The sequence below is a fragment of the Nomascus leucogenys genome, chromosome X (assembly GCF_006542625.1).
Source record: "Nomascus leucogenys isolate Asia chromosome X, Asia_NLE_v1, whole genome shotgun sequence".
Taxonomy (NCBI): Eukaryota; Metazoa; Chordata; class Mammalia; order Primates; family Hylobatidae; genus Nomascus; species Nomascus leucogenys.
Window position 1 is genome coordinate 14,111,201 of NC_044406.1, and position 288,358 is coordinate 14,399,558.

General features: G+C 40.8%; 4 protein-coding genes, 1 non-coding gene and 1 pseudogene across 11 annotated transcripts; 3 read left to right on the forward strand and 3 right to left on the reverse strand.

The window, feature by feature from the left end:
* Positions 1 to 4,515: 4,515 nt before the first annotated feature.
* Positions 4,516 to 42,406, reverse strand: CLTRN (collectrin, amino acid transport regulator). The gene is made up of 6 exons (XM_030807153.1): positions 42,093 to 42,406; positions 41,711 to 41,769; positions 36,416 to 36,501; positions 21,982 to 22,095; positions 16,648 to 16,842; positions 4,516 to 5,324 (listed from the first exon to the last, which is right to left on the reverse strand). The coding sequence occupies exons 1-6, from the start codon at positions 42,148 to 42,150 to the stop codon at positions 5,168 to 5,170; spliced, it is 669 nt and encodes a 222-aa protein (XP_030663013.1). The 5' UTR covers positions 42,151 to 42,406; the 3' UTR covers positions 4,516 to 5,167.
* On the reverse strand, positions 30,750 to 31,103 carry LOC105738504 (annotated as a pseudogene).
* Positions 42,407 to 52,473: 10,067 nt separating the features above from the next.
* Positions 52,474 to 162,424, forward strand: CA5B (carbonic anhydrase 5B). Of its 5 annotated transcripts, XM_030807155.1 has the most exons (12): positions 52,474 to 53,046; positions 65,862 to 66,059; positions 70,671 to 70,766; positions 99,187 to 99,282; positions 128,236 to 128,430; positions 143,542 to 143,739; positions 151,557 to 151,675; positions 153,361 to 153,456; positions 154,297 to 154,359; positions 155,750 to 155,905; positions 161,507 to 161,888; positions 161,973 to 162,424. In XM_030807155.1, the coding sequence occupies exons 5-11, from the start codon at positions 128,289 to 128,291 to the stop codon at positions 161,684 to 161,686; spliced, it is 954 nt and encodes a 317-aa protein (XP_030663015.1). In that variant the 5' UTR covers positions 52,474 to 53,046; positions 65,862 to 66,059; positions 70,671 to 70,766; positions 99,187 to 99,282; positions 128,236 to 128,288; the 3' UTR covers positions 161,687 to 161,888; positions 161,973 to 162,424. The 5 variants fall into 5 exon arrangements, with proteins under 5 accessions (XP_030663015.1, XP_030663014.1, XP_030663017.1 ...); XM_030807154.1 differs by lacking the exon at positions 70,671 to 70,766; XM_030807157.1 differs by lacking the exon at positions 70,671 to 70,766 and having other exon boundaries at positions 52,474 to 52,842.
* LOC115833447 lies at positions 93,920 to 94,059 on the forward strand. Its single transcript, XR_004028879.1, has one exon. It is a non-coding gene; the product is annotated as a small nucleolar RNA SNORA7 (small nucleolar RNA).
* A 7,075-nt stretch (positions 162,425 to 169,499) lies between the features above and the next one.
* ZRSR2 (zinc finger CCCH-type, RNA binding motif and serine/arginine rich 2) lies at positions 169,500 to 203,454 on the forward strand. The gene is made up of 11 exons (XM_003261086.3): positions 169,500 to 169,579; positions 169,983 to 170,062; positions 179,894 to 179,975; positions 183,736 to 183,844; positions 184,159 to 184,245; positions 188,172 to 188,210; positions 189,140 to 189,258; positions 195,559 to 195,772; positions 198,473 to 198,528; positions 200,093 to 200,202; positions 202,937 to 203,454. Exons 1-11 carry the CDS (start codon positions 169,539 to 169,541, stop codon positions 203,434 to 203,436), a joined length of 1,437 nt encoding a protein of 478 aa, XP_003261134.1. The 5' UTR covers positions 169,500 to 169,538; the 3' UTR covers positions 203,437 to 203,454.
* Positions 203,455 to 206,006: 2,552 nt separating this feature from the next.
* Positions 206,007 to 236,120, reverse strand: AP1S2 (adaptor related protein complex 1 subunit sigma 2). Of its 3 annotated transcripts, XM_030807160.1 has the most exons (6): positions 235,785 to 236,120; positions 233,437 to 233,615; positions 225,968 to 226,076; positions 225,451 to 225,588; positions 208,400 to 208,408; positions 206,007 to 207,588 (listed from the first exon to the last, which is right to left on the reverse strand). In XM_030807160.1, exons 2-6 carry the CDS (start codon positions 233,613 to 233,615, stop codon positions 207,541 to 207,543), a joined length of 483 nt encoding a protein of 160 aa, XP_030663020.1. In that variant the 5' UTR covers positions 235,785 to 236,120; the 3' UTR covers positions 206,007 to 207,540. The 3 variants fall into 3 exon arrangements, with proteins under 3 accessions (XP_030663020.1, XP_030663021.1, XP_030663022.1); XM_030807161.1 differs by lacking the exon at positions 208,400 to 208,408 and having other exon boundaries at positions 206,008 to 207,588; XM_030807162.1 differs by lacking the exons at positions 206,007 to 207,588; positions 208,400 to 208,408 and adding an exon at positions 219,816 to 220,717.
* Between the last annotated feature and the right edge of the window lie 52,238 nt (positions 236,121 to 288,358).

Here is a 288,358-nt window from a genome sequence, read left to right on the forward strand (position 1 = left end):
CTTTTTGCTTTTTGGTTTTTAATCTGTGTCCTCTCCTATTCCCTATTTCTCATCCAGGAATGATGAAAAATGTGCATAATCTGTGTAGTGATACTCGTAACTGGAGTCTGATCATTATCATTCTATATGCAATAACTTGCTTAATTCTTTTATATTTTCTAATGGTTAGTTCCTGTGAAAAACATAGATGATGAAACTACACCAAAAAAAAAGTTATCTGCATTTACATTTCTTCTGTAAAGCAAATCCAGACATCACCATCCCAGTGCATTTTCTTTCTGTAGTGAATTGATTTTCAGACATTTCTGTCCTTCCAGTTTCATCAAGTAGTTTTTGCCAGGAACTTGGAAACTGGAATGACAGCTATATTTCCACTTCCTTTACAACATTTTGTTTCCAGTACATATCACTTCACAATGTGTTCCCTCATGGCACATTACTGGATCATTAAATTAAAAGTGAGAGGTGTGGTTGATGATTGACTGCTCTCTAATTACCCAGAGTGTTTGTCAAAGGCAGTAGGCAGGAGATATAAGCTCTATTTGCTGTTACATTGATTGTCAAGGTTACAGAACATCTTTGCTAGCATAGAAAACTTTTCCAATAAGGATATTTAGTGGAACAGACCTTCCCCCAGTGGAATAAATTCCCTCCGCACCAGAATAAATAGTGAAGAAAATGGTCTCGTCATCAAAATGGGTTTGTCTCATGCCTTCAAAATAAGAAACATCTAGAATCAGTGTTTCTCAATCTTCTTTTTGTTATTGTGGCCTTTTAGACCTTTTTCTTAATAGTTATCCCATGAAATTTTAATATCTTAGATATGCTGTTTATCTGCTTACATACTGTGATCATTTGGAGGACTACTGATATCATGTGGACCTGTGTCCTCATCAAATCTCATATTGAATTGTAGTCTCCAATGTTGGAGGTGGAGACTGGTGGGAGGTGGTTGGAACATCGGGGTGGATCTCTCATGAATCATTTAGCACCATCCTCTTGGTCCTGTTCTCATGAGAGTGAGTTATCATGAGATCTGGTTGTTTAAAAGTGTGCAACACCTCCCCCCTTGGTTTCTCTTTCTCCTGCTCCTGCCATGTGAATCACCTGGCTCCCCTTTGCCTTCCACCATGATTGGAAGCTTTCTGAGGCCTCCCCAGAAGCAGAAGTGGCTATGCTTCCTTTACAGCCTGCACAGCTGTGAGCCAATTAAGCCTATTTTCTTTATAAATTACCCAGTCTCAGGTATTTCTTTACAGCAGTGAGAGAATGGACTAATACAACTACAAACCACTGTAGTATCTCAAATTTTTTCTCCCCACCAAGAACAATTTACACCCTGTTGAGAATGCATATCTTGGATTATGCTTCCTAGCACACACTGATTGAATTCAGCTGATGTTTCACCAGTTAAAGACTTCTCTATGCAAAGTCAAACTATTCTCCTGAAGTATACCACTCAAAAGAGTGTAAGATAGAGAATAATTATTTAATAAGTCACATCTTGTCAACCAACAGGTCAAATCTCATTCCTTTTCTAAAAATAAGGAAGCCTACTAATATTAAATAGCATATGGTTCCCAAGCCAAAATGGTGTTCAAGTAAAAAATCTTCTACCCACATATTCAAACTCTTCCACTTACAGAGAGAGGGGCAGGCTTTGCTCCCAGAAGGGATAAAACTATGAGCTTGCAACAGCTACCACTTCATGTGCTTGTTTATTAGCACACATTTATTGAGCTCTGACTACAAAGACTTTCAGCTTCACGAGGGCATGGATTGTGTTTGGTTTTGCTCAATGTTGTAGGATAAACGAAAGAAAGAAGGGTCCAACAATGATAGACTGGATTAAGAAAATGTGGCACATATACACCATGGAATACTATGCAGCCATAAAAAATGATGAATTCATGTCCTTTGTAGGAACATGGATGAAGCTGGAAACCATCATTCTCAGCAAACTACCACAAGGATAAAAAACCAAACACCGCATGTTCTCACTCATAGGTGGGAATCGAACAATGAGAACACATGGAATTGAACAACGAGAACACATGTTCCCACAGGAAGGGGAACATCACACACCGGGGCCTGTTGTGGGGTGGGGGGAGGGGGGAGGGATAGCATTAGGAGATATACCTAATGCTAAATGACGAGTTAATGAATGCAGCACACCAACATGGCACATGGATACATATGTAACAAACCTGCACGTTGTGCATATGTACCCTAAAACTTAAAGTATAATAATAATTATAATAAAAAGAAAGAAGGGAGAAAATAAGGAAATGGAGAGAAGGCACTCTGCTAAGTGACTTGAACACTACCTCTAAGAGTATTATATTTAGTGTGAAGATACAAACATATAAACAAGTATAAAAAATGAAGTGTTATAATCATTATAAATAAAAATGTGTAGACATAATCAAATTACAAAGCAATAGTTAATTCTAACTGGTTGGAGGTCAAGGGCAAAGTGAAGTGGGTTACAAAAATGTTATGAAGACAAGACTGCATTAGGACTTTTGTGGGCCCTAAAACACTCTTGCCTTTGTGGTCCCCTTCCTCTATAGAAAATATATTTAAAAATAATAATTATAGTACAATGAGATGAGTATAATTATCTGGGTGTTCTAGCAGCCCATATCCCGGATGTCTGGCAAAGACTTCCTGAGATCAAAATGTTTACGTGAGAAAGACCCTAAGAACAAGGTACAAGAGTGGCTGAGAGGTAGGGTAGAGAAAACAGCCTGTTCAAAAGCTGGAAAGTGAGAGATCTATGTATGACTGGATGGAAAAGAGAGAGAACTTGTGAGAGATGAAGATAGGGAGGGAGGTGGAGGTGGAGGGGGTGTCAAACTTTAGCAGGGCCTGTGTTAAGGGGTCCGGCTTTAGCCTAAGGATAATGATAAGCCATTTAAAAGTGTCTGTGTTAGGAACTAACAGGACCAGGTTTACATTTGGGGCATTCATTCATTCAGGCTGTATCAGAGACAATGGATTGGTAGATATTCTAGGGGGACTTCTGGGCTCCCTCTTCTAGGCTAATACACCCATCCCTAGCAGCTAAGAATATTGGCTATTGAAGGCTCACAGCTGAGTCCTTCAATGGGAATTGCATCCAGCCACAGTGAACTGCCTTTTTCAAGGATAGACCCTCTCCCAGAAGGCACCCACAGGCATGCCTGGCCAATGTGGAGATACAAAGGCCCTGCTCCCTTAACTCAATCAGGAATAGCCCCAGCTCCTGAGCTTCCTGAAAGATTGGCTGAGGCTTCTGTTGTAACCATGTTTCTGGTTGTTTCTCCCTCTGCCTAATCCTACTCTATTTGTTATCTGTTGCTGCCACAAACTTAACAGCTTAAAAAAATACACATTTATCATCTCACAGTGTCCATGGTCAAGAGTCTGGGCACAGCCTAACTGGTTCTTCTGCTCAGGCTGCAAAGTGTAGGTCAGACTGCATTCTTATCTGGAGATTTGAATGGGGAAAAATCTGCTTCCAAGCTTCCTCCAGTTGTTGTCAGAATTCGTTTCCTTGTTGTAAGACTGAGGATCCCAGCTTCTTGATGGCTGTTGGTTGGAGGCTGTCCTTGGTGCCTAGAGGTCTCCAGCAATTCCTAGAGCATGCTTGTTTAACCTGTGGCCTGCGGGCCGCTTGCAGCCCAGGGCAGCTTTGAATGTGGCCCAACACAGATTCGTAAACATTTTTGGCGAATTTTGTTTAGCTCATCAGGTATTGTTAGTGTTAGTGTATTTTGTGTGACCCAAGACAATTCTTCTTCTTCAAATTTGGCCCAGGGAAGCCAAAAGATTCAACACCTCTGTCCTAGAAGCTGACCACAGTTTCTTTCACATGGGCTTTCCCAACATGGCCACTTACTGAATCAAGACAGCAAGAAGATCTCAAAAACAAATCTGCTAGCAAGACAGACTCAGATATAATATAAAGTAATTGCAGGAGTGTGACATCTCATCACTTTTATTATATTCTATTCATTAGAAGCAAGCCACAGGTACCATACTCACTGAAGGGGAGGGGATTATATGAAGGCATGAACACCAAGAGATGGGAATGATACGGGCCACCTTAACATCTGTCCACCACACTTTGCCTTCCTCACTTCTTAAAGGTGTATCTCCTGAGCGCATGCCCCAATAAACCTGCTGTATGCAGCTACCTATCTTAGAGTTTGTATGCAAGGAGGCACACTGGAGGCAGGGAAGTGAGTTAGAGACTACTGCTGTAACTTTAACTATGGGTGATAGCAGTGGGAAATTGAGTCGCAAATTTTATTTTCATTAATAAATGTATAATCACTGTTCTTAGAATTTAGAATTATTCATGGCCTATCTGGAAATAGAATCAACCTAAAAACTACAAGGTGTCTTCAAACAAGGATACACACAACAAAAATAATTCATTTCTATGGTTGTAGAGCAGATTAAAGATAACTAATAAAAACAAGACTATGTTCCACAGTGTGAAAATAAATTTCAGACCACAATCAGTCACACAATCAAAAAGAGATGATTATTACTTTATTAAGTTAGCACAGATTGGACTTTTATAAATTGTACAAATGGTCAACAAATAGAATTGTCCTATTGGGGCTGATATTCAGAAAATATATAATCAACCGTTGGTGTGATAACAGGATAAAATTCTACCCTGTATATCAATACTTCCATTTTTATCCATCCATTTACAATAATTACTTCTCACTTTTGTTTATTTAGTCATATACAGAGTGATATAGGTGATCGTCAAAAAGGATCCATTTTCAATGATTTCTACCCCATATTATATGTATTCTCCACTGGAAAATTTATTTTTCCTTAGGTCTTTGAAGTGTGAAAATATATATATAGGCCTGATCTTATTTCTAAAAATGCTCAAATCAATAACTACAAATATCACATGACCACATTTATACACTATATTGTCAGAAAAATATTTTAGAATATTTTGAGTCATCAATAGCTTATGATTTCAGTGGTGTTGGTGGGTATAATTGATTGCTTTTCACTTTCAAGCACATTCAAAATTTATTACAAAAGAAGAATGGTGAAACAAAATATATGATCTGCTCTTGGTATTTCAGGACGCTCAGCAGTCATACAGAAACAAATGTTTAATTTCTTGAGGAAGCAGAACAACAGCCCTTCAGAGAGGGGTGAGCCTCTCATCCTCTGTCATGAAGGCATCATTAATATGCCCTCCCTTCATGTCCAGGGGATCACAGGGGATGCCATTTTCAATTGTGATCATGTTTTCACACTTATCTTCAGCGTCATCCACTTCAGATGGTTCTTTGTTCTTTCTAAAAGCACATAAAAAAGAGTGATTGGCATCTAGAAGGACCATAACCATGGTTTCATATGGTCTTCTGTATGAACATGGAGAACAGGAAGGGGAATAGGAACCTTAGAACAATGAAATAATTTAATGATATTGTGTAATTTTCAAACAAATTTCAAAGACCATAAAGAGTTGGTGAGGTGAAAAGATACTATCAAGATGAGAAGTCTGTATAGATGACATATACATAGTGATCAAAACAAGTGGTCTTATTTAGAATACTAAAAGCAATATAGATGAATATGTATATGAATGAATATGAGTGTATATGCACATATATACACATAGACATTCACACACACAAATTGCATGAAGCAATGTGAAGAAAATGTATAGTAAATTTGCAAGTTTAAAATCCATCTCTAGGAGAACAACTTATTAACAACTGAATTGTTAAAAGTAATAAATTCCTCTCTTGGGATTTGACAAATTAATGGTCTGAAAATGTTGAGTGAAAATCAAATAGAAATGAGCTATCAGAAAGAAAATTAACATTACTTTGTATAAAGTAAGTGCTATAAACTTCAAATATTGCTGCTTGGTTCTACTCATTACAAAATAATTGTGTTAATTTGCAAGTCACAATTTTGGAACTCAGAACACATTTTCCCTAATTACTTTACAACTTGTAGTTATAATTCCAAGTCACTCCAAAAATTCCATATGACAGGATAAATTCTTGAGTTTCTCATAGCTTCACTCTTTGTAGACCTTGCTGACCCCAACCCAAGTAATATGCAGATCTGTAATATTTCTTTGGAGTGTGGAAAACAGTAGACTCAAATTCAAAGGTTTTTCCTGTCTTTTGTGAAAGACTAAAACAATGAGACAATTATGCTTGATATCATGCAGTAAAAGAAAAAAGAGAGGTGGGTGCCTCTAGGTAACCAGAAGGAGGGGTTTCCCTAAGGCTTATCACAGGTTAGATGGTGGAGCACCACTCCATGGTGACACCATGGAGGTATGAGGTTAGGCATGAGGCTCCTGGACTTCCAAAGGGTTGTCTTGTCCCACGAATTTGTGGAAATGCCAAATAGCAGAAACAAAGAGATCATCTGGCTGAGATGTTGGGCACTGCAGTGGTGACCAGGGTAGAGTCCCACCACTATGAGAGTCCCTCAGAACCCTGGTGAGTCTCTGACAGGTGAGGAGATGGTGAAGGTGCCCCAGTGATGACCGAGATGGAATTCCTATTAGTCCTGCATGAGAATGTGCTTTAAAAAATATGGTGCACATGTACCCTAGGACTTAAAGTATAATAAAAAAAAATACTTAAAAAAACATTTTTCCCACCCACATTACTTTCCTGACTCCATTCCTGTCCTCTATATCATTTTCCCCTGTCGGTTTTATTGAGGTGTAATTGACATAAAAATTGTATATATTTAAAAAATAAAGAATATGGTGGAAGAAAGTGGAGAAAAGAGAAAGCTCTTTTTTTATAGAAGAAAGCCAACGAATATAGAAAGAGTAATAGGAACCGAAAATCACCACTATAATAATAATTGATTCTGAGGATTATCAATGGATACTAAGCCATTATGTGAGAGACGGTTGGAGAACAAGATATTCACATGGTCTCAAGATATCACCCCCATAAGCAAAATATTAATTATAAAAAGACACTTGTATTTTGCTAAAAGAGAAATCTAGTGAAAATTTCCAACAATGAAAGAAACTGATTAGTCTGTCCTGATGTGACACACTGAGTAGATCACACATATGTTTTTCCTGTGTTCCAGCCCTGCCCCCTCCAATTTGTTTTGACCTGAATCTCATAATGAGGAGCCTAATCAGAAAAATCCAAATTTAAAAATGTTTTGCAAAACAGCTGACCTGGACTCAGCACAGAGTAGGCACTCAACTCTATGGGTGGATGAATCAATGAATGTAGATTAATGGCTGACTAGCTGAATAATAAATATATGGATGGACAGAAGATGGGTGGGTGGCTGAACAAATGATGAAAGGTGGATGGACAGATGGATAAAATAATCAATGAATGTAGTTCAATTGCTGGTTGGCTGGATGATATATTAATGGCTGTCTGGCTGTCTGGCTGAATGGATGGATGGATGGATGGATGGATGGACAGATGATAGATGGTAGATTGAACAATTAGATGTATGTATGGATGGACTAATGTTGTAGGTAAAGTTACTCAGGCAGTAGCCCTAAGTAGACCTTGAACGGGCTTTACCACAAGAAAGAAGGAAGGAAGGAAGGAAGGAAGGAAGGAAGGAAGGAAGGAAGGAAGGAAGGGAATTTTACACACAAGAAATTTCTTATATCTCTTGTATTTTAGGCTTTGCTGATGGTTTATTAAATAATTTCAAATAGTTGTTCATTTAAAACAAAGGTAAAGTGGCATTCCAATTCTGTAGATCCCAATGTCATAATTTGAAAGTATTTTACCATTGCATATGCCACCATCAAATATCACAATTAAACACAATAGGCAATCACTGAATTGTAGATGCCACATTTTAAACATTTATTAATAAAACTTCTGGCCCAATGATGGGTTGAAAGTCAGGAGTTGTGGTCCTAGAGACCTAGGGAAAGATAGGCTGCTATATTTTTCCATCCTTGGGGTGAAGACACCGCAGTGGTCATGGCAAGCATCAGCAATCAGCAATCAGCATGGGTTGGGGTGGACATAGATTTTAACGTGATGAGAGGATCCTCCCAGGTGAAATTACCGACCAGAGGATTAGAACACTTTGGTTCCTCTTCCTGTAGATAGGTGTATTGTTCACTTTCCACGTCCTCCAGAAAGCAAAGGAAATCGACATTCTATAACCATCAATCACATCACCTCCATTCATAGTATCCAACATTCACTAACAGCTACATTTTGAGTGTCTACTATGTGTATGGAAGAGATACAGTCCTTGTCCTAAAATGAACTCAATGAAAGGGAAAAACGCCATATACACTCATCCTCCCTCTCCTCATTTTAATGCTTTATAAGAGAGAGGACTGTTTCTTCTAAAGATGAAGCTGTAAGTAGCAAATGTCTATTTATAAATTATCATTTCAAATGGCTATCTCATGTAAATTCCCCCAAAATCACTCCTCACTGGGCTTGGAGTGAATAATAATTTTCCACAACAATAAATAGATTGTGGACAGCCAAATTTTACCCTGATATTTGTATATGTTAAGTATGAAACCTGTATTACAAACATTTTAGTAAAGGAAGCATTCTGAAGTAGGTGGCAATGCAATAGTAGTCTTAGAAATAATAATTGCCAGTGCCTATTTTCCAGTTTCTTCAGTTAATAAAAAAAGTATTTATAGAGTTAGAAGAAAAATGACGAAGAGCTAGATGTATGTGATGATCATTACAAGGAATCTCGCTTCCCCTTTCCTGGCAACAAGGAAAAATGATTCATCAGGCATCACAAAAGAATGGGGAAAAACTAAAAAGGAAGATGTAAACAAATGAGGACAAGTTTTTCTTCTTTAGAATAAGAATAATATCTCAACCAAAAAGATTCCAAGGTGAATTGCTGTGGAAATTTAACAAACTGAGCTGTGTCAGTGGCAAATTAGGTGCATATTGTTCTTTTACAACCTTAGATCCAGTTGCAGAGTCCTGGCATTGCTGGGCTTCACAAATTGCAGTGTCAGGAATTTGCTGCTTGGTGGACATGATAAGCAGCTCAAAGGTTATCTAACAGTAATTTATCACTTTGTCACATTTCATAGTGTTTGCTGTAATAAACTGATTCACTACCTGTGCATTGCTTTTACTAAGAATAATAAAACTTAACTATCTTTCTGGATCATTCTGATTTGATGTTCTGCTAAAAAGATGAGTTCTTTTTCCTGAAAACTAAAATCAAGTGTTAATTACCTCTGCTATTCCTGCAATGTCAGGGGGTTCAGGAAGAGGATGAAAAAACTGATTAAAATACCTGGAACGAGCTCCTAGGAACCTTGAGAGTGAATACCTCTTATATATCTCATAAATATAGAGAGAAGAGGGGCAAAAAAGGGGAGAAAAGAAGTATCAGGTGTGGCCCTCAGAGCTAGGGGATGTTGAAGAATGGGGTTTGCTCTGTTCTAAGATAAAGTAATGGTGCCAAAAGCAGGAAGAGCATTTCTGTCCCCCTTCAAACAAAATAGAGCTGATTGCCGGGCATGGTGGCTCACACCTGTAATCCCAGCACTTTGGAAGGCTGAGACGGGCGGATCACCTGAGGTCAGGAGTTCGAGGCCAGGCTGGCCAATATGGTGAAACCCCATCTCTACTAAAAATACAAAAATTAGCTGGGCACGGTGGCGCATGCCTGTAGTCCCAGCTACTCGGGAGGCTGAGGCAACAGAATTGCTTGAACCCGGGAGGTGGAGGTTGCAGTGAGCAGAGTTTGCACCAATGCACTCCAGCCTGGGCAACAGAGCGAGACTCCGTCTCAAAAAAAAAAAAAAAATAGAGCTAAAGAGGCTGGGTGTGGTGGCTTGCGCCTGTAATCCCAGCACTTTGGGAGGCCGAGGTGGGCAGATCACAAGGTCAGGAGATCAAGACCACCCTGGCTGACACGGTGAAACTCCGTCTCTATTAAAAATACAAAAAAATTAGCCGGGCGTGGTGGTGGGCGCCTGTAGTCCCAGCTACTCAGGAGGCTGAGGCAGGAGAATGGCGTGAACCCGGGAGGTGGAGCTTGCAGTGGGCCAAGATCTTGCCACTGCACTCCAGCCTGGGCGACAAAGCGAGACTCTGTCTCAAAAAAAAAAAAAAAAAAAAAAAAATAGAGCTAAAGAGCCAAGACCAAAGAATAGCCAGAAAGACAATAAAAGACAGACAAATATGATTTTCAAACAGGACAGAATCAATTATCGGGGAATCAAGACCATCCTCAGAATTGCTCTGGATGATTCTGGGGAGAAATAGGATTACTGGAATGATTTGAGTGGGCATTGTAGCACAGTGACATTGATGGACTTTGAAATCAAACCTATCTAGTTTTAAATCCTGTTACTATTACTTTCTAACCATGTGACTGTAGGCAAGTTGCTTTACATGTGCCATATAACAGCAATGATAATGCTAATGATAATATTAAGTATTTATTACATGGTAGAAATCAGACTAGGTGTTTTATATGCATCATCTCACTTAATTCTTACTGCAATATTATGCATATTTTATTATCACTGTTTTTCAAATCCATTGTTTTAACCACTCAGCCACGACTACGTGCCTCATCTCTGTTTTTCAGATGAAGGAACTGACACTCAAATACATAGAGTAACTTGTCTTTCAGAATGAAACAAGATTAGTGAAAGGAGTTGACCTAGAACTCTATTTACTCTCCCCAGGCTTTACTCAACACACTTACATTAGATTTTTATCAGGTATGTATATTTAAGAACAGCAAAGAAAAACACTTGTTATATTCGATATGACATTACTCATTTTATTTACACCTCTATTTTTAAGACTATTCATTTAATTAAGACTTTATAAGAATGTGAAGTTTCAGAATATAAAAGCATTGACTGAGCCACATCCCCTTGTGTGAAAAACAAGATCTGTGGAAATCCAAATGCATTTTTATTTACTATTGACCTTATGGGAATAGAAGTATAACTAGAAACAAACCAAGCAAATTTACTAATGACTCTACTCAGCTGGCAGCATTAGCTAGGGTTCTATGTCCTAAGTCTTTGACCTGGCTTTGTTACTATAAGATTACAATCTCCTTCTAGGCAAGGACCATCCATGTTATTTATGTTTGTCTCATCCACAATACATACTATAGCTCCTATCACAGAATGGATGGTCAATAAAACAATAAAATATTTTTACTTATCTGGGCTTTGGTTTCTGGAGGGTTGGATTTGGATCATTGTTAAGGTCCTTTCCTAAGACCCAGTTGTGATCTTAGATCCAACTAAGGTCTAACATTGTAACAGTCTATGTATATACTGGATTCAACATCAATTCTAGTATGTACATGTAAATCTGAAATTGTGCTGTATCCATGACTGTCCTTGTAAACTACAAAGTTCCAGGTTATATAAAATTAGCACTTTATAACTGCTTTTTATGGTCATGCTAGTAACTTAAATTGATATAGCACTTTCTAGCATGTAAACCACTAGGTATATTCTCTGATTTTGTCTTCTCATCATTACACTATGTAAGAAAATATTATCATCATTTTCCTTATGTGACCTGCTCAAGGACATAGCTAACAAATGCCAGAGCCTGAGACTGGAATCCAAAACCAAGAGTCTTCGTTTAGTGCTCTTTCTATTAAAACACACATCACATTATCAACTTCATCACCATCACCATCACCATCATCACCATCACTATCACTATCACCATCATCATTATCACTACTATCATAAAATTGACCATATAACTAACACATCTACTTCTAGGCTGTGGCTAGACACTAAATCTAGTAGAGACATTATTGTGAAGTATATGCAGTTCATCTTGGTTGCCTTCCCACTTGTTCTGCTCCCTAATTGTTGCCCCAAATTTTAAAAATCGCTTTTCCAACTTCTTTCCTTCAACAAATCTCTCATTTTCACAAACTGCTATTCTCAACTAGAGGGAAATAGAGAAGCAACCTCTTCTAGGTATTTCACAAAGAGGTGGCAGCTGTAATGGTGTGCTACATCTGGCTGGTACAGGTTTTCAAGGGCTGATTGCTAAATATTCAGAATTTTTCAGCCTTGATGGGAAATTGGCAAATGCTACAAATCAGGGTATTTACTCAGAATTTTTCAGCCTTGATGGGAAACTGGCAAATGCTACAAATCAGGGTATTTTTTAGAGAGCTGGTTAACCAATTCACCACTATTGTGGTGACCAGTAGACCTCATAGGATTATTTGCATTTTTAAAAAGTGTTTATTCAGCATGGTAGTGGCATCAAGACAGACACATAGACCAATGGAACAGAATGGCAAGGATAGAAATAAATCCATGCACTTATGGCCAACAGATCTTCAACAAAGATGTCAAGAACACACAATGAGGAAAGAACAATCTCTTCAATAAAAGGTGTTAGGAAAACTGGATATCTAGATGCAAAAGAATGACACTGGATTGTTGTCTCACACCAAATACAAAAATCAACTCAAAATAGATTAAAGACTTAAACCTAAGACCTGAAACTGTAAAACTACTAGAAGAAAACATAGGAGAAAAGCTCCATGACATTGGTCTGGGCAATGACCCCAAAAGCACAAAAACAAATTCAAAAATAGACAAATGGGATTTACATCAAAACGAAACATTTCTGCACAGCAAAGGAGTTAATATCCAAAAATATATAAGAAACTCAAACAACTCAATAACAAGAAAACAAATAACCCAATTTTAAAATGGGGAAAGGATGCGAATAGACAATTTTCAAAAGAAGACATACAAATGCCCAACGGGTACATGAAAGATGCTCAACTTCACTAATCATCAGGGAAATGCAAATCAAAACCACAATGAGATACCACCTCACGCCTGTTAGAATATCTATTATCAAAAAGACGAAACATAGCAAGTGTTGGTGAGGATGTGGAGAAAAGGGAACCCTGGTACACTACTGCAGGGAATGTAAATTAGTACAGCCATTATGGAAAACAGTATGGAAGTTCCTCAAAAAATAAAAAATAAACTACCATATGATCCAGCAATTCCACTCTGGGTATATACCCAAAAGAATTGAAACCATTATGTCAAAGAGATTTCTGCACTTTTATGTTCAACCCAGCACTATTCACAACAGCCAAGGTATGGAATCAACCTAAGTGTCCATCAATGAATGAATGGATAAAGAAAATGTGATATGATGAAATACTATTCAGCCTTTAAAAAGAAGGAAATCCTGACATTTGTGACAATACAGATCAACCTGAAGAACAGCATGCTAAATGAAATAAGCCAGGCACAGAAAGACAAATGCCACATAAATAAGTTGAATTTATACAAGCAGAGAGTAGAACGGTGGTTGCCAGGGGCTGGCGTGGGTGGGGGGAGATGTTGCTCAAAGATACAAAGTTTCTTTTAGACAAAAGGAATAAGTTTGGGCAATCTATTGTATAGCATGATGACTATAGTTAATAATTATGTACTGCATACTTGAAAATTGCTAAGAGAGTAGATCTTAAATGGTTGCCCCCTAAATTAAGTATGTGATCTCATCCCCTAAAATAAGTATGTGAAGTGATGAATATGTTAATTATTTGATTTAGCCGTTTCATAATATATGCATATATCAAAACATCACCTTATATGCCATAAATATATACAACCTTTATTTGTTAACAACACCTTAATAAAATAAAACAAGCATTTAATAAAATCCCAAGCAATGAGTTGGTGAATTGGAGAAGTTTCTACGGTATGATGGAAAATATCAAGATATTTTCCACAATATCTTGGTGGAAAAGAGATCCTTTCCCAGCACCTCTTAATCATAGCAATGGCTTAAGCCGATCTTGGATAATAATAATTACTGTTTATTTAGTGCACACTATAACCTAGGTACTTTATACACATTTATGTCAGTCAATCCTCATGAAAGCCCTGTGAAACATCATCTCCCTGTTGCAGATGGAGAAACTGAGATCCCTGGAAATCAGGTGACTCAACTAAGATTATACAGGTAAAGGGCACAGCTGGTATTTGAGTTTACCTAGTTTGGGCTCCATTGGCTGCATACTTGCCACTCAGTGTCCCTGAATAATTAATATAACGGTGTTATTGGCAAAGATAACAGAATTGTTAAAGCTTTGCTGAGAAATTTCCTTAATAGTAAGTTTAAATATATATATGTGTGTGTTAGATGACTCCGGCACTCTCTCCATAGAAGCAGAATGGTGACTTAGATAATCCCATGGTCCCTCCAGGTCTTCTAAGTTTAAGATTCTGTACCACAAAAACTATGTTCATTATTATCTCATGTATGGATTAGATTGTTGAACATTCTTTTGACTGTCTTCCTCGAAACTAAAGGTTTTGGGAGCAAATCCTATCTTTTCCATGATTAGAAAGGGCTTTCATTGCAATTTTCAGGGCTCTCCCCACTTCAAACTGCACCCTCTCCTCACATTTGAAGCAACATTTTGTCCAGGAGAAACCCACCACAAATTGTGTCAAACTTAAAACACAACAAACAATTTATCTTCAGAAGGTTGTCATAATTTTCCTGACTATATTTGCTAATTATTGATGCTCTGCCGGTTTACACAAGAGATGTGTCCATCTGCTTTCCCAGTTTGAACATGAAATAAATTTGTGAAGGCAAGGTTGTCACAACAGCTTCACTTCTCCCAGGCAACAAATTATGATGCTACACACCCAATTATTATATTACTGCAGAATCTGCTCAGAAGGAAAGAGATAGCTGATCCCAGCACAAACTAGCTGAAAGGCCAGCAAATGGCAAGATCATAAAATAATAGTAACAGCTAACACTTATTGAGCACTCACTGTGTGCCAGACACTACTCTAAGCACTCTATGTATTAACTCTTTTCATCCCGCCAAGTTAATTATTTCCAGTACACCTCACTGTCACTCTAGAAAAGTTATCTATTCAGAAACAGTAAAGATAAACTTAACCAGCTTGACTCTAGCACCACAACTTATATTCTCCTAAGCTCAGTTTCCCTGATTCACTGTGCTTCCTGACATCCATATAGTTAATGGATTATATACAAGGGCAGAATCTAAGAGATAAATATGTTGAGTCTAAGCAATCTATCTCCAGAGTCCATTCTTCTAACTCCTACACTATACTGTACTAGTGAGGAAATTAGAAACCAAGTAGATGGAGTGAATTCACTAATGTTACAGTTGTTAGAACACAGAATCACAGCATCTCAAGATTAATACAAAACAAAAATATTAAACACAGGTATTCAAGCATTGCATGAGAATATTTCTCAATATTTTCAAAAGAAAAACCAAAACGAACATCTTGTACCAAGTCTCTTTGCATTACATGCCATGCCAAGATTATCAAAAAAATCAGGTAAGTGTAACTTGATCCTAATCTTTGAATTTAATTTGAGGACTAGACATAAACCATATTTATTTCATAGCATTTTACTTATCATTTGTGAATAAAATTACAAAGCCCAAGATTTAAAATTATTACCTTCTGTTAGTTACTAGGGTGAAACATATGGAAAGTAGTAAACTTCAAGAGGAGCATTTAGTCAAACACATACTTACTTAGCCAAACACATCCCACATGTCCCATGTAAGAACCAACACTTTTAAAAAACATGCCCCTGTTATTTTCAAATGCATGTCACTGTAATTACCACTTACCAGAATTATTCTTCCTTAATATCAGAAAGGAAGGTTTATAAGCATTAAAGTCTAGTGAAAAGCTGAGGATTTTCCCATCTTCCCCCCTGGATTAGAGGTACTGGTTAACAAAATCATGCTGAGAAATCCTGTCTTCTTTTCTTCTCCACTACCTCAGTAACTTCCCCACAGGTCTTAAATTCCCTCTTGAAGCAGTATCAATAATTTAGACATTGAAGTTTGCAAGTGCCTCCAGAATCTAGGTAAATGAACTCAAGAAGTGAAACTCTACCTATAAATTGTTAAATTGAAAGCTCTCAAACTCAATGAATAAGAATGACCTGAGTATTCATTAAAATGCATCCCTTCAGAGATTCTAATTTAGTGGGTCTGCAATAGGGCCAAGGAACCTACATGTTAAACAAGTGTTCCAGGTGATGTCTGATGCTGAGAGCTGATTTAAAGGCCATGAGCAACACAGCTCTATTCAATATCATAGGCACACAAGGGATGAGTGTCCATCAAAGGGAAGGAAGTATAAAACAGTACAAAGGCATCTGGGACAAGATGGTAGCCTGCATGCACTGGGCTAAGAAGAGGTAAGCCAAGGTAGGGAGGCATGGAACTATGAAACTGCTGGCATTTGGATGTGGATGACTACCAAAGATTAACTCTGCCTACCCAAAAAGTCTGTTTAGCTCCTTATATCTAGCTTACAAAATCACAACACAAATATTAAAATCAAGCCTGGATATGAAACATTTATGTGGTACAGAATAGAGGGAAAGGTAGTCATGGAAGGAGCCTAGTTAAGTAAGGGACATTGGACTTTAAAATATATCTAAAGAAAAGAGCATAAGTGATATTTTTGAAAATCACCAATTTTTTCAAAAAGTTTCAAATTTAAGGCATTATCTTCAGCCAGAGGAAAACCCTCTCCTGATGTGTCCAAGTCATGAGGAAATAAGAAAATGCTCTTTCAATCACTCCTTTTAAATATCTTACCTTCTACGTTGCCAGATCCCTGATAAAATCAGTAGTACAATTGCAACTATGACGATGCAAAATATCACACCAAATATAATAATCCAGATGGGCACAGATGGGTCCATGGGTGGTGCAAGTGTGGAAGGGATTTTTAAAAATTCCAGAGTTTGGTCATTCAGAAAGAAGGCATTGTTGATCCGGTTCTTGTTCATTCTAAAATGCAATGATAATTAAAAATAAACAAAATAAGACAGAAAAAAAAACTATTAAGACAAAGTACAAACCTGTTTCTCCATGATTATAAATATCTCTATAAACAAAGCATCCTCCTGGCAGGAGATTTCAAGTTGACTAAAAAGTTTGCTGAGGGCAATCACGCCATAGTTTCTCTTAAGTTACAACACTAGCTGCCAGAGGGATACTCATGTATCCACTGCTGCCCCCATTGTTGTGAATGTCCAGAAGTCCTGAGCTTTGAGCTCTGTCCACCATGTTTTATTTCCTGATAGGTAGTAAGGTAGAAGGAGGGACTCGTCTCTGGAGGTAGGGCTCTAACCCTGGACCAAATTGAGGACTAACTAAAACAGAGCTAGGGGGTGGCAGGGAAGCAGCTTTCCATCAGACATGCCCACCAGTGTGCCATGTCAGTTTACCATTGCCATGGCAACACCTGGGAGTTACCACCCCTTTCCATGGCAATGATGTGATGACCCCAAAGTTATTACCCTTCCCTAGAAATTTCTGCATAAACTGCTCCTTAATCTACATGTAATTAAAAGTGGGTATAAATATGACTGCGAAACTGCCCTGAGCTGCTAGTCTCTGCCTACAGGGTAGTCCTGCTCTGCAGGAGCAGTCACAGAGCAGTAACATCACCAGAGCTATAATACTGCCTCTTCAATAAAGTTGTTTCCTTCTACTTCTGGCTCTCTCTTGAATTTTTTTCCTGGGCAAAGCCCAGAATCCTCATGGGCTAAGCCTCAATTTGGGTTTCACCTGTCCTGTGTGAGTAGCATCTAGATTAGAACGACAAAGCTCTATTTAAGGTGGCTTACATAAATATCACAGCCCCCAAAAGTAAAATTACATGTAAAATATGGGTGATGAATAGGAGAAGTAAAGAAAACCAGAAGCAAAAACGAAAACATGAACCAGGAGTGGCTTCAAATTCACCAACTTGATCTTGATCTTGATCTTTTTTTCATTAATTCAACAAACATTTGCCAAAAACTTACTAAATATCAAATACTGTGCTAGATGCTAGAGATACCACGTGAAATTAAAGTACCAAGGAGCTTACGGTCTAGAAGGGTGACAGATTAGTAGATCCACAACCACAGTGTGGTACAAAATGTTCTGTGAAAGAGGCAAATACGGGCACAGTGTGAGCAGAGGGAAGGGCCAAGTACACCATTGTGAGAAGTCAGAGCTGCTTTGCTGTGGAGGCCATTTTTGAGCTCTGTTTTGAGGGACAAGTAGGAGTTTTTAGACCAAAGTATGTAATGAGCACAGGAATGGAGACAAGGTAAAGTAAGACTTGTTCAGCAAACTGCAAGTAGTTCCATAGGACTAAAGACATTAATGATTTAGGAGTTCAAAAGCTTAGAAAAATGTTACTTTTCCTAGGAAATATCTGCATTTTTAGTGGTGGTGGCAGTTAAGGAGAGGTTGGTAGCAAAGACTTATTTAATTGAAACCAAATAAGTGAATTTCTAACTGTAAACTGGAGAGTCCTTGGAGCCATTTTATGACTTTTACTGAATTCATATTATGCAAGCTGCCTTTGTCTACCTCTAGAGCAGTCCTGGAAAACAGAAATATAATGTGAGCTTCGTGTGACTTAAAATTTTCTAGTAGCTGCACTAAAATAAACAGATGAAACTAATTTTAATAATGTATTTTTGTCCAATATATCCAAGAAAATGTAATTTCAACACGTAATCAGTATCAAGTTGACTTTGCATGCTTGTTTGTTTGTTTGTTTTTTGAGACAGGAACGATCATGGCTCATTGCAGCCTCAAACTCCTGGGCTCAAGCAATCCTCCCGCATCAACCTCCCAAGTAGATAGGACCACAGGTGTGTGCCACCACACCTGGCTGTGTGTGTGTGTAGACAGGGTCTTGCTATATTGCCCAGGCTGGGGCTCCACATTTTATTTTGTACAATGCCTTTGAAATTTGGCTTATGTTTTATACTGTGAGCACACCTGACTTTGGACTAGCCACATTTCAGGTGCTTAATAACCACATTTGGCTGGTGGCTATGGTACTGGACAGCCCAAGTCTACATCCTGATAGTATGGCTTGAGAATCTCTGCAGGCCAGCACCAGGCTATCAGGAAAGACCTCCTTTAGCAAATAAATATCTATGCTGTGGCATGATTATTCATGGATGTGAAAGTGAACTCTAGCCAGATAATCTACAACAAGGGATTTTTATCCAACAATGGAATATTTTATTTTGTCATAACCTAATATTGAACATCTGAGAGCACAAACTTTTCCACAAAATAATGAAACCCACTGCTAAGATATAACTCAGAGAAAAATGAGAAGTTGCTCTGCATTCTCATTCTATCTTCCTAGTTGGTTAACCCTTTGTTACTTGCTCACTCTAGGCTTGGAATGTATTCTATCGTCTCACAGACTGACTGGAAGTTCTAGCTCAGGTACATATTAAATCTGCTCCACCACTGGAATCACCAATTGGCATCAAGCATCATGTATATCTTTCAGCCAAGAGTGGTGTTGAATTAGGCCAGGCCCTCACAAAAGAACTAAAACAGACATCTTGGAATTAGTTGGTCACTCCTTTACCTCATACCATGTATACTCTGTATTGGTAAAAAGTCCAGTACTCTGTTTTGCCCATTTCAACTATTTTACTTGAAATGAGAATTCTGTAATTCTCATTCTGTTGGCTATCCCCACTTCCTAAATAGTTTATCCTGCTAGGACCTTTGAAATAGACATTTTGTGAACAAATTCATGTACTTTCTGGACCTTCACCCTAAGCACTTTGTATAAAGGAATGACCAACCAATTCTAAGATGTCTGTTTTAGTTCTTTGTGTACTCTGGTAAACAGGAAAAATCACTGAATATGGTGGCAGGATGCCTAGGTTCAAGTCCTCACTCTTTCTCTTTCTAGCATGGTGGCCTTAACAAATCAATTAATCTCACTGAGCCTCAGTTTCTTCATTTATAAAGGAGAGATAATAATAATTACTGAAAAATTATTGGTGTTGGCTGGGTGCAGTGGCTCATGCCTGTAATCCCAGCACTTTGGGAGTCTGAGGCAGGAGGATCGCCTGAGGCCAGTTCAAGGGCAGCCTGGGCAACATAGTGAGACCCTGTCTCTAAAAAAAAAAAAAAAATTTAAATTAGCCAGGCATAGTGGCACATTCCTGTAGTCCCAGCTACTCAGGAGGCTGAGACAAGAGGATCACTTGAATCCCAGGAGTTCAAGGCTGCAGTGAGCTATTACCATGCTACTGTACTCTAGCCTGGGCAACAAAGCCAGACTCTGTCTCTTAAAAAGGAAACAAAAAAATTGTTGGTGTCATTATTAAATGCCACAGATGCATAAGAACATTCTTTGTGAACCAAAAAGTGGTATGCAAATACTAGGTGGAACTAGTATTATTTTGCCCAATCACTTAGATTCTTCAGCCTTGAAATTCCTATTATTTGCTCTCTAAACACCATCTCCTTTTTTTCACTATATCCTTCCTTTGTTGTATAGTTTCCTTTATTTTCATCCAATCCTGATGTGCCCTACTAATTCCCTAACATAAATTCTCATTCTGTTGGCTATCCCCACTTCCTAAATAGATTCTCCTGCTAGGACCCTTGAAACAGACATTTTGTTGTGAACATATTCATGTATTAATACTTCCCAGACCTTCACCCTAAGCACTCACTCTTCCTCCTCCTATCAACTGAAGGACTGGTTTAACCCAGTGCCTTCATTTTCCTTGTAGCCCTCACAGATCACAAGATATGAATAAAATCTTTTTTCACATGAAATATGATATTTATAATTCTTACTCCCTAAGTGGTGAAAGTCTTAACAGTATTCTTAGTGGCCAAAGTGAAGAAGCAATTTAGTTCAAACTTTCTTGTTAGGGCAGATTCAATCATTTCCAATTGGTATAAATCCTCAGTGCCTTTGCTTCAGCAAAAGAAATAGATGATGTTCACAAAAACCTTTGACATTTGATTATATACTCATTATCTTAAGTGTTAATGTTCTACAGAGAGCTAATGAGTTATTCCAGTAGGTATTTATCCTTGGTAAAAAGAATAATATGTATTTCAGTAACTTGTAAATCTTGTGTGGGGAGAGCTACTTTGTTTTGTTCTAGTTTATTTCCTGAGCTCATTTTTTGAGTATATCTTTGCCCAACATCAATCACATGTGGTATTTGAAGTTTTGACACATACTAAAGGCACAGTAATTGAAAGAAATACAAGTTGCATCCTCCTAATTCTTGAAAGTCTCGAATTCGTTTCACTTTTGAGTTTCTTACGATCATAAGGAGGGGAGGAATACAACTGTCGGGAAGTTGGGAAAAATTGTAAAATACTTGAAATGGACAAAACAGAGTACTGGACTTTTTCCTGATTGTCCTGCTGAGAGCACCTTTCTAGGCAATTTCCATCTCTTATGGTCTTTGAACTACTTTGCAAATCCATAAGTTCTTGAAAACTAACATAATGTAAACGATTCTTGTCCATAGAAAATCAAATGAACTGTGTCTAGTGGAACATAATTGGTTACTGCCTGAAAAACAGACTGATGCATCCTTGTGTAAATGCATTTTGCCATTCCTCACTTTCTATATATGGGTGGTTCCTTGAAGTCTCCTTGAAAAAGAATTTAACATCTTACTAGTGCCCTCATTAACTAATGAGATAATAACATTTTTGATAGTAATAATGTTTAGTTTGCATGAGAGTCATGATTTTACCTTTTTTTAAAAAAAATTATCTTTTTAAAGTAAAGACTATATATTGACTGAAAAATGTAAGCTATTGGGTCCCTAACTTCTGCTTACTCAATGCTGGTGGTACCACCACCCCCTCCAGCTGTGACAATAAAAATGTCTCCAGACATTGCCAAATGTCTCCAGATATTGCCAAATGTCTCCTTGAAAGCAAAATTGCTCCTGGATGAGAACTACTGATCTATACTCATCTCTAACAGAAACTAATAAAATGAAATCTTTGTCATTTTAATAAATAATTCATGTGTGAAACAGATAAAACTCTTCAATATCTATTTTTTAAAACAGTTGAATTAATCAGCAAGTTGATTGACTAATATAAGGCATATTTAAGGGTGATTACCTTATGGCTGACTGCACCTCAACAGCAGGAAGGGTGTGATTTTTTGAAGGGTCTGTAACCACAAACCAGAATGATACCCTCTGGGTTACATTGCAAAGTAGGACATGGGAAATTCTGCAGACAGTGGAAAGAAAAAATATATGAGAAGAATATCATACCCAATGGCATTAAACCGTTCACTCTGATGCTATTACTATCTTAAGAGACATCTTAGCTATGTTTAAAAAGTCATTTCTACCATTATGAAGAATGATCTCAGTAAGAAGAAAATTATATAGGAAATTCCCATTGTTTCAAAATCATATACTTGGGGATCATTCCTTATAGTGAATAATAGGGAATCTGCCAAAAAATAATAATAGTCAGTGGAGAGCATTAGGGATCTCATTCTCCATCACCGGTTGGTGACAGCCCCTGTTTCCCCAATGCTTGGCCCTCTCTGAACCATAGAAACCTTTGGTATTTTCTCATTCAACTCTTTTTAGTGCCCTGCCCATTCAGTCTTCCACCTCTCAGATTCAGAGAGGATCTGCTGCCCTCTCATGATTCAATACTTGCTCTGTCTGCATCTACTGTCTCTCTTCCACCCCAGCATCAGGGCCAAGACAAAAGGCACCTTCTGTGTGTACTTTTGAAGAAAAAGTTCTCAAAAACAAGTTTCTTTTACATCGCCTTGAACGAACCTCCAAACTTAAACACTATAATCAATTCACGAGCAGTCTTTGAACTCTTTGTTTTGCAGTTACAGACTTTTCAACTGCAAATTGGAAATGTGACTCACTCTCCTCTGTATTACCATTAAAAGTGAAAAGGGAGAAATGACAGTAGTGTTCAGAGAGAGACAATCTATACATGGACGTACTCAGGCTGGAAATTATAGGAGTCCACATAAAATCAACATTGCCAATGCTAAAACAAAACGTGATGGCTTTCCCAGTTTACTTAAGAGCAAAATTGCAAAAAGCAACATTAACATCCATCCTAGAAGAATCTGATATGAGTAAAGGATTTGTTCAGAGCCTCCAAGTGTATTGTGATCATTTTCACACTGATCAAAGAGAGCACCCTTCTGTCAACAGGTATCTGCAGTTTTCAGGACCTGGCAGAAATTCTTCTATGTTCTGTCTTTAAAGGTCAGGTACAAAAGTAGAGGCAGCTGCCAGGCCCCTCTGCCCAGAGCTGAGTATCTGGGACCATGAGTGGGAAGGATTGAGGCTTGAGCCTCCTTGGTCCGCCAGGCAGCATGGGGCGCCACCCGCCCCTTCTGCAGCTGCGCACCGCAAAGCTCTGGCCTGGCCATGGCCTCCTGCCCCCTGCGACACTTGGTGGCCAGACCGTACCCGGCACATGGCGCCTCGTGCACTTTCTGACATTTTGATACCAAGGGTCGCTGGTCACTGAGCCCCGACACTTGATCTCTGGCCCTGACCGCAGATTTCGGAAACTTCTGGCAGCCCAGTGTCTACTGGAAGGCCCAACCCACTGCCCTGCTCTCATGGGCAGCTACCTGAGCGGCTTCCTGGGCTGGCTCTGGGCCAGAAAGCCGCCCCCCACCCCCCCTACCCCCGCGCCAGAAGCACTGGGCCCTACTGTCCAGGCCCTTCCTCAGCTCCCAGGTCCAGGAGAACTGCAAGGTCACCTACTTCCACGAGAAGCGCGGGGTCTGCATCCGGCCCCTCCCCACCGCTCCTCCCAGCTGGGACTACGCCTGCATCCGCATCCGGTGAGAGATGGTCCCCGCCCATATCCACATCCGAAGAGAGATGGTCTCCGACGCCTGGAGGTGCTTTCCCAACAGGCTGCCGCTGCTGAGCAACATCAGGCCTAATTTCTCTGAGGCTCGCCTGGCCTACATGAAGCGGTGGCTTTGGACCGCCCGCCACCCCCCCACCAGCCTGTCTCCAGCCTGGTGACCATGAAAATCGCCTCGCTCGAGCGCAGAGGGGGCCTGACACCCAGGCCATCTGCCTTCGGGTCTGTGATGAGAAACGGAGTGGCCCGTTCCGTTGTACCCAGGTTTAGGCCGCTGAGCAGAGCCCCCACTCCCAGGCAGCGTTGTCTCAATCCTTCCTGGCAGCCACCTGCCCTGCTGAGGATATGTGGCCACCAGGCGCCCAGTCGCCGCAGGAGTGCTGGGCCTGCGAGTAGCACTGCCCTGACGCCTCAGGCTTGCCTGCACCTGGAAGGAGTTTCGCCAGGTGGGCCATGAGCCTCTGAGCACACCCAGCCTGCTGCCCGGCTCCAAGAGTCAGGCCCCTGCCACCACCTCCTGAGCCTCCAGCCCTCAGCACCTTCACCCTACTGACCGCGGTTCCACCCCCACACCAGCCACCGGCCCCACCAGGGCACTTCCCACTGCTCCAGCCGACCACTCAACGAGCCCCAGGCCCACCTCTCCTCTCCCTTAAAGCCCTTCCCTTGCCCTAGCCCATTCGCTCCTGCCTTCTCCCTGGGGACAGAAGGCATGCTTCTCCCCAGTTTCCCCAGTTTCTGCAATAAAATGTTTGTTGTTGTTAATAATAATAGGTGTCTTTATTATAGAGATTGTCATATTCTTTCTTTCAAAGACGACACCATGGTTTCTCCAGCTTGGCACTACTACTTGGGCCAGATGGTTCTTTCTTGTTGGTGGGGGGAGGGGAAGGGGGAGGGAGGAGCGGGAAGCTGTCTTGTGCATTGCAGGGCCGTAGCAACATCCCTAGCCTCTCACTTCTAGGTGCCAGCAGCACACTCGCAGTACTGACTATCAAAAATGGCTCCAGGCGTTGCCAAATACTCCCTGGGAGGGTAGAGCGGTCAAAAGTCATACTGGTGGAGAACCACTGAGGAACAGTGACCTCTACTGGCAGAAACAGGCAAGCCTAGTCCCCCAAAATGTGCGGTTTTCTAATACATATTAAAGACGTAGGGACAAACCAAATGAAGTGGCGCATGCTGGACAGAACACATTTTCACCAGTTTTCTAGAATGCTTGGGGTGTGAATGATTCCTGTGGTCTGGTCTTACTAGCAATCAGGAAATGCAAAATTGTTACAAATGAGCTACTATTTTAAACGTTTAAAATTGGCAACAATTTAAAAGTTAAAATAATACCAAGGGCTGGTAAAGGCGCATGGAATTGGAATCCCAAGTGACGCTGTGGAAGCAAGGAATCCAGCCACTCTGGAATGGCATTTGGAAGGGATTCCCAGAACAGAAAACGCAGCTACCAGAAACTGTGTGGCACACATACACAGACACTGGTGAGGATGTTCTTTGCGGCACTCGTCACCATAGCAGAGAATTGGAACAACCCAAATGTCCATCAGTACGGGACTAAAGTAAATATAGTATATGCTGTCACGGGAATACTGTTCCACAGATTAAAGGAAAGAAATAGCCCAGGGTTTCTCAACATCAGCACGATCAGGCCAGATAATTTTATGTTGTGAGGATACTATGTGCTTTCCAGGTTGTTTAGCAGCAAATCTGAGCTCTATCTACCAGGTATCAGGACTACCTCCAATTGTGACAATCAAAAATGGCTACAAGTGTTCCCAAATATCCCCTGAAGGACAAAATCACCCCCTGGTGGCAACCATTGAGCTAGAGCTACATATTTTTTTAAATAAAAGAATAAATCTCAGCCCAGCACGGTAGCTCACGCCTGTAATCCCAGCACTTTGGGAGGCTGAGCGGGGCAGATCACGAGGTCAGGAGTTTGAGACCAGTCTGGCCAGCATGGTGAAACCCCATCTCTACAAAAAATACAAAAATTAGCTAGGCATGGTGACGCACACCTGTAATCCCAGCTACTTAGGCGGCTGAGGCAGGAGAATCGCTTGAACCCGGGAGGTGGAGGTTGCAGTGAGCCAAGATCGTGCCACTGCACTGCAGCCTGGACAACAAACAAGACTCTGTCTCAAAAAAAAAAAAAAAAAAAAAAACAATAAATCTCAAAAATACACCATGAAGTGAAAAAGATAAGAGGTAAAATATGATGCGTAGTACATAACATTTATATAAATTAAACAAATACCAAATAGAATTTCAGGCATAAAAGGCCAGAAATCATGTAAAGAGTCATTTAGTTACTTTGCCTGTATTATTCTTTCCATATAAAGCCTCTTTAAATACTGTTCAAACATGAATTTCATGGTATTCCCCATTAGAGAGCCATAGAATACAGCTGTAAACACAGCAAAGTCCTTTATCTCGTGGAGCTTGCTAAGGAGGTGGAGACAAAAGATAAACAAGTAAATAAATGCATACACTGTGGAGGTGTGGAGTAAGTACTATAAAGAAAAAAAAAATAAAAGGAAGGGCATACAACTCCATCAACACAACTATGGCCCCAAATACTTTCCTCTGTCCCCATCACTATGGAACTACACCATGAATTCAAGTTCTTTAAATTTATTCAAGTTTCCAATGGGTGGCAACTCATACTTTAACACATTACCTCAGCAAATAAAATGAAAATGTTTTATCTACTTAGAAATAAAGATTTCCAAAAGATTAAAATTTTTGCTGAAAATATTAAACCTTACATTTTCAATGGAGACAGTTATTGTTAGATAGAAAAAGTTCCTGGACTGAAACTCTTTAACAAAGCTTTTATTTGGAAATTTACTACCTGCCAAATGGTGGTCTTGAGACAAGTCATTTTGCTGTCTATAAGTTACTAGGAAGGGCTTGAGCTCTTAGTGTGTCAATGGGGGTGTGCTGTTGGCATTTTGGGTGGGAATGTTATGGGTAACTGTCTTGAGCCATTCACCACACTGATTATCTCTCTTCCCCACCCTTTAAATGCCACAGCACTCTACAGTCATAGATATAACCCCCATACAGATCCCATTTCCTTATACTCCATGGGCAGGGGGCGGTCAGTACCAAGTAAGAAACACTTCTAAATCTCTTCAAAAGTTTCAAGGTCATGAAAACAAAGGAAGACAGACAAAGTGTCACAGAGTGGATCAGACTAAGGAGAAACAGATTCTTAAACAGAAAAAGGACATTAGTAGAAAAAGTGAACCAACGTGAATTTCTTTGTTTGGATAAGTCTACCGTGGTTATTTAACATGATATCATAAGGGAAATGGGGTTAGAGCAGGGTTTCTCAATAGCACTATTAACATTTTAGCCTGGATAATTCTAGGTTGTCGGGGACTGTCTATGGTTTTGTATGATATAAAGCACCATCCCTAGCCTCTACATACTAGATGCCAGTAGCACATCCAATTGTGAAAACCAAAATGTCTCCAGAAATTGCCAGATATCCTTGGGAGCAATTGCGGGGAAACCCCTCACCAAGTGTTGAGAATCACTGGTATGTAGGGCCTCACTATATTAACTTTTTAACTCTTTTGTAAATCTTTTTTTAATTAAATACACAGACATATACATACATATAAGAGCAAACCAGTTATTTAAAAAGTTGCCTGGGCACAGTAAAAGTATCTACAAGAAAAATAAAAACTAGGCAACGTTTTAATGCTCTTGACTAGCTTCGCTGATAAGGAGATAACAGATTTAAAAAATTTGTTTGATATTAAGAAAGCTGTATTCAAATGCAAGATACTGGTACCTACCAGCATAAGGATGGTATTAATAGTTACCTGAAATTTTTAAAAATTCTTTCTGTTTTACATTCAGATGTAAAATTATTTATTATGATGACTTCCATCGTACTAGTTTCTTAAGCATCATTTCTCTAAGATTGATATAAAGAGAAAAGGTAAATAGTTTTGGCTGTTCGTGGTCTTCTTCAACAGGAGAATGTTGTGTCCTTCCTACATGATGTTTCTGTCCAAATATGTAACTCCTCTCAAGATTCTAAGCAAACAAAAAGGTAACCTAATGTTCAACAAATGTCACCAACAGATATATAACTCTACAGACGTGTTTATATTTTGTTCACATACAGGCAGTTGAACTAGGAATTAATAAGCCCACTTCCCACAGTAGCAATGCTGTGGGAAGGGGGCCAGGGGAAAGCCTAGCCCTGCTCTGAAGGCAGCAAAGGCTGTATATGAAGATGGAGACACACTCTGGGCTGGCGCTTCCTACTTGCTTGGATGATGCTTTCAGAAACTAACTGATAACTTGGCCTCCCCAAGAGTAAGAAACCAAGGTCCAACAAGAGCTAACACCCAGGCAACAGGGAACTGCTTCTACTCTGGCCATTGTGTGCCAAATCCACCATAGGAGCATCCTCCTGTGGGACTGAGGTGAAAAACAGAAAGAAATTGGGGGGATGGGGGGACACGGTTTTCTTGTGTCCACTGCACCTCAATAGACAGGCCTCTGGTTTAAGAGCCAGGATGTTAAACATGCTTCATTCACTCACAACTATTTACTAAGAGCTAACCTTGATTAGCCAGTATGGTTAGGGATATGGTTAGGAAAAGAGTTCCTACTACAGTGGCCTTTAGATTCTGTGCCCCATCCCATGCAGGAATTTAGTGATGCTAAGACTCTTGAAAACCAAGACCAGAGTCTTGAGCCCACCAGAGCATTAAATACCAAAGTGGAAGCCAGTAACCCCCATGGTGGCAGAATTTGCACATAGTTCCATGCCCTGTGTGAGAATAGACCCAGGACATGGGGAGGACAAACAGCTTCTAGATTTCACATGGCTTGTCTGCATTCTTTGTCAGGAGGGTTTCTAATCCCTGCCCTGATTTGAACTTCATGATCTCCAAGCAAAGAGCACCTGTTTTAATTTGATCAGTTGCAGGGTCACTAGGGAGACTATCAAATATTTTGTCCATTTGCAGCAGATTTCTCTGTGCCCTGGGACATGAGGACATGAGGCTCAAGTCTGTCCTGTGCTGTAAGCTCCCATATTCCTGAAGCTTGGCCCACGTTGATTCAGTTAATGATTGGGGGGAAAAACGGATGGATGAAAGGTTAACATCTCAGTGCTTCTGACATTATTCCCAGAGAGACAAACTGAGGAAGTAAATTGGTCCAGGGCTGTAATAACAGAAAAGAGAGTCAGGGAAGGAAGGAGATTACTTTCCTGAAACTTTGTCTACTCACCTACAAATACTCAGATAACAAAACAGCACACAGAACTCTCTGGTAAAAGAAGAATCCTGAACATACTGTAGATGAAAGTAGCCAAGAAGAACTGTAAATGTGAGGGCAGAAAGTTGGTGCTAAAAAGGAAGCAACATGAAGAATGACTGCACATAGTTCTGTAATTTATGTATTAAGGAACCAAAGGATACAAATTTCTTCCAGTTATAGATTATGTGCAACTAATGTGACTTCTCCATGGCCTTTCTTCCAAATGTGACTACACTGAATGTCCTCCAAGATTTGTACAGAATGAAAAATTGATCAACCAACAAGCATTTCTTGAGCTAAACATGTCTTTTTTTTTTTTTTTTTTTTTTGAGACGGAGTCTCGCTCTGTCGCCCAGGCTGGAGTGCAGTGGCGCAATCTCAGCTCACTGCAAGCTCCGCCTCCCGGGTTCACGCCATTCTCCTGCCTCAGCCTCTCTGAGTAGCTGGGACTACAGGCACCCGCCACCACGCCCAGCTAATTTTTTGTATTTTTTAGTAGAGACGGGGTTTCACCGTGGTCTCGATCTCCTGACCTCGTGATCCGCCCGCCTCGGCCTCCCAAAGTGCTGGGATTACAAGCGTGAGCCACCGCGCCCGGCCTAAACATGTCTTTTTAAAGCATGTTTTGATGTCATAAATAAACTGAAATGCTATTAGCACAACTAAATAAAAATCTTACATTTTCAAGATTTTAAATATGAATGAGTCCAATGGAATTATTTTTTGTTGTTGTTAGAGCAATTCAGCGAAACAAAATTCCAATTTATTGTTCATCATAGTTTCACGCATATGTCAAAGAGGCCAAAAAAATAAACAGCAACTTCACAGACAAAAATAAAAAAAAGGCAGGGAGAGGAGTGAGAAACCTTTTATCTTTGGCCTTTTTAACCATCTCATACAAACTTATAGTACCACTAAGTTCATACATAAAAAAAGATACTGGAACACTCAGAATAAGATTTTGTTGTTGTTGTTGTTGTTTTTGCTTTTCTTCAAGGTTTGTTTTTTCTTTGAACTGTATTATGAACATGGTCACACCACAAGTAAAGTCAGAAGTAAGACAGAGAAAGCTCTGAAGGCTGGTTTGATCATCTGAGAGCATTAAAAATGGCTGACCCCTAACAATATGTACAAAAATATACAATGAAAATAAAAAATATTGCCGGGCCCAGTGGCTCATGCCTGTAATCCCAGGACTCTCGAGGCTGAGGCGGGCAGATCACCTGAGGTCAGGAGTTCGAGACAGCCTGGCCAACATGGTGAAACCCCGTCTCTACTAAAAATACAAAAATTAGCCAGGCGTGGCAGGAGCCTGTAATCCTTGCTACTCAGGAGACTGAGGCAGCAGAATTGCGTTAACCGAGGAGGTGGAGGTTGCAGTGAGCCAAGATGGCACCACTGCACTCCACCCTGGGTGACAGAGCGAGACTCCATCTCAAAAAAAAAATAAATAAACAATGTAAATAAAAAATATGAACAAATTTTTTTCTTAAAGTACTTTTAAGGAAAAAAGCTGAGCTTTGGAAGTTTGGGTTCTTTTTTTTTCCTCCCCTGTTGCAAATTTTTGTGGTTTGGGTTGGGTGGCAAAGGGTGCTTGTCACCTGAAGGTGGCGTTGCCCAGCAGGCCTCTCTACTTCAGGATGACTACACTTAGATTCTGAAACAGGGTGAAGAGTGAATGGATCACGGTGGCCTTTTCTCTTTTTTTCTTTTTTTTAATTTAACTTTTCCTTTTTTGCTGTCAAGTCATCCTCATCAGTCTTCTGCTTCTTGGTATCAACATTGTTATCCTCAGCATCTTCAACTGCCCATTTGCCCATAGCATCCTCAGCTGCCTCATCTTCATCTTCATCCTCTTCCTCACCATCACCTTCTTCCTCCTCCTTTTCCTCCCCATATTCTTCCTATTCTTCTACCTCTTTGTCAGCCTCCTGTTTCCCATTTTCCTCATTAGCGTTCCCATTACCAGGACCATCTCTTCCCTTCTCTGCCTCCTGCACAACTTCTTTCTTCTCCTTTAAGACTTTGGTGATGATCTTGGAGCTGGTGTCCACAGTTGCATCTGACATGGTGGGGCACACCAGTAACCAATGCAGTGGACTAAAAAGAAACTGAGAGTTTGGGGACTGGCAATAATGCAGAGTCCGAGAAGGGCGAGTGTGACCGCAGCAAGCTGGAAGCCAAACCCAGAAACAATGCAAATATGGCTTTTCAGAGCAGCCAGTGGGCTGGTGGAATTATTTGAATTCACTTTAATAATCATTTTGACCAATTGTTTTTACCAAGAAATTATATTAATTCATACATAAGTGACTTCTTTCAGCAAATCACGAAAAAGAGGTAAAAGTGTTTACTCCCCTTCCTCAAGTGTGGAAAGCCCTGGTCTGAAGGTTTCTCTAAGAATTGGCTCCACTGCCATTTTTCATCAATGGCGCCAGACAGGGCCAACTGCCTCCAAAGAGTGGTAAGAATCTGGCTCTTGTTTCGGGAAATCAAAAGGACTAAATAGGCGCTGGGCTGCTGTTTTACAAGCACAAGACTGTTAATCCCCTTACGGTGGATACAACAGCACGTTGTTCCTTTTTAGATCACAAGACTTATCCTTGAATAATTAGGCAGAGGGAGAAATCCATTATATGTCCTACACCATTTAACTCAGAAAGAGAAAGCCTTGCCTGAGTTAGACTTTACCTTTCTTGCTAAAAATGATAAATTATCTAAAAGGTGACGTTTGAGTAAACTAGGCATATTAAGTTTCCAGTTGACCTGGGAATTAGACTAAACTTTGGATTAGATTATAGCTTCCTTAGAAATTCCTTTCAACATTTTAAAATTCCTGTGAAACTGTTTTAGTAAATCTGGCCTAAATCATATTTTAAACAGTTGAAAACACCTGGTTGCCATCTTCAACCCAAGTTCCAGGAAAACCTCAAGTAACCTCAACTAATGAAACCAGAGCTTTCTCTTAACTTCATTTTTCCACCTATCTCCCATTCTGCTCCTAAAAAAATACAGCAATAGCAAAAAAAGCATTTAATATCAGAAATTGTAAATGATGATTTTGAAAGAGTTGTCTTGTTGCTGTCACATTTGATCTATCTTTCTACAATGTCTACCAGGGCTAGGTTCTTGGGTGTGGACCTGGTGCAGTGTAGGACCTGGTCTTAGCCCTCATTCGAATCTCAGTGCCCAGCACATAGCAGGCTTTCAGTAGAGGTCACTTAATCCTGTGGCTCCAGCCACAGCAATGTAGTTCCACAGGCTGGCCTCATGGACAGCAGTGAAGGAAGAAGTTGATGTTGCTCATACCGTTCCTTTTGGGCACTCTGTCAGCTCCTTCTTCCTCGCCTCTTGACAGCATCTGGGGCAGATGGTGTGGCTTTCCTGTCACTTCCGGCTACTGAGGCATCCAGGCCAGTCTAACCAAAGCTGCCTTCCTGCCTCTCACCTACAGCTGCTCTCCTTCGAGCAGTTCTGGCCAGAGCAGGGACCTGAGTGGTGGGCTCCAGCCATTTCCTCCGGGCTCCACTCCCTACTCCCTCCCTGCCTGTGCTCCCCTCCACCATGCTTCATTCTCCTCGCTTAGGGACAGGAAAGCAAGATGATGGGGGCGTGAGACAGATAAGGAAAGGCCAAATTCTTCTTCCTGGACCAGGGTCCTTGCGGTTCCCCTGCTGTGAGGGGTCTTCTGTGGTAGTGGGCGTCCAGATGCTCTCCACTCAGAATGTTCCTGTGGGGCCTTCAAGGGCCCCTCCAGGGACCTCTGCACTGCATCTTCCCCTGACATGGGTGACACGCTGTGACTGAATTCCTCCACCCAGCCTCGGCTCTGCCTCCAGGGGTGTACACCTCCAGCCTCACTCTGCTGCCTTGCCTTGCTCTGTCTCACTTAGGGACATGGGCCTAATAGGCAGTAACTCTATCCTGTTCCCTTCCAAAGCCTCTGCTTGGCCCCATGAATATATTCAAGTGCAGACTGCTCAGAAAACTGCTCTCTCTCTCCCCAGTCACAGGCACTCAAGCCAGCCTTCCACCATGAGACTTCTCTGGCTAAGAGGTAGCCACCAGTTTCTGTTCCAGATACACTCTCAGTAGCTAGGGACACCATCATATTCTGTAGAACTCCAGCTACTGCTACTCTAGTGGCAACTTGAGGGGGTCCTGAGAATGTCTGCAAGTTGGGGAGCATCCCTCCAGAAAATAATATGCCAGTCTCCCTTCTTATAGACAACTGTATCCTCTATGAGCACTTCTCTACCTGACTTGAGGTAGGTAGGGATGCAAACAAGAATATCACCCCAAACACATCATCACTCGTAAGGAATGGGGACCAACTCATCAGCATGAACTCAGTTGTCAACACCCTGGCTGGCTGCACTGGGGAATCTGCACAGGAACCCATGCCCGGCCCTGTTCAAGTCCTAGGGGAGTGGAAATGCCACAGCCCTCTCTGCAAGCCCACACCCTCAGCCTCTCTGATCCCCTTAGGGAATCCCTGGTTTCTCTTCCACTGCCTGCCTGCGGTGATGGTAACTGGACCAGATCAGCTCTCCAACAAGACATCACTTCCTTTTTCATAGCCACGCAAGCTTCTACTGTAAGTATATGCCAATTGTACATTTCCAAATAGGAAGAGGCATGCTCAGGAGACAATGAGCTCTGTATCATTGGTGGTGACCAAACTTGATATAATAGATGTTGTAGATATCACCCTGGGTAAAAGGTGGGATGAAAGTGAGACTATTCATTATTCTGTTAATTACTTGAATATCTTTGTTTTTAATTCAAGTGATTTGGTTTATTTTTGTGCTTTACAGTTTTCTGCAATATTAGTGGATAAACGATGGTGGGTGGGGGGAGACAATAAACAGCCAGTCCCCAAAACTTGGATCCTGAAGCTGTCCTGGAAAGGAATATTTGCCATACTCCTTCAGTCTGCCCACATTGGCACCAAAAGATTTCTGGAAGGCGGCTACTGGTATCTTCCATCCACCTGCCACACTGGAGAGAAGCAGCCTCTCCGTAAAGCTATTTTCAATCCAATCTTGCATTATGTGGTGCCCTTTCCCATAGCTCTTCATGTAGGGGTGCAGCTTCCAATATGGCAGTGCATGTGGAATCCAGGCCAGCAGCTGAATTGCATCTTAAACACATCTCACTCATCAATTCATCCCCTTGATAGCAGTATTACCAGGACTCATACTGCCTGACTCTTTACAGAAAAATGTGTACTGACCCTCAGTCCAGTTTTGCAGTTTTGATTTTTACAACTGACACTGACAACAAAAGCTTCTACTTTTGTTGAAGGTGCCATTACTTGCAATGGCAAAAACCACAATTACTTTTTCACCAACCCAATATATATCCAGTGTACCCAATTTTTTTTTTTTTTTTGAGACAGAGTCACACTCTGTCACCCAGGCTGGAGTGCAGTGGCACCATCATAGTCCACTGCAGCCTCAAACTCCTGGGCTCAAGTGATCTCAGCCTCCTGAGTAGCTGGGACTATAGGTGTGTCCCACCATGCTTGGCTAATCTTTACATTTTTTGTAGAAGCGAGTTTTTGCCATGTTGCCCATGTTGCCCAGGCTGGTCTCAAACTCCTGGGCTCAAGTGATCTGCCTGCCTCGGCCTCCCAAAGTTTTGGGATTGGAGGCATGAGCCACTGCACCCAGCCCCAGTGCCCAGTTGTAAGTCAAACAACCTTTCAAATAAACTAGATCAGATATTCACAGACTCCTATAATGCTCCAGATTCTGAAGGAAGATATTTTAAAGGTAAACTCCCAGAAATCAATCTGAAATGTTATATATTTAAATTAAATTTTCCTAAGAATGGAAACATTTAATTTAACTTAGTTATGTACTAGGTGAAATGTGATCATTTAAAGGAACTAATAGTGCCATGAACACAGCAATGTATAAAACTTGCATACAAGAAGGGCTAGAAGAAAATACAAAGAGAATATTTAAGGGGTTACCATTGTGAGATAACCAGTGGCTTTTCTTCTTATTTTTTTTTCCTGTTCAATTTTTTGTAATGTAATCACCTTATTTTTATTGAAAAAAGTTATTATAAATAGTTGTGAAAGAATGCTGCAGTTTAATGGCATGAAATACAATATATATAATTTTAAGATCTATAAAACAGGAGTAGAACTTAGGGCAAAGTTTTGTTTTATTATATACCTTCTTTTCATTTTTTGAATCACGTTAATATATTATTTTAAAACATGTATTTAAAATATACATGTGTGTATAACCAACGTATATGTGTTCATTTTGCTCCCTCAAATTCCACTCTTCTGTTTCATTCTTTATATTCATATCCTATGCATCAGATATTGTGGATGTGAGGGAGACCAATTAATAGTAATCATCTATACTGGGCCTTGAATTATTATAGAATTAAGACAAAAAGATTGTACAGATGGGAGACCAAAATAAAAGGCTAGGTTGGAGGATATGACTTTAATCAGCAAGCAAATTTTCTTCCTAATTAAAAAAAAATCCTGAAATGAAATATATTCACCTCCATTGTCTCAAGTAGAGCATAACTGAGGCAGGTATTGTCCTGTACTGGAGTAATACACAAGATATTTAACCCCTCATATAAAATGGCACCTACTAAATGCTCCTCAGCTGCAAACAGCAAGTACAACCTTAGGGTGTATGCACCTGTGCATGCAGGGCCTGGTTCTGTACTTAGCTAGGGAGCTGCATGAGAGATGTCTGCTATCATCTGGGGACGGCTACCTCACAAGGAGAAAGGAAACCATGCCCAGGTTCTCCTTCCAGCTCACCAATCACATAAGTAATTTTACCTCTCAAGGGAGGAGTGAAGAAGGGAATAGAGAAAGACCAGGAATGTTACCCTCATCACAAATAGAGAAAGAAGGAAACATCATAGAGAAGATTCCTCCAGAAGAATAGACAAAAAGTATAAAACTATTAAAAGTCATATTAAGTGCTTTTAAGAAAATAAACAAGGTACTATGATAAATACCAAGAGTGGAAAGAACTTATACACGCTTAGGTTATTTTCAAAATAAGAGTAAAATTCTTTGGCATCTATCTGCAAGAAAATTATATATACATATATATATACACACACAATAGAAATGTAGAAAGCTTAGGATACATAGCTGCAATTTTGAGGGATATTTATCTTCATATTATCTATTAAACAAAGAGCATTGTTGGAACATGATATAAACTGTAAGATGAATTAGATTATAAAAGTTATTTTTAAGTTTAATAAAAATGTGAATCCCTTTGAAAAATTAGCTTAATAAATTATTTTCAAGATCAAGGTATGAAATAATGCACTATCTCAAATAATACTGTAAATAATCAGTTAAGATTTCTCATTATTTGCTTACTCTGTTGCTTCTCTGTTGGGAACTTTTCTCATGGAGAAAGCTACCATCGCTTTGAAGAGATATTCTTCATTGGTATCCCAGGCATACTGAAAAGAAGGAAAACAAAGCGTATGGGGGAAAATATGGTCCATTGGTTCTACTTGTACCCACAGTGGTTCTCCCTCTCTCTCTCTCTCTACACACACACACACACACACACACACACACACACACACACACACGTTTCTCATACATTAGATACTGGAGACCATGATAAATTATATTCCCATGTTTGGGGTAGGGTTTCTTGTACATTCTAAGTTTGGTGTGTCTCCTGTTGCACTATCTTCCTAAGAACCTGCAGCATCAGCAGCCAGCCAACAAATAGGGCATTCGGACATTTCATCTTGGCCATATATAGTCCATTTTCATTTCCTTCCTCCCTTTCTCTTTTCCCTCATAAACTCCCTCCCAGTTGCCTTTATTAACATCAGTACAATTTTTTTAAAATTTTCTTAGCCAGAAACTTTAGCGTGTGTGCATATTATGGGCTGAATTTTGCCCTCACCAAAAAAATTTCATGTTGAAGTCCTAACCTGCAATACCTCAGAATTTAACTCTATTTGGAGACAGGGTCTTTGCAGTGGTGATTAAGTTAAAATGAAGTTGTTGGAGTGGGCCCTAATCCACTATGATTGGTGTCCTTAGAAGAAGAAATTTGGACACAGAGGGAAGATGATATGAAGACACAGGGAGAAGACGGCCATCTACATACAGGCCAAAGAGAGAGGCCTGGAACAGATCCTTCCTTCACAGCCCTCAGAAGGAACCAACCCTATGACATCTTGACTTCCAGAACTGAGAGAAAATAAATTTCCGTTGTGTAAGGCACCCAGTCTGTGTTACTCTGTTATGGCAACCCTAGCAAATTAATATAGTATATTTGACTCACTCTGCTCCTTAATGCAGTAAATGCAAAAAGCCTGAGGTAAAAAGAAACTGAGCTGTTTAAGGACCACCAAGGAGGGTAGCAACTAAAGCAGAAGCAGGAAGGGAGAAAGTAGCAAAAGCTGAGGGGAAGAAGTTGGTGAGGGTGGGGGTTGGTATATCACAAGGACATTGTCAGGATTGGGGTTTCACTCTGGGATGGGGAAACATATTTTACCGTTACTGCCTTTCTCCTCTTTGGTGGCAGGGAGGATAGTAAGTAAAAATAAATGACTCCTAAATAACAACAACAAAAAATGTATTACTCAGTTACCTCCTCTGGGTAAGGTTTATGACTGTGCTGTACTTTTTCCTTTCTCCTAAATATTTTCATAGCATATTCTTTTTTTGGAAGGGAGGAGGGATGGGGTCTTGCTGTGCTGTCCAGGCTGGTCTCAAATGCGTGGCCTTACGTGATCCTCCTGCCTTGGCCTCTGTAACATAGAACCTTAAACTTTCTTCCGTTGCTTCTTCCACTTCACCATTTTCTCCTTCAGTCCTATCTTATGTAACTCTGCTGTAAGATGTTACCATAAAGAACAGAAAAGGGGGATAGGAGTGGTGGCTCAAGCCTGTAACACTTTGGAAGGCCAAGATGGGTGGATCACTTGAGCCCAGGAGCTCAAGACTAGCCTGGGCAACATAGTGAAATCCCATCTCTACCAAAAAAAAAAAAATCAGCTAGGTGTGGTGGCATGCACCTGTAGTCCCAGCTACCCAGGAGGCTAAGGCAGGAAGATTGCTTGAACCTGGGAAGTGGAGGTTGCAGTGAGCCAAGATCATGCCACTGCACTCCAGCCTGGATGACAGAGTGAGACCCTGTCTCCAACAACAACAACAAAAGAATGGAAACGGAAAAATCACTTTTCTCACATGCAAATGTTAAATACTACATTTTAATGTCAACTTTAGGTCTTATTTGAAGTGCTCCTTCAATCTTTTGATGTGAACTTTTCATTTGATATTATACTATGAAAGTTTAAAAGTAACTGATTCGTGGCATAGCTCTTTGTTTTTGATAATGCATTTTTTCCAAAATTAATTTTATTCAGAATAAGAGTAGCTATGATCTAACCTAATAATAAATGAATAAAACATGAAGAAGAAATGGGTCTGATTAAAAATAGTGCAGAAACACTATTCAGACAGGGAAGGCTTATTAATAGAATGCAGACACAAGGAATAAGCCTGCTCAAGAACAAATGAGAATAAGCTCAGTGCAGAAAATGAAAATAAAGATGTTAGCCAGCTCTCCCTGGGACATGAATTCCAGTTGCTTTTCAAATCTTGGGGACAACTTGACTTGATCTCCTGTTCTTCCATTTGTTCATCTCAAAAACAAGAGCACAAGCTGGCTGGGTAGGAGTCCAATTTTGGTCACAGAACAAAGGTCTAAGCTACTTAGATCAGAACAGGACTGATGCAGTTCTAGATTGGGATGGGTATCCTGCCAGTGGAACCAACTTATCTTGGGCAAGTGTGAAAGGATTGAAAGCTTGTGCATTGGATGTAGTGTATTTCTCCCAGGGCATTCAAACACTTCAAAGAGAGAGCCTCCACTTATAAAAGGAATTGAGCATATATATTAATGAGAAAATGTACAACTTAAGAGAGGATAAGGTAAGAGTTACTAAAGCTAAACATTTGTATACTTTATGATCCATTAATCTACTCCAGGGTAAATACCCCCCAAAAAGAAGGCATATGGAAAATACACATATAAGAATGTCCGTAACAGCTTACCTACCTGTTGTGCATATACTTGACACAAAATAGGTGCTCAATGTGAAATGGAACACATCTTTATGTCCCACGTGTGGCTTCACAGACCAAATGGTACAAATTAATTGCATATATTTATTTATCAGTTCAGATTCCTTGGTTCCTCATTTCAATAACATGTGCCAGGACCTAAAATGCCTCAGCTCACCTTGATTTTTGCACCATCTAAGAACACTCAAACCATGGCTAACCCCACATTTTAGGTAAGTAATTGGCATAACTAGAGAAAATTACAGAACATGGTTAGTTGGTTTAACTCTAAATTCATGATGACCTACCCCCAAATTGCCTGGGAATCCCTAAGATTTCACCATCAGTTCTCTTTCTCATGGGTCACATAACTATTCCAAACCTCTCTCTAGAGAGAGAACTGATGGTCAACGCTTTTTTTTTTTAACCATTTTTTCCAATGTTTTCCCTCAAACCTCACTCTCACTAAATGGTTTTGCTTCATAATTTATAGATACATCTCATCAATTTCAACTCTCCCATCCTCCTGACATCAATATACAACACTTCCTCCATAGACACATGTCTTAGCTGCCTCCTTTCCTGAAGTGCCAGACAGAACTATGCCTATCAGAGGCCATTTCCATCACTTATATTAGGAATGCTTCTCCTCTGCACTTCTCAGATCTAAACAACATCAGTTCCCTTCCATTCTGTGTATTTAACTCTGACTAGAGTCTGTTCATTGTCTTTTAACCAAGCTCAAGACTTTCTCATTAAAGCCATAGCAAAGAGCTGCTGTTTTGCAACAGCAAAAACAAATCATTTTACTCAGTCTTCCTTTCTTCTACCTACTGCTATCTCTTTCCTGCACTTCACAGCCAAAATTCTCCCAGGAGTTGTCCACACATCTGTTTCAACATGTTCACCACTGATTTATTTTTTAACTCCCCACTATCTGTCTTCCAGCTCCTCCACCCCATGAAAATAGCTCTTTCTAAAATCACCATTGACCTCCATATTGTCTAACTCAATGAGCATTTTTCAGTCGCCTTCTGGCTTGGCCTCTCAACAGCATTTGATGCTCTTGAACACTCCCTACATCTCAAAATGAAACTCCCTAACACAGCCCACATATTCCTTGGCGTGCCTGCTCCTCTCTCTTTAAGCTCATCACCTGCCATGTTCCTCCTTACTGCCCCAATTCCAGATATTTCTGCCCTCTTTCTAACCTTTACTCTCACCAAGATCCTTCCTGTGATGAGCCTTTGCACATGCTGTTCCCTCTGCCTTTTCTTCTTTCATTTTCTGGTTCACTTCAACTCATGCTTCAGATGTCACAGTAAGTGCCAGGTATTGTGGCCCTTGACAAAGCCGAAGTGCCCTTGTAGTTCTTCCCGTAATGCTTGTCAAGATTGCACATTTGCATTTGGTTTACTGAATATTTAATAGATGAGCAATTCTACTACTACTATAAACTCCACAAGGGTAAGGACAAGCCTTAATCACCATTACATCCCAGCATTCAGCATGGTACCTGCTATTGGAGGATACTGGGATGGCCAACCCTGCACACTAGTATGAGACAGTGTATTCTGCACTCAGACTGCCTGGGTTCAAATCTTACTTCTGCCACTTGCTGACTTGAAATATTGAGCATGTTACTTAATTTTTTGAACCTCAGTTTTCTCATCCATTCAGTGGGAGTACGAATACCTGTACTACTACCTTCCTCAAAGCGTTGTTGTGAGGGCTAAATGATTTGATAGGAGTAAGGTGCTTAGAAGAGCCCCAGCTAGAAAGTAAGATAAGTTCTCAATAAATGCTGGCTGTTATAACAACCATTACTCATTGAGTAAATAATAAAATAACAAATTGATGAATTGGCCTGCAAACAGAATACCTCTAAGTTTCTTTAGCACTCTTTTTTCTGTTTCTAGCCTGAGGCATCTTAACGTCAACTTCTATTGGGGAAAAAATTTTGCAGACCACACTAGGAAACTCAAACTAGAATTAGACAATACTGTCTTTTTAATTCAATGATCTTTACCATTCCTATAGCCACATGGGCCCTATGACTATTTTTTAAACTTCATTTCATAAGCATGTATTTCATATGTTACTTTGATAATTGAGAATAATTGAAGAAACTTCATGTTCAAATTGGAAATTTTTTGTGCTATGAAAGACTTTATGTGGGTAGAACCATCCCTTATTTACAATGGTAGAAAATCGAGGCTAACAAAATTCAAATGACCACAACGGTGAGGAGTAGACCCAGTCCAGACATGAATGACTGACTCAGGCTACTTGGCTTCACTATCCCGAGTTGAGATGCTGGTTTTTTAAGCCGTTTTGTGTGGCACAAAACTTCACATATTGTCTAGCATACACTACCGATTAAATACTTTAGGCAAACCTGCTTTACTAAAAATTCATATTATTCTATAATCTATCTTTAAGAGAAGATCAGATTTGAGGTCTTTAGAAAGAATTTATTCAAGATTAAGGTAACTATGCAGACAGGCCCATTATTAGAGAAAGCACAGTGTTATTAGCAAACAAAATTTAAAAAGAACACTCAGGTGCTCCACTTACTGCTTTATCTCCCAGAGCTGTTCTGATACTAAGTCTCACTTTAAAAGCATTTTCTGCACCTGCCAGAAAAGAAAAAAGAAAGAGCAGTATATGATGATTAAGATCTGCCAAAACAGAGTCTGAAAAATCCTAATATGTAATGCAACTCAAACTAATGGAACACAGAACTACAATTAAACCGCCCCCAAATACTCCTGGAAGTTTAACCTAAATCATCTTAGACGGTTTAATATTTTCTTTCAAACTCATTAAACACTCACTGCCCCAACTTTCAAGCCACAACATGTCTGCAGATTTAGAAAAATAAAGAGTTCTTTCAGTCGACGACCTGTCAAACATGTAGAAAACTGTTCATCTATTTTTAAATTTCAAGGCTACATACCTGGTTGACAGAGTTCAGCATGAATAGCAGTCACCAGAAAAAAGAGCAGCCACAACATTCTTTCAGGGTGGAAAACACAAGGCAAAGTGAGAAAAAAAAAATCCACGCTGCACTTAAATCTGCCTTAGCCATTCTGTGACCCGGATTAGAATATCAGAGAAACAAGCGAGCCACCACCTAAAAGGTTTAATGATTAACACCCATCATTTGGGTTAATACTTCCATAAAAACAGCCCATCTCCTGTCAGTTATTTATGAAAACCTGTTTGGAAAACAGATTAGTTGTTTTCCCCACTCTGACTCTACCTCAAAAGAATGTCTCCTTTGCTGACTCAAAGTTGGAATCCTCCCCTGACCCCTTCTGCGATTCTCTGGTTACATGTATGATGGGAAGAATTGAGTCCTGTCTAGAGGTTTTCTTGACATGCACTTTCCACCTTTTCGAGGCTGAGATACCTGGTTCATAGATAGGCTATCTTCATTCAGGAAACAAATGTGACTCCTTTCTCTCTGGTAAACAAAGGGTGCCCTCCGTGAAGGGCCTCGCCTGACTCTCACCACAGCGGGTGAACATCCCAGGAGAGCTTCGGAGCTCCCTCTTACCTACTTGAGGGTAGAGGGTGGGAGGAGGGAGAGGATCGAAAAACTACCTATCGAATACTATTTTTATTATCTGGGTGACAAAATAATCTGTACACCAAACTCCCGTGACACACAATTTACCTATATAACAAAACTGCACAGGTACCTGCACATTCACACATAGGGAATGATTGTGTTCAGCCCTGAGGTCTGGCACTTGAATTAAACCAAAGTTAATGATACAGAGCAGCACTGTCCAAGGGACGTTCTGTGTCGATGGGAATGTTCTGTGTCTGTGCTATCCAATATGGCAGCTACTAGAGGTCGGAGGCCATTGAGCACTGGAAATGGAGCTAGTGTAGCTGAGAAATGGAATTTTTGTTTAATTTAATTTAAGTAGGCACATGTGGCTACTGCCGATATTGGTCAGTACAGCAATACAACAGTAATTAAAAGTTACCCACTCTGAAGTACCTTCACTGGGTTATTTCTCTAATCCTCAGACACTTCACAATTGTTATCATCATCTCACATGGGAGGGAACTGAGGCTCCAGCATTGAAGTCATTGGCCGCAATGGGATGAGTGGGATGGGTGTCACTTTACCAGCTAGGTTGACTTACACTTGAACCCTGTCTCCACCACACCCAACTGCTCTTTGTCTCTGGTCATCATTGGCCAAAACTGGAATTGACCAAATATCACATAGTCTCACTGATAAGTGAGAGCTAAACATTGAGTACACATGGACACAAACAAGGGAACAACAGACACAGGGACCTGCTTGAGGATAGACAGTGGGAGGAGGGAGAGGATCGAAAAACTACCTATCGAATACTATGTTTATTATCTGGATGACAAAATAATCTGTGCACCAAACTCCTGTGACATACAATTTACTTATATAACAAACCTGCACATGCACCCCTAAACCTAAAATAAAAGTTTTAAAAAACTCTGAAGTTGCAACAAAACCTCAGAGATGCTCTGATAATTAAGATAATGAGTGTAAAAGAATCTTTCCCCGGTGGGCATTCCACAGATGCCAATCGACGCCCCGCCCAGAGGTTGATGTCAGGGCTTTCCTCTCTACCATGCTGCCTCTTCATAAATTCAGTCCCCAAATTCCACCCCATTCCTCAAAAGTCGTGAATGGCAGAATTAGATTGGGTGACTCTGGTGTTAAATAGAAACATTGGATTTTCAAAGCAACAACAAGGAAAATATCAACAATGAGACTTCTGCAGCACTGTGAGAAACACATCATTTCTCCCTCCTTGCAAGGGTGGTATTTTATTGTAAAGGACCCATGTCCGTCAGCTAAATCCAACTGAGGAAGCTTTTTCTCATCTCCTTCACCTTGGTTGCAAGGACACGGAGTCAGGAAAAGCTGTACTAAAAGGAGAGGCAGCCACAACTTAGCCCAGCCATCCTAGCAATGTCACTGTATTAGGTGCAGTGGAAATTTCAAGAAGGAAGAGCTCACCTAGCTAACATCTGAAAAAAATAAAGCCAGACTAGATGAAGTCATCTTGGGAAATGTTAAACTAGATAAAGTCATTATGGGAAGGAAAAGTCAATGCACACAGAGATTGTAACAAAGCATTTTACTTACATCAAGGAAGAAAGCTATGCTAAGAACATAGAAATCTGCCTCAGCGGCTGGGAACAGTGGCTCACACCTGTAATCCCAGCACTTTGGGAGGCCGAGGCAGGTGGATCATGAGGTCAGGAGCTCAAGACCAGCCTGGCCAAGATGGTGAAACCCCGTCTCTACTAAAAGTACAAATAATTAGCCGGGCATGGTGGCAGGCGCCTGTAGTCCCAGCTACTCGGGAGGCTGAGGCAGAGAATTGCTTGAACCCGGGAGGCGGAGGTTGCAGTGAGCCGAGATCGAGCCACTGCACTCCAGCCGGGGCAACAGAGCGAGACTCTGTCTCAAAAATAAATAAATAAATAAATAAATAAATAAGAAATCTGCTTCAGCTTTCCTTTAGCCTTCCACTTCATAAAAGCATCAAGTGGCTGTCTTTGGCTTTTACTTAGTCATCTATGTAACTACGGTTGAAGACAATAGAACACTGAGTCTTAGGGTAAGTCATTCAAGAAGACAATCTCTTTTGAATGATGGTTTCTCAATGTTTGTTGTATCATCTTTTTAAAAAGAGCAATAGAAATTCTTTCTAGAAAATACAAAGAAGCACAAGGAGAAAAGTAAAAATCACCTGTAATTCCACCAGCGTCAACGAATGACCAATTGTCAATGTTTTCTAAATATTTGGAACATATCTTTCTGCCTTGTGCTTTCTTTTGTGTGTAAATACATGTACATTTCTTCTTAAAAACAAAACTGGGGTCATGCTATTATGCAGCTTTGTCATTTTGTTGAACTTAACCGTGTTTTGTTGTTGTTTGTTGTTGTTTTTTTAATAGAGATAGGATCTTGCTCTGATGCCCAGGCTGGAGTGCAATGGCACCATCTTAGCTCAGTGCAGCCTCGACCTCCTGGGCTCAAGCAACGCTCCTGCCTCAGCTCCCAGAGTGGAAACACAGAAATCTTCCTCAGCTTTCCTTTAGTCTTGCATTTCTTAAAAGTGACAAATTTCTACATAGCTTTTAGTCATCTATGTAACTAGAATCGAAGACAGTAAAATATTGAGTTTTAGTCAGTGTAAGCCATTCATCTGAAAAGGGAAGACAATCTCTTATTTCATTATGATTTCTCAATATTTGTGTTCTCATTTTTAAAATGATTGAAAAAAGCAATAGAAATTCTGTATAGACAATATAGAGAAGCAAAAAAAAGTAGAAAACATACGTAATACTACCAGAATGGATGACCAATGCTAATATATTTTCATAGTTAGAATGCGCCTTCCTTAGCCTTGGATCTCTTTATATGTTCTTGTAGGATGTTGTTTTTTCTCACTGCAGTGGCACTACCAGAACAGAGTAATAAAATGATGGGAATAAGACGCACCCTTATCTTCTTCTTTACTCTAATATGAATGCCACTACTGCACGGAATCTGGCAAGTGGCTTTAAAAATGATGTGTCATGTGATAAAAGCACTATATTTGTAATTACAAAAAATTATTTTCCTCAGTAATTGGTGTTGCATTTTATCAACTGCTTTTCACTATTAAAATTTTTACCATTTGGTGTATTACATCAATACATTTTTCACATTGATTCAATTCTTAGATAAAACATTTTTTAATTTATTTTTAGCATGCTGCTGGAATCAATTCCTGGTTTTTCCCCTAAGATTTTTAAATCTATTTTCTTAAAAGAATATCATGTAGGTTCCTTTTCAAGTGCTGATTCTTGAAGCATTTTTTTTCCTAGCCTTTACCATCTTGAAAATGATACAGAAAGATTTCTAACATTGTCTATGTTTAGAAATACATATAATGTATAAGAAATAAAGAGTTCACAAATGAAGAATCTGGACCATGTGCATTTTAGAGGAAGAGTTTTTCAAAATTTTTCATTCCTTACATTATCATTTACTTCAGGTTTTATACCTCTTTCTGAGTCCATTTTGGCTGTTTACAATTTCCAAGAAAATATTCTGTTAAGATTTTCTAGTATTCTCATGGACTTTATAGAGTATTTCCCATAAAATATCTACTTTTGTTGCTATGTTCTCTTTATATTTTCTAATACATGTATTAATTTTCTCATTTCAATTATATTATCTACTTTGTTGTTTAATCAAAGATGATAATCTTGGATGTAATTTGCAATTCTTTCTGTTTTTTGATTCATAAATCTTATCTATATTGGTTACATACTGTAACAAATTCATTGTTAAATAGTTTGGAGATCTCAGTAAAATAAATGGAAAACAGAACCAGGTATTAGGGTTCTTGCCTCTCAGCATATTATATTTTCTTATACTTTTCAAAGTCTTGCACAAATTTAGTGCTTGTCTTGATGTACAAGTTTTAAGTAGTAAGTTTCCAGAGCCTTCATATCTGTGTAAATTGCTTCATAAAATGCTCATTTCAGCAATTTCACATATGGGAGCTTCATAACTTATTAGTAACTGTGGTAATGATGACAAATAAAGCAGTTCAATCATTCTGAATATGTTACTATTTACTTCCAAATGTTCAGAGTTTAGAGCATGTAGATTTAAAAGTTCAGATGACTGTTGCCATGAGCCACACAAAAGGGCACTGAGTCTCCTGAGATAGGAAAACGAAATTGATTTCTCCCTGTTTTTTATACTCCACAACACTCTTGAAAAGCACTTTCTGGGCACATAACTATTGATCTACTGCTCTGGGGTAAACAGAATATGCGATCACATGAAAAGAAAACACATGTGTCGTTCTTTTGATTCATGCAAGATCCCTTGTTAAGTTCACTAGATTCATATAAATATGTGGGCGTATGTAGGCTCCATTCACCTGCAATAAAGCAAGAGGTGGAGATGACCAATGTTTCTTTTAAAACTGACCCTGGTTATTTTGTTTCACTATCAAAAACAGAAATTTAGTAAATATATAGCTCCTAAAATTAGTAAACTGTAAAACCATCTCAAATGTGACGTTATTCTGTATATTTTTGTTGGATTTTCAGAAATGTATCTGGCTGTGACACATTAAAAGAAATCAATTAAAACTTTTAATAATTGAACATAGAAACTTTGTATAAGATTTTAAAACTTCACACTTTTTGCAGCTGGGTGTAGTGGCTCATGCCTGTAATCCCAGCACTTTGGGAAGGTGAGGCAAGCAGATTGTTTGAGTCCAAGAGTTCAAGACAGGCCTGGACAAAATGGCGAAACCCCCTCTCTACAAAAAGTACAAAAATTAGCCAGGCTTGGTGGCATGCACCTGTGGTCCCAGCAACTTGGGAGGCTGAGGCAGGAGGATCACCTGGGCCCAGGGAGGTTGAGGCTGCAGTGAGCCATGATTGTGCCACCACACTCCAGTCTGTGTGACAGAGCGAGACTCTGTCTCAAAAAATAAAAAAAAAACAAAAACAAAAAACAAAACACACACACACACACACACACTATCCCCTTTGGACGATTTAATATCTTAATTAAATGGCTATACTCAGTGATTTCCTAAACGTTGTAGAATTTTAATAAATCAGATCCTTCCTTGTTTAAATTGTAATGAAATGGATATACTATATATAATAAAAAATATCAAGATGTTTATATTATTAATAATTTATATAATGTTTTCAGTATAATTAGGTAACAAAAATAATTTTATTCTCTTTAAATTGTCAGTGTTAAGATGCATGGAGAGACAAAGTATTTTTGTCTATTGTGCGTAAGTTCTATTTTAACTCAGTGGTTTTCAATTGGGGGTGATTTTGTGCTCCAGAGACACTTGGCAACGTCTGGTGACATTTTTAGTCGTCATGAATGGCAGACGAGAGGATTCTACTGGCATCTAGTGGGTAGAGGCCACGGATGCTGCAAAACACCCCCACAAACTTTAAAAATATCATTTAGGTAACTCTTTTCTTCTTGTAGTTAACGGAAATAACCCACACAAGGAAGAACAGAAGAAAAAACGGAGACAAGTGTGTGTGTGTGTGTGTGTCTGTGGTTTTTCTAAGGCTAAGAATGTAAAAATATATACATTGCAATGAATTTCATGGTACTTAATTTCCAGTCACAAGCTTATTAGAACTTCAGTTTATGATTCAAATTAGTCAACTCAGTTTTCTTAAACTATCATATTCATGGGCTATGAGAAATGCAAAAATGAACCAAATACAGTCTCTGCCCTTCAGGAACTTACAATTTTGTAGGACACAAAAGTAAATAATGATGGCAATAGATGCACGTACAATTGTGAACAAAATGCTATAGGAACACTGGAGAAAGAGAGGATAAAAAGTTACTGGATTTGACAAGTCAATTAGAAAACTGTTAACAAAAGAAAAATAAAAGAAAGGTTTCTCAATGATAATCATGATAGACCTGGAACAATGGCAAGATGTTTAAAGGTAAAACATGAAAGCCCACAGGATACAAGTTAAGGAAATCTGAAAACAAACACAAAGGACAGATACAGGATATGGCCAACAGCACGGACTTGCTGGTAGAGTGGTTCAGAGGAAGATGGGGGAGAGAGCATCAGTGTAGATGCATCTGAAAAGCCACGCTGGGTTCCGATCTTAGAGGACAGAGAGTTTGGATTATCCAACAATGGTCCTGAGAGGCTAATGAAGATTTCAATGTGGGAATGGCTTCATTGTAAATGACATAGAGAAGGACAATGGGAGATGGGAAGGACATTCCCTGACAGTGAGTTTCCAATGTGCCCTTTATTTACTAATCACAGGCTGTTGGACTGGCAGCCCACTATGTGCCCATGACTACAAAAAACAGGAAATTATTTTTCATTGGCCATCTTAATAAAAAGATAAATGAGCTTATTTTAATAATAATTTTAGAATATAGAACAGATGATGTTACAATCTTATAGTATACTTAATTTTATGCACACACACACACACACACACAAATTTCCAGTATCCTTGGTGAGCAAGAAACTCTATAATGTGGAATATTTTTATCTCCATCACATATCATATCCCCTTTTTAAGATGAGAAATCATATTAAGCAAGGATATTTGAAAAGCTCATCAAATTTTGTAGGTTAATCAGTAGTCATAATCACTATGAACTTTGTCTTATTCTTCACAAGTTAATATTTTTCTACTTCAGAGAAAGTTAATCACTACCGTTTGGAAATAAAAATTCAGATCAACTGAGTGTAATTCTGCCAACTTTATGCTCCTAAAGTAGCAATTTAAAGGACAGTTTCTTAAATGGGAAAAAAAAGTATGTGTGTCTGTGTGTCTCTTCTGCACGGGGATCAATGCTTTGTAATGGGTCTCATGTAGTTAAAGCAAGACATTTCTTTTACAGGTTTAGCCGGTTCCACTGTTGCTCAGGTGTAAGAGTTTTCTCATGATTCGGCAAGTCAATTTTCTCTTTTTACTAGGCTAACAGTATTGCAGCCATGGTCTATGAAATAGTATTTTCCATCCTTAATCATCAATTTGCCTGCCAGCTGGAGGTCACCTAGTCACATTTAGCCCTGACAATAGGTACTTCTTTTGCCAACCTCTATAAAGGGTGTGGGGGCGGGGGCGGGATCAGACCACATAACTTTTAGGTTATATGCTCTCATTAATATTAAAGACATATGAATTAATCAATATCTCAGAATTTCTGCTCCTAGGTTTTGGCCAGTGATGACCCTGAACCCTCTACTGTCTGAAATTCATCAAAAGTCTTATGAGAAATGTTTTTGTGGACTGCCTAAAAGATGTGCACAAGAGATCCCTATTACTACAAATCAGAGATGACAGGTTGTTTGCAGCCATTTGCTCATCCCACACCCATGACAAACATTTATCTATTTCAGAGCTTTTTCATTCTGTGCATGGATTCAGCCACCCCAACTGAGCTATTCAGTCAACTAATATGAATAAATAGGAGTTGACATGTGAGTTGAAACTTATGTGCCATTATGGGGAAGGATTATCTAAATGCTACCCTGAATTAAACCAGATCATTGTGTGGCTGTGTACTCAGTGGAACAGGAAATTTTGGATGGTTCATGAAATTGATTCAGTGCCCTGTGCTTTGTGATTATGCCAACAGTTTCCATTGAGGGAATGTGGGTGTAACAACTTACGACTCTTATTTCCCACGTAGCTCACAGCGTCATCATGATGAGGAACTGGGATTTGCCTTGGGGCTACAAATTACTAAAAAAAAAAAAACAGTGCTTCTCAAAAGCAAACAAAATCCTGATTGATTGGTTTTTATGAACACTGTAAAACTTTAAAATACTTGTTATCTCCTGTTTTCTATGGAAGCTTAGAGTGAGATCTCTTGCCCACCTTCAACAACTGTTCTGGATCTGAAAGTGTGCATACTTGAGTGTTAATCTTACCATTGGCTACATTATTTATTCTCCCTCCATGAATTTCCCCTCTGGTTCCTTAAACTATAATACTTATTTTATACAGCGTTGCCTATATTTTGGTACGCGGCCTCAAATCATCCGGGAGAAAATAATGCTATAAATAATGCTATAAAAATCAATGCAGTAATTTACACAGGCTGCATTGGTCCCATTTCCTGTGTGTTTAATTTTTCATGCAAAAAATGATTAGCATTGGAAACATTTTATATAAATGAGATAGAGTTCTCAGAGCCAGGGTGAGCTTAATAAAAAATGTTTTGTTGAAAATTGTCTTTTAGTCTGTGCTCCTTGTAGCTCAATATTGTGAAACTTCCCACTGTCTTCAAAGCAGAAATGGATGGAAGGTGGGAAGAGAAAGGAACTTTTACACTTTATATGTGATCATAAAATCTTGATTACTGGCATATGTAGAAGTGTATATAGTAAATCTCACTGCCATGGAGGGAAAAATTGTAATCCTCTATACAAGTGAAAAGGGAATACTTTAAATGAAGATTGAGAATTTATTGTGAAGGCAGCTGTACTAACTGCTATGAAAGTGGCTTCCTATGTTTGCTGCCCCAAAATACTCCTGCTAATTAGAACAACAAACCAGCACTTACCAAGTCCTTTTCCACCTATCAACTCCTTTATTACACCATCTTTAATTTTCTCAATTCTTGTGCCATCCAAACTTGAGTTGGGGAAGCTCAGTCTGTAATCTCTTTGAGTCTTGTCTTATTTCTTACTGGAACAATAGTACTTGATAAATCTGTCTTGAATGAATGAATGAATGGCTAATGGAAAGTGTCCATCCTCCAAGAGTGTAAGTTCAGAAATTTCTGGACAGAAAAGCTGGTAATAACCTCCTCACTTTTTTCCTGTGAACCCAGAATTGCGAATGGAGGGAGTAAAAAAGAGTAATCTTGGAGCAGGGGGCTGCAAACAGAGGTCTGAACGTGGTGGTGTCTCGACAGGACCTAGAAAGCATTAGGGCACCAAGTGCCTAGGAAAAGTCATCAGGAGGACACATCAGGAAGTAGAGGAGTGTGCTTACTCCTTGTATCTCCCTAGCATTTAAAGTCCGCTGACTTTAAATGGGCTGGAAGGAACACGGTTCCAGTTTATCTCCATATCGGGTTAAAGGACATGAAACCTAGCTAGAAGGAATATTGCTCCACCACTGGCCCATCAGTTCGGTTTCCTACTCGGTTTTTGCTTAACGAGTTGTGGTGTTTAGACTTGGGAGATACATGGAGAAAGTCACTTTTTAGGAGAGGATCAGAGATCCGCAGGCTCATTTCACTGTATAAATGCCGCGGACATCTGGTTCCAGGACCTGGACAGTTCTCTCCGGAGACTGGTGGGCCCCTCCAACACCTCCGTGGCTTCCCGGGATCAAGTCTCACACCTAAAAGGAGCGCAGAGGGCGTGGAACTGGCGGGAGAGGCGTGACCAGAGTGGAACCAAAAACGGGTGGCCTGGGAACCTAAGGCGTGACCACAACTGAAGGTAGGTAAGTGCGCATGCGCCGGATGCGCGTGGCCAATGAGGACCATAGGGCTGTAGCGTGTGGCCTGAAACGACCGCCAGGACTGGCCAGAAAGGAGAGGTGTGGAATGCAGGAAGAAAAGTGACGCGGACCAGAGGGGTCTTGCCTGTTCCGAGAGAATGGAAGAGGTTAGCCACGGCGGGAACGGCCCCGCCAGTGAGGAGCGCAGGCTGCAAGGCTTAGTGGAAGAAGCGTGACCCAGGCGTACCGCAGGGGCGTGGCCCGAACGAGCTGACTTTAGCCCTTACGTGAAAGGCGTGGCGTAATCGCAAGGGTGTAAAAAAGATCTTCGAATTCGCGGGAGGGTCGGCCTCAGGCGGAGTAGGGACGTGGGTCCAAGGGAGGGAGGTAGGGTAGGCAGAATAGTTGTGACTGGATGATCACTGGGCGAAGCGTGGATAAGTGGCCACAGATGGAAAGGCGGGCCGCGGAGTAGTGACCGGCAGGGGAGGTGGCGCCAAAAGGGAAGTAGGGACATGACGTATTGGAACGCAGAGACGTGCCTCGAACGTGGGGGCGTGGTCCTTACGTGTGGGCGTGCCTTGTTGCTCTGAGGGGCGTAACAAAGATGGTGGAGCAGGCGGAGGGCAGAGGCGTCGCCAAGTTAGCGTGCAGGCGCGTGGCAGCGACAGGAGATGTGTAGCCAGAGCGCAGAGAAGGTGTGGACTCCGGCGCTGGGGAAGCGTGGCCAGGGCGAGATTTGAGCCTGGGTCGGGGACAGAGTGGGGACTGATGGGGCGTAGCCTGGATGACGAAATGACGTTTGCTGCGTAGGGACGTGGCTATACATGAGGGGGCGTGGGCAAGATGGCCGCGTGCGGGGTCCTCGGGTCCTGGGAGCGAACGAGGAGGTTCTGGCTCAGGTGAGTCGTTCGGGTAAGGGCGAGACGCAGTAAGGAGCGTGGGCAGCAGCAGGGCGTGGTCTGCCTGAGAGGGCAGGAACTGTGCCACTTGCCGCAAACATGACCGCGTGCCGCTATCGGCCCCGGAGCCGGAGAAGCTTTTGGTTTCGCGAGGTTGGCCGGGGTCCTGGCGGGGCTTCTCTGAGGAATTGGAGTGGGAGGCTGGCGGCGGGGAAATAGCCACTTCCCCACTCTAGCTCTCTTTCTCCACTATGGGGATCACCAGACGTCCTTTTAGGATTCTGTCTATTAAAAAGTAGAACAGCTTTCCCAGAGACATTGCGGGATGAGAGGAGTGCATTTCCAGAAACCAAGGAGCAGCAAGCTGGGACTTCCTCGGGTCTGCATTGTTGATATTCCCACCTGACTATGCCAGGGGCTATGGACAGACACAGCTGCCCCAGAGTAGATCAAAAGCACAGTTGTGTCCCGTGGACAAACTTGAATTTTTCTGTTGTGCCTTGCCCCAGAGCCGGAGGAGAGGAACCTCCAAAATGCAGACATTCTTGGTGGCTGGGATTCTGTGTGATATTCAGCGTTAAATGCTGCTGCTCTGAGGCTGCTGGAAACGCGTTAGTATTAATTTCAGTGTACTTCTCTCACATTTACTTTTGCTGGAAAAGCTTGGGAAATGAGTTAACGAAGATGCGTAAACCTTAATTTGTTTATATGCTCCCTATTAGCCACTGAATACCACATTGCTTTCTGCTTCCGCTTCTTCCTTTACTGATAATCTGACCATTTCCACTATGCACTTTGAAAGTCTTGCTGGAGTATGGAGAATAGTCAGAAATCTCTGGTAAGAAATGCTGCCCCGCGCATCTCTCAGAGGAGTCACTATTCGCAGCCTGCATCAGAGTTCCCAGTGAACCAAAGTTCACCCCACCTCCCCAGTCTTCAGGGACTTAGTGAAAAGCTGCACTGTTCTTGAATATTTTGGAAATGAAAAACTTTCTGGGTTATTTTAAATCAGTACCTGGGCTGGAATTAACCGAAAGGCGAAAGCAGCAAGGGCACCATTCTCTGTGCCTGTACGTAGCTGCCCTGTGCTTGGAACCAAGCAAAACGGCTGCCACTGCTCACAGTTGCAATGGAATAAAGGTTGAGTGCCTTGTGATTGCATATGACTATTAAGGAAATCTGATGGAAAGAGGGAAATTCATCATGTCACTGGCCACGCTGGGGCAGTTAGTTGCAACACACAAATCAGGTATAAGAAATATATTTTGAAACCTTTGGCAACCTCAGATTGGGATCACGCTCTCAAGGAAGAAGTGAGTGAGAGGAGGAAGCTAAGCTTTCTTAAGACATAGCAGCGTAATCTCTAATTTAAGTTTCAGGAAATTGCAAAAGGCAGGCTTCCTTTTGAAATCAGGAGTTGAGAAAATGAAGAGTCAATCTGATGCCAATCAAGGAATTTTTCAATATAATTGTAACCTTTTGTTAGTACTTTTCCTGTCTGTTTCGCATAAGTCGCTTAATCAGGCAGAGTTCAAGCTATGAGGCATTTAATAAATATATTACTTATGAATGATATTTAAAGACTTTTAGAATCTTTTCTTTTTTCACACATTTCTAAGGCTGCAAAACAACAGAAAAAGAACATGTTAGTAATATCCAAGGCATACATGAATAATCAGTGACGGCAAAGGATATATAGCACAGAAGGTTTAGCTCTCCTAGGCCGTATCCAGCCACACACTGGTAATTGTTGAAATAGAGTATTGGATATACAGATGATTTATTCTCACCATTTTTTTGTACAAGTTTGAAGTTTGCCCTAATAAGGGGAAAACAGATTCTAAGTTCAGTTGACCCATGGTCTATTGCTGTTTAAACCTGCTAAGTGAATTCAGATAGTGAAGTTATTTAAAAACCAGATGCTCTTACCTGGCTTCAGGAACTATCAAGATAAGATATTGAAAGCTTATTGGCAGTCTGTCTTTTAAATCCTGAGCCAGACTTTTTTACATGGCTTCAACAAGGTGATTTTTCATCTCCTTAGACGTTTTGACATACACACTCCCACTAAAAACTGTATTTACACAAACACAGATAAAACTAAACAAAAGTGATTTTAACTTTGGTTTGAGAATTGTCAACACCTTTTAGGCAACGTAGACATACTTTAGGTGTCACTGGCTGTTACGAGTTGAATTGCACCCTCCCATCTCAAATTCATATATGTTTAAGTCTTAAGCCCCAGTACCTCAGAATGTGACCTCATATGGAGATTGGGTCTGTATAAAGGTAATTATGGTCATTAGGGTGACCACTAGTCCAATGTAACTGGTGTCCTTAATTAAAAGGGAAATTTGGACACAGACAAGATGAGAATGGCTTACGAAAATTGGACTTAATGCTGACACAAGCCAAGGAATTACCAGAAGCAAGGTTTATTAGGTGTTCTCCAGAGAAACAAAACCAATTGTGTGTGTGTATGTGTATATATGTATGTGTGTGTGTGTATGTATGTGTGGGTGTGCCTGTGTGCGTGTGTGTGTTGAGGGAGAGAGAGACTTATTTTTAAAAATTGGCTCATGAATGTAGGCTCGGGAAATTTGCAGTGCAGCCCAGCAGACTGGAGACCAGGGAAGGATTGATATTACAGCCTGTCTTACTCAGTTTTGTGCTGTAACAGAATATCTGACATTGGATCATTTATAATGAACAGAAATTTATGTGGCTCATGATTCTGGAGGCTGGGAAGCCCAAGGGCATGGTGCCAGCATCTGCTCAGCATTTAGTGAGGGCTGTCCTTGCATCATCCCATAGCACAAGGCAGAAGGGCAAGAGCACGTGCATGCGAGGGGTGGGAGTGGTTGGGGGTGAAGAAGGAGGGAGGGAGGGAAGGGAAAGAGGCCAAATTTATCCTTTTATCAGGAACCCACTACCTCAGAAACTAACCAGCTCCCCCTAATAATTGCATTAATCCATTCATGAGGGGAGAGCCCTCATGATTTAATCACCTCCCAACACTTTTGCGTTGCAGATTGTTTCCAAAACGTGAACTTTGGGGACACATTCAGACTGGATTGTGAGCACAAACTGGTGCCAGGGCACAGCTCCAGTCCAAAGGCAGTCTGGAAGTAGAATTTCCTCTTCCTCAGGGGACCTGTCTTTTTTCACTTAAGGCTTTCAACGGATTGGGTAGGGTCCACCCACGTGAAGGGTAATAATCTTTATTGCAAGTCTACTGATTTAAATGTTAATCTCACCTAAAAAATACATTCACAGTGACATTTAAACTGGTATTTGACCAAACATCTGGGTACCATGACCTACCCAAGTTGGCACATAAAATTAACCATCCAAGTAGAAAGGCCTGGAACAGAGCGCTCATTGCCTTCAGAAGGAACCAACCCTGTAGAGAACTTGGACCTCAGATTTCTAGCCTCCAAAACCATGAGACGACAAAAAATTTTAAGCCACCCAGTCTATGGTACTTTCTTACAAGCTAATACAGTGGCCTAAAGACCTCTGGTAGGGAGTCAAGCCTAGAGGTAAGGAAGCTCCACAGTATTCACTAACTTCCTACCAGTCCTCTTTAATGTAATGGCTGCACAACTCTGGCTCCCTGAGTTCAGCTCACATTAGCAAAGTGACGCATATGCAAAGCATACGCAAAGCAAAGTGCATGGCACTGTGCCAAAAGACTGGCTTCTCATCCTGCTGTGCTTTCTTTCACAATGCACATAGAGATGATTCTCGCTCCTTTCACATAGGTGTAGTCTTCTCTCTAGCTTAGATGGAGCAGGGTCAAGGATGGCAGTACAGAGAAGAGCTAGTTCACAGCCAATTATTAGCATGAATGTGCACAAAGAGAGGGGAGGATGAAAGCACGTTTGCCTCCTTGCTCAGCATCACTGAGGACCATGAGGTGGGTTTTATATCTTACATTCTTGTTGGGAAGATGGTATGAAGAAATAAAGTTCAGATTTGTAAGGGAAATGTGTCTTTAGTGCCCCTCAACTTCTACGTTTGTGCCTTTTGCCACCCATTCCCACCTACCCCAACCCCCACCACTACCCCAGCATGGCCATACTGCAGAGAGCCCCTCTTTTGGCAAGAGAAGGCAGAATATGAGGTGACAAAAACACCCTGCTGTAAACTGGTTTGCTCTGTGTTTCTCTTACCCATACTATGTGCATTTCAAGAGGCTCCTAAGGGAGAAATTACATACCTGGAAGGTACAGTTCAAGTCTTGGTCATCTTTGCATCATAGCACCCACCACTGTGCTTGGAGCAAAAGAAATGACAATACATTTTGAAATGAAAGTGCTAACTGGCAGAATCCCAGTCCTGTGAGACTAGATGAGGTTCATATTCAGGGAGGGTCCTCTTTTAGATCAGGCAGGATTTGGGGGGTGTCCTTTGGATCTTTTAGATAGGGGTATGAGACCCTCCTCTCAATGGAGAAATATTTAAAAGTGTTTTAAAAGTATAGACATCCCTACAAATGGGTGATGACATTTGAGAAAAGGAAAGACCCCTAGTACTGTCTCAGAGCATGCTGGCAGTCATGGCACAGTTCTTAGTTCTTGAAATTAGGACCAACATCTTTGTCACCAAAGGAGCCTACTCAGGTCAGTTGGCTAGTACTCCCAGCACCCATTTTGAATAAGGCACTGTGTCCCTAAGAGATGCAGCTCTGACCAAGGCAGACACGGTCCCTACCACCGTGGGGCTTAGATACTGGAGAGGATGCAGTCATAAAGTACATTCCTGGTCAGATATTAATTCGACTGTGATAAGCACTGTGACCACAAAGCAGTTCTGGGCTGACCTGGTGAGCACGTGGTCGGGGGAGCTTAGGGGAAGTGACGCTGGTGTCAGTCACCTGGAGTGGGGGTAGGGATTCACGAGGCACAGATGGAGGGAGAGTCCAGGAAAGGAAGGGCATCTGCACAGGCCAGAGGGAAAGGCAGGAGTTGGAAGAACTAAAGTCCATGTGGCTGGTGGGCAGGCAGAAGCGCCAAGTGAATGTGAGGGAAAGCAAGTGGGTCTGTCATCTTGGGGTGACCAATGAGTTTGAGGAACAAGAGTGGATAATTGACTCCCATTTGCCCTCCCCTCCACCTCAGGGTGCGTATTACTAGTCTGAATATTGTCCTACTTAGGTTTTCTCGTGATCTTAAGTCTCTATTGTTTACAGCTTTCACTTCTCTGCCCTCTTCCCTCTAGGTTATTGGGTTCCTGCAAGTTATCTGGGAACTGATCAAAGTTTCAGGGTAAAGATGGTGGTGATGCACACCCTGAGGGTCACTTGTCCTGTGTCCCCATGCAAATTGCTGTGGAGAAGCTTCCAGATTCCAAGGCCCAGGCCATCCTGTAGCCTCTGTACTTGTACTTAAAAAATCCAGAAATAAGCCTGTGAGTACACCGTTTCATTAAAGAGAGGAGAAAAGGCTTGTTGGTTTTATAAAAATCACGTGTGTTAAGCGTTTGTAGCTGTGATGTCATGGGCATTCCAGTGTGAGATTATATGCCTTAGGGACTGTGAGAATAACTGTTTCTGTATTTGTCCACTAAAATAAATGTGGAACATTCTTTCTTGGCAAATGTTAAAATGTTAAAATGATGTCATGCAGAAACTGGAGAAGGTTTCAGATATTCTGGAACCTGTTCTTTATTATTTCTTGTTAGCAGTTGTCTTTTTACTAAGGTTGATCCACAAACTGCAAATTATTTCTGTGAATCTTAAATTGCTGGAAGCTGCACATGAATGTCTGCAAGCAGTTCAGTGGCTTCGTGCTTCAGAATATTCTGTCCAGAGTTAAGAATTGCAGAATTAATTCTAGCTGACTGATTTGCAAGTGTGTGCTCTGCTGTAAACACAGAAGATCATGTGACATAGCAGATGTTCTTCCTCAAGCCTTTCTCATCTCGTTCCCCTCCTGGAAATACAAGGTGCTATCTGCAGCTGGATGTTGCAGGGATTCTCCACTGCGGCACGATGGACATTGGGGATGGATCATTCTGTGGTGTGGGGGCTGCCCTTCGCTCACTAGATGTTGAGTGGCATCCCTGATCTCTTGCCAGTAGCACTCCCCAAATGATCACATTCAGATATGTTTCAAGACATTGCTAAATGTCCCCTGGGAGGGAGGGCAAAATAACCCTGGGAGAGAACCGAGATGATAGGAGAGATGTCTGTGATGGTGGAGAGATGTGTTTAATGAATTGGCTAAATATATCTTTTGGGTTTTTTTAATATATTTTCCACTATTCACAGTGAATTTACATAGTTTTCAAATACTGGCTTGTTTCAGGATTTCAGGTTTCTTAGATTGTGCTCTTTGGGTTTACCCTTTTTGAACCATAAGGAAAGGAATTCCGTTAATAATGTCGATCTAGCTGGATCCATTGCCTTGAAAGTGCTTCAGAAGAATTTTTTATTACAAGTTTATTTTTTTTTATCCCAACATTGACTGTGTTCTCATTGAAATGAGTTGGTCGGGGTCATAACAAATTTATGATTGCTGGGTGTGCCCGTATCCTACCCAGACTGGCTTATTCCGAACCCTGGCACTGCATTCTAAGGCTTAACATGGAAAAAATTTAGTCATATTTATCTAGTTACTAACGTTTTGTGTGAGTGTGGAGTTTTTGCCTTGATCTTTAGTTTGTTTGTCTTTATTTGCAGAAAGTTGAAAGTTAAATGCCTAAAGTCCGATCAGCCTATGCCATTAGGATAGCGTGCTGCTTTTAGTGCCAACAGAAACCAAAGAGTGGTCCCCCAAGGAGATGACTAATAGCTATATTATATGACGTATTCTAGTTTCTAAGTTACTAGAAAAAAACAGGTGAAAGTCAGCATTTGATTTTGTTTGTAGTGTGTTTCACTGTTCCAACCTGTTTGCCCCAAGGAGAATATTGTGGTCTTTCTTGCCCTGGGCCTTTGAGCAGGTCCTATTCCTATATTCTGGACCCTCAACTGCTCAATTGTAAACACAGTTCTCATTGTTTCTGACAGCTCAGTACCCCAGTGGAAGGCTAGTGTACACTTGTAACCAAGAATAACCCGAGATGCTTGAGGGTTAGAAACTCAGTTATGAGGCCAGGCACAGTGGCTCATCCCAGCACTTTTGGGAGACTGAGGCAGGCGGATCACCTGAGGTCAGGAGTTCGAGACCAGCCTGACCAACATAGTGAAACCTCGTCTCTACTGAAAATACAAAAATTAGCCAGACATGGTGGTGCATGCCTGTAGTCTCAGCTACTCAGGAGGCTGAGGCAGGAGAATCACTTGAACCTGGGAGGTGGAGGTTGCAGTGAACCAGGATCTGTACTCTGTCTCAAAAAAAAAAAAGAAAGTTATGGCAGCTACTTCTAGTACTTTGTTATCGTCATCGTAGGCTCAGTGCCTGCCTCAGATGTTTAAGTCTGAACATTTTAAGAGGAGGCAAAGCAGAATAAGGAATGAATGAAAGTAGGAGGTTGTGGCAAATTCGGAAAGCAGCATTTCAGGTCAGCCCAGTGCTCTGTGCTCATCATATCTTTGCTCCCAAGGCTCTCCACAGATAATCTTTAGCTGTCAATTCAGATTGCTGTTTGCTGTTATCTCAAGTAGCAGACAGTAACTGTTGATAGTCCTAACTTTAGGGACTTGTAATATAACAAGATAAAAATAAAAGCCTACACCTGTTATCCAAGATGAAAATAAAATCAATTTCAGTTAGTGTATCATCTAGTGAAATTTAGCGTGATGATCACATTTAGGTGGCCAGGCGTGGTGGCTCACGCCTGTAACCCCAGCACTTTGGGAGTCCAGGGCGAGCGGATCATGAGATCAGGAGAACGAGACCATCCTGGCCAACATGGTGAAGCCCTGTCTCTACTAAAATACAAAAAATTAGCCAGGCATGGTGGCACGCACCTGTGGTCCCAGCTACGCGGGTGGCTGTGAGGCACGGGAATTGCTTGAACCCAGGAGTCGGAAGTTGCAGTGACCCGAGATCGCGCCACTGCTCTCCAACCTGGGTGACAGAGCAGGACTCTGTCTCCAAAAAAAAAAAAAAAAAGAAAGATTTAGGCATGAGATCTTAGACCATAGGAAAATTAATTTAATAATGTTAATTCTTAATGAAATACAAAGAGTATCAGCTATAATGTAAATGGTGCAAATTTAATATTATTCCAGTGATTCTTAATGTTCATGATCTCCCTGCTTTTAGAAAGAAAAGAAACATTTCCTTTTAGGATAACTTGGACTAGAATGGCACTGTCTAAAATGTAGCCACAATTAAATGTAGCCACTGTGCGTATTTACCTGTAAATTTAAGCACATTAACATTTTATAGCCTCATGTGCCTACAACTTACCATACTGGACATTTTCATCTTTAGAGAAAGTTGTATTTGACAACACTGATCTATATTATAACTCAACTGTGTTATAAAGTTCTATTATTTTTCCAGTTAATTTTGAAGAACCAAAGCCTGGAGAACAATACTTTTTTTTTTTTTTTAATTTAACTTTTATTTTAAGTTCAGGGGTATGTGTGCAGGTTTGTTGTATAGGTAAACTTGTCATGGGGGGTTTGTACAGATGAGGACAAGAGTTTTAACAGGCTTGTTTTGCAATGTCTTCCTAAAGACCTCTGATATAGGCTGGGATGCCTCAGACTGTATTGTCTCCATTAACTTTCAAATAATCTTGAGAAACAGTGGGAGGATTAGGAGTCCCATGGAATTGCACTAATGGCTTCAGGGTTGTCTTCAGCTACCTGGGACTGACGATTAGCCCTGGAACTGACCACCAAGAAATGTGGGCTTTTAGTCTCCTGTGCTGATAACTGCATGTGTATTCTATGGCTAATGGACTCGGCATCCAAGTGCCTTTTACAGCCCTGATGCTCTAACAAGGCAATTTGTGATCCTGCGATCATCCTCAACCACGTCATACAGAGGGTCCCTGTGTATCCCATCACTGCACTAAGGCCAAGGCCTACACAGATGGTCTTCAGTTACATGAGGAAATAGCACATCCCTCTAAAAAGGGCAGTACATAGCAAGGGACCAGATAAAAAGCACATGAGGGTATAGGGCAACATTGTCCTATAGACATATAATTGAGCCACATATGTAATTCTCAGTTTTCTAATAGACACATTAGAAAAGGGGAAAAGAAAACAGGTGAAATTAATTTTAGTAACATTTTATTTAACCCAGTATATCCAGGATATTATCACTTTAACATGTGATCCATATAACAGTTATTACCGAGTTTACATTGTTTACCTTGCACCAAGTCTTCAAAGCCTGTTGGGTGTTTTACATTTACAGCACCACTCATTTAGGATTGACCAAGGGGGCAGCATGGGAACACCAGCGTTTGGAAAGAATGAGGAGAATGGTTAGATAAGTGAGGAGGGTTCTAATAGAAAAACACAGGCACTTGGACACAGAAGGTTCCACTTGATGTACTGTCCTTAGCACGGGAGCACCCTGACAAAGCCAGTAATTTGGGAAAACTGAGTGGCTGAACTCAGGGGGTAAAGGGAAGTGAGAAAAGAGGACAAGTGACCAAGAGGCTTTGTGTGAAGTCTGTGGCGTAGAGTTCAGAACTAGGCTAGTGGTCTGGGCAAGGCGAGGAAGAGCTAAACCTGAACGATTGTTAAAGAAAAATAATGTGATCAGTGGGGGTAATGGGAAATAAAGCAAAAAGAAGCAAACTTCTTCAGTGATATACTTCATCTGATTCATTTGATCCACCGTAGTTGTTGAAAGCCAGCTTGCTTGCAGAGCAGTGGGGGAGGCCGATAACTAAGTGCGTGTCATATAATTATAACTATACCCATGTAATAATGTTGTGAAGGACAAAACCAGAGTGCTATATGATTAAAAATTCAAGGGGATCATGTTATAAGAGGGTAGTCAAAGAGGAGAGGAGGTGACAATTAAGGCAATAACAGGAGCCAGTGCCAAGTGGAATGAGGGGAATGATTCCAGCAGAGGAGGAGAATCAGGAACTGAGGGGCTTGAGGCAGAAATGAGCTTTCTACATTTGAAGAGCCCAGGGACATACAAGGAGGCTAGAGAAATAGGTGGTGCAAGCATAAAATAAATCAAACGCAGGACTAGGCATATAAGTAAGAATTAAGACCAAGTGTATCCTCACCATGAAATCTAAAGGAGTTTTCTTGCTCATCAGTGACAGATTATTGACACCTTTTTAATGACAGCGTGTCCTTCGCTCTCTTAAACCGTGATTGAAATAGTCACAATCTCTTCACTTTCTACATATAAGAAAAACCTGAAAATGAAGCCTCTGTTAGAATGCTTCGTTGTCACCTTCCTGTTTTGAGGGAAAGTATGACAACTGCCAAGAAATCATTTCTATCTGTATTTTGTTAAAATGGTAGAAGGGGAGGGAAGAGGAAAAGAAAAGTGTGAATTTATCATTAGCAAAACAAGCCCTTGGCAAAAAGTTGGCTTCAATAGGGAGATAGTGACCAAGGACCACCTCTCCCCACAGTGGGTTGGATGGTCTAGCCTAGATGGTCTTTGTTTAAAAAGGAGGAGGTGGGTAGGAGGAAAGAAACCTTCTGGAAGCTGAACTTGTAAACTCAAGGGCATAAACTGATCGTGTCATTATGGTAATTAAAGAGCAATGGAAGGAACAGGCCCAGTTTTCTTGGGCTGGTATTTGCATGAGTGTGAGTGTTGATACTTCCCGTTTCATGAATGAGATGGGGAACAATTAAGGATGACCAAGGCATCGTCTTAGGGAGCTGATCGTCACTCCAGTTCTTCCCTAGTCTTCATGGTAGACCCTCATTGAATGGCTTTGAAGAATGTGAATTCTCACATTATCAACCACAGTCTGAGTGTCTGAGGGGAAGGTGCGTAGTCTCTTTGTGTCAGGAATCTTTTAAAATAGAATCAGGGCCTTTCAAGGGCTTTCTAGAAGGAATCTGCATTCCAATCAGATTTATAATATTGAAATATTGTGCCAGTTCAAATGCATTTTTAACTTTTGGCTCCTAAATTTAACAGAAAATTATTGTTCTTCTGTAAGGAATTCTTTCATACTAAGAAAAATAAAAACATTGGGTTCAACCTGTTGGGTATTATGCTCACTGGCTGGGGTGACAGGACTGTTGGGACCCCAAGCCTCAGTGTCACTCCATATACCAAACCTGCATGTGTACCCTTTATAGTTAAAGTTGAAATTAATTTTTTAAATTAGGTTTAAATCTCTTTAGAGATAAGAGAATACTATGTTATAGGAAGAAATAGGAAAAAAAAGAAGAATATTCTGAGTTTCTGCAGACTGAGATTCTCAACTGGGCCACTATTGACATTTGGGGCTGGATAACGCTTTGCAGTGGTGGCTTCCTCCTGTGCTTCGTAGAATGTTTAGCAGCATCCCTGGCGTCTATCCACTAGATGGCAGTAGCACCCTCTTCCAGTCGTGACAATGAAAAATGTCTCTAGACATTGCCAAATGTCCTCTGGGGCCATAGTCACTCTCCTTGTTGAGACCACTGGTCTGGATGCTCCCAAGAGAGCTCAGTGTTTATACTGCCAGGACACTTTTGCCTACCCCCACAAAAAAATAAAGCCAAGGCTAATATTTTAAACTTTCATCTTTGGGCTGCTACTGAAGCAGGAGAACTGTCGCCCCTGTAAGAGTAAACCAGAGGCAAGTTTCTGGTTTTTATGGAAACAAGAGGGTGTCCCTGCCATATTCGGGGGATTTGACTTGGTGGGAGCTGCCTAGTTATTTCTCAAACCCTTAGACCCATTCTTAGTGGTGGGGTGAGATGCAGAGGGTCGTTGGTAATGATTTCTCTCAATTCATGTTTCTCCTAGTTTTCCTATTGTTCTTGATTCTACCCATCCATGGTACTTCTAAAGGACAGGGAAATGGACCACCCCAAACTGATATACATTGGTTCTGCTCATCACACATGGGGGTCTCAACAGGCTGATCTGTGTTATCAGCAAGTCTGCTGATACTTACCAGGGACTTGCTACAGAGACCTGGTGCTTGACTCTGGAACAAAATCAGCATCAGCAATGTCTTCAGTGCCTGTGGAGGATGAATTGTATGTGTACGCCTTAATAGATAATCTCCACATCCCTGTGACACACTGCAACCTCCAGGGACCTTAGCAATGCCGATGTTCTACCCAGGTTTTACAGGATGGCTGCCTGGTCCTCAGAGTTTGCTTACATAGGAGGTGAACTCAACTCAGCACGCACAGTTATGTGGGGCGAGCATCTTACAGGATGCAGGCTACGCAAGTCTTTTTTTCTACCAGTCAACCAGTTAAACACTGACAATACTTGATTGAACATTTCCTTTCTCAAAGTTCTTCCCCCATTTCTTTTTTTTTTTTTTTAATTAGTCTGTTACTGAAAATCGAATTAGTTTGTCTTTGTATTTAGAGCTAGTTTGGGGACTTGGGGCTTGGGAAATTCTCAATGAAGAAAAGAAACTCATTTATGAATACCTATTTCCACATGGCGCTAATCTCCATGCATTTTACTGTTATCACAGGACTGACTGCACTTGGTTTAGGTGAGCTTAGTAGGCAGACTGAGACGAGTTGGGTTTTCAAGATGGCAGAATGCTGTTCTTCTGCACAGTGCTTTCTGACTTGTCTTTAGCCTTTGCTTTAGTCAGCTGATTAAAGCCCTGAATGGCTAATTGCTAAAGCTCTTAGTTCCCATTAGCCTTGACAGGGTCTCCAGAAGTGGAATTGCCTCATGTGTGATGCTAGATAGTAGACAGTCTTGATAATAGCCTGACCTGCTTTCTCCTAGTGCATCCACTCTGGGAGAGCGTGGACCTGGTTCCTGGGGGCGATCGACAGTCACCCATCAACATTCGGTGGAGGGACAGTGTTTATGATCCCGGCTTAAAACCACTCACCATCTCTTATGACCCAGCCACCTGCCTCCACGTCTGGAATAATGGGTACTCTTTCCTCGTGGAATTTGAAGATTCTACAGATAAATCAGGTGAGGGCAAGATCTGGTGGTCTTGTAAGGAGTTAAAGAAACAGTGTCATGTTAACAGAGGACAGATCAAACTCCATGATAGTATTGACCTCTTTGTTAGCAATGGCATGGAACTCATTGGAATTAAAAAAAAAAATTGTGGTCAAATACACATAATATGAAATTTATCATCTTAACCATTTTTAAGAATACAGTTAAGTAGTATTATATTAAGTACATTTCCATTATTGTACAATCATCACCACCATCTATCTCCAGAAATCCTTTCATCTTGCAAAACTGAAACTGTACCCATTAAACAGTAGCGCCCCATTCACCCTCCCTCCAGCTTCTCGCAATCAGTATTTGGCTGGCTTGCTTGCTTGCTTTTCTTTTCTTTTCTTTTTTTTGGAAACAGATTCTTGCTCTGTCACCCAGGTTGGAGTACAGTGGGGCAGTCTTGGCTCACTGCAACCTCTGCCTCCCAGGTTCAAGTGATTCTCCTGCCTCAGCCTCCTGAGTAGCTGGGATTACGGGTGCCCGTCACCACGCCCAGCTAACTTTTGTATTTTTTTTTTTTTTTTTTTTTTTTTTTGAGACGGAGTCTCGCTCTGTCACCCAGGCTGGAGTGCAGTGGCGCGATCTCGGCTCACTGCAAGCTCCGCCTCCCGGGTTTACACCATTCTCCTGCCTCAGCCTCTCCGAGTAGCTGGGACTACAGGCGCCCGCCACTACGCCCGGCTAATTTTTTGTATTTTTTTAGTAGAGACAGGGTTTCACCGTGGTCTCGATCTCAACTTTTGTATTTTTAGTAGAGATGGGTTTTACCAGGTTGGCCAGGCTGGTCTCAAACTCCCGACCTCAAGTGATCTGCCCGCCTTGGTCTCCCAAAGTGCTGGGATTACAGGCATGAGCCACCACACCCAGCCAGTATTCTGCTTTCTGTCTCTATGAATCGGACTACTCTAGGCACCTCATATGAGTGGAATCATACAGTATTTGTCTTTTTGTGACTGGCTTATTTCAGTTGGTATAATGTCCTCAGAGTTCATCGATGTTGTAGTATATGTCAGAATTTCCTTCCTTTTTAAGGCTTAATGATACTCCATTATATGGATAGGCCACATTTGTTTTATCTTTTCCTTACCTTTTGGCTTTTGTGAGTAATACTGCTATGAACGTGGGTGTACAAATGTCTCTTTTTGACTCAGTTTCCCATTGTTTTGGGTATATGCCGTGAATGGGCTTTCTGGATGATCACTGGACTCACTTTTCAGTGTATGGAAAAATTCCCTTTTCTTTTTTATGGATGTTTCCTTCTACTAGTATAGGTAATATTTTCTATTAACAAATACATATATCTCTATGTACAGATTTTGTAATTGGTATAGAAGAAAGGGCATGAAATGAAATGAAAGATTTACCAGAAATGTATTTTCTGTGTGTGTATGTGTTGAATATGTACTAGTTTTCCTCGGCTGGCTTACTTTGCAGATAACTTCTATGTTAAATAGTAATTATATTTAATTACATTTTAAAATGTAAGATTGCAATACAGAGCAGAAAGATAGGCAAGAAAAACACGTTTTATATTTGGGGTCACCTAATAACGTGTGTGTATTTTATCATTTATATATTTATGTTTGTAACATTTTCTGAGTGGCAACTATGTGCAAGGCACCACACAAAGTACCAGGAGTACTAATTCTCAACCACCCAAAGGGCAAAGTCTAGTGAGGGAAGAATACTCAAAATTATAAAGCAAGTGTGATTTGAAAAATGTTTCTGAAAGTGCTATGGGACCACAGAGGAAGGCATGTGATACAGACTACTCAGAGGAGTCTATGATGATTTCACTAAGGAGGAGCCATTTATATTAGGTATTAAAGGATGTATGGGAGTTTGCCAAGAGGATTAGAAGGGCATTCGTGCAAAGGCAGATGTGATAGAATGTTCAGGAAATGACCAAAAAAACAAAATGATGTGACCAGAATGTTGAATGTGTGTTGTGGGTAGAGGCCGTGAGAGTGGTGATCATCAAAGCATAATAGGGTAGATGGAGGGCAGGCTCATCAGAAACTAGTTATTTGTAAACAAGAGAGTGGCATAGCATGATTTCGTTTAGTTAGCAGTTTATGTTTTTAGACTAACCCAGGCAACAATGCACGGCCACAAGTTGCGATTAATCCAAGTGATAGATGGTGAGAGATTAAATGAAAGCAATAGAAATATAGAAAATGAGCAACTTTTAAAAAGCATTTCTGAAATAAAAGCAACAGGACTAGGAGGTGAGATCCTCTTCCAGAGAACAGAAGGCAAAGTTAACCAAGACCTTGAGGTGTCTCACTTAGGAGACTTGGGGGAATGGTGATGCCAGAAAATAAGTTCATGAGTAGTGGACAAGGAATGATTTGTAGAGAAGTTATCTTAATCCATTTGTGTTGCTACAAAGGAATATCTGAAACTGTGTGATTTATAAAGAAAGGTTTACTTGGCTCATGGTGCTGCAGGCTGTACAAGAAACATGGTGCTCACATCTGCATCTGGTGAGGGCCCCAAACTGTTTCCCCTCATGTTGGAAGGCCAAGGGGAGCAAACGTGCAGAGATCACATGGTAAGAGGGAGAGGAGGAGGTACCAGACTCTTTTCAACAATCAGTTCTGTGGCTGGAGGCGATGGCTCACACCTGTAATCCCAGCACTTTGGGAGGCCAATGCGGGAGGATGGCTTGAGGCCAGGAATTGGAGACTAGCCTGGGCAATATAGTGAGACCTTGTCTGTACAAAAAAAAATTTTAATTAAAAAAAAAGAAAAACAATTGGCTAGGCATGGTGGCCCATGCCTGTAGTCCCAGCTACTTGGGAGGCTGAGGTGGGAGTGTCACTTGAGCCTAGCAGGTCAAGGCTGCAGTGAGTCACAGTTGTGCCACCGTACTCCAGCCTGGGTGACAGAGTGAGACCCTGTCTCAAAAAAAGAAAAAACCCAAATCAGTTCTCTTGGGAACTAAGAGGAAGAACTCACTTCCACCCGAATGGCAACAAGCTATTTATAAGGGATCTGCCCGCGTGATCCAAATACCTCCCATGGGCCGGGCGCGGTGGCTCACGCTTGTAATCCCAGCACTTTGGGAGGCCGAGGCGGGCGGATAACGAGGTCAGGAGATCGAGACCACGGCGAAACCCCGTCTCTACCAAAAATACAAAAAATTAGCCGGGCGTGGTGGCGGGCGCCTGTAGTCCCAACTACTCGGAGAGGCTGAGGCAGGAGAATGGCATGAACCTGGGAGGCGGAGCTTGCAGTGAGCCGAGATCGCACCACTGCACTCCAGCCTGGGTGACAGAGCGAGACTCCGTCTCAAAAAAAAAAAAAAAACACCTCCCATGAAGCCCCACCTCCAACATTGGGGAGCAGGTGTCAACATGAGACCTGGCCGGACCAAACAGACCACATGCAAACCATAGCAAAAGTATAGGGAAATCATAAGGAAATATAATTGCTTCTTATAACTTTTTCGTAATTTAGGTTTTGTTTGTTTGGTTTGTTGGTTTTGTTTTTTTTTAATAGGATCTCACTTTGTCACCCAGGCTGGTGTGCAGTGGTGCAGTCATAGCTCACTGCAGCCTTGAACTTCTGAGCCCAAGTGATCCTTCCGCCTCAGCTTCCCAAGTAGCAGGGACTACACGGTTACGTACCACCACGCCGAACTCATTTTTAAATTTTTTGTAAAGATGAGATCTCACTGTTGCCGAGGCTGGGCTTGAACTCCTGGCTTCAGGTGGTGCTCTTGCCCCAGCCTCCCAAAGTGCTGATGTGAGCCAATGCACCTGGCAGTAATTTAGTTTTAAATGTTGTATCAACAATAAAAAGAACATTTTAAGTGGTCATCTCTCAAAGAAGAAATGTGTCTTCAACTCTTTTTTTGTTTTTTGTTTTTTTTTTGAGACGGAGTCTTACTCTGTCACCTAAGTGGCATACAGTGGCGCGATCTCGGCTCACTTCAACCTCCGCCTCCCGGGTTCAAGCAATCCTTCCACCTCAGCCTCCTGAGAAGCTGGGGTTACAGGCATCCACCACCACGCCCACTAATTTTTGTATTTTTTTTAGTAGAGACGGGGTTTCACCATGTTGGCCGGGCCAATTTCAATGTCTTGACCTCAAATGATTCACCCACCTTGGCCTCCCAAAGTCTTGGCATTACAGATGTGAGCCACCACACCCGGCCAGTCTTCAACTCTTGTCAAATTCCTATAAGGAGAATTTATTTTTCTCAATATAAACATTTTCTCTCCTTTAAATGTAAATGGATTTTGGATGTTAGTATTTCATGCAAAGCAGAATAGGAACGAGCAAATGTTGATCCCTTACTGAAATGCGACTCAGTTTGCTATATGTATTTTATTTTATTTTTCTCCCCAAGTCCTTTTATTCCAAAGAAATATTAATTGCTGTCCTTGCCTAAATTTCTTCCTGATCTTTGTTTCTATCTCATTTTGGATTGTCATATGCTTTTCTTGGTGGCTTTACTTTGGGTGAGGAAACATGTTTAAATGTCATAGGTTGACTGAGGCTGTGGGTTTATTCTGGAGAGATTCTGTGTAGTCATGTGTTAACCCTCTTTTCATGGTGTTGCAGCTGCACTTAGTGCATTGGAACGCAGTCAAATTTGAAAACTTTGAGGATGCAGCACTGGAAGAAAATGGTTTGGCTGTGATAGGAGTATTTTTAAAGGTAAAAAATCTCACCAACTTTAAATGATGTGTTGTATTCTAGAATGAAAAGATAGAACATTATAATATTGTTATTTACTTTAAGAATATTGAGATCCCTACACTGGTAAGATAAATAGTGATTGTTAAGGATATATTTTAAATGGCATGAAACTGTGCCGTCCAATAGAGTGGTCACAAGCCACACGTGACAGTTGGGCACTTGAAATGTGGCTGGTGTAACTTAGGAAATGAAGATTTAATTTACTTCTAATTCACTTAAATTTCAATTAAAAAACTGATACTCAATTCAGTTATTGAAAAACTTTTGGGTCGGGCATGGTGGCTCACGCCTGTAATCCCAGCTCTTTGGGAGGCCGAGGCAGGCAGATCACTTAAGGCCAGGAGTTCAAAGCCAGCCTGGCCAACGTGGCGAAACCCTGTCTCTACTAAAAATACAAAAATTAGCCAGACGTGAAGGCAGGCGCCTGTAATCCCAGCTTCTTGAGAAGCTGAGGCGCAAGAATTGCTTGAACCCACGAGATGGAGGTTGTAGTAAGCCAGGATCGTGCCACTGCACTTCAGCCTGGGCGACAGAGTGAGACTCTGTCTCAAAAAAAAAAAAAAAAGAAAAAGAAAAACTTTTAAGAATGTTTGGAACCATTTGGATATGTATATATATGTTTTCAAGTATAAATTTTTTGAAATCTAAATATAGATCAAGTATTTTTGATGAAAAAGGTAGCATCCAAATTGAGATGTGCTGAAGTGTAAAATACACAACAGATTTTTAAAACTTAGTATGGAAAAAATACAAACCATCTCATTAATAACTTTTCATATTGATTACATGTTGAAGTGATAATATATTGAATATATTTGGTAAAATAAAATATTAAAAAGGATTTCATCTATTTCTTTTTACTTTTTAATTGTGGCCACTAGAAAATTAATTACCTCTGTGTCTTGTATCATACTTCTATTTTTAAGCATTGGTATAAAAGGATAAAGGCGAGTAAATAGATAATAGTTAAAATGTAAAATTAATGTATTTTAGGCCAGGTGCGATGGCTCACACCTGTTGTCCCAGCACTTTGGGGAGGCCGAGGCGGGTGGATTACTTGAGTCCAGGAGTTTGAGACCAGCCTGGCCAACATGGCAAAACCCTGTCTCTACTGAAAATACAAAAATTAGCTGGGCGTGGTGGCGGGAACCTGTAGTCCCAGCTACTCAGGAGGCTGAGGCAAGAGGATCACTTCAACCCGGGAGGCAGGGGCTGCAGTGAGCTGAGATCGCGCCACTGCACTCCAGCCTGGGTGACAGAGTGAGACTCTGTCTCAAAAAATTTAAAAAAAAAAAGAATACATTTTAAATGGAAGAAAGTATTTTAAGCAGAATAGAAAGATAAAGGCAAATAACTGTAGGAAATCTTCTTGAAGGGAACTAGTATTTATGAGTGCTAAGTGACTCCATATTTGCCAAGTGCTTAGTTTATCTTTCTAAGAACTCGGCAATATTACTGTCTCCATTTTTCAGATGAAGAAAGTGAAGCTCAACGAGGTTGAGTGCTTTCTTGCTAGGTCACACAGCTAGCTAATGGAGGACTGGGGTTAAAAATCCATAGGCCACACTCTCATGGGGCCCCTGAGCTCTTGCAGGTTTAGCAGCTACAGGCTTCCTGCATGCTTCCAACTTTAGTCTGCACTGGAGGCTGAGCGTTTTAAGGGTACCTGGGATTTGTTTTAGTCGGGTACAGTAAGACATGCAGACATGGGAATGACTGTCATGAAGGAAGAAGTTGATCCTATTTCCAGATCCCTAGAAGCTGGAGGCATGGCACACTGTGCAGAGCCACATGAGGAAGCACCAGGGTTGGTCAAGAGGCAGAGAAAGTGAGGGGAAAATGTGGGCAAGAGCTTTTATTGTGGTTTCAGTGGGAAGGAACAGGCGAGGCAGGGTAAGCAGGCTTGGGATTGGCTAGTTTGAATAATTTCAGAGTGTTCTGGGGTCTAGGGGGCTATCCCCACTTGGTTGATACCTGACCGTGGAGTGATTGGTGCAGGAGAACAGTGGCCCCAGTGTAAGAGTCTGATAAAGGAGATGGTGGGGCTGTAAGCTCTGGATTGCATGTGAAAGGTGCTCTTGCAGTTGTCTCTTCTCTCTGGGAATTAGCCAACCTTGGGAGGGACAGTGCTTGTGGTGTCAACAAGTCCCCAGATATCAAAGCATTAAATACAAAAACTATTAATAGAAAACGTGCTTTATATACTGAGGCTCCTGGAACATGCCCTTGAGGACTTAGGGGCCTGCGCCAAAAGCCTGGCCTTCATGTGCTGTAACCTGTTTGAAGAGCTTCAGCCTCCAGGGTCCCTGTGGGCCAAGGCTTAGGAAGGCCCAGGGAGGTGAGTGGAGCAGGAGCACCTTTCCCTGTGGACTGCAGGCACAACTTCAGACAGCCTGCTCATGTGTTCTGTGTCCAGTTTAATTCGGCGATGTTTATAACATTCTAAATTGCCAGTTTAAGCGGTTTCAGACTGTGATTTGTTTTTAGATAATCACCAGATGGTCATTTTTAATTCATATTTCATTCCAATTCTACAGTGAGATGCCCATTGTTTTTAATGTTTTCTTATTTGTTGTTCTTTAGCTAGGCAAACATCATAAAGAGCTATAGAAATTGGTGGATTCCATGCCATCAACTAAGTGTGGGGTAGTATTTTTCCTAAATTGCCTGAAATATATTTTATGTTTCAATCTCAAGGGTGGAGACATTACCAAGGCACTTTGAATTGGGAAGTTTAAGTAGGTGAACTGTATTCCGGTTCTCTTTCAACATTGCCTTAGAAGGAGACCTGTAATTTATGAATGACCCTGGCCCTGGGTCACATTGCAGGGGACAGAAGTGATCATGTGGGTAGGCAGTGAGCTTCCTGGTTTTGGTGCTGTGCCGCTGAGGACTTGGGGACTCAGGAACATATTGCTGTCCCCTCCTCTGTTCCTGACACCGGCTCCATCTAAGTCCTTGTGAACACACCCAGAGCAGCCTTCTTTTCTGTAGCTGCCATCCCACAGGCAGGGAGCAGAGAGCAGTTCTACAGAAACTTGCTTTGTCCAGCTGGAAAGAACAATGACCCACATCCTTCAGGTTGGATGCCTTTGTCTAGCCCCCCAAGATTAATTCTTCAATATTCAGAATCTCAAAGGGCTGTGCTCTGGAGGCCCATATATTCTCTCCTCCCTCTCATCCCCCACTGTATCCTTCTGGTCCCCACCTCTTTCCACCTCCTTTCCTCTGCATTTCCCTCTGTTTTCCTCTCTCCCCTTTTAGTCCAGGTTTCTGGCTCCTCCTGATCTGCATTTCATTTTTTTGTTTCTATCAACTTTTATTTTAGATACGGGGGTATCATGTGCAGGTTTGTTACATAAGTATGTTGCATGATGCTGAGGTTTGGGGTACAGATTCCATCACTCAGGTAATGAGCACAGTACCCAATGGGTAGTTTTTTAACCCACTCCCCCCTCCAGTAACCCCCAGTGTCTATTGTTCCCATCTTTATATCTGTGTGCTCAATGTTTAGTTCTCTCAAGAACATGCAGCATTTGGTTTTCTGTTCCTGCATTAATTTGCTTAGGATGATGGCTTCCAGCTGCATCCATGTTGCTGCAAAGGACATGATTTCATTTTTTATGGCTGTGTAGTATTCCATCGTGTATATATTACCACATTTTCTTTATCCAGTACACCGCTGATGGGCACCTAGGTTGATTCTGTGTCTTTGCTATTGTGAATAGTGTGACAGTGAACATATGAGTGCATGTGTCTTTTTGGCAAAATGATTTATTTTCCTTTAGGGTTATACCCAATAATGGTACTGCTGCATTGAATGGTAGCTCTGTTTTTAGTTATTTGAGAAATTTCCAAACTACTTTCCATAGTGGCTGAACTAATTTACATTCCCACCAACAGTGTATATGCATTCCCTTTTTTCCACAGCCTCACCAACATCTGTTGTTTTTTGACTTTTTAATAATAGCCATTCTGACTGTTTTAAGATGGTATCTCGTTGTGGTTTTGATTTGTACTTTTCTGATGATTACTGATGATGAGCATTTTTCATGTTTGTTGGCTACTTGTATGTCTTGAGAAATGTCTGTTCATGTCCTTTGTCCATTTTTTAATGGGGTGATTTGTTTTTCTGCATTGCATTTTAAAAGGAAAATTCTCAGTCTCCCTTGAAGAAGTGAAGCCTCCTTCTTTATGCACTGGCCACTGTCTAATACCTCCCAACAATACTTAGAGGAGACTACCTGCTGGAACCTCACTAGAATTGAGAGATCAAATGGTTTTCGCTGTTTTCCCACCGGGGAATATAAAAAATACACAGTTAATTGCAGAAACAAAGGCTGGGCATGATTCCATCCTAAGCAGTGATTCTTCAGGTAGCTGCCCAGAAGGGCCTGGAACTCCTCTGGACCACTGCTGATCTCCAGATACTCCCTGAGAACCATCACCTCGGCGTCCGATTCCTGAGTGGTTTTCACTACTAAATATAGTGACTCCGTGACCCAGTCTCTTGGCCAGGACGCTCTCATGGAATTTGGGTCGTTTGGCACTTCCTGCTTGGTGCCCACCTGTCTAGATTACTGGACCCAAGTAGGTCCAGTATCTCCCTGGTCCAGCCCTGTCTTGAGTCCATCACCTTTATCATTAAGAACCAGCCAGTAGAGGTTGATCATGATCAGGTACGTTCTCTCCACAATTTTCATCTAAGGAAATCCTCATCTCCCCTTTTGAAACAAGGCTGGGCTCAGACTATGGCATCAGTTTTAACATCTTGTAATGCTTATACATTTTTATTGAAGTGTACCAACGTCTTATCTCAGTTTGGACATGAATTTAGAGATATTTCAAATTAGCTAGAGAGAAGAGTTAAAACATAGAAGAACACAAGCTTTTTACATCTATATTTGACAGTGACATAATGTTTTTATTATACATGCATTGTGTAGATTCTCTATGAAAATTAAGACCCTTTTAAAAAAAAAATGAAGGCTGGAAATGGGTATATTCAAAACCCTTTAAAATCCTTAAGAGAGTTTTGCTGTAGAATCTCAGGATAAAGACAGACTCCAACAATATTCATCCAGAAATTTTCATGTAAGTCAGTTGTTTGAAACTTGGGAATTATTTTTCTCTTAGAAACTAAGTCTGTGGTGGTTACTACATCAGCACACAAAATCCTGTTTAATTCATAAACTAAACTGTAATAATAACTGCGTTTACTTGTTATATTGGATTTTTATTGACTAAAAGCTTCCAGCCTCTTTTTTATGCAGCCAGGATAACAGTGATACCAAAACCTATCAAAGATTAGACCATCCTACCCCCAAAAAATAATAATAGGCCAATATCTCTAAAAACTATGTAACAACAACAGAAGAAGCTAAATAAAATACTAGAAATAGAATCTAGCAGTGCATTAGAAGAAATAGATACTTTGTCCAGGTAGGGTTTATTCCAGTAATCCAAAGATGGTTCAGTACTAAGAATGATATACTTATGATTAATGGATTTCATCCCATCAACAAATCTATATGATCATTTCCATAGATTTCCTAAAATACATTAGACAAAACCCACCATCCCTTTAAAATTTTTTTAATAAAACAGAAATGAAGAATTCCCTAACTGGATGAAGTAGATTTATCTCAGCTCAAAAATAAATAGTATGTTTAATGTGGAAAGGATATCATTAAATCCATGATTATTAGCATACTATATATTAAATTTAATTGAATTAACCTCTGGCAGGAGCCAATAAAGTTACACCAAAAAACATAAAGAACATTAGAGAAACACTAAAAACTCCTACAAAGATAATTCAGCAATTAGTGGAGTACCATGTCAATTTATAGAAATCAATTCCTTTGGTATATATAACTCACAATTAGTTAGAAGACATAACAGAAGAAGGAAACCTACTTATAATAGAAACTAAAATAATGTTAGTAAACAACATAAAATGTTAAGAAAACTATGAAACATTTCTGAGGGACACAGAAGACTTGACTTTATAAAATTCATACCCTGTTTTTACATAGGAAGATATTATAGACACCTTTGATGTCAACTCTCCTTAAGTTGTGATTCCATAAATTTAATATGGTTTTAATAAAAATACCAACAGAATTTTAAAACTAGATATAGTACTTCTAGAGTTCATGTGGAAAAGCAAATAAGCATGAATAGCTGGAAAAATTCTGAAGGAGAAAATAAGGAATGATTAGACCCATAAAGCTTTAAAGCCACAATAATTAAATAGTATGATACTAGCACATGAATAGGAAGATAAATCAAGGGAAGAAAATAGTTCAGAAATATGGCCAAATACATGCGAATTTACTTTATGGTCAAGATAGCATCTCAGCTCAATGCAGGAAAAGATAAATCCAGTAAATGGTATTGGGGGACAACTGAGCAGGCATTTAGGAGAAAAAGTTGGACCCATCATTCAATCCTGACAAAAATATATTCTGGATGGAACAAAACTTTAAAAGTAAAAAAATACCATAAAAGTACGAGGATAGGCATAGGAAAATTCTTTCATACATCCAAATGGAGGAAGCTTTTCTAACTATAAATCAAAACCCAGAAGTAATCAAGAAAACAACTAGCAATTAGACTACATATAAAAATTTTAAAATCCTTTCTGATGAAAATCACCATAAACAAAAGATAAATGACAAACAGGGAAAACATTTGCAACTCTGTTCACTCATTCAGCTACTATTTATTGAATGCCTACTATATGCCAGCTATTCTTCTAGGTGTTTGAGACATCATAGTGAACAAAACAGAGTTAATTGCCCTAATATACAAAGAGTTTCTAGAAATCAGTTTTTAGATAATCAACAGCAAATGGTATAAACAGACAGCTTACAGTTAAGGAAACAAGAAACCCAATACCATGTGAAAAAATTTCCAACCTTGCTTATAAAAAGCGATAAAACTACACTGAAATATGAATTTTCACATATCAGATTAGCAGAAATCCCAAAATTGTATTGCTCACAGTGCTGGTACAAGTGTGGAGCATGGGCAGCCTCATGTGTTACTGGTAGGTGGTAATGACACATGAATAAAGATATAATAGACTAAAAAGTATGTTGTTTTACTAATAGTTAATTACAATATCAAAGGAAGATACAATACTAAGTTGGTACTATTGTAGTAGCTATCAGAGTGCAGTTTACCAAATAGCAATTTATCCTACATGTAAACTGCAGACCTAAACAATAATACATATACATAGTTATTCTTTGCACCATTGTTTGCAAAACAACTTAAATACCAGTCACCTCTATGGCATTCCTCCTCCAAAATTTGTATTTCCTCATCTAAATCATGAGAAAAGACAAAACCAAACTGAAAAAGGACTTCTACAAAATACATCACCAGCCATCTTCAAAAGCATCAAGGTCATGAAAAACAAGGCAGAAAAACTCAAGAGTGAAGGAGACCAAGGAGGAGTAGGTTCTGGAGAAGACAAAGGACACTTGGGCAATCTAAAGTCTGGAGTTTACTTAATAGTATCAACCCAATGTTTATTTCTTAGTTTGATGAATGCATCGTGATTATATAACATTAGAGGAGGCTGGATGAAAGGTCTCAACCTCAGCACCACTGACATTGAGGGCAGATCATTCTTGGTTGTGGGGACTGTCCTGTGTATTGCAGGATGTTTAGTTGCATCCCTGGCCTCGACTCACTGAGTGCCTATAGTTTCACCTCCCTAGGTCGTGACAACCAAAAATGCCTCCAGACATTCTCCACTGTCAATTGCAAACTCACCCCTTGTTGAACACCACTGATAGACACTAATCCCTAATATCAACTAACCAATGCAATGCTGTACCTCTTGGTGTATGAGAAGAAGAAACAGACATCTTCAATGTCTATGAGAATGGCTTTTAACTAATCAACACCTTGATTAACCAGTAGAAGGCATATTTAGTGATGATTCACTTATGACTGCCTGTACCTCACCAGGACAAAATTGTGGTTTGTCAGAGAGTCTTTAGCCACAAACAGAATAACAACCACTGGCTTATATTGCAAAAAGGATATGGGAAATTCTATAGACATTGGAAAAAAAAATACATTATAAGAAGTCTAGGCCGGGCATGGTGGCTCATGCCTGTAATCGCAGCACTTTGGGAGGCTGAGGCGGGCGGATCACCTGATGTCAGGAGTTCAAGACCAGCCTGGCCAACATGGTGAAACCCCGTCTCTACTAAAAATACAAAAAATTAGCTGGGCGTAGTGTTGGGTGCCTGTAATCCCAGCTACTCGGGAGGCTGAGGCAGGAGAATTGCTTGAACCCGGGAGGCAGAGGTTGCAATGGGCCAAGGTCACGCCATTGCACTACAGCCTGGGCAACAAGAGCGAAAGTGCATCTCAAAAAAAAAAAAAAAAAAAAAAAAGTCTATACCCACTCTGATGCCATTATCTTGAGATGTCTTAGATATGAATAAAAAGTCACTCCACTCATTATAAGAACTGTCTTTAGAAGAAAATTAAACCGAATTATACCGTAGGAATATCTCTAGATTTTGAAAATCATATACCTAGAGATCATTCCATAAATAAGGAATCAGGCAAAAAACCAAAGGAATTCATTGGTGAGAGGAGAGTGTTAGGGATCTCATTCCCCTGCAACTACTGGCTGACCCCAACCCTGCATTGCAAAAACACTTGGCCCCCTCTGACCTCAAAAAGCATTTGATGCTTCCTCATTAAGCTCTATTTATTGTCTTTACTATTCACCCATCTGCCTCAGTCTGGGCCAAATCTATTGCCCAATCTTCAACTGGTTGCGACTTTTTTGTCTCTTCCCGATTCTGGCATTCCAGAGGGTCAGTAGGTTCCTTCTGCACGTGCTTTTGAGGGAAATGTCCCCCCAAAAAAGCTTTTCACACCACCTTGAACAGACTCTAAACTTAAGCACTACAGTTACTAAGCAGCCTTTGGATTCTTTGTTTTTGAAGTTAGATCTTTTCAGCTATTAGTGGAAGATGTGCCTCACTCTACTCCAGGATTACCAATAGAAATGACAGAAATGGCATTAGTGTTCAGAGAAGATTATGTATATATGGCTGTGTGAACACTGAAAATTATGAGGGTCAACATAAAATCAGCATTACAGGTACTAAAACATAAATCCTGATGGCTTTCACCATTTTCTTAAGAGCAAAATTGCAAAAAGTGATATTAACAGCCATCCTAGACGAATATGAGCAAATGATTTGTTTTTCCTTAAAAGAGCCTCCAAGTGTATTGTGATCATTTTCACACTGATCAAAGAGAGCACCCTTCTGTCAACAGGTATCTGCAGTTTTCAGGACCTGGCAGAAATTCTTCTATGTTCTGCCTTTAAAGGTCAGGTACAAAAGTAGAGGCAGCTGCCAGGCCCCTCTGCCCAGAGCTGAGTGTCTGGGACCATGAGTAGGAAGGATTGAGGCTTGAGCCTCCTTGGTCCGCCAGGCAGCATGGGGTGCCACCGGCCCCTTCTGCAGCTGTACGCCGCAAAGCTCTGGCCTGGCCGTGGCCTCCTACCCCAAGCAACACTTGGTGGACAGACTACCCGGCACATGGCACCTCATGCGCTTTCCAACATTTTGATGCCAACAGTCGCTGGTCACTGAGCCCTGACATTTGATCTGTGGTCTTGACCACAGATTTCGGAAACTTCTGGCAGCCCAGTGTGTACTGGAAGGCCCAAGCCGCTTCCTGGGCTGGCCCTGGGCCAGAAAGCCGCGCCCCGCCCAGAAGCACTGGGTTCTGCAGTCCAGGCCCTTCCTCAGCTCCCAGGTCCAGGAGAACTGCAAGGTCACCTCCTTCCACAGGAAGCGCTGGGTCCGCATCCAGCCCCTCCCCACCGCTCCTCCCAGCTGGGACTACACCCGCATCTGCATTCGGAGAGAGATGGTCCCCGCCCGCATCTGCGTCCTGAGAGATGGTCCCCAAGGCCTGGAGGTGCTTTCCCAACAGGCTGCCGCTGCTGAGCAACATCAGGCCTGATTTCTCCAAGGCTCGCCTGGCCTACATGAAGTGATGGCTTTGGAGCACCCGCCACCCCCACAGCCTGTCTGCAGCCTGGTGACCGTGAAAATTGCCCCACCCGAGCTCAGAGGGAGCCCGACGCCCAGGCCATCTGCCTTCAAGTCTGTGATGAGAAATGGAGTGGCCCGTTCCGTTGTACCCAGGTTTAGGCCGCTGAGCAGAGCCCCCACTCCCAGGCAGCGTTGTCTCAATCCTTCCTGGTGGCCGCCTGCCCTGGTGAGGATATGCGGCCGCCAGGCGCCCGGTCGCTGAGCCACCACAGGAGTGCTGGGCCTGCGGGTAGCTCTGCCCTGACACCTCAGGCTTGCCTGTACTTGGAAGGAGGTTCGCCAGGGGGGCCATGAGCCTCTGAGCACACCCAGCCTGCTGCCCGGCTCCAAGAGTCAGGCCCCTGCCACCACCTCCTGAGCTTCCAGCCCTCAGCACCTTCACCCTACTGACCGCGGTTCCACCCCCACACCAGCCACCGGCCCCACCAGGGCACTTCCCACTGCTCCAGCCGACCACTCAGCGAGCCCCAGGCCCACCTCTCCTCTCCCTTAAAGCCCTTCCCTTTCCCTTGCCCATTCGCTCCTGCCTTCTCCCTGGGGACAGAAGGCATGCTTCTCCCCAGTTTCCACAATAAAATATTTGTTGTTAATAATAATAGGTGTCTTTATTATCATAGAGATTGTCGTATTCTTTCTTCCAAAGACGACACCATGGTTTCTCCAGCTTGGCACTATTACTTGGGCCAGATGGTTCTTTCTTGTGGGGCGGGGGAGAGGGAAGGGGGAGGTGGACGTTGTCCTATGCATTGCAGGGCCTTAGCAACATCCCTAGCCTCTCACTTCTAGGTGCCAGCAGCACACTCGCAGTACTATCAAAAATGGCTCCAGGCGTTGCCAAATGCTCCCTGGGAGGGTAGAGATGTCAAAAGTCATACTGGTGGAGAACCACTGAGGAACAGTGACCTCTACTGGCAGAAACAGGCAAGCCTAGTCCCCCAAAATGTGCGGTTTTCTAATACATATCAAAGACGTAGGGACAAACCAAATGAAGTGGCGCATGCTGGACAGAACACATTTTCACCAGTTTTCTAGAATGCTTGGGGTGTGAATGATTCCTGTGGTCTGGTCTTACTAGCAATCAGGAAATGCAAAATTGTTACAAATGAGCTACTATTTTAAACGTTTCAAATTGGCAACAATTTAAAAATACCGAGGGCTGGTAAAGACGCATGGAATTGGAATCCCAGGTGACACTGTGGAAGCAAGGAGTCCAGCCACTCTGGAATGGCATTTGGAAGTGATTCCTAGAACAGAAAACGCAGCTACCAGAAACCCTGTAGCACACATACACAGACACTGGTGAGGATGTTCTTTGCGGCACTCGTCACCATAGCAGAGAATTGGAACAACCCAAATGTCCATCAGTACGGGACTAAAGTAAATATAGTATATGCTGTCACGGGAATACTGTTCCACAGATTAAAGGAAAGCCAGGTGCGATGGCTCACGACTGTAATCCCAGCCCTTTGGGAGGCTGAGGTGGGCAGGTCGCTTTGAGTTTAGAAGTTTGAGACCAGCTTGGACAACATGGTGAAATCCTATCTCCACAAAAAATACAAAAATTAGCCGGGTCTTGGTGTTGCGCGCCTGTAGTCCCAGCTTCTCAGGAGGCTGAGGTAGGAGAATTGCTTGAGTCCAGGCGGCAGAGGTTGCAGTGAGCTGAGATCACGCCACTGTACTCCAGCCTGGGTGGCAGAACAAGACTCAAATAAAAAAAACAGGAAAGAAATAGTGCAGGGTTTCTCAACATCAGCAGAATCAGGCTAGATAACTCTGTGTGAGGATACTCTGTGTATTGTAGGATGTTTAAGAGCAAACCTGGCATCTGTCTACCAGATACCATTAGGACCACCAGCAGTTGTGACAATCAAAAATGGCTCCAGGCCTATAATCCCCACAATTTGGGAGGCCAAGGTAGGTGGGTCACTTGAAGCCAGGACTTGGAGACCAGCCTGGGTAACAAGGTAAAACCCTGTCTCTACTAAAAATACAAAAATTAGCCGGGTGTGGTGGCACATGCCTGTAGTCCCAGCTACTCAAGAGGCTGAGGCACAAAAATCACTTGAACCCAAGAGGTGGAAATTGCAGTGAGCTGAAATTGTGCTACTGCGCTCCAGCCTGGGCAACAGAGCGAGACTCCGTCTCAAGAAAAAAAAAACAAACAAAAACGGCTCCAGGAGTTGCCAAATATCCCCTGAAGGACAAAGTCACCCACTTGTGGCAACCACTGAGCTAAGAGCTACATTTTTTTAAAAAAAGGATAAATCTCAAAAGTACTTTCATATGAAAAAGATTGGAAGTAGAGTATTTTCTGTAGCACAATGCCATTTATTCAAATAATATATTTTATTACATAATATAGTGCTTATAATTTAATTCATATTTATATTTTATTTACATACTTATATAGCAATTGTTCATTATATATGAATTAAAATATAAGATTGAGGTATTTTGAAATATTAATATGTAATATATTCTATATTGTTTAATATAAAGATTTCATCATATAAATTATATAAAAAAATATAAGATATTATTTCTGGCATGATAGAGGAGGCCAGAAACCAGGTAGGAGGTAATTTGGATACCTTACCCATATTGTTATTTTTATCTAAAGCCTCTTTAAATACTGTTCAAACATGAATTACATGGTATTCCCCTTTAGAGAGTCATAGAATATAGCCATAAACTAAAGCAAATTCCCTTCACATGGAGCTTGCTGTCTAAGGGGTTGGAGACAGACAATAAACAAGTAAATAAATGCATACACTGCATGCTGGTGGAGGGGAGGAAGGCGAGTGCTCTAAAGAAAAATAGGGAGGGTTGCATTAAACTCTCAACCCATCTGGGGCCCCAGATACTCTCCTTGTCCCAATTACCATGGAATGATACTCTCTTACTATGTATGCAAGTTCATCAAATGTTTCAGTGTTTTCTTTGGTGGCAACTCATGCTTTAATAGAGTACCACACAAATAAAATGAAGATATTTTATCTACTTAGAAATAAAGATTCCCATAAGATTTAAATTGTTGCTGAAAATATTAAACCTTACATTTTCAATGGAGACAGTTTCGGTTACACACAAAAAGTCCTGGACCGAAGCTCTAAAAATCTAGCTTTTAGTCTGAAATTTTCCACTCCCCCATCTCTGGGATTGACAAGGCATTGCAATGTGAATGAGGTACCAGAAGGGGCTTGGGCTCTGTGTGCATCAATGGTGACACTTTGGGCATTTTGAGTGGGATATTCCTTGTTATACAGGACTGTCCTGAGCCTTAGACAACATTAATTATTTGTCTAAGACAACATTAATTATTTGTCTAAGGCTCAGGACAGTCCCACATAATTAATCCCCACCCTCTAAATACCATAGCACTCTCCAGTCATGGATATGGCTCCAAAACAACCCCTCAGCATTTCTGGATGCTGAGGCGAGAAAGACTTCTAAATCTTTGACATTTATTTTCACACTCCACTTGCCTGCTTCTTGCCAAAAATTTTCTAACAACCATCTATAGTTACTCAGCAAGGGCTGGTAATTATTCATTCATTTATTTGGGTTTCATATTACTTTCTTTTTTTATTTTTTTCATATTACTTATTGTGAATTACTTCACTTTTAGAAATTTTATTCTTTGTATAGTTTTAGAGTTTACAGAATGATTAGTTCTTTGAAATGCTGTCTTGCTCATTTGACGTAGCTTTTTGTGGGCATTAACCCCAAAGCTGCTTTCCACAAGACACATCTGAGCTGTCAGTTGTATTAAAATATAATAGTGAGTTTGTGATAACACAAGTCCGTAAATTGCTTGACACTCCTCCCTCCAGGAGTGCAGCTTAAGTCTCCTCCCCATAAGTATAAGGGTTTAGAGATTCCCTTCTGACAGTTACAGTTTGGAAAGGGAAACTTGGCAGGCACCACGTGATCCAAGGGAACAAAGTGAACTTAACAGTGATGTCATGTGCATATCAGGGACCCTGACACCATATGCTGAGAAGGGCACTTCACCTCATTTTCGTCTCCAATAATCACTATGTTCTGGCTAAATTATGAGAAAACAGCAGATAATATCCAGTTGAGAACTTTTACAAAATACCCAACCAACCCTCTTCAGAAGCACCAAGGTCATGAAAAATAAGGAAAGACTGAGAAACACAGAGTTGGGAAGACTAAGGAGGAGGAGATCTAATCGCCTGTTGTAATGGATGCATCCTGGTTAGGTATAATAATAGCATTAGGGGAACTGGGTGAAGGGGCCAGAGCAGGCTTTCACAACCTCAACATTTGGGGCCACCTCATTGCTGAGGGAACCATCCTACGCTTTGTAGGAAGTTTACCAGCATCCCTGGCCTGCACATGCCAGCAGTACATCCCTTTCACCAAAACCCCCTACCTGGCCAAATAGTGAAACCCAACAGTAAGTACTTCTGTATAGTTCCAAATGTTCTGGAGTAGGGAAAGGGCACAAATTGCCCCAGATTCAGAACCGTTGTTACACAGGAACTCTGTATCTCTGCAACTATTTTTTGAATCTAAAATTATTTTAAGTTATGACATATATATGTATATGTATTGATATGGTTTGGCTTTGTGTTCCCACCCAAATCTCATCTCAAATTGTAATCTCCATGTGTCAGGGGAGAGACCTGGTGGGAGGTGATTGGATCAGGGGGCAGTTTCCCCCATGCTGTTCTCATAATAGTGAGTTCTCATGAGATCTGATGGTTTTTTGTTTGTTTTTGGTTTTTGGTTTGTTTGGCTGGAGTGCCTTGGTGTGATCTTGGCTCACTGCAACTTCCGTCTCCCAGTTTCAAGCAATTCTCCTGCCATAGCCTCCCAAGTAGCTGGGACTACAGGTGCATGCCACCATGCGTGGCTAATTTTTGTGTTTTTAGTAAAGACAGGGTTTCACCATGTTGGTCAGGCTTGTCTCGAACTCCTGACCTCAGGTGTTCCACCCTCCTCAGCCTCCCAAAGTGCTGGGGTTACAGGTGTGAGCCAAAATGCCCAGCCAGATCCTATGGTTTTAAAAGGGGCTCTTCCCCCTTCCCTCACCTGCCACCATGTAAAAACGTGGCTTTGCTTCTCTCTTGCCTTCCACCACGATTGTAAGTTTCCTGAGGCTTCCCCAGCCATGTGGAACTGTGAGTCAATTAAACCTCCTTCCTTTATAAAATACCCAGTTTCAGGTAGCTCTTTATAGCAGTGTGAGAACGGACTAATACATGTGTATATCTATAAATTGATAGATAGATGTATTTTAGCAAGAGCTAAGCAGTTACTGAAAAAGTTGCCTAGGCACTATAAACTACAGATAATGACATAAAGCACTGGATAAATTACAAGTTCTGATTGGCATCATTGATAATGACATAACAGCTAGAAATATACTTTGAAAATAGTGAGATATATTCAAATGCAAGATATTGGCACCTGCCAGGTGCAGTGGCTCATGCCTGTAATCCCAACACTTTGGGAGGCTGAGGCAGGAGGATTGCTTGAGCCCAGCAGCTTGAGAGCAGCCTGGGCAACACAGTGAGACTCTATCTCTACAAAAAAAAAATTTTTTTAAACTAGCTGGATGTGATGGCATGCACCCATAGTCCCAGCTACTCGGGAGGCTGAGGCAGGAGGATTGCTCAAATCCAGGAGGTTGAGGCTATAGTGAGCCGTGATTGCACCACTGCACTCCAGCCTGGGTGACAGAATAACACCCTGTCTCAAAAAAAATTTTTTTAAGACGTTGGCACCCATATGTTATAAGAATAGTCTTAGTAATTATTCAAAATTTTAAAAACTTGGCTTTTTTCTAGATGTCCAATGCACTGTCCATTGCATGACAGAGCCAAAACTTAGCTTTTTTCTATATTCACATGTTTCATATGTTTGTTATTATGCCATCCACTATACTAATGCCTTAAGTAGCACCGTTTCTGTTGTTTCTTACAGGATTGGCATTAGGAAAAAAGATGAATAGTTTTACTTGCCTAGGGTCTTCTTTAACGGAAGAATACTAAACATCCCTCCTACATGATGGTGCTGCCAAGAGTAGTAAAATCTCAGATTTTAAGAAAACAAGTTACCTTGGGCTCAATAAATAGCAGTCATAAAAATATACCTGTAGAGATGTGTTTATATTTTGTTCACATACATGCAGTTGAACTAGGAATTAATAAGCCCACTTCCCACAGTAGCAATGCTGTGGGAAGGGGGCCAGGGGAAAGCCTAGCCCTGCTCCGAAGGCAGCAAAGGCTGTATATGAAGATGGAGACAAACTCTGGGCTGGCGCTTCCTACTTGCTTGGATGATGCTTTCAGAAACTAACTGATAACTTGGCCTCCCCAAGAGTAAGAAACCAAGGTCCAACAAGAGCTAACACCCAGGCAACAGGGAACTGCTTCTACCCTGGCCATTGTGTGCCAAATCCACCATAGGAGCATCCTCCTGTGGGACTGAGGTGAAAAAGAGAAAGAAATTGGGGGTGGTGGGTGGGACACTGTTTTCTTGCATCCACTGCACCTCAATAGACAGGCCTCTGGTTTAAGAGCCAGGATGTTAAACATGCTTCATTCACTCACAACTATTTACTAAGAGCTAACCTTGATTAGCCAGTATGGTTAGGGATATGGTTAGGAAAAGAGTTCCTACTACAGTGGCCTTTAGATTCTGTGCCCCATCCCATGCAGGAATTTAGTGATGCTAAGACTCTTGAAAACCAAGACCAGAGTCTTGAGCCCACCAGAGCATTAAATACCAAAGTGGAAGCCAGTAACCCCCGTGGTGGCAGAATTTGCACATAGTTCCATGCCCTGTGTGAGAATAGATCCAGGACATGGGGAGGACAAAGAGCTTCTAGATTTCACGTGGCTTGTCTGCATTCTTTGTCAGGAGGGTCTCTAATCCCTGCCCTGATTTGAACTTCATGGCCTCCAAGCAAAGAGCATCTATTTTAATTTGATCAGTTGCAGGGTCACTAGGGAGACTATCAAATACTTTGTCCATCATCAACAAATAGATTTCTTTGTGCCCTGGGACATGAGAACATGAGACCCAAGTCTTTCCTGTGCAGTGAGCCCCTGTATTCCTGAAGCTTGGCCCATGTGGGCCATTCAGTAAGTGATTGTGAAGTGAGTGGATGGATGACAAAAGGTTAACATCTCACTGTTTCTGGAATTTTTCCCCAAGAGACCCTGTCAAACATTTAGTTGCGTAGGAGCTGCATTAATAAGGGAGGGAAGAAGGAAGAGAGATTACTTCCTTGAAACATCCTCTACCCAGATACAAATATTCAGAGACACATTATAACAAAAACTATAGTGAAAGAAGAATCCTGAATATACTGTAGCCAAAAGGAATTGTAAACATAAAGAGAGAAAATTTGTGCTAAAAGAGAAGTCACATGAAGAACACAGCTCAGTAGTTAACTTCTTTAGCTATCAAAGGATAGACATTTCTTCTCATTATAAATTTTGTACAACTAGTGACTTCATGGTCTTTCTTCCAAATGTCACTACATTGAATGTCCTCCAAGATTTTCAGAGAATGAAAAATTAACCAACAAGCACTTATTCAGCTGGACATGTCTTTAATAAACAAACCAAAATACCATTAGTGTAACTAAATAGAAATCCTGCATTTTCAAGGTGTTAAATATAGATGGGTCTGATGAATTCACTTCAGTAATCATTTTGACCAGTTGTTTTTACCGAGAAATTATATTAACTCAGACACCAGTGTCTTCTTTAAGCAAATCACGAAAAAGAGGTAAAAGCGTTTACTCCCCTTCCTCAAGTGTGGGAAGCCCTGGTCTGAAGGTTTCTCTAAGAATTGGCTCCACTGCCATTTTTCATCAATGGCGCTAGACAGGGCCAACTGCCTCCAAAAAGTAGTAAGAATTGGGCTCTTGTTTCTGGAAATCAAAAGAACTAAATAGGCGCTGGGCTGCTGTTTTACAAGCACAAGACTGTTAATCCCCGTACTGTGGATACAGCAGCACATTGTTCCTTTTTAGATCACAAGATTCATCCTTGAATAATTAGGTAGAGGAAGAAATCCATTATATATCCTACACCATTTAACTCAGAAAAAGAAAGCCATGCCTGAGCTAGACCTCTACCTCTCTTGCTAAAAATGATAAATTATCTAAAAACCGATATTTGAGTAAACTAAGCAGATGAATTTCCCAGTTGACCTGAGAAATAGTCAGGGGCTGTAGATAAATAAGAGAAGGAAGGAGAGAGAAAATTTCCCAGTTGACCTGGGAAATGGAGTAAACTTTATAGCTTCCTTAGAAATTACTTTCAACATTGTAAAATCCTTGTGACATCGTTTTAGTAGATCTGGCCTAAATCTTATTATAATTAGTTGAAACACCCAGTTTTTCAACCAACAACTGCAGAGTTGACATTTCCTATGTAAGTCCCAAGAAAACCTCAAATAGAATAACCTATAGATATTAGAGCATTCTTCTGTCAGCTAAGTTTTTTCATCTACCATTCTACTGTTTTTTGTTTTGTTTTGTTTTGTTTGAGATGGAGTCTCACTCTTGTCACCCAGGCTGAGGCTGGAGTGCAGAGGTGTGATCTTGGCTCGCTGCAACCTCAGCCTCCCAGGTTCAGGCAATTCTCCTGCCTCAGCCTCTTGAGTAGCTGGGATTACAGGCACGTGCCACCACGCCCAGCCAATTTATATATTTTTAGTAGAGATGGGGTTTCACTGTGTTGGCCAGGCTGGTCTCAAACTCCTGACCTCAGGTGATCCGCCCGCCTTGGCCTCCCAAAGTGTTGGGATTACAGACAGGAGCCACCGTGCCTGGCCTATCTTCCATTCTACTTTTAAGGAAAACCAGCAAATAACAAGAAAACCATTTAATATAAAGATTTGTAAATAATCACTTCAAAAGAAGTGCCTTGTTGCTGTCACATTTAGTCCATCTTCCTATAATTCTTATCTGGGCCAGTTTCTTGAGCATGGGACATGTGCACTTACACAAGCCTGTGCTCTTAAGAGGGTCTTACCCATAGTTTAATGTTCTGCTGTTGTAGTCTTGAAATTCTTAATGATTTAAAAAGGGGTCCTTCATTTTCATTTTGCACTAGGCCCTGCAAATTACATAGCCCATCCTGATTTCTACAACTATAGAATAGCACAATGGGAATTCCGTACGGATTAATAATATGTGACACTTACAGCTTTTTCTATATGCTTCCAAGTACTTCATATAAATTAATTCATTTCATTCAATGGTAAAATTGGTAGATGCTTAACTTTTAATGAAAGACAAAGTCAGATTCACTCTAAGGACTAAAAAATATATATAACATTACATTTTAAAGATTTTCAAAAACATAATTTGTTGTGGAAATGAATTATTGTCATGAGGTATCCCCCACTAGATGGACTTCCTGTAGGATCAGGGGCCCTGGTCTTCTGTAGGGATGAGCAAGCTTTTCTGAAGGGCCAGGTGCTAAGTGTTTCAGGCTTTGTCTGTTAGGACTACCCAACTCTGCTGTTCTAGCAAGAACACAGCCTGTGAGCAATAGATACTCAAATGACCAAGCCTCTATTCCAATGACACTTGGTGTGTGGACACTGAAATTAGAATTGCAGATAATTTTCAGGCATGACAAATCTTTTTCATTTTCCAACTATTTAAAAATGTAAAAATCATTGTTTTTATTGTTTTTATTAATATTAAAAATCATTATACAGCTTGTGAGCTGTATAAAAGCAGGCAACAGGCTGGATTTGGCCCACAGGCCATGGTTTGCTGACTGCTGATCTTAGCCCTCATTTGACTCTCAGTGCCCAGCACATAGCAGGCTTTCAGTAGAGGTCACTTGATCCTGTGGCTCCAGCCACAGCAATGTAGTTTGCACGGGCTGGCCTCATGGACAGCAGTGAAGGAAGAAGTTGATGTTGCTCATACCGTTCCTTTTGGGCACTCTGTCAGCTCCTTCTTCCTCGCCTCTTGACAGCATCTGGGGCAGATGGTGTGGCTTTCCTGTCACTTCCGGCTACTGAGGCATCCAGGCCAGTCTAACCAAAGCTGCCTTCCTGCCTCTCATCTACAGCTGCTCTCCTTCGAGCAGTTCTGGCCAGAGCAGGGACCTGAGTGGCGGGCTCCAGCCATTTGCTCTGGGCTCTACTCCCTCCCTGCCTGTGTCCCCCTCCCCCATGCTTCATTCTCTTCACTTAGGGACAGGAAAGCAAAATCATGGGGGTGTGAGATAGACAAGGAAAGGCCAAATCCTTCTTCCTGGACCAGGGCCCTTGTGGTTCCCCTTGCTGTGAGGGGTCCTCTGTGGTGGTGGTCCAGATGCTCTCCACTCAGAATGCTCCTGTGGGGCCTTCAAGGGCCCCTCCGGGGACCTCTGCACTGCATCTTCCCCTGACATGAGTGACATGCTCTGACTGACTTCCTCCACCCCACCTCAGCTCTGCCTCCAGGGGTGTACATCTCCACCCTCACTCTGCTGCCTTGTCTTGCCCTGTCTCACTTAAGGACATGGGTCTAACAGGCAATGACTCCATCCTGTTCCCTTCCAAAGCCTCTGCTTGGCCCCAGAAATATATCAAGTGCAGACTACTCAGAAAACTGCCCTCTCTCTCCCCAGTCACAGGTACTCAAGCCAACCTTCCACCATGAAACTTCTCCAGCTACGAGGCAGGCACTAGCTTCAGAGTATCTTCAAGTTTTCTGAAATATTTATAGAATAAGGAGTAAGAGAAAAATAAACAGCCAATGTCCAAGACCCCTGAATCCGTCTTTGGAAAGGATAATTCTACTGTGTTAGTTTCCTATGGCTGCCATAACAAATACCACAGACTAGATGTCTTAAACAACAGAAGTTAATTTTCTCATAGTCTAGAAGCTGGAAGTCCAAGAGCAAGGTATCAGCAGAGTTGGCTTCTCCTGAAGCCTCTCTTTTTGCCCTGTAATAGCTGTTCTCTCCCTGTCTTCATGTGATCTTTTTCTGTGCACATCTGTGTCCTAACCTCCTCTTCTTTTAAAGACAAAAGTCAGATTGGATTAAGGCTGACCCTCATGACCTCATTTTCCCTTAATTACCTTTTTGAAGACCCTATCTCCAAATACAGTCACATTTTAAGGTACTGGGGTTTGGAACTTCAACATATGAATTTGGGAGGGTAGAGGACAAGATTCAGCTTATAACAGCTACCCTCCAGAATTTTTAATTCACTCAGTCTCACTTTGGAACCAAAAGACCTCTGGAAGGCAGATTTTAAAAGCTAACCCATTTGCCAAGCTACTGGTGTTTTCCATCCACCCACCACACTGGAGAGAGGTAGTCTCTTTGCAAAGTTATTTTCAATCCCATCTTGCATTATGTGGTGCACTTTCCCATAGGAAAAGGCTGTTCATGTAGGAGTGCAGCTTCCTTTATGTCAGTGCATGTGGAATCCAGCCCAGCATCTGAATTGCATCTTAAACACATCCTGCTTCATTAAGCTGCACTCATCACTCATCGCCTTGACAGCCAGTATTGCTGCAACTCATACTGCCTGGCAGCAAGATCAGCATGTCCCTCCATGCAGGGCACCTGGCCAAGAACCAACTCTTCCTGCCTGGAACATTTTTCCTCTCACAGGCTCCTTTTTGTTAATCCAGTCCCAGCTTAAATGGCACTTCCTCACAAAGGCCTTCTCCTGACCACCCAAGATAAAGAAGTCCCCCCATCCCACCCCACCATATCATATCATTATCAAGGTAGTTAGTAGTTCTTTTCCTTTGTAACATGTGTTCACCATCAATTTCTCCATTGGTCTACAGATGCCATGAAGAGCATTTCCTAAGGACACTCAAGTTGTCACTTGTGTGTTCCAATTTTGGCTTGGGAAATTTTATGCACTGTGGGCCTAACAACAGCCATCATTTTTGTCACTGTGACCTATGCAGTTGGCTGCTACTTTTTCATGCAACTACACACAAGTAAAGTGCAAGTATGTAGACAGTGGTGGCCCCAGGGGATGGTTTGGGGAGAATTTAACCCATGATAAGTTCCATCAGTACTTCTCTCATAGGCACGCCATATAAATGTGAGATCTCAGTGAAAGGGGAGCTTGCTGCCAAAATGTAGTTTCAACACAAGTCCCGTATAATCTCTCCACCCATCAACAAAGAAAATCTGAAGCCATCACTGTCTGTGAGGGTAGGCATTCTTATTGACTACTGAAAACTAGAAGGAATGTCTCATATGTCATTAATGGCTATTTTGCTCATAGGATGGATTTTGTTTTTTTGGAGACAGAGTTTTTCTATGTCACCCAGGCTGGAGTGCAGTGATATGATCATAGGTCACTGCTGCCTTGAACTCCTGGACTCAAGTGATTCTTCCTACTCAGCCTCCTAAGTAGGTGGGACAACAGGTGCACACCACCGTGCCCAGTTAATTTTTTAAAAATGTTTTGTAGAGATGGGGTCTCACTTTGTACTCAGACTGGTATTGAATTCTTGGTTTCAAGTGATCCTCCCGCCTTGGCCTCCCAAAGTGTTGGGAATTACAGGTGTGAGCCACTGTGCCCAGCCAGGATGGATTTCAAACTAATTTACGTTGCAGTGAAACAACTCCCTTGGGCATGAAGGAAGAACTGGCTTTAGATGTCCCCTTGTACTATCTGTAATAACTTCAGGTAGGAAAAGTATAACTTGCTGAAATACAGATAAAATCTGAATCCTCACTTCGGTGAAGAATTTTAGGATTCTCTTTCCTCAAAGTTACTTTCATAAATATAAGGAAAAATAAATTTGAGTTTCACTCTCCCCCTGGTCCCTTTCCCTGCTTAAGTAGCAGAAGCACAGAAAGACCTCTAATCTACGAACTTGAAAATCAAGAAAGACTATTGTTGATTAGGGGTTGGTACATGGTGTTCAGATAGGGAAGGCTTATTAACACAATGTAGAGATGATGAATGAGCCTGTTCAAGTGTAGATAACAATGATTAGCTCAGTGCAGCAGATAAAAATGAAGATCCTACCTCCCAGGATGGCATCTGGAGAGTGGATAGTATTCTGCCAGCTTTGGAAACTGGATGAAAAGCAAATCTGGCAGAGGTACCCATTTCATTCCCAGCTTGCTCAGTAGCTGGTGATTGGAAGAAACTCTGCAACAATGTTCAGTCCCTGGACAGGAAACCCTCCTTCCATGATTCTTCTTTAACATAGGTCTGAGAAAAAGAGAAATACAATATTTTTAAAATTGAAGACGCTAGCCAACTCTCACCAGAACACATATTTAAATTGTTTTTCAGCTCTTGAGGATTATTTAACCTGATCTGTCCTTTCATTGATTCCTCTTAAAACCAAGAGCTTGGGCTGGCTGGGTAGGGGTCCAGTTTTGGTCACAAAAGAAAGCCCCAAGCTATTTAGATCAGAACAGGATTGATGTAGTTCTAGATTGGGTTGGGTATCCTGCCAGTGGAACCAACTTATCTTGGGCAAGTGTGAACAGATTGAAAGCTTGTGCATTGAAATACATAGCGTATTTCTTCTAGGGCATTCAAAACATTTCAAAGAAAGAGCCTCCATGCATAAGTGAAATTGAGCACATATACTAATTAGAAGGTGTACAACTCACAAGAGGATAAGGAAAGAGATAATAGCTCTCAACATATGTATACTCTGCTACCCAAATTTCTACTCCTAAGTAAATACCCAAGAAAAAGCATACAGAAAAAACATGTACAAGAATGTCTATAGCAGTTTAGCCACCTGTTGTGCATATATCTGACATATAACAGGTACTCAATAAATGTATAAAATTGAACATATCTTTATATCCCACATATGGTTTCACAGGTCAAGTGACACATACTAGTTGTGTCATCAGTTCATATTTCTAGCATGTACTGTAAATACTTTAATAAAAACCGTTTTATTAACAATTTCCATTTTAGTCTATTATTGCTTTAATAAAACATTAGAATGAGGTCTTTAGGAATGATTTACTCAAGCTTAAGATAACTATGCAGAAGGGCCCAGCAATAAAGAAAGTGTTATTAGAAAGCAGTTTTTTCAAAATGAACACTCAGGTACTTCACTTCCTATTTTAGTTCCCAGAGCTGCTCTGTCTCACTCTAAAAACATTATCTTGCAAAGGGGTTGGTTTTGATCAACCCAAAAATCTGGTAGCTGTGAAAATCAAAGTTAATGCTATAGAACAGCGTTGTCCAGTGGGACATTCTGTGATGATGGAATGTTCTGTGTCTGTATATGGCAGCCACTACACATAGATGGCTATTGAGCACTCGAAAGAGTGGCAATAATGACAAAATGTGTAAAACAGAGCCCAGTGATTCCTAATATTTTATGCAACTGGAATGAACAGAAAACAGATCTACAACTAAATGGCTCCAAATTATTTACTGAAAGTTTACCCTCTGTCATTTTAGGTGGTTTAATATTTTCTTTCGGAACTTGTAAAACAGTCACAGGCTCAAATTTCAAGCCTCAACACATCTGCAAATTTAGAGAAATAACAAGTCCTTTAAGTCAAAGATGCACTCAAACAACAGAAAACTGGTTTGATTTTGTTTATGTTTTTTATTTTTGCTTGGAACAGAGCTGGATGCAAAGTTAGTTAGGTTTTTTATTGCTGTTTTTTAATATTATTTTTATTGCTGTTTTGGCAGTGGTTATTCTCCAGCCTTTTCTCTTACTGGCCCATGTTAATGTATTTTTAAGTTTCAAGGCTAACTACCTGGTTGACGGAGTTCCACCTGAATAGCAATTTCTGGCCAGGTATGGTGGCTCATGCCTGTAATCCCAACACTTTGGGAGGTGGATCACTTGAGGTCAGGAGTTTGAGACCAGCCTGGCCAACATGGTGAAACCCTGTCTCCACTAAAAACACAAAAATTAGCTGGGCGTGGTGGCGGGCGCCTGTAATCGCGGCTACTTGGGAGGTTGAGGCGGGAGAATTGCTTGAACACGATCTCATCACTGCACTCCAGCCTGGGCCACAGAGTGAAACTTCGTCTCAAAATAAATAAATAAATAAATAATGAATACCAGTTACCAGGAAAAGAGGTCACAACATCCTTTTGGAATAGAAAGCAAAACGCAAACAAAAAAGGAAGAAAAACCCACTCTGCACTTAAAGCTGCCTGAGCCACTCTGTGACCCAGATTAAAATATCAGAAAAAGAACAAAGCCACCACCTAAAAGGTTTAATGATTAACACCCATCATTTGGGTTAATATTTTCATAGAAGTCACCTGTCTCCTGTCAGTTATTTATGGAAATCTACGGATTCGTTGTTTTTTTCCAGACCCTGCCTCAAAAGAATGTCTCCTCTGCTGACTCAAAGTTGGAATCCTACCTGACCCCTTCTGCGATTCTCTGGTTAGGTGCATCATGGGAAGAATTGAGTCCTGTCTAGAGGTTTTCTTGGCATGCACTTTCCACCTTTTCGGGGCTAGGATACCTGGTTCATAGACAGACTATCTTCATTCAGGAAACAAACGTGACTCTTTTCTCTCTGGTAAACAAAGGGTACCCTTCCATGAAGGGCCTCACCTGACTCTCACCACAGCGGGTGAACATCCCAGGAGAGCTTCAGAGCTTCCTCTTACCTACTTGAGGGTAGAGGGTGGGAGGAGGGAGAGGATCGAAAAACTACCTGTCAAATACTATGTTTATTATCTGGGTGACAAAATAATCTGTACACCAAACTCCCGTGACACACAATTTACCTATATAACACACTTGCACATGTACCCCTGAACCTAAAATAAAAGTTAAAAAAGAATGCTGAAGTTGCAACAAAACCTCAGAGATGCTCTGAGAATTAAGATAATGAGTGTAAAAGAATCTTTCCCCGGTGGGCATTCCACAGATGCCAATCGATGCCCCGCCCAGAGGTTAATGTCAGGGCTTTCCTCTCTACCATGCTGCCTCTTCATAAATTCAGTCCCCAAATTCCACCCCATTCCTCGAAAATCATGAATGGCAGAATTAGATTGGGTGACTCTGGTGTTAAATAGAAATGTTGGATTTTCAAAGCAACGAGGAAAACATCAACAATGAGACTTCTGCAGCACTTTCAGAAACACATCATTTCTCCCTCCTTGTAAGGGTGGTATTTTATTGTAAAAGACCCATATCCGTCAGCTAAATCCAGCTGAGGAAGCTTTTTCTCATCTCCTTCACCTTGGTTGCAAGGACACGGAGTCAGGAAAAGCTGTACTAAAAGGAGAGGCAGCCACAACTTAGCCCAGCCATCCTAGCAATGTCACTATATTAAGTGCAATGGAAATTTCCAGAAGGAAGAGCTCACCTAGCTAACCCCTGAAAAAAAAAAGCCAGACTAGATGAAGTCATCTTGGGAAATGTTAAACTAAGTAAAGTCATCATGGTAAGGAAAAATCAATATACATAGAGATAGAGATTATAACAAAGCGTTTTATTTGCATCAAGGAAGAAAGCTATGCTAAGGACATAGAAATCTGCTCCAGCTTTCCTTTAGCCTTACACTTCATAAAAGTATCAAGTGGCTTTCTTTGGCTTTTGCTTAGTCATCTATGTAACTACGGTTGAAGACAGTAAAACACTGAGTCTTAGTGTAAGTCATTCATTTGAGAAGACAGTCTCTTTTGAATAATGGTTTCTCGATGTTGTATCATCTTTTTAAAAAGAGCAATAGAAATTCTTTTTAGAAAATACAAAGAAGCACAAGGAGAAAAGTAAAAATCACCTGTAATTCCACCAGCGTCAACGAATGACCAATGTTAATGTTTTCTAAATATTTGGAACATACCTTTCTAAGCCTTGTGTTTTCTTTTGTGTGTAATACATAAATTCTTAAAAACAAAACTGGAATCATGCTATTATACAGCTTTGTCATCTTCTTTGTTGAACTTAACTGTGTTCTGTTTTTGTTTTTTTATTGTTGTTGTTGTTGTTTTTACAGAGACAGGATCTTGCTCTGTCGCCCAGGCTGGAGTGCAGTGGCACCATCATAGCTCAGTGCAGCCTCAATCTCCTGGGTTCAAGCAACCCTCCTGCCTCAGCCACCCTCCGCCCCCCGCCCCCACAATAGCTGGGAGTACAGGCACATGCCACCACACCCAGCTAATTTTAAACTTTTTTTGAATGGATGAGGTCTTGCTTATATTGCCCAGGCTGGTCTCGAATTCCTGAGCTCAAGCAATCTTCCTGTCTCAGCCTTCTCAATTGCTGGAATTACAGACCTGAGCACTGCATCCGATCCACAGTGTTACTTTGAGTGTATTGGACATCTTTTAATGACTGTCTAATATTTCATTCATTTTAGAGATCTATTATATGCTTTTAAATTTATTTTTTATTTTTTTAAATTACAGCAAGCAACGCTGTAATAAATATTCTGGAAACTGACAAATTTTTATTCACTTCTATTAATATCTTTGGTGTAAATTTAAATTTTGGAGTCAAAAGGTATAGAAACATGTAAGGTTTTAGTATGTGTTAATTTTGTTTCAAAAGGATTATGTCAGTGTACAGATTATTTGCTGTATATGAGTGTCCATTTTCCAGGATCCTGCACCATATATTATTGGCTCTCAAAACTCTTTTGGCAAAACAAATGGTATAGCAGTATGTAAATACTGCTTCCATTTGCAATTCTTTGTTTCATAGTACAACTGAACATTTTTATATGTTGAATGGTCATTTGTATTTCTTTTTCTGCTTATTTGATCCTTTGCCCTTTTTTTGCCAAAATTTTCATTATTCTCAATTTTTTTTTGCATGAATTTGTGTGTGCACAGGCATTCCTTTTTTTTTTTTTTTTTTTTCTTTTTGAGACAGAGTCTTGCCCTGTCGTCGCCCAGGCTGGACTGCAGTGGCTCAATCTCGGCTCACTGCAACCTCCACCTCCCAGGTTCAAGCGATTCTCCTGCCTCAGCCACCTGAGTAGCTGGGATTACAGGCACACCACCATGCCTGCCTAATTTTTGTATTTTTAGTAGAGATGGGGGTTTCACCGTGTTGGCCAGGCTGGTCTGGAACTCCTGACCTCAGGTGATCCACCCACCCCGGCCTCCTAAACTGCTGGGATGACAGGCATGAGCCTCCGCACCCCGCTGCACAGACATTCTTTGCCAGTTGTTAGTTCCCCTTTCAATTTGATATATGATTTTTTTTGCATTTTCCCAGAAAGCAATCCTATTATTTCATGTCATCTGCATATACTTTAAAGTTTCTCTCCTACTTTTCAATAGTAATACCTAGTTGTTGATGTTGTTGTTTTGTCTCATTGTAGTGGCACTATCAGAACAGAGTGACATAATGGTGGGATAACATGGACACTTGTCTTCTTCCTTACTGTAATGGGACTGTTTCTACTCCATATAATCTGGTGAGTCACTGTTAAATATGATTTGTTTTCTGATAAAAGTATCCTTTTATTTCCAGTTTACTAAAAATTAATCAGTAATCGATTTTGAAATGTAACTATGTTTTCAGTATGTATTATGATCAATGGGTTTTTTATTCATTTAGTACTTTTATACTGATAAATTTCTTTACATTGATCTAACCCTTATATAAGTTAATTTTTGTTTCGATTTTTCATTATTTGATTTTGACTATTTTAGTTATTTTCAGCAAGCTACTAGACATATTTTGCTAGGTTTTTCCTAAGATTTTTAGCTCTATTTTCATGAAGAATAGCATATAGGTTTCTTTTCAGGAGCTAATTCTTGAAGATTTTTTCTTTTTATTGCCACCTTGAATATGGTATAGAAATATTTCTAGGCCGGACGCGGTGGCTCATGCCTGTAATCCCAGCACTTTGGGAGGCTGAGGCGGGTGGATCACGAGGTCAGGAGATCAAGACCATCCTGGCTAACACGGTGAAACCCCGTCTCTACTAAAAATACAAAAAATTAGCCGGGCGTGATGGCGGGTGCCTGTAATCCCAGCTACTGGGGAGGCTGAGGCAGGAGAATGATGTCAACCCGGGGAGCGGAGCTTGCAGTGAGCCGAGATCGTGCCACTGCACTCCAGCCTGGGCTACACAGGCAGACTCCGTCTCAAAAAAAAAAAAAAAAAAAAAAAAGAAAAGAAAATAATATTTCTAGCATTTTCTGTGTTTTGAAATACTTTAAAAAGCATATGAAATAAACAGTTTAGGGATAAATAATCTGAATCATGCATATTTATGGTGAGAAGTTCTCTGAAAACTTCCCATTTCTTCCATGGTCATTTATATCAGATTTCATGAATCTTTCTAAATCCATTTAGACTCTACAATTTCCAAGAAAATCCTTTAATTCATTCAGATTTTTCAGTATTCTCATGAGCATCATAGGATATTTTCTATAAAATATCTGTTTCTGTTGCTATGTTCTCTTTATATTCGCTGGTGAATACGTTACTTTTTTCTCAATTTCCCATTGGACATGCCACAAGTTTTGCTAGTTTTTTGTTGTTATTTTTTCAAAGAACGTGCTCTTGGATTAATTTTCACTTTTATTCTTTCTGTTTCCTGATTCATTCATCTTAGTTCACTGATTAAGTTATAATTGTTTTGTTGTTTTGTTTATAACTCTTGAGTTGATTAATAAGCTTGTTTATTTTTGGTCTTAGTTAATAATGAAAACATCTGTGGCTATGGATTTTCCTCTGAATACTACTCTGGCTATATGACATAAGAAATATAGATGTATAGTAATCTTATTATCATTAATTTTCAGAATTGTCTATAATTACAGTTTTCATTTTTTCCTATAACCCAGTTATTACATTTAAAAGTATTAACTTCCAAGTTCTTTTCAGATTTAACTCTAAATATATATGTATCATATTTTAAATATTGTTCTTATTAATCTCAAGCACATTAATACATATTTAATCTTAGAGTTTGTGGGAGGAAATCTGTACAGTTTACTTTTAATATCCAAATATATTTTGTAAATAACTTCAAATAAGCATCTGACAATATTCGTTTATTATTGTTACTTGCTCTGGCATTTCTTTTTTTTTTCTTTTTTTAAATTTCAACTTTTATTTTAGATTTCCAGGGCACATGTACAGGCTTGTTACAAGGGTATATTGTGTGATCCTGAGATGTGGGGTATGATTGAACCCATCACCCAGTGAGCATAGTACTCAGTAGGTGATTTTTCAACCCTTGTCCCCCACCCTCCTCCTCTTGTCATCTCAGTGTCTATTGTTGTCAATATTCTTTTTAAAGGAATTATGAGTGAATATTGCACTGTTAAATTTCTGTTTTTAAAATAAAAGCATTGTCTTGACTTTCACATTAGCAGATCTATCATATTAATATGATGCTGATCTATCATATTAATATGATTAATACTATTAGAGGGCATGAAGTGGAAACTTTCTTAAGGTAGTAAGATTTTTCTATCAGGATAAAGCTAATTCTTGCCCGTGGGCTGATGTGCTCATATGTTTAGGTTTGTTTGACCACAGCAAAAAAAATTCCTAAATGTGCAGGCCAAAGTGGCAAGATTTCAGTTAATGAGTTGTATGGGTCCTATAAGATGAATAAAAAGACAAAAGCTCAAATGACAAATTTGCAACACTGCCAATAACTTGATTTCAAATATGAAGACACCACAGGTGACATGTCACATAGAAGGTACAAAAAAACAAATTCATTGTTAAATAGCTTGATGGAGATCTCAGTAAAATAAATGGAAAATGGAACTAGATGCTAGGGTTCTTGCCTCTCAAGATATTATCTGTATTTTCTTAAACTTTTCAAAATCTTGCACAAATTTAGTGCTTGTCTTGATGTACAAGTTTTTTGTTTGTTTGTTTGTTTTTGAGACAGAGTCTCCCTCTGTCACCCAGGCTGGAGAGTAGTGGTGCACTTGCGGCTCACTGCAGCCTCCGCCTCCTGGGTTCAAGTGATTCTTGTGCCTCAGACTCCCAAGTAGCTGGGACTACAGGTGCACACCACCATGCCCAGCTAATTTTTGTATTTTTAGTAGAGACAGGGTTTCACCATGTTGGCCAGGCTGATCTCAACCTCCTGACCTCAAGTGATCTGCCCGCCTCAGCCTCCCAAAGTGCTAGGATTACAGGCATGAGCCACCATGTACAAGTTTTAAGTAGTAAGTTTTCAGAAGAGTCTTTATTATCTGTGTAAATTGCTTCATAAACTGCTCATTTCAGCAATTTCACATAAGGGAGCTTAATAACTTATTAGTAACTGTGGTAATGATGACAAATAAAGCAGTTTGAATCATTCTGAATATGTTACTATTTACTTCCAAATGTTCAGAGTTTAGAGCATGTAGATTTAAAAGTTCAGATGACTGTTGCCATGAGCCACACAAAAGGGCACGAAGTCTCCTGAGATGGGAAAAAGAAATTGATTTCTCTGTGTTTTTTATACTCCACAACACTCTGGAAAAGCACTTTCTGGGTGCATAACTATTGATCTACTGCTCTGGGGTAAACAAAATATGAGATCACATGAAAATAAAACACGTGTCGTTCTTTTGATTCATGCAAGATGCCTTTTAAAGTTCGTCAGAGTCATAAAAGCATGTGGGCATATGTAGGCTCCATTCACCTGCAATAAAGCAAGAATTAGGGAGGGCTGATGTTCCTTTTAAATTTGACTCTGAGTATTCTGTTTCATTATCACAGAAATGTAGTAAACATATAATGCCTAAAACTAGTATTATAAATTGTGAAACTGTTTCAAATGTGACATTACTCTGTAAATTTTTATTGGGTTTTGGGAAATTTATCTGGCTGTGACACATTAAAAGAAATCAAATAAAACCTTTAATGGCTGAATATGGAAACGTTTTATAAGATTTTAAAATCTTGCATTTTTAAAACTAGCATCTAAATTATTTAGCACCATTCAGAAATTTTCTAGAAGTTGTAGATTTTTAATCACATGTGATCCTTCATAGTTTAATGCAATGAAATTGATATGTCTACATAATAAAACAATTTCAAGAGGTTTATAATAATTAGCCCAATATTTTCTGAATAATTAAGAGGCAGCAAAATGGTTCTATTCTCTTTAAGCTATCATCAGGTTAAGATACATGTGGAGATAAAAGATTTTTGCCTCATGTGCAAACCCTGTTCTATTTTAACCCAAGGGTTCTCAATCAGGGGCAATTTTGCCCCCCAGAGAACATTTGGCAATGTCTGGAGAAACGTTTTTGGTTGTCACAATTGCAGTGGGCAGGGATGGGGGTGCTACTGACATCTAGTGGATAGAGACCAGGGACACTGCTGAACATCCTGCATTATGTAGGGTAGCTCCTCCACAAAGAATTATCTGGGTCCCTAATGACAGTAGTGCTGAGGTGGAGAAACCTTGTTTCAACCTAATGTTGCTACTTTCATTGTATAAATGATTTTGGGGCCAGGTGTGGTGGCTTATGCCTATAATCCCAGCACTTTGGGGGACCGAAGTGGGGGGGGGCGGGGGGTGCAGATCACTTGAGGTCGGGAGTTTGAGACCAGCCTGACCAACATGGTGAAACCCTGTCTCTATTTTAAACATACAAAGATTAGCCAGGCATGGTGGCACGTGCCTGTAATCCCAGGTACTTGGGAGGCTGAGGCAGGGGAGTTGCTTGAATCCGGGAGGCGGAGGTTGCAGTGAGCTGAGATCACGCCACTGCACTCCAGCCTGGGCAACAGAGTGAGACTGTCTCAAAACAAACAAACAAAAAAGATGATTTTGGATAATGGATCACGTACGCCTTCCTAGTTTCCCAATATTAGAAATAGTAACTTAGGGTCTAGTGTTTTAGAGACAATTTTGGTGCTGACACCTTGGTTAATTGGCATCATTACTTTTATTGTTGACATGTATAAATAAATTAGTCCTATACTGAGGAAACCTCCTAGATGTAGGTGTAGTGAATTTTCTCTATACCTGCTTAGATGACAATGATTGAGTTCAATCTTGAACTCAGTCTTGACTGCTGCCTAGCAACTTCTTGTCTCAGTACTGCACAGTTTACCTTGAAGAGTTCTGAACTTGGACATGTTCATCTTAAACTGAAAAGAATGCAAAGAGTTTGCTTGTAAACTTTTACACTGCTTGTACAAAATGAAGTTGTAATTTAACTTCAGTCTTTTCTCTCTATGTCTTTTTTTTTTTTTTTTTTTTTTTGAGACAGAGTTTTGCTTATTGCCCAGGCTGGAGTGCAGTGGCATAATCTCAGTTCACAGCAACCTCCACCTCCCAGGTTCAAGCGATTATCCTGCCTCAGCCTCCCGAGTAGCTGGGATTACAGGTGCCCACCACCACACCTGGCTAATTTTTTTTGTATTTTTAGTAGAGACAGGGTTTCACCATGTTGGCCAGGCTGGTCTCGAACTCCTGACCTCAGGTGATCCACCCGCCTCAGCCTACCAAAGCTGGGATTACAGGCATGAGCCACTGTGCCCACCCTCTTTTCTCTTTTTAAAACTCTGTTTTTCTCTACGGTGAGCACAGCATTTTGATATATTATTCTTATGAAGGTTCCCTCTATATTATCACCATCAGCCTAACTTATCAATTTGCTAATTTCCTCTGTTTGTCCTTTTATTAACTCCCATTTTAAAATTTGAGGTTATTTCCACTAACCCAACTAATAAGAAGAAAGAAATTAGCAGTTAAAGGCCTAAATAATGTTTCTCTGAAGATTATTGTTTAATAAACTTATGGGATACTGCTTAAAATGAAAGATCAGCCAAATATATATACAATATATGTTATAAGCTTATAATTTATCATTTATTCCATATTCTTTTTTAAAATTTATTACTTTTTTATTTTTTATTATGGGTACATAATAGTTGTATGTATAGTGTACATGTGATGTTTTGATACAGGCATACAATTTGTAATGATCAAATCAGGGTAATTGGGGCATCCGTCACCTCAAGAATTTATCATTTGTGTTAGGAACAGTCCAATTCCCCTCTTTTATATTAAAATATACAATAAATTAGGCCAGGTGCGGTGGCTCATGCCTGTAATCACAGCACTTTGGGAAGCTGAGGCAGGCAGATGACTTGAGGCCAGGAGTTCAACACCAGCCTGGCCAACATGGCGAAACCCTGTCTCTACTAAAAACACAAAAATTTGCCAGGCATGGTGGCATGCACCTGTAACCCCAGCTTCTTGAGAGGCCAAGGCACGAGAATTGCTTGAACCTAGAAGCTGGAGGTTACAGTGAACTGAGATCATGCCGCTGCACTCCAGCCTAAGCAACAGAGCAAGACTCTGTCTCCCTGCCTCAAAAAAAAAAAATATATATATATATATATGTGTGTGTGTGTATATATATATAATATATATGTGTGTATATATATATAATATATGTGTGTATATATATATGTGTATATATGTATATATAAATATATATGTGTATATATATGTGCACACACACAATAAATTATAGTTAACTATAGTTGCCCTATTGTCATGTGTACTTTTATTTTAGGAAATACTGCTAAATAGCTTATTGAAATGCTGTAGCAATTTATACTTTCATGAGAATGCATGACTTTGCTAATATCCTCACATTCACCAACACTGGATATTATTACTCTTCTTAATCTTAGGCATCTTATAAGTAAAATTAATTTCTTTTTGTTTAAATTTGAATTATTAGTGAGGTTGGGAATAGTTGTGTATTCTTTTAACTTTCAGGTTCAGGGGTACATGTGCAGGTTTGTTATATAGGTACATTGCATGTCCTGGGGGTTTGGTGAACAGATTATTTTGTCACACAGATGATAAGCATTGTACCTGATAGGTAGTTTTCCAATCCACACCCTCCTCCCACCCTCCACCCTCAAGCAGGCCCCAGTGTCTGTTGTTCCCTTCTTTGTGTCCATATGTACTCAAGGTTTAGCTTCTACTTGTAAGTGAGAACATGCAGTATTTGGTTTTCTGTTCCTATGTTAGTTTGTTAGTTAATGGCCTCCAGCTTCATCCATGTTGCTGCAAAGGACATGATCTCATTCTTTTTTATAGCTGCATAGTATTTCATTGTATATATGTACCACATTTTTTAAATTCAGTCTACTGTTGATGGGCATTTAGTTTGATTCCATGTCTTTGCCATTGTGAATAGTGCTGTGATGAACATACATGTACATCTGTCTTTATGGCAGAATGATTTCTGTTCCTTTGGGCATATACCCAGTAATGGGATTCTGGGTCGAATCCAGTCCTAGCTGCCGGCATCACTATACTATTAACTGATTGTAACCTCAATACTACTTTCTTTGACCCTGCCGGTGGAGGTGACTCTATCTTATATCAACATTTATTCTGATTTTTTGGTCACCCCTAAGTCTATATCCTTATCCTACCAGGTTTCAGAATAATCTCCCATATTGTAACATATTATTCCGGGAAAACTCCAAACTGCTTTCCACATTGACTGAACTAATTTCCCACCAGCAGCGTATAAGTGTTCCCTTTTCTCCACAACCCCACCAGAATCTGTTATTTTTTGACTTTTTAATAATAGCGATGCTGATAGATGTGAGATGTTCTCTCATTGTGGTTTTGATTTGCATTTCTCTAATGATTAGTGATGTCAAGGTTTTTTTCATATGCTTGTTTGACCACGTGTATGTCTTCTTTTGAAAAGTGTCTGTTCATGTCCTTTGCCCACTTTTTAATGGGGGATTGTTTAGTTTTTGCTTGTAAATTTGGGTAAGTTCCTCACAGGTTCTGGATATTAGACCTTTGTCAGATACATAGTTTGCAAATATCTTCTCCCCTTCTGTAGGTTGTCTGTTTACTCTGTTGATAGTTTCTTTTGTGTACAGAAGCTCTTTAGTTTAATTAGGTCCCATTTGTCAATTTTTGGTTTTGTTGCAGTTTCTTTTGGAGACTTCATCATGAAATCTTTGTGAGGTCCTATGTCTGGAATGATATTTCCTAGGTTATCTTCCAGATTTTTATAGTTTTAGTTTTACATTTGGGTCTTTAATCCATCTTGAGTTGATTTTTGTATATGGTGTAAGGAAGGGATCCAGTTTCAGTATTCTGCATATGGCTAGCCAGTTATCCCATCACCTTTTATTGAATAGGGAATACTTTTGCTTTTCTTTTTTTCTTTTTTTTTTTTTTGTTGATTTTGTTGAAGATCAGATGGTTTTAAGTGTGCCTTATTTCTGGGCTCTCTATTCTGTTCTATTGGTCTATGTGTCTGTTTTTGTACCAATACCATGCTGTTTTGGTTACTGTAGCCCTGTAGTATAGTTTGAAATCAGGTTATATGATACCTCCAGCAATGTTCTTTTTGCTTAGAATTGCCTTGGCTATTTGGCCCCTTTTTTGGTTCCATATGAATTTTAAAATAGTTTTTTCTACTTCTGTGAAGAATGTCATTGGTAGTTTGATAGGAATAGCATTGAATCTGTAAATTGCTTTGGGCAGTATGGCCATTTTAATGATATTTTAGGTTCAGAGGTATATGTGCAGGTTTGTTATATAGTTACATTATGTGTCACGGGTTTGGTGTACAGATTATTCTGTCACCCAGGTAATAAGCAAGCCCCTGCGATTCAGAGTCACTGTGTCCCACTTCTGTCCTTTATGTTTGTTTTCAGGAGATTGCCTTAACTTGAATCCTGTGGGCTTTCATTTTTTACCTTTAAACTTCCTGCCATTTTTCCAGGTCTATCATGATTATCACCTCCTTTGAGAAACCTTTCTTTGCTTTTGCTTTAGTTATAGCTTTATAAGTGACTTGTCACATCCAGTAACTTTTTATCCTTTCCTTGTCCTGTGCTCCCATAGCATTTTGTTCACATTTGTACATGCATCTATTGCCAACATGATTTACTTTTGTGTCCTACAAATTGTAAGTTCCTGGAGGACAGGGACTATATTTGGTTCATTTTTCATAGCCCATGATTATTTGATTGTTGAATATAACTGAGTTGACTAATCTTAATCATAAACTGGAGTTCTAAGAAGCCCAAAACTGTTGGGAATGAAGTGTCTTGAGGTATATTTGATTTTCTTTTTTCTCATTCCTAGCTTAGGATTAAAAACGACAACAACAACAAAGAAAACCAAACAAAAACCCAACTTCCAGAATCGATCATAAACAAAGAATTCTGGAATGTTTTTGTCTTCATCCTGATATTTTATTTTATTTTATTTTATTTTATTTTATTTTATTTTTTTTGAGACAAGGTCCCACTCTATCACCCAGACTGAGTGCAGCGGCGCCATCTAGGGTCACTGAAACCTCTGCCTCTTGGGCTCAAGTGAGCCTCCCACCTCAGCCTCCTGAGTAGCAGGGACTACAGACATGTGCCACCATGCCTGGCTAATTTTTTTATTATTTGTAGAGATGAGGTTTTGCCACATTGCTCAGGCTTGAATGCCCTATTTTAAGATGAGAAAATCTTATGAAACTAGAATATTCAAAAGGCTCACCAAATTTTGTAGGTTAATTAACAGCCATAACTGTTATGAACTTGGACTTATTTTTCACAGGCTAATTTTTTTTACTTCAGAGAATATTAATTACCACTGTTGGGAAATAAAAACTAACTCAGAAAAACTGAGTGAGTGTCATTTTGCCAACATATTTATAAAGTGGAAATTTAAAGGACAGTTTCTTAAACGGAATGCATGAGCATCTGTCTTTTTGTGTCTCATTCTGTGAATGATTCCCAATAAGGAATAATGAGTCCCATGTAGTCAAAGCAAGACTGTATTGACTCTTCTGATATTTTCTCCTAGATACTCAATTATTTACACTGCTTCTTGGTGTTATATTGAAAGTTTTCCATGGTCTTGGCACATAATGCTTATTTTTCTGGGCTAAAAACTCATGCAGCCATGCATGGAGTTAGGATTTTCAGTCTTTAATCACTTATTTGGCTGCCTGGTTGGAGTTTTCCCTAAAGTGTTCAGCCTTGTCTATCCATACTTTACAAAGAGATAGAGGAGGCTGGGTGTGGTGGCTCACATCTGTAATCCCAGCACTTTGGGAGGCTGAGGCGGGCAGATTACCTGAGGTCAGGAGTTGGAGACCAGCCTGGCCAACATGGTGAAACCCCATCTGTACTAAAAATACAAAAAATTAGCTGAGTGTGGTGACACACACCTGAAATCCCAGCTACTTGGAAGGCTGAAGCAGAATTGCTTGAACCCGGGAGGCGGAGTTTGCAGTGAGCCAAGATAGCGCCATTGCACTCCAGCCTGAGCAGCAGAGCGAGACTGTCTCAAAAAAAAAAAAAAAGAAAGAAAGAAAGAGGTAGAGGGGGCATTAGATCACGTGCCACTTTGTTTAGATGCTCTCATTTTCATAACAGAACCTTAAACTAAGTTCCTCCTGGTTGGTATACAAAGCATATAAATTAATCAACACCTCAACGTTTCTGCCCTTAGGTTTTGGCCTGTGAAAATGACCTTGAATTCTCTACCAAGTGATAGTTATCAAGTGTGCTGTAATGAGAAATGTTGTTTTGGTAGGACTGTAAAAGACCTGCATGCAAGGTCTCCATTCCTACAAATCAAATATGTCATATAGGTTGTTGTAGGTAGCCACTCACCCATCTTGTACCCACAATAAACATTGTTAATCAATCACAGAACATTTTCCTTCCGAGCATGGACTCAGCCACAGAACTTCACAACACAGTTTATTTAGGCAGCTAATATGAATGCATCAGAGTTGACATGCAAATTGAAACCTACTTGCCATGCTGGGGAATAATAATCTAAATGCTACTATGGATTAATCCAGACCATTCCCTGTTGGAGTGATTGGACCCAGCACCAGGTCGTGGGGGAGATGAAGTCCGTCGGACTCAAAGGAATGAGAAAAGACAGTTTGAGAGAGAAAGTGGGACCGGGGGCCATCACTAAGTATGGAGGCTGCGAAGGCCCCGAGCTCTGGAAGCCCAAACTATTTATTGGTGATCAAACAAAGAAACAGGTGGGTGAGAATGTGGGGTTGAAAGGGAGCGTTGCATTAAGCACATGATTTACAGCTGTGATGGTTTAGCATCTGCTCTGCTACTTGAGATTATGGAGAGCAGGTTCTTTTAACTCAAGATACAATCGCTCCTAGGAGAGCAAGGAGCAAGGAGCCAGCAAGTCTAGACACATTCCAGGGCCATGAGGGGTTTTATGCCCTGAGCCCTGGATTCTATCCAAGCACGAGGGGTTTTATGCCCTAGGCTTAGATTATGGTGCGTCAGGGTAGCCTTCCACCCTTTAGCACAGAGCTTGGTGTTCCAAAGGCCACAAGGGGTTTTAGACCCTGGACCCCGGACATGTTCCAAGACTCTTTTAATTATGTCCGACATGCAAGCCCTGCATCAGCTTCTCCCAACACTCAGCTTTTCTCCCAGCAATTCCCGACGTGTGTACAGTCTATGGAGTTGAACAGGAAGGTTTGGATAGTCATAGAATTGACTTAATGGACTGTGTTTTGTGATTGTAACAATAGCTTACATTGAAGGAAACTGTGTAATTCTTTAGGACACTTATTTCCCACTTAGCTCACAACCTTATCTTTCTGAGGATTCAGGGTTTCTTTTGGCACTGAAAATCAAGAAAAACTGTAGTTCTCAAAATCAATCAAGCAAACAAAACTCTGGCTTTTAGTTTATGAACACTGGGCTGGGTGCAGTGGCTCACACCTTATAATCCTAGCACTTTGGGAGGCTGAGGTGGATGGATTACCTGAGGTCAGGAGTTCAAGACTAGCCTGGCCAGCATGGTAAAACCCCATCTCTACTAAAAGAAAAAAAAAAAAAAAATAGCCAGGCATGGTGGCGTGTGCCTGTAGTCCCAGCTACTCAGGTGGCTGAGGCTCGACAATCCCTCAAACCCAGGAGGACGAGGTTGCAGTGAGCCAAGATGATGCCACTGCACTCCAGCCTGTGCGACAGAGCGAGACTCTGTCTCAAATATATATATTATTAACACTGGAAAACCTTAAAATGATGGTGATTCTCTCTTGCTATGGGCATTCAGAAGCTTAGAGCCAAATCTCTGGCCCATCTTTAACAAGGACATTTTCCTCTGTGCTAAGAAGGAAAAAGTTCAGGCTTGGTGACTTGTTTATTTTATCATTGGCTGCATTATTCTCTTTCCTTTAAACTTCCTTTCTTTGGTTCCTTCAGCTATTTCTTTTATCCAATATTGTCTTTAATTTTGTAAACTGCCTCAAATCATTTGTGGAAGAAGATGAGCTGTTGCTAACTACATAAAAATGAACACAGTAACTTAATACACACCATATTTGGTCCCAATTTTTGTTTCTGTTTTCAGGCAAGACATTTGAAACATTTTCTATAAATGAGGCAGAATTCTCAGGGTCAGGGTGAACTTAATAAAAATGTTTTGTTGAAAAGTTGTTCTTTTCTCTGTGCTCCTTATAGCTCAACTTTGTGAATGTTCCCACTGTCTTCAAGGCAGAAATAGAACAGAAGGTGGGAAAAGAAGGGAACTAATATGTGATTCTAAAATCTTTACTGTTTAAAAAAAAAGTAAAATATTTATTGCTGGCAGATGAAGAATTATGTGTAGCAAATCTTGCTGCTATGAGAGGAAAAAAGTGTAGCTCTATACGCAAGTGAAAAGGGCATACAAACAGTGAAGATTTATTGTGTAAAAGACTGTAGTAAGTACTATAAATGTAGCTTCCTGTGTTTGCTGCCCAGAAATATCCTACTAATCAGATCAAGAAAGCCTGGCTATGAAAAAATACGGCATCCTGGCCGGATGCGGTGGCTCTTGTTTGTAATTCCAGCACTTTGGGAGGCCCAGGCGGGTGAATCACCTGAGGTCAGGTGTTCAAGACCAGCCTGACCAACATGGTGAAAACCCGTCTCTACTAAAAATACAAAAAATTAGCTGGGCATGGTGTTGCATGCCTGTAATCCCAGCTACTCAGGAGGCTGAGGCAGGAGAATCACTTGAACCTGGGAGGTGGAGGTTGCAGTGAGCCGAGATCAGCCATTGCATACCAGCCTGGGCAACAAGAGTGAAACTCTGTCTCAAAAAAAAAAAAAAAGGAAAAAAGAAAAAATATGGCATCCTGAATAACCACTGTGTTTAATGACGTATCAGATTTACATTCTAGTTCAAGCTTATCTCAGGTTGAACCAGAGTACCTAGCAGTTCATAGGCTAGCACTTGAGTAGCACTGCCTTCTATCATTTATAGTTTAGTTCCTGGCATATAACTAAGCAGTCACTGAACAGATAAAGGAATTAATGAATCATAAAATCATTCATTTAGCAATATTTAAAGGGCATGTGCTGATGCCCCAGGTACTGTGTTAACTGCCAGGAGTACAAAGTTGGGCAAATTGGTCAGAGTCCCTGCTCTTAGGGAATTTACATTATAGTAAACAACCAACCAACAAATAATCAAATAATTTCAAATACTGAGAAACACTATAAAGAAAATAAAATAGGTAATAGAGATGGAGAGGTGAAGCTGTTACTCAAAGTGTCTTTTTGTTTTGTTTTGTTTTGTTATTGAGACGAAGTCTCGCTCTGTCGCCCAGGCTGGAGTGCAATGGCGTGATCTCGGCTCACTGCAACCTCCGCCTCCTGGGTTCAAGTGATTCTCCTGCCTCATCTTCCTGAGTAGCTGGGATTACAGGCGCCCACCACCGCGCCCAGCTAATTTTTGTATTTTTAGTAGAGACAGTGTTTCGCCATGTTGGCCAGGCCAGTCTTGAACTCCTGACCTCAGGTGATCTGCCCGCCTTGGTCTCCCAAAGTGCTGGGATTATAGGCATGAGCCACTGTGCCTGGCCTCAGAGTGTCTTATAGAACCTACCTCAGGATTGCATCTCCTGGCAGCATGCTTGAAATCTAGAATCTCAAGTCACATTGCAGAACCACTGCATCAGAGTCTGCATTGTAACATGATCTTCAGGTGATCTCTGGGCACAGTGCAGATTGAGAGGCTCTGGATACAACTTCAGATATGGTTGTCAGGAAAAACATATCTAAAGAGGTGACATTTTAGCTAAGTACTGAATAATGAGAAAACTCCAGCCATGTAAAGATCTGAGTAAAGAGTGGTCCAAACAATGGGAACAACAAAAGAAAATGTGCAGAGACAGGAATGAACATGGGAAGACCAATATAGGTGGATCAGAGTGAGAAAGGGACCTGGAACTCTCTACTCTCTGGCATTTATCAAAAACCCTGTGGTGAGAAATTATTTATTTATTTATTTTTGAGACAGAGTTTCACTCTTGTTGCCCAGGCAGGAGTGCAATGGTGCGATCTCGGCTCACTGCAACCTCTGCCTCCCAGGTTCAAGCAATTCTCCTGCCTCAGCCTCCCTAGTAGCTAGGATTACAGGCATGTGCCACCATGCCTGGATAATCTTCTATTTTTCGTAGAGATGGGGTTTCTCCAGGTTGGTCAGGCTGGTCTCAAACTCCCGACCTCAGGTGATCTGCCCGCCTCAGCCTCCCAAAGTGCTGGGATTACAGGCGTGAGCCACTGCGCCTGGCCATGAGAATTGTTGATTTTGAGTGACTGCACAAAAGTTCTGCATGCAAGACCTCTATTTCTACAAAGCAGAGGTACCAGGTAGGTTATTGCATGCAGCCACTTACCTATCCTACACCCACAGCATTGTTAACTGAGTACAGAACTTTTTCTTTCTGAGCCTGGACAAAGCCCCCAAACTTCTCAACATAGTTATTCAGGCAGCTACTACAAATAGTTCAGAGTTAACATGTGAGTTGAAACCTATTTGCCATCCTGGGGAAAGATGATCTAAATGCTACCCTGGATTAAGCCAGACCATTGAGGGCTTGTGTATTCAAGTGAACAGAAATATGTTGATGGTTCACGGAATTTTTTTTTTTTGAAACAGGGTCTCAGTCTGTTGCCCAGGCTGTAATACCATGGTGTGATCACGGCTCACTGCAGCCTCAGCCTCCCTAGGCTCAGATGATCCTCTCACTTCAGCCTCCCGAGTAGCTGGGACTACAGGCATACATCACCACACTCAGCTAATTTTGTAGAGATGGGGCTTCACCATGTTGTCCAGGCTGGTCTCTAACTCCTGGGCTCATGCAGTCCTCCCGCCTCAGCCTCCCAAAGTACTGGGATTACAGGCCTGAGCCACTACGCCTGGTCAATTCATAGAATTGATTTAATGCACTGTGCTTTGTGATTGTGCCAACAGTTTCCATTGAGGGGATTTGGGTGTCACTCCTTATGACACATAGTTCCCACTAGGCTCACTACAAGTCATCTTTATGAGGAAACTGTATTTCTCTCAGGACTAAAATTCAAGAAAAACTGCTTCTATAAAAACAAAACAGCCGGGCACGGTGGCTCCCGCCTGTAATCCCAGCACTTTGGGAGGCCGAGGCAGGTGGATCACCTGAGGCCAGGAGTTCGAGACCAGCCTGGCCAACATGGTGAAACCCCGTCTCTACTAAAAATACAAAAATTAGCTGGGCATGGTGGTGGGCGCCTGTAATCCCAGCTATTTGGGAGGCTGAGGCAGGAGAATCGCTTGAACCCTGAGGTTGCAGTGAGCCGAGATCGTGCCATTGCACTCCAGCCTGGGCAACAAGAGTGAAACTCCATTAAAAAAAAAAAAAAAAAAAGGCCGGGTGCAGTGGCTTACACCTGTAATCCCAGTACTTTGGGAGGCCGAGGCGGGTGGATCACCTGAGGTCGGGAGTTCGAGACCAGCCTGACCAAACTGGAGAAACCCATCTCTACTAAAAATATAAAATTAGCCGGGCGTGGTGGTGCATGCCTGTAATTCCAGCTACTCAGGAGGCCGAGGCAGGAGAATCGCTTGAACCTGAGGGCCGAAGGTTGCAGCGAGCCGAGATCGCGCCATTGCACTCCAGCCTGGGCAACAAGTGCGAAACTCTGTCTCAAAAAAAAAAAAAAAAGAAAGAAAAAAAGAAAGCCAGTTTTTATCTTATGAACAGTAAAAACCTAAAAATGATTGCTATTTCCTCTTTTCTATGGCTATTCAACAGCTTAGTTAGGGTCAAATTTCTGGCCTACTTCTGACAACTGTTCTGGATCTGATGGAGTGCAAACTTAAATGTTAATCTTACCATTGGCCACATCATTCTCCTTCCATTAAGCTCTCCTTTCTTTGGTTCCTTCCCCTATTTTTAAATCTAGTAATGTCTATATTTTAGGAAGCTGCCTCAAATCATTTGTGGAAGAAGGTGAGGTAGGTGAGGTAGAACTACTTGTATAAAAATCAACTCAGTAATTTATATAGGCTGTATTTGGACCAATTTCTGTGAATTCATTTTTCAGGCAAAAAATGACTGACAGCTGAAACATTTTATAAATGAGGCAGCGTTCTCAGGGTCAGGGCGAGCATAATGAAAGTGTTCTGTTGAAAGTTGTTCTTTTCTCTGTGTTCCTTCTAGCCCAACATTTTGAATATTCTCACTGTCTTCAAGCCAGAAATGCAAGGGAGAAGAAGAAAAAAGAACTGTGTGATCATAAAATCTTTATTGTTGGCATATGAAGCAATATAAGTAGCAAATTTTACTTCTACAAAGGGGGGAAATTATATATTTCTATACATGTGGAAGAGTAGATATTCAGTGAAGATTTATTGATAATTTATTGTGTAAAGAAATGTACTAAATACTATAAAAGTGGCTTCCTATGTTTACTACCCCAAAATATTCCTACTAATGGGATCAAGAAGACCTGAGATTACCAACTCCTTTTCCACCTATTAACCTTTTGCCACATCTTCCCCAATTTTCTCATCCAAACCCAAGTTAGGGCAACTTCAGACTGTAAGCTTCTTGAGGCTTGTCTTATTTGTCAGGGGAATATGTACTCAATAAATGAAATTTGCATGAATGAGTCAGAGATTTATGTACACAGGGGAAGAATAGCTTCTTCATATTTTTCACGTGGACCCAGAGTTGTAAATTGAGGGAAGAAGGATAGCAGAGTAATCGCAAAGCACAAAGTGGGGATGATGCCTTCACACGCCCTCAGCAGCAACGGGGCACTGGGTGCCTAGGAAAGGCCATCTGGAGGAGACATCAGGAAGTAGAGAAATTCTGTTTTTTCCACTCATCTGCCTAGTATTTAAGGTCGGCCAAGAGGCTAGAAGGAACACATCCACGGTTTTGCTTTAGAGGATATGAAAATTGGGCTGGAAGGAACACGGGTCCACAGTTCGAGTTCAGAGGACATAAAAACTGGCTCAAAGAAACTCGGGTAAATTGGACATGAAAACTAGCGGGAAAGGACACGTTCAGTGTTTGTTTCCCTACTGAGTCACCTGTTCCCAGCACATAAAGTCGTGGTGTTTGGAGTTGGGAGGAACCGAGGGAAAGTCACTTTTTAGATAAGGCTCTGAAGCGCCAGGTCTAGTTTCAATCCACAAATGCGGCCAGCGGCGAGCAGGAGGAGGGAGGATTGGTCCGGCGGGGTGGCGGGGCCAGAGCAGGGCTCAGAGGCGTGGCCCAGGCTAGAGGGACGAGCCCAGGAAGGAGCGCAGAGACGGAGCTAGGAGGGAGCGGGGGTGAATGGGGGCGTGGCCCGGACGAGAGGGGCGTGGCTGTAGCTTAAGGGGTGTGGCCAGGGTGGAGGGCAGAGACTGGCACAGTTTGGTTGGGCGTGACCAGGGCAATACGTACGGACGTAGTGGGGCGTGGATCTGCCAGGTGGGGGCGTGGCCTCGATTGAGGGGCATGGCCCTCATGTATGGGGCGTAACAGGGCACGAGGGGGCGTAGCTCCGATGGCCGGACGTGCAGGCTGCGGATCCCCGTAGGCGAGCGAGCGGCTAGGTTCGTGATCTGGAGAGACGCTCAGGTAAGAACGGGTGGCCGAGAGGAGTGGGGGGCGACAAGGAACAGGCAGATCCAGACAGGGCCGTGATTCTTCCCACGACTCCCCGCTCTGGCGCACCGGGTTCCGAAGCTAGGAGAGCTGTTGATCCTGCGAGTATTGTCTGGGTCCCGGCAGGGCGCCCCGGAATACTGAGTGGGGCCTAATGGGGTGTCGAATTCCTCCACCCCAGCCCTCTTCCTCTACTATGGTTGTTACCAAACGGCTGTCATCCTTTAAGGTTCTTTGCCCAGGACGCGATAACAGCTGTTCCAGAGAAAAGGGGGTGGGGGCGCGGGAGGGCACTTCCTTGGTGGGTAGGGTTGCCAAGGTTGGTTGAATCCAAATAACTCAAGAAAGTCCAGCCTGCTGTGAAATAGCTAGAGACGGGGGTAAGGGCGACAAATCTTGAGGTTGCGGTTCCAGAAACCGAGGCTCAGTAAACTGGGACTCCCTCAGATCTGCATTGTATCCGCACCGCCCACTATGCTAGGGGCTATGGAGAGACTCACAGCCTCCCACCCCCAAGACAGGGTATCAGCATCACAACTGTGCCATGCGGGCAAATCTGAGCCTTCTTCACCCTGCAGTTCTTTCTTCTGGCCTTTTTGTTTTGTGTTCAGCCCTGAAGCTGAAGGAGAGGAACCTCCAAATACAAACCTTGTTGGTTTTCGTGATTCTTGTGGCATTCAATGTTAAATGCTTCTACCCCGAGGCTTGTGGCAATTGGTTAATATTGATGTCAGTGCCCTTCCCTCCTGTGTATTTTCACTGGGAAAGTTTGAGAGATAAGGGGAGTTGATGTGTACAACTTAGTTTGAAAAGAACTTGTTCTCTCCTAGCCACTGAAAACCGCGTTGCTTTCTGCTTCCCATTCTTCCTTTACTGATAATCTGGCCATCATTCTGCTGTTTAAAAGTCTTGCTAGAGTATGGAGACAAGTAGTCCTATTTCTGTGGTGAGAGAAGCTGCCCCAGAGCATACCCTTGAATTGTCCCTGCACATCTCTCAGGAGTGGCCACTCTTCTTGGGTATGTTGGAAGTGGAAAACCGTAAAGCTTTCTAGGAATATTTTTTACTCAGGTTTTTTTTTTTTTTTAACCTCAGCATCAGGGTTGGAATTCACTGAAATGCCAAAAGCAGCAACGGCACTGTTCTCTGTGCCTGTACACACCTGCCCTCTTCTCCCTGGAGCCAGGCAAAAAGCTGCAACCACTCACAATTGGAATGCAGTAAAGGTTGAGTGAATTGTGCGTGAATGAATGAATATGAATATTTGGGAAATTTGACAGAAAGGGGAAAATGCATTTCATTTCATTGGTGGCACTGGGCAATTAATTGCAGCACAAAGAGCAGTTATTAGAAACATTTTGAAACCTTTGGCTACCACACATTGGGATCATGCTCCCAGGGAAGAAGTAGGTGAGAGGGGGAAGCTGAGCTTTCTCAGTCAAGATATCGCAACATAATCTCTAATTTAGATTTCAGGGAATTGCAAAAAGGCTTGTTGCCTTTTGAAATCAGGTGGTGATCAAAGGAAGGGTCCATCTGTTGAGAATGAAGGAATTTTTTTCCAATGTAATTGTAACCTTTAGTCAGAGTACATTCTTTTTTTTCTGTCTGTTTTGCCTACATATGAATGGTTTAATCAGGCAGAGTTCAAGCTACTTGTCATTTAATAAATACAAGATTTATGAATGATTCATTGAGGGCTTTCAGAATCTTTGTTTCCACACATTTCTAAGTCTGGAAAACAGCTAAGGGGCAGGTTAGCAAAATCCAAGGATATACATAAATCATCAGTGATGGCAAAGAGCATATAACACAGAAAGCTCCCATGTAGTCCATCGAGCCCAGGGACCCATCTTTATGGACAAACTTATGTACGGACAGACTCTCCCTGAAATACAGTAATCTATGGTATTAGTTGATTGTTATGTGCTATGTTTGATGGTTAAACATTATTTTTGGTTTCACAAACGTGGGTTTTATGAATGCAGTGAGTAAGTTTAAATAACCAACTCTTAATAAGCTATAACTTTTTATTTAACAGAGAGGATAGACCTTAGGCCTGAACAAAAATAACCTCATGTGTTGTTATAGGTATCGCAATCTAGCATTAGCTAAATTGAATTTCTGTTTACTTGGATTTTCCTGGAACCTCCTCACCTGGATCTTCCAAGCTCTGTTCCTTCCTTGATTGCCTTTGACTGTTCTCAGTCTCAGCATCCTTCATGGCTGCTTTTTGTGAGTCTCCCTTGATATACCTGTAACTGCTGGGAGGAGGGGATTCTCTTTCTATCTGTAGCTTCCTGACTGCTCCTGAGCACCAGGACTGTGTTGCCAACTCTCTCCTAGACCTTTCCTCTCAGCTGTCCCATTGACACCTTAAATCCAATATGATTAGAGGGCTGGGCGCCATGGCTCATGCCTGTACGCCTGTAATCCCACTTTGGGAGGCTGAGGCGGGTGGATCGTTTGAGGGCAGGAGTTTGAGACCAGCCTGGACAACGTGGCAAAACCCCGTCTCTACCAAAAATACAAAAATTAGCTGGACGTGGTGGTACGCCTGTGGTCCCAGCTACTTGGGAGGCTGAGGTGGGATGATCACTTGAGTGTGGGAGGCAGAGGGTACAGTGAGCCAAGATCGTGCCACTGCACTCCAGCGTGGGTGACAGAGACCCCATCTCGTTCTTTTTCTTTTTCTTTTTTTTTGAGACAGAGTCTCACCCTGTCACCTAGGCTGGATTGCAGCAGCACAATCTCGGCTGACTGCAACCTCCGCCTCCCAGGTTCAAGCGAGTCTCCTGCCTCAGCCTCCTGAGTAGCTGGGCTTATAGGCTTGCACCACCACGCACGGCTAATTTTGTATTTTTAGTGGAGATGGGGTTTTGCTATGTTGGCCGGGCTGGTCTGGGACTCCTGCCATCAAGTGATCCACCCTCCTCGGCTTCCTAAAGTGCTGGGATTACAGGCGTGAGCCTCTGCACCTGACCCGGAGACCCTGTCTCAAAAAAAAAAAAAAAAAAATCCCATTTGATTAGAGGTATGACCTGCCATCATCTTTCCTTTCTCTGTTTCTCATGACAGGTTCTATTTTTTTTTTTTTTTTTTTTTTTTTTTTTGAGACAGAGTCTTGCTCTGTCGCCCAGCCTGGAGTGCAGTGGCACGATCTCAGTTCACTGCAACCTCCACCTCCTGGGTTCAAGCAATTCTCTGCCTCAGCCTCCCGAGTACAGGTGCCCACCACCATGCCCGGCTAATTTTTGTAGAGACGAGGTTTCACCATCTTGGCCAGGCTGGTCTGGAACTCCTGACCTCTTGATCCACCTGCCTCGGCCTCCCAAAGTGCTGGGATTACAGATGTGAGCCACTGTGCCCGGCCTGACAAGTTCTATTTTTCTGTACAGGGATTCATCCTCGTTTTACTGCCAGCATCACTCCAGCCATTAAATGAGGTCTTCCTCCACTTCTTCCTTTTATTCTCCTTTAACTGAGTGACAGACCCTACATTTTAAAAATCACAGTGGCTATCTTTGAATACCAAGTACCCTGTCCAACTCTACTGTCACTGCCCAGTTCAGTGCTTCATATTCTCTCACTCGGATTATTGGAGTTTCACTTCAAACTCCACATGCTTAAACCTGAGCTACTTATTTCCCACCCAAGACCTGTTTCTCCCACTGTCTCCCCTATCTCAGTTTATGGTAACTTTATCTTTCCAGTTGTGTAGACCAAGAATCTTCCAGTAATCCTTAACTCCTTTCTTTCACATCTTATGGGCTGTATATTCAAGATATATCAAAATTCAACCACTTCTTACCACCTCTACTGTGACATCTCTGGATTAGTTCAAGCCTTGGATTATCTCTAAAGGGTTTTCCTACTTCTTTTCTACTTCCTGCTTCTTTCCTGTTCCTCCCTGTCTCTACTCCCCAAGGCAATTTTCAATAAGACACGCTGTGATGTTTTTCTGTTTTTTTGGGTTTTTTTTGAGACAGAGTCTCGCTCTGTCACTCTGATGCCAGGCTGGAGTGCGGTGGCGCAATCTCAGCTCACTACAACCTCCACCTCCTGGGTTCAAGCGATTCTCCTGCCTCAGCCTCCCGAGTAGCTGGGATTACAGATGTGTACCACCATACCTGGCTAATTTTTATATTTTTAGTAGAGTCGTGGTTTCACCATGTTGGCCAGACTGGTCACGAACTCCTGACCTCCAGTGATCCTCTCCTCCTGCCTCCACCTCCCGAAGTGCTGGAATTACACGCATGAGGCAAGAAGCCCAGCCTGAGTGATCTTTTAAAAATGTAAATTACTGTATGTAAATGTAAAATGTTACTGCTCTGCTCGGAAACCTCCATTGTCTCCCCTTTTTAGTTAGAGCAGTGGTTTTCAGCCTGTGGTAACCCTATTCCCCTCCCCCAGGGAACATCTGGCAATATCTGTAGATATTTTTTGTTGTAACAACTCTGGTATAGGGTGGAACTGGCATCTATTGGATGCTAGCCAATACCGATGCTGCTAAACACCCTACAATGCACATGACATTCCCCCACAACCAAGAGTCATCTGATCAAAAATGTCAACAGTGCCAAGACTGAGAAACCCTAACTTAGAGAAAGAACCCTTGCAGTAGCCCAGAAGTCTTGATCTGTCATCCATTGCCTGTGAACCTCATTTCCTACTGCCTTCCTCCTGGTTCACTCTACTCCTGCCATATTGGCCTCCTTACTATCCCTTGAATATGCCAGACATATGCCCACTTCAGGATGTTTGCCCAGGCAGTTCCCCATGCCTGAAATGTCCTTCCTTTAGATAGCCATGTAATTAATTCCCTACCTCCTCCAATCCTTTGCTCAAATTTTGTCCTCTCAACGAGGCCTCCTGTGAACAATATATTTAAAAATATAACACCCTCTCTCAAGTGGCACTCCAAATTCATCTTACCCTGCTCCACTTTTTACTAGACATATTCAAATTGTCTCTACAACTGACTTGTTTATTACATTTGTTGTTTATTACCTGTATCCTCTACTAAAATGTGAGCTCCACAAGGGTAAGGGCTTTGTTCTGTTCCCCAATGAACCTAGAACCATGTTTCATACTTAATAGATGTTCAATTGATATCTTAATGACAACAAGAATAAAAGAGTGATAGATTGAATGAAGGATGGTTAAAGGAATCACCTCCTCACTGACTTTCCTGGCTCCACTCGCTCCCATCCATCCCGTACTCCATTGTCAGAGTCATCAGAAACCATCACAGCTTTCTCCTATACCCATGGAATAATATCCAAAAGACTTCCGGTCTCTTGGAAGTTCATATTCCCCAAATTAATCTCAAATCCTCATCTAGCCCCACCTCCTGCTGCATCCCCTGGGCATCTGCTTGGCCAGTGCATTGACAAATACTAATAGCAGACTTGGAATGATGGGAAGTTCAGAAATACTCTTGGCTTTCTTTCAGAAAAACAGGTTTGAGGTTTGTGGGTTTTTGTTTTTGTTTTGTCTAAAGGAGAAAAAGAAAATCTTCAGAGTCAGGGTCCCCTGCAGTGAGATCAGCGCCATTCTGGGGCACAGATAGAGGTTCAGACTTTTGGACCACTACAAGCAATCTACCACTGAGTGTGAAGGAGAATGACCGAGAGGGTGAAGGTGAGGGTGAAGTCAGGCCCTCTGGAGCCCTCCTGCCCCCTAACCCTAGAGAGTCAGTCTGGATGTACAGGAGAAACTTCCTCTAGGCCAGGCGTCATTGGCCTCCAGCCTTGGTGTCGTGCAGACAGTGTGATTGCAGAATGCAGGGCAGTCCTCAAGGCATGACCATGGCCCTGGCCGTCAACCCCAGCCTGCCATGCCTCAGTGCTTTCCAGATGGCTCTCTGTGGAGCAGAGTCAAGGGTCATTTCCCAGATGTCTCTGAGTGCCATGCTAGCAGGCCTCAGACCCACCCCCCACCAACAGCCTCTTGTGCAGGGCCCTGTCCCTTGGCCTCATGTGTGTTCACTCATCTGTTTATACAGCTCTCCTGGCTGGCGGCCATGCCCTTGGCCTTGTCTTATCACAACCTTTCCTTTGAAGGCAAAGCCCACATATCCTTTCTGTTGACTTTGCATTGTAGTTGCCATCAGCTTCCCAAAATTACTATGTCTCATTCTAACTCGATTGTGAGCAAGAAAGGAGGCCTTTTCCACTTGTTTGCCCACATTCCCCTGACACTGGAATTGTTTATTGAGTAAACCTAAGGTTCTTCCCATTTTGACTCCAATTGTTCTCTTCGGCATTGGGGCCTAATCATCCCCTGCCGCCTCCTCATCATCGGGGAAGGTTCCCCTGTCCATCCCTCTGCCTTTGCCTCCCTGTTAAATTGTCTCTCTCCTACGATACATTTTTCAGATGCCACCCTTCCCTGAAACTTAGAGCCCCTGCGCCATATATTCTCATTGCACTAAATCAAGGCTGTCATCGTGTCCAACTTTGATTAAGAAATTTCTGTTTAGGGCCAGGCACGGTGGCTCACACCTGTAATCCCAGCACTTTGGGGGGCCAGGGTGGGCAGATCACCTGAGGTCAGGAGTTTGAGACCAGCCTGGCCAACATGGTGAAACCCCATCTCTACTAAAAATACAGAAATTAGCCAGGCATGGTGGCGGGCGCCCGTATTCCCAGCTACTCTGGAGGCTGAGGCAGGAGAATTGCTTGAATCTGGGAGGCGGAGGTTGCAGTGAGCCGAGATCACGCCACTGCACTCCAGCCTGGGTGACAGAGCAAGACTCTGTTTCAAAAAAGAAAAGAAAAGAAATATCTGTTTAATTATACTAAGTAAAATAAGCCAGTCACAGAAGGACAAATACTGTACGATCCCACTTACGTGGGGTACCTAGAATAGGCAAATAAATACACAGAGACATAAAGTAAAAGAGATTGCCAGGGGCTAAGGGATAGAGGAGGAGTTCTTGTTTAGTGAGTACATAGTTTATGTTGGGGATGATGAAAAAGTTTTGGGTACAGAGGGTGGTGATGGTTGCACAACATTATGAATGTATTTAATGCCACTGAATTTGTACATTTGCATCTGGTTAAAATGATAACTATTATATATGTTTTATCACAATTTTTAAAAAGGTAACAAAAAAAGACGTATTTGTTTAAATAGTTTTTCTTTGTAGATTGCAAGCTTGTGGGAGTGGGGAAAGAGCCTGATCTTTTCGTCTTTACACAAGCACAGTGCTCAACATGAGATAATCGCTCACTGTTGCTTCAGTTCAGGACTGGAAATCAATGGAAGAACAGTTAAGGCAAGCTTTTCCCATATCTTTTAGAAGGTTTTGAAATTTCATTTTAATGTCAAATCAGTTTTATCACAGGGAATCCTGATTAGTTGCAATTGTTTGTTTGGGGATATTTATTGGCTTTAAAAGAAAACAAAAAAAGATACTAAAAGTCATCCAAAATGGCTATTTTCTTAGCTTTTTGCATTTATACGATGGGTAGCATTTTAACAAAATCAATTTGAGTAATAATAACTTGTATTTATGTAACAGCAGCTTTTTCAGAGAGCTTTCATAGCTTGCACCATTTGAAGCCACAGAAAGCGTCAACTTCTTGTTTTTTTGTTGTTGTTTTTTTTTTGAGATGGAGTCTCGCTCTGTCACCCAGGCTGAAGTGCAGTGGCACGATCTCGGCTCACTGCAGCCGGCACCTCCCGGGTTCAAGCGATTTTCCTGCCTCAGCCTCCTGAGTAGCTGGGACTACAGGTGCACGCCACCACGCCCAGCTAATTTTTTGTATTTTTAGTAGAGATGGGATTTTACCATGTAGGCCAGGATGGTCTCGATCTCCTGACCTCATGATCCACCCGCCTCCCAAAGTGCTGGGATTACAGGCATGAGCCACCGCACCCAGCTGAACTTCTTGTGTAGTGTAACTGAGCAAATATTTTTCCTGCTCCTTGGGTTCTAGATTCTTGCATAAATTTAAGGGTGTACTTTAAGCATTAATCTTAACCATTTCAGTTCACATTATTGTAACCACTCAAGGGATTCTTCCTGCCTGCTGCACAAAGAAAGACCATGGGGCATTGTAACCGCCCAATGGGTTCACCTTGCCCGCTGCCTGGACAGAATCGATTTACCAAGACAGGGGAATTGCAGTGGAGAAAGAGTAATTCACATAGAGCCGACGGTGTGGGAGACTAGAGTTTTATTATTACTCAAATCAGTCTCCCTGAGCATCCAGGGATCAGAGTTTTTAAAGATAATTTCACGGGTAAGGGCTTGAGAAGTGGGGAGTGCTGATTGCTCAGGTTGAAGATGGAATTATAGGGGGTTGAAGTGAGGTTTTCTTGCTGTCTTTTGTTCCTGGGTGGGATGGCAGAACTGATTGAGCCAGATTACGGGTCTGGGTGGTGTCAGCTGATCCATCGAGTACAGGGTCTGCAAAATATCTCAAGCACTGATCTTAGGTTTTACAATAGTGATGTTATCCCAAGGAGCAATTTGGGGAGGTTCAGACTCTTGGAGCCAGAGGCTGCACAACCCCTAAACTGTAATTTCTAACCACTAGCTAAGTTGTTAGTCCTGCAAAGGCAGACTCATCCCCAGGCAAGAAGGGGGTCTTTTTGGGAAAGGGCTGCTATCAATTTTGTTTCAGAGTCACACGATGAACTGAATTCTTTCCAAAAGTTAGTTCGGCCTACGTCCAGGAATGAACAAGGTCAGCCTAAAGGTTAGAAGCAAGATGGAGTTGATTAGGTCTGATTTTATTCACTGTCATAATTTCCTCAGTTATAATTTTGCAAAGGCAGTTTCAGCATTGTAGTAAAGAAAGAGTTTAAGTAGACATGAGGCTGGCCACACCATGTGGGAGGTGGAATTAGTACTGAAATAATCTCCTCCAAAGCTCATAGGTTACGGGTTTTTCAAAGGCGGTTTAGGGGAATGGGTGGGGGTGGCTAGGCTTGCTGCTGATGTTTGAGGAGGAGATGAGATCAAAGTGTCCTTTGATTTCAAAAATACAATGAGGGATAAGTTGATAGGATGTCTGGGAATTTGCTTCAAAATAAGCTGGGGAGGAAAAATGGCAGGAGGGGGGGTAGAAGAAGTATAAATAAAACTTGATTGGCCATGAACAGACAATTGTTGAAATGGAATATTGGGTACGTGGGTGGTTTTATTATAGTGTTCTCACTATTCTTGTATAAAATTGAAGTTTTCCATAATAAAGTTTTTATTAGTTAAGAAAAACAAAGCAGAGTGAGATTCTAAATTGAAGTTGCCAATGGCCTATTGTTAAGTCTGCTCAGTTAATTCAGTTAAGGAAGTTATTTGAAAACAAGGGTGCTAATGACATGGCTTCGTTTTCTGGGGTAAATACCCTGGGTTCGGTGTCTCACACGGAGAAGATTAACAACACGGACACACACATGGAGTTCAGGAGAGGAAAGTTTAATAGGCAGAAGAAAGGAGAGAGGAGAGCAGCTCTTTCTCTTGTGAGAGAGGCGTCCAAAAATGGGAAAAGTGGCAGACTGCAGCAGATTTTATAGGCAGGCTTGAGGAGGCGGTGTCTGATTTACATAGGGGCCACAGATTGGTTCGACCAGGTGTGACATTTACATAGCACGTGGGAAGGCTGGTTGCCCCACCCTAAATTTATTTTGCAAAGGGGCTTTCTACTTGGCCAATGCCATCTTGTCCGCTCCTTACTGTACACTTGGCTGGCAAAGGGAAGATGGAGCCGCCATTTTGAACATGCCTAGTCCTAAGTAGTAGTTTTCTATTGGCACAACTGCCAGCATTCACCTGTGCAAGCTTCCAGCTTGCTTGTCTATGTCTGCAGCTCAATTTTACAGGCTGCTCTTTGTTAGAAAAGAAAGTGATCTGGGGGCTGCTTTTTATTAAAAGGAAAACCTTACTGAGGGCTCCTATACCCTCACTATCTGCCTAAGTAATTTCTTCTTAACTCCTATATCACTATTATTTAGCTCAAGTCACCATCAAGATAATCCCTTGAAAGTTGATTACCAGTCCATGTTTGATATCCTGAGTCAAACATTTGTATCTCTTAAATAAGGTGCATTTTGACATACATGCTCCATTTAAAAACGTATATACACAAACACACACATAAAACTATAAGCAGGCCAGATGCAGTGGCTCACACCTGTAATCCCAGCACTTTGCGAGGCCGTTAAGCAGGAGGATTGCTTGAGTCCAGGAGTTGGAGACCAGCCCAGGTAATATAGTGAGAACCCCCCCAACCCCCATCTCTTAAAAAAAATAAAGTTAGCCAGGGATGGTCGGGCACAGTGGCTCACAACTGTAATCCCAGCACTTTGGGAGGCTTGAGGTGGGAGGATCACTTGAGATCAGGAGTTCAAGACCAGCCTGGCCAACATGGTGAATTCCTATCTCTATGAAAAATACAAAAAAGAGCCTCTGCACAGGCCGGAGGGAAAGAAAGAAGTTGGAAGGCCTGAAGCCCACCTAGCTGGTGGGCAGGCAGGAGTGTAAATGGATGTGAGGCTGAGATCTTAGCAGGCCCAGAGCACATGGCCTTGCAGCCACACCACAGTCATGGTTGCACAAATGATGTCCTGAACATCTGTTTGAATGTGTCTCAAGTACTTAGACTAAACACTTCTAAATCTGTAGTGGAATGAATGTGTAACCAAGAAGAATTGATTTTTTTTTTCAAAATTTCAGAATGGAATAGGGATAGTTTTCAGGGAAAATGGATGAAGCAGTATTGTGGTGGGGAAAGTGTTCAAAGTTAATATTACCATAATTTCAGAACACCATAGTGAATACCTTGGAAAGCATCATCTTCATCTTCTGAGACTTTGACTGTGACCATGTGAAAGGTAGAGAGAGAATTCAGGATTAATTTTGTCTGTTTTCCCATGTTCAAGGGCCATTGTGTTACACCTAAAATTGGCAAAAAGTCATAGATTATATTTAAGCTCAGATTTCAAAACTGCCCATGACTGTTTTGGCAGGATGTATCTTGGGTTTTTTGTTTTGTTTTTGTTTTTGTTTTTTGTTGTTGTTGTTTTGTATGCAATCTAGATGCAGATGTTTGTTTTTAGTCAGACAGCCTGGAGGGAGCTTTAATGTTGGGGTTCTTCGTACATGTAAATACCATGCTGGATAATTAATTGGGATTTCCTGGAGCAATGTTTTTTTTTTTATTTTAAGAAACTGTACTGTAAACAGTTTTTCATTCTTGTGGATAAAGAGAAGCTTTTCTCTGGATTTCTAATATTTGCCAACCCTGAGGGAAAGGCAAAGCATGTGAGTCAGTCCTCAGGACCCTCCCTGCCCTCCACTGAGGGGACCAATGAGTTTGAGGAACAAGAGTGGATAAACCGTTGACTCCCATCTGCCCTCCCTCCCTCCACCTCAGGGTGTGTACTGCTAGTCTGAATATTGTCCTACTTAGAGGTTTCTCCATCATCTTAAGTTTCTGTTGTTTACAGCTTTCCCTCCTCTGCCCTCATCCCTCTAGATTATTAAGTTCCTGCAACTTAACTGGGAACTGATCAAGATTTCAAGCTAAAGATGGTGGTGATGAACAGCCTGAGGGTCATTCTTCAAGCCTCTCCAGGCAAATTGCTGTGGAGAAAGTTCCAGATTCCGAGATTCACGCCAGCGAGGCCCTGCAGCCTCTATACTTGTACTTACAAAACCCGGAACCGAGCCTGTGAGTACACCACTTCCTTAAAGAGAACAAAAAGGGCTCCAGCCTGAGTGACAGAGTGAAATCTCATCTCTTAGAAAAAAAGAAAAAAGAAAAGAGGGAGCAAGTGTGTAAGAGCAAAAATACTCGTCTTTATAATAATCACACTTGTTAAACATTTGTAGCTATGCTGTCTTTGGCTTTCCAGTGTAGGATTATATGCCTTATGAACTGTGAGAATAACTGTTTCTCTACTGATTCATGAAAGTAAATGTAGAATGTTCTTTCTTGACTAATTTTAGCATGTTAAAATGATGTCATTCAGAAACTGGACAGGAGACAGATCCCGGTTTTTAATATTTTGGAACCTGTTGTTTATTATTTCTTGGTAGCAATTGTCTTTTTTTTTCTTTTAAACAAAGTTTGATGCACAAACCACAAATTATTTCTGGGAACCTTAAGTTTCTGGAAGTTGCATGTAAATGTTTGTAAACAGTTTACTAGCTTCAACGTTCTGGAATATTCTGTCCTGGGTTAGGAATTACTGAGTTAATTCTAGCTGATCAGTTTGCAAGTGTGTGCTCTGCTGTAAGGATGGAAGATTGAATGAGGCAGGAAATGGTTTTCCTCATACCTCTCTCATCTCGTTCCCCTCCTGGAAATACAAGGCATTGCCCATGTCCGGATGTGGCAGGGATTCTCCACTGCTGCATGATGGACATTGAGGATGGATGATTGTGTGTTGTGGGGAGTTGTCCCGTGCCCTGGAGGGTCTTTAGCAGCATTTCTGGCCTCTGCCTACTAGTTGCTAGTAGCACCCTCATGAAGCTATAACAACCAAAACTGTCTGCAGACATTGCCAAACATGCTCTGCGTGACTGCCCTAGAGAGGGCAGTTGAGAGAATGGGAAAGGATAATGTGTGTATTTGTGGACAGATAACTTTGAGTTAATGGAGAGATGAAATGGCTAAGTATTATCATTAAGGAGGAATTTTTCATGTTTTCCATTATTTGAAAAACATTGGCACAGAGTTTTCAAATGTTGGGCTGCACTGAGGTCTAGGTTTCTCCAGTTGAGTGTTTATTTTCTTTGACCCCATATGCACATAATAAAAAGATTGAGTAAGAATGGAATGCTTGTAAATTAGTAATGCTAATCTAGCTACATCCAAGGGCTTGAAACTGCTCCACAAATATATTTTCACTGTAAGTTTATTTTGTTTCCTTCAACATCGACTGTGTTCTTTTTCAAATAAACGGACCAGAGGCATAATAAATTTCTGGTTGCTAGGTGTGGTTTCCTAAAAACATGCCACATCCTACCGAGACTGGCTTATTCTGAACACTGGCACTTTGTGGTCTAGGGTTTATTTTGGAAAGTATTAGTAGTTTTGCCTTTTTTTTTTTTTTTGACAGTTGAAATTAAACATCCAAATCCGGTATGCATATGTAGTTAGGATAGTTTGCTGCTTTTAGTGCTGACAAAGAAAAAACAAACAGTAGTGGCTTCAGGAGGGGCAGCTTTACTTAGTGAATTTCCCACAACAGATGACATGTTCTTGTTTCTAAGTTACTAGGAAAAACAGGGGACAGTCACCGTTTGATTTTGTTTGTAGCATATTACACTGTTCCAACCTGTTTGCCCCAAGAATAATATTGTGTTCTTTGCTGCTCTGGGCCTTTGAGCAGGTCCTATTTCTATATTCTGGACCCTCATCTGCTCAATTGTAAAGACAATTCTCATTGTTTCTGACAGCTCAGTACCCCCAACAGAAGGCCAGTGTACACTTGTGACCAAGAATGACCCCAGATTCTTGAGGGTTTGAAAAGATAACATGTGTTAATGAAAAAAGCCAAATTCTGAAATATTTGAAGAGGTTCATTCTGAGCCAAATATGAGTGACTGTGGCCCATATGAGTGACTCAAGCCCATGTGGCCTTGAGGCTTCAAGAGGTCCTGAGAACACATGCCCAAGGTGGTTGGATTACAGCATGGTTTAGGGAGATGGAAGTTACAGGCAAGACATAAATCAATACATGTAAGGTGTACATTGTGAGGACGAAACTCTGATTTTTTTTTTATCTTGCCCAAATTCCTATCTAAGGGGTCTGGGGAGTCATGCCCCACAAATCATAAATTCTCACCAGATGGGTTTTATTCAACCCTATATTTCATGATTTACTTTCCAAGCTGACTTTGGCATAACATTACAAGACAAAGAAGAAAATCAAAATATTTTACCCTAAAACATGTTTCTCTGCCGTATTTTGAAATAGCCCTGCAAAGCTGTTCTGTGTGGGGGAAAATTTGTATCTGTAAAGAATCTCTGTTAACATAGCTAGATCTTTTTTTTCTAGACCCTCCCAATCCTAAAGAGATCAACAAAGATCTGAACAGGAAATATTTCTCATCTATTGTCTCTAAGGGCAGCCACTATAAGACTTCAGAAGAACTTTGGTCTCCACAATCTTTATCTTAACCTGAACATTCCCTTCCTACCAATCCCAGGTCTTTAGACAAACTCAACCAATTGTCAACCAGAAAATGTTTAAATTTACCTATAGCCTAGAAGCTCCCCCCAACCCCCACCCCAGCTTTGAGCTGTCCTGCCTTTCTGGACCAAACCAATGCATTTCTTAAATGTATTTGATTGATGTCTCATGCCTCTCTAAAATGTATAAAAACAAGCTGTACCCTGAGCACCATGGGCACATGTTCTCAGGTCCTCCTGTGGGCTGTGTCACAGGCCACAGTCACCCATATTTGGCTCAGAATAAATCTCTTCAAATATTTTACAGAGTTCGACTCTTTTCGTCAACACTTGGTTTGGCCTGGAAAGGTAGGACATCTCTAAGCAGGGGCTTACAGGTCATAAGTAAGTGGATTCAAAGATTTTCTGTTTGGCAGTTGGTTGAAAAAGTTAAGCTTTGCCTAAAGAGTTGAAGTCAACTGAAAGAAATGCTTGAGTTAAGATAAGGGGGATTGTAGAAGCCAAGGTTCTTGTTATGTAGCAGGCTTCAGAGAGATTAGATGGTAAACATCTCTTATGGGACCTTAAAAGGTGTCACATCTCTCCTGGATCAGGAAAAGACCTGGAAAGGGACAGGGGCTCTCTACAGAATGCACATTTCTCCCACAAGGGATGGCTTTGCAGGGCCATTTCAAAATATGTCAAAGAAATATATTTTGGGGTAAGGCTGAGTGCAGTGACTCATGCCTGTAATCCCAGCACTTTGGGAGGCCAAGGCAGGTGGATTACCTGAGGTCAGGAGTTCAAGATCAGCCTGGCCAACATGGTGAAACCCCATCTCTACTAAAAATACAAAAATTAGCCAGGTGTGGTGGTACGCACCTGTAATCCCAGCTACTCAGGAGGCTGAGGCAAAAGAATCACTTGAACCCAGGAGGCAGAGGTTCTAGGTGAGCTGAGATCACACCATTGCACTCCAGCCTGGGCGACAAGAGCGAAATTCTCTCCCAAAAAATAAATAAATAAATTTTGGGGTAAAATACTTTGATTTCTTTCAGAGCCTGCTGTCTGTCATGTGATGCTATACCAAGGTCAGGTTGGAGTTAGGTATTTTATTGCTACAAAGATTCTGTATGTCAGTCTTATGATCTCTATTTGAGTGTTAATGCTGGTCAGTTGTGCCTAAACTCTAAAGGGAGGGGATATAATGAGGCATGCCCAACCTCTCTTCCCCTCATGGCCTGAACTAGTTGTTCAGCTTTCTTGGGATCCCCCTGGCCAGGGTAGGGGGGATCCATTCAGTCCGTTGGGGAGCTTACAATTTCATTTCTGGTTCACATGTGCAAAGTCCTTAGCTAGTGATGTCACACAGTGAGGACTCAGTGTTGGCAGCTACTTCTAGTACTACAATTGTTATCCTCACCATAGGCTCAGTGCCTGTCTCAGATGTTTAAATCTGACCATTTTAAGAGGAGCCAAAGCAAAATAAGGAGTGAATGAAAGTAGAAGGTTGTGGCAAATTCGGAAAGCAGCATTTCAGGTCAACCCTGTGCTCTGTGCTAATCATATCTTTGAATCTTTGGCTGTCAACTCAGATTGCTGTTTGCTGTTATCTCAGGTAGCAGACAGTAACTGTTGATAGTCCTAACTTTGGAGACTTGTAATATAATAAGATAAAGATAAAAGCCTATACCTATTATCCAATGTGGAAATAAAATCAGTTTCCCTTAGGTATCATCTAGTGAAATTTAGTCTAATGGTCACATAAAAAGATTTAGGCATGAGATCTTAGACCATAGGAAAGTGCATTTAATAATTCTTAATTGAATGAAATATAAAGAATATTAGGTAAAATGGAAATGATACTGATTTGTTATTCCAATGATTCTTAATGTTGATGATCTCCCTACTTGTAGAAGAAAGAGAAACGTGTTAGGATAATAGGGACTAAAGAAGCCAGCAGTGTATAAAATGTAGCCACTAACCCCATGTGGGTATTTACATGTAAATTTAAATTCATTAAATTTTTATAGCTGCATATGCCTAGATCTTAATATACTGGACATTTCTATCATCAGAGAAAGTTCTATTTGACAGCAGTAATCTGTATCATAACTGTACTGTGTTTGAAAGTTATTCTATTATTTCCCCAATTAATTTTGAAGAATACAAATAAAGCCTGGAGAGTAAGAAAAAGCTTGTTTTGCAGTGTTTTCACAAAGAATTCTGAAATATAGACTCAGGATGCCCCTAGATTGTCTTTTATTAACATGCAAATAACCTTGAGAAAAAATGAGCTGATTAAGAGCCACTTAGAATTGCATTAATGGCCTCAGGGTTGTCTTCAGCTGCCTGGGACTGACAAATAGCCCTGGAACTGACCATCAGGAAATGTGGGCTTTAGTCTCCTGTGCTGATAACTGCACAGGTATCCTGTGGCTAATGGACTCGGCATCCAAGTTCCTTTTATAGCCCTAATGATGCTCTAACAAGGCAATTTGTGATTCTGCAATCATCCTCAACCAAGTCATATGGAGGCTCCCTGTGTATACACCCATCACTGCATTAAGGCCAAGGCCTACACAGTTATCTTCAGTAACATGAGTAAGTAGCACATCCCTCATAAAAAGGGCAGTGCATAGCAAGGGACCAGATAAAAAGCACATGAGGGTATAAGGCAATGCTTTCCGGTAGATAAATAACGTAAGCCACAAATATGAGCCATATGGGTCATTCTATATTTTCAAATAGGCCAGGTACAGTGAGTGGCTCATGTCTGTAAGCCCAGGACTTTGGGAGGCCAATGTGGGACAATCGCTTGAGGCCAGGAGTTTGAGACCTGCCTGGGCAGCATAGCAACACCCTATCTCTACAATAAAATAAAATAAAAATATGAGTAATTCTATGTTTTGTAATAACTGCATCTTAAAAAGTGCAAGTAAACAGGTCAAATTAATTTGACTAATATACTTTATTTAACCAAATATATCTAAAATATTATCACTTTAACATGAAATGAATATAAGAATTATAAATGAAATTTTAATATTATTTATTTTGTACTGAGCCTTCGAAGTTCCTGGTATTGTACATTTATATAGTACAATCTCAATTTAGACTAGCACACAGGGACAGTGCTACCATATTGGGGAGCTCAGGAACAGAGAGAATAGGTGTTGAGGAGTAAGAACAGATGAAAGATGCTTTATTTAAGGTGGGAGTGTCAGAGAAGGGGCTTGAACTGACCTTGAAAGCCTAATAGAATTTTAAGGAACAAATGAATAACAGATAGATACGATTAGGTGAACCTAAGAGGTGTTCAGGGTAAACCAGCTTGCCTGGTAGAGAGATGGTGGCTGTGAGGTAATGGGTAGAGAGTCTTGGTATCAATTTGTTTGGTTTTCTGTATCAGTAAAATAAAGCATTTAGTACCTCTTCTGTGCCTTGTACCAAGTAAAGCCCTGGAGACTATAGAAAAAGTGGAGGACACAGACCTCATGGGCTTGGAGTTGACACAGGCCCTTTGGGCAGATAAAGCAAACCCAGATTACCTGAGGAATGGTTGGATGCTAAATGGTGTGAAAGCAAATTCAGTGTGTGTTCAGAAAAAGCAAAGCTCGGAGTGGTTGGAGAATATGTCATCAGGGAGATAAGACTTGAACTGGAAAAGATTTCTCTAAGTGTTAAGAAAAAGGAAGGGCTTCTAAGCACAAGCCAAAGTGGGGCTAAAGGCCAGGCATGGGGACTCATGCCTGTAATCCTAGCACTTTGGAAGGCCAAGACAGGAAGATAGCTTGAGCCCAGGAGTTCAAGACCAGCCTGGGCAACATAGCGAGACCCTATCTCTACAAAAAGTTTTATTAAAAAAATTTTTAGCCGGGCACGGTGGCTCACGCCTGTAATCCCAGCACTTTGGGAGGCCAGGATCACGAGGTCAGGAGATCAAGACCATCCTGGCTAACAAGGTGAAACCTCATCCCTACTAAAAATACAAAAATTTAGCCGGGTGTGGTGGTGGGCACCTGTAGTCCCAGCTACTCGGGAGGCTGAGGCAGGAGAATGGCATGAATCCGGGAGGCGGAGCTTGCAGTGAGCCGAGATCACACCACTGCTCTCCAGCCTGGGCAACAGAGTGAGACTCCATCTCAAAAAAAAAAAAAAAGTTTTTAAAAACCAAAGTAGACACCTGTAATCCCAGCACTTTGGGAGGCCAAGGCAGGTGGATCACGAGGTCAGGAGTTCAAGACCAGCCTGGCCAAGATGGTGAAACCCCATCTCTACTAAAAATACCAAAAATTAGGCCAAGTGCGGTGGCTCACACCTGTAATCCCAGCACTTTGGGAGGCCGAGGCGGGCAGATTACAAGGTCAAGAGATCGAGACCATTCTGGCTACTGAAGACATGGTGAAACCCCGTCTCTACTAAAAAATAGAAAAATTAGCTGGGCGTTATGGTGGGTGCCTGTAGTCCCAGCTACGCGGGAGGCTGAGGCAGGAGAATCACTTGAACCTGGGAGTTGGAGGTTGCAGTGAGCTGAGATCACGCCACTGCACTCCAGCCTAGCGACAGAGCAAGACTCTGTCTCAAAAACAAACAACAACAACAACAACAAAACCCACAAAAATTAGCCGGGCATGGTGACAGGCACCTATAATCCCAGCTACTCAGGAGGCTGACGCAGGAGAATTGCTTGAACCCAGGAGGCGGAGGTTGCAGTGAGCCGAGATCGCGCCACTGCACTCTAGCCTGGGTGACAGAGTGAGACTCCATCTGGAAAAACAAAAAAACCCAAAGTAGACATAAACTTGTGTAGGTAGGCAGTTGTAAGAAGAGTAGCATGCTAAGGGGAATAGCATGACAAGAAATGTAGCATAGGAACACCAGAGTTTGGGAAGAATGAGGAAAATGAGATTAGATAAGTGAGATGGGTTCTAATAGGAAAACCTGGGCATTGAACATAGAAGTTACAACTTGATATACTGTCTTTAGCATAGGAGCAATGTGACAAAGGTGGTTATTTAGGAAAATTGCTGAGTGGCAGAACTCAGGAGTAGAGGAGAGTTAGAAAAGAGGAAAAGCAACCAAGAGGCTTTGTATGAAGTCTGGGGGTTAGGGTTCTGAACTAGGCTGCTGTTCTGGGCAAGGTGAAGAAGAGATAAACCTGAATGATTCTTAAAGAAAAATAATGAAATAAAGCAAAAAGGAGAAGCGAACTGTCTTATTCTGTTTGGGCTGCTATAACAAAGTACCTCAGAAAGGATAATTTACACAAAACAGAAATTTGTTGCTCACAGTTCTGGAAGTCCAAAAAACCAAGGTGCCAGTAGATTCAGTGTCTGATGAGGGTTCTCTTTGCTTCAAAGAATTTGCCTTCTTGCCATATCCTCACATGGTGGAAGGAGCTCAGAAGCTTTCTCAAGCCTCTTTTATAAGGGTATTAATCCCGTTCGTGAGGGCTCTGCCTTCATGACTATGTCACCTCCCAGTGGCCTCAGCTCTTAATACCATCACCTTGGGGAAAAGGATTTCAGCGTGTACATTTTTGGGTTTTATTTTTTTATTTTTTATTTTTTTTTTTGAGACAGGGTCTTGCTCTGTTGCCCAGACTGGAGTGCAGTGGCACAATTTCAGCTCACTGCAACCTCCACCTCCCGGGTTCAAGAGATTCTCCTGCCTCAGCCTCTCAAGTAGCTGGGACTACAGGTATGAGCCACCACACCCAGCTAATTTTTTGTATTTTTACTAGAAATGGTGTCTCCTCATGTTGGCCAGGCTGGTCTCAAACTACTGACCTCAAGTGATCTGCCCACCTTGGCCTGCCAAAGTGTTGGGATTACAGGTGCAAGCCACTGCTGCCTGGCTAGATTTTGAGGAGACGCATACATTCACACCATAGCACAAATCTTCCCAGTGATGCTCCTCATCTTATTCCATCCACAAGTATTGACCGAAAGCCAGCTGGCTTACAGAGCAGTGAGGAAGGCAGATAATTAGACACATATGCATATAATTATAACTGCACCTATGTAATAAATGTCATGAAAGAAAAATTGGAGTGCTATGATTTAAAAATTATAATATGAAGTGATCGTATTATAAGAGAGTAGCCAGAGATCACTTTGTCAAGGAGGTGACAATTAAGCCCAAGACCTAAAAATAATGGGAGCCAGCCCTGAGCCAAATGAGGGGTAATTGATTTCTGTGGAGGAGGAGCACGAAGAAAGGGACTAAGGCAGGAATGAGCTTTCCATGTTTCAAGGGCTGAAAGAAGGAGAGTGCCAAAGCTGGGGAAATAGGTGGTTGCAGCAAACTGAATGTTCATGACCCCCTAACATTTGTGTGTTGAAATCCTAACCCCCAAGGTGATGGTATTAAGAGGTGGGGCTTTGGGGAGGTGATTAGATCGTGAGGGCAGAGTTCTCATGAATAGGATTAGTTCCCAATATAAGAGACCCCAGAGAGCTCCCTCGTACCTTCTATCATGTGAAGACAGCAAGGAGGCTGTCTATGAACCAGAAGGCAGGCCCTTGCCGGATACCCAGTCTGCTGGTGCCTTGATCTTCGACTTCCCAGACTCCAGAACTGTGAGAAATAAATTTCTCTTGTTTATAAGCCACCTAGCCTAAGACATTCTGTCATAGCAGGCTGAATGGACTAAGACAGTGCTAAAGCACAAAATAAACCTAGTACTACTCATATAAACAACTAAAATCAAGCACTTCCTCAACATGGAATCCTCTGCAGGGCTTTTGTTGCCCATCAGCTACAAATTACTGACACCTTTTTTTTTTTTTTTTTGAGACGGAGTCTTGCACTGTCACCCCAGCTGGAGTGCAATGACACCATCTCAGCTCAGTGCAACCTCCACCTCCCGGTTTCAAGTGATTCTCCTGCCTCAGCCTCCCGAGTAGCTGGGATTATAGGTGCGCACCACCACGCCCGGCTAATTTTTTGTATCTTTAGTAGAGACGGGGTTTCACCATGTTGGCCAGGCTGGTCTTGAACTCCTGACCTCAGGTGATCCGCCTGCCTCGGCCTCTCAAAGTGCTGAGATTACAGGTGTGAGCCACTGCACCCAGCCAACACCTTCTTAATGACAGTGTGCCTTTGTTAACATATACCACGGTTGATAAAATCACTATCTGTTTATTTCATTTTCCCTATACAAGAAGAACCTGAAAATGAAGCTTCTGTTAGACCACTTAATCATCTTATTTTTGAGGTAAAATATAAGCAACTACCAGGAAATTGTTTCGATCTGATTTTTGCTTAAATAGAGGAAAAGGACGGGAGTAGGAGAGAACTAAAGTGTCAGTTTATCTTTAGCAAAACAAACCCTTGGCAAAAAATTGGCTTCAGTAAGGGAGCAGTAACCAAGGACCCCCTCCCCACACAGTGAGTTGGATGGTCTAACCTAGATGGTCTCGTTTAGTAAAGGAGGAAGTGGGTAGGAGGAAAGAAAACCTGGAAGCTGAACTTGTAAAACCGAAGGGTATAAATTGATCATGGCATTATGGTCATTAAGGAGCAATTGAAGGAACAGGCCCAGTTTTCTTGGGCTGGTATTTGCATGAGTGTGAGTGTTGATACTTCCCATTTCATGAATGAGATGAATTAAGGATGACCAAGGTATCATACGTCTTAGGGAGCTGATCACTCCAGTTCTTCCCTAGTCTTCACAGGAGACCCTCATTGAATGGCTTTGAAGAATGTGAATTCTCAAATTATCAGCCACAGTCTGAGTGTCTCAGAGGGGAAGGTACATTGTTTGTGTCAGGAATCTTTAAAAACAGAATCAGGGCCTTTCAAGGGCTTTCTAGAAGTTAAAAAATTAACACAATTTGAATCATTTTTCAGATCATTTGAATCCTTTCAAATCATTTGAATTTGAGCTTTTTCCCCCCCAGCAATGGCAGTTGGATACATTACAGGGCATATGTTTATTTTATTTTTTATTTTTGCCTTTAAAAGAGATGTTTATTCATGATGAATATGAATCCAAGTGTTTGGGTGGATATAACAGAACCAAATGTAACAGAAATTTAAGATCATCTTTCCCTCTAAGATGAAAAATATGGTATATGATATGTTATTGGATAAAATTACTAAACATTTTTAGACCCTGAGGTTGTATATTTTATGACATTGGCTGCTGCATAGTTGCCATATTGCTTTTTCAAATTGTTAATTTCTTTCTTTTTTAAAATTTCTATTTTTATTTTACATTCAGGGGTTACATATGCAGATTTGTTACATGGGTATGAGGTTTGGGCTTCTATTGATCCTGCCACCCAGATAGTGAACATAGTACCTAATAGGATGTTTTCCAGAAGGGCATATGTTTAATAAGATACCACAGGGCAACAAAAAAGGAGGAAGATGTGGCTCCTGCCCACAAGGAATTTGCATTCTAATTAGATCATGACAGTATAGCCCAGATTCCGTTTCAGATGTGCCAGTTCATGTGCATTTTCCATTTTAGATTTCTGAAACAGAAATCTTGTTCTTTAAAGTTCTTGTTCTTCACAAGTTGTTTTATACTAAGGAAAAAAAAAACAAAAAAAAAAGAACATTGGGTTCAGACCTCTTCAGAGATGAGAGTACTGCATTATATGAAGAAATAGAAAGAAAAGAGTATTATGAGTTTGCATGCACCTTTTATCTTTAGACCAGGGTTTGTCAACTTTGGCACTATTGGCTTTTGGGTCAGCATGGTTGTTTGTCTTGTGGGAGCCCATCCTGTGCATTGTAGGATGTTTAGCAGCATCCCTGGCCTCTAACCACTAGATGTCACTAGCATCCTCTCCCAGTTTTGCCATCCAAAAATGTCTCCAGACATTGCCAAATGTTTTTGGGGGACTGAATTGCTCTCTCTGTTGAAAACCACTGATTTAGGCACTCTCAGGAGAGCTCTTTGTCTGTATTGCTGGAGCACTTTTATAAACAAAACAAAACAAAACACTAAGTTTAAGATACTGACTTACGGTCAGGCGCAGTGGTTCAGGCTTGTAATCCCAGCACTTTGAGAGGCCGAGATGGGTGGATCACTTGAGGCCAGGAGTTCAAGCCCAGCCTGGCCAACATGGCAAAACCCCATATCTACTAAAAATACACAAAAGTTAGCCGGGTGTGGTGGCATGCGCCTGTAATCCCAGTTACTCAGGAGGCTGAGGCAGGAGAATTGCTTGAACCCAGAACGCAGAGGTTGCAGTGAGCCAAGATCATGCCACTGCACTCCAGCCTGGGAGACACAGCAAGACTCCGTCAGAAAAAAAAAAAAAAAAAAAAAGATATTGACTTCCAGCTTTCAGCAATTACCGAAGGAAGAGGATTATCTGCTCTGTCAGAGTAAACCAGAGGCAGGTTTCTGCTTTTTATGGAAATAGGAGATGATGCTGCCATACATGAGGGATTTGACAGAGTAACAAAACAACTACCTTAGTCTCATCCTTATTCTTTTTTTTTTTTTTTTTTTTTTGAGACAGAGTCTTATTCTGTCACCCAGGCTGGAGTGCAGTGGGGCAATCTCGGCTCACTGCAACCGCCATCTCCCAGGTTCAAGTGATTTTCCTGCCTCAGCTTCCCAAGTAGCTGGGACTACAGGTGTGTGCCACCACATCTGGCTAATTTTTTTTTGTATTTTTAATAGAGGCAGGGTTTCACTGTGTCTCGATCTCCTGACCTCATGATCCGCCAAAGTGCTGGGATTACAGGCGTGAGCCACCGCGCCCGGCCAGTCTCATCCTTATTCTTAGTGGTGGGGCAAGATGCAGAGGGTTGTTGGTAATGATTTCTCTCATGTTTCTCCTAGTTTTCCTTTGTTCTTGATTCTACCCATCCATGGTACTTCTAAAGGACAGGGAACTGGACCACCCCAAACTGATATACATTGGTTCTGCTCATCACACATGGGGGTCTCAACAGGCTGATCTGTGTTATCAGCAAGTCTGCTGATACTTACCAGGGACTTGCTACAGAGACCTGGTGCTTGACTCTGGAACAAAATCAGCATCAGCAATGTCTTCAGTGCCTGTGGAGGATGAATTGTATGTGTACGCCTTAATAGATAATCTCCACATCCCTGTGACACACTGCAACCTCCAGGGACCTTAGCAATGCCGATGTTCGACCCAGGTTTTACAGGATGGCTGCCTGGTTCTGAGTTTGCTTACATAGGAGGTGAACTCAACTCAGCACGACAGTTATGTGGGGCGAGCATCCTACAGGATGCAGGCTACATGAGCCTTTTTTTCTACCAGCCAACCAATTAAACGCTGACAATACTGATTCAATGTTTCCTTTCCCAAAGTTCTCCCGTTTCCTTTTTTGAAAATAAATCTGTTATTGAAAATTGAATTCATTTGTCTTTGTATTTAAAGCCACTTTGGGGAGTTGGGGGTTGGGAAATTCTCAATGAAGAAACTCATTTATGAATACCTTATTTCCACATGGCGCTAAACTCCATGCATTATACTGTGATCACAGCACTGATTGCACTTGGTTTAGGTGAGCTTAGTAGGCAGACTGAGATGTGTTGGTTTTGCAAGGTGCCAAAATGCTATTCCTCTTCCAGGTGCTCTCTGACCTATCTTTATCCTTTACTTTTCTGTATCGATTAAACCCCTAAGTGGCTGCATTGGTCAGGGTTCTCCAGAAGCAGAACCAATAAGGTATATAGATAGATGAGAGGGAATTTATTAGTGGAAATTGCTCACATGATTATAGAGGCTGATATCGGGGGACCTGCCCCGATAATCATGTAGGTTCTTTTCTATTTTTCCTAAGTGTCGGCCGGCTTGAGAAATAAAAGGACAGAGTACAAAAGAGAGAAATTTTAAAGCTGGGCGTCTGGGGGAGACATCACATGTCAGTAGGTTCCGTGATGCCCCACAAGCCACAAAAACCAGCAAGTTTTTATTAGAGATTTTCAAAAGGGGAGGGAGTGTGCAAATAGGTGTGGGTGACAGATGTCAAGTACTTAACAGGGTAATAGAATATCACAAGGCAAGTGGAGGCAGGGCGAGATCACAGGACCGAGGCGAAATTAAAATTGCTAATGAAGTTTCGGGCACCATTGTCATTGATAACATCTTATCAGGACACAGAGTTTTGAGATCAACCGGTCTGACCAAAATTTATTAGACCGGAATTTCCTCTTCCTAATAAGCCTGGGAGCGCTATGGGAGACTGGAGTCTATTTCATCTCTGCAGTCTCAACCATAAGAGACGACCATGCCCTAGGGGGGCCACTTTAGAGACCCACCGCCAGGTGCGCATTCTCTTTCTCAGGGATGTTCCATGCTGAGAAAAAGAATTCAGCGATATTTCTCCCATTTGCTTTTGAAAGAAGAGAAATATGGCTCTGTTCCGCCCAGCTCACCAGCGGTCAGAGTTTAAGGTTATCTCTCTTATATCCTGAACAATTGCTGTTATCCTGTTCTTTTTTCAAAGTGCCCAGATTTCATATTGTTTAAACACACATGCTGTACAATTTGTGCAGTTAATGCAATTATTACAGGGTCCTGAGGCGATATACATCCTCCTTGGGTGACAGGATTAAGAGATTAAAGTAAAGACAGGCATAGGAAATCACAAGGGTATTGATTGGGGAAGTGATAAGTGTCCATGAAATCTTTACAATTTATGTTTAGAGATTGGAGTAAAGACAGGCATAAGAAATTATAAAAGTATTAGTTTGGGGAACTAATATTGTCCATAAAATCTTCACAATCCACGTTCTTTTGCCATGGCTTTAGCCAGTCCCTCCGTTTGGGGTCCCTGACTTCCTGCAACAGGCTGAGAAGTCCCATGACAGGCCATCTGCAAGCCAGAGACCCTGAGATACTGGTAGTATGGGACAGTCCAAGACAAAGGCCTCAGAACCAGGGAAACTGATGATATAACTCTCAGTCTGCGGCCAAATGCCTGAGAACCCAGAGAGGTGCTGGTGTAAGTTCTGGACTACAAAGGCTGGGAAGCCTGTAGCTGTTACCCAAGGACAGGAGCAGGAGAGTGTATCCAAGATCCAGCAGATAGATGGACACATTCAGTTTTTCCATATTTTTGTTCTCTCTGGGCCCCCAGCAGTTTAGATGATACCTGCCCACATTGAGTGCGGATCTTTCCCACCTAGTCCACTCAGAATTACATACTGGTCTCCTCTGTAAACACCCCCAGAGACACACCCCTAAATAATGCTTTACCAGGTTCCTAGGTATTCTTTAATCCAGTCAAGTCAACACCTAAAAGTAACCATCACAGTGGCTAATTCCTAAGGCTTTTAGTTTCCATTAGCCCTGACAGGTTCTCCAGAAGTACAGTAGACAGACTTTTTTTTTTTTCTTTTGAGACATGGTTTGGGTCTGTTGCCCAGGCTGGAGTGCAGTGGTGCGATCATGGCTCACAACAGCCTTGACCTCCTGGGCTCAATCCTCCCACTTTAGCCTCCCCAGTAGCTAGGACTACAGGTGTGTACCACCACGCCTGGATAATTTTTTGTATATTTTGTAGAGACAGGGTTTCGCCACGTTTCCTAGGCTGGTCTCAAACTCCTGGCCTCAAGTGATCCACCGGCCTTGGCCTCCCAAAGTGCTGGGATTATAGGAGTGAGCCACCGCACTCGGTCCAACAGCCTTGATAATAGCCTGACCTGCTTTCTCCTAGTGCATCCACTCTGGGAGAGCGTGGACCTGGTTCCTGGGGGCGATCGACAGTCACCCATCAACATTCGGTGGAGGGACAGTGTTTATGATCCCGGCTTAAAACCACTCACCATCTCTTATGACCCAGCCACCTGCCTCCACGTCTGGAATAATGGGTACTCTTTCCTCGTGGAATTTGAAGATTCTACAGATAAATCAGGTGAGGGCAAGATCTGGTGGTCTTGTAAGGAGTTAAAGAAACAGTGTCATGTTAACACGGACACATCAAACTCTCTCCATGACAGTATTGACCTCTTTGTTAGCAATGACATGGAACTCATTAATCTTAACTTTTTGAATGTGTGAAAAAAATTCCTTCTAGTTTTTGTGCATATTTTCTTCAACTAGTATAGGTAGTATTTTTAATTAATAAATATATCCCTATCTCTCTATGTATAGATTTATAATTGGTATAGAGCATAGGTGTGAAATGGAAGTTTTGCCAGAAATTTATTTTGTATGTGTTTATTGAATATGTACTATTTTTTTCCTTTGCTTGTTGACTTTATGAGAACTTTTACATTAAATAGTAACATTGTTTAATCAGATTTAACTTAGCAGATTACAATACACTTGAAATGGGGCCAAAAGGATATACATGTGTGCATTAGGTTGCAAAGACTAGTCATATATTAGAGAAATGGGAGCTTATGATCTGATAATTTTGTTAAATAAACAATGTTACCTACCTAGTTTAAAAGAAACACAATTTAAAAGAGTTTTTAAAATTCAAGTATTATATTGATTTTGAATCTTTTTTTTAACCTTCCTGGATATAAACTAATGTGAATGATTTCAAAGTTTACCTGAAACTTATAGTGTCTATGGAAGACAGAAGGTGGTTAATTTTGTGAAGATTTATTTTCCCTTTTTTTTGTTTGCTTGTTTGTTTTACTGCATTTGATAATGTCAAATAGTCCAAATTAGTCTCAAAATAATTATTATTTGGAATAGTTTAAAGTAGTTATCAACCAGTGATAATTCTGCCAACTTTCCCCATACCCCTCCATATCCCTCACTCCCTGCTGCAGGATCCGAAGGCGTTTTTCATTGTCACAACTTGGGAAACAAAATTGGCATCTAGTGTGTCAAAGTCAGGGATGCCGCTAGAGATCCTACAGTGCACCGGATATCCTTAACGAAGAGTTATCTAGCCTCCAGTTTCAATAGAGCCGAAGCTGAGAAATCTTGATCTCAAGGAAACTTGTTTTCTCTCATGAATGTTAGGAAATGAGTCCATAAAAATGATAATGAGGCCAGGAGCGGTGGCTTACGCCTGTAATCTCAGCACTTTGGGAGGCTGAGGTGGGCGGATTGCCTCAGCTTAGGAGTTCGAGATCACCCTGCGCAACATGGTGAAACCCCGTCTTTACTAAAATACAAAGCATTAGCCTGGTGTGGTGGCACGTGCCTATAATCCCAGCTACTCGGGAGGCTGAGGTAGGAGAATTACTTGAACCCGGGAGGCGGAGGTTGCAGTGAGCCAAGATCGCGCCACTGCACTCCAGTCTGGCATCAGAGTGAGACTCTGTCTCAAAAAAAAAAAAAAAAAAAAAAAGTAAATATTCACTCCTGCATTTATCCTGGCTCTGAGTGTCAACTGTGTCTTTGTTTTCTTTGTATTTTCCTAGTGATGCTCTGATACTTAGACATGGCACTCTGGCCCAACTACAAACAGACTGCTCCTCCAATTGGCTTAATCTCTCTCTGGTTTTCTCCCTTCTGATATATTTCTCTGCTATGATTCAGAAGGTATTTGAGTCTGTCTTTAAGAGTTTAGGTGTCTCCATGTCCCCAACTTTCCTTTCTCCTCCATGGTATGACACAGCCCCAAAACCATGAACATCTTACTTTCGTATCTCAAACTAGGAAGTTCTTTTTCCTCCCAGATTCATGGGCATCTTTCTTCCCTCCCCCTTTTTTTGCGTAAAGTTATTTATTTAAATTTTATATCTGTGAATTCATAGGTTGATGTGTTTCATTATATTGTTTCTAATTCTCTTAAAGTAACTTACTGTACAAGTAAAAGCTTCTTGTACCACATAAAACCATCTCATGTGCCATGCTTTGGGAAACATTGTTTAAGGCCATCTGGGTCTGTTGGTGGAATAGCTAGAGAAGGAAGGAATAAAAAAGATAAGAAAGAAAAATGATACTGATATATGTTCTTTTAAAATATATTTAGTGGGTATAAGTTTAGTTTTGTTTTGTTACATGGATATATTGTGTAGTGGTGAGATCTGGGCTTTTATTATACCCCTCATCATGCATCTTTCTTAATTTCCCCAAAACTCTAGAGTGTGCCCCCTTCTCAACTGGAAGTCCATAATATTACCTTGTTTATACGGATTCCAGAAATCTTCAAAACAACAAGCTAAATTCCTGTGTTCCAGATGACTGTCTTGCACTCTGGTGAGCTCTACTTGTCCCCCTTGGGGCTCTACCATTATTCCTGCCAGATGTAAACTAATGGGCAGACCCAGTCTATAGGATACCAACTCTCATCCATTTACTCTGCATGCATAGCAATCCTTTTGAATTCTCAACCCCATCTAGGGCCCTAGCAGCCTGCTTTCTTCTGGGGATCCTTGGTATTGGTCAGCTTTCCAGAGCCCTTGACAGTATAGGGACTGTCTGTTGCCAATATATCATTGCTTCATTGAGTTGGAAGTCTTAGAAAGTTGCTTAATGAGTTTCTTAAGCAAGTGACTTGAGCCCAAGAACTTTCAGGGCAAATAGCTGTTTTATCTTTTAGTCCTCTCTTTTTGTTTTGAACAATAGATTCTAGAATTCTTTTTTTTTTTTTTGAGACAGGGTCTCGCTCTGTTGCCCAGGTTGGAGTGCAGTGGCATGATCACAGCTCACTGCAGCCTCAACCTCCTGGACTCAAGCAATCCTCCCACCTCAGCCTCCCGAGTAGCTGGGACCACAGGCATGTGCCACCACGCTCAGCTAAATTTTTTGTTTGTTTGTTTGTTTGTTTTTGTTTTTGAGACGGAGTTTTGCTCTTGTTGCCCAGGCTGGAGTGCAGTGGCGTGATCTCGGCTCACTGCAACCTCTGCCTCCCGGGCTCAAGTGATTCTCCCACCTCAGCCTCCTGAGTAGTTGGGATTACAGGTGCCTGCCACTACACCCTGCTAATTTTTGGTATTTGTAGTAGAGACAGGGTTTCACCATGTTGGCCAGGCTGGTCTCGAACTCCTGACCTCAGGACCTCAGGTGATCCACCTGCCTCGGCCTCCCAAAGTGCTGGGATTACAGGTGTGAGCCACTGCACCTGGCCTTTTTTTTTTTTTTTTTTTTTTGAGATGGTGTCTCACTCTGTTGCCCAGGCTGGAGTGCAGTGGCGTGATCTTGGCTCACTGCAACCTTCACCTCCTGGCTTCAAGCAGTTCTCCCGCCTTAGCCTCCTGAGTAGCTGGGATTACAGGCACATGCCATCATGCCTGGCTAATTTTTATATTTTAGTAGAGACAGGTTTCACCATGTTGGCCAGGCTGGTCTCAAACTCCTGACCTCAAGTGATCTGCCCACCTTGGCCTCCCAAAGTGCTGCGATTATAGGCGTGAGCCACTGCGCCCAGCTCCGGCTAATTCTTGTATTTTTTGTAGAGATGGGGTTCCTGAGATCAAGTGATCCTCCCACCTCGGCCTCCCAAAGTGCTTGGATTATAGGTATGAGCCACCGAGCCAGGCCTCAAGAATTCTTATCTACCCATTTGCATGAGTAATCTTAGACAGAAAATAAGTCATCCATGTTTTTGTCATAATAGCTTCTTTTTAGATACCTACAAATGCAACTGACTAAATCACCCCTTGAACCTGTCTTCCCTAGGAGTGTCAGTCACACGCTTACAAAATATGCAAGAAAAATTGTAGAGAGTTTGCTAATTTTTTCTTGTTTGGTTAGAAAGAACTAAAACTGATAGCCCTTTTAAATTATGCTTTAATAATTATTTTCTTTAAGATAGCATCAATTTTTAGTAATTACCTAATTTTCTCTCTCTCTCTCTCTCTCTCTTTCCACCTTTCAGTGACTGCCTCTTATTTCCTGTTTATTCTTCGCTGCTATTTCTCCATGTTGTTGCAAAACAATCAATAGCATGCAAAGAGGAGAAAAAGAGTGAATGAACATAAAAAATAAAAAGTGAAAGAAAGCAAGACATTTTAGAAACAAAGGCAAGAAACAATTCTAGAAAAGTAAAAACCTAATAAATATTGATGTCTATAAATTTCAAAGAAAAAACCCTAAGAAATGCTGCCACAGTGTGCTTTGTGAGGATTGGAATAAAGTGCAAGGAAAAGGAGCTGGGGAAGGTATGTGACAAAAACATCATACCAGTCCTTTTGGGATGCAGCTAAAGCAGTGCTTAGAGGGAAATTTATAGATGAAAATGCCTATAATAGAGAAGCTTTCTCAAGTCAGTATCTCAGCTTTCCACCTTAAGAAACTAGAAAAAGAAGAACAAACTAAACCCAAAAGCAAGTAGAGAGAAGGACATAATAAAGAACGAGCAGAAATCAATGAAATCAAAAGTTGGTTCTTTGGGAAGATCAGCAAAGTTCACAAACTTTTAATTGGGGGAGACCAAGAAAAAAATAAAAGACAGAAGACTCAAATTACTAAACTCTGGAATGAAAGAGAGGACAAGATGACCTACCTACCTTAATAGGATTATAAGAGAAGGTATGTGAATATCTCATACCGCAGTCCTCTGCTGGGTGTTGTTTGGTATTTGGTTCCCCTGAGTAGGACACCGTTACTGATTTGAATGAGTGCATATAAGAGAGTTGAAATACTGTGGGGAAGGGCACTAAATTGTCCCTGGATGATCCCTGTCAATTATCATCTCCTCTGGAATTCCTCTTATTGGCACTGTCAACAGGCATTAAAGAGATGGAGAGGTGAGTGCCTGTATTCTCCTCCTCAGGGTGCTTCCTGCTCCATCCTGCTTCCCTGACTTTACACTTCTTTGCGGCAGTGCCAGTGAACCTAGTAAGAATGCTTTCACAAACATTTTAAGTTCTCCTTCCCTGTTTTTGGTCCTACATTTACTTTAAAACACATGTACACAGTTTAAAACACACGTACACAGTTTAAAACACACGTACGCAGTTTAAAACACACGTACACAGTTTAAAACACACGTACACAGTTTAAAACACACATACACAGTTTAATGATTTTTGAAGGAAATTTACAGAGTTGTGCAACCATCACTATAATCTAATTTTAAAACATTTCCATCACCCCAGAAGCATTCCTTGTGTCCATTTCCTGCATTTGCTTTTATTTATATGGGTTCTGTGTATTTCCTTTCTCTTCACCATCCCTTTCTCTGTCAGCTCCTTCTGTTTCACATTGAAAAACAAAAGGAGGGAGTGAATATTACAGATTACTTACTACCAGCCAGACTGTCTGCTGAATGTTTTATATTTGTTATGTAATTTTTTACAAGTTTAATCCTTTCTCATCTTAGAGCATGGAAAGAATAAAATATCAGGCCAAGCATGGTGGCTTATGCCTGTAATCCCAGTGCTTTGGGAGGCCGATGTGGGTGGATCACTTGAGGTCAGGAGTTTGAGACCAGCCTGGCCAACATGGTGAAACCCCTTCTCTACCAAAATACAAAAATTATTCGGGCATGGTGGCACACATCTGTAATTCCAGCTTCTAGGGGAGGCTGAGGCAGGAGAATCACTTGAACCTGGGAGTTGGAGGTTGCAGCGAGGCGAGATCGTGCCGCTGCATTCCAGCCTGGGCAACAGAGTGAGACTCTGTCTCAAAAAAAATAAAAAAATAAAGGAATAAAATATCAACAACCTCAAATACATAAGTATATATTTATTTGATATGTGTTGTGACTGCTCTGCTTTCCAATTCACTATCTTCTGTCTACCTGCCCCATTTCTTTGTTTCTTTCTTTTTTTTGTGTGTAGAGACTGGGTCTCACTATGTTTTTCAGGCTGGTCTCAAACTCCTGCCCTCAAGTGATCCTCCCAGATTGGCTTCCCAGAGTGCTAGGATTACAGGTGTGAGCCACTGCTGGGCCTGCCCCATTTCTTGATGACTGTATTTCCTTCTTTCCTGCATTCATCTGCCCCACCCAACCCCACCTTTTTCCTTTAATCTTGCTGAGGTTACCAGTGACATCCCAATTAACTAGCCTGACAGCTGCTTGACAGTCTATTTCTCTCTCTCTCTCTTTCCTTTCCTTTTCTATATTTTATTTATTTTTATTTTTTAGAAAGAGCCTTTCTCTGTTGCCCAGGCTGGAGTGCAGTGGCGTGATCTTGGCTCACTGCAAGCTCCATCTCCCGGGTTCATGCCATTCTCCTGCCTCAGCCTCCCGAGTAGCTGGGACTACAGGCACCCGCCACCATGCCCAGATAATTTTTTTTTATTTTTAGTAGAGACGGGATTTCACCATGTTAGCCAGGATGGTCTTGATCTCCTGACCTCATGATCTGCCCGCCTCAGCCTCCCAAAGTGCTGGGATTACAGGCATGAGCCACCGCACCCAGCCAAAAACGTCTTATCTGGGCCAGGCGCAGTGGCTCACGCCTGTAATCCCAGCACTTTAGGAGGCTGAGATGGGTGGATCTCTTGAGCTCAGGAGTTCAAGACAAGCCTGAGCAACATGGCAAAACCCCATCTCTACAAAAAAAAAAAAAAAAAAGCCTGGCATGGTGTTGCACGCCTGTAGTCCCAGCTACTCAGGAGACTGAGGTAGAAGGATGGCTTCAGCCCAGGAGGCAGAGGTTGCAGTGAGCCGACATTGTGCCACTGCACTCCAGCCTGGGCAACAGAGTAAGACCCTGTTTCAAAAAAAAAAAAAAACACTTGTCAATATTTTGCCTATAATATATTGGTAATACTGTGTGTGTGTGTGTGTGTGTGTGTGTGTGTGTGTGTGTGTGTTTGCGACAGAGTCTTGGTCTGTCACTCAGGCTGGAGTGCAGTGGCACGATCTCGGCTCACCACAACCTCCGCCTCCTGGGTTCAAGTGTTTCTTGTGCCTCAGCCACCTGAGTAGCTGGGACTACAGGCATGGGCCACCACGCCCAGCTAATTTTTTTTTTATTTTTTGTATTTTTAGTAGAGACGGGGTTTCACCATGTTGGCCAGGCTGGTCTCAAATTCCTGACCTCAGATGAGCCACCTGCCTCAGCCTCCCAAAGTGCTGGGATTACAGGTGTGAGCCACCAGGCCCGGCCAGTGTGTTTTTTTCAATTGACATATTTGTATATATTTACCAGGTATAATGTAATCTTTTGATATATGTATGCATTGTGGAATGATTATATCAAGCAATGAAAATATCCATCACCTCACATGCTTACCTTTTTTTTTTTTTGTAGCGAGAAAATCTACTGTTACTCTTTTAGTAATTTTGAAATGTGCAATACATTATTATCAACTATGGTCACCATGCTGTGCAATAAATCTTGAAAACATATTCTTCCTAACTGAAACTTTGTACCTTTTGACCAACATCTCCCAGGTGATCATTTTTGACTTGCAAATTTCCTATTCCATTTCAATGAAAGGGAAAGCAACACTAGTATCTTCAAAATTTGAAAAGCACAGTGTCTGTGCATAAAAAAAGAAAGATCCTTTTATCCCCATATTTCAGTATTATAAAGTCATGTTGGATAAATGTGCTGAAAGGAATTTGCATTTTATTGCACACAAAAGAAAACTGGACACAATAATATAGGATATAAAATTAAGTCAAGAATTGGCTTTTAACAATTGTTTGTAGCTTGTTATGTAGTTAAATCTTGATGTTATTTGGTCTTGCCGTTATACGTGCATTGACTTCATGAAAATCAAATTTATAATCACTTGTATATAATTCAGTGTAATCCATTTAAGACAGTTCACATGGAGGGTCCACTGGAGATTTGGCCTTTCACCCACATTTCCCCACTGCACAAATAACTCTTCCCTGAATTGTTGGATGTGCCATTTTAGTGATCAAGGGAGGACCCCTGGAACACAACTACCGATTGAAGCAGTTCCATTTTCACTGGGGGGCCATCGATGCCTGGGGTTCTGAGCACACCGTGGACAGCAAATGCTTCCCAGCAGAGGTATGTTGAGAAGGTCAGGAACAGTGACAACTGTAGAGAAGTGGGGATAATTCTGAACTTTTAGTTGTAAGAAATTATCAGAATCAGGTGATTCCTATAAATGCCAAATAGCTTTCTCAGGCAGTTTTGATCATTCTCAGCTAAGACATGTAAAAATGTTAACTTCTCTCATCTCAAATAATATAGTTGAAATGAACCTTAAGATCCTGAAACTGAATTCTTCTGGAATTCGAAGGTGGACTCAAACAGTAGCCCAAAGTAATAACCCAGGGAACACTGTGGAGCCACAGGTCGAATTAATGCAAGTTTGCGGTGGTGGGAGCCTAAATGAAGGCTGTGGCAATAGAAATAGAGAAAAAGGACAAGATTTATCAAGCGTTTCTGAAATTAAAGCAACAGGACTTGAAGGTAGGGTTCTCTTCAGGATAGGAGAAGGCAAAGTTAACCATGACTTTGTGGTGTCTCACTTGGGAGGCTGGGTGATAATGCACTCATAACTGATGAATGAGGAATGATTTGTAGGGAAATAAAGGGAGATTTTAAGGAAATAGAATTTCTTCTTACAACTTTTTTCCTAATTCAATTGTAAATGTTATGTAAAAAATAAAAGCCCATTTAAAAATTTATTTTATATTTGTTTCATTTTATTTTGTTTTGTGAGACAGGGTCTCACTCTGTCACCCAGGCTGGAGTGCAGTGGCACAATCACCGGTTCACTGCAGCCTCGACCTTAAGCAATCCTCCCACCTCAGACAACAGGCGCACACCACCATGCCCTGCTAATTTTTTTTTTTTTTTTTTTTTTTGAGACAGAGTTTTGCTCTGTCACCCAGGCTGGACTGCAGTGGCGTGATCTTTGCTCACTGCAAGCTCCACCTCCTGGGTTCACACCATTCTCCTGCCTCAGCCTCCCAAGTAGCTGGGACTACAGGCGCCCGCCACTGCGCCCAGCTTATTTTTTGTATTTTTAGTAGAGACAGAGTTTCACCGTGTTAGCCAGGATGGTCTCGATCTCCTGACCTCGTGATCCACCCGCCTCGGCCTCCCAAAGTGCTGGGATTACAGGCGTGAGCCACTGCGCCCAGCCTGCCCTGCTAATTTTTAATTTTTTTTTGTAGAGACAGGGTTTCACTATGTCGTCCAGGCTGGTCTCATACTCCTGGGTTCAAGTGATTCTCCCACCTTGGCCTCCCAAAATGCTGAGATTACAGGTGTGAGCCACCACACCCAGCCTAAAAGCACATTTTAAATGGTTATTCCTTGAAGAAGAAATTTGTCTTTAACTCCTGCATAATTTCCATATGGAGGATCTATTTCTCTCAATATAAACATCTTCTCTCCTGTAGATGCAAGTGGATTTTAAATATTGGTATTTCATTCAAATCAAGATGGGACTGGACAAATGTTGATTGCTCACTGAAGTGTCACTTTGTTGTATGAATTTTCTATTTTTCTCCCTAAATAAATCCTTTTATTCAAAATAATATTAATTGCTGCTCTTGCCTAAATTTCTCCCTGATCTTTGTTTCTATCTCATCTTGCACCACGTTGTCATATGGTTTTCTTAGTGGCTTTACTTTGGGTGAGGAAACATGTTTAAATGTCATAGGTTGACTGAGGCTGTGGGTTTATTCTGGAGAGATTCTGTGTAGTCATGTGTTAACCCTCTTTTCATGGTGTTTCAGCTGCACTTAGTGCATTGGAACGCAGTCAAATTTGAAAACTTTGAGGATGCAGCACTGGAAGAAAATGGTTTGGCTGTGATAGGAGTATTTTTAAAGGTAAAAAATCTCACCAACTTTAAATGATATGTTGTATTCTAGAATGAAAAGATAGAACATTATAATATTGTTATTTACTTTAAGAATGTTGGGATCCATACATTGGTAAGATAAATAGTGCTTGAAATACAAGATTGTTAAGAATGTATTTTAGGGCCAGGCATGGTGGCTCACGCCTGTAATCCCAGCACTTTGGGAGGCCGAGGCAGGCAGATCACTTGAGGTCAGGAGTTCGAGACCAGCCTGGCTTCTATGGGGAAACCCTATTTCTACTAAAAATACAAAAATTAGCCAGGCATAGTGGTGCGCACCTGTAATCCTAGCTACTCGGGAGGCTGAGGCAGGAGGATCGCTTGAGCCTGGGAGGTGGAGGCTGCAGTAAGCCAAGATTGTGCCACTGCACTCCAGCCTGGGCAACAGAGCGAGACTCCATCCCCCCTGCCACCAAAAAAAAGAATATATTTTAAATGGTATAAAAATGCACAGCCCAGTAGAGTGGTCACAAGCCACATGTGGCAATTGAGCACTTGAAATGTGTCTACTGCAATTGTGGAACCATTTTTCATTTTATTTAATTTTAATTTCAATTTAAGAACTTAAATGAAGCAGGGGGCACCTTTCACTGCAGGCATGCTGACCTTGTCAGCAAACAGCCTGCTCATTTGTTCTCTAATTTAATTCAGTAATGTTTATAAAATTATAAATTACAAGTTTAAGTGTAATTTCAGTCATGCAGTTTGTTTTTATGTGATCACCAGGTAGTTAATTTTAATTCACATTCTGTTACAGTTTCTACAGTGAGATGTCCATCGTTTGTAATATTTTCTTCTTGTTCTTTAGCTAGGCAAACATCATAAAGAGCTACAGAAATTAGTGGATACTTTGCCGTCAATTAAGCATAAGGTACTATTTGTTTTCCTTAATTACTTGAAATATACTTTTATGTTTCAATCTCAGAGCGGAGACATTACCAAGGCACTTTGAATTGGGAAGTTTAATTAGGTGAACTGTATTCAGCCTTAGAAGAAAACTTGCCATTTATGATTCCAGGGGACAGAAGTCATGATTCTGTGGGTAGGCAGTGAGCTTCCTGGTTTTGCTGCTGTGCCGCTGAGGACTTGGGGACTCAGGAACATATTGCTGTCCCCTCCTCTGTTCCTGACACCGGCTCCTTCTAAGTCCTTGTGAACACACCCAGAGCAGCCTTCTTTTCTGTAGCTGCCATCCCACAGGCAGGGAGCAGAGAGCAGTTCTACAGAAACTTGCTTTGTCCAGCTGGAAAGCACAGTAATCCACATCCTTCAGGTCGGATGCCTTTGTCCAGTCCCCCAATATTAATTCTTCAATATTCAGAATCTCAAAGGGCTGCTCTCTGGAGGCAGCTCATCCCCCACTCATCCCCCACTGTATCCCTCTGGTCCCCACCTCTTTCCCTCTCCTTTCCTCTCTGGAAGCCCATATATTATCTCCCCCGATCCCCCACTCTGTCCTTCTGGTCCCTACCTCTTTCCCTCTCCCCTCGTCTCCATTTTCCTCTTTTTCCCTCTCTTTCCTTTTAGTCCAGGTTTCTGGCTCCTCCTGAGCTGCATTTCTTCTTAAAAGGACAATTCTCAGCCTCTCTTGAAAATGCAAAGCCTCCGGCTGGGCGCGGTGGCTCACGCCTGTAATCACAGCACTTTGGGAGGCCGAGGCGGGCGGATCACGAGGTCAGGAGATCGAGACCATCCTGGCTAACACAGTGAAACCTCGTCTCTACTAAAAAATACAAAAAATTAGCCGGGCGTGGTGGTGGGCGCCTGTAGTCCCAGCTACTTGGGAGGCTGAGGCAGGAGAATGGCGTGAACCCGGGAGGCAGAGCTTGCAGTGAGCCAAGATTGCACCACTGCACTCCAGCCTGGGCGACAAAGCGGCGAGACTCCATCTCAAAAAAAAAAAAAAAGAAAAGAAAAGAAAATGCAAAGCCTCTTTCTTTATGCACTGGCAACTGTCTAAAACCTCTCAACAAAACTCAGGGGAGACTACCTGCTGGAACCTCACTAGAATTGAGAGATCAAATGGTTTTGGCTGTTTTCCCACTGGGGAATATAAAAAATACACAGTTAATTGCAGAAACAAAGCCGGGCATGATTCCATCCTAAGCAGCAATTCTTCAGGTAGCTGCCCAGAAAGGCCTGGAGCCACTCTGGACCACTGCTGATCTCCAGATACTCCCTGAGAACCATCACCTCGGCGTCCGATTCCCGAGTGTTTTTCACTACTAAATAATGACTCAGTTATCTCTTCTCTTGGCCAGGACACCCTTGTGGAATTTGAGTCATTTGACCCTTCCTGCCTGATGCCTACCTGCCCAGATTACTGGACCTACTCAGGGTCTCTGACTACCCCACCCCTCTCCGAGTCTGTCACCTGGATCATTAAGAAGCAACCAGTAGAGATTGATCATGATCAGGTATGTTCTCTCCACAATTTCAATCTAAGGAAATCCTTGTCTGCCCATTTAAAACAAGGCTGGGCTCAGACTGTGGCATCAGTTTTAACATCTTGTAATGCTTATACATTTTTATTGAAGTGTACCAACGTCTTGTCTCAGTTTGGACATGAATTTGGGGATGTTTCAAATTAACTAGAGAGAAGAGTTAAAACACAGAAGAACATAAGTTTTTTACATCTATATTTGACAATTACATATGTCTTCTTATGCCTTGTGTATTTTATATATAAATATTAAACTCTATACAAAATCAAGACCCTTTTAAAGGGAAGAATGAAGGCTGGAAATGAATGTGTTCAAAACTCTTTAAAATCCTTAAGGAAATTCTACTATAGAATCTCAGGATAAATACAGAATTCAACAATGTTTGTCCAGAAACTTTAATGTAAGTCCGTTTTTTTAACTTGGGATCTATTTTTCCCTTAGAAACTAAGTCTAAGTAGTAGTTACTATGCAAACACTCAAAATCCTGTATAATGTATAATATAAACTACAATAATATTTACTCATACTTGTTTTATGGGATTTTTATTGATTATAAAGCATTTTCATGAGAAAAAAAGCTTCCAAATTCTTTTTATGAAGCTAGCGTAACTGACACCAACACTCACCAAAGATTGGACCCCCCTCTGAAGAATATAAAAGAAAAAAAAAGCTAAAAAGAAAATATTAGAAACAGAATCCAGCAGTACATCAGAAGAAATATACACTTTGTCCAAGTAGCTTTTACTCCAGTAATACAAGTATGGTTCATGTTAAGAATGATATTATAATCCATTCTATCAGTGGATCTAAATAGAAACATCATATTATCATTCCCAGGGAAGTTAAAAAGACATTTGTAAAAATCACCATTCAGTTTTTGAAAATTTTTAATGAAACAGAGCTGAATAGAGACTTCCCTATCTTGATAAAAGAGATTGATCTCAGTTCAAAAGCAAATAGTAGGTTTTGAATGGAAAGGATTGTTACCATATTAAGTTTTATATTAAATTACATTCTGGAAGTAGCCAGGACAGTTAGACTGGAAAATAAAAAATAAATTAGAGAAACAATAAAAAACTACAAAAATCAGAGATAATTTGGTAATCAGTGGAATACAATATTAATTTCTAGAAATCAATACATTTGACATATATAAATCACAATCAGCTAAAAGATATGATATAAAGATATAATGTAAGAAAGGCTCCTATTTATAATGGAAACAAAAATACAAAATACTTTGGAATAATTTTAACAAGGAAAGCTAATAAGAAAACTTAAAATGTTCCTGGAGGATACAAAAGAAGGCTTGAATTAATAAAGTTAACACATTATAGGATCAAAAGACATAAAAACACTTTTTTTTGTCATAAATGACAACCTAAGTTGTCATTCTCCATGCATTGTTTATTCACCATAAATTTATGTGTTCCCAATAAATATGCCAATAGGATTTTTAAATCGATATGCTATTTCTAAACTCATGAATAAAGACAAACACATAAATAGCCAGGGAAAATTCTAGAAAAATACGGGATAATTAGACTCACAAAGTTATAAAGCCTCAATAATTAAATAGCATGTTACTGGCATATGGATAAAGAGATCAATCAAGGGAAGTATATTAGTGTTCTCCAGAGAAACAGAACCAATAGGATATATATTGTATTAGTCCATTTTCACACTCCTATAAAGAACTACCTGAAACTGGGTAATTTATGAAGAAAGGTGGTTTAATTGACTCATAGTTCCACAGGCTTAACAGGAAGCATGACTGGGAGGCCTCAGGAAACTTAAAATCATGGCAGAAGGCAAAAGGGAAGCAAGGACCTTCTTCACATGGTAGCAGGAGAGAGAGAGAGAGAGAGATGGGGGGAAGTGCCACAAACTTTTAAACCATCAGATCTCGTGAGAACTCTTTCACTATCATGAGAACAGTAAGAAGGAAATCCACCCCCAGTAAGAAGGAAATCCACCCCCATGATCCCCTCCCCTGACACGGGGATTACAATTTGACGTGAGATTTGGGCAGGGACACAGGGCCAAACCATACCAGATATAGATAAAGATAAAAAAAATTTAAGAAAGACAAAGTTAGATAAATAACCCTATAAAGGTTAAATAACCTTAACTCTATAACCCTATAAAGATAAATAAAGAAAAAGATAGATAAAGTTGTATCATAAGATATTGGCTATGTGATTATGGAGACTAAGAAGTCTTACAGTCTGCCATCTGCAAGCTGGAGACCCAGGAAAGACAGTGGTGTAGTTCAAAGGCCTGAGAGCTGGAGAGCTGATAATGTACATTTCTATCTTCGTCTGAAAGCCTGAGAACCTGGAGCTCCAAAGAAAGGAGACGATTGATGTTCCAGCTCAAGCAATCAGAGCAAATTCAACCTTCCTCTGCCTTTTTGTTCTATTCAGACCCTCAATTTATTGGATGATTCCCATCCACTTTGGGGGGGGCTATTCACTTTACTCAGTCTACCAATTCAAATCCTAATCTCCTCCAGAAACACCTTCATAGACATACGTAGACACAGTATTTAACCTGTCTGTGCATCCCATGGCCCAATCAAGTTGACACATAAAATTAACCATCACAGGAAGAAAATAATAATTTCAGAAATATATCCAAATACGTATGAGAATTTATTTTATGATAAATATAGCATCTCAACTCAGTAGGCAGGAAAGATAGAGTATTCGGTAAATGCTGTTGAGGAATAATTGAGCAGGCATTTGGGGGAAAAAATTGGATCCATCATTCAGACCTTACACAGGAATACATTCCAGATACATTACATGTAGAAACTACCACCATAAAAGTACTAGGATAAGCATAGGAAAATCCTTTTATGCCTGCAAATGTATAGGCTTTGTGGCCTATACATTTAGTCTGTTTCTATTCTTTGGATTAAAAAATTGACACATTTCCTTGACTTATATTCCTTCTAGAAAAACAAATGGACATAACATTGAAAAACAAATAAAGCAAATACATCAGAGGGTCAGTGGCCCATGTGAGGACTTTGTAAATACAATTTCAACAAAATTTTAAAATTTATTTTTCAATTATATAATTTAAAATTTTATTTTCTGGTCTAACTGCACTGGCTACTTCTAGAATGTAATTTAATATAAGACTTATGGTAACACTGAAAATTTAGTAAGGAAAACAATGCTACCTGTCATCTATAATATTATCCTAGTTGCCTATAGTTTTACCACTATCATTGTTTGGGGAAATCCTTCTGGTCTCTTGTCTATCCAGATGCACATAAGTCCTTCTGGTCTTTTATCTATATAAATATACACAATTTTTGCATGAAAATGGAATCATTCTGTACATACCATTTTGCTGTTCTTTTCACTTAGTGATCCCTGGAACTTTTTTTTTTTTTTTTTTAAGATGGTCTTTAGCTGTTGCCTGGGCTGGAGTGCAGTGGCACGATCTCGGCTCACTGCAACCTCTGCCCTGCGGGTTCAAGCAATTCTCCTGCCTCAGCCTCCCAAGTATCTGGGATTATAGGCACCCGCCACCACGCCTGGCTGATTTTTTGTATTTTTAGTAGAGATGGGGTTTCACTGTGTTGGCCAGGCTGGTCTTGAACTCCTGACCTCATGATCCACCTGCCTGGGCCTCCCAAAGTGCTGGGATTACAGGCGTGAGCCACCCCACCCAGCTGCATGGAACATTTTATAGATAATGAACATCTTCAGTATTATTTTTAAGGACTATATACTAGTTCATTTCATAGATCAGATGTCATTTATCTTTGATACTTAGACTGTTTCTAATCTTCTGCAATTAGCTGAATAAAAAGAAACGTTAACTACTTGTACAGCTTTCTAATTAGTGAGGGCTTTTGTGTAATTTGCATGTACAGCCGCTGTGTGATACGTTCATTGCTTGCTTTCAGTCCTAGTTCTGCCTCTTCAGCTCTATTTGCCCTGAAGTCTTTGTTGCAAATGACTCTTCGCTTGCTTGTCTACTGTGCCCCAGGCTGTCTTCTCAGTTGTTACAATGAGGCAGATTGAATGAGGGGAAATATGAATGGATTTTCCTGCTGGCCTGAAGTAAAGTATTTCCTTTCTTTTTTTTTTTTTTTTTTTGACATGGAGTTTCGCTCTCGTTGCCCAGGTGAGAGTCCAGTGGCGCGATATCGGCTCACTGCAACCTCCACCTCCTGGGCTCAGTAGCTGGGATTACAGGCATGCGCCACCACGCCCGGCTAATTGTGTAATTTTAGTAGAGACAAGGTTTCACCATGTTGGTCAGGCTGGTCTCGAACTTCTGACCTCAGTTGATCCGCCCGCCTCAGCCTCCCAAAGTGCTGGGATTACAAATGTAGGCCACCATGCCTGGCCTAAGTAAAGTATTTCATAACACAATTGGGTCTGAAACCAAGGGGCTACTGGTTGATACTGCAGCCACATCAGAGAACAAGCGGTTGATATTCTGGGTTGCTCCTTTTGCATTGAGCTGTATTGTCTAATATTGTAACCACTGGACACATGTAACCATTTACATTTAAATATAAATACATTAAAAGTAAAATTCAGTTCCTCAGTTACACTGGCCACATTTCAAGTGCCCAGTAGCCATATGTGGCTTGTGACTACCGTAATGGACCATGCAGAGGACATTTCCGTCATTGCAGAAAGTTCTATTGGACAGCACCAGCATAGAGCATCCTGTCTCCAGTTAAGACACCTACATGTAGCCTGGTGTGGTAGCTCACACCTGTAATCCCAGCACTTTGGGAGACCTAGCTGGGAGGATCACTTGAGGCCAGGAGTTCAAGACCAGCCTGGGCTGAACATAGCAAGACCCTGTCTCTACAAAAAATTAAAAAATTAGCTGGGTGTGGCGGCATGTGCCTATAATCCCAGCTACTTGGGAGGCTGAGGTGGGAGATCACCTGAGTCCCAGAGGTTGAGCCTGCAGTGAATCATGATCACACCACTGCACTCTAGCCTAGGTAGGTGACAGAGTAAGACTTTGTCTTCAAAAAAAAAAAAAAAAAGAAAGAAAGAAAAGGAAAAAAAAATACATCTATGTGCATTGCTTTGCCCACAATACCCAGGTGCAGTGAGCAATCAATACTTATTTTATGTTCGTGATTCAGTTAAATTGTTTTATAAACCCACTTTTTTTGGTGTTGTTAGTATATGCATCAGGCCTTTCCTTTCTCATTCTGCAAGCTGGCTGTTTTGCTCATTTAAAGAGGAAGTTCTTGAGAATGAAAGAGATGAATTAACTCATCCTTGGTAAATGGATAATATGTGGGGACAGGGCCTTTGCCCCAAGTCTTTGGATCCCAAGCACCCTCCTGGTTTCACCACCTCCTGCTGCTCTCTTTCCCACAGGACCACCATCAGGATCACCACCACCACTGGGCATTTTATTCCCTGTCAAGTGGTGAAGGCATTCTTACCCAGAAATAACTTCACCTTCTGTATCTAATTTGCAACGAATGCTCAGAATTGTAAAAATGAAAGTAATTTATTCATGAGGTAAAGCGAGTTTTCTATTGAAATTATTTATGCTTTCTGTTTCTATTTCTAGCTTGAGCAATTTCGGACCCTGCTTTTCACTTCCGAAGGGGAGAAAGAGAAAAGAATGGTGGACAACTTCCGCCCCCTTCAGCCACTGATGAATCGCACTGTCCGTTCATCCTTCCGGCATGATTATGTGCTGAATGTACAAGCGAAACCCAAGCCGGCGACCAGCCAAGCAACCCCCTAAAACGTTCATATCTAGGCAGTATTTTGCTTTTGCTTTAATATATACTAGCTTACTAAAAATTGTTAACTAGACTATTCTAAGTGCCTGCATTTGATAATATTTACAGATGTGCATTTCTTAGCATGAGAGTGCTTCATCAGTCTTTGAGGAAGGCTATTCCGTACCAGCAAGAGACACAAGTTTCTCTTACAGATACCTGTTGGTAATTGTAATGCCTTTTTTTTTTTCTTTAAGAGGCTAGGTCTTGCTCTGTTGCCCAGGCTAGAGTGCAGTGGCCCAATGATAGCTCACTGCAGCCTTGAACTCCTAGGCTCAAGCAGTCCTCCTGCCTTAGCCTCTGGAGTAGCTGGGGCTACAGGTGCTGGCCGCCTGGCCCAGCTTGTAATATCTTTTTATGTCTGACATTTTTGAGCTATCTTTTTATGTTTATCCATTAGTGATTCTATAGCACTATACGTAGGGATTATAATCAAAATTTTTAACATGTGGTAAGGCACAGACACTGACCAGAACTCAGGCCTTTCAGAAACTGCCTATGGGCCCAGACTGGTACTTCCTGGCTGAATATTGGCCATGGTTTTAGGTGTATTTTATTTTATAACATTAATGTGTATTCTTTCATAAGGGCTTATCAAAAATCAGTACATTTGCCACAGTGTTTAGTTGTTACAAGGACATGATACACTTACTTACTATCAGTTTATGATGTAGAAAATATATTTTGTAATTATAAGAAAACAAGACTTTTCCTATACCCAGAAATCCCTTTGCATTTCCGAAGATCAGATATTTTACTTAAATGTCTGATCATATAGGAAATATATGCAGAACATTTTAAAGAAAATGCCTGGCCGGGCGCAGTGGCTCACACCTGTAATCCTAGCACTTTGGGAGGCTGAGGCGGGTAGATCACTTGAGGTCAGGAGTTTGAGACCAGCCTGGCCAACATGATTAAACCCTGTCACTACTACAAATAAAAAATTAGCCAGGCATGGTGGTGAGCACCTGTAATGCCAGCTACTCGGGAAGCTGAGGCTGGAGAATCGCTTGAACCCAGGAGGCGGTGGTTGCAGTGAGCCAAGATCACACCACTGCACTCCAGCCTGGGCAACAGAGTGAGACTCTGTGTCTAATAAAAAAAAAAAAAAAGAAAAGAAAAGAAAAAATGCTTAAAGTGCCTAGAACTTAGAATTCTTTCATTGTACATTTCCAGAAATATTTTTCTTTTTTTTTTTTTTTTTTTTTTTTTTTTTTTTTGAGATGGAGTCTCGCTCTGTCCCCCAGGCTGGAGTGCAGTGGCACTATCTTGGCTCACTGCAACCTCTGCCTCCCGGGTTTAAGCAATTCTCCTGCCTCAGCCTCCTGAGGAGCTGGGACTACAGGCTCATGCCACCACGCCCAGCTAATTTTTGTATTTTTAGTAGAGATGGGGTTTCACTATGTTGGCCAGGCTGGTCTTGAACTCCTGACCTCAGGTGATCCACCCACCTTGGCCTCCCAAAGTGCTGGGATTACAGGCATGAGCCACCGTGCCCGGCCTTCCGGAAATATTTTTCAAAGGACTAGTAATCTAATAGGCTGTAGTTTATAATATTATTTTGTATTATTTGCACACTGTACATAGTATATAATGATAATGTTTTCCACAGTGAAAGAGCTATCCTGTCTTCCCTTTACAACTGTCTGAACTTTATTTACTCATTAGTCAAACTTCTTTGCAAGGCAGGTGATTAACTTAAATTATCTCAGTGTATACAGTGGTTTAAAAGAATTCTGTTATGGTAATAGGGAGAGAAACTTGTCAGATCGGCTAAAATCTAGATAATTCTACATATTCTGAGGAATTCATGCTCCTGTGGCTCTTGCTTATAAATATCTTGGAATGTTTCCGAATGCCTCTAAGCCTGTGTTCAGACTCAGTGTTGCATCAATGACTGGTAGTATTTCTTTAATTAATATGTTTGTCATCTGGTCTGCAAGATAGGGTTGGATGAATATGCTTAACACTACTGAACTGTACACTTAAAGATGGTTAGGAAGGAAACGGGACTACATCAAACTTAAAAATGTCTGTGTGTCGAAGCAATCAACAAAGTGAAAAGGCAAGCTCTAGAATGAGAGAAAATAATTGCAAATCATATATCTTATAAGGAGCCCAAATCCAGAATATATGAGGAACTTCTATAACTCAACAACAAGAAAACCAAATAACTCAATTTTTAAAAATGGGCAAAGGACTTGCACAGACATTTCTCCAAAGAAGTTATACAATTGGCCAATAAGAACATGAAAATATGCTCAACATTGCTAATTATTAGGGAAATGCAAATCGAAACCACAATGAGATATCGTCTCATGCCCATCATGATGGCCACTATCAGAAGAACAAAAAAATAACAAGTGTTGGGGAGGATGCAGAGAAGTTGAAACCCTTGTGCACTGTTGGTAGTAATGTAAAATGGTGCAGTCATTATAGAAAACAGTACACAGGTTTCCCAAATAACTGAAAACAGAATTACCATAAGAATTACCACCAAAGCGGGATCTCAAAGAGATATTTGTACACCCATGTTCATAGCAGCATTATTCACAATAGCCAAGAGGTTCTGGAAGCATCCCAAATGTCCATCAACAGATGAATAGATAAAGAAAATGTATATACGTTCAGTGGAATATTATTCAGCCTTTAAAAAGAAGGAAATCCTGTCAAATATACAGTGTAGATGAACCTTGAAGGCATTATGCCAAGTGAAATAAGCCAGCCACAAAAGAACAAATACTGTATGATTCCTCCATGTGAAGTATCCAAAGTAGTCAAAATCATACAATAGAAAGTAGAAAGGTGGTTGCCAAGGGTTGGGGGAAGGGGAGAGGGTAAATTTGTATTTAGTGGGTACAGAGCTTGTGTTGCAAGAATTCTAGAGATCTGTTGCAAAACAAGTGTGATTGTACTTAACACTACTGAACTGTATACGTATAAGTTTGAGAAATATCTCTTTTTAAAAGGGGGAAATGTGAAGGCTTTTGCATGTATGCCCTAGGAAATGCATAGAATTCTTAGAAAGGTAAACATAGTAAAAAAAAGAAGTCTTTGTTAACTTTCTGCAGTTCACCTGTTTCAAAGTATAGTTACCTTTAAACGGGTAAACACACAAGATATGCATTTTCCAGAGCACACAGGCTTTCCTCCTAGCTGTCTTGTTTTTATTTTTATTTTTATTTTTTTATTTTTTTGAGACAGAGTCTTGCTGTCGCCCAGGCTGGAGTGCAGCGGCATGATCTTGGCTCACTGCAAGCTCCGCCTCCCGGGTTCATGCCATTCTCCTGCCTCAGCCTCCGGAGTAGCTGGAACTACAGGTGCCCGCCACCACACCCGGCTAATTTTTTGTATTTTTAGTAGAGACAGGGTTTCACGATGTTAGCCAGGATGGTCTCTATCTGACCTCATGATCCGCCCGTCTCAGCCTTCCAAAGTGCTGGGATTACAGGCGTGAGCCACCACGCCCGGCCTTCCTAGCTGTCTTGTGAAACGATCAGTGCAAAACCCTACTGCAGTGAGTTTTCCAAATTGAAGGGAGAAGCAATGTACAGAATGCCTGACTTGCCCTTACATGTTATACCTGGTGTTCTGGCATGATTATTAACCACACTCTTTTTCACTTGGAACCATGTCCTGGTTTGCATGGCCACCTTCCCTGCAGAGGTGATAGAAACTGGCTTGAGGCAGTTTCTTTCTCCATGCCTTAGTTAGATGACCCTCAAAGGGGCACAGCAGATTTCCCTGCCTACTGATACACCTTAACAAGAAGCTTGTGTTTTTTATGCCCTCAAAAGTGTTTTACTTGTACTTTCCTAGACATAAAGGTGAAAAATGGGCCCAAGGTCTGTCAAAGGTCTTGGAAAAGAAGATTGTATTAAAATTGCTGTCCATCTTCATTAAATAATACTAGATCAATACAACCCTTTCTTTACAATAGTAGTAGTTGGTGAAAGACTTCCTTCCTGTTGTTTCAGTATATGTATATGTCTGTAAAATTAATGAGATATCCTTTAACTTGTAGATTAGAAAGCGACTAAAAACTCATAGGGGATTTACTAAAGAAGCAACAATGGAAAGAAGCAGCAGATCCTCCTCAGTGCACCTTTTTCTATTGCACAGTACAGTGCACAGTCTGCTGGCATCACCATATAGGGCAAGCTGTGACCGCCTTTCTCCTTTCCCAGGGCTACATGGTGCCAAGCAGGTTCAGTGTACACTGGTTACCAACCTGTCTGATTCCAGTGTGACAGAATACACTCACACCCAATACATTACATGAAGCAGATTTATTACTTACAGACAGGAAGCAAGGGACAAAAGAGGCCCGGGCTCCATTGTGAGCCAGTCCCCCAGGGCTCAAGAAAGCTGCCCAGGGCGGGGCTGATGGAGTCTTGACTGTATGTGCCCCACTTGCACCACAGCCTGCCTTGGGTTATATACCATAGGAGCCACATAACTCACTGGGCAAAGCTTTAAAGGACATCCTGCTTCCAGGGGAGAGAGGAACACAACCTGGCTGTCTCAAACAGTTCCTCCCTAAATCAAGATGTTACATTCCCTAGGAGGGACAAGAACAAGGCCAAGCTGTTTCAGGTAGTTCCTCCATATCCGGATTTTGCATTCCCAGTGCATTCTACAGTTATTCTTAAGAACTATAAACAAGGAAGAAGGGAGAACTGAGTCAGTCCAAGGCCACCTGGAGAACTGTCTTGTACATGGGTTAGGGTAAAGTTGGCTATTCTAAAACCAAGCATCCACCCAAAAGAAGTCTTGGAAGACGTCTTTCCCTGTTAAATTCAAATGATGGTAATTATAGTTTGGAAGTGGAATTGGCTTTTAGAGTTACTTCTGTAATGAAATTAACAAGCAATTCAGGCCTATTTCTGAAAATGAATTTAGTGGTTGTTAAAAATAAATGTCTAACTCCTATAAAAGGAAATTTACATTCATTTCTAACTCACTAAAAAATCTATGGCCGGGTGCGGTGGCTCATGCCTGTAATCCCAGCATTTTGCGAGGCCGAGGCGGGCAGATTACCTGAGGTCAAGAGTTCGAGAACAGCCTGGCCAATATGGTGAAACCCCGTCTCTACTAAAAAATACAAAAATTAGCCGGGTGGTTGTGGCACGCACCTGTAATCCCAGCTACGCAGGAGGCTGAGGCAGAAGAATTGCTTGAGCCCAGGAGGTGGAGGTTGCAGTGAGCCAAGATTTCTTAGAAGCAATTGTTACTTATTGTTCTGAAGTGAAAGTCTGGTCTGATTCAGAAGAAATGTTACAACTCAAACACTGATGCTTTCAGAATGGGCAGCAATTCTCAGTGTAAATTCTGATCACAGGGACCAGCAAAATTGGTGACTTGCATAGCTACAACATTCTGTGCCATCCAGGGCACTCTAGTTTGGGGATACAACTGCCAAACCTCCAACTAGAGAGTTTAGTTTAAGATTTAGTCAAGAAGCAGAAAGGTAAAGGTGACAATGTGTAGTAAACCATGATAGATGTTATAAAAGGTGGAATACTTGTACTGGAAATGCATACAGTGCCTCACCCCCTCTTGAGGGGGTCAGGAAGTTTTCACACTAATGATGATGGTGATGAGATGATGATGTAATAGCTAAAGTTTTGGAGGCATTCACTATTGCTAGGCACTGTATCAGCATATAACATGGGTTATCTTAGTTTTCACAATAAAAGCGTTATGAGATGGGAACTATTATTACTATCTTGATTTTTACAAATGAGAAAACAGGAGTAGACATTAAGGAATTTACTCAAGATCACAGCCAACCGATGCACTGAGCTGGTCAAGGTCAACTTGGGGGTGAAGGGCGTATGTGTTGCTCCAAGTGTGTCAGTATAAGAGAGATTAGGGTGAGGTTTTATGCAGAGTTTGGGCTTCAGTTGAGTAATTCTAAGGAGGGATTAGGGGAAGCAAGGCAGTTTAGTAATTGAGTATCTCAGAAACTTTAATTTGGAGGAGAACGGAACAAAGGTAGGCCAAGGAAGCTATTCAATCACTCAAAAGATAGAGGTTGTTAGTCATTTTACAGCTGTAATGTATCCTTGTGAGGAACATTTTTTGCTTGGCCTTGTCCCTGGCCTTGTATGTGTACATTACAGTCTGATTATAGTTGGGATGATTTTTAGTTTCTCAATCCCTACTCATTGCCCCTGTTTAATTCCTCAACACCTCTCACCTAGATTATTGTGATACTCTAGTTTTATCTTTTAAATCCTTTATATTGCAAAGCAGAGTGATTTACCTAAAACACAAACACAACCACAATAAGCCTCTTTTTAAAAGCTTTCAACGGTTCATTGTTGTCTCTACAGAATGTAAACAGAGCGTCTTAACATGGCACACCAGGCCCTCCTCCTTAACCTAGCCCTCGCAGCCCGTCACTACAACTGTATTCCTCGATACTCTCGAATTGCACTTTATTTTGTTTTTTTTGAGACGGAGTCTTGCTCTGTTGCCCAGGCTGGAGGGCAGTGGTGCCATCTCGGCTCACTGCTGCCGCCACCTCCCAGGTTCAAGCAGTTCTCCTGTTTCAGCCTCCAGAGTAGCTGGGACTACAGGCATGTGCCACCACACCCGGCTAACTTTGTATTTTTAGTAGAGATGGGGTTTCACCATGTTGGCCAGGCTGACTAACTCCTGACCTCAGGTGATCCACCCGCCTAGGCCTCCCAAAGTGCTGGGCTTACAGGCGTGAGCCACTGCACCCAGCCTCGAATTGCACTTTAAATTGGATATCTGGGCGGGCGTGGTGGCTCGCACCTGTATTCCCAGCTACTCGGGAGGCTGAGGTGGAAGGAACGCTTGACCCCAGGAGGTCGAAGCTGCAGTGAGTTGTGATTGCGCCACTGCACTCCAGCCTGGATGAAAGAGCAAGACCCTGTCTCTAATATATAAGAAATGAATAAATAAATTCGACCGCCAAAATTCTTGCTGTTCCCAGCATATTCCACTTTCACCTTTCAGTGCTGTTGCTTATGCTGATCTGACTGTAACCGCATTCCCACCCTTCGCCGTCTGGGTAAAGGGCATCTTCTTTCCAAATTCAACTCTTAGCATCAGAAAGCCCTCCCTGATACTGCAGTTGAGTCACATGTGATACTGAAAAAAAAAAAAAAGAAAAAAGAAAAAGAAAAGAAAAAAGGAAAAAAAAGAAAGCTCTCCCTGAATCCCTTGGTGGACTATCTTAGGTAAACCTCATCTTTGCTTGCATCATATTATGTATTGGTTCTTCTCTGCCCCCTCGATTGTAAACTCCTCAGGGGCAGAGGTAACAGCTTTGCAGCCCTGGGAGTTAGGTTTGCTTAAGGGACCAGAACAGGTGTGACTGGCAGGGAGCGGAGTCTGGAGCTTTGTCTGAGGCGCTGATAGGTGGATCGGCGGAAAGACGCGGAACCTGGACAGGTCGGAAATAAAGCCGAGCGAGCAGCTCTGTGCGGGATGTGACTTCATGAGTGGATGCTGAGAAAAGCGGGAGAGTAAGACTTTAACCTCCTGGCCACAACACGTTCCGCTAGGGCGAGGAGGGAGACAGTGATAAAGCACTGGGCAAGTGCTAAAGCGACAATTACTTCTAGGGCCGGGTAAAAAGCCCCAGAGTATTTTTGCTGGAAGGAGATATTTATTTGAGCAGGGTTCTGGAAGACGAGGAGCCGAAGAGTACCTCTGGCTTTCCGTTTCAGGTCCCACGCTAGTGGAGGCTGCTCGGTACCCGCGCCTGCGCGTGCCCGTCTCTGCTCTTAGGCCCGCCCTTTCCTGCCAGACCTGAAGGGGCGGGGCGGTGCCGGCAAGATGGCTGCGCCCGAGAAGATGACGTTTCCAGAGAAACCAAGGTAAGCTCCGTACGGGGAGATGAGCAGGCGAGCGGGCCGATCGTGGGCATGGAGGATGTGGTGGCAGGAAGAAAAGAGAAGCTGGGCCAAGCTAAGTGAGCCACCGCGGCAGCTCGGTTCCTTCCTGGTGCGCGCCCTGGTGCCCTCCCCGGACTTTCACGGGCGGCTGTGGACTCAGGCAAGCGAGGAGAGGATTAGGTTGGCGGATGGAGAAGAACTGCCGTCTGGGAGTGGGTGGATGAGGCGATGATAGATGCCTGTTCTGTAATTAAAATACAGGAAGCAACATTTCTCTCCTCAGCACCCGAACTATTTCCTTTCACTGGGCACAGAGGAGCGGGGAGCTCGGGCAGCGCGGCATTGTAGCCGCTGATCGTCGTGTATATATGTCTTAATTTTCCAGCCACAAAAAGTACAGGGCCGCCCTGAAGAAGGAGAAACGAAAGAAACGTCGGCAGGAACTTGCTCGACTGAGAGACTCAGGTAATGGGCACTTTATCCTGTTTTCTGTGTTGTGAAATTGCTCTGTCCACTACAGCGCTAACTTGAAGTCCCAGTGTCAGAAGGAAGTCAAATACTGTATCGGAGGAAAAATAGCTGTGACTTCTGCCCCCAAGGAGTTATTTAGAAACACATGTCAGAAACAATATTAACATACTAAAGGCAGGAAGAGGAAGTCTTGGTGAATGATCGCCCACTGATTCTGTGTAACTGTTTATAAAGTATCTAATATTACAGTTGCAAGCTTCATGAATTACAGCAGCTAGCACAGTCCTTGCACACATAGTAAGTATTCGGTGAATATTTTTCTTCGTAAAACCAGCAGGAGTTGAAGGTATTAATTAGACGTTTTGCAAGTTTTTCTCAAACTTGACTAATATGAGACCCTTTGTTTACCCAAATTATTATGTTATTCAAATATATATCAACATAATACTAGTTATGAAGCTCATTTATTTATTTTTGAGACAGGGTCTTGTTCTCTTGCCCAGGAGGGAAGTGCATCGGCACAACCACAGCTCACAGCAGCCTCCACCTCCCAGGCTCAAGCAGTCCTCCCACCTCAGCCTCCCAAGTAGCTGGGACTACAGGCATTCACCACCACACCTGGCTAATTTTCTTTTTTCTTTTCTTTTTTTTTTTGAGACGGAGTCTCGCTCTGTTGCCCAGGCTGGAGTGCAATGGCACAATCTTGGCTCACTGCAGCCTCCGCCTCCTGGGTTCAAGCAGTTCTCCTGCTGCAGCCTCCCGAGTAGCTGGGATTACAGGCGCATGCCACCACACCCAGCTAATTTTTGTATTTTTAGTAGAGATGGGGTGAAACCCCATCATGTTGGCTGTAGGGACCAGCCCCACAGGGTCGGTGGGTCTCTCCCTGTGTGCGGTGACGAGAGAGTGTAGAAATAAAGACACAAGACAAAGAGATAAAAGAAAAGGCAGCCGGGCCCGGGGGACCACTACCACCAATGCGCGGAGACCGGTAGTGGCCCCAAATGTCTGGCTGCGCTGTTATTTATTGTATATAAAGCAAAAGGGGCAGGGTAAAGAATGTGAGTCTTCTCCAATGATAGGTAAGGTCACGTGGGTCACGTGTCCACTGGACAAGGGGCCCTTCCCTGCCTGGCAGCCGAGGCAGAGAGAGAGAGAAGACAAAAAGACAGCTTACGCCATTATTTCTACATATCAGAGACTATTAGTACTTTCAGTAATTTACTACTGCTATCTATAAGGCAGAGCCAGGTGTACAGGATGGAACATGAAGGCAGACTAGGAGCGTGACCACTGAAGCACAGCATCACAGGGAGACGGTTAGGCCTCCGGATAACTGCGGGAAAGCCTGACTGGTGTCAGGCCCTCCACAAGAGGTGGAGGAGCAGAGTCTTCTCTAAACTCCCCCGGGGAAAAGGAGACTCCCTTTCCCGGTCTGCTAAGTAGCGGGTATTGTTCCTTGACACCTTTTGCTACCGCTAGACCACGGTCCGCCTGGCAACGGGCATCTTCCCAGATGCTGGCGTCACCAAGGAGCCCTCTGGTGGCCCTGTCCAGGCATAACAGAAGGCTCGCACTCTTGTCTTCTGGTCACACCTCACTATGTCCCTTCAGCTCCTATCCCTGTATGGCCTGGTTTTTCCTAGGTTATGATTATAGAGCAGGGATTATTATAATATTGGGATAAAGAGTAATTACTACCAACTAATGATTAATGATATTCATATATAATCATATCTAAAATCTATATCTGGTATGACTATTCTTGTTTTATATTTTATTATAATGGAACAGCTCGTGTCCTCGATCTCTTGCCTCAGCGCCTGGGTGGCTTGCCTCCCACAGTTGGCCAGGCTGGTTTTGAACTTCTGACCTCAGGTGATCCACCCACCTCAGCCTCCCAAAGTGCTGGGATTAAAGGCGTGAGCTACTGCCCCTGGCCCACCTGGCTAATTTTTATAGAGACGGGATTTCACCATGTTGCCTGAGCTGGTCTCGAACTCCTGGCCTCAAGCAATCCTTCCACCTTGGCCTCCCAAAGTGCTGGGATTATAGGCATGAGCCACTACGCCTGGCCTGAAGCCATTGTTTGACTATAAAACAATATATGGGCTGGGCGCGTGGTGGCTCATGCCTGAAATCCCAGCACTTTGGAAAGCTGAGGCAGATGGATCACCTGAGGTCAGGGGTTCGAGACCAGCCTGGCCAACAAGGCGAAACCCTGCCTCTACTAAAAATACAAAATTAGCTGGGCTTGGTGGCAGATGCCTGTAATCCCAGCTACTCAGGAGGCTGAGGCAAGAGGATCAGTTGAACCTGGGAGGCAGAGGTTGCAGTGAGCCGAGATCGTGCCACTGCACTTCAGTGTGGGCAACAGAGTGAGACTCTGTCTCAAAAAACAAACAAACAAACAAAAATGCATTTATAAAGTATAAAACTAAATTAAATTATGCATTCAGTAAAATTTAAATCTACATCAGGTAATGCTAGGGATGATGTGAAACTGATGCTCCTCACAATATGTATATGGCACTGATGGGAGTTTGGAATGCCTCTACTAATGTTGCCTTATGGTTATTTACCACTTTTTCTATGAAATTACTGTAGAACCTTTATTTGTACAGCTGGTCATTTGACCTTCACATGGCAAAACCTAACATTTATGTATTAAATCTGCCTGCTTAATGCAATAAAATTAGGACTTAGTTATAAAATTATGTAGTAGTTATAAATCCAGATGGGAGTGCTGAAATCACACAGTAGTACTGGGTTATAATGATTGTCATCTGCATTATCCAGAATATGCTTATGAAATTATCCTAGACAATTCTTAAAATCCAGAGACCATGGCCTCAAGTAACTAGGATTCTTGGACCTTGAGAAACATAGCCATAGAGGTTTTATTTACCATTGGTGTTCCCGATTAATTATTTTAGTGTCAGTAATGGGATATTTAGAATGGAAGGAGCGGTGTGTTTACCTGCAACCTGTGTTAACATTTCTGTCTTATTAGTTGAAAACTCATCCACTAGAGGCAGAACAAAGCATCAGGGATAAAAGGAAAAATAGGATAGGTTGGAGTTATTGAGGCTCTTATTGTACTTCCTCTCTCACCCCTTGAAATTTTCAGCTACTTTACTTTGTTCATTTAACCTGTTTTATTCTAAATATTATATATTCTAAATTTGTTTTAACTTCTTCCTCTTTTTCCTTTCCTGCACTAAATCCTATAACAGCTGGTATTTATATTGTTTTGATTTTTTTTTCCTTTTTACTTAGCAAAATGTGTTCAGAATGAGCCTCTGTGGAGAGTCAGGCGAGTCGTATCCCGTGGTAGTTTAGTCCATTTTAACGGACTAAATCCAGGTCACTGGTGTGTCAAGATTATATAACTAATGGCATATCCAAGACTAAGCACCTGTCTCTGCACTTCTGCTCCTAGTTTTGCCCACTCCAACTCACAATTCTTTGCCTAGTGGTACTTCATGAATACTGTAGACTATCGAACACTCCTGGTTTTTTTTTGAGACGGAGTCTCACTCTCTTGCCCAGGCTGGAGTGCAATGGCACAGTCTTGGCTCACTGTAACCTCTGCCTCCAAGGTTCAAGTGATTCTTCTGCCTCAGCCTCCTGAGTAGCTGGGATTACAGGTACCCACTATCATGCCCAGCTAATTCTTGTACTTTTGTAGCGATGGGGTTTCACCATGTTGGCCGGGCTGGTCTCGAACTCCTGACCTCAGGTGATCCGCCCGCCTTGGCCTCCCAAAGTGCTGGGATTACAGACGTGAGCCACTGCGCCCGGCCAGGAACACTGCTGTTTATCGTAGCACACGGTGGATGGGCAGATATTACCCAGAAGGCTAGAATGTTGAGTGTTACTGTAAGAGTGCCTTGGCAAATGATTGGAGTGCCTTCGCAAATGATTTCCGGAATAGTGAGCTCTTAATTACAGATAGCTTCTTTGTCACCCAGTTCTACTTGAGATAACCTGAAACAAGCTACCTCGTCAGAAATTAAGATATTAAAAGCAAGTTGCAAAACTATAGCGTGATTCTGTGTGTACAGTTACATGTACAGGTTGAGTATCCCTTATCTGAAATGCTTGCATTGTATTTACCAGTTCAGCATCCCAGATCCAAAAATCCAAAATTCGAAATGCTCCAACGAGCATTTCCTTTGAGCATTGTTGTCACTCAAAATATTTCTGATTTTTGGATGTGGGGTGCTCAACCTGTATAATACCATTGGATATACATTTGATCCTTGAACGATGTGGGAGTTAGGGACTCTGACCGCCCCCCGCCCCTCCGCACAGTCGAACATTTGCATGTAAGTTTTCACTCCCCCAAAACTTAATATTAAGTGCCTACTATTCACTGTAAGCCTTACCAATAACATAAACAGTTGATTAACACATACTTTGTATGTTATATGTATTATGTACCATATTCTTATAATAAAGTAAGCTACAGAAAAGAATGTTACTAAGAAAATCCCGAGGAGGAGAAAATATATTTGCCCTTCATTAAATGGAAGTGGTTCATCATAAAGGTCTTCATTCTCCTTGTCTTAATGTTGAGTAGGCCGAGGCGGAAGAGGATGATTTGGTCTTGCTGTCTTGGGTGGCAGAGACAGAAGAGGTGGAGGAGGTGGAAGGGAAGGCAAGAGGGTAGACGGCACTTGGTGTAACTTTGCAGAAATACATTATAATTTCTGTCTGACATTTTTGCTTTTTCATTTCTCTAAAAATGTTCCTGTACAATAACAATTCTTCCACCATTTACTTTAGTTTAAATGCATTAGTTTTCAGTTTAGAAGGGTCCATAAAAGAAGTCAAAAGCAATCTTGAATAATTGGCCCTTCTGCCAGATTGTCTAGTGTCAATTTGTTTTCTGGCACTGCTTCACCTAAGTTTTCTTCCTCATCACCTTGCACTGGTTTGGAAGGACTCATCCCCATCAAATTGGCTTTTGTTAACTACTCTGGTGTGTCTGTTAGCTCTTGAATTTCTTCAAGATATCTTGAGACCCTTCACCCCCACCCCCCTGCACTTTTTTCCCCCCCATATTTACAATCTCTTTCACGATTTCCTTGATTGGCTCTGTCTTAAGTCCTGTGAAGCCGTGCACAATATCTGGACCAGTTTTTTCTCCAGCAGGACTTTGTTTTGGGCTTGATGATTTTCATGGCTTTTTCTATAACAACAATAGCATCTTCAGTGGGATAATCTTTACACACTTTCTTGATACTGTCTGTGTTAGGGTTCTCTTCCATAGCATTGACAGTCCTTTCCGTAGAGTACCACGTGTAATGAGCTTTAGAGGTTCTTACGACCCCCTGGTCTAGAGGCTGAATTAGCAACATTGTGTTTGGGGGCAAGTAGACCACTTTGACACCTTCGGTGTTGAACTCATGGGGTTCTGGGTGGCCAGGGGCATTGTCCAGTATTGAAAGAATTTTAAAAGCCAGTTCCTTATTGGCAAGGTACTTCCTGACTTCAGGGACAAAGCATCAGTGGAACCAATTCAGAAAAAAAGGATTTCCATTGTCCAGGCCTTCTAGTTGTACAACCTAAAGACAGGCAGCTGGTGCTGATCTTTTCTCTTCAAGGATTGGGGGTGGGGGTTGGCAGCTTTATAGATAAGGACAGTTCTGATCATAAAGCCCACTACATTTTCATGAAACAGTAGAGTTAGCCTGTCTCTTTTTGTTTTCAATCCTGCTGCTTGCTTCTCTTCCTACTAAATGTCCTTTGTGGTGTTTTTCTAGAATAGGATACTTTCATCTGCATTAAAAACCTGTTCAGGCCAGGCGCAGTGGCTCACACCTGGAGTCCTAGCACTTTCGGAGGCCAAGGCGGGTGGATCACGAGGTCGGAGTTCGATAGCAGCCTGGCCAACATGGTGAAACTCTGTCTCTGCTAAAAATACAAAAATTAGCTGGGCGTCCTATTCAGGCAGATATCCTTTCTCCTCAATGATTTTCTTTTTTGTTTTTTGTTGTTGTTGTTGTTGTTGTTTTTGAAATGGAGTCTTGCTCTGTCACCCAGGCTGGAGTGCAGTGGCATGAACTTGGCTCACTGCAACCTCCGCCTCCCGGGTTCAAGCAATTCTCCTGCCTCAGCCTCCAGAGTAGCTGGGATTACAGACAGGCACCACTGCGCCCGGCCATCATGACTTTTCTCTGCTTCTTGAGAGCACTTCCAGCATCACTAGTCGCACTTCGTGTGAGACTCATGATGTTATTCAAGGTTTACCATTTTGTAGTAAACACAATGAAAAATACGCCAGAGATCACTTCTTACAGCCATACGCAATTTACTGAAGAGATGAACTGCTCATGCAGAGATGAGTAGTGTCACAAGGTGTTTTAAGTGAATACTCATAATATTTGAACTCACTGCAATAGCAACAGGAGGTGGCTATGAAATTATTACAGTAGTACAGTGTGTACTACAGTTAATTTTTTCTTCCTTCTGTACCTCATTGGGTGCATTTTTTTCCTTGCACTACAGTTAATTTTATGCAGTTATGATTTAATACTGCATATTTGTGTTTATTTACATTTTTCTCAACTGTGAATGTGCCATATATTGTCTATAAATATAAGTTTTGATAAATTTTAACTTTAAAAAAAGTTGTCAATGATTATGTTGTAGCACAACTTTCATAGTAATATTCAAGGAAAAATGTTTGAGACCGAACTTCTCTGTTTTGCAATGGAATGAAGTCAGATCATTTTGTTTCAAATGCTTTTTTTTTTTTTTTGAGACAGAGTCTCGCTCTGTCGCCCAGGCTAGGGTGCAGTGACGCAATTTCGGCTCACTGCAACCTCTGCTTCCCAGGTTCAAGCGATTCTCCTGCCTCAGCTTCCTGAGTAGCTGGGATTACAGGCGTGCACCACGATGCCTGGCTAATTTTTTTATTTTTAGTAGAGATGGGGTTTTGCCATGTTGGCCAGGCTGGTCTCGAACTCCTGACCTCAAGTGATCCATCCACCTCGGCCTCCCAAAGTGCTGGGATTACAGGCATGAGCCACTGCTCCCTGGCATGTTTCAAATGCTTTAAGCAAGGGAACAATAAAACACTTAACTTATGTTGTAACAGTATCTGTACATGTGCTGCTCAAGCCAGCACAATATTGCTTAACAGTATCTGCATTAACTTTTTTTTTTTTTTTTTTGAGACGGTGTTTTGCTCTTGTTTCCCAGGCTGGAGTGCAGTGGCGCGATCTTGACTCACTGCAACCTCCACTTCCCGGGTTCAAGCAATTCTCCTCCCTCAGCCTCCCGAGTAGCTGGGATTACGGGGGCTGCCACCACGCCTGGCTAATTTTTGTATTTTTAGTAGAGATGGGGTTCACCATGTTGGCCAGGCTGGTCTCGAACTACTGACCTCAGGTGATCCACCCGCCTTGGCCCCCCAAAGTGCTGGGATTCCAGGCGTGAGCCACCACGCCCAGCCCTGCATTAACTTTTTATAATAGATTTATATTTATGGTAGCAAATGATAAAATAGACTAGTATGTACATATATTTTATGCATTCATGACATACCTTTCTCTTAATTTTTTTCAGTGTTTGTAGGCCATGCCACTTATCTGCTATTTTTTTTCAAATTGTTGCAAATCTCCCCTAAATGTTCCAGTGTATTTACTGAAAAAAATCTGTATTTAAATAGACCAAGGTGGTTCAAACCTGTATTGTTCAAGGGTCAACTGTATCGCATTTATATGTATTGCATATGTCCGATTGTACACGTGGGGAAAATGCTGTACCCAGAACTGTTAGCAATCACTTCTGTGGAGTATATGAGCTTGGTTTCGAGGCGATGGGGAGTTGAGTGAGTCAGTCAACAGGTATTTGTAAGTGTCAGCTGTGTCTATGCCCTGTCTAATCTATGGGCATACCTCTGCAAGTAGTCAGGCCATATCCTCTGTGCCAGGTTCTCTGGCCCTTTAAGTACATTAGATCATTTAATTATCTGAACAATTAGATACTATTTTATATGATTGAGAACTTATTCTACATTTGTTGCCCGTTTTAATTCCAGTTGCTGAAATAATAAAGTTTACTTACTTAAGTAAATTATTGTAATTATCTAAGACTGGATGAGCCTTCAGTTAGAACTGTACTCAACACATGTGACAGAGACTCTTTTTTTCTTTAAGCCTGACATCTGTAACATTTCTTTATGATTATTTCAGTCTTCCATTTCTCTTCCACTTTCACTGGTTTTTTTCCCAAATTTTGAATGGGAGAGGATGTAAATGTCTATTCTATTAAAAGTTATTTTTTCATGTTTTTATTTGGAAAATGTTCTAATCTACAGAAAGTTGAAAAAAAGAGCACAGTAAATATCCATGAACCCTTCAGCAAGATTTGCCAGTTGTTCATGTTTGGCCTTTCTTTCTCTCTCTTTATTTAAAGAGATACATACATAGAACATTTTTTCTGAACCTTTTGGATGGCAGTTGCAGATAGCAGCACCTCACCCCTAAATTCTTCAGCTTGCAACTCCTGAGAATAAGGACATTCTCCCACAGAACCATGATACCAAACTTGCACCTGAGTACATGAGCAGTAATTCAATGGTATCATATACGGGCCATATTTAAAGTTCCCCAAACCAGGATTGATTGTTTTGAAAAACTCAAGCCAGTTATCTTGTGGAATGCCCTGCATTCTGGATTATTCTGTCTTCTCATGATTAACTTCAGGTAACGACACTCTTTAGAACAAAGGATTACAGAGCAGATGTTGTAAACTTCTTATTGCATAAATCATGAGACCTATCACGTCAGGTTGTTGCACTCCAGGTGATGCTAACTGTGGTTAAAGTGTTACCCACCCAGGGCCGGGCATGGTGGCTCATGCCTGTAATCCCAGCACTTTGGGAGGCCGAGGCAGGCGGATCACGAGGTCAGGAGATTGAGACCACCCTGGTGAACGTGGTGAAACCCCGTCTCCACTAAAAATACAAAAATTAGCTGGGCATGGCGGCACGCGCCTATAGTCCCAGCTACTTGGGAGGCTGAGGCAGGAGAATCGCTTGAACCCAGGAGGCGGAGGTTGCAGTGAGCCAAGATCGCGCCATTGCACTTGAGCCTGGTGACAGAGCAAGACTCCCGTCTCAAAAAAAAAAAAAAGTGTTACCCACCCAGATCACTCGATTGGAAAGCATTGCATTTTTTTTTTCTTTTCTAATTAGTCCTCATGTCTGGGGTGATATGTTGAGATAGTGTGAATATACTCTTCCCAGCAAGCTTTCATTCGATGTTTTTAACGTCTTTGTCTAAATTTTTACAGTGGGGGTTGCAAAAGTGATGATTTTTCTACTTAAGTTTTTCTCCATTTTTTAGTTGCCATTCTTCTGTGAAGATGGATGTTCCTTTCCACACCCCCACCACCTTTTTTTTTTTTTTTGAGATGGAGTTTCGCTCTTCTTGCCCAGGCTGGAGTGCAATGGCACGATCTTGGCTCACTGAAACCTCCACCTCCTGGGTTCAAGTGATTCTCCTGCCTCAGCTTCCCGAGTAGCTGGGATTACAGGTGCCTGCCACCATGCCAAGCTAATTTCCTTTTTAAGTATAATTGTGGAACCATTGATTAATTTTTAAATGTCATGTGCTATCCGCCACCCCATTGTCCTTTTTGATGCTTGCGTTGTACCAAAGAAGGTTGATCAGAGACCTTTTTGTTAGAAAGTTTAAGAAAAATATTTTTACCATAATTTTATACATTAAAGATCACATGTATTTTTGCCCTGAATTTTTGACCAAGGATTTGCAGTGCTCAGTTTAATAAAACATGTAAATTCCCTAGGACTCTCACAGAAGGAGGAAGAGGAGGACACTTTTATTGAAGAACAACAACTAGAAGAAGAGAAGCTATTGGAAAGAGAGAGGTCAGTGCTAATTGAAACACTTAAAGTGAATGAAGTTATTTTATTGGAATATTATCAACCTTTACTAACCAGTACCAGTCTTCTGTATAAAATCTTGTATAAAATAGGTCTTATAAAATACCCTCTAGAAAGTATTTAACTCTGTAGTTGATGGGCTAAAACTAGATGTTATTTTTTTTTTTAAAATGGAAGTACTTTTCTTCTGTTTTTGCTAATTTATAATTGTTTTTTTTTCTTTCTTTTTTTTTTTTTTAGACGGAGTCTCGCTCTGTTGCCAGGCTGGAGTGCAGTGGCATGATCTCAGCTCACTGCAATCTCCGCCTCCCAGGTTCAAGCGATTCTCCCGCCTCAGCCTTCCAAGTAGCTGGGACAACAGGTGTGCGCCACCACACCCAGCTAATTTTTGTATTTTTAGTAGAGACGGGGTTTCACCATGTCGGCCAGGGTGGTCTTGATCTCTTGTGATCAAGTGATCCGCCTGTCTCAGCCTCCCAAAGTGCTGGGATTACAGGCATGAGCCACTGCGCCTGGCCTGTAATTGTTTTTGAAAACAGAAAAAAAACAAAAAAAATTAACAAATGTAAAAAGGAAAAGGGCTTTAATAATTGCAACACACCCAAAGATAGCCACTGTTAAGAAAGAGAAAAAGAAAGTGTAAATGTACTTTATATGTGTCTTTCTATAATGGCATGATATTTATACATATTTTTCTATAAATTGCTTTCTTGCTAAATATATAGTGCATTTATTTCAGTACTGATGCAGGGATCTAATTCAACCATTTCAGCAGCAATACAGTACCCGCTGTACAGATGTAGCATAATTTATTTGCTATTCATAGTTTATTCATTCGTAATTTATAGTTCTCTACTGATGGACTTTCTGGTTATATTGGTTTTTTTACTCATATGTAAAACGTTGCAGTAAGCATCCATGCTTATATATCCTTGGTAATTGTCCAATTATTTCCTTAAGAAACTGACTAAAAATGAGATTGTTGGAATCAAATCATAAGTCCATGTAAAATGTAGATGGCCAGGTAGAAAGGGCTTCCTGGTTTGCAGTTTGCAGCCCTTCTGGCAGTGAATGTAGGGGCCCATCTCCCCATGCCTTCACTCATACTAGGCATTATCAGTTTATAAAACTCCTATAATGAAAAGTTATATTTCACTGTTTCAAATGCACATTTCTGAATTAGGTAGAGTATCTTTTTGTATGTTTTATTACCTATTTGTAGATTGCTCAAGTCTCACACCTTTCTCTTTTGGGATACATGTTTTTTAAACATTTGTTTTTGTTTTGTTTTGTTTTGTTTTGTTTGAGATGGAGTTTCGTTCTGTCTCCAGGCTGGAGTGCAGTGGTGTGGTCTCGGCTCACTGCAACCTCCACCTCCCGGGTTCACACGATTCTCCTGCCTCAGCCTCCCGAATAGCTGGGATTACAGGCGCGCACCACCACACCCAGTTAATTTTTTTTGTACTTTTAGTAGAGATGGGGTTTCACCATGTTGGCCAGGATGGTCTCGATGTCTTGACCTCATGATCTGCCGCCTCGGCTTCACAAAGTGCTGAGATTACAGGTGTGAGCTACCACGCTCAGCCGAAATTTCTTAATGTCTCTAAGCTTCTATTTCCTTGTCTTTAATATGGAGATAAAGTCAATCATAGTGTCCACCTCACAGAATTGTGAAGATTAAATGAGGTGATGGATGTATAGTGTTTAACACAGAGTCAGCAGATAAGAGGTGCTGTGATAGCTCTAGTTCTTATTATTATAGATTTCTTTTATGATGAAGACGATAGATATGGTATGAAATAAGAGAGTAATTTTTTTCCTGTTTATTTGAAATGCTTCTTTTAAATCACGTACATGTATCTTTGTGCTCCTTAGATCTTTATTTCTTTATGAGTTGCATACTATTGTTGAAAAGCAAGAAAATTATGTAAAAATACTGTATGACTTTATGTCCTATTTCAAAGCAGATGTATATTCAAGTTATTAAATTTTAAAATTTTTAACATTTTACTTTCTTCTGGTCTTAATTTATATATCATTTGGTTCAGTTATATACAATTATATGTTTTTCAAAAGATTTATAAATCAGAGTTGTGCTCACTGAAACATCTATATGGTACCCTCACACATGGCATAGGAACACTGATATATGCAATGTGCCAGCCTCTGCCATGGCTAAAAGATGTGTTCCTGGAATCTGTATTTGGAAATGTAATATATTTTATTTAAAATTGTGGTTAGGTCCCCAGACTAGACATAAAACTTTACTGAACTCCTAATACTGCTGAAGTAATATAGAACAGTTTCTCATATTTCATTTCCCTTTTATAAATTCAGTGGAAAAATGAATTTGGGGTTCTACACACCTGATTGGCAAGTAGACTTTGGAAATCTAACCCCCTCTTTATATTAGAAATTTGTGATATTGGCTGTCTGAGACACTTGCCACTTTAAGGTAATACCACTCATTATAACTGGTCATATAAAAGATAGACTAGACACTCACTAATTTATTTTTATTTTTTCATTTTTTGAGACGAAGTCTTGCTCTGTCACCCAGGCTGGAGTGCAGTGGCATGATCTCGGCTCACTGCAACCTCCGCGTCCCAGTTTCAAGCGATTCTCCTGCCTCAGCCTCCCAAGTAGCTAGGATTACAGGCGGCTGCCACCACACCTGGCTAATTTTTGTATTTTTAGTAGAGATGGGGTTCACCATGTTGGCCAGGCTGGTCTCAAATTCCTGACCTCAGGTGATCTGCCCGCCTCAGCCTCCCAAAGTGCTGGGATTGCAGGTGTGAGCCATTGCACCTGGCCCTCACTAATTTATTTTTATAACTCCATTTCTTAAAACCTGTAGCTTTATTTTAAAAACATGATCACAATGTACTTTTATTTTCCTTCTTTTGGCAGTTTAGGTGTTTGGAGGCAAACCACAGGAGTCTCTTAACTGTGTGGAGTAGTAGTCCAAAGGTTTATGGCAGAGGATACCAGGTTTTCAGTGTGCTGCCATCATGGAATTGCTACTTTTAAGAATAGGGGCTGGGTGCAGTGGCTCACACATGTAATCCCATCACTTTGGGAGGCCGAGGCAGGTGGATCACTTGAGGTCAGGAGTTCGAGACCAGCCTGGCCAACATGGTGAAACGCTGTCTGTATTAAAAATACAAAAATTAGCCTTGCGTGGCGGCGGGCACCTGTAATCCCAGCTACTCAGGAGGCTGAGGCAGGAGAATCACTTGAACCCGGGAGGCAGAGGTTGCAGTGAGACAAGATCACGCCACTGCACTCCAGCCTGGGCAACAGAGCAATACTCTGTCTCAAAAAAAATAAATACATAAAAATAAATGCATAGAATAGGAAGGGAAATGCTTTCTGAATGTGAAAAGGTAGATGCTGCTTTGAAACTTGCTACCCATTTTATTGGCACCTAAACGTCACTGTGATCAGTTTAGAGGGAAAGTCATAGTGTCCTTTTTTTCTGTAAAGTATGTCACAGCCATATATACCTATGAAATGTAAGAGGGATTTCAAGTTATTACCCATTAGGAAGATAGTTGCTGACACGTGGTGCTTTTCCAAAAGCTCTACTCTTCTCATTCTCTTACACCCACTTGACTGCTTTAATAGAAAATAGCTTTCATGATATTTGAATCAGTCCCAAAATGTGTCATTTTGCTCTCACGTGTGTGTGTATTTGTGGATTAATGCCCATTTCTTTTATCTGATTACATCATTATACTGATAGGCAAAGATTACATGAGGAGTGGTTGCTAAGAGAGCAGAAGGCACAAGAAGAATTCAGAATAAAGAAGGAAAAGGAAGAGGCGGCTAAAAAACGGCAAGAAGAACAAGAGGTACGGTAGGAATCACGTAACTAGTGAACAAACCGATTACTTCACCATAATAACTCTCATGAAGAGTTGCCTATCTTGGGAGGTTGGAGTGAGCCGAGATCACGCCATTGCACTCCAGCCTGGGCAGCAAGAGCGAAACTCCATCTCAAAAAGAAAAAAAAAAGAGAGTTGCCTATCTTGAACTTAAAAAAAAAAACCAAAAAACTGATCTTATTCAGTTTGCCAGTGTTTTAAGTTTTTCATCTATGTGCCCTGTATGTGAAATGTTTTTAAAAAGTGTCTGAAACAAAGTTACTTTTTCTTCCCCTTTAAAGAGAAAGTTAAAGGAACAATGGGAAGAACAGCAGAGAAAAGAGAGAGAAGAGGAGGAGCAGAAACGACAGGAGAAGAAAGAAAAAGAGGTGATTCCTGTCATGGGATGTGCTGTGTGATGAGTTTGAAGAATAAGCAGTAGGCATGTCAGAGTTTGGGTTTTTTTTTTTCTTTTTTCTTGTCATTTCATTTGTTTGTTTGGAAAGAATCATATTTCAGTCTAGACGTAACACCAGAGTTCCCTTCTGATGCTCTTCTTCAGGTCCATGCAGTGGCAGATTCCTTAAAGTTTTCTTCAGCTTTGCCCTATTTACCCTTTCTACTGGGCATTGGCAAATGTTGTAAAGGGCCAGATGGTAAATATTTTAGGCTTTATGGTTTGGTCTCTGTGGCAAACATCCAACTCTGCCAATGTACCCTGAAAGCAGCCATCGATAATATGTAGATGAATGGGTATGGCTGTGTTCCAGGAAAGCTTTATTTACAAAACAGGCAGCTGGCCCTTGCTTTATAGCAAGTTCTGAGGTTCTGCTGTATATGAGTTGACTTCTTTAGAGAATAATACTTTGTTTCCACATTTATTTAGGTCATAAGAGAACTGCTTACGACATGTCAGCAAGAATTAGAGAATTTAAAGAAATCAGGAACTCAAATACTGAGGAACTAGGAAACAGTTTTTGTTATTTGTATTAAATCTTGACTTCCTCTTCTACTTAGGCTATGAAGACAATTGTAGCTAACACACAGTTGCTCGTTAAAAAAAAAAAAAAAATTCTGTGAGGCATACGTGTGTATGTATCTTCTCTATCTTCCAGGATTCTTTTTTAAGGATTGATTTGGTATGTTTTGCTGCTATTCCTTAACAGTATATTTATTTCAGAGGTATCACAGCTCATCTTCCCTTGACTGATTCATCAGGATTTGTCTTTTCTGTAATACAGCTAAATTTAAATAGCATAAAATTGGATAATCACCTTATAATTGGGAAAAATGCATGTGTCTTCATTGTAGTCAATATGGGGCAGAAGCAATCTCCACGATTTTTGTTTTTTGTATCTCAGGCCATCAGTTAATTTCAATGCAGATTTTAAACACCTTTATTTGAGCATTTCTTTCCAGATGAGGCAAGATCATGCTAGGTTTTTAGGGGGCAGAAAAATTGTTTGGAACTTGTCATTTTTTTATAGAGAGGAATTAATTCCCATTTTAACAGTAGAGTGTTCCTCAACTGAGGTCTTTCAGGAATTCGGTAACAGCTAAGGCCTCTTTTAAATGCTTTTGTTTCAGAGGAAATCTGTGAGACATTAAGGAGAAATGAGGGAAATGAAATAGATTCTAAGCTTATAAAAAAGAATCAGCAGTATGTGTTCCTGCTGTATGCTAGACACTTAGCTAGCGGACAGAGACAGAACAGTGAAAGACACAGTCTTTGCTCTCATTGAGCTAGTTTTTTATATGGGAGTGTGAGATGATAAGTAAGCAAAACAGATCATTCAAAATGTGATCATATTAAGTGCTATAAAGAAATAAAGCAGGCCAGGCGTGGTGGCTCATGCCTGTAATCCCAGCACTTTGGGAGGCTGAGGCGGGCAGATCACGAGGTCAGGAGTTCGAGACCAGCCTGTTCAACATGGTGAAACCCCGTCTGTACTAAAAATACAAAAAATTAGCCGGGCGTGGTGATGGGCGCCTGTAGTCCCAGCTACTCAGAAGGCTGAGGCAGAAGAATCGCTTGAACCCGGGAGGCGGAGGTTATAGTGAGCCAAGCTTCAGCCACTGTACTCCAACCTGGGCGACAGAGCTAGACTTCGTCTCAAAAAAAAAAAAAAAAAGAAAGAAAGCAGAGTGATGTGATAGAGTAATGAGAATAGAGTTGTGCTTCTATAGATTGCCTGCTCAAGGAAATTTCTGAGGAGGTGATGTTTGAGCTGACACCCGACTGGAGAGATCTCAGCGAGAAGAAGCCTGAAGCTTGAAGGCTAAAAAAAGGCCAGGGAACCTGAAATCTAGAGTCCAAAGGAGAGGGGGCAGTGGAGGAGGTTTCTGAGGGAGAGGGGGCTGTGGAGGGTAAGCAGAGTCAGATCATGTAGGGCTTCCTGGATTTGAAGGAGGAGTTTGGATTTTATGTTTCCTATAATGGGAAGCCATTGATGGGGTTTAAGCAGGGAATGACTCTATCTCATTTATATCTGTGCCTTTTAACAGATCATTCTTTTTAAAAAAAAATTTTTTTGAGACAGAGTCTCATGCTGTCGCACAGGCTGGAGTGCAGTGGTGTGATCTCTGCTTACTGCAACCTCTGCCTCCCCGGTTCAAGCAATTCATGTGCCTCAGCCCCCCAAGTAGCTGGGATTACAGGTGCCTGCTACCACGCCCAGCTAATTTTTGTATTTTTAGTAGAGACAGGGTTTCACCATGTTGGCCAGGCTGGTCTCGAGCTCCTGACCTCAAGGGATCCACCCGCCTTGGCCTCCCAAAGTACTGGTGTGAACCACAGCACCAGACTTTTTTAACAGATCATTTTTACTTTACTGAAACCTCCGCCTCCCGGGTTCAAGCAATTCTTCTGCCTCAGCCTCCTGAGTAGCTGGGACTACAGGTGCCCATCACCACACCCGGCTAATTTTTTGTGTTTTTAGTACAGACAGGGTTTCACCATGTTGACCAGAGGACAAGGAGAGAGAGAGGAATTCAAGTCATATTTTTAGGTTTTTAGTTTGAATAGACAGATGACTGGCAACACTATTCACTGAGGGAACATTCAGGTGGATGTGGGCCAGGGAGTGTAGAGGACAAGAGTTCTGTTTTGAGCACCACAAATAAGCAACTAGACATACGAGTCTTATGTAATGCTTTAAGGGGCTAGGGAAGATAAGACTGTGTTAAACATAGGTACAACTTGTTCAAATGCCAATTAGGTAGAAATTTACTGGCATATTGCAGAACCTCCTTTGCCTTATTAAAAAGTTAGAATTTTCTCCTAAATGCTAATTACCACTGGTCGTGTCATATTTTAGCTTCTGCTAAATGTTTATGATTTCATCTAGCATTGTTTTTTGGGTTTTTTTGTTTGTTCGTTTTTTTTTAGACAGAGTCTTGCTCTGTCACCTAGGCTGGAGTGCAGTGGTGTGATCTCGGCTCACTGCAACCTCTGCCTCCTGGGTTCAAGCGATTCTCCTGTCTCAGCCTCCCAAGTAGCTGGGATTACAGGCATGTGCCACCACGCCCGGCTAATTTTTGTATTTTTCGTAGTGACAGGGTTTCACCATCTTGGCCAGGCTGGTCTAGAACTCCTGACCTCAAGTGATCCACCCACCTCAGCCTCCCAAAGTGCTAGAATTATAGGCATGAGCCACCATGTCCAGCCTAGCATTGTGTTTTATATTCACTAATATCCCCTTTTATGAACTAGGACATAGTATATATACTCAAATATACTAAGTATTACTATTATTGAAACTATTATAAGACTATTTAAAATATTTTGCAACGTGATCTGTAGATTTTCTATTTGAATAGAATGTCTCAGCTATGGGCTGGGCATGGTAGCTCATGCCTGTAATCCCAGCACTTTGGGAGGCTGAGGCAGATGGATTGCTTGAGCTCAGGAGTTTGAGACCAGCCTGGGCAACATGGTGAAACTCCATCTCTACAGAAAATACAAAAATTATCCCGGCGTGGCGGTGCACACCTGTAGTCCCAGCTGCTCGGGAGGCTGAGGTGGGAAGATCACTTGAGCCTGGGAGGCGGAGGTTGCAGTGAGCTGAGGTCACGCACTGCACTCCAGCCTGGGTAACAGAGTGAGACCCTGTCTCAAAAAAAAGAGAAAAGTCTCAGCTATATATCCTTTGAAAGCTTTTCAAAAGATCTGTGATTCAAAAGAAAACTAGAACGTGTGTGCTTGTGTGCATGTGTGTGTTTTAATTGTTCCACTTGAGATTCTTAACCAGAGAAACCAGATGTGACTTACCTGACTTCTGGGTTTTCATTAGTCCTGTGTTTGCACCATTTTTAGGAAGCTTTGCAGAAGATGCTGGATCAGGCTGAAAATGAGGTATTTTTAAAACCTTTCATTGATAATTTGAGACCAATTAATGTTTCCTTGGAAATAATAGTTCCAGTAATGTTAGTTTCATGGTAGGTTAGTTAGATCATGTTTGGATATCTGGATTCATGTTTGTGGTGCTTTGATTTATACAACAACAACAAACTTTATTGATGAACAAATACAAATGGTATTCATGACCCCTGTGGACTGGACCTGTTTAGAGTCCTTACAGTACGTTTAAGCAACATCACATACCGTTAGCCTCCAGTGGACGGTTTATCTTGAGTCAGAGTAACTTCTGTTTCTGTCTGTGGTGGTTCCCTAATAAGTTCTTGGACCCTTTTTTTTCTCTTTTTTTCTTTTTTTTTTTTTTTGAGACGGAGTTTTGCTCTTGTTGCCCAGGCTGGAGTACAATGGTACGATCTCGGCTCACTGCAACCTCCGCCTCCCGGGTTCAAGCAACTCTCCTGCCCCAGCCTCCCGAGTAGCTGGGATTATAGGTGCACACCACCATGCCCAGCTAATTTTATATTTTTAGTAGAGATGGGGTTTCTCCATGTTGGTCAGGCTGGTCTTGAACTCCTGACCTCAGGTGATCCACCCACCTCGGCCTCCCAAAGTGCTGGGATTACAGGTGTGAGCCACTGCACCCGGCCTTCTTGGACCCTTTTTAGAATGGATGGAAACCGTGGCGACTGCCCCTGGTGGCAGTGGTGATACCAGATAAAGGAAAGTGACCAGGAGCCAAGAGAGACATGGAGCTCATGTCTCAGTACCGTTGTTTGTAAAGTCTTGATTGCCTGTTCCAACTTAAATGTTTGCATTCTTAAATGAAACAATGTTTATCTTTGAGGAAAATATTTTAATATACTTTGAAACATTTCGTCTTTCATGGGTTTTTACTCCACCAGTAAAGTCATGGTTATTTTCAACAGTTGGAAAATGGTACCACATGGCAAAATCCAGAACCACCCGTGGATTTCAGAGTAATGGAGAAGGATCGAGCTAATTGTCCCTTCTACAGTAAAACAGGAGCTTGCAGATTTGGAGATAGGTAACTAATTTTGTTTTATCATGTCAGAATGAAGTGATTCAAAATGTTGAAGTTTTTGAGTTCTCCTTTTGGGAGAGGTGCAGGCTTCCATTTCAAATGTCCATCATCAGACATCTGCTGCTTTCTTGCTGCTGCTTTTGTTTTCCCAGCTCTGCTTTGACCATCCCTGTTCCCTCTATCCTTGTTCCCTGGGTGGGCTTAGCCTAGTTCTCTGAGGGTGCTTCCTTCGCATTCCACATCTTCAGGAAGCCACTTTGCTTGTTGGTTTCTTCCTGAGCTTGCATTAGTCCATGGTGGACAACTGGGATGGGGAAATAATATATTTGAAGAGCTTGGAGCAGCTTGGCTTTATTTTTTGAAGGGCAAACACTGTCCCCAAAACAGCCTTTTAAAACTTGGCATGTGCCAAGAGTTCCAGGCTGCAGTAAGCTATGATCACAACACTGCACTCTAGCCTGGGTGACAAAACAAGACCCTGTCTCACAAAAGAAAAAAAAACAAAACTTGGCATGTGTAAAGGGATATCTGTGAAAGACAGGATCCAAATGAGGAGAGGAAAAGTGTTTTAATTTCTGTTGTCAGTGAGTGTGCCCAGACTCAGGTACAGACCGCTGGGTTCAAAACGGGCTTCAGTGGCTGAAGCCACGGGGAAAGTTGCTTAAGCTCCGTGTGCCTTCATTCTCTCATCTATGAAATGTGATTAAACATAGTCTCATCTTTCTGAGGGGGCTGTGAGGCCCAAATGAGCACACACACCCGTAGAACAGGGCCCCAGGAGTGCTTGCTGGCATTTTCATTATTGTGACTCTTGACGTTATTCTGTGAGACACTCTTCTTGTTCCCTGCCCCTTTTGGGTCAATGTTTTTGAAAGAAGACGTTCATATGGAAACCTAGTGTTGATCTCTTCAGTCATTTAGCAAGTCTTTGAACACCTATTATGTGCCAGGTAATGGTGATTTTTATAATTTGGCCTGTTTATGAATGAACAACTTAAAGTAGGTAAATAATTCCTAATGGTGAGTGAGTCCATCTGAGGCAAAATCTAATAATTATCACCATATATTCTGCAGAAGAGACGATCTAATCATAACCTTAACATCCTATTAATCCTGAAAAGGGATATGAATAGTAAAATTCAGATGTATTTAATCAGAAACCATATGTCATCTGTCACCTTTATTCATAAAAGTATCCATGCTGTGAGGGTTTTTTTTCTTTTTCTTCTTCTTTGCAAATATATCCTTCTCTATGGTTCTCTCCTTTTTCTTTTTGAGTTTAAGCGTTCATACCATTTTTCATTTTTTAAGAACAGTGGTTCTCAACCCTGGATGCACATTAGAGTCATCTAGAAAGCTTTAAAAAATTATGTCGTACCTCAAGTTGAGTAAATCAGAATATCAGGGCCAGGCGCAGTGGCTCACACCTGTGATCCCAGCACGTTGGGAGGCCAAGGCAGGCAGATCACTTGAGCTCAGGAGTTTGACACCAGCCTGGGCAATATGGTAAAACCTAGTATCTATAAAAAATAATAATAAAATAAATAATATATTTATATAAAAATATTATATAAATAATAATAATAAAAGAATACCAGGGACTTGGGTGGCCTTAGTTTCAAAATGTCCTCAGGTGCCTCTAGTGTGCCCTAGGATTGAGAGCCACTAATGTCGAGTGTGTATGTCCTTTTGTATTTTAGAGGTGGGATTGCAGATGTCTGGAATGTCTGTGAAAAGAGTCACAGGATCTGCTAACTAGTAGAAAGCCTCCTCTTGAAAAACTGGGAACTGAGAAAAGGAAAGAGACTTTATTCCCTTTGATACCTTTAGAAGCGTTTCTCAAATATACACTTTATCTGAACAAGAAATGGTAATAATTGATTGGTGTAAAAAACTTCCCACCAAAGAAAAATGCACTGTGAATTACCTTTCAGAGACAACTGAGACTCCATGTAAGTTCACATTTGCATGGGTAGTTGAACCAAATTGCATTTAAGGTTTTCCAGCTGCAGGATCCCTCATGTAGGATCTATCTCTAACATTTCCTCCAAATTTAAGACCCATGGTAGCCTGATTCTTCATTATCACCCCCTTTTTTTTTTTGAGATGGAGTCTTGCCCTGTTGCCAGGCTGGAGTGCAGTGGCATGATCTCGGCTCACTGCAAGCTCTGCCTCCCAGGTTCAAGTGATTCTCCTGCCTTAGCCTCCCAAGTAGCTGGGACTACAGGCGCATGCCACCACTCTCGGCTAATTTTTTTTCTATTTTTTAGTATAGACGAGGTTTCGCCATGTTGGCCAGGATGGTCTCGATCTCTTGACCTCGTGATCCACCTGCCTCAGCCTCCCAAAGTGCTGCGATTACAGGCGTGAGCCACTGCTCCCGGCCTGATTCTCCTTTTGTTGGGCATAAGTGAGAGGAGGGGAGATGTCTTAAACGATTTCCAGAACTTGGTTGACAGGCCCTTCCTTGTGGGAAGAGGGAATGGCCCGTCATGCTCTCAGACCCCACCTCTCCTCAAGTCATTTCAAGGAAATATGGACAGTGGTCAAATTAGTTTGCGAACATTTCTTTATTTTATTTTATTTTATTTTATTTTGAGACAGAGTCTCGCTCTGTCGCCCAGGCTGGAGTGCAGTGGCGCGATCTCCGCTCACTGCAAACTCCACCTCCCGGGTTCACGCCATTCTCCTGCCTCAGCCTCCTGAGTAGCTGGGAGCACAGGCGCCCGCCACCACGCCTGGCTAATTTTTTGCGTTTTTAGTAGAAACGGTGTTTCACCATGTTAGCCAGGATGGTCTCGATCTCCTGACCTCGTGATCTACCCACCTCGGCCTCCCAAAGTGCTGGGATTACAGGCATGAGCCACCGCGCCCGGCCACGAACATTTCTTACAATTTTCATAGGCGTATGAAATTTTACCATCACAACTATCAAAGTATGACAGCAATGTGGAGATTTTCATCATTCAAGTGATAAGTTGTGACATGAAATTCTGCGAAATTAGCAGTTATAAAATGCAGCACCATCCCTTTAGACAAGTAGACTGCTCTGTTCCCCTTTTATGGAGAGCCTCGGTGACTTGCTCCAGATCGTACAGCCGTTCTGCTCTGTCGTTAAGTTTTGTCTGACCATCAGAGGAACACTTCCATTACCTAAGCATTTCTTTGGTTGGTTGTTTTTGTAATTAGTACAGAGTTCAATTCTAGAGCCATGCTGAAATTGGTATTTCTTGGAGTCACAGCTTTGAGGGGAATCTATTTGTTTTTCTTCTAAAAGGTAATAGTTACTAATGGAAGGTAAAACTTAGTGGTCTATTTATACCTCACTTCCAAAAGTGATTTAAAGAAGGTTCGTGATCTAGTGCATTAAGTTAGAGAAAGTAAAGGAAATTGAAAGCAAGGAAAGGAAGAGAAAGTGAGTTATTTTCTCCAGGTTTTTATTTCTCCATATTTGAATGCATTTCAAGCAGATAATAAGCTGTAACTCTTACCAAAAAGGAAGAATGAGTGGTATCTCGAGAAAGACAAAAATTTTTCTGGCACCAGATTCTAAAGGTTTCTCCCATGGAATATTTTACAAAGACATTAAATAGGAAGGTGGACAATAACTTTAATAGATGCTTTATAACAGTTGCATATGTGATTTTCATGAGGATGTTTCTTACAGTGACCTTCGATAAATGATTGCAGCTTCACTTTAACACGCAATGCGGGGATTCTATGTAGGACAAAGGTAATGCGTACCAGGAGCACTTTCTTGAGAAGAAGAAAAAGAGGAGTAGTCAGTTAGCTATACCCGAGGGGGCATTTGGATACCCACACCATTTATTGGCCATCCTTGGCCTAAGGTAATATCCAACAACTGTGGGTTTTTGCAGCAAACTGACTTAAGTATCAGAATAATGGGTAAATATTATGCCCTAAACCAGTGGTTCCCAAATATGGCTGATCTTCAGGACCAGGTAGGGAGCTACTTTGAAAATATGGGTCCCCCACCCCTTGAGGTCTGATCAGATGGTCTAGGGTAGGAAGTAAGAAATCTCAGTTCTTCTCAGGTAATTCTGAGAACCACACAGGCTTGGAACCACAGCTTTATACTGCCTTCGTAAATGTCACTTCTCTTAGCTGAGTTTTCAGTAAAAGCTATAGGGCTGGCCTTTTGTATACACTTAGATGATAAGGACTGTCTTTAGGCCAGATGGGATTTTTCCCCAGACAGGGACTTCGGTTCTATTCCAAAACTGACAAATGCTTATTTGACATCCTGGGAACTAGGGCCAAGTTCATTCAGATCTAGGAATCCCTTGAGCAGAATTTTAACCTCATTAAATTGGTTCTGTGCATGCTTCATACTTATAACATTTTGATTCACTGTTAGTGTTGCCAGCCAGGTTGAGTCTTCGCTCTTTGTTCTATCAGTAGTTGGGAAGAGGGATCTAATTACAAGGTCTCTAATTGAATAATCCAGGAGGTCATTTGGAAAATAGAAAATTTCACGTTAATGAACGTTGATGAAGCATTTCTGAGCTGAGCATGGTGTATGCTGGGCATTCTGTAAGCATTATCTCAGTAGGTGCTTAGATAGACATTACAGACATGGAAAGTGAGTGTTATTAAACATTTCGTCATTTCAGGGCCATTGGTGTTTTTTCCCAACACGTCCTATTCTTCAACTCTCTTTCTTCCTAAATTCTGTGGACTCCCTCCTGCCAAAAAAAAAAAAAAGTTTTTGTCTTACCAATTTTTAACTAGCAACCTGACCAGGAAAATTTTGTTTATTTGGAACCTTGAACTACATTTTTCCTCCTCATTGTATGTTAGGAGAAGGAAGTAAGTAAGAAAGTAAACTCATATGAAGGATTTTTGAAATATTACTCAGGTACAGCCTGGTCACCTTAGCCTTGGTCCAGTTTAAACTATGAAAAGAAAATTGTTCTTCATAATGGTTAGCCACCTTCATTAAATAAGAATTAAATGATGCAGGTATGGTAGCTCACACCTGTAATCTCAGAGCTTTGGGAGGCTGAGGCAGGAGGATCACTTGAAGCCAGGAGTGCGAGACCAGCCTGGGCAACATAGCGAGACCCTGTCCCTACAAAAATAAAATTATCCGGGCATGGTGGCATGCGCCTGTGGCATGTGCCAGCTACTCAAGATGCTGAGGCAGAAGGATCACTTGAGCCCGGGGAATTCAAGGTTGCAGTGAAGTATGATCATACCATTGCACTCCAGCCTGTGTAACAGAACAAGACCCTGTCTCAAAAACAAATTGTATTTATTACACCCCATCATGAACAGGCACCAGATTGCAGATTAATGCAGATGTCTTGGATCCCTCCCTTCCAAGCCATATGACTTGGGCAAGTGTGCTTTTCTAGGTCTCAGCTTCCTTCTTTGCAAAGTGGGGAAAATACTAGCCCCCACTGTCCTACAGGGATAAAAGGACCAGAGGGGAAAAATGTAAAAATGCCATGAAAGCTACAAGATGCTGTACACAGATCAGATTGAATTGCTTCATTAATTGGAAATTCTTGGATTACTATATTATCTAAACATTGAGTCCACTGACGATTGTACAGAACCAGGATTGCATTGTTAGTTCCCACCTTCCTCTCAGCAGTCCCTCATGTGACATCTTCATGCCTATCACCACATCCTGTCACACCAATCAGCGGGCCTTTTTTTCCTCTATGGTTCAACATGTATAAGCTTCCTGAACTTCATTCAAAGGCAGTTGAATGGTATATGAACTTTGAAATGTTTCCAACTTGACATTAAAACAGCAAGTGCCAAGTTTCAACACTTAAAAAAATCCTCTTAAGCGCTGAAACTTGGCATCTGAGTGGGGTTTATTATCTTTCAGTTAAGTCAAAACAACTAAATTACATGAGTTTCTATCTCAAAATTTAAAGCAAGTGTTTTTTTCTTTGTTTTTTGTTTGAGACGGAGTTTCGCTCTTGTTGCCCAAGCTGGAGTGCAATGACGCAATCTCAGCTCACTGCAACCTCCACCACCCGGGTTCAAGCGATTCTCCTGCCTCAGCCTCCTGAGTAGCTGGGATTAGAGGCACTACAGGTACACGCCAACATGCCCAGCAAATTTTTTGTATTTTTAGTAGAATTGGGGTTTCACCATGTTAGCCAGGCTGGTCTCAAACTCTGGACCTCAGGTGATTCGCCCACCTCAGCCTCCCAAAGTGTTGGGATTACAGGCGTGAGCCACCACGCCTGGTCTAAAGCAGGTGTTTTGTGTGTAATTTTCAACTATTGGTCTAGTGAATTTAAGCTTTTCTTTCATACACAGATGTTCACGTAAACATAATTTCCCAACATCCAGTCCTACCCTTCTTATTAAGAGCATGTTTACAACGTTTGGAATGGAGCAGTGCAGGAGGGATGACTATGACCCTGATGCAAGCCTGGAGTACAGCGAGGAAGAAACCTACCAACAGTTCCTAGATTTCTATGAGGATGTGTTGCCTGAGTTCAAGAACGTGGGGAAAGTGATTCAGTTCAAGGTGGGCATGCATGTGGAGGAGGGGACTGGTTTGCTTCACCCTGCAGTACTTAATGGCACAAGAGAGCTGGGACACAGGCTCAGCTGGGGTCAGGCACGCTGGCACTCTATAAATGTGACTTCCCTCTTTCTTTCCACTCCCTACCTCATTGCCAATGTCACGTCAATACCACATGAAATCATAAACATGTATTAGCGTGGTATTTCCTGAATGCTAGGGGTCTAGATTGGAAAGGATGTTTCATTTATTTAGTAGCTTTGTGCTCCAATTCTTTTCCAGCACATGAATTCTCTGTATTAGGTCCCCTGCACATAGCCATCCAGTCCTTCACTTAGAAGCTGCATGTGACAAAGGGTGCATTCCCTTCTTTCCTCTGTAGGTGGCTTCCGTGTACAGTGTGGCACAACTTCACTCACTAAGTTTTTTGGTGTATTGTGTTGACAGTGCCGACTTAGCTTCCACCCAAGGTGTATGTTCTTTCTTCTGGAGCCACACAGGAACATAAATCACGTGAATCTAGATTTCACCACCTACCCCCCTGCTTTTTTTTACATTGTTTTTATTCATTGGATACTTTCAATACTGAATATAGTATTATACAAACCATGGTCTGTGATGCAGCATACTTGGTGAAAAAGGCATTCAGATGACACATAATTATTTAAAAATATTCCTTAATGCAAGGGTAAGGCCAGATGTAATCTCTGCTGCTCCCAGGACCCATTAGTTGAATTCTAACAGGGTGAAGCTTCCTGCCTTGTCTGTGATTTCATCAGATCTGAACTGGAATGCTTTTGTTATGTTAAGGCAGGGAAATTGTCCCATAATTTGGGAAAAGACAGGAATAAAACCGTGATTTTTTTTCCTGCAAGTTGCAAATGATGATGAAAAGTTGGAACAGCCCCCAAAAAACAAAGATATTCCTGACATTTAAGGCTATACTTCTATCAACTGACTTCAAGATTTTTAAAAATTCTTTTTATTTTTTTTTTCCTCCTTAACCTTTTGTTTCTGGGGCATGTGCCTTCCTGTCTTCACACTACTTGTCAGCACAGCAATAACTGCTAAAGTGGTACTGCCCGGTCATACCCACACAATACCATGTGAGAAGCACTGGCCGAGGAGGCCATGTGGTTTGACTAGCCTTGTCACTTCTTCCTGCCTTTTCCTTATCCTGAAAGTGAGGGGACTGGATTACATCAGTGGTTTTCCTCGTAGGGTTTCTTGATTATACTGCTTCTGTGAAACGGTAATGGGAGGGCTGCTTTCAGAACTTCAGAGTAGTTAATGGAAATTGCACCCTTACTTGCAACAGGCTGTACCCACAAACCACAACCACCGCAACGTAGTTTTTCTTTTGTTTAGAGTTCTCTCACCCTAGCTTGCACAGCTGACATGGATTCCCGAGGCCTTTTATTCTTCCTTCTGAGGGTGGTGTTACAAACTTTCATTGAGTATGGATCCTGCTCGTTTTTGGATACCCTAAGAAAAATACTCTGGAACAAATTTGTAAAATTATAGATTCATTTTGAACATAAACGCAAACACTAGTATGAATATTCGAGGACCTTTTTATATACTATTAAATAAAAACAAATCAGATTTGTCATTGTTGAAGGCAAATGATCAAATATTTAACTTAACTAGTAATAGGAACAGTACATATGAAAATGGGATGATATTCACACCTATGAGGCAAAAAATTATAAATTCTGTTAATACCAAGAGTAGATGAGGATGTGCACATTAGTAAAACCACTTCAGAGAACAGTTTGTCAATACCTAGTGAAGGTACGTGTAACCTATAAATTGGCACACTCCTGGCTATGCACAGTAGAGAGCTCTTTATACCCACAGAGACCTGTTGAAGAATGCTGACTGCGGTACTGTTTGTGGATGAAAAATTGGAAGCATCTTGAAAAACCATCATTCTAGAGTAGATAAGTTTTATTATTTGGTATATCCAGTATACAGTAGTTAAGTTTATGTGACTACATCTTGAAAAAAGAATATGGAATAAATACTATTTATGTAAAATTTTAAAACATACAAAGCAACACTGTATGTTGTTTATCAATACATATTACCTGTTGCTTTGCATATGTATACATAAATATGTGTATACCCATTACAAATAATAGACATTTATATGTATGATACATATGTGTGGGGTTTGGCATGCATATGATATATGTATATATGCCTGTATCTGTGTATTTGTATTTGTGTCTGTGTAGGTCTATGTATGTATGTGTGTGTTTGTGTTTGGAATGTGAAGGCTACGCTCAGCCTGTGGAGAGTGTTCACCTATGTGATGGAGGAGGGAGAAGAATGGGATAGAAGGGCTTCAACTGGGTCTTTAATGTTTTACATATGTAAATATTCTCATTCAAAAGTGGAAAACGTTAGTGTTAAATCTGGGTAGTGTATATATAGGCTGATTGATATCTTCTGTATTTTTATGGATGTGTGAAACATTTCATATTTGTGGGAGAAAACAGACCTGGACCAACAGGGATCAGGCATGCTGCCATGTGCCAAGTATGCCTTAAATAGATGCAAGAGTCAGCTAGTATCTCTATTTTGCAATCTTTGATTGGTAACTACTTTGGGGAATGTTAGCCTGGACAAACAACATTTGATGAATGGCTGGTTTCTTTTCCTGAATTTTTTGTGATAGCATTCTTCATTGCTCCCTAGGTCAGCTGCAATTTGGAACCTCACCTGAGGGGCAATGTATATGTTCAGTACCAGTCGTAAGTATTCTGCTTGTGGATGTCTTCCTGATTTGTCACAGTTTGTTGTTCTGTTTCTGTTGATGTCTGGGATTTTTCCACTGGATATATGGCTTTCGTATATTTTATTTCTTATGTTTTTATTTTTATTTTATTTTTTTCTTTTGAGACGGAGTTTCGCTCTTGTTGCCCAGGCTGGAGTGCAATGGCGTGGTCTCAGCTCACTGCCACCTCCACCTCCCAGGTTCAAGTGATTCTCCTGCCTCAGCCTCCTGAGTAGCTGGGATTACAGGTGCCTGCCACCACGCCCAGCTAATTTTTTGTATTTTTAGTAGAGATGGGGTTTTACCATGATGACCAGGCTGGTCTCGAACTCCTGACCTCAGATGATCCACCCGCCTCGGCCTCCCAAAGTATTGGGATTACAGGCATGAGCCACTGTGCTTGGCCCAGCTTTCATATATTTTAAAATATTTAAATAAAACTAAAGTTTAAATACATCTAAATATTTAAAACTTAAATATTAAGAGTTGAAACAGAAATATAGAATGGATGTGAAAATAATATAAGCCGGGCATGGTGGCTCACACCTGTCATCCCAACACTTTTGGAGGCTGAAATGGGAGGATTGCTTGAGGCCAGGAGTTCGAGACCAGCCTGGTCAACATGGCAAAACCCCATCTCTACTAAAAATACAAAAAATGTGCCGGGCGTGGTGGCAGGCACCTGTAATCCCAGCTACTCGGGAGGCTGAGACAGGAGAATCGCTTGAAGAGAGACCTCATCTCTACAAAAAAATTTAAAAATTAGCCGAATGTGGTGGCATGTGCTGGTAGTCCCAGCTATTTGTGAGGCTGAGGCAGGAGGATCACTTGAGCCCAGGAGGTCGAGGCTGCAGTGAGGTATGACTGTACCACGACCCTCTAGCCTGGGGGACAGAGTGAGAGTAAGACTCCATCTCAAAAAGAAAAAAATAATACATTTATATTTCATTCTTTATATATTTACATAGTTTTGAATGTTTTACAATATGGTTACATTATTACTCATAATTTTAATGATTAAAATACAAACTAATAAGGGATAACTAGAATAGAGAACATAAAAGCATTTATAGTGAAAGAGCCAGAGATTGAAGCCCAAAATCATCTTAGTGTGCATTTGACCAGCTAAGAGAGCAATTAATGTATCATTTCTTCTTATCTTGCTGTTTGCCTAGGCCATACCATGGCTAATGGGTTAAATTAACCAGTGTAATAAGAAGAACAGCAATCCTATCTGAGAAAGAATAGGCCCTAATAATGGAAAACACTTCTGCATTTTTAATGGTCCAATCTTTTGGATTAAGAGGCTTTCATTCAGGCCAATTTCCATGCATTGAAACCTCTCCGAGGGTTAGTAAAAAGGGTTCCTGAATAAATTGTGAGCTTTGGGAGCTTGAACATTTTAATGACTCTTCCCTAGGTATAAAATCAGTGAACTTGGTGGTCCTACAATAAATTAATAACGGGGTTAATTAATAGTAGCGCTAATCTGCATATTAGGAAGTTACTGTAAAGCATATCATTTGATTTTTGGTTTAAAGGGAAGAAGAATGCCAAGCAGCCCTTTCTCTGTTTAACGGACGATGGTATGCAGGACGACAGCTGCAGTGTGAATTCTGCCCCGTGACCCGCTGGAAAATGGCGATTTGTGGTAAAAGACAAAGTGATGATTTTTTTCCTCAATTGTTCCACTGCTATATAAAGGGATATTCTTTGGGGGAAACCCAGTATTTGGGGGAAACCCAGTATTTTCAAGTGGTGAGGCATAGCTTTTTGCCTCACACAGTAGATGAGCAGAGAACTTTATATAAAGAACACCACAGTTTAGATCTGTAACCGACCTCATGAGTCACTTGATAGATGAAGTGACTGAGGTCACAACGTATTGGTGAGAGTTGGGCCAATCTTCAGTCCTGGGCTCTGTGTCTGACAAATCAGGAAGCCTGAGTAGTTTACGTCTGTGGAAGCCCCATTTCCCTTGTTGCAGTTTCAGAGGTATTTTCTATTCATTGGCTCACCTCACTTGAGCTGTTTCTTTCTTTCCATCTTTATCCCTAATGAATCTTCCGTCATCACCACCTACACTACCTTACCCATAGCATTTCGTGCCTTACTTGGAATACATGCTTCTGTGCACTAGAGGCTAATTGTAGGCTTGGGATCAGTTAAACATGCATGCAGTCAGACTGACATCGGACAGTGGCAACCCAATCAGGAAATGATCCAGTCTTGTGCAGAGAGTAGCCAGCAGTTTTGAAGGCCTGGTTATGTTCTGATTTCTCTCAGTGAGCTGTTCCCTAGGTGAAAAGAGATGAGCTCTAAATGCCTCTGGGGAGCACTTATCTTACCCTTTACTTGTGTTTCTTTGCTGTATACATGCCTGCTTAACACAAAGTCAGAATCTTTGGCAAGCTTGTCTTCCTGGATGCTGTCATTCTGAAACCATTTATGAAGGGAAAAGAAAGATTTTAGGATTCCTGGCTAAGGGAAACCAGAAGAACCATTACACTTTAAGTTTAAAGGCTCGGGGGATGAAAGAGGTGGAATTGTTCGCTCCATAAAGGCAGTTACTTTTGTCAGTTCCTGGGAATCCAGTGTGATTTCAGTGAGGAGCTTCTGAGTGTGACCTTGACTCCTCCAAAGCAGGGGACTATTTCATTAAAAAAAAAAAAAAGCTTTATCTTCCTTATTGACTAAAGACACTGAGCATCTTTTCATTATTGGCCATTTGTATGTCTTCTTTGGAGAGATGTCTGTCTGGATCCTTTGCCTGTTTTCTAACTAGGCTCTTTGTCTTTTTATTATTGAGTTGTAAGAGTTCTTGGTATATTCTCCATACAAGTACCTGGTCACAAATATGATTTGCAAATATTTTCTCCAATTTTGTAGGTTCTTTTCACTTCATGTTCTTTTGAAATACAAGTTTTACATTTTGATGAAGTCCAGCTTACCTATTTTTTGTTTGTTTTGGTGTCACATCTAGGATGACATTGCTTAGCCCAGGGTCACAAAGATTTACTTGTATGTTTTCTTCAGACTCATAGTTTCATTTCTTAACATTTAGGTCTTGGATACAGTTTGAGTTAATTTTTGTATATAGTGTGTGGTACAGAGGTATTTCACTTCTAACTGTTGTGCATATCTGGGGAATTTACTGCTTTTAAAAAACGTTTGAGAACCCCAAAGATCTCAAAATTGTTTGAATGGATTTTATCTGTGGTAAGAGTCTTCTGTATTAAAAGCACTTAGTGAATTTTGAAGCATTAGTGTAATGTTTATAATCTTTTTTTTTTTTTTTTTTTTTTTTTGAGGCGGAGTCTCGCTCTGTCGCCCAGGCTGGAGTGCAGTGGCGCAATCTCGGCTCACTGCAAGCTCCGCCTCCCGGGTTCACACCATTCTCCTGCCTCAGCCTCTCCGAGTAGCTGGGACTACAGGTGCCCACCACCACACCCGGCTAATTTTTTGTATTTTTAGTAGAGACAGGGTTTCACCGTGGTCTTGATCTCCTGACCTCGTGATCCACCCGCCTCAGCCTCCCAAAGTGCTGGGATAACAAGCGTGAGCCACTGTGCCCGGCCTTGTTTATAATCTTATACTTAAAGTGTAAAGAAAATATAGACTCCTCTATGTTTAATAGGCCTTCTCCTTTTTTTTTTTTTTTTTTTTTTTTTTTTGAGAGTGAGTCTCACTCTGTCGCCCAGGGCTGGAGTGCAGTGGCATGATTTTGGCTCACTGCAACCTCCACCTCCTGGGTTTAAGTGATTCTCCTGCCTCAGCCTCCTGAGTAGCTGGAATTACAAGCGCCTGCCACCACGCCCAGCTAATTTTTGTGTTTTTAGTAGAGATGGGGTTTCGCCATGTTGGCCAGGCTGGTCTCAAACTCCTGACCTCAGGTGATCTGCCCGCCTCAGCCTTCCAAAGTGTTAGGATTACAGGTGTGAGCCACTGCGCCTGGCCAGGCCTTCTCTTTTGACCAGTGGTTCTGGCCTGTCACCTCCATGCCATCAAACCATGCTACCACAGGGACCCAAAGAGCTGGTTATTTGATGTTAATCAGGGATCAAAATCGTCAATCAGTGGGAAGGTGAAAACTGGAAAAGATAATGTTCGGTGGCAGTCTGCACCATAATCCAATAGGGGCACAGGCTATTCTGCTTAATGAAAACTTCTGATTTGTTACCTTTCAGAGTGTCATTTGTTAGAGCATGTTTGAAATCGTGGGAACCAAATTATGACATCAATTTATGTAAGCCCCTTTTACATAATACACAGTAGAAAATAGTTCTAGCGTATCCAAATATCAGAAATGTACCTTCTGAAAAGGATAAAGTAGCATCTTCAGAATACGCAGTGATAAGTGCTGTTTCATCACCGTGCCATTGCAGGTTTATTTGAAATACAACAATGTCCAAGAGGAAAGCACTGCAACTTTCTTCATGTGTTCAGAAATCCCAACAATGAATTCTGGGAAGCTAATAGGGACATCTACTTGTCTCCAGATCGGACTGGCTCCTCCTTTGGGAAGAACTCCGAAAGGAGGGAGAGGATGGGCCACCACGATGACTACTACAGCAGGCTGCGGGGAAGGAGAAACCCTAGTCCAGACCACTCCTACAAAAGAAATGGGGAATCGGAGAGGAAAAGGAGTAGTCACAGGGGGAAGAAATCTCACAAACGCACATCAAAGAGTCGGGAGAGGCACAATTCACGAAGCAGAGGAAGAAACAGGGACCGCAGCAGGGACCACAGCCGGGGCCGGGGCAGCCGGAGCCGGAGCCGCAGGAGCCGCCGCAGCCGGAGCCAAAGTTCCTCTAGGTCCCGAAGTCGTGGCAGGAGGAGGTCGGGTAATAGAGACAGAACTGTTCAGAGTCCCAAATCCAAATAAACTAGTTTTGTTCTTAAATGATTGTATATCTTATTTATTATGGTTGCTACATACTCAGATAGAAGGCTATGAACGCAGATGGGTTCACAAGTCTGGCTAAACCTTGTGTAGCCTGGAATTCTATTTAAAAATATTTTTATTCTCTTATAATCATGAAGTATGATTAGTATAGAAAACATAAAATACATAAATAACAACATGAAAATTACTTGTAATTCTAACCCTGAGACAGAACTAAACATTGGAGCATTGTTTTAGTGTGTACACTTTTTTCTTTTTTTTTTAGAGAGAGGTTCTCACGAGCAGTGGCATGATCGTAGCTCACTACAGCCTCAAACTCTTGGGTCAGGTGATCTTCCCATCTCAGCCACCCAAGTAGCTGAGACTACAAGGTACACACCACCAGACCTGGCTAATTTTTAAACATTTTTTTGTGGAGACAGCGTTTTGCCATGTTGCCCAAGCTGGTCTTGAACTCCTGGGCTCACGTGATCCTCCCACCTTGTCTTCCCAAAGTGCTGGGATTATAGGTGTGAGCCACCACACCCAGCCCTATGTACACATTTTTTAACACGAACATATATGAATGCAGTTGAATATGCTTTTATTCACAAGAAGCATTGTCATATTTCATCAAGCCCTATTCTTCGTTTTATTCACTGCACAATATGGATGTTTTTTCAACCATATCCTCATCGTTAGATTTTTAATTTTGTACTATTAAAGAATCCTGTGCTGAAAACAATCCTGTGATGGATTTTCTTAAATACTTCCACATATTTTTGATCATTTCCTTAGGATAAATTGCATCAAGGAGATGAATGCTAAAATATTTCCAAGTTGCCTGCCAGTAGACTATAAAAAATTTATTATGTCAATAAACTTCGCTGCTCCCACAATGCCAAGTAATTTTAATCCTTACCAATTTGATAAATTTTATGTGTTCATATATTTAATGTTTTTTGATTCTTGTTGGCCCCCTACCCCTTTTTTTAGAAACAGGGTCTTGCTGTGTTGCCCAGGCTGGAGGGCAGTGGCTGTTCACATGATCACTGTGCACTATAGCCTCAAACTCCCAGGCTCAAGCAATCCTCTTGGCTCAGCCTCCTGAAGAGCTGAAACTACAGGTGAGTGCCACTGTGCCCTGCTTGTTTGCCTTTTATTAATAATCTATTGGATTTTTCTAGATGTAATAGCTGAACAGCTTTTTTGCTTTAAAGTTCATTTTCTCAGTTTTAAAGTACTGATGGGCAAAGTCCATTTTTTTTCCTCCTACTCTTCAGCTGGGGGCTGTCATGGTGTACTTTCTTAAATAGTGTGTTGGAAAGTTCTTTATATAGGAGTAAAGTTTATTTTTGTCATTTCCAGGAATATTAGGGTCATTGGTACTAAATATGCCTAGTGTTAAAGCAATCCTGGTATAAAAATCTTAACAGAATGGTCAGAGAATAGAACCTAATGCAGAAAAAGCTTCAGGCAAAATATTATACCTAGATTTCTGATCATAAATAAGATGCTCTCCAGCTTTATCAATTTTTTTGTAACTTTCCATTGACATACTTGGGATCTTGAATTTTGGAGCATGTGACATTTGTTAATTTGAGATTTGGGAATAAGGACTTAAAACATACGTAAAATAATGAAACGTTAACGAAATTTAAATAGGAAGAAAGTTTCCTCAAAATTGGGATTTCTGCATGATTATCTGTTAAGGATGAGAGTTCTTTAATGTGTAGTCAATAAAAGAAATCATGCATGTGGTCCAGGATAATTTCACTTTAAAAAGTTGGATTTGTTCCAGACTCTAAATGCCTGCTTCACCCTGAAAATGATTGACCTAGAACTATCTACTGATTTCAATAACACCAAGTAATTATCATTAAATTCAATATTTTTAATACTTTTCTAAATACAGTCAAGATATATGCAATTAAATGTGGTCTGCAAAGCTGAAGTCTTAATAAATCATGGAGGATAAGAAAGAAAACCACCATCTTGAGCTCAAGACAACTGAGATATTGATGACTTTCCCCTCAAATGTTAATAGGCAGGGTAGAAGGGCAGGAAGTTTTTAAACCACTGACTGGTTCATTATCCTGGTAAATGTCCATCTTGAACTTAAATTTATTCGTTTTTTTAATATATATTGCCTGATTGCTATTTATGTTTCAAAAATTCCAACTATACATTGCTGGCAGAAACCCACAAGCCTGTTTTCAGTGAATAGCTAGCTGCATGTTGGAGGCTTTTTAAACCTATAAACGTCTTTTTTTCCAGTAGACTAGCAACTTAATTTGATGGTAGTTCCTGCCTCCTTCTTAAATATCCCAGTTTTAGAATGTAACATTTCCTATCTGTAGTAATAGGAGGTCCCTTAACTATCATGTTAACCATAGATTTGATTTGTTGCATAGGTTAGGTAGTACAGTCTGCAAATATTAGTCCCTTTCTGTTGCATGTGCTAGCACCTTCAGTTCACAAGGAGGTAAGAGGAATCCAGTTGATTTGAAATACCTTTTGAGTAACAGTCTAAGTTGTTCATTCAGAAAGAGTAGAAAAGTCAACTGCATCAAGGTTTTAAAAGCAGCATTTATTGATTGAAAATAAATGTGTAGATAGGCTTTCAGTAGCATGGAATCCATGTTATTTTTTTAATGAAGTACATGAAGACTCCTTAGATCTTCCACCATGTATCTTGTGTGTGCTTATAACAACCACCATATTCAAATGGAGGGGAATTTTCAACATTTTACTGAGAAAAAATTAGAAATTCTTCCTTCAGCAGCTCTCCATAGTTTGACAAACTTTTGGAAAGAGATAAAAACACACTCCAGTGTTTGTACGTTGAACGTTTATTACAACTAATTGGCGATGTGATAAGACAGTGCTCACGTGGCCTGAATGTTGGTCACAATCACAACAAAGCTTAATCCAGCCCAGCATATACAAGTGAAAATATAAACCATGAAGACATGTTTAGATATGTATAAGTACTTAGAAAAGTGACGCTGAACAATTATATAGCTTTAAAAAATATAGAGCCAACTAATGCCATTTTACCTCATTCGACTCTCACTTTTTTATATGAAACGTGTCTTTTTAAATTTTTATAAGACTTCTGTTAACTAGGCAGTGCCATGGAAAGAAAGGAAGCTGCTGTAAAGTGTGCAGCGCTTCAAAGTGGAGGGAAGCAAAATAAATTTAGCTTTAACAAGTACCCCAAAGGGAACATTCGTGCTTTAAACAATGACTTTACACATAACACTGTGAAGAGAGCAACACGTTTTTTGTAAGATACTGTTATGAAGAATTCCTGGCAAATTAACATTCTCACTTTATTTTGGGGCATCAAAAACAACTAAGTATGTGATTATGACCACAAAAAATTCATCTGAGGAGTCAAATGTGCCTTGGCCTTAAAAATTATGTGCTTACTATTGTGAAACAATCCTGTTTCTCATCCCAGATTCAGAATGCCTAAGAAATAATTTTAGTGTAAGAAGTATCACTCCAATTCAGTCATTAAAAATAATCTGTATTCCTTTTTTTTTTTTTTAAAAAAAAAAAAAGGTATGTAATTTCCAATACAAGTCTTTGGAGTAAATTTGCTTTTTAAAGTTTCAACAAAGTTTCCATTCATTTGATATGTGACATGTCAGTTCCCTTTTTTTTTTTTTTAACATATGCTGAAATGCTGCACTAGTCTTTGGTTTCATAAAACCAGGTTTCACATTATAATTTAAGAGTTTCCTTTGTCAAATACAGTAATTAATAAATGTATACTGCCTGATTGATTTTACATGTATATGTGCCATTTTCATATGTGCACATAATCAGATTAAGAGAAACTGACCTTTAAACTTTAAAATATCCAGAAAAGGTATCTTTTTCTGCACCATTCTAATTCATATTTAAGTCCCTTATCACTTAATTAACTAAAGTTCCCTTTTAAAAAAAAAATTGTGTAGGCATGAATGAAGCGGCTTAGCAAAACAGTAATACTGACAAGACATCATCTTACACCATGAGCTAACATGGACATGAAGGGAGTGACCATCTACAGTGTGTGAAATGCCACAAGAAGTCATCAACAAGGGAGGAGAGTTATGTCAGTCCAATTTCTTCAAGAACACTACGTGGGGTTTCAGCTTCCTGTGGAGGGAAAATGTGAGACTCTGGTAAGCAGATCCAGGGAGTCTTGAGAATGTGAAACATTGACATGGAAGAACATACTTGTTTCAGAGAATCAAGAAAGCATGTCACAGTAGCATTCTACTAGTGACAGCCATTGGTTATTTAGGGTTTTGTGCCCCCAAAATTGGAGACCACAAAAGGACGTTTTCAGCATTAAGTACCCGCTAATTACCTACCAATGTGCTAGATGCCGTTGCTGTCATGCAAAAAGCAGTCAAGCCCAATGCAAACCTGCTGGCAATTTATGAAATCATTGCTACTCAATTATATATATGAAAGATAAGTTATCTTAGTGGTAAAATTCAAAACCCCTTCCCTCCGAGTTCCCACAGTTCTTTGCCTACTGTTGTGTTCCATGCTTTTTGTCACATGCATTTATAGAAATGTCTTCCTCTTGGAGTTTTTAGTTAACTGTGTCCACAGCGGCAAGTCTTCAGAAACAGCTATCTTCCCAGACCTCCCCAGTGCAACCAATGGCATCACTAGAGGCCACATACAGAAAGAATGCCATGGGCTAAAGGCATTTTTATTCTATGTAGCAATCAGTACTGGTTTTTAAATGTCAAAGGAGGTCAAAACAAAGTAAGCATATCCAGAAAAAAATTATTTAATAATTTTCCAAAGTGGCTGATTTTGCAAATCACAAAATAAAGGACCAAGGAGGCCAACTTTCAGGTATTACTAGCAACAAATTTTGTAATTAAAAGGCAACACTATATTTTAATGATGGAAAATAATATAAATTTTTGGCGTCCAGTAATAAACTTACTTTTGCATCCTAATCATGGTACAGCACAAAACAAGGAGAAGAGAAATTATATTAAACCATAAGTCCTTAGAATATTAATTGCATATAAAGCACTTCATGGTGTAATCTTAAGTAAATTACTTAAACTCTATGGTCTGTTTCCTTATTTGGAAAACATGGATAATAGTACTTACCTTCATATGTTGAGATTAAGTAAGTTAAGGCTCTGCCTAATTTATAAAAGTGCTCCAAAAATGTTAGGTGATATAGTTACACAACTGAAATCAAAATGATTTAGCATTTATTTTTAAATGCAAGTACTATACACCAATTCTACTTATAAAGCTCATATGATGACCTTTTAGTATGTCTGCTTAGTAATAAAAATGGGTAAAAATCAGCTTTAGTGAAAAAAGGTATTTTTTTAAGAAGAGTCTAACCTATGAAGTATTCTCGCCCCCTCAAATTGAACCTCAATCTAGTCAGGTTACAGATCTAAATACAAATGAGGGATGTAAGAACAGCTAAACATTGCCATATGAGTATGATGGCCAAATCCATAAGGTAGGACATCCTGCAGCATAAATGACCTGGTTTAAAAAAAAAAATGGCAAGGCGGGAAAAAGCAGAAGACTTGTTAAAAGATTAAAAGAGACTTAAAACACACATCAATCAGATACAATGTGAGAGTCTTGGTTGGAATCTGATTCTAACATACCAAATATAAAAAGGCATTTTTCAGACAATTAGGAAAAACTGAGCCAGGCATAAGATATTAATTATTAATTCCTGTTAATTTTGTTGGGCATGGTACTTTATCTGTTACGGACACATACTGAAGTATTAAAGACAAACTGACAAGATGTCTAGGGCTTGCTCTAAGATACTGAGGCAAAAATGCGGGGAGTGGTTGGGGAAACAGTATTAAGTTGATGGTTCTTGAAGCTCAGTGGCATGTACACGAGGGTTCTTTATACTATTTCCTATACTCGTGAGTCTTGAAGTTTTCATGATAAAGTTTTTTAAGAAAGTCCAGTGGAAATGATGTAACACTCAAGAGTGATGTAAGCCAATCTCTTTCATTTATATTTAGCCTTAAGCATTAAATACACTGAGAATGACATCTAAATCTCATAAATATTCAAGAAAAATTTAAAATAATTATTTCCATGTAATGTTAAATAGTTTAAAAATTCATGTAGCCTTGAATGTATCAATTAAATAATGCCTCCATTGAATCCTACAGTTTACATTCTCAGCTTCTCCATGTAAAAATGTCCCACAGCTACTCCGTGGAGCTGGTCAGACTTTTCCCCATGTGCTCTCTGCCTGCAATCTTATATAGCATTTCCTGTAGAGAATCATACTGCTTATCAAATATGCATTATTGAAAATATTTGTCCTTTCTAAAAGGCCTAGTTTCAAAGAATTATTTACACATTTTATTCTTGTGAGACTTGCACAGGTAGAGTTTTAAAATAAATTGTGTTGATAATATAAAATGGAACTTACTTACACATGTTCACACTGAAATTGTAGCTCAAAATTACCTAGAAAAACTATTATCTAAAGTAGTAAAATAAAAACAGAAAGTCGAATGGTGGTTGCCAGGGGCTGGGGGAGAGGGAGAAATGGGGAATTGTTGATTGATGGGTTCAGTTCTGCAAGACGAAAAAGTCCTGCAGATCTGCTGCACAACAATGTGAATATACTTAACTGAACTGTACACTTAAAACTGCATAAGATGGTGAATTCTGTGTTATGTGTTTTTAACCACAATTTTAAAAATTTGCCTAGAAAAATGAAAATATAAAATTTTATGAGGGATGGAAAAGAAAAAGTCATTCACATGAGATGAAGTACATGCAATACTTTTATTTTAGACATGCAAGGAAAGCTATTTCAGAATCTACTAATTTAAAGCAAGCAGCTGTATACAGATAGCAAAAGAAGCAACATTTTGTTACAGCTTAGCACAAGGCATCCAACACAAACAGGCATGAGACAATGCATATTTATGTAGCATTAAAACCAGATGAATAACATATTGTGGGGCAGGAGGAGGAAAGGAGGGGAAAAATAGAAATGAAAGACCAATGTTTCTCAATGCTTCCAATATATAATGCTAAATTTCCCATCTCATAGCACATCCAGGTGCTTCAAATGTAGTGCATTACAGTGAGAATGTTAAGAATGGAAAATCTTATCTGTGTACCTGCCTAATACTAAGTTTGGTCAAAACACATTTTCATAGATCTTCTTTCAGTGGTAAATCGATTTGAACATCTTGTGAAGTTATTGTTTAATAACTTACTTAACTTAGGCTTTATGCTCTCTAGATATAAACAATGAATTGTTTTCCTTTTATAAAAAAATATGCTGTATGTTTTATTAAAAGAATATGCAATAGTTACCAATATTAAAAGTTTTAAAATTCAGAAATATAATGCCACAGTTAACAAAGTATTAAATATTTAAATGAGGACTTAATATATTAGAATGCCATCACTAGTAAAATATAAGTATTTAGGTATTAAAACTGAATATTAGAATTTTTGAACTATATAAACTCAGCATTAATGCTTTGAAAGAGTTATTATTAAGCAACAGATACTGCAGAACAGACTTCAGACATAGCTCTCTAATGAGTTCTTAAAGGGATTGTTTGATATATAGCACAAATGTGATTCAATAAATGTGGCACTACAAAATTTCTTAATACTGAATGTTTTAACCTTAAATATTATATAATGGTACAAATTTAGTTTCTTGTATTATTTTCACATAAACGTTTATGTGATACATTAGAACACATTAGCTCATACAGATTGTAAGATAATCACACAAAATAGTTTCTTTTTTTAACCTCAATATTTGAAGACCAAACCACACTACATATTATGGCACTGCTTATTTTGACCTAGCACTTCAGCTATATTTTCTTTGGTAAACATTTTAATGATTGTCATATTTTCCTCTTATAAGATAAATCACAGATGGTTCATTAATAATATGTATATGTTTAAGATTTAATATTACTCAAAACACTTCTAGGTCATATTTTGTCAAGATGAGATTAAATCAGTTGCAGAGAGGAATGAGCTGTATCAAGATCACATATAGAATGAAAATAAAACAGAAAAGTTTGGAATGTGAACAGGAAAAAAATACAATCATAAAAGTACTAGTTCTGAAATGTTCTACTATTATTATACAAGATAATAAATCACCATGCTGAGGATATTTTCTTTCATATGTATATCAGCATTCTATTTCCTCTGTGAAATTCTGCATACTCGATGAGTAGTCATTTAGTACACAGGGACATTAAAATATTCATGACGTGGCTACAAAAGAAATGCATATATTCTTACACACAGTATACAAACTGACACAATCAGATTTCTAGAACATTTAGTTCACAGTAAAGATAACTAAAACTTAAGTTTCTGTTTGCTTTCATTCTTTGGTTTAAGGCTGAATATTTAACTTCTAAACAATGCCCAAGACTTTAGATTCATTTTTTTCTAACTTTACTACATACAGTGTTCAAAATGACAGACATCCTCCAGAAATTTTACAAAATCCTAAAACACTATATTTACTACTAATATTATGAAAAGATTTTCAGTGTAAGTCATCTGGTCAATACTGAGTCGACCGAAAATTCAATTAGAATATTCCCCTTCCACCAGTGTTTAAACTCATTAGTTCATTTGTACTACATAAACTAAAGAACCTAGAGAAAAATCTTTCCCAATAAAAACTGGAAAAGTAGTCACTCATCTGGTATTTTAAGTAGCAATGAAGGTTTTTAACTGTTTACTTATACCTACAAAAGCAAAAAATCCAAAGGATTTGACTGAGACTGAGGATATTACTTTTTTAAAAATCCTCAAGACAGATTTTAACGAACTCTCCAGATTTGAGTGTCTACAGAAGGACTTCTAGGGGCTCCGAGAGTTCCCTGAAATTAGAAACAAAATGATGTACAAATTTTCCTGGGGTGAGGGCCCATCATCCTTCAGACTCTCAAAGGGATTATATCACCACCAGAAAGCAAGTTTAAAATTGCTTATTTGAGTGTCTTTAAAGTATCCTCATTTTTAATATTTATTCAAGTTGAAACTTTGAAATGTTGAACTACAAAATCATGTAAACTGTTCCAAGAAAAATATCTAACAAATCCCTAAACTTACACAACCATTAATTACAAACGTATCTGAGGACAAAAGCCAGTTACATTTTAATCCTCAAAGAATTCCTAAATATTTTAAAGAGATAGCTGCCCTTTTCCCCAAACTCAGAATATAGTGGAATGAAGCAGCAACTTAAAATCATATTAATAAGAAATTAAACTCCCAACTACTTCATTTTCTCACAGCTCTCATTTTCATAGGGAAATTCTTCTGTGTCAATGGCATTAGTGAGTCACAGTATTTAATGAATGTTTTTTTGTCAATGAACCTCTGAAGCTATTTCCATATTCTGTGTAAAAAATAAATTATAAGCCCCAATAATGGATCATTATCCAAGCAAAATTCCCTATGAAAATATCAGTTTAATGAAGTAATTGGGACTATCCCTTGGGATTTAATGTAATTAGACTTTTCAGGTAATGCTAAAATATAAAAACAAACTTGACAAAATTGTCATTACAAACTGAATTTATATATCCTACTACATTTTGATGCATGTCAGTACTCCAGCACGTATTCTAGTACGCTTTCTTAAACCCAATGAAACTCTTGCTGTGATACATAGTCTCTGTTTTCTGGAGAGAGAACAAGAAAAGTTTAAGTCTGTCAAATAACTTTTTGCCTAAATAATACCAATCTGTCAAATAACCTTTTACCTAAATAATACCAGTTCTTTGAGCCTTTATATTACAGTTTATCATCTTTTTCTTTTCTCTCTTCATTTTCTATCATACCAGGTAAAAACTAATCATCAAGAGTTTATGCTCATTAAAAGAGAAGCGGTGATTTCCCAAAGAGGGCCGAGTATGCAACCATTCCTCCCCAGGAGACTTACTATGAACTACACCAACAATTCTACAGGAACAATTCTCAATGTGACTACCCAGGCATTTCCAGCACTTATACCCTGACACACCTTTTACTACTTTTAGGAAAGAAAAGGGTTGATGATAAGCCGAACTATTCTTTATAGCCAATGATCCATATTACTGTACTTAAGTAAGAAATTACCATCTATTAATTGTGAGAATACTCTTCATAGGGAGAAACCCCTCTTCACTGGAAAAACATCCTTCAAGAAGAAAAGAAACTCTAAAACGCACAAAAATAAATGTATTATTTTTACCATTTTAAGTTGCTTTAATAACGTTTTAAATAATTTCCCAGTTTAGACTGCTAGGGTCTGAAAAAGTTCTGTTATAAATGCCTTAAGGACCACTTAACATTTAAGGTAATTTTTTAGCTAAATGATATGCCCAGAATTAACCAAAATATTTTTCTTTCAGATACAAAGAAAGTAGATTCAATTATAAACTCCAGTTTATACCTCTTACCACCAGTACCTCTTGTGAGTCACATAAAAATTATATCAATTAGGAATTAGGGAGGGTGAGAGTAAAGCCTGTCATAGCACACAAGGGACCCTGTGCAGGCCTAGGCCTACTATCTTGTTCTTCCCCTGGGCACCTGTAGGAAATAATCACATATAATACTCAGCAAACTATCAGTTTCTTAAAACACTAAAACCCCAGTGATTTCAATTAAGTGGGAATAAAGGCCAGAATGAAAACAGTGAGAAAAAATTTTTTAATCCAGTTGTATTGTACAACTATAAACCACGTATTGTCCTTAGTACAGGTTCTCTGGAGACCTATTCTTTGAATAAGGATGACAATGTATTATTTCAACCTGAAACGGGCTTTCAATCCCAGGAAATCTTTTTTGCTCCTCACTAATTTGCTCCCCACCAAGTCTACTGCCAACTCTTCACACTGTCCTCAAGCTATACACCCCTCCCCTTCTCCCCAGTCCCAACGATTCTCCTTTAGATGATGTCATTTCTCAAGGCCAAGAAAATGACACTTCCTCAATTTTGCTCATCTTACTCATGAATTAAAGAAGAAAAAAGTCTACAGCTTTACCCCATTATCACCACATAACCAATGACAGACTCTTCTCATGCAAGACCAATGTTTTTGATTCCATTCCCATTCTCCCTTCCAATATATACATATATATATATATATATATATATATATATATATATATATATTTTTTTTTTTTTTTTTCTGAGACAGAGTCTTGCTCGGTCGCCCAGGCTAGAGGGCAGTGGCATGATCTCAGCTCACTGCAACCTCCACCTCCTGGATTCAAGCGATTCTCCTGCCTCAGCTTCCTGAGTAGCTGGGATTACAGGCACCTGCCACTGTGCCCGGCTAATTTTTGTATTTTTTTTTTTTTTTTTTAGTAGAGATGGGGTTTCACGATCTTGGCCAGGCTGGTCTTGAACTCCTGACCTCATGATCCACCCGCCTCAGCCTCCCAAAGTGCTGGGATTACAGGCATGAACCACTATGCCCGGCCCCAATATACTTTTTCTTTTATTCTATTCCTATTTGTCCTTCTTAGAAAACATGCACTGCCACTTTCCCCTGCATGAAGAAAAATGTTGTTCTCAACACCCTACAAAGCAGAGAGAGTCAAGTTACACCTGTTCTCAAAACCTAAGACAAGCCCTGTTACCGTGAAATTTCCTAGATATTCACCATACTAGGCTTCTGACTCACAAGTAAAACCAAGCGGGAAGCTATAACGAACACTGATAAACTAGGAATTATCTGCAGGCTTAAGTCTTGTTGACATGAGAAGTGCTTAAGTAAACCAATGGTATTGAATATCTATGACTGAATGCCTAAACCCCTGATTCTCTTTCTAGTAGTACAATGTGGTAAAAGAAAATAATTTACATTTAATGAAAAGTAAATATAAAGAAGTGTAATTTCAAGTTATTGCTCTCAGTGCAGTTTTTCTTATAAAAGGACTTCTTCACTTATTCCTTGCACTATAAAGTGGTATGCTTAGTCCTTCACATTCTAGAACACAATGGTCTTTTTTATTGCCCCTAATCGAATTCTATGGCAAAGGATGCAAAGTCCTTACTCTCAACTCTGGAACCCTCTTCCTTGTGCCAAAGACCAAGAAGGCCAGAGACTATCTTATCTCACTACGATCTATTTTGAGCAATGAATGAAAAAACAGAAGAATTGAAAGCACTCTATAAGGTGCCTTTTAGATGACAGGGCTCCTGGTGTCAGTCTTACAAGCATTTGTGAAGTGCTAAGAAAGTCAAGCGATTTTTTTTTTTTTTACATTAAGTTAGCTATGAGTGGCAAAAGTTACATGGTTGCTCCAGATGGTTAGTGTCTAAAATGGCCAAGAGCAGAGAAGTGCTTTACTTTACGTGCTGAAACTTTATTTTAGTAAATTCTACTCTAGTTTTACCATCTGGAGCAACACGATGTATACTCTTTCATTCACACAGCAGCATTTTTCCATTTTTTAAAAGTGTATAATACTAAATACATGCTTGTTTTTACACTTCTGGAAAAAAGAGCAGGGGGAACTTCAAAGATTTTCAGAAGTAACACAAGTTAGCTAATATCCTGCTCCTAAGCCTGGGCAACATGGTGAGACCCTGTCCCTACAAAAAATAAAATAATTAATAATAATAATAATAATATCCTGTTCCTAGATCTTTTCTCACTTGATATACTTTGAGTATCCTTCCATATCATTACAAAAAAAAATCGATCTCATTTCTTTTACAGCTACATCAGTTTCATGTATGGTTGTACTATAATTTTCTTAACCTATTTCTCACTGATGAATATTTAGGTAAGCTTCAATGGCTTATTATACTAAGCAATGTGTCTCAGTACCTTTTTGTTGGATAAAATTCTTTGAAGTGTAACTAATGGGTCAAAATGTATGTACACATTTAGTCATTAGTAGACATAACCAAACTAATCCTCCAAAACAAAATACAACTTTTAAGTGCTCATCTTTGCCAATCCAAGAAGAAACAAACAAACAAAAAGGGTCTAGTTGATTTTTAAATTTGCATTCCCTTAATAAAAGGACCATTTGTTTTGCTTTCATCTGTGAATTACGTATTCATGTTTTCTGCCATCTTTTTCTATTGTGCTGTTGATCTATTTCTATAACACTTGTCTCATAAATTTGTCTTAAAAATAATGATGAAGATAATTTACTACATCTTATAAACAATGCTCTAAAACCCATTAGTTATCAAATACTAAAGACAAATCACTTTATCTAGCAGTTAGTTGTGCTTTTAAAATAAAAAAGCAGAGGCCAGGTGCAGTGGCTAACACCTGTAATCCCAGCACTTCGGGAGGCCAAGGTGGGAGGATTGCATGAGCCCTGGAGTTCAAGACCAGCCCTGGCAACATGGCGAGACCCCATTTCTACCGAAAATTTTTTAAAAATTAGCTGAGCATGGTGGTGTGCACCTGTAATCCCAGCTACTCGGGAGGCTGAGGTGGGAGGATCACTTGAGCCCAGGAGTTCAAGGCTGCAAGTGAGCCATGGTGGTGCCACTGCATTCCAGCCTGGGTGACAGAGTGAGACCCTGTCTCAAAACAAATATACAAACAAAAAAAAGCAGAATAATTAACTTAGCAAATATAATCTGTTTAAGAGTGAGGGGTCTCACTGTGTTGCCCAGGCTGGTCTCAAACTTCTGAGCTCAAGGGATCCTTCCACTGCAGCCTTCCAAGTAGCTGGGATTATAGAAGTGTGCCACTGTGCCCAGCTAGCAAATATAATTTTAGACTGCAAAGAAATATTTTAAGCATGTTTTAGGACATGCTGTATTGTATTTGCCTTGGAATACCCTAAATTTAATCAGGGTTTTTCAAAGGTAAAAGATTTCTTGGAATCACAGAATTTCAAATACTCAAATGCTACTAAATATCTTTACTAAGTAAAACCTTTAAGGCTAACAGGATGCCAGAGAACAACAACAACAAAAAGTCTATATATGCAACAAAAGTCTATATATGTAAATTCTGGTCATTTGAACTATTCCTCCTTTAAGAAATTAACAAATCCCTAAAGTGGCTGGGGAGATTGGCAGAAAATTCAAAGGTGTTCTGTCTGCAGGGTATACTCAATTCAGTTTCCACATAAAAACTCAATTACCTTAATAGAAGTTAACAGATTTGGCTGTTGTTGAGGAAATTAAATTATATAGTGACATCCTACAAGCCTTGCTGTAGGTTGGATTCTAAAGTCAACCATAGATTATCTCCCCAGTAACTGGTCATTACATAGAGGTAATTTTGGTGAATCATGGGGATGACTTTTTTTTTTTTTTTTTTTGAGATGGAGTCTCACTCTGTCGCCAGGCTGGAGTGCAGTGGCGTTATCTCGCCTCACAGCAACCTCCGACTCCCTGGTTCAAGCGATTTGCCTGCCTCAGCCTCCCAAGTAGCTGGGATTACAGGCACACACCACCATGCCCAGCTAATTTTTGTATTTTTAGTAGAGACAGGGTTTCACCATGTTGGCCGGGTTGGTCTTGATCTCCTGACCTCGTGATCCACCCACCTCGGCCTCCCAAAGTGCTGGGATTACAGGCGTGAGCCACCGCGCCTGGCCTAGGAATGATTTTTATAGCTATTTGTGTGTTCTTAAGCACATTTATCCTTTCTCGATTTTTTGCATTTTTGATTAATTTTTAGCCAGTTATTTATACTGTGGTCTACATATAATATTGCAAAGATATAGCAGTCTATAAATGTAAATGGAATCTTTACTCCATAGTGTTAAATTAAACCAAGGCTTCTTAACCTGGGCACAACTGGCATTTGAGGCCAGATAATTCCTTGTTCTAAGGGGGCTGTCCTGTGCGCTGTAGAATTCTGAGCAGCATCCTTGGTCTTCACCTACTGGATGCCAGTAGCACTGCACCCCCAATTGTGACAACCAAAAATGTGTCCAAACATTACCCAATGTCCCCTAGAGGGGCACAACTGCACCACTCCCACCCCATGGGAACCATTGAGTTAATCTAATTGGCTCTAGTTGGTGGGTAAGATTATATTCTAGTGTGTTTGCCTGTATTTGCTAATTTTTCCAGAATGGGAATTTTTATTTTTTAAAAAAGGCATCAGAGGAAACGAAAGAAAATGTCAGGTGAAAAAAGGACTCAAACGTGAAATTTTTCAGCAAGTTTTTTTTAATTAAAAAAAAAAAAAATCACCACCAACACCACAGACTATTCTCTTTGCAGGTCCCTGTGCAGGTTCCAACCCTAGGGCTCATGAAATCAAATTACTAGGTCAGGATCAGCATTTAAGAAAAGAAAAGTAGAATAGAAATAGCAAGGGGAAAATCCTCAAAATTTTGAAAAGCATGAAAAGAAAAAAGGCTCAAAAACACATAAAGCAAAATGATTACAACCTGAGAACCAGTGAGTAAGGACACTGGCCAAATTATTATTTTATGTATTTATTTATTTTTGAGAGAGTCTCACTCTGTCGCCCAGGCTGGAGTGCAGTGGCCCGATTTCGGCTCACTGCAGCCTCCACTTCCTGGGTTCAAGCCATTCTTGTGCCTCAGCCTCCCAGGTATCTGGGACTACAGGCGTGCACCACCACGCCCAGCTAATTTTTGTATTTTTTGTAGAGATGGGGTTTTGCCATGTTGGCCAGGTTGGTCTCGAACTCCTGGCCTCAAGTGATCCGCTTGCGTCAGCCTTCCAAAGTGCTGGGATTACAGGCGTGAGCCACCATGCCTGGCCAAATTGTTTCTTATTAAATGTAAAATGAAAGGCAACATTTGTCCTGCTTTCTGCCCTTCCTTTCAAGCATTTCCATTTCAAGCATTAATGTAATCAAACTTCATTTGTCCAGAATTTGTTATAATAAACCCTGATTAAGTTTACCTATAAAAAAACTAAAGTACACTGGCAATAAAAGACTATAGTCTTGTTAACTTTAAACCCAATTTAAAAGAAAGAGGCTTGAAGGTTTTAACATGAACAGTAGTAATTACAAAGGAGTTACACAAGTTTGTCTTATTTAAGCAAATTCTAGGAGGATTTATATCAAAATGCCTTTTGCTGTTAAATGACATTATTGTATATATTTGGAAGCATCTTTTTAAAACAATTTAAGATATTCTCAAGTTTGACTAGCATGCCCAAATATTCTTTCTTTTTTCTGTTTTCCCTCCCTCCCTCCTTCCTTCCTTCCTTTCGGCAAAGTTTAGTTCTGTTGCCACCCAGGCTGGTATATAGTGGCATGATCATGGCTCACTACAGCCTGGACCTCCAGGGCTCAATCAATCCTCTCACCTTAGCCTCCTGATTAGCTTGGACTACAGACACACACCACCACGCCCAGCTAGTCTTTTTTTTTTTTTTTTTTTCACTTTTTGTAAGGACGGGGTTTCACCACATTGCCCAGGCTGGTCTTGAACTTCTGGGCTCAAGTGATCCACCTGCCCCGGCCTCCCAAAGTGCTGGGATTGGGCCACCATGCTCAGCCCAAATATTCTTAATTATATCAAGAGCTGACCTTTAAAAAGTCCAAAACTTCATATTAAAAGATATGTTATTCAATACTTCAAAAAGTACTTATTAAAATGTTACAAAAGCTTCATTTTTTAAAAGAAATCACTTTTCTCCTAAGATTCTTACCTTTCCATTTGTATGCAGTCCCACAGATTATTACTTTCACAAAAATATAGCATAGTACTAAGATATATCATGCAGCCCCCAGCACTAAAATCAATTTTAGCAGCACTAATCCTCCGTAGAGTACCACTTTCTAGATGAGGCAGATAAACAACTGCAAATCCAGTAAATCTATTCATAAAGTGGATCATCTCGAAGTAAAAGCAAATTCATGAGTATAATGCTTGCTTTTGGTACCTCACTTATTTTGCATGTCACAGATTAGTGAGAAAAAATACCAACAGCAAACAAAGCTCAAAAGAAAAAACACCACAAATTTCAAAATGATGCTGTTAGTATAAAAAAGAAAGGTTGACACATCTCAAAGCGCTAATCAACACCATCATGCATCAACCGCTAAGGGTTAAAGCCCAAATGCCCAGTATTTAACTATTTGATCTTCACGGATCAAGCAAGGACTTAGAAATCATCTCACGTGCAACAGTATTTGCATAGCACTCCATTTTATCCATGCCACAAAAATGGTAAATTTAGTAGTTACCAATAAACAAGTTGGGGATCAAAGAGACTAAAGCCTTAGACTGCTCTTTATCATAAGATATCCTCAGACAAACCTCCCCATTCTTCATTCTGGCTCTATAAAATTAAGGAGCAGAGAAAAACTGGTAAGTGCTTGACTTTACAGAAAAAAAGCCATACTATTATTTCCTTTGTCATTATATATGTGTGTGTTTAAATAAATCCAACTGTATCACCACTCCCCACCATATCCCTCCAAAAATCTAGCTTAAAATAGGTGGTAGGGAAAAGTATTCCACGTATTGCAAAGAATATCAATTTAGCAATTTCAGCATGTTGTACTTTAATAATTTAAGAATCATCTTTAGTACCAGTGGCATGTTAAGACAGCCAAACATTAAAAAATGGATAATGGGCCAATTTCTGGGCTTTACCCCCAAATCTAATTACGTATTCATACAACCAAACACCAAAAGGAATAAATATGAAGTTTGGTCTAGAAATGTCAAAACTAATCCTTTATTTACCAAGTAATGAAGTAAAATAGATATCTTTATTATCTAATCACAATGTCTGCTAATATTTTAGCAACTATTATTTGAATATACATTTAATGTTACATTTTTATTACTAACTGTAATATGCTAACAGAAAATCTGTATCCACTGACCCTCTTCCCTATTTGGCTATAAAATGAAGGACTACCTTAAACTACGTGTTTATACAAATTGGGTAAGAGAAATTTTTTTTAAATTTTTCTGAAGAAAATAAGCGTTCTTAAGGATAGAAATGTATACTTCACAAATTAAAAAAAATCAAAATCATTGAGATTTGCGTACACCTTTAAGTCAACAGATAGAAGTACATGGTAAGTTCAAAATCATCTTTGGTGCTTAGAAATAATCAATTCAAGTAAAAGACCTGACACTAAATAGAAAAATGATACATGAAAAATTAGATTAAAATTGACCAATTAGGACTTCTACTACAAATGTAAGTCTGAATTTAGATCTGCACAGTTACATTTACAATTTTGGAAGCAAAATCATTTCATGAAATTAAGTGAATGCTATACCCCAAACTATAAGACCAAAAAAGTTATTATAAATCCAGGCATTTTGATCAATCCAACAAGAAATAGGTTGAAAAATATTATTTATATCTACATATCCAATAAAAAATTCCAACTGCTGATAATCTGGACAATAAAAATTTGCAGTCTAAGAAGTCAAAGATGGCACTGTCTTAGGAAATCTACTCTTTTCCACACAGAAAAACCTTTGGGAGAATTAGGAATTTCTCACTATATGACTGAGAAACAAAGAAGTTCATATCTAAAACAGAACGTTTAAAATACATATACCAAGACAATACATAACTGGGGTTAGGGGAAGTGCATAGTGGTTAAGATTTTACACAGCTGTGAAGCCTAGTAGATCTGGGTTTAGAATCGTGGTTTTGCCAGTTGCTAACCAGGTGGCCTCAGACCAGTCATGGAACCTCACTGAGCTTCCACTTTCTCATTAGGCTACCTCTAACCTTTCACAGAGTGTCTTGAGGATTAGCACAGGATGCTTAAAGCAAACTGCTGAGCCCAGGGCCTCATATACAAGCACTCAAGCATTAGTTACCATCATAATTATTTTTGTTGTCATGGTATCCAAAACAAAAAGTTTTCCAGCAGTTTGTGGAGTGCTTTTTCTCTTATTCCACTCACTATTTTATGAATAAAATATTCAAATACTCTCCCACAGATGTAAACTTGTATCATGCATCAAAAACATAAATGAATCTATTTTTAGGAAACATGCATCTTGCCATTCCTGCATTTCTTCTTAGAGTATGTTGTTGAAGAGAACAGAATAACCTGAAGCCTTACTGCTCCACACAGACTTGAGCTTGGCTTCATAATGGCCTTAACCTACAATGTATTCTCACTCTAAATTCAGAATGGACCACCACCTACTGCTTCTCCAAGACCTACATGGCTAAGAAAAATGGTTCAGACTGCTAAATAGACAACGTCTCAGTGTGGTACTCAAGTTTCATTTGTGTACAAAGCAATGTAAAAGTAGTCACAGAAGAGAAACAGGACCACAGCTTTCTTCTAAAGACAAGGAACTGTAATTAACAGTATTCATTTCTTTATTTTAAACAAAGGTTACAAGGGGGTAAGGAATATTTTACAGGGACCAACCATACTCATCCTATGCTTTTCTCTCTGCACTTACTTTCCCCAATTAAAGACATAAAAATAGGCTGGACGCGGTGGCTCACGCCTGTAATCCCAGCACTTTGGAAGGCCGAGGTGGGTGGATCACCTGTCAGGAGTTTGAGACCAGCCTGGCCAACATGGTGAAACCGTCTCTACTAAAAATACAAAAATTAGCTGGGCATGGTGGTGTGCACCTGTAGTCCGAGCTACTTGGGAGGCTGAGGCAGGAGGATTGCTTGAACCCAGGAGGTGGAGGTTGCAGTGAGCCGAAATTGCACCACTGCACTCCAGCCTGGGTGATAAGCGAAACTCCATCTCAAAAAAAAAAAAGACATAAAAATAGTACTTCAAACAGAAGGACAATATTAACTATTAAAATACTCCCACAGGGGAATATATATACATATGTACATATACACACACAAATAAATATGGATCTGCAATAATGTTTTTATCCCCTAGTACATTAAATACTAAATATATGCTCTAAGGTAAACTTAACATTGCTGTCATATTCTAAGGCCTATAGCAATTTCCCAGTAGCATTTAAAAATCCAGGCACAGCCAGGCGCGGTGCCTCACGCCTTTAATCCCAGCACTTTGGGAGGCCAAGGGGGACCGATCATTTGAGGTCAGGAGTTCGAGACCAGCCTGACCAACATGGTGAAACCCTGTCTCTACTAAAAGTACAAAATTAGCCATGCATGGTGGTGCAAGCCTGTAATCCCAGCTACTCGGGAGGCTGAGGCAGGAGAATCGCTTGAGCCCGGGAGGCAGAGGTTGCAGTGAGCCAAGATCGTGCCATTGCACTCCAGCCTGGGCAACAAGAGCGAAAAATTACTCTCCAGGAAAAATATTAAAATTAAAAGTTGAACTTCAATAACTTTAAATACATTTTAAAGCCAATGTAATTAATCAGAAAATGATGGAAAAACTTGGAAGAAATGCCAGGTTCTGACAGAGCAGAATACAGATCTGTGACAAAATATGAAAGTGATCAAGGGAAGACATATATGAAAAATTCCCAATTTATAATCCTGGTTTTGACCTAATTTTTTTAAAAAGTCTGATTAGTGAACAGCAAAATAAGGAGATACTAACTTTAAAAACCAATTTTACAACAGTAGAGTATATGCTTATAGTCCTGATATTAAAAACAAACCTCCAGAATAACATTTCCAATCAATTGGTAAACCACTGTGGCAAACTGTACACACAAGGCAAAAGGTCTGTGTTCATTTCACTGCTGAAGAGTGGATGGCATCAGGGCTGCGAATCTAATACTTCACTTTTGCAGGCACCTTAACCACTCTTCTGATAACTACAAGATCATTAAGTGTACAATGCGTTGTCTCACATTTAGTAGATGTCTATCCAGATGATGTCATCTCAACTTCAAGCAATCCCCACAACTGTCCCAGTCAGTAACTGATGCAGTGAGATTCTCAAATAGCTTTCCCTTCCTCACAGAGTCCAAGAGTTAAGAAGTTAAAATGGAGAAAGTAAGTTACTCTTCTCCCCTTATTTCACTCCCTTAAAACTGAATGCCTCCAAGGCTAAAAAATGGGACTTAAAGTCTCCTTTGGTGACTAAAAAAAGACAAGAACAAACTGATAAACAAGTATGTAACAAAGAAGGGACTAAAATAAACTGGAAATACAAACTCATATTTTCAATGCTTCTGGAAAATGAACCAGTGAGCCAAAAATATTCAAGACTTTTACATACATGCAAACACACACTTAACAACTACTTTAGTGAAAACACATTTCATTTTTCAAAATTTACTAATCACTTCTCATGCTGTAAGCTTTCCATATGATAAAAATCACAATTAGCTCTAAAGCATAATTTAATTTGGTATCTGAATTAAGGTATCATTAAGTTTTTGGAAAAAGGTAGCCTTATCTATGAAATGTTAAGCTTCAGAAATAGAAGGTACATCAGCATCAACTGCACGATTAACCCAAGATCACTATGGTAATTAGAAAGAAAAGGGAGTTAACACATCTGGGGATATGGAGGTAAGACAAGAATGCAGTTTCACAGAACATGGTTTGTTATTTAAGAAGAGCAAAGAGAAATGCAAATACTGTTTAGTTTTGCTAACACAAAAAAACTAGAAGTTTCTACAAAAAGTATAATTAGAAAACACTATCATTTGCTTGGCTACTTTTGCATTTAATGGACACGAGGTAAAATATGAGCCAATTTGGAATTAAAATGTCATAATCTCACTGTCAACTCCTGATTATCTACACTAATGAAAAAGGGGTTATCTTAAACAATTTGAAGCAATAGATGGAGAGTTCTCAACCTACTGCTACTTTCAGCCAATCTTTTCCCTTCTTCAAGTAGTCTGTCCTCTAAAGGTTTAGACTCCAGTGTTTTAGGGTCCAAAAAGGGCCATTGGGAAGAGGCCTGACCGACAGACCATCTCCAAACTGAACCATCCATCCATAGATAACTGAGTTGACGTGACTGACACATATTCCAGTCAATAAACTGCACATGGATGGACACTACATGCCAAGCATGCTTCAGGGTACTTTCTGAAACTGTAAGAATGATGAATGAGACTTCCCCAGCAAGAGCAAAACATTCTAGTACCTAGTGAAGAGAACAAGTAGCTTACCTCCTGCAGTAGATCGGCCTGCTCAATTGCTTTAAGGACATTTTTCTTAGATGTTTCCTGAACTTCCCCTCCCAAAAGAAACTCATCCAAAATAAAATAAGCCTTCTCAAAATTAAAGATGATATCTAGTTCACAGACCTGAAAAGGAAAAAAAAAAGAAAAGAAAACATTGTTAAAACTTGCAGAAGCAGAAGATGCTTATTCACTATCAGGTAGTGAATAAAATCGAACTAGAGTGAATCAATCTTAACTCTTTCTAAAAATGACTAAGTATCACTGGTTTAAGTAAGCTTAATTTCCAAATCTCAAGTACTTGAAAACATATTCCTACAAGCTAAATAAGACTGGGCTCTGCATGTTCCCAATATGGACAACTTAATAATTTCTACTAATAAATAGTCATTCCCACCCTCTCCCACGGTTAGAATCCCCAAGACAACCAAATAATAAACTTGTTAGAGAAAAGGTTCCAAAAAATACTATGGCATTCAATTTCCTAAAATAAAATACTACTCACACTGCCGAAATACTTGTCAAGTAATTCCACATAACGATGAATTATTTCCAGGGTAATTAGTTCATTGTCCTGATCCTCAATAGCACAGCAAAAATACAGACTAGCATATCTGTAACAAAGTACAAATGTGAAAAAAACTGTTACCCTATAATTATGTTTTCTAAATATATTTTCATATCCTATTATGAAAGGCCCCAAGTTTATACAGTTTATTTCTTCTTTCACAACAGTACAGATTTTTCTCGTAGACTACAAAAGTAATAAATGCAGAAGAGAAATTTTGAAAAGCATAGGCAAGCAAAAAGAAAAAAACAAAATAATCATACCACTTAGAAAGAATAAGTGATTTTGCCCTTCTTCCTTTCAGGTTCTTTTCTATAAACATTTTAAAACATAGCAGACCCAGGTTTTTCCTAAGTTTACTTAATAAAAACAAAATATATAGCAGATTAATTCAAACTATAAGTACAGAGAAGAAAACAAACCTTCCAACTGAAGGAGGACTTGTTGAAGATAATGTCAAGGTGAGGTCAATATTTTGGGATATTTTATTGGAATATGTATAATATACACACAGAGAAGACCTTAAGTCCTACAAGCTCAATAAATTTTCAAAGTGAACTCAACTATATACCAGCACCCAGATCAATAAGCTGAACACTACTGAACCCTGAAACTCCTCTGCTACCCTCTCCCAGTCACAACCTCCCACCCCCAAGGGTAACTATGCTCTTGACTTCTAACAGCATAGAACTGTTTTTAAAAAGGTTTCTAGGATTGTGGAATAAACCACACGAAAACAACAACAGCTCCACGTTATTACAGAAGTTAGAGAAAGAGAACAGAAAGTTCCTGTCACTTAAGGGAAACAGAGACCTGTCCTCAAATTTACCAAGTTCTACACTGTTGAACTGAAGTGTAGTTTATTTACCCTAGAAGAGGGAATAAGGTTGGGAAACTTACATTCTCCTTCAAATTACGATTCTAGCATATGGAATCAGGTTATGCCTGACCCAAGGAAGCAAAACTTCAACCTTGAGGCATAGCAAGTTCTTTGAGGAGGATTAAAAGGGCATTTTAAAATGGTTTGCATGTATTTAAGGCTTTTGAAAAGAAAGAAAATAAAAACCTAAGATAGGCTAAACCCAGAACATCGCAGTGGAGATTATAATTTTCACTGAAGATCACTTAAATGATTTTTAGAAAACACAATGGACAGTTACTGCTTGTAGCATTAATGTAAAATAATACTGTATACAGAATAACACGAACAACCCGTTTTGAGACTCAATGAATTCTTGCTCCTTAGTATGAAAATAACTAGTATTCACACAACAGCATTAATTTTATTATTAAAACCATTTCATCTTATTTGATGTTTTCAACAGCAAGTACTATCTTTCATCCTTGATTACAGATTAAAAAAAGACAAAAAAAAAATGAGGCTTAAGAGTACAGTGCCTACAAGTGTTAGTACTGGGATAAGAAACCTGATCTTTTGACCTTAACTCCAGGCCTTTTTCCACTGTATCATACAAACTCACTTGGCATATGTATCATGACTTTGTGCATGTCTACTCTACCCGACTTCAACACTCAGTAAGTTATTTAAAATGGTGGGGCTACTGCAGTCTTATTGAGAGGAGGTATTCACATGTGTTCATTTATCATCGTGAAGGGAATAAGTCATGGAAGACAAAACAGGGCATCAATGCCAACTTTAACAAAGTGCTCCCTCTCTACTGTTTTTGTTTATCTATTTAAAAAGAGAATGGAGTATTCCAACTCTCCATCCTCCCTAACCCATGCTCATTAAATAGAACTTTGAATTTGAGGAAACTGATAAATGATACATAAGATTCCCTGATTTAAGAAAACTAAAGATTAAAGGGACTGACATAAAAATGGTAGATTAAAAACCAGATATGACTAGCTGATAGGAACAGGATGCTAAATAATTTATTATACAAAGTTTACTAACAGTTTCAAGTAAAATTCCTTTTATTTAAGATTTCCTAATGCTAAATGACGAGTTAATGGGTGCAGCACACCAACATGGCACATGGATACATATGTAACAAACCTGCACATTGTGCACATGTACCCTAAAACTTAAAGTATAATAATAATAAAAAAAAAAATCTTTGTTGGTAAAAAAAAGAAAATGTTGAAAGAAAGAGGTTAAAGCAGACTAATATAATCTTTACGTTTCTATTAATTTAAATTCTGAAACAGGCAATAAAAGTCTATAGTATTCAAAGCCAGAAGATAGTTACTCTTGCATGGGAGAGAAAGGATAGTGAATGGCACTTGCACAGGGGTCTTCTATGACGTTGGTAATGTTTATTATTAATCTAAATGGAGGTTGCATAGGTGTGGTTAGTTTACGACAGTTCATCAAGCTCTACACTATAATTTCTATGTATTTTTTCTGCATTATTTGTCAATAAAAAGTTAATTTAAAATTGAAAAAAAAAAGATTTCCTCATGCTACTACTATTAAACAATCTAATGCTCGTACCATCCTCGCTCCTTATCCACAGTACTGCCTCTTTCCTTACAAATAAAAAGCACTTAAACACTAGTCGAAGGTCCTAAACTGCATGAATCACTTGGAAGCATTAATTTAAAAATCATCAGAAACGATGTGTCTAAGCCCCAGCCAGTAATGTTTACTTTCACTCAGAATGGAAAAAGAATAATCAAATTAATGAATTCTTTGGTGTAGGTGAACAGATAGCTATCAGGATAATAATGTACCTCTTTCCAGAAAGCTTAGGGAAGGAAAAAAACAGAAACATAACAATTAAGTACCATTCACTGAATCCTCGCCCTAAATGAGACACTAAATGTTGGCTAAGGTTTTTGCATATTTTACCATTCCAATCCTCACAACAACCGTATCCATGAGATACCATTATTATTTGCATTGATAAGAGACCCAGGTTTGAGTAACCTGCCTAGGAACAGCAATTTGACTCTAGAGCCTAAGTTTTACATTAAAAACTATAGCCAGCAGTTGCATTAAAGTAATCTCATACCTGGCAAAAATTAAAATGTGCTCAAAACAATATTTTAAGAGCTTTGAAGAGGAGAGAAATAAAAAATGCCATACTGATTTAGTAAAAGATTACCAAGAGAACCTGAAGTGTACTTCCTATATTTAGGACCAAATGGTTTTTAAAAAATTCAATAATGAGCTCATTTTGTTCTCTTAGTGCCTATTTGTAAGTCTAAATCTGAAGTAAAATTAATAATAGACTAGTAAGAAGAAAGGTATGTTTGGTTATTTTTAGCACAGTGGATTAAGGCTTACTCTAATTACTGGCACTCAGAGAACATCTGAAAGTGCCTATTCTTATATTCAAAACACATGACTTCTCTGCAGTCAGCTAAATATCAGCTAAATATCAGCTGACTGTGGGTGAATGTAGCTAAAGTGTTCTCAATACCCACTGGTATGTCATTAAAAATTCTTTTGTTAGTAAAGAAAATCAATAAGTATTCTTTAACAAATTATCAAGCTAGTAATTTGGAGACATACATGTTTTTAAATTACTTTTAAAAGACCTTAATCCAGTGACTCTTCCACAAAATGCTACACAAAACAGGAATCAAAAAAGCACAGTATTCTGTCTTGAAGGGACCTTCAAGAGCATTTATTTTAGAGATAAGGAAACAAAGTGACTTGTTTAAAGTCATAAAACTAGCTAACGTTACAAAGGGAACAGAACTTAAGTCCCCAGATTTTCAGTCTGTCTTTTCAGCTAATATTAATTATTCTTATCCATCATTCCCCCCTCAAAAGGGGAATTTGTATGCCAAATACTCAGGATGAAGAACGTAGATGAGATAATTTAACAAAAACAACAAAAATCACTTGCTGATATGAACAGCAGAAGTCCTAGTCCAGAATTTCTCAGGAGCTAAGCAGTAATTCTCTTGCTTAAAATGCTCTTCGTTTCCAGCAGTAGGGAAAACAAATCACCTGTTTATACCAACAAAAAATATGTCCGCAAGTGGTAGAGTAGATGAGGTTTTCAGTATGAAATGGAAGGGGGAACGTATAAAGAGCTGATAAATTCCACCTTTTGTATATGACTGATATCTCAATAAAGCTGTTATTTTTTTTAAGTCCACCTTTTATTTAAAGGTGCTTGATATAAGTGTCAGAGTTGGATTAGATACCCTTTGTAGCTTTCAAAAGAAAAAGTAGTGGCTCAACACAGATGGACGGGCTGAGTGACATGTGCATGAACACCAAGCAGTGCTTTCCTTTCTTCCCGTAACAGCCCATTCCTGGGATTGAATCCCTTGCTGGTATTTTCCTCCTCCACACGGGGGACTCCTTCCCCTATCTAGAAATAAGCTTAAGCTTCTCACACCTTCTTTTTTAAAAGCCTTGTCCCCCACTCCTATGTCTATGAGTGGTTACCACCTCGTCTCCGTCCTTCACAGCAAAGTTCCCCAAAATAGTCTACACATGCTATTTAAATTTCTCCACCTCTTCACACTTCGCCCCATTACATCAAGAGTTCTATCTCCACTATTCCACTGAAAATGTTCTGGCAAAGGGCATTATATGAAATGCTCACTGTAAAATCTACCAGATTCCTTCCTCACTTTCATTGAACTTTATGCAACATCTGGCATTGGTGAAATTTCTCATTCCACTCTGAAGGTCCCTTCTTCATCTCCTTTGCCTGCCACTTGAATGCTGGTGATCTAATACTTTGTCTTATTTTCCCCAGACTTCCATACCTACATCAACCACATCCCACCAGAAAATCAGGCTTCTCTTAATGAAAGTCACATAGACATCCCCAAATCAACTCACCCCAAAATGAGCCGAGTTCTCTAGCTCACCTTGTACCCCATCAGCAAACCAGAAATGTGGAGATCACCCCACTCCTCCCTTTTCTTCACTGCTCTCTCCACTTTGTTGTTGTTGTTGAGAGTCTCACTCTGTCACCTAGGCTGGAGTGCAGTGGCCCAATCAGGGCTCAGTGCAGGCTTGAACTCCCAGGCACAATCAATCCTCCCACCTCAGCCTCCAGAGCAGCTAGGACTACAGGTGCATGCTACCATGCCCAGCAATTTTTTTTTTTTTTTTTTTAATTGTAGAGACGGCAGGGTCTCACTAAGTTGCCAGGGCTGGACTTGAACTCCTGGGCTCAAGTGATTCTCCTGCCTCAGCCTCCTATGTTCTTCCCACCTCTAGAGGTGACCAAGTCTTATCAAACCTGCCTATTTGATAATGGCTATTTAGTGATAGCCCTCCTTTCCAGTGCCTGGGTTCAGGATCTCACGTAGTCTCCTACTGATCCTGCAGGTGCCAGTCTCAGCCCCTCCTGCCCTCATCCATTGTCTCAGTTCAATCTTTTAAGATATGTAAACTTGATCTTTTTCCAGCCCTGTTTAAAATCTTTGCCTCCAAGCTTAAGATCTGAGTTGTAGCCCCATGTCAATCACTAACTGGCATATGGCCCTAGACAAGTCACTTCTCCCAAATTTGCATTCTTTATAAAATTGAAGTTTGATCAACAACGGCAGTTTTCAAACTCAAGAACTGTCTCCTGTGCAGAGGGGTAAAGGCCAAGTGAGCCAGGATACAGGATCTTTGTTCCTGATTTCACATGGAGCAGCCTCACTTCCACTCATTTTATTTAAGGTTCTACCCATGGGGCAAAAAGCTTAAAACAAAACAAAACAAAATCACCTGACTAGATTACTGTAAAACATCTCTCACCTCTCAAATGATATGATTTTTCTATGATCTTTAATAAGACCAAACGGAACACTGGATACAAAATCACCCAAAGATACAAAATCACCAAAGATCATTAAATAATAAAGAGGAGTCCTCAATATTTAAGAAACTCTCTATGTCTTGTAATCTCCATTTCTTCCCAGCCATCTCCCTGACAAAATATCCAACCCATATTTGGAGTGCAATAAAGGGAAGCTGAGAAGAAAACCAGACTTCTCTCCCACCCTCATTGTATCCCATACTGTTACTTCCATGCATACTCCCCACACAGCAGAACTTTTTATATGCAGAAATGCTCTTATCTTAAATTCAGCAAATTATTCAAAAAGAAACAAATGGGGAATGAAGTAAATGTCCCCTCAAAAAATGTTCTGTAAAAGAAGAAAGTTTATTTCTTTTAACCTACTTAGAACAATCTTGAGAAATTTATTTAGGGTATTCAGGGTTTCAGATATTTATAAAATAAAGATGTATAGCACTAAAAAAATTTTAGTGTTAAAAGCCAATCTATGAGTCATTTTGTAACATCAAATTTTATTTTTTTTATTTTTTTTTAAACTCCATCACTGCTTTTATTCACATCTTCCTTAAGAAGGAAGTTACATGAGAGAGAAGAAGTGGAGACAGAGAAATGAAGATATAAGAGAAATTCCACTGTGTTTCCAGTCCTGTGTGTGCAAAGCTCTTCATACTAAACTGTTTTCAGCTGAAGGATAATGCAAGAGGTACTTTTTATGTTAGGCTAATGTTATTTGGAAGCCTGAAGGCAGATGGGCAGGGCAAGTGAGTTGGTCCTAAAGCTCAATCTTTGTAGAGCGTAGCTTGGAGGATAGATGGAGAGGAAACAATGGCTCTTAGGGCTTACTCTGCCTCCTAGACCCTTCAAATGACCAATAACAGATGCTCAAGGAGTATTTATTTAATGGATTGATGAATTAGGCTTTCACTAGAATGTCCTAGAGAACTGTGTTGATAACAATGTTGAGGCAACCTCAGGGCTCAGTGGAAATCAAGGGTATGACTGCTCAGTGATGTCTGCCATGACATGGAATAGGAGTGTGGAAGCCTACAGGCTAAAACATCAAATTTTAAAAAACATCTGTCCTTGACAAAATTATCTGTCATATTTAATTGCACCCCCACCATAGCAACAAGGGTACTTAAAAGTTAATAAACACTACTTACAAACACATCTCATATATACACAAAGAAAACATCTATGTGATTGAAATAGTCTACATAGTCAAGGTATTTATACGTAAGATTCTAAAAATCAGATAAAAGGCATGTCAAATATTAGTCATTACTTCATAGATTTTCGGGGAAAAAGAATTAGACTCTACCTGTACTTGTCTAAATTCAGAGAATTACTCACACAATTTAAAATACTGACCCTACTTTCCCCTGCAATGAAATGAATTCATTAAACTCTTCTATAAAGATGATTAAGCATGAATAACCATTTATGCCTTTAATTATATAACTAGTTTTCAAATTATTTCCCTGCCTTTATCATTTCAGCCTCAGTAATTATCAATCAAAACACCAGTTATTTTAAAAACACAAAGCTTTACCTTAAACCTAGTTCATCTAAATCTTTATTAATCATTATTTATAAATGTCATCACTAAAGTCTGCAATTTCCTAAATGACCTAACATTTGATTCTATTTCACCTTTCTGACAAATAAAAATTATACCTTTTGTAAACAATCTTCAGATCTCGCCACTCAAGGAAGCTGCACATTTTAGGTTTCCGTGCTAAAACAGTCTGAACAAGTTCTCTTGTGATCTTTTTCTTCTCTTTGTCTGATAGTGGGACATACCATTTTTGCAGTCGAAGCTTTCCCTGACGACTAAAAAGCAACATAAACTGCATCTGTTAAGATAAATAAAATCAAGATTACATGTAATACTTTGAATCAATAAAGTTAAGATTATGTGTTTCACAGAGAAGCTTTAGGGGATGGGGCATTTAAATGACAAATGATTAGTAGCCATCAATATTTCTATGCCAATTAAAATAGCAAAAAATTCTTTTGGACAGATCTTCCTCTAGATGCAAACCTTCCAATCCCACCTTGTTCCACATTAAGTTTGGAGGGGAGTGTGCAGGAGAAAAAAGAAAAATGGGTAATAAGCTGAAGTGAAATTTTTGAAGAAAAATAAAGATCACTCTTTCAATTTAAGAAACTATTTTCTACCTGTGCTATACATTGCGCACTCTCTATATGCATCAAAAGAGAATGGTAGACATCAACTGGTTTGGGTACTTTCGAAAGAAACGGAAGACCTGCTATTTTTCATCCTGAGGCCGTTCTAGTTCCAGGGTGAATTACTTGTAGACAGTAGCTTATATCTTGGAATGTTCTCCTCAGTTTATGATGGCATATTTTAAGCAAAACAGAATGATCCAAAATATTAACCGAAAAATCCCATAAATACAAATTTTCCTTAATAAAAAAGTATGTTTTCATCTGACTTTTAAAACATTCCAACTTAAATATGTACAAAATCTAGAACTGAGTTAATGTAGTATTATGAAAAAGAAAACAAACATTTAAAAGGTCACAATAAGATTTACACTTATTAAATAAGATTTAGTATTGAAACATTACATGAAATACTTCATTTAAAATAAAAAATAATATCTACAGATACAGTGGATGCTGAATTCTAGTGTGTTTTATACTTAAACTAATTTGTATGTATTTATTTGTGATCTGCAAATGTGTTGATTAGTCTGCATGTTTCATTTTTAACGCCAAGCTTTTTGTAATCCAATTGGTCATCTCAACTGCAAACAGAAGTATTGTTTCTACAAAGGTAATTTAAAGGCAGAATTCACATAGGTATCCTTTTTTCTTTTAACCACTGTTAAGTTCCTTTAACAGCGTTACTGCAAATAAGATTCAAGCATGATTCTCAAGATTCACCACACCATCTTGAATTTGAACACGGGGAGGGGAAATTTACAGAACCAATGTAGAATAAAAATGGGCCCTAAATTTCCGTAAGAAATTATCGTCGCTTTTTGTAACCACTCAAAAAAGGTATCAACAAGATATCTAGAAATGTATGACGTGGCAATTCAACTTTAGTAAAGTTAAAATGGTCTTATTACCTCACTTAAAATGCGTCAGGGGAACAAAATATAAGGACATTATTAGGTGATACCAAAGTGCCTCCCGTGCAAGTCCTGAAGATAGCGGCATTCAAAGGGGGCAGCAAGTGAAGCATCAACTGGACATTTACTGCAAACCCGTTACCAGAACTTGGAAAAGAATGGACATCGTATTCCTAGATCTTGGTGACCAGAAAGGGTGAGGGTTTGCTTGCGAAGAGTATGGGCTCAAGGCTGTCTGGAGCAGGGGGTCCTGTATCCGCCCTACCACTTTGCAGGACGAAAAAACAATGTATTCTCCTTAAAATAAATTATGTCCTAACATGGGACGAAACCCGGTTGCAATGCACGAGTATTCCTTTCCTCGTGTTAAAAACCAATGCTTTGATTTTGTCGCAAATCACAGGGCACCACAATTCCTCGAGACTGTCATTAAAAACAATGGGCTCAGCCGCGGCGCGGGCTCCGGGCCAGCGTTCCTCGGGTCCGGCCGTCGCCGGTGCCTCCCCCCCACTCCCGTGGCCACACTCCATCACTGACCAAGCCCGGGCGAGGTGACAGGCAAGGAGCGGAGCAGACAATGGCATCCGCCGCCGCGCAGGGGGCGCCAAGAGTCCTCGGCCGCCACCGCCCCCGGCCCCTCCCGAAAGCGCCCCGCAAAACTTGAGGCGATTCCCGAACCACAGGTGCCGCGAGGCTGTCGCAGAGCCCGGGACTGGCCCCCACATCCACGGGCGCGGCGCGGAGTGGTGCGGAGGGCGCGGACGCGGAGAGAAGTGAGTTGCGGGCGCGGCGACTCAGTGGCGGGCCGGGCAGGCTCGGGGTGGGGTCGTCGGGGCGCGCGCGGGGTGGCGGGGGGCGCGCCCAGCCCTCCCTCCCCCTCTCCCCCATCCCCGGCGCCCCCTTTCGTCCCCAGGGACTTACGGCGGCCGCGGGCCGCGGGCGCGGCGGAGCTTGGCCGGCAGCGACGGTGGCGGCGGCGGCGGCTAAGGGGAAGCCCCTGTCGCCGTGCTGAGGAAGAGAAGCCGTGGTGCTGTGGGGAGGGGACCCGGCTGGCGGAGGGCAGGCTTAGGCGGAGAGGGGAGGGCAAGCTGACAGACCCCGCCCCGGGGGCCGGACGAGGGAGGAGCCGGGGCTGCGGCGAGCTGAGGGGCGGGCTAGGCGACGCGCGGGAAGCGGCTCAACGGTCGCCAGCGGCACCGGAGGCAGCGCAGGTAACCGCTGAGTCCAAGGAAGCCTATTGGAGGCTTCTTCGCTGAGGGGTGGTGCGAACCGGAAGCCGGGCCACGTGACCCGGAAGCGGCGTCTGCCGGGCCCACGGGCCCGCGCGCCCGCGCAGTCCTGCTGGTGCCTCCGGGACGCGCGCGGGCGGCTGTCCTGCCCGTTTAATGATAGGAGGACGGGATTCTGCGGCGTCCTTAGCCTAGCGGGTGGTGCGGGGCAGGGAAGTTCTGGACAGCGAAGAGCCACGTTCGAGCTCTAATGATTCTCTGTGTCCCCAGAGGGTGGGTCGGGGAGGTGTGACGAGGAGGGTGGGAGGAGACGAGGGAGTGCTGCAACTCTGGAAAAACAAGTCAGCTCTTCTGCGGAGCTCGTCACGCATTCACGGGCCTTTTGCTATCATTTTGCCTCAAAATTGTCCGGAATCCGGCCTCTCCTTCCCGTTGCACTGCTCCAGCCCTAGCCCAGACACCTTCCGCCCCGAGCTTCGCGGGAGTCTGTTCCCTGGGCTCGCCTCGCCCATCCTCGGTGTTGCGGACTGGATGAGTTACCGTCCGTTCGGCTGAAAAGCCCGGACAGCACCTCACCTTCGAGATCTCTCTTCCTTCACACTGGGTCGCCCCACCAGCCTCCTGGGTTCCAGTTTAGCACTGCCGACGACTTGCTGTGCCTGGCATGTCCTTGCTCTCAAATGTCACATCTCCTATGAAGCCTCACCCTAAAACCCTGTAAGAGCGATTCCGTCTTTCACCCACATGCCCGTTAGCCGTTATTTAGCACACCTTAAATTGTATTCATTTTGCATCTCAATCTAGTTCAGTGCCTGGTATATAACACAACTAATAAATGTGAGTTGACTGATAAAGACTATAAAATGATAAATTCGTTAAGAGCTGTAATGCTCAGCGTAATGCCGGGGCATAATGGATGTTCATAATTTTCTGAATGATAGAATGGATGAATCATCTAGTCATTTACAGATAAGGAAAGGGGAGTCCCACGGGATTAGGTGACCTTCCTTGAAGAGCCACGGGTTTCCCATATCGAAATGCTATTCGATACCCGAGTCACCTAGGTTCTTACAAAGGAAGCGAGAAAATTGCTTTTGTTGGGCCATGCCCCTTTTGCAGAGGTTCCTAAGTATAGTCGCCAGAATTTTTTTAATGGCCTAAAGTAAAAAAGGAAATACTAAATTTTTCACGAAGCTAAATGTAATCAATGTAAAGAAATCCTATATTAGGGATTATATTCTTTTTGTGTGCATTATAGTATCTATGAAACTAAGACAGTAGTTTTGGGGGCTTTTAAAAAATGCTTTTGTATGACAAAACAAAAAGAAACGTGTAATACTTCCCCTTTTCAAGCACTATTGTGCTGCTTGGAAAGTTTCCTACTAACATGTATGATTAATGTATACTGGAATATTAAAGAAAGGGCACGACACACGGCGCAGAGCTGGCTTTCTGTAGTTCTTTAGGTCCCCCTCGCCCCCACCAGATTTCTCCCTACCCAGTCATGCCCCAAAGGTGCTTTCGAATGTCCCATTTCTCTCTTACTACAAGAAACAGATGCCATTAACCAGTTAAAAGATAGCTCTAATGCTACACAATGAAAACTCGCCCTCTGAATCCAAATGCTGCTTTTCTCTTTTTCTGTACAAAACACTTATATCCTCAAGGTTCCTGAGATAGCCACCTCCAAGTTTAAACTCTGATTATGCTCCTAATGTTGCTCTGAAAATGAGGACGGGAGACTTGCTGATGATATACTGGCAGTCTCCTTTCCTGCTCCTAGCCAAAAAAAGGTGGGGGTAGGGGTAGGGAGGGGAAGGAATTGTGGGAAAAATAATTAGCAGCTGAAAGCAGCTATTACATAATCTTGGCTGCTTATTAATTTAGCAGAAGGAATGGCTTATTAAATTCTAATAGCAACAGCACAACTGCAAACAACCTAGCAATTAACAGTGCAGGGCCCGTTATTTTGTTAATATGTTCTTTCCTTTTGGCAAGTGTATGAGAACAAAATTTATAGAAGCAGATGGTCTTTTTCAATAGATTATAGATGGTTTATTCCCTAGTCTTAGTATTAAGTGCTAATTATGCATTCACTGTGAAAGACAAAAGAAACATGGTTGCCATCTTTGTTAGTAATTAACTGCTTGACTTTGATTCCCACAATTTCCCAATTGTAGGCTTTGTTATATACATGTTTCTTCTCACCTAGTATCTTCTTCATCTGTCATGTCAATTGGTTATCTTTTTTTAATCCTGTTTTTGCTTTCTAGATGGTCTTAATTTTTGGTGTTAATATTGATACAAGAATTATATACAAAATTCGTTTCATGAAAAATTAAAAATCAGATTTTATACTTGTTTCTTAGATTTGAAAAAAATGCTTCACTGTCATTTATGCTAAATGTAAGAGGTGAGGGGAAAATAGAAATCTTTACCTTCTAACCATAAAATTTTGAGACTTTTTATGTAATCTTTCCAAAGTTTTCAAAAATAATTTTAGTTTCCTATTAAATGTGTGATGGCCATATACTTTTATCCTCTCGCTGTCTCAAAATACCATTAATTTTTTTTTTAAGGGACTATTTAAAACACATACCCACATGGAAAATAAGAGAGGGAACATTTACATGAGGATGTCGATAAGGATGTCAGGATACACTGTCAGCTCATCATTGAAACACTGATGATTTAAAGAAAAATTGTCATATATTGATATTATGGATATCAATATATGCAGATATATTGGATATCAATATATGACAGATATCAATATGTGCCAGAAGTGAGGGGAGGTTGAAATAATGCTAAATCCTCATGTGCTAAAGGGAAGAAAATAGATAACATCTCAAATAAATCACGAACTATAGATACCAGGAAGTAAATCCCAGAAGCAATGGTGAATTTCTTTCCATGGACAGAATCTTGCAGTAGGATGTAATAAAGGGTATTATTACATTTTACTTACGTTTTTTTCTTAAATAATTTTTTAAAATATTGTAAGGAAGTAGATAAAAACCATTCCATTAGTTGCTAGCTCTGTATTATGGACTTATACAGAGTTCTTTTAGCCAGTCTATAGATTATTTAGAAATTATTAAATAAAAATGCCCAATAATGGAATTCAGTGCTGAAGCCTTGTAGATCACAGAAAGTGTAAAAAAGATGCTTAGAGTTTGTCAATTTGCATCTCCAAAGATAAAGTTGTTCCAGAGAGAAAAATGGCCTAAAATAATGAGGATTTGTGAACCAAATCATTTCAAAATAGATAGAGCTGTCACTGCCAAAGTCCTCAACAATGAGCTAAAGAGAAATGTGGAACATATGCTCTTTCTCGAAGCCTGTTTCCATAGCTTTGAATAAAATGCAGGAAAATTACTACTGCCCTATTAACATTAGGATAGAGCAGTGATTCTCAGCCTGGGCACTTTTGCCTCCCAGGGGACACTTGTCAGTGTCTGGAGACATTTTGGTTGTCACAACTAGGAGTAGTAGGTGATGCTGCCAGCATCTAGTGGGCAGGGACCAGGGATGCTGCCCAGCATCCTGCAATGTACAAGACAGATCCCATAGCAAAGAATGATCCAGCCCCAAATGTCACTAGTGCCAAGGTTGAGGAAGAAATCCTGGGTTAGTCACTGAAAAGATTAACATGCAGTAGCATATTTTTATAGACATTTCAAGAAATGGAACAAACACTATTTTCATATAAGTTTCTCTCTCTCTCTCCCCCTCTCTGTCTCCCTCTTCTCCCTCTCCCTCTCTCTACCTCTCTTTCTTTCTCAGAGTTGGAGCCATTATTCTTAATATCTGCTAGATAAAATCCTTAACTGCTTAAAAGACTGGAGGCATACATAAAGCAGTCAGTATTCTTTAATAGCAACTAGAATAAACTATCCAAATTGATTTTCAAAAAATGACCCCAGAATATTAGTAAAAGTTACTTAAGCACTTGAATCCATGAGATGCCTATTCCATCCATCCATACATTGTAAATGTTTTTTAGGTATCTACTTTATGCTGGGGCACTCCGGAAGGTAATGAAGATATAAAGACAAATAAGATATTGACTTGGTCCTAAAGCTCCATTTCTTCTGACACAGAATTTCAAGTCTTTTAGAGACAAACCCTGGATGGTCAAAGGATAGTCGTCAACCAAACGTATGAACGTTTTCTTTTAGGAAACCCCTAGAGATGCTTTTTAGAACCTTAGATTTCTGTAACCAACACATTTGAAAACTATGTGCTCTCATGACCTCCCAGGGCTCTTCGCAATATTTTCGTTCAATGAATTTCTATGTCACTCTTAATTCACAGCAATATGAGAGAGATTCTGTATGTTTTAAACGATTTCAAATAATGTCTTGATTTGAACCTTGAAGTGAAATGCTTCAACAATGATCTAACTCAACTCCAAATCGCTAAACCAGTGGTTCTAGAATATTCTCTTAGAGGACTTGTGAAAATACAGGCTGCTGGGCCTCATTCCCATAGTTTCTGATTCAGGGGGTCTGAGGTGAGGCCTGAGAATTGCATTACTAACAGGTTTCCAGGTGATGCTGATGCTGCTGGTCTGGGAACCACACTTTGAGAACCATTGCTCTATACCAAAAAAAGCTATGATATCCAACTAGAAAGTTGTGATATAATTTTCATGGTCTAAAGGAAACTTGAGATCTGAATATTTTTTTAATCGCTGACCTCATTAAGCCCAAGAACATTAGAAGAGTAATATTCCCAGTTATATTCACCTGAAGCTAAATCTATATGCACAACTGAGAATGACATATGGTCACTGTATGCCCTACACAAACTAATGCACTATAATATTCTTTTTTTACCTTTTTAAAAAATTATACTTTAAGTTCTAGGGTACATGTGCACAATGTGCAGGTTTGTTACATATGTATACATGTGCCGTGTTGATGTGCTGCACCCATTAACTCATCATTTACATTAGGTATATCTCCTAATGCTATTCCTCCCCACCCCCACCCCATGACAGGCCCCGATGTGTGATGTTCCCTTCCTGTGTCCATGTGTTCTCATTGTTCAATTCCCACCTATGAGTGAGAACATGCAGTGTTTGGTTTTTTGTCCTTGCGATAGTTTGCTGAGAATGATGGTTTCCAGCTTCATCCATGTCCCTACAAAGGACATGAACTCATCCTTTTTTATGGCTGCATAGTATTCCATGGTGTATATGTGCCACATTTTCTTAATCCAGTCTATCATTGATGGACATTTGGGTTGGTTCTGAGTCTTTGATATTGTGAATAGTGCCGCAATAAACATACGTGTGCATGTGTCTTTATAGCAGCATGATTTATAATCCTTTGGGTATATACCCAGTAATGGGATGGCTGTGTCAAATGGTATTTCTAGTTCTAGATCCTTGAGGAATCGCCGCCACACTGTCTTCCACAATGGTTGAACTAGTTTACAGTCCCACCAACAGTGTAAAAGTGTTCCTATTTCTCCACATCCTCTCCAGCACCTGTTGTTTCCTGTTTTTTTAATGATGGCCATTTTAACTGGTGTGAGATGGTATCTCACTGTGGTTTTGATTTGCATTTCTCTGATGGCCAGTGATGATAAGCATTTTTTCACGTGTCTTTTGGCTGCATAAATGTCTTCTTTTGAGAAGTGTCTGTTCATATCCTTCGCCCACTTTTTGATGGGGTTGTTTGTTTTTTTCTTGTAAATTTGTTTGAGTTCATTGTAGATTCTGGGTATTAGCCCTTTGTCAGATGAGTAGATTGCAAAAATTTTCTCCCATTCTGTAGGTTGCCTGTTCACTCTGATGGTAGTTTCTTTTGCTGTGCAGAAGCTCTTTAGTTTAATTAGATCCCATTTGTCAATTTTGGCTTTTGTTGCCATTGCTTTTGGTGTTTTAGACATGAAGTCCTTGCCCATGCCTATGTCCTGAATGGTATTGCCTAGGTTTTCTTCTAAGGTTTTTATGGTTTTAGGTCTAACATGTAAGTCTTTAATCCATCTTGAATTAATTTTTGTACAAGGTGTAAGGAAGGGATCCAGTTTCAGCTTTCTACATATGGCTAGCCAGTTTTCCCAGCTATAATATTCTAAGGCAGAAACTGGAGTGCTTAGGGAAACTTGAAGGTTGCATCATAAAAGTCAGATGCTTACTTGATGAAAATCACTACCTTAAAAATATTTCCCAACTACTCATGGCAAGTAGGAGTCACCTCTGAAATATTTTGTCAGCAATTAAAGACATGGGGTAGAACGGAAGAAGTCCAGAGGGAACAGCTAGATAGAATCAATGTGTCCCCGGGGTAAGGCAGGGACCAGAGACCGACCGCTAAGTAGTAATCAAAACCTGCCCGTTCTCTTCCTTAGCACACAGCTAGACCTCATTCCGCTGCTTCCTCTGTAGTTAGGTGTGCCCATGGAGCTGAGATCTGGCCAATGAAATAGGAATAAAAGTGACAGGTCTAGCCCATAAAAACCTCCCACAGGAAAGTCTGTTTCCTTCCTCCCTCCTTCCCTCCCCAGACCTGCTTTGGCCACTTGGATGATGACACCCAGGTATCCTGCCAGCCTGAGTTCCTGAATGACTGCAAGGAAGAGACATACACAAACCACTACCACCATCATCACTCCTACGGCCAATTGTACTTGAAATGAACGAGAAATAACTTTGTATTAAGCCACTGATTTTTCCCCAGGTTCATTTGTTACAGCTGCTAGCATTCCTGTTCATTCTTGAAAGCTTGTTGCATACTTAGTTACAAAGAGAAGGAGCCATGCGTAGTGATGGGAAGAGCAAGTGAATTTTCAAGTGGATACTTGATTCTAATCCTGCTTTTTGTGCTCTTTTATATGTCTCCCTTCCATTGAAATTTGAGAAGAATTGTTAAACAGTCTGAGCACAGAATTTTAAACTATTTGTCTATCAAAGAGGGAAAAAAGAATGATTTAAGACTCTTTTTTACATTCCTATGACAAAGCCTAGCATTCATACTAGGCAATAGAAAAGGCAAAATTTTAAAAATCATAAGGCTGAAAGGGCTGAGGAAGTGAAGTGTGGTGGTGGGCAAGCACATTTGGGTAAACTGTCCCTAACTGGCAAAAGTGAATACAGTATTATCATCAACCTCTTAGAATCAAAAAACCAAAGCTTGAAATTTATTTTTGACTCTATTATATCCTTGTCTTCTAAATACTATACAAAAAGTTAAGTTAAAATATTTATCCTGAAGCACTATTTAGAATACATGAACATTTTAATTAGATGATTTGATGAAAAATTTTAGAAATACTGTACACATTTTAAATATAACACATATATAAGATAATATAATTTTTAAGGTAATTTTATTCAAAAATTTTATTTTACAAGTGAAGAATGAAGTCCAGAGAAGTTAAGCAAATTGTTCAAGATCATACCAGTTGGTGGCAGGTGGAGAAGTAAGACTCCTATGTTCTGTCTCCAGGCAATGTTCTTGCCACCACAGGACACTGTCTATAGCCCAGAAACTACTAGCCCATTATCTTTAGGCAAAAACAAACAAATAAATAAATAAACTGAAAAACCAACTAGCTTACCCTTGAAACATAAACTCTTCAATTCTACTTCCTTTTGCCTCTCTGCCCAGTATTAAAGTATTTATGTCTTTACTAGCTGACTGAAATCCTTGCAATCTCCAAAACTGGGATAATATCTTAATAACTGCTTTATGGCATAACCTAATGCAATGCTTTGCATAGAGTAAGTACTCTAAAATGTTAATTAAGTTGAATTGTGGTGCCAAAAGAAGGTTTAGGCTGAGGGCGGTGGCTCACGCCTATAATCCCAGCACTTTGGGATGCCGAGGCGGGCGGATCACCTGAGGTCAGAAGTTCGAGATCACCCTGGCCAACATGGTGAAACCCTGTCTCTACTATAAAAATAAAAAATAAAAAAATTAGCTGGGCGTGGTGCTGCACGCCTGTAATCTCAGCTACACAGGAGGCTGAGGCAGGGGAATCGCTTGAACCCGGAAGGTGGAGGTTGTAGTGAGCCGAGACCACACCACTGCACTCCAGCCTGTGCAACAAGAATGAAACTCCTTCCACCCCCACCCCCCAAAAAAAGGTTTAATTGGGCCCTGTCTCATTACTTCTTGAGTGTTATCAGTTTTTCTGGAGTATTCTCCTTCTTTCCATCCCCACTAATATTGCACTAGGTCAGACTAACAAACTGGACTTTATATCTTAGCTCATTCTCTCCACCTGATTCCATTATGGTTCTTTCTACACATGGCCACATGCTTTTCTAAAACATAAATCCAATAGAGATTAAACCTTCTGCTTAAAATGCTTCACCTTCTTTATTACTTCATTCAATTTGCACACCTGTGCCAGGTACTCACTGAGAACTGGGGGTAAAATAGAACACAACTCAGACATGGAATCTTTCACCAGGTTCTTAAGGTATAATGGGAACAAGAGGGATGGCACAGTATACAATCAGCAATCCCAGTACAATGCAGTACAATGCTTCAAACTAGGAAGTTTCAAACGGTACAGTGTTTCAAAGTAGGAAGGCCAGGGACCTGTGGGAACACACAGGACAGTGCCTAGCCCAGAGTTTTTGTGGTAGTGATGGGTGGTAGGGTCAGACAAGGTTTCTTGGAGGACAAAGCCCTTAGGCCAAGATCGGAAAAAAATGGGGGAGACAGTCAAGAGAAGACAGGGCAAGAATGTTCCATATAGGGAGAATGACATTTGCCAAGACAAAGAGATGGGTTCATGTCTTAGGTACCTGAATGGAAGGTTAGTGTGGCCAGAGGGTTCCTGGGTAAAGATGAGTCTGCAGAGAATAGGAGGACCAGGTCATGCAGGATCTTTCAAACAAGATTAAAATATTTGGACTTTATATAAGGATATTGGAGGGCATTGAAAGATTTTAAGCAAGGGCAATGCTATTATTGGATTTGAGTTCTAGAGTTTCAGAGAGCTCACTCTGGATGAAATGTGGTAAATCATAGGATGTACTGTAGTCAGAGTTCAGTTGTAGGTAAAATAAACCATACAAACAGAAGCAGTTTAAAAATGATTGGAATTGCTGGAGGAGCAAAATCTGGGCTGAGCTTCCAGGAAAACCTTCCAGAATAGCACTGCAGAACTTGACTGCCAGAGAGCTGATGCCTCTGCTGTGATCAGTGAGCTGGAATATTAAGCCACTGTTTCCATGTAACTGCTGGCTCCAGGACTATCACTTCCCTGCCACGATCTGGAAATCAGAAAGCTGCTGCCAGCAAAGAGGATGCCTTTTTTCACTGCTGCTTTTCACTCGTGTAGCTAGGGACTGGACACTGGACTCCCTCTACAACTGTCACTGAAAGCCAAATGCTTTCATAACCCTGCTTGCCCCAGAAATAGCAGAAGCAGGCACCCTGTTCATGATATATCACTTCCACCTTCCAAATCTTTCATGGGTGCACCTGATTGTTGGAATCTACATCGCAACCAGAAGCTTAGCTGAGAAATGTAGTTTTTAATTTTCCAAAAGGAACACAAGGAGGTTGGAATGGATATTGAACAAGCAGATCCAAATGTCCATTGCAGAGGTCAAGACTGGCAGCCAGGAGACCAAGTGGGAGGCTGCTGAATAATTCACATGAGAGGTGAAGGTAGCCTGAACAGGGAATAAGCAGAGTTATTCTTATTTTCTCCTTTTCTTTATTAATCAAGAAAAGGAGGTATACTAGAGAGAGTTTAGGAGGTTGGATTGATTGGTATAGGTTGTTTTGATGTGGTGGCAGGGGGAGTGGGCATACAGTCAGAGATGACACTGGGGGATGATTCCCTGGGAGAGAACCCACGAAGAAGGCAGGCTGGTGGTGAAATGATGAACTCATTTTTCAGCCTCTAAAATCAAATATCTGTGGGGCGTCCAAGTAAATAGTGGGAGTTGTTGATACAGGTCTAAAGGCACAGGAGTGAGGTTGGAGCTGAAGTTAGAGATTTGTGAGTCATCAGCATAGAGCTGGTAAATAAAGCTGAGTAGGAGGATGAGATCACTCCAGGAGAATATATAGAATAATAATAATTTTTTTAAAAAACTGTGGAAAGCAGAATTATAAGATGGTTACCATGATGTTCCCCACCTGGTGCTATTCCCACAATTAAGTTACCTGACAAAAGGGAATTTGCAGATGTAATTAAACTTGCTAATCAATTAACCTTAAGATAAAGAGATTATCCAAGCATGCCTAACCTCATCATATGGGCCCTTTAAAAGAAGAGAATTTTATCCAGCTGTTAGAAAAAGAAGTCAGAGAGATTGGAGCATAAGAGAGGTTCAACAAGGAGCTTCTCCATTGCTTAGATGGAGGGGCCACATGGAAGGACCTCAGAGTAGTCTCTAGGAGGTGAAAATGAACCCAGCCAACAATAACTACAACAAAAACAGAGACTGCAGAACTGAATTCTGCCAACAATCTGAATGCATTTGTAAGGGGACCCTGAGCTCCAGAGCCAGCTGACACCTTGATTTCAGCCTTGTGAAAGCAGAGCAGAGGACCTAGCTAACCTGTGCCTGGACTCCTGACCCACAGAAACTGAGGGATAAGAAGTGGATGGTGTTTTAAACTGCTAAGTTTGTGGTAATTTGTTATCTATTAATAGATCACTTATACAAATACTCAGGACACAACTCAGGAATACTCACTTTTAGGGGGCAGACGGCAGAAGAGTCACAACAGAAGATACAGGAGGAGATCCAGAAATATGTAGAGTCATGAAGCTAAAGGAGGAGATCCTGATAAGAAGGAGAAAGTTGTGAAATATGCCAAATATTGGTGAGAATTCAAGTAGGAACCAAAGGGGCTTATTAGATTTTTTTTAGCCATTTGAGTGAAGTTATGTGTAGAAATACTGATTGTAACATATGGAGGAAAAAGTGGAAAGGAAGAAGTGAAGACAGCTCTTTTAGGAGGTTTAGATTTATTTATTTATTTATTTTGAGATGGAGTCTCGCTCTGTCACCCAGGTTGGAGTGCAGTGGCGATCTCGGCTCCCTGTAGCCTCCGCCTGCCAAGTTCAAGCGATTCTCCTGCCTCAGCCTCTGAGTAGCTGGGACTACAGGCATGTGCCACCACACCTGGCTGATTTTGTATGTTTAGTAGAGATGAGGTTTCACCATGTTGCCCAGGCTGGACTCCTGAGCTTAATCGATCTGCCTGCCTCAGCCTCCCAAAGTGCTGGGATTATAGGCATGAGCCACCGTGCTGGGCTGGAGGTTTACATTTAAAGAGGAGGAAAAAAATAGAGAGATAGCTGGATAAGGGGATGTGGCCTCAAGCTAGAGGCACTGTTGTTGCCTAAGAAGGGAGAGACATGCTAATGGGAAGGAGTCAGTAGAGAGGGAAAAGCTGAAGATGGGTGGGGAAGTGAATAATACTACAAGGACACTGAGTAGTGAAGAGGTGATGCAAGCCACAGCACAGGAAGACAAACTTTAAATAAGCAAAGGGGATTTCTGCCATTTTGCTCAGAACAATGAATGGTAGGGGAGGAAGAAAGGATGTAGGTAGGCATGTAGTTTACTTATAGCTAAGCATATCCCCCAAATGCATTCAAATGCTGACCCTTTATTCTTATGCTAGTAGTCCTGTCTCTAGGGTCTAGATGACAGCCTTGCCTGAGTAAGGGGAAATGTCAACTAAACTTGCTGTAAATGTATATACAGTTCGGGCATGGTGGCTCACTCCTGTAATCTCAGCATTTTGGGAGGCCGAGGCAAGAGGATGGCTTGAGCCTAGCCTGGGCAACATAGCAAGACCCCATCTCTATTTTAAAAATACAGTAATTAGCCATTGTGGTGGTATGCACCCATAGTCCCAGCTACTTGGGAAGCTGAAGTGGGAGGATCACCTAGGAATCACCTGAGTTCGAGGCTGCAGTCACACCACTGTACTCCAACAGAGTGAAACCCCATCTCAAAAAAATAAAAATAAAAAATATCCACTGGGCATGAAGAAGGAGGTGGAAGTAGAGATGGGTTGAGAAGTATGGAGCAGGTTTCTACTAGAAACCTTGGAGAACTGGAGAGAGGCTTCTGGAGCAATACGGAAGGATAACTGAGAGTACAGTTGAGATGAGATCTGTGACAGAGTCACTCTATAATTAGTCTCATTGATAGAGTTGAGATTTGCCAGATGACTGAGATGGAAGAATGAGAGACTGAAGTGACGAACCATGGAATTCAAGCCAGGCAAGGAAATCAGTAAAAATGAAATTGGGGAGTTTCAGCGCAGGGAGGGAGGTTGTGGATGCTGATGGAGCAGAAAGAGAGAATGTAATGGAGTTGAGGAAGACTGTGCCTTCAAAGTCCAGGTTATAGTTAGAGCAATTCAGTGAGACGTCTGGAAGTATTGGAGGCTGTGTTCTGAGAGAGAGATGAGAATGCATTGTTTCTGTTGTAGAGAGAGTGAGGGAGTCCGGTGAGGCTTGCAACAAACAAGGGTGGAGTGGGTGGCCAAGTGGAAAGGAGGTGAAAGTCACTGGAGAAGCAAAGACCAAGGAAAGGACTCACTGGGGCATTGAGTGGTGGCTCATCCATATGGATGTCAAAGTCATTTAAGATAGTAATAGGACCTGATAGAAAAGGCAACAGTGATCCAGTTTCTAAAGATTCTAAAGAAGGAGAATATACAATGGTAACAGGAAGAGTAGAGTTTGATTTTTAAAAACAGCTTTATATTGAGGTGTAATTCACACACCACACAATTCACCCATTTATATCATACAATTCAATAGCTTTTAGTATATGCAGTTGTGTATTCATCACCACAATTAATTTCAGAACATTTTCATCGCCGCAAAAATAAATTCCATACCCCTTAGCCATCACCCCACAATCTCCCCATTCCCCCTAATCCCTGGCAACCACTAATCTGTTTCCTATCTATGGATTTGCCTGTTCCAGCCATTCCACACAAATGGAATCATGCAATATGTGGTCTGTTGTGCCTGGCTTCTTCCACTTCATATAAGGTTTTTAAGGTTTATCCATGTTGTAGCATGTATCAGTATTTCATTTCAAAGCATGATTTTAAAGGATGGAAAGAACCTCAAAGGAGCTTAGGGGAAGATACAAGGCCAAACATTTCCCTTGGACACCAAGTCAGCTCTGGTCGTTAATATTCAGTGCTGAAATTGTTATAAGTACACCTTTCTCTTGCGAGTGTCTAAAATATGTCAATATTAAATGCTAATTCTTGCTTATTTCCTCCCCACCCCCAACAAATATAACTGAAAGCCTTGCTTAATTACAAAAACAGAGTCAGTCATTGTTGCTTCATGTTAACTACTTGCCCAAGAAACACATTCATCTTGTGGAGGAGATAATGAGCAAGAGTGGCAGTGCCCTAATAAGCTCTAAATTAAGCATACATAATGTTGAACAAAATATAAGAATCAGCAAAAAAAAAAAAATTCTACTTGTTGATCATTAGTGTTAATGAGAACAGCAGCAAGTGGCTTTGTTCCTGTTCACTTAGAAAGTATAAAAACAAGGTAAGCAAGCAATCAGGAAGGCTAATGTGAGGATTCCATTTTCATCCTGATAATGGAATAATTTATTTCCTAGCCTATTGGCCTTGGAAGCCCACAGTGGCTTCATCTTCTCTGGTCTCTGACTAATTTTCAACCACGCTGGTAACAGAAACCGTGGAAATGGGATCAGGGCCTACTAAAAGCAACAAAACTGAATGAATACATTTACCTCCAGGAAATGTCAATTACAAACTAGCATAAGGGCATGTTGTCTATATGGAGGAATTGGAGCCTTTAAATAATAATAGTGGAGTTTCTTAGTCAGTTTGAATGGCTGTAATAGAATACCACCGACTTGGTGGCTTAAATAACAAATATTTATTTCTCACAGTTTTGGAGTCTGTGGATTTCAAGTTCAAGGTGCCGATAGAGTCAGTGTCTGATGACGACTCTGTTACTGGTTTGTAGACGGCCATCTTCTTGCTGTGTCTTCACAAGGTGGAGAGATAAAAGGAGGACAAGCTGGCTCTCTTGAGCCTCCTCTTGTAAGAGAACTTATTTCATCATGAGGGCTCCACCCTCAGGACCTAATGACATCTAAAAGCCCCCATCTCCAAATATCATCACATTGGGGATTAAGGTTTCAACATCTGAATTTGGTGGGTGGGGACATGAATATTAAGTCCATAGCATGAGGAAGTAATCCAAGAGACTAAATTTGCTGGTAAGAGGGCCTGAGGCTCTCTGAGGAGCTCAGATGATAAAAGATACTAAGAACCTGGGAGGAGGAAGATAGCAATCAAAGACTTCAAACCACGAGAACAGCATAGACCTGTAACGGTAATGCAAGAAAGACTAGATAGAGAGAACCGAGCCTTGCTGAAGGGCATCTGAATTTGAAGGTTCACTGCTGCAATGGAATCTGTTTTGTTTACCTATTATCCCTCACTCCTTTTGAAAACAGTACCACCATTCTTTGGAGAAACTGTTCTCTCCCCCTACTACCATCACTCCCATTCCAACAATGCAAACTAAAAAAATGTGAGTCTTCCGGTTTGGACAAAGAATATCTGAGAATACGAAAGCAATTTGCAAAAGATATCTGTAAAATATTTACAATCTATGGGAAATAGAAGCACTTCCTGAAGGCAGGAGATGGGTAAGTGTCTTGGTTTTCAAAAAGGGAAAGAAGGCTAGCCACAGTAGCTCATGTCTGGAATCCCAGCACTTTAGGAGGCCAAGGTGGGAGGTTGAACTCCTTGAGGCCAAGAGTTCAACACCAGCTTGGGCAACATAGGGAGATCCCCATCTCTACAAAAATAAAAAATTAGCCAGGCATGTTGACACACACCTGTGGCCCCAGCTACTTGGGAGGCTCAGGCAGGAGGGCCACTTGCTCCTGGGAGGTCGAGGCTGCAGTGAGCCATGATCATGCCACTGTACTCCAGCCTGGGCAACAGAGTGAGACCCTTTCTCTTAAAAAAAAAAAAAAAGAAGTGAGGTGAGGAGAAGGTCAATAATAGAGATGTTAACTGAATTTCAATGTTAATTCTCTCTTAAGAATATCAAATGGGTGGTGTCTGAACTTCCAGAGAGAAAAGAGGTGATGCTTAAAAAAACAACAACAACATGAATTTACTAAGAAAAAACAGCATGACAGACAGGTCTTAGTTTATTTCGTGATATGTTTATTAGACTAGTATATCAAAGGAATCCTATGGACATAGAGTTTCCGTATTTCTGCAAGACATTTTTCATTCTTTCATGGCATCCTCGTGAAAAAGGTGGAGAAACTGGATGGATGATAAGATAGCTTGGCAGCATAACCACTCCATAACGAGAATGCCGATTAATGGATCTATCTTTGTCAAATCTAGCAAATTTTGTCAAAGGTCTGTATTGAACAGGGCTGTTTTCCTAGCGTGGTCTTTTTCAACACTTCTTTAAGCAATCTAGATATGGGCTGAACAGGCCTGGTTATCAGTGTATGGAGAACAAGAAGCTAGGGGGGAGTGTGAATAAATCAGATGACAAAGCAAGATCCAACCCGGCATTGGCCCAGGAATGATGTATCAGTCACCTAGTATCTTTTGAAATAAGGCAGGGGATAAATGCATAAATACATGCATAAATGGCCATGTCTATTAAAATGAAATTTAAATAGGACACGTTTTAGTGTTCTACCCTTGGAACTAAAGTTAAGGCTTTAGTTTAGGGAGAACTTGCTAAATAGCAGCATGTGGATAAAAAGACAAAGATTTTAGTGCCCTGAATCCAGTAAGAGCCAAGGGCATGATGAGACTGCAAAACCAAGTGTGTGTGTAGGGGCAGGGGGACCAAAGGATTTCTGGGCTGTTTAAATAGAAATATAGGCTGGGCACAATGGTGCACACCTGTAATCCTAGCACTTTGGGAGGCCAAGGCGGGTGGATCGCTTGAGCTCAGGAGTTTGAGACCAGCCTGGGCAACATGGTGAAACACTGTTTCTACAAAAAATACAAAAATTAGCTGGGCATGGTGGCACGCGCCTGTAGTCTCAGCTACTTGGGGAATTGAGCTGGAGGTTGAGGCTGCAGTGAACTGTGATCATGCTACTGCACTCCAGCCTGGGTGACACAGCGAGACCTGGTATCAAAGAAAAAAAAAAGAAGAAGAAATACAGTATTCTGACTGTTCTATGCTTTGATAATCAATCTTAACTATACTTTTATTTATTATGTTCAATTCTGGGAAACGTATTTCATGAAAGACATAGACCAACTTCAACTCCCTCATAGGAGTCATATCATATAGTGCTATAAATCATGACATATGAACAACAGCCAACATGAATGAGAATAGTTAGCTCAGGAAATAAAATATTTAGGGGCAAAAAGATGACTCTCTTACAGCATTTAAAGAGATGAGATATAAGAGAGAATTCTGTTTCGTTCCGAGAGGAAAACAAAGATCAATGGATAAAAGTTACAGGGTGATAGATTTCAGATAAAATATAAATAAGTACTATGTAAAAATAGGAGTCTGGAATTGAAGTAGGTGATCTCCTAGTTGTTGGAGATGTCCAAGGAAGGGCCGGACAGTCAAAACCTTAAGGATCCTTTCAGTTTGGTGATCCCCAAAAGCCCAGTTCGGATCTGCTATTGCTTTGGGGTGTGTGTATGTGTGTGTGTGTGTGTGTGTGTGTGTGCATGCGTGTGCTTCCACTCTTAACAGAAATGAAGTGTTTCATGAGTTATATCAGAAGTCTAGGAACAGTCAGGTACAATGGGCGAGACCAATGTCTAGAATTTCCCTTGAATTGCCCCAAAGCACCTAACACACAAGCACTCAATGAAAGGGCTCTTTTCTTGAGGCTTTTCTGTGTTTCTCATGAAGAAGCCTTCTTATTTTATTGATTTACTTATTTATGAGACAGGGTCTCGCTCTGTCACCCAGGCTGGGGTGCAGTGGCATGATCATGGCTCACTGCAGCCTCCACGATCCTCCTGCTTCAGCCTCCCGAGTAGCTGGGACTACAGGCGCATGCCACCATGCCCTGCTAATTTGTGTATTTTTGTAGAGATAAAGTCTTGCCATGTTGCCCAAGCTGGTCTTGAACTCCTGGGCTTGAGTGATCTGCCTGCCTCAGCCTCCCAAAGTGCTAGGATTACAGATGTGAGCCACCGTGCCCGGCCACTTTGTTATTTTATACCTAATTTCTATTCATGATTTAACCTTGAATTGAGGCAGTTTTCTTCCTCTTAAATAAAAGTCTTTCCTTCCACTGCTTCTTTTGTGCTTGTGGGTATCTCCCAATGTAAGAGTGGAGAATCATGTCTTTTCATAACTCCTTTAGAAACTGTAACTCCTCACTGTGATTTCCATCACTGCAAATTCACAGTAAGTAAATATACTTTTTTAATTTAATTTTTCATTTGTTCTTTCTGCAACAGGGCTTTGTTTAGGAAGGTACTTGGTATTTGTCACAAAAGCCAGAAAGAGCTTTTCAGGGCACCACACAAAATAGTATGCCCTCCAAGTCAGGCAGACCCAGCTTAAAATCTTGGCTTTTTCTCATACCTTAGCTTGCTTAATCTCTCAGAACCTCAGTTTCCTCATCTGTTAAATTAGGTCAATATTATCTATATGTTTGAGAAAGTTATTTTGAAGATGAAATAAAGTATGCCAAGGACCCATCATGATGCTTAGTACATAGTAGGTACACAATGACACAATGGAATGTGAATATTAGTATTAACACACAGTAACTTCCCAACAATTCTCAGCTCTCCTTAAAGTAACAGAAATTTAATTTCTTTTTTTTCGAGGCGGAGTTTTGCTCTGTCACTCAGGCTGGAGTGCAGTGGCACAATCTCGGCTCACTGCAACCTCCACCTCCCAGGTTCAAGCGATTCTCCTGCCTCAGCCTCCCAAGTAGCTGGGATTACAGGCACGTGCCACCACGCCCAGCTAATTTTGTATCAGAAATTTAATTTCTTAAGACTGTAATATTTATATTTAAAATATTTAGTGCTTGGCTGGGTGCAGTGACTCATGCCTGTAATCCCAGCACTTTGAGAGACCAAGGTGGGCAGATTACTTGACACCAGGAGTTTGAGACCAGCCTGGCCAACACAGTGAAACCTGTCTCTACCAAAAAATACAAGAAATTAACCAGGCCTAGTGGTGTACGCCTGTAATCCCAGCTACTAGGGAGGCTGAGGCAGGAGGATCGCTTGAACCCGGAAGGGAGAGGTTTCAGTGAGCTGAGATCACATCACTGCACTCCAGCCTGGGCGACAGAGTGAGAGACCTTGTCTCAAAAATAAAATAAAATATTTAGCGTCAATTTTTCATTTCTTTCTCTAACCTAACCATTTAACTACAGCTAAAATGTCTTAACTTCATATTTATTTATAGGTTTGTTTAAAGAGTTTGTCACAATGGTAACCAAGTCCAAGGGATGTGTTTATCAGTAGCCTAGACTTTTTTCTACTACCTGTCCTCAGTGTAGGTCTGAAGCTATAGTTTTTTTAAAACATCTTACCCAGAAAAAAGCAATTGCAGGGTTCCTGCTTCTGTAGCCTGCCCTAACTGAGCCGAAGGCACTATTTCTTTCTCATACTTTGCAGAAATTGGCTTCCTCTGTTTGATTTGAAGTCATGAATCTGGATCGCAGTGAGCGGTACACTCTGTTTAATGAATCATTAGTAGAACAGAGAAAAGAACAGACTCAATTACATGCTGGGGTGGTTAGCCAGCCTTTCCCTGAACATTGCCCTACTCCAACCTACGCTGAAACAGGGAGGCCTTTGTATGGCAACAACTCTCTCACCAGTAGTTCTGTCTGTTGAACTTAAGACCCATATTCTACATTCTTGATTGATTTTAATCTGACTTGGCAGCTTTCTTAAGTACTGTGGCCATCTGCAAGCAGAAATAATGAAGGCTTTGTACAAACAGCATAGCTGCTGAGCTCCCTGCCTTGTTTTCCCCCTTTTTGTCTTCTTGACCACATACTCCATCACCTGTGGGTATCAAATTCCAATTAGTGGCCCTTCAGGGTCAGGCTTTTTAAAATTTTTATTTTTTTGACACAGGGTATTGTTCTGTCACCCAGGCTGGAGTGCAGTAGTGATATCACGGCTCACTGCAGCCTTGACCTCCTGGGCTCAAGTGATCCCTTCACCTCAGCCTCCTGAGTAGCTGTGGCTACAAGTGTGCACCACCATGTCCAGCTAATTTTTTTTTATTTTTTGTTGAGACAGGGTCTACCTATGTTGTCCAGGCTGGCCTTGAACTCCTGGACTCAAGGGATCCTCTAGCCTCAGCCTCCTGAAGTGCTGGGATTGCAGGTGTGAGCCACTGTGCTCAGCTGAGGGTCAGGCTCTTGGGGCTTGCTCAGAACATGATAAGTCAGAGAGGTAAGGGGAAAGAGAGTGGGGGATATGTAAACAGATAAACAAATAATCAAGTGATGATAACTGCCACCCTTCTGTCCTGTGCATCTGGGTCTCCAGCCTCAGAATATTGAAGTTCCCTGAACAAGGTGTGTTTTCTTACACCTCAGTGACTGTGAATGCCTGTGGAGCCCTTCCTTGGCCTTCAGAAACATCTCAGTCCTTTTCAACCCTTCAGTGAGGCCTCCTTGATATTCCCCACATCACAGCCCCTCCTATGACAAATGGTTGTCCATCCACTCCTACTAATCTGGAGGCTCTTTACAAACAGGGACCATGTATTTTTATTCTCTGCATCTCAGAAACCTAATGCAGTTCCTGGAAAATAAAGATTTCTCAGTAATTCTTGGCTGATTGACTGCATGGGTAAGGGGAAAGTTGAAGCCCAACCTTGATTTATCACATAAATAATTACTGAGCACCCGTGACATGCCAGGGGTGCCAGACAAACCAACAATAAACCCATAAATGTGTCAGGTAGTGAAAAGTGCCAAGAGGTAAGATGAAGGGAGTAACAGCAGAAGACACAATAAGTAGATAAATAAATAGGTCAGGAGGTGATAAATAAATCTCAAGCGAGAGAGATGCCAGAGAGGGGCGGTGGGTGTTGCTATTTTGAATAGAGTGGTCAGGGAAGGCCTCTCTGGCAAAGTGATATTTTAGCACAGATCTGAAGAAAGTGAGGAAATGAACCAGGTAAAATGTGGGGGATAAGCTTTCCAGGCAGAGTGAACAGAGTGCTTAGCAGGAGGAAGCATGGCATATTTGATGTAAGGAATTGGAAGGAAACTAGTATGGCTAGAGTAGAGCAAGCAAAGAGGAGGGTGGTGAGAAGTGAGATCAGAAACAAAGAAGAAAGGCTGGGTGTGGCAGGCTGAGGCAGGAGGGTCATTTGAGCCCAGGAGTTCAAGACCAGCTTGGGCAACGTAGTAAGACATCATCTCTACAAAAAATAAAAATAAAAAAGAAACAAAGGAGAAAAAAACACAGATGAAAGATGCAGCACCTGTTGGCTGTTAGTATGGGTTTGGGCCCCAGTGAATATGATAAACAGAGAAAACTTACAAATGAGACCCTTAATGCCTATAGTTGGAAAGTAGGAGAAACACCAGAGAAATGGAGGAGATGAGTCGTGATTCTGAAAAAGGAGACAATATCAGACATAACAGTCGAGCATACTTGATGTTATTCCCAGGTAATGGAATACAATATTCAAAGAATGATTTGCAAGCACTCACACAGGAAAGTAGTGAGCTGTGGAAGGAGGACAGAGGAGTCTCAAAGAACATCATGTCTCATCATCAGATTTGCTCTTACTTCTACCTTCACTGATGATGTTAGGCTTGTTGATCAAAGTAATGTGGTACAAATAGTGTGCAGTTTTCTCCAACGCATTTGGCAAGGACTTGGTATCCTTGTGGACAGGATGGACAAGCATGCTCTGCATGATCACTGTTAGATGGCTTTGTTCTTTTTTCCCCACTCTTATTTTTTATTGTGGTAAAATATGCATAACATTAAATTAACCATTTAAATTTTTTTAAAGATATACAATGCACTGGCATTAAGTACATTCACATCATTGTACAACCATCACCACTATCTAGTTCCAGAATTTTTCATCACCCCAAAAGGAAACTCCATACCTATTAATAGTACCTCCCCATTCCCCGCTTTCTCCAGCCCTTGGAAACCACCAATCTGCTTTCTTTCTCTATGGATTTGCTTATTCTGGACAAATATAAATTCTCTTTATATTCTTTTTATGTAAATAGAATCATACATTATCTGACCTTTTTTGTCTGGCTTCTTCCACTGAGCAAATTATTTTCAAAATTCATCCATGATGTAGCCTATAGCAGTACTTTCTTCTTTTTTATGGATGAATAATTTTCCATTTTATGGATAGACCATATTTTGTTATCCATTCACTTGTTGATGGACATTTAGGTTGTTTCCACCTTTTGGCTGTTGTGAATGAATAGTACTGCTACGAACATCTGTATACACATTTTTATTTGAACATCTGTTTTTATTTCTTTTGGGTATATACCTAGGAGTGGAACTGCTGGGTCATATGGTAATTCTATGTTTCGCCTTTTGAAGAAATGCCAAACTGTTTTCCAAAGCAGTGGCAACATTTTACATTCCCACTAGCAGTGTATGAGGGCTCCAATTTCTCTGCATCTTCAACAAAACTTGTAATTTTCTGTTTTTTGTTTTTTTCGGGTTTTCTTTTTTATAGCTATCCTAGTTGATGTGAAATGGTATCTCATAATAGATTTGATTTGCCTTTCCCTAATAATTGATGATGTTGAACATCTTTTTATGTGCTTGTTGGTCATTTCTTTATCTTCTTTGGAGAAATATCTGTTCAAGTTTTTTTGTGAATTTTTAGTTCGGTTGTTGGTCTTTTTGTCGTTAGAGTGTAAGTTATTTTTATATTTTTGATATTAGAACTTTATCAGATATACAGTTTGAAAACATTTTTCCTATTCTGTAGGTTGTTTTTTCACTTTCTTCATAGTGTCCTTTAATTCACAAAAGTTTTTAATTTTGATGAAGTCCAGTATATCTATTTTTTTCTTGTATTGCTTATGCTTTTGGTGTCATGTCTAAGAATCCACTGCCAAATGCAGAGTTATGAAGATTTACCCCTAGGTATTTTTTCTAAGAGTTTTATAGTTTTAGCATTCTTACTAAGCTGCTACTGTACATATTCATGGAGAAGTTGGAAGGGGCAGGGAGCACTCTGTCTATCATGTAACAGTGGGAATTGTGAAGGCCTTGGGCAGTCAGTCAGAGGAAGAAGGGCCTCTTGGTTAGAGGAACATCTTGCTGTCGGAAGCCAGCCAGGGGAGTTGGCTTCCCAGCATCCATTCAGACTGAAGAGCTGGCAGACCTTCTTCCAGGGGCATTAAACACAAACTTCCTTTCAGGGGCAGAAGTTAACTGGACCTTAAGTGGGGTTTCTACGGTGAAATCAGAGATTAGAAAAGACACTCTATGAATAGGTAGGCTACAAAAAGTAACGCAGAACCAACTGTGCAGCTCTGCAGAGCTCCCTTGATGCATGTATGGGTAAGGAGTCCTGAAACAAAATCCCAAGAGGTGATCAGGAGCCACTTGGCTGCTTTCCCAGGAGCCTTGTAGGAACTGCTTGACTTGGTCTAGGGTGATGACCAGACAGAACAGGAGGTGTTAGCCTCTGCACACACTCTTCCCTTGGCTATGTCTATGTGGTTTTCCTACGCATTCTAACTCTTTGTCTTCCTTTCACTTAAAAAAAATTTTTTTTTTAGAGACAGGGTCTCACTCTTGCTCTGTCACCCAGGCTGAAGTGCAGTGGTATGACCACAGCTCACTGCAGCCTCAAAGTCCTGGACTCAAGCAATCGTCCTGCCTCAGCCTCCCAAGTAGCTGGGACTACAGGCATGCCACCATGCCTGGTTAACTTTAAAAAGAAAAATTTTTAAAAGAAATGAGGTCTCCCTATGTTGCTCACGCTAGTCTTGAACTCCTGGGCTCAAGTGATTCTCCAGCCTCAGCCTCCCAAGTAGCTGGAACTACAGGCATGCAACACCATGCCTGGCCCTCTTTCTTCTATTTTTAAGGACCCTTGTGTGACATCAGGCTCACCCAGTAGTCGGGGACAATCTCCCTGTCTTCAAGTCATCTGATTAGCAGCTTTAACTCCTCTTTGCTGTGTAAGGTAACTGTATTAGTCAATTTTCATGCTATTAATAAAGACATAACCACGACTGGGTAATTTACAAAGGGAAGAGGTTTAATTGACTCACAGTTCAGCATGGCTGGTGAGGCCTCAGGAAACTTACAATCATGGCAGAAGAGGAAGCAAACACATTCTTCTTTACATGGTGATATGGTTTGGCTGTGTGCCCAACCAAATCTCATCTTGAATTGTAGCTCCCATAATTCCCATGTGTCGTGGGAGGGATCCAGTGGGAGATAAATGAATCATGGGGCAGTTTCCCCCATACTGTTCTCGTGGTAGTGAGTGAGTCTCATGACATCTGATGGTTTTATAAGGGGAAACCCCTTTCTCTTGGTTCTCATTCTCTCTCTTGTCTGCTGTCATGTAAGATGTGCCTTTCACCTTCCACCATGATTGTGAGGCCTCCCCAGCCACATGGAACTGTGAGTCCTTTAGACCTCGTTTCTTTATAACTTACCCAATCTCAGCTATGTCTTTATCAGCAGCATGAAAATGGACTAATAGACATGGTGGCAGCAAGGAGAATTGCAGAGCGAAGGTGGGGTAGCCCCTTATAAAACCATCAGATCTTGTAAGAACTCACTCACTACCATGAGAATAGCAGCATGGGGGTAACTGCCCGCATGATTCAATTACCTCTCACAGGGTCCCTCGCATGACACGTGGGCATTATGGGAACTACAATTCAAGATGAGATGTGGGTGGGGACATAGCCAAACCATATAATTCTGCCCTTGGCCCCTCCCAAATCTCATGTACTCACATTTCAAAACACAATCATGCCTTTCCACAGTCCTCCAAAGTCTTAACTCATTCCAGTATTAACCCAAAAGTCCAAGTTGAAAGTCTCATCTGAGACAAGGCAAGTCCCTTCTGCCTATGATCCTGTAAAATCAAAACAAGTTAGTTATTTCCTCAATACAATGGGGGTACAGGCATTGGGTAAATAACTCATTCCAAATGGGAGAAATTGGCCAAAATGAAGGGGTGCAGGCCCCATGCAAGTCTGAAATCCAGCAGGGGAATCAAATCTTGAAGCTTTGAAATGATCTCCTTTGATTCCATGTCTCACATCCAGGTCATGCTGATGCAAGAGGTGGGTTCCCATGGTCTTGGGCACCTCCACCCTTCTGGCTTTGCAGGGTACAGTCTCCCTCCTGGCTGCTTTCACAGGCTGGCCTTGAGTGTCTGTGGCTTTTCCAGGTGCACAATGCAAGCTGTTGGTGGATCTACCATTCTGAGGTCTGGAGGATGGTGGCCCTCTTCTCGCAGCTCCACTAGGCAATGCTCCAGTGGGGACTCTGTGGGATCTCTCACCCTACATTTTCCTTTTGCACTGGCCTAACAGAGGTTCTCCATGAGGGCCCTGCCCTTGCAGCAAACTTCTGCCTGGACATCCAGGCATTTCCATACATCCTCTGAAATCTAGGCAGAAGTTCCCAAACCTCAATTCTTGACTTCCATGCACCCACAGGCCCAACACCACATGGAAGCTGCCAAGGCTCGGGGCTTGCACCCTCTGAAACCATGGCCCAAGCTGCACTGTGGCCCTTTTTAGCCACAGCTGCAGAGGCTGGGACACAGAGCACCAAGTCCATAGGCTGCACACAGCAAGAGGGTCCTGGACCTGGCCCAGGAAACCAATTTTCCCTCCTAGGCCTCCAGGGCTGTGATGGGAGGGGCTGCTGTGAAGGTCTCTGACATGCCCTGAAAACATTTTTCCTAATTGTCTTGGTGATTAACATTTGGCTTCTCATTCCTTATGCAAATTTCTGCAGTCAGCTTGAATTTCTCCTCAGAAAACAGATTTTTCTTTTCTATCACATCTTCAAGCTGCATATTTTCTGAACTTTTATGCTCTGCTTCCCTTTTAAACATAAGTTTCAATTCCAAACCATATCTTGGTAAATGAATAAAACTGAATGCTTTTAAGAGCACCCAAGTCATATCTTAAACATTTTGCTGCTTCAAAATTTCTTCCACCAGATACCCTAAATCATCTCTCTCAAGGTTCCACAGATCTCTAAGGCAGGGGCAAAATGCTGCCAGTCTCTTTGTTAAAGCATAGCAAGAATCACCTTTGGTCCACTTCCCAATAAGTTCATCATCTCCATGTGAGACCACCTCGCCCTGGACCTTATTGTTCATATCACTGTCAGCATTTTGGTCAAAACCATTCAACAAGTCTCTAGGAACTTCCAAACTTTCCCATATTTTCCTATCTTCTTCTGAGCCTTCCAAACTGTTCCAACTTCTGCCTGTTACCCAGTTCCAAAGTCACTTCCACATTTTCAGGTATCTTTATAGCAGCACCCCAATACCCAGTACCAATTTACTGTATTAGTCTGTTCTCATGCTGCTAATAAAGACATACCCAAGACTGGGTTCTGTTCTCATGCTGCTAATAAATACATACCCAAAGCTGGGTAATTTATAAAGGAAAGAGGTTTAATTGACTCACAGTTTGCAGGGCTAGGGAGGCCTCAGGAAACTTCCGAATGTGGCAGGAGGGGAAGCAAACACGTCCTTCTTCACATGGCAGCAGCAAGAAGCAGAGCGAAGTTGGGGGAGGGGGAAGCCCCTTATAAAACCATCAGATCTTTTGAGAACTCACTCACTATCATGAGAACAGCAGCATGGGGGTAAGTGCCCCCATGATTCAATTACCTCCCTCTGGGTACCTCCATGACATGTGGGGATTACGGGAACTACAATTCAAGATGAGATTTAGGTGGGGACATAGCCACATCATATCAGTAACATATTCACAGGTTCTAGGGATTAGGACAGACATAGGCGTCTTTGGTGGGGGGCATTAGTCTGCTTACCACATCTTTGTCATCTTTAGGACTTGAAAGGCTCTCCAAACTTCTGAGGAGTTGCTCAGCATTCTTACCTGGAATGGAATGAAATTATGGACATCTTTATTGTCCTACATTTTTCTTTTGTTGCAAATAGCTTGCTCCAGGGCTTCTGCAGTCTCTGGGCATAAGCCTTGTGACCACCTAGTCACTGGTCATTCCAACTCAGCCAGGTGACTTGTCAACAACCCCAGGGAAGACATATCCCACCCCCAAGTGAACCCTTCTGTCTTTGGAAAACACAGAAACACCTATAGCATTAGGTCAAGTGGTATTTGCCCCACATTGAGTGCCAGCTATTACATCCTGGGGCAAGGACAAATACTATACACAGCACATAATGCAGGGGTAAAGCAGATTGGCTGAGGAAGCTTAGAGGTAGAGTGTCAATGAAATATATGGCAGACAATGTCATACATACTTGTGCCACCCCTCCCCCTACCTAAACCCTTCTCTTTCTATACATAAGTGTTTTGAGGCTGGGTATGGTTGGAAGCACCAAGGCTTGGCTCCAGGAGAAGGACTCTGCACCCCAGTACTGATACAGAAGTTGGGAGAGGGTAAAGGACACCTGACTGGGAATGTGTCATTAGGAATTAGAAGGACATGGGTTAATGGGTAATGGAATGGCCTTGCCTAGGTGAGGATCATCCTGATGCTGTATGTGAGCCATCTGAAATTTGCATATAGCAACCACGACTCTTGGCTGAAAATCTTGCAGTCATTTCTAGGAGACAGCCTGTTGCTAGGCTCCCTGAGGAGAGGCACAGGGTGGTCCAGCAGACTGCCCATTTTTTTTTGAGATGGCAAACTGATCAAATTTTCAGATGGCACTAGAATGAAAGGAATACCAATTTCAGAATCAGGATTTGAAAGATTGCAGTAAGCCAGAAAGATGAATAAAACCTAACCAGATGACATTTATTTGTGATTTCTTTCTTTTTTCTTTTCTCTTCTTTTCTTTTGCAAGTGTGTCTGAATACCTCAACAGCATTGAGTTCAGAGTATGTAAGATGGGTCACCTGTGGAAAAAACTCTGAGGTTTTCTAGGCCAGTTGAAATACTAATATACGTATGAATTGGAGATTAATTTTAAGGATTTGGTTTTTCCTTCAAAGAGTAACAAAGAACTAGAAAAAATAAGCATCTGCTTAAGAAAAATCAACGTGAAAATTGCTACTAGTGCTCTTAACAAGAGCTCAGAGGCTACCCCACTAGTAATAAAGCACGGAATGCAATAAAAGTGCTTGGATTTATTTCCAACATCCGTAACAGATGAATGCTAAAATTTCAGCAATATGTCTTCTTATAAATCAGCAAACTCAAAAGCCACTGGTTACCAAACATTTTGCTTGATGTACTGATATCTCTCCTCCACTCGTAGGAGCAGATTTTGCTAAGAACTCTACCTGCCAACCTGTCCCCCGACCCCCATGCCGTATGTAATTCAATTAATGATTGTAAGAAAGAATTCGGGGTGAATCCATAGAGTCAAGTGAAAGCAACTTTATTAAGAAAGTAAAGGAATAAAAGAATGGCTACTCCATAGTCAGAGCAGCAGTATGGGCTGCTCGACTGAGTATACTTACAATTATTTCTTGATTATATGCTAAACAAGGGGTGAATTATTCATGAATTTTCCAGGAAAGGGGTGGAGATTTCCCAGAACTGAGGGTCCTGTGGAGTCCTAATTAAGGAGAGGGAGTTGGGCTGGCAGGACCAAGGGAAAGCAAAAAGAGAAAGCAGATAAGCTGTAAGTCTGCATTTCTTCATGGTCCCAGACATGTAGCCCTCCTGTGCCCAACTTATCACCAGACACCTGCAAGTTAGCTCACTGCAACCTTGGTGTTATCAGTAGTGCACAAAGCCCTCTTCAGTACACAGCACAGCACCATTCTGTAAAATCCCCAGCAAGCCTCAGTCTCTTTGTAGTCAGCTCCTCTCTTGCTGTCTTCCTGTTGCTACCTTGCAACGTATTTTCCTACCTTCTTTAACAAATCTGCCTTTCTTTACCTACAACTGTCTTGGTAAATTCTTCTTACCCCAGCGCCACCAGCTCCAGGTAGTTGCTGCTCACCTGAAACAGATACCTCCCCTTTTTAGACCATATAGGGTAACTTCTGAATGTTGCCATGGCGTTTGTAAACTGTCATGGTACCCGTGGGAGTGTCTTTTAGCATGCTAAGGTATTACTATTAGCATACAATGAACAGTGAGGATGACTAGAGGTCACTTTCATCACCATTTTAGTTTTTGTCGGTTTTGGCCAGCTTCTTTACCACATCCTGTTTTATCAGCGGGGTCTTTATGACCTGTGTCTTGTGATACCAGTCCTGCTGACTTCCTACTTCATCCTGTGACTAAGAAGGTCTGACCTCCAGGGAATGCAGCCCAGTAGGTCACAGCCTTATTTTACCCAGCCCCTATTCAAGATGGAGTTGCTCTGGTTTGATTGCCTCCCACAGTATCATGAGTATTTTGAATTAAAGGTCCTTAAAGATCAACAGACACTGGAAGACTTTCCCCTAAAACCAGACAGACTCCCCAAGGAGAACAATTGTTTTTTCTTCCCCTACCTGTTATCTCATTATCTATTGCAAAAAATAAGACTGAAGATTGTAACTACACCTGAACTAACCCTTTCACAAGATATCCGAAGAGAATCATTTACAAGTTAATCTCCGATCCCCATCCATTCATTCTTCCTAGTAATTATTTATTGCCCCTCAACAGAATTACCTATGCTCCCCATCTCCTTCCTCCCCTCTGAAAAAAAAAAACAAAAACTAAATAAGTATCAGGGCCCTATTTGGTGTAATCACTCTGTGATTCTCCCCTGTACCTGTTAATGCATTTGTATGCCTTCTCTCCTATTAAATAAATTCGTATGCCTTCTCTGCCTTTTGTGAGTAGATTTTTCAGTGAACCTTCAGAGGGCAAAGGGGAAGTTTTCCCTTTGCCCCTACAACTGTTCCAACCAAGTCAGAAACTACATTATTCTAGAGTCACAAATTTTTTAAAACTTCCAAATCTATCAAAATGCTAATATAATATTTTTCATCTTCAATATCATGAGAGCACCAAAGAACAAGCCAATTTCTTTTTAAAATGTTTATGAAAAAGTAAATTATAGAATTCCATTCGATTTTTAACTATGTATAATATTTATGAGTCCACAAATTGCAAATGAAAAATATGAAAAGGTAATAAAAGTGATTTGTTTCCAACAGGGAAACATGCATTCGAAAATTCAAATCTGCTCTTGCAAAGTCTTATTCACCACATTTCCCCTGGGTGCCTAAATGGTTAGCATCATACTTACAGATTTTCAGTTAAAGAATGCCTCCTAAGGATTGAATTTTCACAACTGAGTTTAATTTTGACAGTTTTAGCTGATATCCAAGAATCTAACTCTTAGCCAGACACAGAAAAAAATCCGCTTAAAATGACCCAGGAATATTTGTACAACCTGTCCAATTCCAATATCCACCATTTATATCATTTGCATGACTTCAACTTAAATCTTTTGGCTTGTACTGTTCCTTCAACATGCAAACAGCAGGAGGAGAAAGGGAGCTGATAAATAATACATCTAAGCATATTATAATTTCCAAGTGTTGAAAGGAAATTCATCTAAACGTTACAGCAGGTATAATTTAAAAGTAATATTTTGTGTTTGAAAACACAAACAAGTATTCTGTGTAATGTGGTAGTGTTTGAATGTAAGTTCTGAATATTTAAAACTTTTCAAAAACACAAATTCATATTTCAAAAACCTATTTCTATCCTAGCAAAGAGGAAAACAGGGATCTTTCTAAAATCCAGGGTAAAATTATTTAAGTGCTATATGTGGAGAATATGACATTTTCATGAGCGACACATAACATTTAAGTCAGTATGAGGCTATTGGATGATTCTAAAATAAGTAAGCTGAGTCTCAGACAGTACTCAGGTAGGAAACACCAAAGGTGCCTTCTCAATTAATCTCAGTCCTATTCATTTCAAACCTGTTTTTTCTCTTCAAGTTTCTTGCAGACTAGAATGTTGGTATTTTGTTTTGTTTTAATTTTTGTAGGGACAGAGTCTCCCTATGTTGCTCAGGCTGGTCTTGAACTCCTGGCTTCAAGTGATCCTCCCACCTTAGCCTCCGGAGTAGCTGAGATTATACCTTGCCAAGCCAGAATGTTGGTGTTCGATAAATTACCAAAAGTAAGCATAGATGAGGGCAATACTCCTAATAAAAATAGATTTTTGTAGTGCTGAATAACAAATAATCACCTCTTTTAGTTATAAACCTGCCTCAAAAAAGATATGAATGTATTTTAAGTTTTGTCCCAAATATATATATATATTTACATGTAAATTTATTTATAGATATATTTACATGTAAATTTATTTATAGATATATTTACATGTAAATTTATTTATAGACACATTTACAATCTACCCTTTTGCAATCTATTTTTAAGCCTGCAGTAGTAATTCGTATCATGACCTGGAACACTACTACAGTTTTAACTAACATGAACATCCCCATAGCATTATTATTATCAGGAATGAAAAAATGGCAGATTATAGACCAAGCCCAACTCACTAATCTCCCCATCCCTACACAGAATGTCCTGGTATAAGTGGAGTGATGGCTAAAACAGGAATTGTTAGTGTTTTCTAGAAATGAGGAATATATTGAGAACATCAAATATGCATTCACTGGCAAATCCAACCTCTTTCTGAGGGGGGAGTCCACTGATTTCCAGTGTCTTTTATTCTACATACTTGCTTTCTTCTGTCTCTGTGTTTGTTTTTTTAAAGAGATGGGGTGTTGCTATGTTGCGCAGGCGGAAGTGCAGTGGCTATTCACAGGCACAACCATAGTGCACTACAGCTTTGAACTCCTGGGCTCAAGCTAAGAGCACAGGCATGGGCCACTATCCTCAACTCTGCTTCCTTCTCCTCAAATTTCTTCAAGTGGCCCCAAATTACCACCTCTTCAGGTTGCAGGCCCTTCTGTTAAGTGAGTCTAGAAGGGGTGGCCACAAGGAATGTTTCAGATGTTGCTTCTGTATCTGGCCTGTCTCCTCCCTCAGTCATGAATTAGGATCAGCACTATTTCCTGTTTTTCCCTCAGAAGCGATTTGTCCCTTTTCACTGTCACACCCTACCAGGAAACATCCAGCTTTGCACCCCACTTCATCAGAGAAATGAAATTGTGTGGTTTAATTAAGGTCAGGGCCAATGGATTAAGAGAAAAAAATTCTGGAAGATCAAGGCTCATCTTGTAGCATATATATATATATATATGTACACACATATATATAATTATGTAGCTCATTATATATAGTTATAGCTCAGACGTTTTATTTTCTTGAAAAGTAAATATAAAAGTAAAAAAATCTATATATTATTATATACGTTTATTATATATAGTTATAGCTTTTCTCTTCTTTTCCTTTTTTTTTTTAATTTATTTTATTTTATTTTATTTTTTTTGAGATGGAGTCTCGCCCTTTCGCCCAGGCTGGAGTGCATTGGCACTATCTCAGCTCACTGCAACCTCCGCCTCCCAGGTTCAAGCGATTCTCCTGCCTCAGCCTCCTGAGTAGCTGGGACTATAGGCACACGCCACTACTGCCTGTCTAATTTTTGTATTTTTAGTAGAGACAAGGTTTCACCATGTTGACCAGGCTGGTCTCGAACTCCTGACCTCAGGTGATCCACCCGCCTCAGCCTCCCAAAGTGCTGGGATTATAGGTGTGAGCCACTGCGCCCGTCCAGCTTTTATTTTCCTAAAAAGTAAATATAAAAGTATAAGTACAATTAAATTAAATATAAAACTAAAAGAACCCTAACTACGTGGTTAATATGGTACCCTCCTATATAAACGTAAAACTTCTAATCTTATTTTTAAAGAGGTGCTTTTAAATTCCTGAAAATATGAGTAATAGAAATCCAACCAGCAGTAAAAGGTTTCAAACTGTAGAGAAAAAAGATTGCAATTCTACTAAGAAGGAGCCCTACTTTCTGTGAAGGAACGTGCAAGGTGGCCAGCCCTGACTCAGCACAGATGGGACAATAATAGCTTAAATCAAATTCTTCTACTGCAGGATTATCCATTTCATTAGGGATTTGGATTCCGAGAGAACCGTGAATTTTTGCTCATTCTTACTCTCAAAATAATAATATCCTTTCCTTGAGCCAGTCAATTTTATTTAAAGTTCCCTATAGCTAAGACTGCTATAAGCTATAATATCCAGCAGAGTCTTTTGTATGTTGCAAAGAAATGTCAAGGTATATTACTTTTTATGGTGCAACTCCCATAATCTCCCCCTTTCTATCTCATTTTTATTTAAATTGTAGCAGGACAGAAAAAAAAATATTGAATTTCTCTATTACCCATAGTCTGTGACCCATGTCAAATTATTTTTATCTCAGTGAAAAATGTTTCCATGACACATATTTTTAATATATAATTTTACATAATGAAGTATGAATGACTATTCATGGTAAAACTTGAAAAAAAAAGCGTGATGTTGCATTAATTGCTTGAGCATCCTCTGTATAAACAATAGAATTATTTATAATATTTGCTTGAATACACCATTTTTCTTGGGAGGAACCCACTAATGGAGTCAGCAGAGTACATGCATACAGGGAAAAATTAATCTATGCCTGTCTTTCTTATGATAATGGTATCCTTTTCTCTCAAGAAATTAAAGCCCATTGCATCCATCCTGAAACCACCTTGTAATGGTGTTAGAAGATGTTATCCTTCATTAGTTATCAAAATGATAGTGTTTGTGAAAGCTCTTTGTAAGCGATAAAGTACTATTCATATTTAAATTGGCGTCTTTGTTAGCTTAATGCTTATTTATATCTGAAGTCAAAATGAAACACCTGGAGGTTGTTCTAGTTTGGTTCCCCTCAGTATCCTTAGATACTGAGACTAGGATTTGGATACAGGGAGTAACCAGGGGAGGTGATCTCAGGCAGCCTAGTGAGGGACTGGGGAGCATTACACAGGCGAGGGAAGAAGTCACCAAAAAAGGGTGAATTACTGAGTAACTGTAACTGTGGAGAAAGGCAGCTCAGGAGAACCAGGTAGCCTGCTAACTGTCTCACTGAGGACAACGAAGCTGAGGTATTTAGCCACTGACTTCTGTCCTTCATTTGGTTAAGGGCTGCCCCTGGCGTTGATAAATCCCTGGCACTACCTGGACACCCAGAGCACAGGCTAAGCCAGCTCTGAAGGTGCTAGAGAAAGCTGTTGGGCAGAGATGCAGAGAGACAAGGGTGGCTGCTTGAGGTGAGGAGCATGTGCAGGGCTTCCACGGTAGCTGCAAGTGGAATCCAGGGTCAAGGGCATATAGGGCAGGGCATTTGTGGTGGGTGCTAAGAAGTCAGCCACCATGTACAGCTCAGAAGCAAAGCCAAGAGCAGACTTCTGGGATCTGATTTGTGCAGTCTATCTCGGGCCCAGGTCTAACAAACAGTTTGCAGGAGTGCAGCATCCTAGGTGAAATTACCTTGAGTTCCTCTAATACTGTGTGTTGGTGCCACGATTCGCTATTTTTAGATGTCAGGATTGAAGTGCTGTTCAGCCTCTGCTATGTTTTATGAAATTTATTGATACGGCTTGAGAGGCAGCACATCCTAGTATGATTTGTTCTAACCTTGGGTTTTCATTAGAATCATCCAAAAGTCTTTGAAGGAAAATTCTAATGGCTGGGTCACTTCATTTAAAGTAGGATCTCTAGGAATGGGGTCAAAGTCTTGGTTGTGTGTGTTTTAACCCTTCAGATGATTCTTATGTGCAGCCATTACTGAAATGGCTGCACATAAGAATGAAGATAACAAAGAAAGCATAACTTTGGAACAACCTTGAAATCAGATGGCCTTGAGTGTAGATTTCCAACTTTCTATGAGTAGCATACATTCTCTGGGGCTCAGTTTCCTTATTTGTAAAGCAGGGATACTATATCTATGTCACAGACTTATTTGAGAATTAAGTGAATGCCAAGAAAAGTTACTGTCATGCCACGCATGCAGTTGGTGCCCAATAAATGTCAGTTCTCACCTTCCCAGCATTGGCCAACTTGCTCAGAAAAGTGCTATTGTGTCTCTGTACTTTGGAAAATGAAAATTAAGTTTTCACATGTAGGTGGAAAGGATGGAGCTGTAAGAACAAATGGAGGAGGGCAGGATAGGATTGTTACTCTGGTCGGAGTTAATGAAAGAGAACAAGAGAAAAAACAACTAGTTGAAAATGAAAACAAGAAAACCACTAACTGGATGAAATACAATTGGGCAAAGGCTTCATCTGGAACGAATTTAGGTTGGCATAACAGTCAGTCACTGTCAGGGATTAGTGGATACTGTGAAGTCAGGCTTTACCCTCATGGAGTATCTATATGGAGTTTAGGTCCCAATTGGAAATATCTTCAAGTGCAGGTAAAATATTTACAGGGAGCTTTTATAGCACTCTATGTTAGGCTAAGTACCCTCCTCTGGGTTTATTAGACTACCTTTCAATTAGCATTTAATATTATATTTAAAGTAACTATGTATTGACTAGTAGATCGTGAGTTTCTTTTGGGAAGAACTTTGTTTATTCATCAACAATATCTGATACACAAGTGGAAGTTCATCAATTATCAACCTAAGCCAAAACAGAGGCTGGGTCATTGTGGTAGACCTTGAGGTTGCCTCTGCCAGCAAGTGGCAGCCTTAATCCCTTCCTCTTCATTTTATGAATGCTAAATTTGTCCAATTAGAGGAGATTTCAGGGGAAACAAAATTCTACACCCATTTTGCTTCCATAAAGAATGTGAGTCCTACTGTTAGGGTGGCTTTTGTCAAAAAGATAAGAGCAAGTGTTGGTGAGGGTATGGAGAAAAAGAGACCCTTGTACACTGTTGGTGGGAATGTAGATTGGTACAGCCACTGTGGAAAACAGTATGGAGATTCCTAAAGAAATTAAAAATATAACTACCATATGACCCAGTGAACTCTCTTCTGGGCACATACTCAAAGGAAATGAAATCAGCACCTTGTAAAGATACCTGCACTCCCATGTTTATTCCAGCATTATTCCCAATAGCCAAGATATGGAAACAACCTCAATGTCCATCAACAGATGACTGGATAAAAAAATGTGGTACATATATACAGTGGAGTATTATTCAGCCTTATAAAAGGAGATTCTGCCGTTTTCCACAACATGGATGAACCCAGAGGACATTATGCTAAGTGAAGTAAGCTAGGCACAGAAAGAAAAATATCACACGATCTCACTTATATGTAGAATCTTTTTTTTTTTTTTTTTAAAGAGGAATTCTTAGAAACAGAGTAGAACAGTGGTTAACACATGTGGGGGAAATGAGAAGATGTAGGTTAAAAGGTACACAGTTACAGTTATGTAGGATAAATGGGCCTAGAGATTTAATGTACAACATGAGGACTACAGTTAATAACATTGTATTGTGTACTGGAAATTTGCCAAAAGGGTAGATTTTAGGTGCTCTTGCCATCAAAAAAGAAAAGAGAAAATGAAAGGAAGAAAAGTAACTATATGACAATTTACTTGACTGTAGTAATCACTTCACCATATATATCAAAACATCATGTTGTAACAGTTAGATGAAGAAATAAGATCTAGTGTTAGGCAGCACAGTCGGGTGCCTATAATTAACAATAACGTATTGTATATTTCAAAATAACTAGAAGAATAGATTTGGAATGTTACCAACACAAAGAAATGATAAAGGCTTAAGGTGATGGATACCCCAATTACCCAGATTCGATCGTTACCCATTTTATGCTTGTATCAAAATATCACATGTACCCCATAAATATGTACAACTATTATGTATCTGAAAAAATTAAAAATAAAAAATCATGTTGTACAACTTAAACGTATAAAATAAAAAAATTTAATGCATGCCAGTCTTTAGTAGACAGTATTACATGGGAAGGCAGAGAAAAGAGTCACAGATAAATGGAGGCAGGGCCCCTACTACTGGACTTTATCAGTTATGTGAGCCAATTTTGTTTAAGTTGAGTTTTCTGTACCTCACAATCCAAAGTTCCCACGTGGCTATGGTTATATATAGTTATATGTTACACAAAAGTATAGTGAATGCATTCACTTTAGATAAGCAGGATGATGATTAAATTTCTGAGCATCAATAGTTGCATTAGTTGGAATTTTCTGAAGCAGATGACAAAGCAAAGAAAAAGGACATTAAGTAAAAAGGGATTTATTGGAAGGATCTTGGGATAACTTATGTGTCTGTCTCAGCAGGACAGTGATGTGGAAAGATGCCCATAGACACAATTAAAGGAATATGTTTTCTGTGATAGCAAAAGATACAGAAATTTAACTGTACCCAACAGCCTCACAAAGCAGGAGATGATGCAGCTTGCATCCTGGATTATTCAGAGATCTCTTTAAGGAAGGTGAGCACAGATTGAGAATTTTTCTGGCTGGGAGAAACTCTCACCTTCCTCTTCTCTTGGGATCTTTCTACTCTCTTAGCTCCTTCAATGATATCAAAGAGCCTAGCTACCCGCTTGCCTACTCACCAGGTTTAAAAAATAGAAGCAAAACAATGCCTAGCACATTTTTCCTGTTTACCACAAGACTGATGACATCAAAGGTTAATTTAAGATCAGTACACTTGCTTTTGCCTGTAGTATCAGCTACTCGGGAGGCAGAGGTGGAAAGATTGTTTGAGCCCAGGACATTGAGATTGTGGTGAACTATTGTATTAGTTTGTTCTTGCATTGCTATAAAGAAATACCTGAGACTGGGCCATTTGTAAAGAAAGGAGGTTTAATTGGCTCACGGTTCCACAGGCTGTACAGGAAGCATGATTCTGGCATCTGTTTGGCTTCTGGGGAGGTCTCAGGAAACTTACGGCAGAAGGAGAAGGGGGATCTGACACTCCACATGGCTGGGAGCAGGAGGAAAAGAGAGATGGGGGAGGTGCCACACACTTGTAAACAACCAGATCTCACAAGAACTCACTATTGCCAAGACAGCACCAAGGGGGATGGTGTTAAACCATGAGAAACCACCCCCATGATCCAATCACCTCCCACCAGGCCCCACCTCCAACACGGGATTACAATTCAACATGAGATTTGGATAGGGACAAACACACATCCAAACCATTTCAGCTATCATTGCACCACTGCACTCCAGCCTGGGCAACAGAATGAGACCCCGTGTATTAGTCTGTTCTCAAATTGCTATAAAGAAATACCTGAGAATGGGTAATTTGTAAAGAAAAGAGGTTTAATTGGCTCATGGTTCTGTAGGCTGTGCAGGAAGCATAGAGGCTTCCACTTTTAGGGGGGCCTCAGGAAGCTTCCAATGATGGTGAAAGGCAAAGGGGGAGTGAGCCATCTTGCATGGTAGCAGCAGGAAGAAGAGCGAGAGGGGGAGATGCCACACACTTTTAAACAACCAGATCTCATAAGAACTCTACCACAAGACAGCACCAAGGGGATGGTGCTAAACTATTCATGAAGGATTCACCCCCATGATCCAGTAACCTCCCACCAGCCCCCACTTCCAACACTGGGGTTTACAATTTGACATGAAATTTGGGTTGGGACACACATCCAAACCACATCACCCTGCCTTTTAAAAAAAAAGGTTAATTTACCACCAGTTTCTGGATCTGAGCCTTTAGGCCTGCCTGAAGTCCATTCCAGGCTCCCAGAATAAAGGATAGGCTCAACAAACTGAGTCTTGAGGAAGCAAGAAACAAGGTTACCTTGGGAACCTCAGGGACAAGATGGAGATCCTCCTGTCAAGACTCTGCTTGTCTCCTATCTCTGCTTCTCTTTGCAGGTTTCAACTAAAATGTTGAAACCTTGGTTGTTATGCAGCTCCAAGGGCTCACATTCTCCCAGCATAAACACCTGAAAAGAAATGATTCTCTTAACATCCAGGGCAGGCCTCCAGCAGAGCAGGCTTGGGTCATGCATCATCTCTTATGAATTGGGTTAAAGTGGGGGTGGGAAGTGGAGGAGTGGTGATGAGGGTTGGGGAATGGGTATTATGATTAGCTGCCATTAAAACCACACAGTTGGAGCAGTGAGGACACGTCCTCCAAAAGAAAGAGTGAGTCCTTCTCAGAAAATGGGGTAGTAGACATGTAAAATAAGTAGTACCACAACAGTAAGTAGTAAACCTTCAAAATCCAAATAACCTTCAGCACGGACACCACTCACCCTATTCAGGAAGACATGTCATCCCTCAGCAACTCATTTCTTTAAAAATGGTGGCTGACAGAGTTGTTTTTCTAATCATGTTCATGACAAATATTTTCTGCTCCTGTCCCTTCAGGAAAACATTAAAGGTTGGGCATGGTGGCTTATTCCTGTAATGTCAGCATTTTGGGAGGCCGAGGAGGGTGGATCGCTTGAGCCCAGGAGTTTGAGACCAGCATGGGCAACATGGTGAAACCCCATCTCTACAAAAAAAATACAAAAATTAGCTGGGTGTGGTGGTGTGCACCTGTAGTCCCAGCAACTCAGGAGGCTGAGGTGAGAGGATGGATTCAGCCCAGGAGGCTGAGGCTGCAGTGATCTGTGACTGTGCCACTGCACTCCATCGTGGGTGACAGAGTGAGACTGTGTCTCAGAAAAAGAAAGAAAGAAAGAAAGAGCAAGACAAAGAAAGAAAGAAAGAAAGAGCAAGACAAAGAAAGAGAAACAAATAAATGAACAGAAGGTGATTGTATGGTTATATTCCTACGAAATGTCTAGAAGAGGCAAGTTCACAGAGACAGGAGGTAGATTCGTGGTTGCCGGAAGTTGGGGATCTAGGAGACCAGGGGGCAGGGGTGTGATAGCTAAAGGATATAGTGTTTCTTTCTGAGGAGATGAAAATATTCTAAAATTGTGGTGATGCTTGCTTAGTCTATTTGTGTTGCTATAACAGAATACCACAGACTGGCTAAGTTATAAATAACATAAATTAATTTTCTCAGTTCTGGAGGTGGGGAAGTCCAAGATCAAGGTGCCAGCAGGTTCAGTTGTCTGGTGAGAGCTTCATCCTCCAGAGGAGAGGATTGCTGTGTCTTCATACGGGGGAAGGCAGAAGGGCAAGAGAGCCAAAGGCTCCGTGAAGCCTGTTTTACAAGGGTCTTAACCCCATTCATGAAGGAGGACCCCTCAGGGCCTAATCACCACTTAGAGGTCCCACCAGGTAATCCTATCACATTGCCCATTAAGTTTCAACACCTGAATTTTGGAGGGGATACAATCAAACCATAGCAACTGTACAACTTGGTGGATATGCTAAAAACCATTGAACTGTACACTTTACGTGGATGAATTGCAGGATATGTGAATTATCTCTCAAAAAAGCTGTTAAAAAAAGGATAGCGGGCTGAATGGTTTCCTTGAAAAGAAGCTTAGAAACTGGAAAAAATAAGAAAAGCAGACAAATATCCGTTCAGTAAACCAGACATAAAACTGAAGACGGTGGGAACAAGGTCATTTTTTTTGACTCAGAGCTATTCCAAGATGTGAGCCCCTCATCAGCAGCTGTGTCTCCTGGGAGCTTGTCAGAAAAGCAAATTCTTGAGTCTTACCCTAAACTGCTAAATCAGGATCTCCGGGTATCAGTAAAGTTTAGGAAGCACAAATTTAAGTCATTGTTGTTTTTAATAAACAATAACTCCTTCCCTAACATTGTGCAAGGGATTATTGGAAGTGCTCTTCAAACCACAAACTGCAGGCCAAAAAAGATGTAAAAGAAGCAAAAACTGATTTTTAAAAATACCACTTGGATAATGGAACTTTAACATTGTACTTTGCAGATAATGATTCCAACATAGCTGGGCTTATTAACAACCAGTGGTTACTTGCATCAAAGGTGGTTTATTTTCTGGAAGCTGCTGAAGCAGTTAACCAGACCGATGTGCCTTGAAGCTGCAAGTATTTCCTACATGACCTGCAGGAAAGATCCTGCTATCATTTTTCTCCAACGAAGATGCTGAAATTGGTGTGAATGCAATGAAAAGCTGAGGTGCAGGTGGAAATTCATAGATAGTTTTGTCATCTGGAAAGCCAATTATTTGCTCCAATGCCACATTTCCAGATCCAAGGTTTGGGGTCAAATTTATCTCTAGTGATCATGTAAAGCATTGTAACTGTAGCACACGTTTTAGAAATAAAAAGAAAGAACAAGAAAAACAATCTTAAGGTTGCTGTATTCAGAAATTATCTTCCTTGAGCCCTGTACAAAGCTTGGTTGGTTAGTCGGCTTCACTGAAATTGCACTGTCACCATCAACTTAACCTTTTAGTTGGAAAAGTAAATGTTGACCTTGGTAAGTGACTATTGGGAAGGAAACTTAATAAATCTGTGGCAACATCACTAGCAGCACAATCTATGCTGGCAGTGCTGGCCAAAACCATTATGCAGTTTTTCTAATTTCAATTGAAAGAGAATGTTTCGTTTGGTACAGAATTACGAATGTGTGGTTCGGTGGATGAAACAGCCACCCAGCAGTGACTCAAGCTGATATTCTTGTAGCTACAGTAAAATGGTATACTTTAAAACATGATGATGATGACTGTTAATAATAAAATTGTAATATTTTACAATGAAGCTTTATGTACAGATGTTCATTCTAGGATGAATATTTGGTTCTGGCCTTGGCTTGGGCCATTGGACATGTAGCTAAAATGTGCATTTTGTGCACTCCTGGTTTACAATGGACAAAACTTAAAATTAACATTGGATACGCAGGTTCTTAAAACGATTCTTTGGCCCCTTCTGCAACTCAGCATCAGGTTCTTGTTTCCTTGTTCCTGTCTCTGTCTTTGTTGCTGCTTCTCTAGTTTGTCTCTCTCAGGAGCCAAACACAAATTCCTTCCCTTTTCTTAAGGAGCAATTTGTCCCTCTGTCGTGGGCTGGGCCCATGAAACCACTTTTCCTTGTAGGCCTCCAGGCCTGTGATGGGAGGGGCTGCCACGAAGACCTCTGACATGCCCTGGAGACATTTTTTCCATTGTCTTGGGGATTAACATTCAGCTCCTCGTTATTTATGCAAATTTCTGCAGCCTGCTTGAATCTCTTCTCAGAAAATGGGATTTTTTTTTCTATAGCATTGACAGGCTGCAAATTTTCTGAACTTTTATGCTCTGCTTCCCTTATAAAACTGAATGCCTTCAACAGCATCCAAGTCACCTCTTGAATGCTTTGCTGCTTAGAAATTTCTTCCATCAGATACCCTAAATCATCTCTCTCAAGTCCAGAGTTCCACAAATCTCTAGGGCAGGAGCAAAATGCCAGCAGTCTCTTTGCTAAAACATAACAAGAGTCACCTTTGCTCCAGTTCCCAACACATTCCTCATTTTCATCTGAGACCACCTCAGCCTAGACTTTATTGTCCATATCACTGTTAGCATTTTGGGCAAAGCCATTCAACAAGTCTCTTGGAAGTTCCAAAGTTTTCCACATTTTCCTGTCTTCTTCTGAGCCCTCCAAACTATTCCAACCTCTGCCTGTTACCCAGTTCCAAAGTCATTTCCACATTTTCGGGTATCTACAGCAGTGCCTTACTCTACTGGTACCAATTTACTGCATTAGTCTGTTCTCATGCTGCTGATAAAGACATACCCGAGACTGGGCAATTTAAAAAAGAAAGAGGTTTAATGGACTTACAGTTCCATGTGGCTGGGGAGGCCTCACAGTCATGGCAGAAGGCAAGGAGGAGCAAGTCACATCTTACATGGATGGCAGCAGGCAAAGAGAGAGCTTGTGCAGGGAATTTCCCCCTTATAAAACCATCAGATCTCATAAGACTTATTCACTACCATGAGAGCAGCACAGGAAAGACCTGCCCCCATGATTCAATTACCTCCCGCCAGGTCCCTCCCACAACATGTGGGAATTCAAGTTGAGATTTGGATGGGGACACAGCCAAACCATATCACCTTATATGTGTAATATAATCTTTTAATTGTATGAAGTAATTCGTGGTAGTTTTGTTTTTTGTTTCATTTATTCATTTGAGACAGGCTCTTGCTCTATCATTCAGGCTGGAGTGCAGTGGTGTGATCACTGCTTACTGCAGCCTGAACCTCCTAGGTGCAAGCAATCCTCCCACCTCAGCCTCCCAAGTAACTGGGACTACAGGTGCACACCATCATGCCCAGCTAATTTTTGTATTTCTTTTAGAGATGGGGTCTTGCCATGTTGTCCAGGTTGGTCTTGAACTCCCAGGCTCAAGCAATCTACCCGTCTCAGCCTCCCAAAGTACTGGGATTACAGGTGTGAGCCACTGCACGTGGCTCATTTTGTTTTTGTAATTATTATTATTATCATTATTATTATTTTTGAGATGGAGTCCTGCTCTGTCACCTCCGCTGGAGTGCAGTGGTGCAATCTCGGCTCACTGCAACCTCCACCTCCTGGGTTCAAGCAATTCTCTTGGCTCAGCCTCCTGAGTAACTGGGATTACAGGCACACACCACCATGCCCAGCTAATTTTTTTGTATTTTTAGTAGAGATGGGGTTTTGCCATGTTGGCCAGGCTGATCTTGAACCCCTGACCTCAGGTGATCTACCTGCCTCAGCCTCCCAAAGTGCTGGGATTACAGGCATGAGCCACTGTGCCCTGCCATAAGTATTATCTTTAATTCAGTTTTGTTCACTATTTACTGGTTGTTGATGTACCCTTGTAAATTACTCTGATTTACTGTATAACAAAGTGAGATTTTTTATTTAGTCGTTCTAACATAAAATTTTTTATGATACTGTGCTTTTTCACAAATATGTAATTGAGAAATGCAAGTTGTATATATTCAAAGTGTGTTTTGCTTTTCTTTAATGGATGGTAAAGACAGTAAAAGCTAAGGGAGAGATTAGCGTTGGCAGGATTTCCATAGCAGAGCCCTTCAGGAGGAAGTGAGACTTTTGTTGGGTCTTCAAAGGGAGAAGTCACATAATCTTTGAAAGTGGAAATGGACGTTAGAGTTCATCTGCCCCACCTCTTCCTTTAGCAGATGAAGAAATAGAAATCTAGGGAAGTACCATTTTCAAAAAAAGCTTTAATAAAGTTTCAACATTATCAGACCAACTGCAAGGTAATTGTAAGAGGAGAACCCCATGGCCCTACAATTGCAGGTGGTTTCTTTTTCTAGATCTTTGCCTCTCTGCTCAGTGTATGCTCCCAGTACTATTCAAAGGGCCCTGAGTGGGTGGTTCAGATGCTGTTAGTCAGGCATGACTGGCAGGGATGAGCGGACAAGAACCTCAGATCTCTCCTCTTCCCCTCTTGACCCCAGCAGGTGTTGCCTGTAGCCTATTAGATTACATCTGGGGCAGTGCAGTGCCAGCTGATGTACTGTCTGTTGTGGTTTATGCCTGGGGCTACGGCCCACCATCTCCAAAGAGTACCAAGTGCTTAGAAATGGTACATACTATTCACTTCATCTTTAAAGAGCTGCTTCTCTTTATCATACAATTCACATTTAGGAGGCGATTTGTATGATAATAATAATAATACTAGTAAGTGATTCTCTTACTAGTCTTAACAGTGACTAGTAAGAGAATTATAATTCCCTCTCCCACCCCCAATCCCCACCATTTGTTAAAAAATAGAAGATGAAAGGGAGACTCAGATCAGTTAGCTTGCCCAAGGTCACATCTTCCAAAATGGCAGAGTCAGGTTCTACCTCAAATACCTGGCTCCAAAATATGTGCTGTTTTCACTATAACTCACTAACTGTGAACTGTTATCTTTGTCATTTTGTTTAATCCTGTTTTCCTCTGTCATGAATTGGCAATTTATTTATAGTAATTTTTTTATGGTATTAGCAGTTCACTGAAAATAAGGTTGCCAGATTAAACACTAAGCAATATTTGGAACATTTTTGTTTGTTTGTTTGTTTTGCAGAGTCTCACTCTATCTCCCAGGCTGGAGTGCAGTGGAGCCATCGTAGGTCACTATAACTTCAAACTCCTGGGCTCAAGTGGTTCTCCCACTTCAGCCTCCTGAGTAGCTGGGACTACAGGTGTGCACCACCACACCTGGCTAATTTTCATTTTATTTTTTTGTTGAGACAGGATCTTGCTGTGTTACTCAGGCTGGTCTCAAACTCCTGGGCTCAAACGATCCTCCTGCCTTGGCCTCCCAAAGTGTTGGGATTACAGGCATGAGTCACAGTGCCCAGCCTGGAACATGTTTATACTAAAAAATTATTTGTTGTTTATCTGAAATTCAAATTTAACTGGGCAACCTCTATTTTTAATTGCTAAACCTGGCAAACCAAACCAAAAATCTTTGAAAAAATATTATTTCTAGTGAGGTTATCCCCCTCATAAGGTAGAGAAACACATGGAATAGGTTGGTTACTGAGTGAAGACCTTAACTAGGGTTAAGGATTTGCCCCCTCCACCCACCAAAGGAATTTGGCAATGTGTGAAGATGTTTTTGGCATCCTAACTGGAGAGGGGTGGTGCTACTGGCATCTAATGGGTAGAGGCCAGGGATGCTGCCAAACATCCTACAATGCACAGGACAGCTCCACAACAAAGAATGATCTGATCCAAAATGACAATTGTACCAAAGTTAAGCGACCTTGCCTTAAAATTTTCGCTGGTCAACCAGTAAAGAGAATTCTAACTGAAATTTTCCTTAAAAATCACTTAGTATAAAAAAAGCCACTTATTTATACTAACATAGTATACATCCAGAAGTATTACATATATAACATTAAATATATAATATTAAATGTACATATACATGTTTAATCCCTTTGAGGCTAGCAATACATTTCCATATAAAGATTTGTCTTTTTCTATTTCCCAGTAATATAATGCTAAAGCTGTTTATTTATCTGGACTAGTTAATTCACAATTATGGATGCTGGCAGCAGCAAAAGTTGACTCAATTTTTAAAAAATACCTTAGCATTTATGACCATAGACTATTGATTTCAGATTTGAGTCTTTAATTGTCTTTAATTATGTTCATTGAATAATGTTCTTGTACTAAGGGCAGGCTTAGAAATAGTGGTCTTGGGAAGCAACCTGGATATCAGGTTGAGCCATATGGTGGTCAAAACTGGTTGAATACTGGCAATTTAACGTGGTTTGACCTGATGTATGCTGTGCAGTTAGATGGCACAAAATGAAAATGAGCTTTAATCCAATCCATGCTTCAAATCACAGTTAGAGCCTTCATTGGTCCCCAGAGCTGCTGTAGCTTTTGGTCCTGGGTTAGAACTTTTGCTGAGCAGTCGGAGAGGCCGTTTTAATTTTTTGTTTTAATTATTAATGGAATTTGGGAAACTGTCTTTCAGCTCTTTGCAGTGCCAGCCTTTTTCTCCTTTATCTGCATCCATGCATTTCACCGAAGTTGGTCATATAAAACTTGGGCCCCCAGGTGCACAAAATGTTCCCAAGCCTTTAATAGCAAGTAAGTCAACCAGTAAAGAGAATTCTAACTTCAATTTGTGGCCTTTAAAAAGTTGTATCCAGATTTATCTCAGGGTCCTGAAGTAAGAAAAGGAATAGTATATTATAAATGTATTTCTTTTAAAGAGCCCCTAGAGGTAGGGGACACAAGAGAAGTGCCAACTGCCCCTTGTTCAACACTCTTGAAGATAAATATTTGCTACATTTTAGTGTAATAGATTTATAAAAAGAAACTTCTGTTTTTTTTAAAAAAGACTAAAGACAACATATACTAAAATGATTCGAATTTTACAGATGATACCCTGCTAATATTTTTAGTTCAGCACCATCTGTTTATCTGAAATTAAATTTCTAGCAAATGGTCATGCCAGGAGATGCTGTTTTTATTTTTATGTGCAGCTGAAACAGAGAATAATAAAAATCTGCTTGAGTTGAAGAAATATGTTCATAAAATGTTTCTTTTTTAATCTGAGTTGGCTGAGAAAATGACTTTTTAATCTAGTGGCAGCTGCTTTCATTTGGCTGGTTTTCAGTCTAAATAGTTTATGTTGGAGACGGATCATTTGTTTTATATTTGGATGTAGTATAATAAACAGTGTCTTTTGAGCTATGAGGAAGACCCAGATATCACAAATATCTTATTCTCCCTATTAGCCTACCTTTCTAATTATTTCTTGTTTCTTTAACCAACACAAGTGGCGTGCAATAGGTCTGTAAATTAAAAGTACAAGTGGCAAATTGCATATCACCCGATTGCTGTGTTATTTTTATTCAACTCTAAGAAAGTTACATCTTGCACATTAATTGGTGTTTGTTTACAGGAGGGAAAAACGATGCTTTTGAAAATATGACTCAGTGGAAACACTTCTCATTACACTGGCTTGCAAATAGAATCACTGCACTCTCTTTGGGTACTACGGGTGATTCCACTGGGCGTGAGGAATTCTTCCCAACAGAGTGTTAATTAAAGAGAGCCACCTCTTGGCACCTCTCTCACTCCAGCTACACTTCACAATCCTCCAGGCACCTTTTTAATCAACAACATGTGTTGGATATCTACTTTTAGCGTGAGGCACTGCAGCTACCACCCTGATTTCAAAGGCAGTGGCAAGGACAGGTTTTATTGCATTGCTTCAAAGTCAGGGCACCTAAACCTACATTAGAAATGCCATTAATACCTGCCATTGATGTGGAATAATGGAAACTTTCCAAGTAAAGCATGAATTTCATAGAAGAGAGAGATCTTGCCTTTGCACCCCAGCACTTTGCTCATAGGTCTCATTATGTTTATCTAATAAAACCACTTTTCTTACTGGACAGTATTAAATTAATTTTGTGTCCCGACTTCTCTTAATACCGACAAAAACCAATATGTTCTTTTGAAATGCAGAGGCTGGTCTTTGGTGATAAACTTTACTGGAAAGTTTTTACTCAAAAAAGTGAAACACAGTTACTCAGGAAGCTGAGGCAGGAGGATTGCTTGAGCTCAGGGGTTTGAGGCTGCAGTGAGCAATGACCATGCCACTGCATTCCAGCCTGGGTGACAGAGTGAGCCTCTGTCTCTAAAAAGAATAAAAATGTTAAAAAATAAAATTAATTTAGAAAATAAAATACATTTTTAAAAAAATAGGTGCTACAGAGTGGGTGCCTTAAACAAGAGAAATATTATTTCTCACAGTTCTGGAGGCTGGCATGTCCAAGATCAAGGCCCTTGCAGATTTGGTTGCTGGTGAGGGCTCCCTTCCTGGCTTATAGATGGCCACCTTCTCCCAGTGTCTTCACTTGGGTAGGGGTGGGGGTTGGAGGATAGAAATCTCATTCTCTTATTTTCTTCTTACAAGGTCACAATCGTATCTCATTAGAGCTCCACACTTATGATCTCATTTAACCTTAATTTCCTCTTTAAGTCCCTAACCCCAAATACAGTCACACTGGGGGGTTGAGGCTTCAGCATATAAATTTGGGGGGGACATGATTCGGTCCTTGGCAATTGGACTGGCCTAAAAAAAAAGACTTTAATATTAAGATCCTTAAGTTATTATTAAAAAAAAAAAACCTGACTTAAAAAAATTGGTGTTAATAATTTAAAGTTTGAAAATACACTAATCTGTGGAGTGTGAAAAGTCAGGATAGTCATTCCCCTGGGGAATAGTGACTGAAAACAGGCACAAAAGGGGCTTCCGGGATGCTGTAGTGCTCCATTTCCTGTTTGAGTGCTGATTGAAAGAATGTAATTGGTTTGTGAGTATTCATTGAGCTGTTCATACATAATTTGCACACTTTTCTGTATGTGTGTTGTAGATCAATCAAAAGTTAAAGCATAAGCTAGGTGCGGTGGCTCACGCCTGTGATTCCAGCACTTTGGGAGGCTGAGACGGGAGGATCACTTGAGCCCATGAGTTCCAGACCAGTCTGGGCAATGTAGTGAGATCTCATCTCTACAAAAAAATAAAAAATTAAGCAAGTGTAGTGGCATGTGCCTGTAATCCCAGCTACTCAGGAGGCTGAGGTGGGAGGATAGCTTGAGCCTGTGAGGCAGAGGTTGCAGTGAGCTGAGATCAAGTCACTGCACTCCAGCCTGGGTGACAAAGTGAGACCCTATCTCAAATACATAAATAAATAAAAATTTAAAATGGAGCATAAATAAACCTGAGCGACACATTTAATACCAGAGATAAACTACACAGTTGTCCCATTGTCTCAGCCCAGACAATAAACAAGCTGCTTCTCCTTTGTCCTTTCTACTTTAAAAAGTCACAAGAGGTTAAAATCTAATGAGTTGGAGTATATGAAGAAGACTAGCCTTCTAGGTGAGTATAATATTGTCTTCCCAAAGGTACAGGCAGAACCGCAGACACAGTTAACGTTTCTGCCTGACATTGCTTGATGCTGTTTTGCTCAGACTGGTAGCTTAGCAGCTGGAGGTTAAAAAGTCAGGTTTCCAGGGAGAGGAGGAAGGCTTTCTGGGCAAAGGGCAATGTGGACTCCAGGCCAGGGGCATAGCTGGTGTCCTCTCAAGAGTGGTGGCAGTTTTAAATGGGCTATAAACAAACACTGCCATGTTGTGCTGAGAGGTTCCAGCTGCCTTAGGCAGAGGCTTTGGATCTGTGCAAGCACCAAAGCTGGCTTTCATAGGCGATGGGTGGAACTGAAGGATCACTTAAGACATTTGTGACCCTGAATATCCATGTCCCTTGAAGCTTTACACACACACATCCAAGGTAGAATTGGTCTTCCCAAAGACAATTGCTGCTAAGGAGTTTGAACTGTGTAACAGTTTAGACCAGCCAGTGGCTTTGTAGAGAGCTTTGAGAGTTACAATTAGGTTGCTGCTCAGATTGCATAATGCCAGGACTGTGCTCCATTGTTCCCAGCTCTTGCATTCAGTATTTTATTGTTTCACATTGTGCTTTAACTTGCTACAGAAAATTAACAGCAGTAGCCAGTAGTTGAATATTTTCCAAACCTTTCAAATTTGTAGAGCTGACTGTGCCACACTGGCTAATGAAAATTTCATGGTTCCAGGAGTGCTGGCTTTATCAACAATTATCTTGGTGATCCTGTATGGTCTATCGTGTGTATAAAACAGCATTATGTGCTTTTGCTTAACTTTTATAATTGTTGCTAAACGATTGTTTAAAATTACTGCATAAATGCTTTTAAAATAAATTTTGAAGCTCTTTGACATCAGTGCCCTCTGCCTGGTGGAAAGTAATGAGTTTTAATGTTGTGATTTGGTGTTTGTTGGTGGAGTGTGTTTGTGTGTGTGTGTGTGTGTGTGTACTGGGAACAGGCCCTATCTGTTGGTGCTTTACTAAATTAATAGATTCCAGACATTAAAGCAAACCAAAAATATTTCACCTGCAAATATACTTTTCTGACATATTTCGAGATGGCTATTCAGAGGGTCTGCAGACGGGAATAGCCCAGCAAAACTGCCTTTTGTGGAGGAGATTTGCATCTGCAGAGAAAATCTGCATTGGTGAAATAAACAGCCAGGCTTTCTCTGAGCCTCCTCCCTTGTCTACATCTAGGAAAGATTGACTGAGAGCCTGACACCTTTAAAGGTCTGACAGAAACATTCACCACAGGCTACCATCTATTCTTTCTGAGGGCTGCTCCCTGTGAAGTTTCATCTACATAAAAAGATGGCCTTTGCTCCATGCCTTTCTTCCTCTTCTCTACCTCCCATGACTTGCATGCTCTAAACCCCTATTCTTTCTGTAACCTTAAGACGGTACAAAAGCATCAACCATCTGGCCATTTCTTTGCATTTTCATATTTTGTATGACTCCCAGCATGTAATAAATATTTATGGCATTTTTTTTTTCTGTTAATCTTTGTATTATCAATTTGTTTTATAGGCTCAAATGAGTGAACCTTCGGGGAAAAATGTAAACTTTTCTACAACATTTATGATCACTTTAGGCTGTAGGTGTTGGTAAGTTTCTAAGCATTTGGGGATGTAGCTCTCTTTGCTTCACCATTAACCATCCTTTGACATTCAAAATGTCGTTGGACCACCAGCATGGCATCACTCAGGAGCTTATTAGAAATGCCATCTCAGAGGCTCACCTTAAATATGGTATATAGTGGCAGAATCTGCATTTCAGCAAGATCTCCATGTGATTCTTATGCACATGCAAGTGAATCAGCAAGTAGGTCATTGAAGGAATTAAGAGATCTCTTTTCTCAAAACATCTCCCACTGAGCCAGGATTGTCATTATTTAGAATGAATTTCTCTAGTTTATGCGCCTTTTTATGAAATATCCCTGGTCTGCATACATAACTCAGCAAGTCATTTTCAGTTCAAAGCCTTCATGTGATCCATCCACTTGGGACAAATGGCAAAGAGCAGGTTGATTGGAAGGTGAGGGTTGGGGGAGGGAAGTAGAGTAGAAAAATGGAGTGCCGGCCAGGCGCAGTGGCTCACGCCTGTAATCCCAGCACTTTGGGAGGCCGAGGTGGGCAGATCACGAGGTCAGGAGATTGAGACCATCCTGGCTAACATGGTGAAAGCCCGTCTCTACTAAAAATACAAAAAAATTTAGCCGGGTCTGGTGGCAGGCGCTTGTAGCCCCAGCTACTCGGGAGGCTGAGGCAGCAGAATGGTATGAACCCAGGAGGCGGAGCTTGCAGTGAGCCGAGATCGTGCCACTGCACTCCAGCCTGGGCGACAGAGCGAGACTCCGTCTCAACAGAAAAAAAAAAGAAAAGAAAAATGCAGTGCCTTTGGTGGAAGAAAGTGGGCCAGCTCCATAACCATGGTTCCCTGGGACTGGGAAGCTGTGCCACAGTGGTGGGCAGGAAGTAACAAAAATACCAATCATAATGCTCACAGTAATGGTAAATAACTGTTGTTCGGGGGTTCCTAAACTTGTTTCACAATCAGAATAACCTGGGTGGTAGAAGGGGACTTCTGTTTTTAAAATTATTTTTAAGGAATGGGGTTTCACTCTATCACCCAGGCTGGAGTGCAGTTGCATGATCCTAGTTTGCTGCAGCCTGGAACTCCTGGCTCAAGCCATCCTCCTGCCTCCACCTCCCAAGTTGCTGGGACTACAGGTGTATGCCACCATGCTCGGCTAATTTTTTAATTTTTATCTTTATTTTTGTAGAGATGGAGTCTCAATGTGTTGCCCAGGCTTGCCTCAAATTCCCGGCCTCAAGTGATCCTCCTGTCTTGGCCTCCCAAAGTGCTGAGATTACTGGTGTGAGCCATCTCACCCTGCCGAGGCTTCTTAAAAAATATAGATTCCCCAGAGGCAGGGACCCACCCTGGGTTTACGCCATCAGGAGAAACCTGAGAATCTGTGTTTTAAACTAGTGCCTCAGGTATTAAAATGTATGCAGGACCAAGTAGAAGGTGAGCCTGGATCCTGTGGCTGATGCTCCAAAAATATTATATCCAGGGCTCACAATAAGCCTAAAATATATTATGATATTTTGCTAACTGCATTTTATAATGGAGAAGTTGGGTTGCTTGCCCAGTGTCACACAGGCAGCGGGCACCAGATGGAGGATTCCATCCTAGATCTGTCTGACTCCAAAGTCTTTCTTCTATCTATTCTCATACTACTTTCCATAAAGCCACTAGGGCTGAAGTGCTATCTTACTCAGGGCACACTCTAGTTGCCTCATCTCCCTTCTGTGGGGGTGATGGTTTCTGCAGAAGTTTCCTAATCTGACCTCAAATTATGACATCAGTATCTAGCCTTGAGTAGAATTGTACAAGGAGACCATACTGGTGAATTAACAAGGATGGTCCCCTCCTTCTTCCCCTGCTGTTGTGGTTAATAACTAGTAACCCAGACCCTACGATACTGATCCCCATAGGGATGAGAAACAGGGCTCTCTTGAGTAATTGAAAATTTCTGGTTGCCTGGGTATTGAGGCAGTTTCCAAAAGTGATGGAACACTGGGACATTTGAATAATTGTCAAGGTTGGCTTTTCTTTAAATGCTGCTTATTGTTCAGTCCACCCATATTAAATCACTAGAGCTACAAGTCATCTGGTGGTGATGTTTTGGCATTACAAGATTGTGCTTGCATATTCAATTCCTCAACTTAGGCTCAGTTTGGGAATTCAAAATGCAGCATTTGATCTTCATCTATATTTAATCTCCTATTGTTGGTTACAGCTCCTTTTATAGGTTTATTTAAAAAACTTTTGATTCTGATACTGTCATGTTGAATAGTGGTTTCCCATGCAGGGTGTGCAAACCACCCAAAAATTATCTTTTTCATGGCAACATTAAAAAATTTTAATTTATGT

What these genes read in the sequence shown, in the direction of transcription:
- AP1S2 (XM_030807160.1), bottom strand. Translation starts at nt 233,615, where the DNA reads ATGCAGTTTATGTTGCTTTTTAGTCGTCAGGGAAAGCTTCGACTGCAA. An exon ending in CTGAAGATTGTTTACAAAAG is followed by an intron (nt 226,077 to 233,436) that starts GTATAATTTTTA and finishes ACTTTGTTACAG; the next exon opens with ATATGCTAGTCTGTATTTTT. An exon ending in TTGACAAGTATTTCGGCAGT is followed by an intron (nt 225,589 to 225,967) that starts GTGAGTAGTATT and finishes TTTCCTTTTCAG; the next exon opens with GTCTGTGAACTAGATATCAT.
- CA5B (XM_030807155.1), top strand. Translation starts at nt 128,289, where the DNA reads ATGGTGGTGATGAACAGCCTGAGGGTCATTCTTCAAGCCTCTCCAGGC. An exon ending in GCAAATGCTTCCCAGCAGAG is followed by an intron (nt 151,676 to 153,360) that starts GTATGTTGAGAA and finishes ATGGTGTTTCAG; the next exon opens with CTGCACTTAGTGCATTGGAA. An exon ending in TGCCGTCAATTAAGCATAAG is followed by an intron (nt 154,360 to 155,749) that starts GTACTATTTGTT and finishes TCTCTTGGCCAG; the next exon opens with GACACCCTTGTGGAATTTGA.
- ZRSR2 (XM_003261086.3), top strand. Translation starts at nt 169,539, where the DNA reads ATGGCTGCGCCCGAGAAGATGACGTTTCCAGAGAAACCAAG. An exon ending in AACGGCAAGAAGAACAAGAG is followed by an intron (nt 183,845 to 184,158) that starts GTACGGTAGGAA and finishes TCCCCTTTAAAG; the next exon opens with AGAAAGTTAAAGGAACAATG. An exon ending in GGAAAGTGATTCAGTTCAAG is followed by an intron (nt 195,773 to 198,472) that starts GTGGGCATGCAT and finishes ATTGCTCCCTAG; the next exon opens with GTCAGCTGCAATTTGGAACC.
- CLTRN (XM_030807153.1), bottom strand. Translation starts at nt 42,150, where the DNA reads ATGTTGTGGCTGCTCTTTTTTCTGGTGACTGCTATTCATGCTGAACTC. An exon ending in CCCAACAGAGAAGCAACAGA is followed by an intron (nt 22,096 to 36,415) that starts GTAAGCAAATAA and finishes CACTGTCTGCAG; the next exon opens with AATTTCCCATGTCCTACTTT. An exon ending in GGGATCTGGCAACGTAGAAG is followed by an intron (nt 5,325 to 16,647) that starts GTAAGATATTTA and finishes ATGTGCTTTTAG; the next exon opens with AAAGAACAAAGAACCATCTG.